Genomic DNA, 238,399 nt, shown 5'->3' with positions numbered 1-238,399 from the left:
AGTCTATCTATCCAGAATGGAAATTTGTCTCAGTGTATGTAACATAGTTGAGTAACCATACCACTGTCATTTTGTGTGGCACTGTGTAAATAATGTGTGTATTAGCATTCTTTATTGTGTTATGTATATTTCATAGGGTGGTCATGATTGCCTCAAGGAGCCCTTGACTTTTTAAAAATAAAAGTTTTTAAATTTCCTTGGTATTTACATTGTTTATTCAGTGTATCCTGTGAGCTAACTAACACATGACATATGGCCAAGATTTTCTGTTCATCAGGCAGCTTTATATTGGTATTGACTGCAAAATGAAACATACACACTGTAATAGAAGGGAGCTCTTGAAGTTGGGCACACTTGCAGAAGGAGTAAGTCACAATAAGCTGTAAGACTTTATTTATGAATAAGCATGCACAGGGCCACATTACACTGTAATTAAGCCAGTCTTTATTGTTTAATCAGATGGCTGCTTCATGTGAAGCACTGTTATTTTGTCAGGATACTCCATCCTTTTGGTCGCTTAACACCAATGTTTGAAGATGAGATAAAGAATTGGATCCAGAAGTCCAGAGGAAGTCACAGAGAAATGTTCTGTTCAAGGAAAACCATTGTAAGATCAAAGCCCCAATATTTGAAAGCTGTGGGGAAAGGAATGTGGACCCAAGGGCCAGTTCACATGCTACAACCCTAGTCCTGTCAACCAGAGGTTTTCCTGAAGTTTCATGCTCACAATTTAATTTGCAGGTGTGTGTGGCCCTGATAGTTTCTACCAAACTGAATTGCCCCGGGGAACTGTTTATTGTCCCACTGGGAAAACTTCTATGTATTAATGGGGTGTACATAAGTTGTACACATTTGGAAATTACTTTTTTTCTTTCCTTAAACCATTTTAACTCTCCTCTCTGTATATAAGTGATGTCTATACATCCCTATCAATAAGTAAGAGGATAAAAGATGTGGCAGCAGGAGAAAGGCCTGATTCTAACAAAAAACTTTGCTGCCTTCAGTGAAAGTGGGAAGGTAGGAGAGAAGATGGGTTACCCACAGGAAATTCATCAATCCATGGGGGGCGGGAAGCTACCCACAGGAAATTCATCAAAGTACAAAGGTGGAGGCAGTAGCAGAAACCACCATGCTCCTCTGCCACAGTTTCATCCTCACAGGGATATTTCAATTTTACCCTCACACTGCTCCATAAGGATGTCTGTACATTATATAGGGCCTGCTTTCCTCCATGCCAGCACTCATGTCCCCCTCCTTTCCCAGTATACTGAGAATCCTCCACAGCACTTTGAGGATTTTTGTTTTCAAATCTATATACCGTATGTACACTGGCTGTAGTAGTTGCATAGCAAAGTATGTGCAGATAGAAGTATATATTCATACTCCAGCTGGAAGGCAATAGGGTAACACTTAAACCTTGAAAACCATAGCTTGTAAAGTATGTGTGAAAATTTCTAGGTGTTAAAGTGTGCATGTGATTTCAGCCTAGATATTTTGCCTTAGTTCTGAAAAGTTTGGCATGTTATACAGAAACTCAAATGAGTTATTTCAGGGGTGTCAAACATGCAGCCTGGGGGTCAAATCAGGCCCCCAGAGGGCTCTTATCCGGGCTGTGAGCAACTTACTGTCGTCTGCTTCTTTCTCCCTCTCTTCTGCTTCCTTCTGTATAACAGCTTGCTTTGCAAGGCTTGCTCAATCCCACAGGAACTACAGAGCAAAATCTCTATTTTCTCCATTGATTGGGGCTCCTTCCTTGCGGAGGAAGGGAAGGAGGGATAGCTTGCTTTGCCAGGCTCTCTCAATCACACAGCAGAGCTACTGAGCCAAGCCTCTCTTTCTTCTATTGGCTGAGGCTCCTCCCCTTCCTGGGGAAAGAAGGAAAGAGCCAGAGCTTCCTTTGCTTAGTTCCCTGGATCCCATGGGAGAAATACAAAGAAAGCACCTTTAATGAGTGCTAATGTTTTAAGCATGGTTTAAGTTTTGGGTTTTTTTAAAATCTTTAATTGTGTTTGTCTGTGTCCCTTATAAAGTTTATATCTCTGCTACCTAATCTTAAATAGGTACACACATGGCTCGGCCCAACAAGGTCTCATTTATGTTAGACTTGGCCCTCATAATGAGGTTGACACCTCTGAGTTATTTCGTTTCTACCATAATTATAATGGGGACAGCCATTTTGTTCACAGTATCATGTTTAAGAAATGTAGTTACAGCTCCCCCTAAGGATAAATATTATAACAGCAAATCTATATTCCAGCTAGTTATAAAACTAGTGAATAGCAGATTAAGAGATGGGGGGAAAAAAAGTTTTGTTGCAGGCTGAAAAATGGCCACATCCTTGTTTTCTTAACAACTAATTTAGAGAATGGTTCAAACAATTGTAAAGTGCCAATCCCCACCCCCTCCTATTTTTAAGTTTTATCTTGCAACTGTTACTCAAGCATCACTTCACACCAGAAGGGCATTTTTAATACATAAAATTGTTTAAAAATTATTTTAAGTGTTTACTAAATTAGAATAATATTAGTACCAGCAAGTGCTGCAAAACTGTCTTCTGATCAGATGAAAACTGTGATCACTTTGTTTTAAGCAATGACATCACCCAGATGCTCTGGGGAAGCTGAAAAGGGAAGATCAGTTTGGTGTAGTGGCTAAGAGCCAGTCCAATTTGGGAGACCGTTTGATTCCCCACTCCTTCACATACAACAGCTGCAGTGAACTTGGGTCAGTCACAGTTCTCACAAGAGCAGTTTCTCAGAGCTCTCTCAGCCCCACCTACCTCACAGGGTGTCTGTTGTGGGGAAGGGAAGGAAACTGAAAGCCTCTCTTAGACTTCTTAGACTCCAAGTAAAGGATGGGGTATAAATCCAATCTCTTCTTCATTTGTCCTCAATTATCCCCAATGACCCTTTAAAAGTTGGTTGACGGGATACGAACTTCATTTTAGAAAAGTCCACCGAATACAGGGAATTTTGCCGGAACACATACACTAGACCGATTCGTAATTTGTGTAAAACCACCTAAACTAGAATCCTGCGGCCAGCAGAAATGAACCATGTATTGTAAGGAAACCAAGTCAATCTCATGGTATTCATTGTCATAAAATGACCGTTCTCTCAACGTAAACATAGAATATTCCTAGAGAGCACAAAGTACATACATTGCCGACTTGGGAATAGGTCTTGCCGAAGAATTTACTCCTACATTTTTGCCACGTCATTACATGACCTTGTAATCCGTGAGCCCGTTTTGCGCGGAGGGCGGGATATAAAGCGAAGAAATAAAACAAACGAATAAATAGTAGACAGAGGACGGCAGCCACCAATGGTCTTAGATTTATACCTCGAATCCTTGTTTTTGACCTCTACAAAATCAACCGAAGCTGCGCTCTTCTGCAGTTACCCGCGCGTAAATCCCACTAAAATCAATGCGATTTACTTCCGAGCACTAACGCAGAAAACGGTACCGTTGCGGGATCAGCCTCCTTCCAAGAGGCGTGGAATAAGCACCCCCCCCCCCTCTCCGCTTCGCGCCACAGTTTCTGTTCGACAACAGTGCTCCAGCCTCCGCGTTCCCGTGATGCTCCAAGGCCTGGCGAAAATTTTCTCCGCTGGGTTTGCCCGTAGCTTGGCAACGGAAAGGCAGAAAGGTGTGCGGGTCCCGAGAGAGCTCAAGCGAAATCTAAGAGGCGGGGCGAAGGGAGCGGAGGCGCCATTTTTAAAGGGCTGAAGAGGCCAACAGTCGGTGCTGTTGCTGGTAGGTGAGAGAAGGGGGGCGGAAAGAGTTTGCCAGGTGATGGCGGAGAGCCCTGCGGCTCTTGGCTTCCGACCAAGGAAGTCCAGTTGAGGATTGGGGCTTCGCTTGCTCTCTTCCTCCGCAGAAAGCTCCAGCAGCGGGTGACGGCCTGCCAGTCTGCCAGGGTGATGTCATTCGCTTGAGCTTCTGTCTCCTCTCCACGCACGACTCTTGTCCAAGGGTAAAAGGGAGAACGGCCTCCGAGACTAACAGTTGTTGTGGCATAAGCTTTTGTCGTTCAGAGGCGCTGCTTAATCAGCTTAAAGCAGGGGGGGGCAAACTGTGGCTCGGGAACCACATGTGGTTCTTGGACATATATTGTATGGCTCTTGAAACCCCCACTTTTGGCCTGCTTGGAGAAGGCATTTCTCTCTTTAATTCTCTTTTACAAGGCAAGCCAGTTGGTGGCTTGAGAATGCATTTAAAGCTAAAGTTGCTTTCTTTCCACCTCTGGCTCCCCCCTCCATTTATTTGTTTGCTTGCCTTCCTGTCTTGCGGCTCTCCAACATCTGATGTTTATTCTATGTGGCTCTTACATTCAGCACGTTTGGCCACCCCTGGCTTAAAGCATCCTCCCCTTGGCAGATATAGGTAAAGCAGCTTTGTTGTTGTTGTTGCAGTTGAGGCCGACTCTTTGCGACCCCATGGACAAATTCACGCCAGGCCCTCCTGTCTTCCACCATCCTCCGAAGTCTGCTCAAATTCGTATTTGTTACATCAGTAACACTGTCCAGCCATCTAATCTTTTGCAGTCCCCTTCTTCTTTTGCCTTCTGTCTTTCCTAGCATCAGGATTTTCTCTAAGGAGTGCTCCCTTCTTATTTGGTGGCCAAAGTATTTGAGCTTCAGCTTCAGCATCTGACCTTCCATTGAACAGTCTGGGTTGATTTCCCTTAGGACTGACTGATTTGATCTTGTAGTCCAAGGGACTCTCAAGAGTCTTCTTCAGCACCACATATCAAAAGCATCTATTCTTCTGTGCTCGGCCTTCCTTATGGTTCAGCTCTCACAGCCATACATTACTACTGGGAATACCATCGCTTTGACTTCATGGACTTTTGTTGGCAGGGTGATGTCTCTACTTTTTATTATACTGTCCAGTTTCACCATAGCTGTCCTCCCAAGGAGCAAACATCTTTTATTTTCATGGCTACAGTCACCATCTGCAGTGATCTTGGATCCCAGAAATGTCACTACTTCCATGTCACATGTGAAGTCTGTCACTACTTCTATTTGCCAAGGTGTGATGGGGCCAGATGCCATGATCTTAGATTTTTTGATGTTGAGTTTCAAGCCTACTTTTGCGCTCTCCTCTTTCACCCTCAACAAGAGGTTCTTTAGGTCCTCCTCTTTTCTGCCATTAGAGTAGTGTCATCTGCATATCTGAGGTTGTTGATGTTTTTCCCAGCAATTTTAATTCCGGTTTGTACTTCATCCAGGCCAGCATTCTGCATGATGTACTCTGCATATAAATTAAATAAACAGGGTGACAATATACATCCTTGTCTAACTCCTTTTCCTATTCTAAATCAATCAGCTGTTCCATATCCCGTTCTGACAGCTGCTTCTTGACCCTTATACAGGTTTCTCAGGAGACATATGAGGTGGTCTGGTACTCCCATCTCTTTAAGGACTTGCCACAGTTTGTTGTGATCCACACAATCAAAGGCTTTAGCATAGTCAATGAAGCAGAAATAGACGTTTTTCTGATACTCCCGTGCTTTCTCCATAATCCAGCAAATGTTGGCAATTTGATCTCTAATTCCTCTACCTCTCCGAAACCCAGCTTGAACTTCTGGTAGTTCCCGATCTACATACTGCTGAAGCCTAGCTTGTAGGATCTTTAACATGACCTTGCTGGCATGTGAAATGAGTGCAATAGTGCGATAGTTTGAACATTCCTTGGCATTACCCTTCTTTGGGATTGGAATATAAACTGACCTTTTCCAATCCTGTGGCCACTGTTGTGTTTTCCAAATTTGTTGACATAATGTGTGCATCACTTTAACAGCATCATCTTTTAGGACTTTGAATAGCTCAATTGGGATACCAGCATCTTCGCTCCCTTTGTTGTTAGTAATGCTTTCTAAAGCCCATTTGACTTCACACTCCAGGATGTCTGGCTCAGGGTCATCGATTTCACTGTCATGGTTGTCCGGGACATTGAGATCCTTCTTGTAATAATATAATATAATATAATATAATATAATATAATATAATATAATATAATATAATATAATATAATATAATATAATATAATATAATATAATATAATACTTCTGTGTATTCTTGCCACCTCTTCCTGATCTCTTCTGCTTCTGTTAGGTCCCTACCGTTTTTGTCCTTTATCATGGCCATTTTTGCACTAAATGTTCCCTTGATTTCTCCAATTTTCTTGAAGAGATCTCTTGTCCTTCCCATTCTATTTTCCTCTATTGCTTTGTTCCTTCAGGAAGGCCTCCTTATCTCTCCTTGCTGTTCTCTGGAAATCTGCATTCAGTTGGGTGAATCTTTCCTTTTCATCTTTGCCTTTCACTTTCCTTCTTTCCTCAGCTATTTGTAAAGCCTCATCAGACAGCCACTTTGCTTTCTTGCATTTCTTTTTCTTTGGGATGGTGCTGATTGCTGTCTTCTGTACAGTGTCACGAACCTCTGTCCATAGTTCTTCAGGCACTCTCTATCGACTCTAGTTCCTTAAACCTATTCTTCACCTCCACTGTATATTCATAAAGGATGTGATTAGGGTCAAACCTGAATGGTCTAATGACTTCCCCAGTTTTCATTAGTTTAAACCTGAATTTTGCAATGAGTAGCTCATGATCTGAGCCGCAGTCAGCTCCAGGTCTTGTTTTTGCTGACTGTAAGGAGCTTCTCCATCTTTGACTGCAGAGTATATAATCAATCTGATTTCTGTGTTGCCCATCAGGTGATGTCCACGTGTAGAGTCGCCTTTTAGGTTGTTGGAAGAGGGTGTTCGCTATGACCAGCTTGTTCTCTTGACAAAACTCTATTAGCCTTTGCCTGGCTTCATTTTGTTCTCCAAGGCCAAACTTGTCAGTTGTTCCAGTCACTTTTTGACTTCCTACTTTGGCATTCCAGTCCCCTATGATGAGGAGGACATCTTTTTTTGGTGTTAATTCCAGAAGGTGTTGTAGATCTTCATAGAACTGGTCCACTTCAGCCTCTTCTGCATCAGTGGTTGGGGTATAGACTTGGATTACTGTGATATTGAATGGTTTGCCTTGGATACGGGCCAAGATAATTCTGTAATTTTTGAGATTGTATCCCATTACTGCCTTCCTCGCTCTTGTTAACTGTAAAGGCAACACCATTTCTTCTACGGGACTCTTGGCCACAATAATAGATGTAGTGATCCTCTGAGTTAAATTCACCCATTCCCTTCCATTTTAGTTCACTGATTCCCAAGATGTCGATGTTCAGTCTTGCCATCTCTTGTTTGACCACATCTAGCTTACCTTGATTCATAGATCTTACATTCCACGTTCCAATGCAATATTGTTCTTTGCAGCATCAGACTGTTCTTTCACCATCAGACACATCCACAGCTGAGCATTCTTTCAGCTTTGGCCCAACCGCTTCACTCTTTCTGTGGTTACTTGAATGCTGTTCCCCAGTAGCATATTGGGCACCTTCTGACCCGAGGGGCTCATTTTTCAGCGCCATATCTTTTAGCCTTTTGTTTCTGTTCATGGCAAGGATTCTGGAGTGGTTTGCCATTTCCTTCTCCAGTGGATCACATTTAGTCTAGGTTCTCAGCTGTGGCCTGTCCATCTTGGGTGGCCTTGCATGGCATAGCCCACAGCCTCATTGAACCGCGCAAGCCCTCTCGCCAATGTTAACAACGTGGTCAAAGGCTTAAGCGCTATTACAGGTTCAGAGTATGACATACCTTAGCACTAGAACAAAGTAGGAGTCAAGTAGCACCTTTAAAACCAACAAAGTTTTATTCAGAATATGAGCTTTCGTATATGCATGCATACTTCTTCAGACTAGGCAGCAGGACTTTTTTTGTAGCAGGAACTCCTTTGCATATTAGGCCACACACCCCTGATGTAGCCAATCCTCCTGGAGCTTATAGTTGGCTCTGTACTAAGGAGTTCCTGCTACAAAAATAGCCCTAGATGAGGGAATGGGGTACAGTGAACAGAACTACATATAGCTGGTGGGTTAAGAGTGCAAAGTGATACAAAGTTAGGATCAAATGGCAAAATAGTGCAATAAACAAATTAGAAGACCATTTGGTCTGGATAGCATTTGTGTGGGAACCCAATAAAAGGTAATAAAAGTTGCCTGTTAATTGCTCTTGTTACAAGTCTAGGTAAAACATGTATTTTCTAGTGATGTTCTTGTCCACCTAATTTACTTTTTAACATGTAACAAATATTATAAACATTCTGTACATTGTAAACATCATTCTAGTTTGCCATTAGAAAAAAATACATTAAAATATAGTGAAAATGGGTTAAGTATATGTATAAGTAAAGGCGTTTGGCAGCAGAACAGCTATTTTTACTTGCTTTTCCAAAACAAAATAATAACTGAACAAAGTAGGGTTGCCAATCCCCAGGTGGGCACCAACAACATAAACCCAAAGATTAATGTGACCAAACCATAGAAATATTGTTCGCAAATTTGCCTGTCCTGATTGTAATAAATATTGTATGTATTTTAGTAATTTTGGTCATAGTAACCTTTGGGTTTATGTTGTTGGTTTCCTGTATGACCTCTCTCATTGTATGTTGTTTAATCCCCAGGTGGGGGCAAGGGATCCCCTGGTTTGGATGCCCTCCCCCCACTTCAGTGTCATCAGAAAGCGGGGGGGGGGGAGGGGAGGAGGAAAATGTCTGCTGGGTATTATTCCCTGTGGAGACCAGAGTATAATGGTAAATTGATCTGTGGGTATTTTGGGGGGGCCTGTTTTTTGAGGTAGAGGCACCAAATTTTCAGCATAGCATCCGCTGCATCTCCTCAAAACACCTGCCAAGTTTCAAAAGTATTGGACTGGGGGTCCAATTCTATGAGCCCTAATGAAGGTGACCCTATCCTTCATTATTTCTAACGGAGGGAAGGCATTTAAAAGATGTGCAGTCCCTTTAAGTGTGATGGCCAGAACTCCCTTTGGAGTTCAGTTATGCTTGTCACAACCTTGCTATTGACTCTACCTCCAATGTCTCCTGGCTCCACCCCCAAAGTTCCCACATATTTCTTGAATTGTACTTGGCAACCCTAGAACAAAGCAAGCCTCCCTAAGGCATTTGCTCCAAAATGGGTGACATAACAGATAGTGTGTATTCTGTATCTTCACTCCCCATGACCAAACAAATAGGGACCCCAGTGTTAGAACTAGATAAATATATTAATGAAATAACCACTGTGCAGAGAGGCTTGTCCAATCCCCTTAATAAAGCATGACAAAACTATATAAAAACAATCACTCTTTACAAATTAACCTCAAGATCTAATAATCAAAATGTATGTCACTCAATAATACAGCAGGAAATTATACTTCAACCAACTACATTCCGTGAGACAGTTTCTCAAAATCTTGTGCCAATAATATAACCTTTCAGTTGGGCAAAGGAATGCAGGAAATTTACAACAATGTGCATGTCACATCATTAACATTTTCACATCAGATGGCAGTCCTTCAGTATTCAAACTCTGGCAAATGAATGTTAATGGTGTGATACACACTTTCATGAGGGTTTTTTTGCCAATTTTGTGTGCTGTTGCAAATTGTCAATGATGTCTGAAGAGAGCTTTGGCTTTGATAAACACCACAACTGAAACTAGGAGGTTTGGCGCCTCTTCCCATTACAGAGCCGCAGAATTCACCAGATCTCCAATTGCAAAACTGTTTAGTGGAGACGGGTTTCCTGAGTTTGTAACTACAGCATCGTATATTGGATACGGAAGCCTTTTGAGATGGTTACAAATTCTGTATGATTTGTTTGTAATAACACTGGTTGACTGATATTGAGTATTAATAACATTGCTGTAAATTTCTTGCATTTCTTTGCTGAACTGAATGGCTGTATTATCAGCACAAGGTTTTGAGAAACTGTCTCATGGAATGTAGTTGGTTGAAGTATAATTTTCTGCTGTGTTATTGAGTTATATACATTTTGACTATTGGATATTGATGTTACTTTGTAATAAATTATTGGTTGTTTTTATATAGTTTTGTACATGGTTTATTAAGGGGATTGGACAAGCTTCTCTTCTCAGAGGTTATTTCATGAGTATATTGTCTTCATTCCCCATGAGACAGAGCAGGGTTCAGTGCCTCTCCAGAAAGCTATCATGGGGATTCATATGTAAGGAATTATCCACTCCCATCCCTGTTAAGGTATGTTGGCTAAGATAGACCAATTATAGAATATCTTAAACAGATTAGTTGGCAGCTTTTGATCTTGTGTAACTCCAGAGAAATTATCTCATGCAAAATTTTAAACATTTGGAAACTTTACCACAAGATGTCAGTATAATCCAAATTCTAATTTCAATGTAGTTTTGGGGCGTTTACTGGCAAGTCACAGCCAATTTATGGTGACCCTATGGATTTTCAAGGCAAGAGAAATTTTGAGGTGGTTTGTATTTGGGCTAACCCTGAGTAATGTTGTGGAAATAGGGCTGGATTGAGTTTTAGGGATCTGCCTATGCTAAACATTTTCAATTTCTGTCAGACTCTATAGTTGAAACTTGGTTCTGTTTCCCCAGGAGGCTTTAGGACACTTTGGGTAATGTGACCTTCCTGGTACTGATAATGCTGTCTTTTGCCTCACATGGCTTTGCCTTTTGAAATGTTTATGGGGACCGTCTCTCCCCATATGAGCCCCGGAGGTCGCTACGATCGGCCAGTCAGCATCTTCTGACCATCCCTGGCCCAAGGGATGTCTGGCTTGCCTCGACCAGGGCCAGGGCTTGATGGAACCAGCTCCCGGTGGAGGTTCGGGCCCTTCAGGATTTGCTACCATTCCGGAGGGCCTGAAAGACGGAGCTGTTCCACCAGGCCTATGGCTGAGGCAGACAGGCGTCCTAACATTTGAATGGCCCCCCTGCACAGATTGCACTGTACTGATTCAGCGTACTGATCCTCTGAGACCAATATAGCTGGGATTGAACATCTAGGTTGGGACAAGGATGCCTAATCGATTTGCTTATGCCGCCTCACCTAATGAGAGTCATGGCTAAATTGTTTAATTTTGTAACTGTTTTAATTGTTTTAAACTGGTTTGATTGTTATACTATGCTGGAAGCCGCCCTGAGCCTATTATGGGAAAGGGCAGCCTATAAATCAACGGAAATAAAAAAAATATACTATCAAATTCTAAATAGATAATCAGAACTTAGCTTCCTGAGACTCTCTTAGTCAGCCTTGACTCTCTAAGTCAACCTAGCTTAACCAAGCTTTCCTGGACTCTCTTTAGTCTAAAAGATAGGAAGGGTTATGCTCTGTTGTATACATCATTATCTATCAGATACTCATCACAGAGTTGATTGGCAGTTACGTTGGCTCATATGGATGGGAAAAGGTATTTAATGTGTGAATGTGTTCTTGTTCCTTGTTCTGGCCAACTACCACATGTGACAGGACTTGAAAGAATAACCAGGATATATTTTGACAGAATAACCAGGATATAAGTTTTTAAGTATTGAATTTTGGATTAATGATGCATGCATACCACATTCTTACAAATTCTAACGAATTTACATTTCGGATTGAAGTAATCAAAATATAAATAAGAGGTTTCTTGAGAACAACTGTCTCTCTTTCCTGATGTAACTGAGTAACCAGTTTCTCTCCCTTCCCAAATGGGCTTCCCAGCCTCCCTCTGGGGGCAGGGTCTCCTCCAGTTTTGGGGCCCCCCATCCACAGGCACAAAGCTGGTCAGCAGGGGGATCCTCATCCCCAAAGAGCTCCATCATATCCAATGTGCCCAGTGACATCATCGTGCCAGGCACATTATGCAGGAGAAGCTCTAGCAATTTGGGTAAAAACTCTATGGCACTAAGATTCCCCCCGTCGGGAGCCAGGTAAAATCTGGCAACCCTATTCCCAAATGAACACAATGGAAATGGGAGTGCATGCAAACCTCATTTCCCCAACACTTAGTTTACAGGATCTCACAAGACTGGGCTAGTTTGAGCTGTCCAGTTCAGGACATTAACAAATCATGGCTGCTGACAATGATTATTGCTTAAAGGAAAATTCATAATTTTAAACCAATAAAAATATGTAATAACAATATACATCAATGAATATTATTTATTTATTTATTTTTGCATTTATATCCCGCCCTCCCTGCCGAAGCAGGCTCAGGGCGGCTAACAACAACATTAAATATCCACAATAAAACCATAAAGCAATAAAAACAATTACAGTAAGATAAATTAAAATTAACAATTGTACTTTAAATATTGAACAAATTTTTTAAAACAGTTTTGGTGCTAAGTTCCATACCATGATGTTAAGCAGCTCTGTACTTTAGTTGAAGGCCATACGAAAAAGTGTTGTTTTACAAGCCTTGCGGAATTGGGCAAGGTCCTGCAAGGCTCTAACATCATCAGGGAGTTGGTTCCCCCAGTGGGGGGCTGCAATAGAGAAGGCTCGTTTTCTGGTAGCCTTCAATCTCGCCTCCCTTGGCCTGGGGATTTCTAATAGATTTTGTGATCCAGATCTCAGTTCCCTCTGGGGAATATATGGGGAGAGACGGTCCCTAAGGTAGACAGGACCTCAGCCATATAGGGCTTTAAAGGTAATAACCCGCACCTTGTAGCAAATCCGGAATACTATTGGCAGCCAATGCAGTCTCCGCAGCCCTGGCTGCACATGATCCCGAATAGAGAGACCCAGTAACAGCCTGGCTGCAGCATTCTGCACCAGCTGCAGCTTCCGGATTCGAGACATAGGCAGCCCCATGTAGAGGGCATTACAGTAGTCTAGTCTCAAGGTGACCATAGCATGAATCACTGTTGCTAAGTCGCTGTGCTGTAGGAAGGGTGCCAGCTGTTGTGCCCACCTAAGATGGAAGAAGGCGGATCTCGCAGTGGCTGCTATCTGGGCCTCCGTAGCCAATGTGGGCTCCAGTAGCACCCCCAAGCTCTTGACTTTAGGCACCGATATCAGTGGTGCCAATCAAAGGCTGGTAAAGGGATTTCCTTTCCCAGGCCACCAAGACTCAGACAAAGGACTTCTGTCTTCATTGGGGTCATCTTCAGATGACTCAGCCTGAGCCAGCCCGCCATGGCTTGTAACGCCGGGGCCAGTTTTTCTGGGGAGGAGGCAGGCAGGCCATCCATCAGCAGATAAAGCTGAGTGTCATCTGCATACTGATGGCAACCCAGCCCGAATCTCCTGACAATCTGGGCAAGGGGGCGCATGTAGATATTAAACAACATCGGGGAAAGCACCGCCCCCTGAGGCACCCCACAATTAAGCGGATGCCTCTGGGACGATCGTTTAGGTTTTTGTATTTCTTAAGGATCACTAAATGTTTTTGCCAGTAAAAATGTTTTTACATAATACACTTCTCATAGCTATTTCTACAGTTTTAACCTGGAATCTATAGGGTTTCTTGTTCCTTTCCAAAAATTCCCTGTACAGTTTGGCATGCTGCAAGATTGGGACACTGTATTGTTTTGATTTGTAGTGTGCCTCATTTTAACATCTGAGACTTATCCTTTTAATTTTTCTTTTTTATTTTGTCTTGGTGTAGGCAAGTTTAGCTACGCTTATATAAAGGAAAAACAATTAGTTGTATAAAATACAGTTAACTGTGGCACTCTGTTACAACTGCTAAAACTAATAATGTCGCAGAACATTTCAGCATTAAAGCCAACAGAGCCAGCTGGCTGGCGGGGTCTTTAAATGGGGAGGGAGGCAGATTGGCTGCTTTCACTGCCTCTCTGCAAGGCAGAGAGGTATGAAAGCAGACCGGAGGTTCCCCCGCCCCCCACGGGAGGAGGCAGCACTCTAGCACTGGTGCTGCCCCCCCCCACACAGCATTTTTTGATTGGGGGCGCATTTTTTACACTCATCCCCACTCAAAAAATATGTAAATCTGGTCCTGTTTGGATGAGACTTCCACTTCTAATCTGAAGATGCATCCCTCTGATGCTTTCATTGCTGTTGACCAAATATCAAGAGACTTCATGAAAACTGAAAAGCCTTTTGGTGGGAAGCTGCTACAACTCAAGGGTGACTTCTGACAGACTCTCCATGTTGTCAAGCATGGAGACAGAACCAGAAGCCAGCATTAAATTTTACCACCTGTGGGACAAAATCAGTGTCCTTAGACTCACAAGTAATGTTTGCTCCTTGGAACCATCCTTTAGTGAGTGGCTGTTACAACTTGGCAACGGTGACAGCAAGACGGCTGTTAATCTGCTGCAGGCCATGATAGAGATCCCTCCATATATTCTACATTATGGGGACATAGAGAAATATTTGGTGACACCTTGAAACCTTCCAATTCCACTTCCTTCACTGGGAAGGCTATTCTCTGCCCAAAAAACTCAAATATCAACATTCTTAATGACACTGTTCATAGTCTGTTACAGGGGACACCTACCACTTATGTTCAGATTCCATTGTTTCAGATGTAGCCGAACTTGATGCACAGTCCTACCTCATTGAATTCTTACATGCACAAACACCCTCAGGCATGCTTCATCATTCCTTGAACATTAAGGTTGGTGCTATCTTCATGCACCTGAGAAACCTCAATAAAGAGTGAGGCCTATACAATGGAAAAAAGGTAAAGGTAAAGGTAGTCCCCTGTTCAAGCACCAGTCATTTCCAACTCTGGGGTGATGTTGCATCACAACGTTTTCACAGCAGACTTTTTGTGGGGTGGTTTGCCATTGCCTTCCCCAGTCATCTACACTTCCCCCCGCAGCAATCTGGGTACTCCTTTTACTGACCTCAGAAGGATGGAAGACTGAGTCAACCTTGAGCTGGCTACCTGAACTCAGCTTCTGCCAGATTGAACTCAGGTCGTGAGCCGAGAGTTTGACTGCAGTCCTGCAGCTTTACCACTGTGCGCCACGGGGCTCTCTGCACGATGGAACAAGGCTAATTGTTAAGGAGCTGAAACCTAATTTGACTTAACTGACTCTGCATCTGGTGTAGTGCTTTTCATTCCACAAATCGACACCACCCCAGCAGACATTAACCTTCCATTTACATTACCAAGGTGCCAATTCCCCATAAAGCTGGCATTTGCAGTGGCCATCAATAAATCACAATGTCAAACGTTGGGAAAAGTTGGTGTATATTTATGCAAGCGTGTTTTTGTCCACAACTAACTGTATGTTGCTTTCTCAAGAATTCACCACTTCCAGGATCTCAGAGTTCACATTGTCCAGGGACTTCGGCAAAGCAAACTGCTACCCAAGTCTGATAAGGTCTCCATAAAGAACATTGTTTACAAGGAGGTTTTGCACAGATTGTGATCTATTCATCTGTAGCTGCACTCCATCTCTGTGGTGCCATATCTTAATGCCAATGTTTCACAGTCGTATCTTCTCACACTAAGTATATTCTGTGAACATTGATACAATGCACCTTCACAACCAACCACACAACTGACACCCAATTACGACATTACATCTTTGTCCTCTATGACCATGAACATCCACATTCTGATTCTTGCACCACCTAGAAAGGCATGGTATCCAGCCACAACCTACTTTCTATACATACCTTGCATGTCTGTGGCTCTCTGTGATGGGCATGATGAACTCTCTCTCTTACAATCGTCTTTTTAAAATACTTTTATTAATTTTAATAAATTTAAAATTTACATTGTAATTTGTTACAGTATATTAATAAACAATATACATATTTAGTGTTTGTAATTAAAATGTGTTTACAGAAGATATTAGTTTTTTAAAAAAAATTGTGTAAGTATTTGCCATAATTGTAAAGTGTTTATTATTTCTGGAGTCTCAGATTGGTTTTGTAAAAATTCTAGTATCGGAAACCATATTGCTACAAAGTCTGTTTGAATATCTGAGGTATTGATTGGTTATATCATGTCATTTAATTTGGCCATTATATACAATTTTCAGATTTAATCATACTATTGATTTAAAGTAGGACTTTTTTCTGCTTTTCAATTTTTGACTATCACTTTTCTAGCTGCATATAGAAGTATCATTATATTCTGGGCTATTTTAGTAGTTTTAATTTCCAACCTTAAATTTAAAAATAGTTATTCTGGTGACAGATTTATTTTTTGTCCTGTAACTCCCCCCCTCAAACGTAAGATTTTTGGTCAGTAGATCCAACATTGTATATAAGAACCGATTTTACAGTTTCTCCAGCAATATGGTTGTACAGTTTTTATTACATGTGATAAATATAAGGGAGTTAGATACCAAAAAGTCATAATTTTAAAAGACTGTAGTCTTAGTGTTGTTATAGAAGAGCAGTTTTCTGTATTATTTCTTGTCTTATCCCAAATTTTGGATGTTTATGAAGCTTTGCATATGGCTTACCATTTTTTATAAGAAAGACTTTTGTCTTTTTCTGTATTTCCTAATATTTGATATAATTGTGAAATTTACAGTCTTATTTCTTACAGCATTTTTAATACTTCATGTTAAATCTCATGCCTATATGACTTCTTAAGGGCCTTCATAGCTTTCTTCAAAATCCTCTTTTAATTCTTCAATATGCTGTGCATCAAATGCCCCTAGCAATGTTAGTCTTTTGTTGCAAAAAGAGATGGGGCTCTAGTGTCACCTTAAACACTAACCAAATGTTATTCAGCATATGTTTTCATGGACTAGATGTAACATGATAGCTTCTCATTGGATAGGTCTCTGACACAGGAAATATGAACAATAACAAAAAAATCAGAATCTGCCTAGTAAGGACCCCCAGATTGCATCTGACAAAGTAGGCTGTATGAAAGCTTATGCTGGAATAAATAGTTTTTAAGATACCAATTGTTGTGTCCTAGGCTCAAATGGGAGAACTGTTACTTTTGGAGGGAAGCTGAACAAGCCCAAGCTTGTACTCCACACCAGGGTTCCAGAGAAGGCCTAAGTGTGCCCAATCAGGGGAAGGATTGAAACATAAGTAGCCAATCAACATCTAGGCTCATACTGTACCCTGATAGGCCCTTAGGCCCCTGTAAATAGCCAATCCATGTACATAGTTAAGGACCAATCAGAAGGGGGCAAGAATTGTATAAAGGAGCGGGAGGTTTGAATAGAGTCTGTCTGTGTTTGTGTTCCTGAAGTAAAGCTTGCTGAAATCACTCTCCGACTCTGGTCTCTTACTGCGTCGACCCCAGTACTTTACACCAATAAACTCCCATTCCTTTATATTGAATGAACTGTTCTAAGCGATAACTGATCTGTGACCTTTTAAGTCTTTTTTCTTGTTCCTGTTGGCTGCTGTGTTAATGCAGTTGACACAAGGGTTGGAGCTAGAATGCCACCTTCAATGAGGTGAAGCCAAAGGAGATCCCTTTATATATATATATATATATATATATATATATATATATATATATATATATATACACAGAATATAACAAACTTCGTTATGAACATACTTTTCTCAAATCAGAATTTGAACATCAGAAAGAAGAGCAATCCCTCATTTTAGAAGAGAAAAAATTCTGAGGTGAGAGTCTGAGGTAAGAAAGATAATGTACCAAAAAATTCAGGTCATGTGTTTCATTATCATTTTACGAAACAGATAGAATTTCATGCACAGAAGCAATTTACAATACAATTCAAAGTATGTTTTTTTGGAAGTGAGTCTATGTTCAGTAGAGCTTACTCTCAGATAAGCAGTCATATGGTCTGGTGATGCCTGGCTCACGGGCGGCTTGACAAACCTCAACGAGGGTAAGAGCTTTTTTCTATAGTGACCCCTGCCTAGTGGAACTCTTTGCCAGATGACATCCAGGTCCTACAGGATCTTCCTAGATTTCACAGGGCCTTACAGGGTTTCCATTGAGGGCAGTCAGGGACAGTTTTCTACTACCCATTAGCAATGTTACCTTTTTTACAAAATAACAACAGTTGGGGGGTGTCAGGGGGCCAAATGGTTCTGTTTTATTCTGGTACATGAACTAGGATGCTATTTTAGAGATTGTAATTCAATGTTTTGAAGTATTTATAGATTGTTTTACCTTTATTTATAATTGTTTTATTGGATGTTAGGGTTGCCAAGTCCAATTGAAAATTGGACAAGTTTTTAACAAGTTTTTTATATCGTTATTCATTTAACCAGATGCACAAGGCTTGGACTGGCTCAAGCTCCAATATGAAAAATATATACACTTAAGTGTCATTGAGTGGTAAGTTTTTTACAACAATATAAAAACTTAAGAATTTTGTATTTCCATTCAGTGTTGTGGTATCTCTTGCTGTTGTTGTCTTGGTTTATTCCAGAATGAGAGAGAAGATGTTAGTGTCAAGCATAGTCGTTTCAAAAGAACCAAGCGATGATTTGGATACAAAGTTTTAGTTTATTGATATTCTATTGTGCTCATGGATGGAACAGGTTGAAAGTGATACAGTATAACACATAGCAGCTGGCTTTAAGGGATACATCAAAGAGATATTAGAGATAGCTAGGAATTCTAACACAGGCTACAATTATGCATTTGGCTATCTTTTGCAGTTAGCAACATCCTGGGTCCCAGGCTGAGGCCTGGGAATTGTCCCAGGAGGCACTATCTTCAAAGCAGGCATTCCTGCATCTGTTACAAGAGGTGTGAACTAGAGAATGGGTTACATGCTTTGATATGCACCAGCAAAGTAAGAGACTAAACAATACAGCTTTATATTAAGAATAACTTGTATGTTTGACTTACTGCCCCCCCTAAGCCTTGGCCCGGGGTTTTTCTGGGTGTAGTAGGTAAAACTTCTTTAATAACCTGGGCGCCCTCACATTGGATGCATCTACCCACTCATTGTGCCTTGGGGGGAAATGCTTCCACCTTATTAGAAAGTAGAGCACTCCCTATTTTAACCTTGCATCCAGTATCTCTTGCATTTCATGGTGACTCTGCCCCTCCACTTGAATCGGTTGTGGTGCCGGCGAACGAGGGTGCCAATTCATAGCCCCCGGGTCTCGGCGCAAGAGGCTGCAATGAGAGACAGGATGGATTTTACTAAACAATTTTGGCAACTCTAATTCCACTATCACTTTGTTTATAACCTTTTTTATTTTGAAAGGCCCCAGGTATTTATAAGCCAGTTTCTTCGATGTTTGTGGTAAGGATAAGTTCTTTGTGGACAAAAACACCATTTCCCCCACTTTGCAGTCCCACACGGGAGTGTGTTTTTTATCATAGTGTTTTTTGTAAGTTTCTTTGGTGGTTTCCAAGTTTTCCTGTATTACCTTCCATCCTTCACCCAAGGACCCCCACCATTGTTTGAATGAAGAGTGGATTTTAGCGTGGTCACCCCCCGGTGGCAGAGGGAAAGGCTTCCCCTCATAGCCATTCACTATTTTGAAAGGGGAGGTTTGGTCGAACTGTGGATGCTGTTGTTATATCTATACTCTGCAAACGGCAGGAATTCCACCCAATTGAATTGCTGGTGGTTCACATAACACCTTAAATACTGTTCAAGAAGTGCGTTCACCCTCTCAGTCTGCCCATCATTTGGGGGGTGATACGCGGAGCTCAAACCCTGCTCCATTCCTGTCAGTTTACAAAACTCCCCCCAGAAGTTGGCAAGGAACTGTGGGCCCCTGTCACTAATGACCTGTCAGGGAAAGAGTGTACTTTGACCATGTGCTGAAAGAATAAGTACGCCAATTTCTTTGCATTGGGTAATTTAGTGCAGGGGATAAAATGGGCTTGTTTGGAAAAGGTGTCAACTATCACCAATATTACTGTTTTCCCTTGGGACAGGGGTAGTTCTACAATAAAGTCCATAGACACGACGGACCATGGCCTCCCTGCTGTTTCAATTGGTTGTAGCAATCTGGGGGGGGGGGGTTCCCTCCCCTCTTTTTTGCCATGATGCACACTGGGCAAGTGGAAACGTATTCTGAGATGTCTTTTTTTATTTGGGGCCAACAAAATTGTCTGTTGACCAAATGCAGTGTTTTTACATACCCAAAATATCCAGAAAGTTTACTATTGTGGCAAAATTGCAAGACTTCCTTCCAGAGGCTTTCTGGTACGTAGAGTTTCCCCTCATGATACCATGAGGGACGGTGGCTCAGTGGTAGAGCATCTGCTTGGGAAGCAGAAGGTCCCAGGTTCAATCCCTGGCATCTCCAAAAAGGGGTCCAGGCAAATAGGTGTGAAAAAACCTCAGCTTGAGACCCTGGAGAGCCGCTGCCAGTCTGAGAAGACAATATTGACTTTGATGGACCGAGGGTCTGATTCAGTATAAGGCAGCTTCATATGTTCAAAACCCCCCTTTTCCCTTTTTTATTCCTTCTGGCTTTGCCTCGCCTTCCACCTCCACCTCCTCTATCAAACGGTATCCTCTCCATTTGTCCTCTATCTTCCCTTTTTTCGACCTGGTAGTGACCATTCCGGTCAAGTGGTTGGGGGATATTATTGCATCAATCACTTCCTCCTTTTGACTATCATGCTGGGGCAGCCTGGAAAGAGCGTCCGCTAGAAAGTTCTTTGAGCTCGGTATGTGTTTCAGAGTGAAATCAAATTTGGCGAAGAACCCCGCCCACCTAATTTGTTTCTCGGTCAGGTTCCTGCGTCGCATTAGAGCTTCTAAATTTTTGTGGTCTGTCCAAATCTCAAACAGGACTCTCGCCCCTTTCAACCAAGACCGCCACGTTTTCAGGGCAAAAGTTACGGTGAACACCTCTTTGTCCCAAACGGACCAATTCCACTGCTCTTGGGAGAATTTCTTAGAGATATAGGCGCATGGTTGCGACCTCCCTTCCTCATCGGTCTGCATTAATATTGCTCCCACGGCCACGTCGGAAGCGTCACACTGGACCACGAAGGGTCGGAGCTCATCTGGGTGGCTCAGAATGGGCTCACTGGTAAACAGTCTCTTTAGTTTGTTGAACGCCTGCTGGCACTCAGGCGTCCATTTTAATTTTGTCCTCAGTTTTTTAGCTTCTGGACCCCTCCCCTTGGTCTTTAAAAGATCAGTGAGGAGCAACATGGTCTGGGCAAACCCTTGAATGAAATTACGATAAAAATTCACGAATCCGATAAATGATTGGCGCTGTCTACATGTCCTCGGGGGTTTCCAATCTAATAGTGCCTGGATTTTGGCTAGGTCCATGGCTAGCCCTTTCCCAGACACCCGAAATCCCAAGTAGTCCAGTTCTCATTTATGGAATTTGCATTTAGACAATTTGGCATACAGTTTGTGTTCATACAAGGTGGAGAGCACTTTCCTTACCAACTTTACATACGAGTCCATGTCCTTTGAATAAATAATTATGTCATCCAGGTACACCACCACTCCCTGGTACAGGTGTTCCCTTAGGATTTCATTGATAAAATTCATGAACACCCCTGGGACCCCTTGTAATCCAAATGGCATGACTAGGTATTCAAACTGGCTCATCGGTGTGTCGAAGGTGGTTTTCCACTCATCACCCTCCTTTATCCGCACTTTAAAGTAAGCGTCTCTCAAGTCCAGTTTAGTGAATATTTTCCCTTCTGAGACAGTGCTCAGTAGATCTCTGATTAGTGGGATGGGATAAGCGTTGGAGGTCGAAATCCCATTAATCCTCCTAAAATCTGTGCAGAGCCTGAGGCTGCCGTCCTTCTTCCTGAAGAGCACAGGTGTGGCGTGCAGGGCGGTTGCGGGTCTGATAAAGCCCCTCTTGAGGTTTTGTCTAAGAATTTCCTCAGCTCTGCTTTCTCAGCCCACCCCATGGAGTACAATTTTGCCTTGGGTAGCTCCTGGCCGGGGATGAGTTCAATTGCACAGTCTGTGCTCCGGTGGGGAGGGAGTTCATTCGCTTCCTCCTCACTAAACACTCTTTTCAGGTCCCGGTACTCTTTAGGGATAGACCGGACCTCCTTCACGGCTAGGCATAATTTCTCATTTGGGGGGGGGGGGGAGGATCTAATCCCCACGCCTTAATCCACTGGTGGCGTTTGCATTTACTGTCCGTAAAGTCTATGCTTTGATCCCCCCATCTAATATCTGGTTCATGTTTGGCTAGCCAGCTGACTCTCAAGACCACATCAAAGGATGCAGAGGAGGCAATCACAAACAATTCTATGTCCCAATGATCCTCTATTCCCCATTCATTACTCAAATTGGATGGGATGGGGCATGGAGGTTCGTGAGAGACCAAGGGCTTCTACCAGCTTGGCAGTAGTTATTTCCCTCGTACACCCGGAGTCAATCAGAGCTCTCACGTGCACAAATCTTTTAAGTTTTGGATTTAATACAGTCAATGGGACAAAAAACAAAGATCCAGTTATTCTCACCCTCAGTGGTGCCGTTAGATCCATGACCTGTTGCTCGGCACTTTTCAGTGCAGGCCGTCCTCGTTTTCCACTGGCTCTTCTTCCCAGGACATCTCACTCAGCTCATCCAGGATGATGGTTTCTTTCTTGGTAATGGTTGGAGTGATGGTGCTCCCTTTCGCCGACTCCTTTGCGCACGCTGGCGCCTTCTTGTGTGCTGCTACGATAGGTTTTGGAGTCAGGGGGGGCCTTGAGGTCCCTCCGGGCAATTCACAGCTAAGTGATTAGGATCCCCACATTGATAGCACTTGCGTGCTGGCGGGATCTTAGCGGTTCCCCCCACCTGTGGGGCTTTCCTCACTTTGGTCTTTGCCCCCCCTTTTCCCCTTGCTGCTGTTGAAGTTGTAGCGCCACCCTCTTCATGTTGGTTTCTACTTCCCCCGCCAGCTGCACCTACCCCACCAGCATGGTGGGGCACGCTTGCTGGAGGGCCTGATCCAGTACACTCGCGTTCAGGCCCCTCTGGAACTGTTCTATTTTCATCAGTTCGTTTCAACCCCGGACTTTTGTGGAGTTGGCACTAAATTCAGCCGCATATGTACCGACTTCGATCCCTGCTGCATGTCCCACAAGATGGTTAAGGCTCGAGTCTCTTGCAGTGGGTCTTCATATTGGGTGAGCAGGGCTTGCAGGAATGCCGCTACCATATCTAGCTCTGGGCTTCTGGTTTCGTAAAGACTCACGTACCATCTCTTGGCAGCCCCTTTGAGCTTGATACCGAGGTAGTCTACCCTGCTGAATTCATCTGGGAACGTATTTCCCCAATAGTGCATGTAACTATTGGCCTGAATGGAAAAATATTCCACTTCTTCGGGATCCCTGTCGAAGGTTGCATCAAGCTCTCTCCCCCTTCCGTAGTTGCGGGGGGCTGGAATTGCTGGCAGTTGGGCCGGTACTACTGACAGTGCTGGGAGTGGCAGGGCCAGGATTGGGGGTGGTGGTATTGCTTGCTGAGCGGGGAGCTGGGGGGCTAGGGGTGGTCTTCCCCCTGGGATCTCCGGTATCCCTCTCGGGTCCCCCGGTCTCAGCAAGCGGTCGATCTGCCTCTGCATCTCTGGGGCCATGAAGGCGGCGTTGGCCTGGATTTCATCCCTCAAGCCCCTTGCCATGGTAGCCATCTCACCCCTTATCGTTTTGAGGATATCCAGCTCACCTGGTCCCTTGCCTCCATCTTCGTCTTTGGAGTGAGAGCCCCTCGGCGCCCCACCGCCGTCATCAGGTCAGGGCTCCCTCCGTTCATTGTCCTTCCCCAGTGGGTTGCCCTCTCGCTCACCTCCCGGGGCTCTGCCACCCCTTCCTCCATGGGTATGCCTCGTAAGGATGGCATCTTGTCGGGCTGGGGCTTCCTCCATCAGGGTGGTTGAGGTTCGCGGCTCCCACTTCTGTGGGGTGATGAAAAGTTGTTGTATGTGTAGAGGGGACCCGCACCCCACGACTCTCCTCGCGTCCAAGACATGCCACGGGGGGTCTGCACCTCTATTCTGTCTCCCAGCCCTCTCTCCAGTGGATTAATGTTTGTTGTTATCTGGAACGCCTTCAGCCATTCGGTTCAAAAGTTGCCAGGTCAGCTGAACTTTAACGTGGATCACTTTCAAAATGTCAAGCACAGGCGTTTCAAAATAACCAAGCAATGATTTGGATACAAAGTCTTAGTTTATTGATAATCCATTGTGCTCATGGATGGAACAGGTTGAAAGTGATACAGTATAACACATAGCAGCTGGCTTTAAGGGATACATCAAAGAGATATTAGAGATAGCTAGGAATTCTAACACAGGCATGATAAAGGCTACAATTATGCGTTTGGCTATCTTTTGTGGTTAGCAACATACTAACATATTGGCTATTAGCCACAGTGTATGTGTGTATATAAAAATTTTTGCCACTGTGTGACACAGAGTGTTGGACTTGATGGGCCGTTGGCCTGATCCAACATGGCTTCTCTTATGTTCTTATGTTCTTATGTTCTGGGTCCCAGGCTCAGGCCTGGGAATTGTCCCGGGAGGCACTATCTTCAAAGCAGGCATTTCTGCATCTGTTATAGGAGGTGTGAACTAGAAAATGGGTTACATGCTTTGATATGCACCAGCAAAGTAAGAGACTAAACAATACAGCTTTATATTAAGAATAACTTGTATGCTTGAGTACAGTATACATTAGTACAGATACTGTTAACCAAGGAAGAAACATAGAAAGGATTACTCCTGAGGAAGTCTACTGACAAAATGAACCTACATCCAGGTGCTCATAGAACTTTTTTGTAATATGGGAATGTTAAAATTGGACCTCTGTTACAATATGAAGTATTAACATATATGAAGTTTGGTGTAGTGGTTAAGTGTGCGGACTCTTATCTGGGAGAACCGAGTTTGATTCCCCACTCCTCCACTTACACCTGCTAGCATGGCCTTGGGTCAGCCATAGCTCTGGCAGAGGTTGTCCTTGAAAGGGCAGCTGCTGTGAGAGCCCTCTCTAGCCCCATCCACCTCACAGGGTGTCTGTTGTGGGGGAGGAAGGTAAAGGAGATTGTGAGCCTCTCTGAGACTCTTCGGAGTGGAGGGCGGGATATAAATCCAATATCTTCTTCTTCTAAATGGTTTTATTAAACTTTGTTAGCCAGCATATCATAGTAGTTGTTTAACTTTCATTGCTTGTCTCATTAACTGTGGTCCCTTTTTTGTTTATTATCCCACCTGGAGATTGGCAACCTTATTGGATGTTGTGAGCTGCTCCGAGCTCTGTGATCCAGGGCAGGGTGGAGTATAAATCTGAAATAAATAAACTAATTTATTAATTTCCTTGTTTCACTGCTTTTTATAATAAAGTGAAAATAATCACTAGTTTTTTTTAAAAAGGATTGATGCTTTTCCACTGTCCAAAATGGGAAAGTGACCACTTCCTAGCTCTGTCTTTACATTTCCCAACAGGAGTCATACTTAATGTTATAGTATTTTATTAATAAATTGGTTCGCTTTCATCAGTGCTGCCTTCGCACCATCCTCAACATCCACTGGAGTGACTTTGTGACCAACACTGAAGTCCTCAAGAGGGCGGAGGTTACAAGCATCGAGGCACTGCTGTTGAAGACGCAGCTGCGCTGGGCAGGGCATATTTCTAGGATGGAAAACCACCGCCTTCCCAAGATTGCTCTGTATGGCGAACTTTCCACCGGCCATCGAAATAGAGGGGCACCAAAGAAGAGGTACAAGGACTCCTTGAAGAAATCCCTTGGCACCTGTCGCATCAACCATCACCAGTGGTCTGACCTAGCCTCAGATCGCAAAGCATGGAGGCACACCATCCACCAGGCTGTTTCTTCCTTTGAGAACGCACGCATAGCTGGTCTTGAGGACAAAAGGAGATTGAGGAAGAATCACACTGCTACAGCACCAACCCCAAATCAGACTTTTCCCTGCAGCCACTGTGGCCGGATCTGCCTGTCCCGCATTGGTTTTGTCAGCCACCAGCGAGCCTGCAGCAGACGTGGACTACTGCACCCTTCTTAAATCTTCGTTCGCGAAGTCAAGCCAAGAGAGAGAGAGAGAGAGAGAGATGTTGGAGATGGAATATTTTCATTAGTACAGATACTATTTCATATTTATGCATTTTACTAATATTCTGGGTTTATCAACTAATAGCTTCATGACTTGATTAGCTAGTAACATTTACGTCAATATAAACATGTAGGACCTGATTCAGTCTGAATACTAGTATAAATTCAGTCTGAATACTAGTATAGTTTCTGTGTGCTGTGGCTCCTCTCCCTCTGATGCTTTTCTGCCAAAATGATCACATGATTCAGAGGAGAGGCACTGCTCCCTCAGTGCTTTTTGCCGCTGTGGAGAGAGGATCTCCACTGCTGTTCTGTGTTTTTTCTCATCTCAGTTTTGAGGCAGAGGAGACTTTTCTCTCAACAATTTTCTTTTTTGTCATCACTATTCATTCTAGTGAATAATAAACTACAACTAAAGAAGAAATGTTTTCTGGATTTCCATTGTGCTATTATGACTAAAAAAGGGCCTCCTCAGGATTGGACCAACTGTGGCTTTAAAATGGTGCTGATAAATGATAATTCTCTGTGCCTTAACTGCCCAATAGAACCACCTGTTCTTGCTGTCACCAAGTTCCTCTGCAGGTACATATGGATAGAGCTTTCTTCAAAGGCTTTGCCCATGTTCCAACCTGGATAAAGTGATATGCCCCCTCCCTGGTGAGGTGTGGTGAAAAACAGCTTGGACTCAATGGCTCTCTTCAAAGGCTTTGCCTGATAATATTATAAATGTAAACACTTTGGAAAGTCACACCTACCAGTGTAAACCACTTAGGTAACAGGATCCATGTAGTTCTGCTGATTGTAAACATCCCTTCACATCACTGATCTCTTAACATAAGCAGCCAGGCCAATTATTAAGCTAGGCAGCTACAATAATATCTGAAAATCTATTGTTATATTTACAGTTTTGCTTAGTTAGTTCAATTCAGCTTGTTTACTGTTAGGAAGAGATCAGCTTAGAGCCAGCTGATAAGTTAAAGCAAGTTACTGACCTACGTTTTGCCAGGAACGGTCCCATTTTTAGTTTGCCAGAGCTGCTGAGTCATCCCAATTAACAGCAGGCCTGGAGGAGCCAAATGAAGCCAGTGGGTCAACTCTTTTTCTCGGCTTCCAAGATAAAGGGGGAGAAAAAAGGTTTTTATTATCACGCATGTCTGGTGGAGGCAGGAAGTCCTGCCTTTCCAGTCTGGATTTATTTGGTTTTTAACTTATTTGTTGTTTGTAAACTTCCAAAGGCACTCCAATTTTCTCTGCCTGACTAGCACGGGCATGTGAGCTGTTTTTGCCATCTCTATATCAATAAAGAGCTTTTACCTGATTTATGAGAGTGAAGTGTGCACCTTTGAACCAGTCTACCAGCAAGTGACCTACAGCCAGGAATCTTACACTTACCAAAAGAAGTTTTGGATTTTGATTATTTAAATATTTGACTGTACATCCCTAGTTTTCATGGTGTGGTCAGCGGGGCTGGGCTATTGATGGTTTAAATAATGTGATGAAGAAATAAAAATTATTGCTGCCTTTCACAGCTAATATTGCATAATGTTTCGATTAGGGTTGCTAAGTCTAACTCAGAAAATACTTTGAAACTTTGGGGTTGCAGCCAGGAGACTAGGGGGTGGAGCCAGGAGACTTTCCCATTCCCTAAAATAAATAAATAAAAATACAGCAGTGCAGTTCCCCTGAATATAGTCTTCATTCCCTGATCCCCCAGCAGCTGGCCACACTTCCACTCTCTCTCTCTCTCTCTCTCTCTCTCTCTCTCTCTCTCACACACACACACACACACACACACACAGCAGCCAAAATAAACACGGTTTGGAAACACATACTTTGTAGTCTCATTGGGGCAATTTACTCGCCATGGGAATTGTTCAATGCTGTATACTCAACCAGGTTCTTCAGACTAACACAGGGAAACTAGAGGTTCCCTATTTTACTGTGCAAACGACTTCTGAAGGGGCTATAAAACAAATGGAGGGACTGGGCTGCTTCCCTTCCTTTCTCACAACAACTATGTTGTTCTGCAGGCTCACCCCGCTCCCATTCAGCCTTGCTCAGGAGATTTAAAGGTGCACAAAACCTTTCAAAAAGCAAGCCCTTCCCAAGTCTTCTAAGCCTTCTGAGGTGGAAAGGCACATGGTGGCTGTGGGGGCAGGGCTTCCCCCTGCCAGCTAGCTGACTGAGGGCAGGAAGGAACCTGAATAAACTGGGGGATCCCCCACTGGGACCTGGAGATTGGCAAGCCTAGTTTCAGACTAGAACTTGAAACCAAATTGACAGAAATGGAGAAAAAATGGAGCAAGACTGTGAGAGGAAACTGGAAAAGGATCAATATAAAAAGAAAATATCTGCCAACAGAAAGGAAATTCAGAACGTTAGGTAATGTGAAGTGATTGTAATAGTAACTAGGCATATGCATTTTAAATATTTTATGGAACGTGGCATTCCATGCTGTACAGATATGCATAGAACATGAATGTGGACGTGAACATGTAGCAGCTTGTCTGTAAGCTGAGCAGAAAGTGTCTCTTTCCCCTAAAAATAAGTTCATACATGAATGTATATAAACTGAAAATTCTTATTTCGTAGCTATCTCTCTGCCAGCATCAGCATGCTTATATTTGTTATTGAAATGTCTTCACCCGTTCAGGTACGCAGTAATGAAACCTGAAAGACCGTCTTTCAGATTTCATTGGTAGTTCATTCACAGTATTTTAAAAATGACTGTATTGGATTTTTAATTTTAATATAAGCATGTAAATCAATAAGTTGTTTCAGATGCCTGTTTCTTCACCCCCCTTTAATTCTTTAGCCTTCTGTTCAACATTATCTTTACCATTTCTACTTGCTATGAAAGCTTCCTTCTATTAAGGACCTTAGCTCTTGTAGTGAATCTTTTCTTTGTCCAACCACATGCTGACATCCATTTATAATTATCTACAAGTAGCAAAAGAACAAATTTAATTAATTAGTACCAGGGCTTTTTTTCTGGGTGAAAGCAGTGGAACAGAGTTCTGCAACCACTTTGTGGAAACAAAATTCTCAAAAAATGTTTAAAAATTTATGAGGGGCACCTCTGTATTTCTCCATTTCCTTCTTGAGAGTTCTGGCACCACTTTTTCTAAGGAAAAGGCTCTGATTAATACACTTATATCCCACGTTTCCTCATGATTCTGATTAGCAAAACTAGCACAGAAGACAAAGACAAAAGAAAGGAACAAGCTAAATAGTCTTTAGGACACAGATATGAAAAAAAGATGGTAATGATACTACCAATCAAGGCTTTTTTGTAGAAAAAGCCCAGCAGGAACTCATTTGCATATTAGGCCACACTCCCTGACACCAAGCCAGCCGGAACTGCATTCCTGTGCTTTTCTGCTCAGAAAAAGCCTTGCTGCCAATCAATATGTCCTTTTAATACAAAATTTCCCCATATGTATTTATTTCTCTCATTTTGAAACTTGAGTTTTATATACTTCTTGGCTGCCATGTTCACTAGCCATATAATTACCCACTTTTTAATGTTCAACAAATGCTAGCATTCTCTGTATTTATGCTCCAACGTGACTTTTCATCTTCTGCACCCCCAGGAAGTATCAACATCTTTATTAAAGCAGTCCATGGGAACCTGGTGTTTCTTTTTAGATCTATGGTGGAGGATTAATACTAGACTGGACCATCTTTCACTATCTATTGGGTTTTAAATTTAAAAATATCAACTTCACATAAATTGTTTATATATATATATATATATATATATATATATATATATATATATATATATATATATATATATATATATATTTAAAATATGATACTCCATTGTGTTACTTTTGTAGGCTAAAGTTTCAACGGCACTTTATGAATTCTGAAGAACTAGGAAAATGGAGAAGCGATGATGCAAATCTCAAGCAGGTGAGAGTTTGATGACATGTTTCTTTGTCTTTTTGTGATAAAGCATTAGACCACTCTGTTTTAATTTAGAAATCAGCAGATTTAAGGGAAATTTGTGTTCATATGTTTCCGTTTGGGTTTGCCAGTTTGAAAGAAGAGATAAGAACAGATAATGGAAAAAGAGCTCTGCTGGATTAGAAGAGAAATGAAATCTATTATGTCCAGCATTCTGTTTCCAGTAGCAGCCAACCAGATGCTTTTGTGAACTCATAAACCTGGGAACAATATCATGGCTGGACACATCTGGCTTGCCCTCTAGAGTTTTGACAATTAATACAGAATTCATCTCTTTTTTGGCAACACATCCCAAGATTTGCAGCTCCATGTGGCTTCACTTTTGCAGTCAGAGAATGACTTGCTGGATTCCAATCAGAAACTCAAGGAAATGCTGGAAAGATTAAAAAATGAATGTCAGAATGCAAGAAGTCAAGCAGAGAGAGCTCAGTCAGAATCAGGGATTTATATCTTAATCCAGGCCTTGATAAATAGGAGCCAGGCAGAAAATTTAGGAAGCTGTCTTTTTCAGTCTTCAGAGTTTTGTATTTTAATGCCCAAAGTTTTAAAATATTGCCTAACAATACCTAATCTTAACCTTATTTTAATTATAAAAATTATATCCTGTTTTTCTCCCTAATTGGACCCGGAGTAGCTTATCACACTGTTGTTCTTTTGCTGTAGTATAGCTAGACCCTAATGCATTCCACTTAAAGAGGGGGACCAGAGAGAACACTCCAAAAGAGCCCAAGACAGATAGTCCAACTATGAGGACTGATCCCAATAGTACAATAGATCCAAGTAGTCAGCCGTGTTGGTCTGAAGTAGAACAAAATAGGAGTCAAGTTGTACCTTTAAGACCAACTTAGTTTTATTCAGAACGTAAGCTTTCATGTGCTCTCTAAGCACACGTCATCAGTCGAGGAATCCGGTACAGTGAGCATAGCCACACCTAGCTGGTAGTCAGTGGCTCAGAATGCAAACTGGTACAAATTTAAGATCCAATCACAGTATAGTAAAATTATCTGGCAGGGAGTGGTTTAGAATGTAAATTTAAGATTCAATGACAGAATAGTAAAATTAACAAATTGAGCAAACCTTTGATCTGAGTAGCATGACCATGCAAAAGCAATAAAACAGTAATATGTCAAAATGTGAGAATGTCTGTTAATGACTATATTGTATTAATCCTGGGTAAAAAAAGGAAGATTTTCCATCCAACTAATTTACCTTTTAACTTGTAACATACATATAGTTTGCCATTAGGAGAAAAATCCATTAAAATTAGTGGGAGATGGCTTCAGTATATGTAATGGGATAAACAGCCAATATCCCTGTTTGAGTGTGTCAATACAACTAAAAGAGAACTACATTGGATAGCGATATTCTTGTCCACCTAATTTACTTTTTAACATGTAAACATCATTCTAGTTTGCCATAGGAAAAAAGAATACAATAAAATATAGTGAAAATGGGTTAAGTAAGATAAACAGCCAATATCCCTATTTTGAGTATGTCAATACAAAAAATCATTCTGATACACTATTCTAAAAGAGAAATACATTGGAATACTGTGGATGTATAACTTACTCAGTGTGAATGGGTTTAGCATCTGTAATGAGATAAAAAATCAATATCCCTGTTCAGTCCTGAGGAAGTGTTTGTTCCAAGTTTCATAATAATTTGTAATTCAGCAATTTCTCTCTCCATTCTGTTCTTGAAGTTCCTTTGCAGTAAAACAGCTACTTTGAGGTCACCCATTGAATGCTTTGGAAAGTTAAAGTGTTCCCCCACAGGTTTCTCAGTTCTGTAATTCCTGATGTCAGATTTGTGTCTATTTATCCTTTGGCGGAGGGTTTGTCCTGTTTGCCCTATGTAGAGAACTGAAGGGCATTGTTGCCATTTAATGGCATATATAATGTTGGAAGATGAACAAGTAAATGAGCCTGAGATGGCGTAGTTAATACTGTTAGGTCCAGTGATTGTGTTGTCTGGGTGTATGTGGCAGCAAAGTTGGCACTTGGGTTCATTGCAAGCTCTGGTACCAGTGTCCATGCTCAGATGAGGTGTTGTATTGTTGTGGGTGAGGAGTTGTTTGAGATTAGGGGGCTGTCTGTGTGAAAGAAAAGGTTTACCTCAAGTTAACAAGTCTGCCTGATGATGTTCTGTGATATCATAGAACAAAGTTTTCTGATGCTAAATAATAAATAAGCTTTCAGATAGTTCCAGCTAATTTCCCCTTCAATCTCAGCCAATTATCCTCTTTATTACTGCCCCCATCGCTTTAGTCAATGCAGGACATAGCCTTTATGGTGGTTAAAGGAGATCCTTCATTTCTCACCAGTGAAAAAACTGGTTGGCTCCATCCCTTTGTATTTCCATTAAGGATTGCCTGGAGAGACTGCAATAAAATCATTGCTGAAATACCATAGTGAAATTACTAAGTACTCTGGTGACCTTTGAGATTTGTCAAGCTCTTACTGCAAGAAAGCAATACTGTGGAAATTGAACCTTGATTATCTGCTGCAATAGCTTTTAAGTACAATTTAAGTAATGACTGGTTTTCATATCTGATGGTATAATTTGAAAATACACACACCAGGGTCCTCAAATGGTGCTACTGACACTTTTCTTGGTGTTTTTAGAAGAAGGTGGGGCTTTGCCTGGCAGGGCTTTTGGTTGGCCATTGGAGATCTGATTAACTTTGCATAAAGTTGCTTCAGTACCAGCTGCCACCCCAGCACAAGGACCAGTGTGCTGTTAATATATTCGTAAAATTCCCACTCTTCTAAGGAGGGGGAGCATGTTCATCATTGGATGATGCAGCTTCAAGTGATAATATGCATGCATCTTCTGAGATGGCTGTCATGGGTAAAATTCTACACACAGCATATTTTTACCTCTAGCAAAATATTTTCCAGTGGTTGCTTATCTTGAATTTTTTCAGGGTCATTGCATGATGTACATGAATGTGCAAGTCCGTCATTACTCTCAATAGTAAGTCTTTGGAATTTGTCAAGCTCAGCAGTTTCAAGATGATAGCTTGATTAAGTATTTATAGCCAGTTCTTAAGTGCCCTTGACAAATTGTTGTTTCTGGAGGTCAAGAGTTCACTTAATCCTTATTGATTTATTCGAAAACTATCCTAGTGCTTTGGAAGAAATATTATTGTATGCTCACAACCCACTTCTGCATACCAGGAACTTTAGATGTAAGAAAAAGTAGATGAGCACATTGTTTCAGCTGGATATTATTTCATATCTTAAAGCAATATTTGTTTTGGAGTATTGTTACCCTGACCTCTTGTCTCAGTTGGGATAGGGAATTAATAAGAGATTAGGCTGGCCAAGAGAGTACAAAGAGATCTTTTAACCTATATATACGAAGGCTGATTTCACAAAGAAAACTCTCAATAACTGAGACCAATTTAAAAAGAAAAATTGCTTTATTTGAGAAGCATTAAACACACATGCAAAGAGCAGTCAAATATCACAAGTCATAAGAACATAAGAGAAGCCATGTTGGATCAGGCCAATGGTCCATTAAGTCCAACACTCTGTGTCACACAGTGGCCAAAAAAATTATATATATATATATATATATATATATATATATATATATATATATATATATATATATATATATATACACACACACATATATATACACACTGTGGCTAATAGCCACTGATGGACCTCTGCTCCATATTTTTATCTAACCCCCTCTTGATCACCTTACCAAACTGGAATGGCACGTTCTTGTTCTGGTCAGTCTTTATTTCAACAGTGATGGTGTCTATGTGGTGCTTATTCACAGGAATATAGTGTGGCTTGTCATAGATATTATTGATACAGTCGCCAGTCTCCTCTTGCACAGTGGTACAATGCAGTAATGGAACATATGCATCACCCACAATTTGGTGATCCACCATGTCTTTGTAAATGTACAAAGTGTTGAACCCCCCTGTGATGTCTGCTGTAAAGTTTATATTCTGGATTGCCTCATCTGGGGGTGCCCCTAAAAGGTGAGCCAATTCTATAGAAGCTGAAAAGGTATAAGTAGGCGGTGCTCTTAGACCACTCTATACTGTGGGTCATAGTCCATGCTAAGTTCTGGGGGCGGGGGGGCGGGATGTGACTGAATAGTGTTGTTCAGTTTCACCACCAGGTCAGGAATGCTTTTATAATAGCCGCTACTGAATCTGTATTTCCACTGTTTCTCCTTGGTAACAATTACAATGGTGGAATCTTCGGTGAGGGTCTTCCAGCTGTGAGGATACTGTATTCCCACAAGCCCAACCTCCCAGGCCCTTGGAAGGTCCAATGACCATGCTAGATGAGTGGTAAAGGCCGCTGTAGTGTTCTGTGGAAAAAACACTTGCTCATGCATTCCTAGGGAGGGTGATAAAGAAGCTGCTGTCAGCCATTTTTTTTTCTATATAGGATCACAGAGCTGAGAAGAAGGAACCCAGCTGTTAAATTTATCAGGCCACCCTAACCACTTCACTAGATGTTGTTTTCTCTTTCCCCTGCCTTTGGAGGCTAAGATTTTCTTAATTTGATACACTCTGTCTGCTTTACTCTTAACTTTTTGTAGCTCTTCAGGATAGAATGAGCCTATGACGGGGTCTCCGGCATAATCTCTGAGCAAGTACACAGGTCTCTTGCCTCTACAGATGACCTATAAATAGTTCATCCATGAAGCTCCATTCATATCCTTTTACAAAAACTCCTTTGCTTTTAGACACACACACATGATCTCTTTTTCTAATGAAAGGCCTCTCCTTTACATTTGCCCCAACACAGTCTCTGTAAAGTGTTTTCCACATGGTATGAGTGTTGGCGTGGTTTACATCCACAGGACGGGCTCTGATTGTTCTGTGAAAGCTGTGGTTGTAACTTTTAATAAGCAGCGGCAGCACGTCAATATATCTGAAGGTGTTGTTGGCAGTAAAATACCACTGCATTTTTGTTTTTAATGTTTGATTGAAGCGCTCCACAATAGCTGCTTTGACTTCATTATGGGTGTAAAACTGGTAGACTCCATGTTGCTTTAACACACTGCTTACAGACTGGTTTAGAAACTCTTTACCTGCATCAGTCTGAAGCTTGGCAGGTATTCTACCTTGTTTGAAAATTTCCTTAAGGGTTTTTGACACCCTTCCCCCTGTCTTGTCTTTTAAGGCCAAAGCCCAGGCATATTTAGACAATATGTCAACCACTGTTAAAATGTACTTGTAGCCATCATTTTTGGAAAATTTCTGCATATCGACTAAATCCACCTGCCACTGGGCATCGAGACCAGAAACCATGGTCTTGTTTATCTTAAAGCGGACTCGGGCTTGCTTATGCAATGTGTAAGCATCTTGCTCTGAAAGCCAGTTAGTAACATGATTTTGAGTGAGAGTTTTACATTGCTTTTTGGTTGCCTGAAAGAGAGGCCTCACCCCACCAAAGCTCCCTGCTTCTCCGAGTGTATAATACATGCGCCTTAAGACCTCCTCTTCATCAACTGCCCCATCATCGCCTGCTTAACTCAGAAATGATCACACAAGGTTATAAAACAAATGTCTTTATTGTAACAGAACTATCTCTTCCTCTTATTATTCATTTTATTCTTCTTTTTCTTGTCACACTGGGTAACTTTGGTACAGAAACATGACACACATGATAGATTCACGTCAACAGGGTTACCGATGTAAAGATTACTGAAAGCCTGGATAAAATTCTCAAGCTGTCCAAATAAAATAAAAAGAACAGCTCAGTGAAAAAGTCCATCACCCGCCTTCATTATACACCCATTCACAAACACTGCTTTACCTGATTACCTGTGAGTTTGGCACCGCATTCTCTTGTTCCATGGATTTGTCTAAAACCTCTTCATTTTCACCCCCCTCTGGAGTTTCATCATCATCTTCAAACGGCTCAGCAGGGTCCCGGTAAATACACCACAGCGGGTTCGGCATTCCCAAGTCCATCTCATCTTCAGGGTGGCTGGAAAGCTCCATCCACACATCATGCTGGCTTCCCCATGCAGGCTTCATCGTGTTTTCTGTTCTGCCATTTACCTCTGGAGTTGCGGGGTGCTTGGGCATCTCCGCAGCCTCATTGGAGACCAGGTAAGTACAGTGCATAGGGACAACTCCACCAAAGTACATAGTAGATGCAGAAGGGATGTCAAATTCCAGCTGCCTGGCAGGAGCACCAATGTTGTTGAAGCTAGGCCTCCCCAATGGCGGTGGTGTGGTGAATACCTAGGACCTGGCAGGAGTTTCCATGTTCTCAGCAAGAGCCTGTGCATGTGTGTTCAAACACAAATGGCTTCATTCCTAAAATAACCTGGTGGGGGGTGGGCCCCAGCCCCCCAGCCCATTTGCTATTGACCAGGGGTGACTGGGCATGTTGTTAGAGGGGTCACATGGACCTACTCAGGCCTTCTCAGTGGCAGCCCCCATTTTCCGGGGTGGGGTGTCACAGGTGGAAGTTCAATGATGCTGCAGTGTGTGGCGCTGGAGAAGGGGGCAGGGGAGGGGGCTACATATGTGATTTCCTGCCTGCTCAATTAATATGCAGGGTTGCTACGTCATAGCGGGGTGGACGTAGACGCTGATTGGCCTCGCTATGCCACGTGGTGTGAGTCAGTAAGATCATTTCTTGAAGGAGGTGCTTAATTAATTAAATATGTGGGGTAGCTATGTCATGGTGATTGGTGGGGCTAGGTCACGTGGGGGTGGGGCTAGACAGGACACCTCCTGGTGGGAGGCACTTAATTAAATATGCAGGGTGCCTACATCATGGTGGCGCCCCCAAGATAGGTCACTTCCGTCCTCCATTTGACGCAGTTTCCGGTCATGTGACTCTGGAGTCATGACCTGGGTGATGTCATTGGGACCATGACCCTGATGACGCAGTTTCCGATGACGTCACCGGATGAGACGTCACTGGTCACACCCCTTCATTAATTATGCATGGGGTTGACACAGTTTCTGGTGCAATCATTGGAAGTGATGTCACTGGCCATGCCCCCTTTGTTAATAATGCGTGGGGGTTCTATTTACTATTATAGACTTCTTCCATTATGAGGTATGTAAGGGTATTACAGTATGGGCCTAATTACTCCACTACTTGGCAAGAGCTGATATGCTACATTTGGAGAGTTGACTCATTTTCTAGGCCAGGGAGGGGGGAAAGAGAAATGGGGCTTTTATTTAGGTCTTCTAATGGTTCTAGGGTTGCCAGGTCCAACTCAAGAAATATCTGGGGACTTTTGGGGGTAGAGTCAGGAGCAAGGTTGTGATAAGCACAATTGAATGCTGAAGGGAGTTCTGGCCATCACATTTAAAGGGCCTATGCTCCTTTTAAATGTCTCCCCTTAATTGGAGATAATGGAAAATGGGGGCACCTTCTTTTGGGGCTCATATAATTGCCCCCCCCCCCGGTTCAGTCTTTTTGAAACTTGGGAGTGTTTTCAAGGAGAATCACCAAATGCTATGCTAAAAATTTGGTGCCCCTCGCTCAAAAAACAGCCCTGAAGATTGGTGCTTGAGATGTTGCTGCTTATTTTGAAGTGATATGGGCTTATATTATACCTCTCTGAAGAAGTACTAGCAAGAAATGAGTTCACAAATCAGAGGCTTGCTGATGTCCATTCCATTCTGGGAAAATTATCAAACAAGCATTCCATTCTTTTTAAGCTTGAAGCACTTTATTCAAACTTTACTGGATTTGCACAGGCACTTTTGTTTTAAGGAACTGGGAACTGTTGTAATTTATCACATCATGAAGAATAAATATAATATGCATCCTATTGAGTAGAAGTTATTAACTGTATTTCTCCTGTATTTTTGATAGGTGTAAATTATCATAGAATCATAGAGTTGGAAGGGACCTCTAGGGTCATCTAGTCCAACCCCCTGCACAATGCAGGAAACTCACAAACACTTCCCCCTAAATTCACAGGATCTTCATTGCTGTCAGATGGCCATCTAGCCTCTGTTTAAAAACCTCCAAGGAAGGAGAACCCACCACCTCCCGAGGAAGCCTGTTCCACTGAGGAATCGCTGTAATGGTCAGGAAGTTCTTCCTAATGTTGAGCCGGAAACGTTTTTGATTTAATTTCAACCCATTGGTTCTGGTCCTACCTTCCGGGGACACAGAAAACAATTCCACACCATCCTCTATATGACAGCCCTTCAAGTACTTGAAGATGGTAATCATATCACCTCTCAGCCCTCTCCTCTCCAGGCTAAACATGCCCAGCTCCTTCAACCTTTCTTCACAGGACTTGGTCTCCAGACCCCTCACCATCTTTGTTGCCCTCCTCTGGACCCATTCCAGCTTGTCTATACCCTTCTTAAAATGTGGTGCACAAGACTGAACACAATACTCTAGGTGAGGTCTTACCAGAGCAGAGTAAAGCGATACCATCACATGATCTGGACACTATACTTCTGTTGATACAGCCCAAAATTGCATTTGCCTTTTTAACCACCGCATCGCACTGTTGACTCATGTTCAGCATATGATCCACTAAGACCCCTAGATCCTTTTCACACATACTACTGCTAGGACAAGTCTCCCCCATCTTATAACCATGCCTTGGATTTTTCCTACCTAAATGCAGAACTTTACATTTATCCCTGTTAAAATTCATTTTATTGATTTTAGCCCAGTTTTCCAGCCTGTCAAGGTCATCCTGTATCCTGTTTCTGTCTTCTTCTGTTGCAACCCCTCCCAATTTAGTATCATCTGCAAATTTAATAACCATTCCCTCTATTCTTTCACCTAAATCATTAAGATGTTGAACAAAACAGGTCCCAGGACAGATCCTTGAGGCACTCCACTTATCACTCCTCTCCAAGAGGATGAGGAACCATTCACAAGCACTCTCTGGGTGCGATCTATCAACCAGTTCAATTTACCTAACGGTAAAAGGATCCAAACCACATTTTTCCAACTTGTCAACAAGGATAGTATGTGGAACTTTATCAAAAGCCTTACTGTAATCAAGATAAATGATGACTACAGCATTCCCCTGATCCAGCAAGGTAGTCACTTTCTCAAAAAAAGAGATCAGGTTAGTCTGACATGACTTGTTCTTGAGAAAACCATGCTGGCTCTTAGTAATCACATCCATTCTTTCTAAATGTTCCAGGACCAACTGTTTGATGATTTGTTCTAAAACTTTTCCAGTTATAGACGTCAAGCTGACGGGTTGGTAGTTACCCGGATCCTCCTTTTTTCCCCTTCTTGAAGATGGGGACAACATTCGCCCGCCTCCAATCTTCCGGCACCTCTCCTGTTCTCCAAGAATTCTCAAAAATAATAGCCAGAGATTCAGAAATTATATCCACAAGCTTTTTAGAACCCTTGGATGCAATTCATCTGGCCCTGAGGATTTAGTTTCATTTAAAGAAACTAGGTGTTTATGTACTGACCTCAGAAAAGACTGAGGAAAAGTAGGAATTGAGCAGTTCTGCCTTCTCTTCATTACCTGTTACAATTTCACTTTCTTGCCCTTGCAATGGGCCTATCATGTCCTTGCTCTTTTTCTTACCCTGAATATAAGAAAAGAACCCTTTTTTGTTGTTTCTAGCATGTTTGGCCAGCCTAAGTTCATACTGAGCTTTAGCTTTCTTAACTTTTTCTCTACAAGCACTGGTGATTTGTTTATATTCATCCTTGGTTATAAGGCCCTCCTTCCAATTTCTAAATGAGTCTTTTTTATTTCTCAAGTCTTTAGAGAGCTGTTTATGGAGCCACTTCAGCTTCTTTAGGCTTTTTCCATTTTTTCTTATAGGAATCATCTGTGATTGCACTTTCAGTATTTCGCTTTTAAGAAACTCTACCCCTCCTGAACCCCCTTCCTCCTAAGTATTTCTGACCATGGGGTTTTACCCAGCATAGTTCTAAGTATATCAAAGTTTGCCTTTCTGAAGTCCAACCTATAAGTCTGGCTACATATAGCTTTTCCCTTCCCTAAGACTGTAAATTCCAAAATCACATGGTCACTACTGCCATTATGAGGTATGCAAGTGTATTACAGTATGGGCCTAATTACTCCACTATATGGCTCCTTATATAGACAATACAGTTGATTAGTTATTCATATTAATGGCTTTTGGGAATAGGAACCCAGAGATGGTGACTGATGCATGATGGGCCAATGGTTTATGGATCACAGGCATCAACTAATTGAAGAGCTCAATGTGGCCAATGCCACTGTGGTTTTATTATAAAGGATATATATATAAAACATAATTCTCCTATGGTGGTGGACAAATGGAGCTCTCCCATTGGCTCCCCATGCACTCTATAAACCATTGGCTCATCACAGCTCAGTCAGCATCTTTGGCTTTTCATTGGCTGACTCCCCTGCCCACATCTGGCCCATGGGAGTAGACCAAGTAGGCATAGGCCTAGGGCACCAAGAAGGCCTAGGGTGCCACCTGGCCTACAGGCCCCAAGGGAAGGCAGGCTCTATGGAGTGCATGCACCACTCAGTCTTGAGCACACTGAACAGGCACCACCTGGACACTTTCTAGGCTTCCCAAACCTCCCGCTCTGGCGGGAGACCCCTGGGTTCGCAGCCTCATCTCCCGCTCTTCAAAAATTGGGAAGCGGGGGGTGGGGGGTGGAGCGGGGGGAGAACATACCTGTAGGCTTCATGTTATTATAGAGCTCCTGAGCCGTTTGTAAAATGTATGCCTCTTTAAGGCTGGGCAGGAAGCAGGAAGGGCTTGGGAGAACGGCCCCTCCCTTTCTTTTGCTTTCGTTTTCACAGCAAGAGTTCTCTGGAAGAAGATCTGGTAAGTATTTGTGTGTGTGAGAGAGGGAGGGGGCAGGGGATTCCCTGGTTTGGAGGCCCTCCCTCCTTTAGAAAGTGTGGGGGGGGAGGGAAATGTCTACTGGGCACTCTATTATTCCCTATGGAGAACGATTCCCATAGGGAATAATAGGGAATTCATCCGTGGGTATTGGGGGCTCTGGGGGGGGTCTATTTTTTGAGGTAGAGGCACCAAATTTTTAGTATAGCATCTAGTGCCTCTCCCCAAAATACCCCCCAAGTTTCAAAATGATTGGACCAGAGGGTCCAATTCTATGAGCCCCAAAAGATGGTGCCCCTATCCTTCATTATTTCCTATGGAAGAAAGGCATTTTAAAAGGTGTGCTGACCCTTTAAATGTGATGGCCAGAACTCCCTTGGAGTTCAATTATGCTTGTCACATCCTTGTTCTTGGCTCCACCCCCAATGTCTCCTGGCTCCACCCCCAAAGTCTCCTGGCTCTGCCCCCAAAGTCCCCAGATTTTTCTCTAATTGGACTTGGCAACCCTACCACTTTCACATTCCCCAGGTCTGTCCTATGTACACATGTCTTATATCCATATAAACTGTTTATCTATGAACATCTAAAAGTATGTTCAGAATGCAAAGGCGGCTGCCCCTGACGCCACCCAGCCTTCCTGGGTCCCAGGAAGGCTGTGAGAGGTCGGGGTGGCAACAGGCACACTCGGAGCCAGGCTCTGAGCTCATCCGCTATTGCGCCAGGACCTAGGAAGGCTGAGTGGGGTTGGTGGGGTGCTGCAGCAGTGGGTGCACTCAGAACCAGGCTGTTCTGATAACTGAACATGGAGGCCAAAAGGGTGGGATTCAAAAATCTGGGGTATTTTCTGAAGTTCAAAATATTCTCCTTTCAGGCAATCAGGTTGTAATAGAGCAGCTGAGCCTGCTTTTCTTTTGCTTCAGTTCTCGAATTATTGGGAGTTTCTCCAAAGTAGTCTTGGTCTGGGATATTGTGTTTGATAGAAGGGGAAAGCTCTCCCTAGAAGCCTACCCTTACACAATTTTGTTAAGCAGCTACAGCACTTGCCCTCTTCATTATACTGCCATGTCAGTATTATAGCCAATTCTCATATAATTTGTGCTAGTATTTTTTATCCTGATATCTTTTGCTATCTTCAGCTTATTTAAAAAACTTGAAATATATGTTAACCAAAATCACAAAATGAACAAAAAGTCAGATTAGCTAATTAAACCTCAAATACATTTTATTTGAAATAAGACATCTTAGATAAATATTCAATGTATTTATCATTTGCATTTACATTTCTTACAGAATTGTTTAAATTTCACAGAATAGAAATTCTTTTTACAGTATACTGAATATGTATTGTACCCATGTAAGCTGTTTATCTATGAACATCTAAAAGTATGTTCAGATTGTTTTATGCAACTATAATTACAGTGCTACATGGCTTCAACCATGAATTTTCACAATTTTTTAGTTTCTTTGAGTAATGCAATACTCTGTTAATATCAAATCAGCCAATCATTGTACAATACTATATGTGGCCCACAGTGGTTTTGGTAAATAGGGTTAGTAAACTGAAAAAATTTGGAAAAGAATGGCTATTTTTAATTATTGTTATACAAATTTGTTTCAGTTTTTTTATTACAATAGCTGCAGTCCAACATGCCTGATCTGTTGAAAAGTTCTGTAACAGAATGAAAAGTTTAAAATAATGTCTCTTCTTCTTACATAAATCAATCCTTAGCTTAAAGACCAGGTTTTATGTATCTTTGATGTGATACAATTGTTACGTGGAAGGAGCAGTATTGTGCCACCTCTGTTTCACTTATAAAGATATTTATCTGAAACTGCAGGTGACATTTACAGAATTAATTGTGCTGGACTCAAGATTCAAACTTTCTCTAGTGTATCTTGTGATAGCTGTGTGGTACATCATATGCAACTATGGCTTCTTGGTCTGCTACGCTATGGAACAATTGGCTCCACAAAAGATTTCTAAAAAAAAGAAAACACACTACAGTGCAGTCACTCTGTAGTCATCATGCATTTCTTCTAAGTGGCTGTGGCTAAAACCCAGTCTGAGGTTGCTATTAAAATCAGCTTCCAGCATTTCATCTTTCATGGTATTTGCTTAGTTTGGGTATGGGCAGGATTTATCTTTTTTTTTGCTGCTGCTGCTGAAACAAAATGTCCATAAGGAACTACATATGTGCTAATCTACCCATTCAACTTTTCATTAAAAATGTTTTTACTTTTTCATACTAAGGGGGAGAAAAAAATACCAGTTTTTTTTAAACCCACCACTTTCCCTAATTTTTCGCTTTACACTTATTAATAAAAAGGCATTCACAGGTAGTAAGTAACCATTACACACCATTCATCTCCACTCCTAGCAAGGCAGATAGGCCCCTACCTGGAGCAACAACATTAGCAGCAGCCATGTTTCTTCCATTACTAGGTGATCCTACCTGGGTGTGGTGGATGGTTGCTAAATTATATGCTTGGCTGGATATATTTTTCAGCTATGTGCCTCTTTAACAAACAGCTTTTCCTTACAGAAAAAAGGACAGAAAAAGATGGCTGACTTTGCATAGTACAGTCAATGTTAGTTGATTGGTACCAGAGAACTGAGTAGCTGAATAGCTGCCCAAAGAAGTGAGTTAAAGACTAAGGTTTAATATCCAATTACCTGTTGCATATGTAAACTGATATCTAATGTGGGGATTTTCCTATCTTCATGAAGTTTTCTGTTGAAATTTGATAACATTTTTGCAGACTCCAGCAGGAACAAAAGTATTGTTTAGTGGACAAACGGGGGCACTACCTCTGTCTTTAGAAGAAAGAAATCCTTGTCTGTGTTATAGCAGCACTTGAAAAAGGCAAGCAAAGCAAGCCCTTTCTTTACCTTTGCTGATGTTACAGGAGTCATGGAAGAAGGGTCATTCCAGGAATACCTGAGGCTCCCTTAATGCAGTGTGCAGCACTGTATGCTACAGAAGCCAAGATCTGCATGATTCCATAGCCCTTCTGAAAAGAAGGCAGAGAACCTCACCAGCACAGATCTCAAGATGACAAGCCAGGAAAGAAGCATGTGGTAATATCACATATTTCCATATTGTAGTTATGATTTCTCTGTAGTACTAATTAATCAATATTTTATTATGATCCAAGATCAGAAGTCAAGATCATTAAAAAAAATAGTTGCATATCTGAATATACTGGATGTGAAGGCAATCTGACTGTGACATCTGTGACCCCACTGATTGCTAGGGTTGTTTTGTTTGATCTGGCTGCCTAGGTGGATATCCCCTACCTCCCTCACTACTCCACATGCATCCCTCCCAAAGAGGACAACCATCCCAGATAGAAGGAGTGTGTACTAATTAGCCCTTATCTCAGTTGAGTTTTCATTATGACTGGCCTTTATCTGTTGGAAAGGAGAGAGAAGAGTGGGATATAGAGAAACCCATAGGAACACATGGTACTTCTTCCTTCCCTCTCAGCCCTGCTCTAGATACACTGCTGCTGCCCAGCATGCAGCAGTATTCCCAACAAATTACATATGTTCAGAAGAAGTGATCTTGGGCCTCACTTGTACTGGTTCACTGATCTTTAATGTGCAGGCCATGTGCAGCAGAAACATATTTGTGCTCATGTAGAAATAACTGAGAAGAACTTTAAGGCCCACATCTAACAGTCATTGCTCAGTGACAAACTGCCCTTGAGAGCACCAGTTGGTAAATAAAATAGAAACCATTTTGTAGCTCTAGAACTTTGTTAAAACACACACACACCACACACACACACAACACACAGAAAAACAGTATGTACCATGATAAAAGTTGTACATACTGTCTAAAAATGCTGCCAGTTTTGATCAGTCCACAAGGAATATCCATGTTCAGTAGGAATTGTCTGTGCCACAGCCAATGTGCTAATTTTCATCTGCATGTGTGTCTACAGCTTCAATGCAGCGTTTCTCTGGGGCCTCTGAACTGCTGTAGATGAACCTTCTGCTGCACCCTAAGTTACACTTTTCCCATCTGGAATCATTAGCTACTACGTGCAACTTGCTGGGCTAGAACTGGACTGGGGTCAATAATTTGACTTTTTGCTGAATCAAAGTAGCAATTTTAAAAATTCATTCTATCACATTCATGGATCATTAAGCTCATCTACTTCCCATCTGCATTTTTTCTTTTCATCAGCCAAAGCTCTTATATTCAGGAGCTGATTCCGTGCTTCTTCTAGTCCTTGTTCTTTCTCCAATTTATTCAGTATCTATGGGAACAAGGGCATGTGTGCTTGAAAAAATAACACATTCTTTCAGTCATGAAAACATCAGGGAAAGGATCTGGCTCAGCAAACCATTCCTTCTAACACCAGGCTATTTCTGCATTTTTTTTTAAAAAACCCTTCTCATTCACAGAATGAACTACACTTTTGCAGAAGACAGAAAACTCAGTTAAAATCCCCCAATGTTTTGGTAAAATGAAGTCCAAACTTATATAGTACATGCTATGATGACTGCAGCAAAGGGTTTCCAGGGTAATGGGAGAAAAAAAATGAGACGCGTGGAAGTTGTCTCTTTGTTGGTATACCAAGGACTGGGCAGAAATGTATACCTATCAAAAGGCTCCAATTACATTACTGATACTGAATTACATGGTTGAAGATGCTTCAGACTGCACATAAAAAGCTTAACCTGAAGGGCCCTTCCACTGTCATCCATGTATATGCAAAAGAAATCCAGAGAAGTGCACTGAAACAGCAAACCATCAGACAGCGAAAAGTAGCCTAGATTTAGGGCCCACTAGAAGAACTTTACTATGGTATCAAGAGCTTGAAATTTGGATATACAAGTAAATGCAGCATTAGTGGCAAGGTCTCTTTGGGAGGAATATGATGCCAGTGAAGGATGGCATCATGAAATTTAGAGAAGGATGGTCCCTGAAGTTTGCTGAATTCAGCATTAATCTATTTTTTAAACTTTCTTAGTTCCTAAGAACAGGTCTGTAGCTCCTATAGATATAATGCTCACATGCTGCTCTGCATAGCTTGTTGCAAAAATTAAAGAATACCCACAGGTGAGTTCTTTCACTTCACTAGCAGCACACTACCATCTGGTCTATGCTAGTGGTAATTCCTATATCCTGCCCTAGTGAATTCTACAAGGTAGTTATACACTGTTTGAAGAACTACTCCCTGTATCTACTCCTATCCTGTATCTACTATCCAACCACCTCATTAGGCGCTCCAAGTTTTTTCTTATTATGGAAGAGGGAGCATTTCAGTTTCCCTCTTCTGTGTCCCTTCTCTGTCTACATTATCCTCTTAAACAGAGGTGACAAGAGTTATGTTGGAATAGACAATGTCTGATGTATAAAAAAAGAAAAGAAGACGACCCTGGAGGTGGCGACAAGAAGACAATTAGGGTAGTGAGGTCAGCATTAGGGGTGTGCACTCGGCATAAACAACCCCCCCCCCCAATAATATCGATATTTATCGGGTGTTAATTCAGCCAAGAACAGATCAAAGAATCTGATTCAGCTATACAGGGCTTTTTTTGTAGCAGGAACTCCTTTGCATATTACAGGGCTCTCAGTACAGGGCCTACTGTAAGCTCCAGGAGGATTGGCTACATCGGGGGTATGTGGCCTAATAAGCAAAGGAGCTCCTGCTACAAAAAAAAAAGCCCTGCAGCTATATAACAAAAATCTTTGGGTTTTTAAAACTGAGTTAATTATGCCAAGGAGAGGATCACCTGGGGCAGCAGGAGCAGAGAGCTCTGTGCCACCACAGCTGGTGGTCTCCTCAAGCCAGGTCTGCATGTGGAGGAGAGAAACCTTCCTGCATGCAGATCGTGGGGTCAGTTTCTGCTGTCTGGCAATTTAAACTGGTGGGCAGGAAAAGGCTCCCAGCCAGGTCTGTGTGTGGCAGCAAGAGGTCTCACTGCTGCATGGATATCCTGGGACCAGCTTCTCTTACCCAGAGGTTTAAACCAAAGAGCACCATTGTGCACAATTGCTGTGTTAATTACTCTGCCAACAAGTTATACATAGTATTAGCAGTTCAAATGCAATTAATACTGGAAATCTTACTTTCAATACCTTGCACACCGCTTCTCTATTTATATGATCCTCAATACCTAATTGTCAAAACATGCACGAAGAAGCTCTGTTATAAGAAATGAGGAGATATCCTATACAAAGGTTTTAAGGACTCAGAGCAGCAACTGCCAATAATTGTAGCTTTGGAAACTAGCGAAAGTTTGATAAGCCTTAAATTTGGCCCAGAGCAAACTGAATGAACAACCATTTTGATGAGTATACTGCCTGAACAGCTGGAATGTTTGTGAATACTCTACCGGCGACCAGTTCAGCCAATCTGAGGCAAAGGCCTCATCACTACGAGCACAATACAATAACACATAACAGAGCATGCATATTATGTCTACCAAGGTTAACTAGAGAAAGAGTAGAAGAAGAGACCCTTACTTCATCAAAGTATTTTTCTATGTATTTGTAAATCTCAGTCAATGCTGCAGCTTCTTTAAATTCATTTTCATGCTTCTGGAGGAAAAAAAAGGGGAAAACCCAGTAACTTTTATTTCTGAGTTGTAGTTATTTAAATTTTATATTAATAAATAATATCCAGGGTGAAGGAAAATTGAAAGTATTCTGGATTTTAATTAACATTTCTAAGGTGTATTACTGTTTTCACTATGCTTTATTTTGTAAGCTGCCTTAGGTTCTCCTTGGAGAGGCAGCACAGTAATGTGGTAAATAAATAAATAAAAATAATAGGCATTGTTCAGTAGCAGGGAGGTACTGACAGTTGGGCATACTGGGTGCCACTGATATACTTCTTGAAACTGCTACTTACAAAGAATGCCATGAAGCAGACCACAAAACCTGAGGACTTTATTTCATCCACGTCAAAAATAATTTCCAGTAGAAATAGTTGAATGATACCTGTGATTCCTGAGTTAAAAATTCTTCCAGCTCTGAAGTGGACAATGAAGGCAACTCCTTTATTGCTTTATAGAAAGCTTTAACCTCCTCTTTATAAAGTAAGATATCCTTAGCATAAAGAAGTTTATTTGTTGGTGCTTCCTTGGGGAAAAAAAGGCAAAAAGCATTATAGAATTGACAAATGGTTATAACCTTGCAGCAAAAGAAATTAACAATCCTATACATTTTAATGAGCACTAATGAAACTTTAGATCAAGATGGGTAGCCATGTTAGTCTGTCTATAGCAGCAGAAAACGGTAAGAGTCCAGTAGATATCAGAAGAAGGTAGCAGTGACTCATGAAAGCTCATATCCTGCCACAAATTTTGTTAGTATTTAAGAGTCTACTGGACTCTTAATCTTTCTAATGATGAAGCACTGACATCAGCAGAGAAATGTTTGGATTGTATTTCACAGAAGACCATGCTTCTCATTTATTTGTTCTTCATTGACCACTGCGACACTCATAGCTGTGGTGGAGCATTTGGGAACAATGACCCTACAGAAGTCTCTCACCTCAGGATGATGCCAGGCCCCACCTACTCACCCCTGGTGCACCATGCTTCTCACCCCAGTCTGTGCCAGCCCAGGAAGGGTATTTAAAAAGATACGTGCCTCTTTAAAAACCCTTCCTTTTACCCGCTGGGTCACAATGCCTCTACAGTGTGACCCACGGCAGAATAGAGAGGTATACAAATGTCATTAGATTACCACTAAGTAGATTAATCAGTATATTAGTATACTAAGTAGATTAGCCCCCCCCCCACTCATTCCTGGTGTTTGCCCCATCACCAATATTTTTCTGGCTATGGGGGGGGGGGCGGTGACTACTGCTTTTTTTTTTTTTTAATTTCAGCAGCTATGTATGAAGTTGCTTGAAAGGCTTCAGAATAAAAATTAATCTGCATACTGTTTCATTGGTTTGCTGTATTCCTCCCTCAGCCTACAGGATATATACTGTATGTTCAGCTGCCTGGGGCCTTGATAACCTTCTGTTTCCCCCCTGTCTGGGACATCAGAAATTGGCAGGGTGTCAATTGCCTGCCAAGATGCAGCTGCTGGGCTCAGATGTTTGTGGGTGGGTTAAAGGTTGTGGAGCATAACTGTATAGCACCCCCAAAATATGAAGGGTCAGGGCAAAGGGCTGCTTGTTAGCAGCTAGGTGTGGCTAGGCTTGCACTTGCTGGATGTCATGGAGCAGTTTCTTAGTCCAGGCATCATCAGGACCAATTTTTGCAGTACAGCCTCTTGCAGAATATGCCATGTGGAAAGCTTTAACCTACAGATATGCAAAACGGGGGTTTCTTTGAAGCTTCAGCTACAGCCAGATGCACTGCAGCAGGCAAACTGATTTATTTCCAGTTCAGTTTGTAAGTATTTAAACTTAAAAACAGTGTACACTTTAAATTGTAACTTTTAAACATGCCTCATCATTAGTGCAAGCAACTGCAGTGAAAACTTCAAACTAACCTCTGCCTTCTCTGAACTTTTCTTTTCTGCCCCCTCTGCATCCTGGTCTTGCGGACTAGCCTAATATCTAGACCACAGCTGTGTGGTTTTCTCTTATTTTCAATGTACCTTAAAGATAGGAAATAAGAACAGAACTCAATTAGGTTGTCCAGACATTGCTGGAAATGTCTCCACAGAAGACATCTGTATGACAATCACATGGTTGATGCTCTCAATTTTGACAATACCAATCACCTTTTGTATGACAGAGGAAAGACAGAATGTGTTCAGTTCTCTGTACCTCCACTGTATCAAACAGTTGATCATCAACCATCACTTAGGTGACCCAATTCAACAAGGATCCTTCATGTACATGAAAAATCCATCCATATACTTTTGTGTGCGTGGGCCTGATCCAGCAAGGGTCTTGCCACAGAGAAACCATCTTCTGGGTACAGATTATCCTTGTTAGGTAAGGGTATATGTTTGCACTGGAATTAGATATTCAGATTATGCAAGAATGATCTGGAGTAAAACCACAGACTTCAACTGGAGCTACTGCAGAGCACCCAGTTTGGAAGAGCTAGATTTGAGTTCGGTAGCTCTCTAAAGCTCCTTTTGTCAGAGCTTTGCCTTTCAAAAGCTTAAACCCCCAATCAGCATGGTGCAGTTGCTAAGAGTGATGGACTCTAATCTGAAGAACTGGGTTCGATTCCATGCTCCTCCACACAAAACCAGCTGGGTGACCTTTGGTCAGTTACAGCTCTTTCTCAGCTCTCTCAGCCCCAAAAGTCACCACCTAATGGTGCATAATACTAAGAACTAGAACTTCAGGCTGCCAGACAATCTTAGGATCTCCTGGCTATACTACACACAATGCCAGATGATGATGATGATTCCCCCAACATCTTGTTGGTCTCTTAAGATGTTGCTGGACTTGAATCTAGCTCTTCTAGTGCAGACCAACACAGCTACCCTCTGAAACTAGTTGGGACATGATCTAAGGAAAGCTATTGTATGAAAATGAAATATTACCTTTCCTAGTTGCTGCTCTGACAGAGAAAAGGCATCCATAAATGCTTGAGCAATAACTGATAAACAACCATCAATATGTGGAGTTTTCTTAATGTCAAAGACAAATTGGGGATTCTTCAATATATTCACCCAGAAGCGAAGAGGAAGACTAGTCAGAGACAAAGGAAACACCTACAGGTTAGTCTACAGATTATATTCCTGGAATTTTGTGGGGTGACTGGAAAACAATACCATTACACAGCATCAAGAAAAAAGCAAAATGAAGCAAAACTTTTTTTAACCCCTTTATTTCAATGCTTACCTTTGCATTGCATGGAGGCATTTATACCACAAGCAGTTGTCTCAAATGCAGTTTCCAGAACATTACTATTTGAGAGCCAGTTAATCTACAGGAGTGATAGGATATCTTAGTGTCATGATCTGAGGCCTAGTGTGGCCTAGAGGGCAGGAAGAAGCCTGCCTAGGAGTAGATACAGGGGCCTACATCTCCTAGGATCCCTTCTGTCCCTCTGAATGGGTGAAGATGTTCTGGAGCGAAAACTAGCCTCAGAGGGGTGGGACCTGGGAGGAAAGCATAAATAGGCCCAGCTGGAAAAGAGGTTTGTTCTCTCTGGAAAAGGGAGAAAGGTTTTCTCTGGAGAGAAGGCAGCTGGAAAGAGAGCCCTCAGCCAAGGAGGGTGAGTTTTGGTATTAGGGAAGCAAGTCGCTTTAGGGCTTTACTTTTTGTTTGGCACCAACACTCTTAACCTAACCTACATCACAGGGCTATTGTGAAGATAAAATGGAAGAGAACAGGACCCCTGTTGGTGAGAAAGTGGGATATAAGAAAACCAAATAAATAAGTTATTTTAAGAGGACAATGATGTAAGTCTCTTTGGGTTTCTGTGATGGATAGGAAGCTGTCCTACCCCTGAGAGGTAAAACAGTTACTTAGCTGCTTTGATACCCAAGCCTATAGGACTGTGGACAGGAGAGGGGGAACTATCTCAGCAAGGGAGCTGACAATTTCATGTGTAGCTCTGCCTAGTATTGTGGCAGAATTATTTAACCCTACCTCTGGGAGAAAATGCAGTCTTAGTAACTTCAGGCCTTAACCCTTCCAAGCAAGTCAATCATTGGACAGTGAAGGGGGATCCCTGAATAATTAATGAATACCCCTATAATAATGAATGAAAGCATGTTTCTGCCTTTAAAAAGAGGGTGTCTGATGCAATGTTTGTTAGAAACACAGACGGCCTTCAGTGGGTGTGGATTCACAAATGTGTATTGGATAATACAAAGAGGCCTCACTGAGAAGCTTCTTGCTAGAGCTGTTAACGCATGGAGACAAGAGGAATGGAAAAATACTAGAAGGAAAGCAAGGGGGGTGGGGAATGTTGAATCAGATAATTTGTAGGGCCTGCTTGCTTTGTGCGTAAAAAGACTGTCTGAGGATCGGGGGGGGGGGGGGGAGGTTCAGTACTTTTGGAGCTATGATGCTCAACTGGACCCTGCTTATGGTACCAGAAGTAAAATACCTAATTTCATACCAGTAATGTGTGCGGCTCCATTATTTTCCTGCTACAACAGTACTCTTAGCTACTCATTTGTCAGTTTTTAAGATTAAACTAACAAAGTTACACTTCAGAGAGCTATTTCAGACTAATAATTCTATACAAAGTGTAATAATAGAATAATGCACATAGAGTAATATCTGCCTTGGAGACCTTATTTGGGTGGAAAGGCTGCTTAGAAATGTTTTAAACAAACAATATAACATATACTTTATTTTAGATGTTAACATGTGAGTTGAGTTCATTCACCCTTATGCTACAAAAATATACCTGTTGGTTTTCCATATATGAACCACATCAGGATCTGTAATTTTTTTATTTTCAGCCTGAGCATCCAAAAAATCAAAAAAATATTTGACGGCAACTGGGACCTTATTGTTGGGCAAAGTCCAAATACTCCTAAATAGCTTTTCAACAACTGAGTGAATTGTAACCTGAGAAGAAGAAAGAAATTAACTTCTATTACATGCTTTCTTGAGATGTAAACAGTCTTCCATTTCCTTAATTTCCTCAATCATCACAATCAATCACAGCCAAGTTACACAACAAGAATATATTCCAAACACCCAAAAGCTGAATACATACAAAAAGGTACAGCACTGAATGACATTACCCCCCTCCCCAGCATTCTGGGCTTCTTACACTGCCATATAAAGCAAAACGTACCTTGTTATTTCTTGAATTACCTATACTACAACTTTTCAGTAACCTTTAGTATTGCCACATTCCCACCTAACATACAGAATGCCTGCATCTTGCACATCTACAACAATGTGATTTGCAAAATCAATATTAGTCCATGCAAAACTGGAGCTTGAACAGATAGGCAGCTATTTGTATGCCTCCTGGTTAACTGAAGTGAGTAAGGAATCTCACTCCCATTTGAGCTGCATGGGTGCCTTGATACATGGGAAATACCAGTCCAACAAGGATTAATTGTAAAGGTACAGATAGCCACAATCTTTTGGATGGTTCTGGGAATTTAAGTCACATCCAACGGAATCATACTGTGTGCTGAGTGGCAGCTTCTATCTGTGAAGCTTCCACTCTATTTTCTCTTATCTAGACTGAAATAAAACCCAAGAGTTACCTTTGTAGATAGGAGTTTGGTGAGATACATTTCCTTCACTTTAAACTTTTGTTTTCCTTTATGTTTTGCATTGTGTGCATCTTTGGCAGCTTCAGAATTTGGTAAAATCTATAAGAAAGTTTTACATAGATGCTGATGAAACAGCTGGGGTTAAACAAATGACTGAAGTTAGATAAAATTAAGTACAGCTGACTTACCAGATGGCAAAAGTCTTCACAGGAGTATTCCACATCTCAGCAGTTTGTCAAAGGAGGAAAAAAAGAGACTTAAGCATGCATAATAAAGGAGTGAAGACTGGACAGGCTATATTCAATAAAATTTCTATTCAAGTTACCCAGATCTAGTATTTCCTTTCCACCAATCTAGGTGTCTACAGAAACAAACCAAGGGATCAGTCATCAATAACCCTGGTGGTTCTCCATTGGTTTGCTAGTGCAAGAAACTTTGGGATGACAGATAATAAATATATGAAGAAATTAGCATGAATCACATATGTATCAAATAGAAGAGATTGTTCATATTTCTTTTCCATTATCTCCTCAGCTTTTACTTTTAAATGTTTGGGACAACATCACTATATCTAACTCTCTCTATATATCTAATATCTCTACTGTTAACTGCGGCGAAATACGCAATTGTTTCAAAATGGACGTCTACAAATTCTCCCTCATTGACCCAATGGGCTGAAAAGCTTTGGGAATATTTCCTTCTTGAAAAAGTTGTAGAAATTAGACAACCTCAAAAACCTGCACTTAAGCGCTGACTGAAAGAAAAATGCTACCCTTTCTGCAATGGAAATTAAAACATCAGCATACATCACGTATGTTTGGCAAATCTGATCTCTTTTCATTACTCTCTTACCACTGACTACTTAATTCTTTATTTCTCCCCTTTTTTTATTTGATACAGCTGCAGCCACAACCCCCTTTGCCCTCTCTCCCCTTCCCACCCTCCCCCCATTTTTTTCTTCTTTTTCCTTTTTGTTCTTTTCTATTTTTAAAAATATCTAATGGACAAAAATACTGGTATTTTAATGATATTTTGTTAATTATATATTACAATTAAGTAATCAGAACCTACATAAGTTTGAATCCTTCTAAATTTTTTATTACCGAAATAATTTTATTTCAACCTATAGTAGTTATGTACTAGTGCTGTTATTATTGAATCTTTCTACCATGTTGTTCTTGCATATGTTTTCTATAGTTCTCAATAAAGTTTGGAAATTTGAAAAAAAAAATAGAAACAAATGTAATTATTCTTTAAGATGCCGCTGGATTTTTGTTTTCTTCTTAAGCCAGCCTTGTCCACCACACAGGTATTCCCTTGCTTTGCGTTTATTAGATATAGCATTTAGATACAATAGCTAAACGGACCTTTATTTATTACTCTTTAAGGAACCTTCAGGGACACATTAATTTCCAACTCTGACATATTTGTGTTGTTGTGACCAGTGTTCCTTCTAAATTGAGTTAGTGCGAGCCAGCTCAGTTTTTTAGTCTCCGGCACACACATTTTTGTCATAGCCTAGGAAGGATGGCCTCAGAGCAAACTAATTTATGCTGTAGCCAAATCGCTTGTTCACAACTTTAATGCCAGTAGCTCACAAAGTAGAATTTTTGCTCACAAGACTCCACAGCCACAGCTTAGAGGGTGCATTGCTTGTGACGTTGTTTTCCCCTAGTTGAACTCTGGCAGGTGATGGCCATATAACTAAGCTTATTATCCTTTTAATCTGTTAAAATGTCTTCGTTATTCTGTATGCTAATTTTACTACCCATCTACTATATGTTATAACAGCATTTCCCATTTGCAGAGTCGTGACCCGCTACTGGGCCACGGAAGCCTCAATACCAGGTCACAAGAAAAGCTAAAGCTAACCCCGCCCCCAGCAAAGCATGAGCTCTGCTTCCTTCCTTTCCCATCTCTCTGTTGTGCAGAAAAAAACTAGGCTTGAAGACTGACACAGGCTGCAAAGCTTGAGCTCCATTTTCCTTCCTTCCATCCCCCAAAGTCTCTGTGTTGTACAGAGAGGAGCTGGGCTGCTGCTTCTTCCTTCTCCCCCCCTTCCAGTGTTTGAGAGAAAAGCCGGAGTCCACTGGCATTTTAGACCCATGAAGTGTTCTTCAAGGTATGAGCTTTCATGTGCCTTGCAGTACGTTCTTTTGGGGAGATTTCCCTGGGAAACCTGGGCGGCAAAGAAGGGGGGGGTGTTTTTTTCAGCCGGGGGGGACGGGGAATGGGCATTCCAGTAGCAATTTTTTTTTTTTTTGCCAAATGACCCCTGGGCAGAATTGTTGCTGGCTGGGGTCATCTGATGGTGGGTAAGGCTTTCTTTCTTTCTTTCTTTCTTTCTTTCTTTCTTTCTTTCTTTCTTTCTTTCTTTCTTTCTTTCTTTCTTTCTTTCTTTCTTTCTTTCTTTCTTTCTTTCTTTCTCTCTTTCTCTCTTTCTCTCTTTCTCTCTTTCTCTTTTTCTCTCTCTTTCTCTCTCTTTCTCTCTCTTTCTCTCTCTTTCTCTCTCTTTCTCTCTCATTTTCTCTTTCTTTCTTTCTTTCTTTCTTTCTTTCTTTCTTTCTTTCTTTCTTTCTTTCTTTCTTTCTTTCTTTCTTTCTTTCTTTCTTTCTTTCCCTGCAAGTGATGCTCTGTCTGTATTCTTGGTGCTGTGGAGAGGGAAGCAACAGTGGGAGGGCTTCTAGTGCCCTGGTCCCACTGGTGGACATTCTGGTGCTTTTTGGGCATTGTGCGAGAGAATTTTGGACTGGATGGTCCACTGGTCTGATCCAACATGGCTTCTCTTATGTTCTTTCTTTCCATGTCTTTCTTTTCCTTTCCTTCCATTTCATTCTTTCCCTTTCTCTGTTTACTTTCCTTCCATTTTTACTGGATGAAACTTTTCTGTTCATCATACTGTTGTTGCAGATATAGAAGCTCTACCAATGAAAAGTTGGCACCCTCAGTTGTAGCCAGCTGGCCTTTCTATGAGATTTCTGTGTGAGTGAGTGAGAGTGAGAGGTGTGGGGCAGAAGGAGATTATTGGAGATTACGGCTGTATATTTCAACAGCACTGGAAGTGATGGTGCTATGAACTTGGCACTGTTTTACTGGTCCTGCTTTTAACAGCTGCCTGACCCCAAAATTAAACTCCTCCTGTAGATAATAAAAAGGATGAAAGAAGTTCACTAGCTAAATATCTGCACAATAGGTTGCTTTTAAAGGCATGAGAAACACAGCCAGTAAAAAGCTGCAAGCCCCTCATAAATATCCTTTTTTTGATAACTGCAGAAAAGCTTGTATGAACTTCATATAACTTGAAATTAATTCATTAATTGCAGTAAAATTGCTGCTACCAGCAATTTCCCAGTGTTTCAGCCAAGGAAAAGTATGAAAAATAGCTGTCAAAAGATTTCCTTGAAACCAAGCAAGCTTGGTTGTAGCTTGAGGCAGGGTTCCTGTAGTAGCGGCGGAATGAAGGGCCTACTAAATGTGTCAGCATATTTTGGGGTAGAGCAGCTGCCAAGGCCCAGTGTGGGTGGTATACAGTGCTGGCATTCCTGATGGCAATGGCAACAGCACTCCCAACTGCATACACTGGCCAGTGCTGTTGAGGAAGGGATTTGTGAGTGGTGCAGGCAATTGAACTTGGGCATTAGGAGTGCTTGCAAGCTGGAGAAGAACACACAAACAGATAGGTGCATGCAGATGTGGGGGTGGAAAGAGAGGAATCTGGGAATGTATGAAAAAGTTGCAGACCACCTACTTTCCACCTCCATTTTGGCTCAGCATGAGTTTCAGATAGAACATGAAGTTACTTAAGAAGAAGAGGCAGATTTGGGGGAGTGCCCTGGAAGTGACATCACAGGAAGAGGTGGAGTTTTGGTTCAGTGTGCCCTGGAAGTGACATCGCTTGGCCCTTGACCTGGAAGTGACACCACAGGAAATGACATAATTCCTGTTTCCCAGCTCCATCCCCAAAGTCTCCTGGCTCCACCCTCAAATTTTAGTGGGCCACGAAGGAGAAGTGTAAAAATAACCGGGCCACAGGGCAGGGAGGTGGGAGGTTTGGGAAACCCTGTGTTATAAGATATGTAAGATTCTATTTCCACTTGATATTGTCTACATGCACATGAAAGCTCACATTCTGAATAAAAAATTGTTGGTCTTACAGGTGCTATTGGACTCTAATTTTGTTCAAATACAAACTAAGTTCTCTATTTACCATTACAAGTAAGGTTGCCCGCTCCAAGTTGGGAAATACCTGGAGGTTTCAGGAGTTAAGTGTGGTGGGGTTTGGGGAGGGGAGGGACTTCAATGGGGTATTATGCCAAGGAGTTCACCTTTGGCCACCAAAGTGGCTATTTGCTCCAGGTAAACTGATCTCTGGAGATCAGCTGTAATTTCAGGAAATCTCTGATCAGTACCTGGAGGTTGGCAACCCAAGTTACAATTGTAAACATAAAACAATTTTCTTTGCTTTTAATACCTGGTAAGAGACTTGTCCTCTTAAAGACCTTAACAGTTGTGCCATCCAAAATCTGAAAGTGAAATGGAATTGTTTGTTAAAATATAAACAGTTCTATAAAAAGTACAGAATCATAATGCCTTACATACGTTGTTTCTTTGTTATTAGAGAAGAAAACCACGTGCTCTGCTCAGAAATTTTAACAGAAACGAAAATCTAGCTGACCACAGTCGAAACAGAATATTTGACCCAACAGAACAATTATTATACTTGTAAAAATTATTGTAGTTAAAAAACAAATTAATTCTTATAGTTTTTACCATCAAGGCATTTGGAAAAAAACCAGTTTTCAGACAAATCAAATGGCTGCAGTACTACAAACTTTAAAGAGTACTTTGGAAATTTTGAAAAATGAAGACCTAAATGCAGGCCTGCTGGGATAATTCCAAGGCATTTTCATATGAAAAATAGCTGGTCTGCACATGCCCTTCAACAGTTTAGAAACTCCTGCATTATGATTTCCATTGCTTTTCCTCTTCTTGAATTCAAAGGCACATAAAAGAATTGGTATAATTTTTTTCCAGCCTCTTGCAACCAGCCTCACCACCAGGTCCAACTTTTTTACTGAGATCACCCAAGCAAGCAGATTCTGGGGAGCAGCAAACTACCATCTCACCCACCATTGGCCTCCCAGTGATACCAATCTGTTGCTGCCAGTCTACCAGCCACCTCCAACTAGCAGCGAGAAGAAACCAGCCTTCTTGGCCCCGAAGCCTCTTTACAAATAGCTCAGCAAACACACATGCAAGAAGAGCATGGCCTTTTTATGGATGCTTGTTGCCAGGGCAACCAAAATGGTGGCTGAACTATCAGAATAATCTCATGAAAGAGTTCAGAAAGACCTGTGGCTTGTCACACAGTTTTTAAAAAGGGCTGGGGAAATGAAAAAGAAAGAAAGAAAATCTCTTCTGGTGGAAATAGAACCAATAGCCATCTCAGGCAGTAAAACATCTTTTTTGAGCCATCTGTGAACATCGCAGAGCTTGCCTGTATCCAAAACTTCCTTGGGGTTGATCATCCACACATTCGTTTTTCTTTTTTAGTTATACACAATAAGTTTACATTTAACACTGGAAGGTACTGATCCCACAGTACTATCATTCTGCAAAATGGTCAAAACAGAAATGTTCAGGAGGGCATTCTTGAAATGTAATTGATCTTTGGTGGAACAGAAAACTCCTCTTGATGATGCCTAAAATGCACAAGATTGCTCAGGATGCCCTAGGGAGGCGGCGGGGGGCTGGCCAGAACTCATTGCAATTATCCTCAGCTCCCTTTTCTATACAGTGTTCCGTTTTCCAAGGCAGAACAATTTACTGTGATATTACTTCAACAAGCTCCACTATTATAGTATTATCTTCTGTGGAAGACTTGCCAGTCTATTGGCTACCCGCTTCCCCCAAAGTTTTCTGATCCCTTCATTCCCTCTGCTCAGACTCTCCCTCTTCACCAGCTCCTCCCCAGGTCGGATCAGTGCATTTGGGCCCCAAAAGACAGCAGCCAGAGGCTATAGCGCTGCCCAGTGCAAGGCTGACATGTTACCTGCTGGTGGTGGTGCAGGGGAACTTAGAATCCCAGCTGCCAGTGAGTCTTAAACAAGCACACCCCTGCTAATAACTTGCAGCTGCTTGCTCCTGGAGCTGCCACTCTCCCTTGTTTATGACACAGGCAATTTAAACAACACAGAATTGTGCTGATCCTTTTGTGCATAATCTGGGTCTTGTACTTCCTTTGGATGCCATGACTAGTTTTCCTTAGGGTATTGACAGTTGCTTTGACGTGCAAGCAGGTAGCAAATAGGGGTGCGAGTAGGTAGCCTCACCTAGGGTGCCAAAAAGCCTGGCACTGGCCCTGAGGGCCCTTGAAGCCAGTGTCATGTTGCAACCAAATGTCTATGCTTTTGGTTTTGAGATGCAGTTCTGGCTGCACCCACTAGTACTATAGAGCATAAGAAAAAGCACTCTAGGATCAATGGGATTTCACTTTTTCCAAGACAAGGAAACTTGCTAAACACATCATGCTAGATCTTGCCCAATGACCAAGCCAGCACGCTAATAGCTGCTACAGTGATTGCCAACCTGCAGGTCATTTTCTTCAATAGTCTTTCTCTCTCTCTCTTTTCTTGTATCCAGCTCAGCCAGATCTTGCAAAGCAGTAGTTAGGGTGCTGCAGCAAGACAAAACAACCTTTTTCTCTCTTGCTTCACCTAAAAAAATGATGGTTGCAGCTATTAGGGCCAAAGGATTTGTAACATGAGGTGGGAGGGGGAAATGCAGGCCTGTAGCCTTGGGGGAGGCATGGCCCACACCCAACCTCCCCTTGGACCTTTATGGCCCCTCTTTTCCCCAGCCCTTGCTCCCTCTGCCACCACTTTTCTGGTGGCCCCGATCTCCTCACTGCTCTGGTGGCCCCACCCCCCTCCGCGTGACACCTCTCTCTCCCTCCCTCCCACCCACCCACCAACCAATCTGGCAAAGCAGGAAAGAGCAGGCTCCTGGGGCTCTTTTAAGGCGCCAGCTGCACCAAGGCCTGCACTTCCTACGCCGGCTTTCCGGCACGCTCAGCAAGTTTGGTGTAGTGGTTAAGTGTGCGGACTCTTATCTGGGAGAACCGGGTTTGATTCCCCACTCCTCCACTTGCACCTGCTGGAATGGCCTTGGGTCAGCCATAGCTCTGGCAGAAGTTGTCCTTGAAAGGGCAGCTGCTGTGAGAGCCCTCTCCAGCCCCACCCACCTCACAGGGTGTTTGTTGTGAGGGAGGAAGGTAAAGGAGATTGTGAGCCGCTCTGAGACTCTTCGGAGTGGAGGGTGGGATATAAATCCAATATCATCTTCTTCTTCTTCTTCTTTTCTTCTTCTTCTTTTCTTCTTCTTCAGTGCTGGCCACCCCAGGACTGAACATGCTGAGCATGCCAGCCTTAGTGTGGCTTTTCCCACCAATCAGATGATCAGCGGGGGTGGGCACCTTGTTATAGCCCCAGGACCCCACTCTTTACTGTTTCGCCGTGCTGGTGAGTGGATGGGTGGGTGAGTGGGAGGGAGGGAGGGGGAGGTGCTGCATGGAGGGGGGCGGGGCTGCCAGAGCAGCAGGGAGATCAGGGCTGCCAGAAAAGTGGTGGTGGAGAGAGCAGGGGTCGCCAGAGGGGGACCCTCTCCACCCCAAATTTTTTTCTGTGCCCCCCTCAACTAGAATTTTCTGGCTACGGGCCTGGAGAAATGGCCGCTGAATAGCCCAGGTTCAAAGCCAGGGAATGGTGTGGAGAGGAGAATAAAAAAGGCACGGAAGTACTCCAAATTTCAAATTCTCCAAATTCACCCCTCCCCCTTCATAAATGGAGTTATCTGGTCATGCATTAATATGCATCTGTATCTGGCATAATGAACAGAGACACCTGCAGTAGCAAACTGTGTCCCAGTTTAGCCAGATTTGGCTGTCAGTGGTATTATCTCTGATTTCACTGTCTTTCTGGGCAGGCATTCTTTAAAGGGCCAGCAGCTCATGGGAAGTTTGCCTAACGCAGCCTAGGGAGAATTCCCACTGGGTCATGAGGTAGGGAGAAGGGAGATTACAAAAGTTGGATCCCCATTTCTATCCATGTCTGGAGAAAGCAGTACTAAGCTTTTGAAAGTTTATTCCCTGAAACTCTTTTGGCCTTCATGGCACATTTATTTCATGATTATTACTGAAAATAATTTTGTTGTATAGAGGAGGAGGCTGTTAAAAAATAATCTGCTCTGGGTGTCAAATATGTTAGGTACACCACTGTCCTATAGGGTTGTGATAGGTCAGCTGTGACTTGACAGCAAAAAAAGAGAATGGAGTATTAAAAAAATTTCTGACTGGGAGCCAAATAAGCTAGGTACACCACAGGGTGGGGGTGCAGAGAAATCTGTGACAGTGCAAAGAAGACAAAACACCATAGAGTGTAAATAGAAAAAAGGAGGTTAACAGAAACGAGGCTAAAGAAAACAGTGAATTAAAAGTGTGACAAAAATGCTGTTCCACAGCTGATGAGACAGCTCGTCATCTGTGATTAAAAACCTCTAATTAAAGTGTAAAGTAACCTTTCAGATTGATTTAAACTCTGCAGCCCTGCCAAATTGCCTTTCCTTCCTCTCAGTTTTAACTTTACTTTAGAGGGCATTGCTCATTTACAAGCACTATTTTGCATACCCATGTCACATTGAGTACTATTCTCATCCTGGAAATTGTCTCAGATACACAGCATTATTCAAGAGATTATCTTTTCTACTAAGTTTTTCATCTGGGTTGATTAAAAGGTGTTACGTCTTGAAACATAAGCTAATGTACCGAATGGTGATCGCTACAGAAGCGACCCAGGGAAACCCACGGGTCCCCGGATGTAGCTCGCTAGACGCCCCGCCCATCAAGATCTGTGGCGGGAAGTTTGACTGGTCAGGATTGGACTGGCCAGACTGGGGGGCAGTTCCGGGGAATGTATATAAGCGGGACCCGGCCTGCGCGTTCTCTCTCTTGTAATGTACCACCGAATAAAGCATGTTGCCTTCAAACTGTCTCGTCACTCAGTACATTACAAAAGGAATAAAGATGAGTTGATTCTAATCCTTGCTTCATTTTCAAATTTGCAAAGTAATAGTAGTTACTTTCACAAGGATTACTGGTTTCCTAGAAATATCCATGTTTTTTCTCATCTCTTTCTATCTACATTATTTTGTTGATAAAAGTATAAACCTTCTCCTAACCCTGGTGAGTCATACTGTCAGAATGACTTCAAAAGTAATTCTGTTGACTGCCACGTGTGTTTTGAAAGTACAAGCATCCTTTGCTCTTCAATTACTGAAATCACAGCCCTAGGAGAGGATATCTGCCAAAACAACACAGAAATTACTTTTAGAGTCTGGCAGTCAGCCCAGACAGAAACCAGTTTGTTCACTGATCCACTTTGTAGAGAGGGGTTTTTTTTCCTGCCAAAAGGAATGTTGCCATTATAGAGTGCTCCTGGGAGAGCAAGACACAACATATTGCTATGATGGCTGGCTGGCTGTTCCTTTGCTAGGCTAATGCCCCAGAATGATTAGCTTTTATTTCACCAATGGGAGTTAATGAAAGGAGATAGTCTTCTGACAAACAAAAACCTCATAGATAGAAACCTCATCAGAGCTTGTATATGGTGACACCCTCTTCACAGACAGGATGGAGATTTTTATTTTTTGTGTGTGTGCAGCGGCAGTTTGATGTAGTGGTTAAGTATGCAGACTCTTATCTGGGAGAATCTGGTTTGATTCCGCACTCCTCCACTTGAACCTGCTGTAATGGCCTTGAGTCAGTCATAGCTCTGGCAGAGGTTGTCCTTGAAAGGACAGCTGCTGTGAGAGTCCTCTCAGCCCCACCCACCTCACAGGGTGTCTGTTGTGGGGGAGGAAGATGAGATTGTGAGCCACTCTGAGACTGAGATTCGGAGTGGAGGGCGGGATATAAATCCAATATCTTCTTCTTTTTAGTAGTTCAGAAGAGACAAATAGCCAACTTACGTCATGACAGGAACTGGAATGTCATGACAGGAACTCCAGATATGTAATTTGGACCTAATAAGCAGCTATCAGGAGGAGAGAAGTATGAATCAGGTACAGCAGTGGGGGATAACTATTCTCCCATGCCATTTCCTCAAACAACAATGGCATATGACTCCCATTCCTCACACCTGTGAGACACACAGTATCTATACCTTTTCCTCTCCAGGGATTCAAAAAAGCTCAAGAGGGTCATTTTGACAGGAGAATGCACAAGGGGAAGAGTTAGCCCCCAGGACCTAGGGGTTCTGGCACCCCAAGCAGAACCCTGCCCCCCAAGGACTCTACTCGCACACGCTTCACGCAAACACTTGACCCACCCCTCTCTTGCTTTAAAGGGAGCCAGGAAGAGGTTGCCTCCTTTCTTACAAAGGAAGGAGGCGGCCTCTTTCCCAGCTCCCTTTGAAGCAGGAGAGGGCCAGGCAAGGGACAGGGAGGGCCGAGCTGTGTGTTCTTTCTTCGAGCTCACATTATCCTGGAAGGAAAATATTTGGATTAGGGAGAAGTTTGCTATTTTTTCATTCCCCCCCCCCCCCCACACAATTACTTGCATACTCCCAACTAATATCTAATTCAGAAAGTTACTCAGGAGAATACATAAATCCAGAGAAGTTGGATTTTTTTTTGTAGGGCAGGCAGTACTCCCAGCTCAAGAGAGACTAAATAATGCTTAATAATAACACCCCGTTCTATTGGGTATTATTTTATTGGGTATACTAGCTATGCATATAGGGATTTTTTGCTGATTTTTATAAGTTTTTATTTTAATGTATGTATGTACAATCACTACTATTTCTGTTTCAACACAGGCTACAGAGAACTATAGCTTGGCTGAGTTACTCCCTGCAGACCAATATCAAACAAGTACCTTTATCAAGATAATCCTTCTCTTGTCTTCTTAAGAACATAAGATAAAGCTATGTTAGATCAGGCCACTAGCCCATTCAGTTCAACACTCCATGTCACACAATAGCCACAACCCAATTGCCATTAGGAGGTCCACCAGAGAGGCCAGAACTCCAGAAGCCCTCCCACTGTTGCCCTCCAAGCACCAAGAATACAGAACATCACTGCCCCATACTTAGTGTTCCATTTACACCTTCAGGCTAACAGCCACTGATGGACCTCTGCTGCATATGTTTATCCAGTCCCCTTTTGAAGCTGTCTATGCTTGTAGTCCCCACTGTTTCTCACAAGAGTGAATTCCACATATTAATTACTCATTGGGTGAAGAAGTGCTTCCTTTTATCTAAGCTTACTGCTCATTAATTTCATTGAATGCCCACGAGTTCTTGAATTGTGAGAAAGGAAGAAAAGTACTTCTTTCTCTGTTTTTTCTATCCCATGCATAATTCTGTAAACCGCTATCATGTCACCCCTCAATCATCTTTTATCTAAACTAAAGAGTCCTAATCTCTTTAACCTTTCTTTATAGGGAAAGTGTTCCATCCCTTTAATTGTGTAAGTTGCCCTTTTCTGTACTTTTCCCAATGCTATAATATCTTTTTTGAGGTGCAGTGACCAGAACTTTACACAGCATTCCAAATGAGGTTGCATCATAGATTTATACAGGGGCATTGCAATACTGGCTGATTTGTTTTCAGTCCCCTTCCTAATAATCCCCAAGCACAGCATTTGCCATTTTCATTGCAGTCACACACTGAGTTGACATTTTCAGTGAGATCTACCATGACTCCAAGATCTCTTTGCTGGTCACTTACTACCACTTCTGACCCCATCAACATACATTTATAGTTAGGATTTTTGGCTCCAGTGTTCATTACTTCACACTTGCCCATCCTTAACAAATCCTTCTGGAGCACCTCAAAGTCATCCCTGGTTCAACTTGGTGTCATCCATTTTACTGCTTACTCCCAGCTCTGAATAATTAATAAACACGTTAAAAAGCACCAGACGTAGTACTGAGCCCTGTGGAAAATCATACAGGTTTTAATCTGCAAAGGGATTTGTTCTCTTATCCCATGACTGCTGAGTTTACTTAGGAGCCTTTGATGAGGAACTTTATCAAAAGCTTTCTGGAACTCTAAGTAAACATCTGCTAGTCACCAGGGCTTGAATTCAGCAGGAGCTCACAGGAACACAGCTCCTGAACCTCCAGCCAGGGTCTGCATATAGTGGGGAGTTCTCTCCCCGCTGCATACAGATCCCAGGACATATGCAAATGAGATATGCTGCTGAGCTCCTGCACCTTTTTTCCTACAAAACAACCCCTGTTGGTCACCCTTGCCCACATGTTTTTTCACTCCCTCTAAAAGGTTAGTGAGATAAGCTCTTCCCTTACAGAATCTGTGCTTTTGTACATCGATGTGTCTACAAAATGTACCTGCAGAGCAACTGGTGGGAAATCCATTGCTTGTGCTGGGGAAAACAGAAGCCTGGGGGAGAACAACGCTAGTGAGAAATTGGTACCAGTATCGACATTACACTAACTAGCCTGTGATTTCCCAGAGCTCTTCTGGAATCTTTTTAAAAATGTTAGCTACTTTGCAGTCCTCAGGAATGGAGGCAGATTTTAGTGATAGGCTGCAATTTTTTTTTTGTCAGGAGATCCACAAGGTCACATTTGAGTTCTGTCAGAATTCTTGATGTATGCTGACTTCCGGTGTGAGTTTTCCAACAGAGCTGTCATCTCAATAAGGGGGAAACTTAATCCTTTGTTCAGGGTAGTATGGATCCTTAACCAGCTCCCTGCCTGCATTTCTTAGTTAGAGATTAGCCCAGGATTACGCACAAATACTTTGAGCCGTTGATCTCAGCCGATGATTGATTCCGAAGGGGATTTTTCTGAAGCTTTGAAGATCCGCCGTGGAAAAGGAGCGTCGTTCAGCATCTACAAAGGATGAAGAGCCAATCAATTGGCTTAAGCCTGTTTGGATCTCACTCTCTTTTGGGACTGATTAACATCTGAAAGACTAAGACGACCGAAGTTTAAAAAGCATAGCCGCTAAGGTACTTTGATCATTATCTTTCACTCCGGGACGTTTCTAAGCTAATCTAAATAACAGTGGAAGGTGGGAAAGCTTGGATAAGGAAGAAAGCGAGGGGAGGAAAAGAAATTTTGAAATTTGGACTCTGTTAAACTAAAGGCATTGATAGGATCTGGGAAAGAAGAAAATTGTTTTGAATACTTGTGGTCAATGACATAGGCTTCTGTGTTATGGCTCTGTACTTGCAATCAACATAACAAGTATTTAAAGACTGCGATATTTGGAGAACAAGAGCTGGGCTCAGTGAACCAGGAAGTAAAGCTGAAGTTGTACTGGCAATCAACATAACAAGTGCTCTAAGTACCGCGATAGTTGAAGAACGTGATCTGGGCTTAGTGAACCAGGAAGTAAAAGCTGAAGGAGAGAGGAGCAAGAAGAAGGTCTTTGCTAGGGATTTTTAACCACAGAGAAATTACGATCGCCATTTTGAAAGAGAGAAAATTGCCAAAAACTGTTAAAAATCGATATCTCAGCCCAGGAAGGTAGGAGAAGGACAAAATTAGTCTTATTTTAAACAGCAAGTTCTAAGCTACTGGACTTGGTGCTGGATTTAGAATTGGAGCCTTTTGAGTTGGGGGGGGGGGTTATGTCAGAAAGAAGATTAACTCGTGCAAGATCTCATTCTTTGGACAAAATGCAAAGCCAGTTTGATACCATGGAAGCCAGGATTATGAAGGGTGTGGAGAAGATGATAACAGCTAGCAAAAAAGAGCTTAAGAAGGATATTGGAGACCTTAAAAAAGAAGTTGAAGATTTTAAAGATGAACTAGGTATGGTTAAAAACAGGGTCAAGGAGGTTGAAGAGAAAGTAGATGTACATGCTTCCACCTTATTAAAACTTCAAGAGAAGGTAATAATTCATGACTGCAGATTAATGAAAACTCAAGTGCGTCTGAGAGGAATACCTGAAGGGGAGGGAATTGACTTAATGGATTATATGGTGAAAATAATTGCTGATTATTTAGAGGAAGATCCTGAAAAATTCAGAAACATGTTGGACTGTGTCTATAGAGTTAATTCATCATATGCAAAAGACAAAGGCCTACCAAGAGATATAGTGATAAGACTAAGGTCAAAGGACACAGCAGGGAAAATTCTAAATAAAAGTTTTCAAAAAGCTCTGACAGTGGAAGGGAGTAGAATCAAAATAATGAAAGAGCTGCCAAGACAAATGATAAACGACAGGAAGAAATACAAGAGATTAACAGAGAAGCTGCGTGCAGAGGGAACGAGATACAGATGGATACTACCCGAGGGTGTGGGCTTTGAACAACGTGGAAGAAGGATTACAATAAGGAATGAGGAGGAGATGTGCAGGTTTTTTTGAAGAGAATAAAGATTCTGCATCATAATGGAGTACAAGTTATTATCTTGGAATATAAATGGACTAAATTCACCACAAAAACGAAAAGCAACATTTCATTGGCTTAAAAAGCAAAAGTGTAATATAATTTGTTTACAGGAAGTTCATATACAACAAAAGGATTACAAATTTTTGTGGAATAAACAATTGGGATTGGAATTTTTTTCATTGGCGGATCAAAAGAAAAGGGGTGTGGTCTTTTACATTAAAGAACAATTAGAACCAAAACTGATATTTAAAGATAAAGATGGAAGATATATAGCAGTGGAAGTGATGATGGATGCAAAGAAAACGTTGTTATTAAGATTATATACGCTCAATGGAGCAAAAGATGTTTTTTTCAAAGACATTAATCGACAGTTGGGTGAAATATCCTATGACCAGATTCTGATGATGGGTGATTTTAATGGAACAATACAAAATAGTATAGATAGATCTGGCCAAAAGAGGAATAGTAAAGAAGGAAGACTGCCAAAATCATTTTTTGAGTTGGTTAAACAAGATAGCTTGGAAGATATTTGGAGAAAATTTAATCCTGAAGTAAGAGACTATACTTTCTTTTCAGCAAGACATAATACTTTTTCTAGAATAGATATGTTATGGGGCTCTAAAAGCTTGGGCCTCATAACTAGAAAAGTGGAGATTCTACCAAAGGTTTGTGCAGATCATAACCCAATATGTTGGATTACAAGATTGCAAAAGAAAACAAGAAGATGGAGAATAAATGAGGACTTGCTACAAGATAAAGATATTGTGACTTTTCTAAAAAAGGAAACTACAGCGTTCTTTCAAACAAATGATACTGATGATATAGAATTCCAGACGGTTTGGGATACTTATAAAGCAGTAATGAGAGGACTATTAATTACACTGAATAATAAAGATAAGAGGGCTAAAGAAAAGCAGATGTTAAACATACAAAATGAAATAAAGAAAAAAAGAAGGGGAACTAAGAAAAAGACCAGGGAAAAAGAAATTAATAAGGGAAATTACAATATTACAATCCCAAGTAAGACATTTGTTGAATAAAGAACTAGAATGGAACTTAAAAAGTTTGCAACAGAAATCGTTTGAAGGTGCGAATAAACCTGGGAAGTATTTAGCTTGGCAACTGAAGAAAAAGAAAGAAAACAAAATTATCAACAAAATTGTGGCAAAAGGAAAAGAGATAGTGGATCTAGAAGGAATTAAAAGAGATTTTTTTAAATATTATGCAAATTTATTTAAAGGTGTGAAAATAAAAAAAGAAAAAATGGAAGAGTATTTATGAAATATTAAAATAGCACCCCTGACTGAGTATATGAAAAAGATTTTGAATGACCCAATAGAAAAAATTGAAATTGAAGCAGCAATAAATGTAATGAAAGTAGGTAAGGCTCTCGGGCCAGATGGATATACAACTAAATTTTATAAAATTCTTAAAGATGAGATAGTACCAAAATTGCAAAAACTGATGAATACGATAAGGATAAAAGGGGAAATTCCAAATACTTGGAAAGAAGCTGTAATTTTGTTGATTCCCAAGGAAGATAGAGATGTCACAAATGTAAAGAACTATAGACCAATCTCATTACTAAACAATTACTATAAGATATATACAAGAATCTTGGCAGAATGACTTAAGCAATATTTGATCAATTTTATAAAGGAAGACCAAGTGGGATTTCTCCCTAAAAGGCAAATAAGAGACAATGTAAGAACTGTTGTAAATATTGTAGAATATTATGAGAAGCATCCAGAAAAAGAGGTGGCGTTATTTTTTGTAGATGCAGAAAAAGCCTTTGACAATTTGAACTGGGACTGGGACTTTATGTTTGCAGTAATTGAAAAAATAAATCTGGGAGTATATTTTATAAGAATGACGAAAGCAATGTATACGGATCAATGCGCAAAATTGTGTATAAATGCAGACCTTACAAAAGAAATGAAGGTGAGCAAAGGTACAAGACAAGGATGTTCGCTCTCACCATTGCTGTTTATAATGACTCTTGAAATTCTGTTAATGCAAATACAAGATGACAAAGAGACAGAAGGATTGAAAACTAGAGGATTTTCTTATAAATATAAAGCATTTGCAGATGATATTGTGTTCATAACTGAGAATCCGATACAAGCGGTACCTTTGTTGATAGCTAAGATAAAAGAATGCGGAGAAATTGCATGACTATATATAAATAAATAAATAAAGAGAAGTCGACATTTTTATGTAAAAATATGCAACTAAATAGACAGAAAGAATTGCAGAATTTGATGGGATGCGAAGTTACTTCTAAAGTTAAATATTTAGGTCTAGAAATAACTATGAAGAATATCGATTTGTATAAAAACAATTATGAAAAGTTATGGTTTAAGATGGACAAAGATATGATGAAATGGAATAGACTCAATCTGTCCTTGTTGGGTAAGATTGCCACAATTAAGATGAACATTTTGCCAAGAATAATGTATTTGTTTCAAACTATTCCGATTGTGAAAGATAGCAAACAATTTAACAAATGGCAAAGGAAGATATCTGAATTTGTATGGGCTGGGAAGAAACCAAGGATTAAGATGAAAATTTTAACAGTTGCTAAGGAGAGGGGAGGTTTTCAACTTCCAGATTTAAGATTGTATCATGATGCAGTTTGTTTGACATGGATAAAGGATTGGATGATGCTGTTAAATAAAAAACGTTTATTGTTAGAAGCTCATGGGAACAAATTCGGCTGGCATGCTTATATGTACTATGGAAAAAATAAGATGGATGGTCTTTTTTCTCACCATTATATCAGAAATAACTTACTAAATACATGGATAAAATATAAGAAATATGGTGATGAAAGAAAGCCGCTAAGGATAGTGCCAGCAGAAGTAATAAAAATGACAGCTGAATCTGATGAAGAGAGAGGGATGTCATATAACCAACTGCTAAAGATTCTAGGTGATAAAGTTGAATTAAAATCTGCAGAAGAGTTAAATAACAAGTTAAATAACAATAATAATATCAAATGCAACAAATAAAAGGTTTGATAGAAAATGATTAGAATTTGTTGGAATTAGGCGTGAGCAAACGGAATTGGAAAAGGTTCTGCTTGGAGATAATGAAAAATTAATATCGAAAATATATAAATTATTGTTGAAATGGTCTACAGAAGAAGAAGTAGTAAAATCTCAAATGATTAAATGGGCAATTAATGTAAACAAGGAAATACAAATGGATACATGGGAATATCTTTGGAAGAACTCGATGAAAATATCAACATGTCAGAATATTAAAGAGAACTGTTTCAAGATGATGTATAGGTGGTATATGACTCCGGAAAAATTGGCAAAGATGAGTAAAAAGATGTCGGATAGATGTTGGAAATGTAAGAAACATGAAGGTTCTTTTTACCATATGTGGTGGACTTGTGGAAAAGCGAAAAAGTTTTGGCAGATGATACAACAAGAAATATCTCAAATTTGGGGATATGATTTAAAGAAAGTAGCAGAGACTTTTCTGTTGGGATTATAAATGGAAAAATTTCCAAAAGAAGATAGAATTCTAATTTGGTACTTGCTCTCAGCTGCTAGGACATTATATGCGCAGTTATGGAAACAAGAAAAAATACCAGAGAAATGGGATTGGATTGTGAAAGTTTTATCACGGAGTGAGATGGATAAACTAACAAGAATTTTAAGAGACTATGATTTGGAAGTGTTTAAAAGGGATTGGAAGAAATTTAGAGGATATATAGAAAAAGAATGGAATTTGAATTGACATTGGGCAATTTTTTAACAATGAATTTTAAAAAAGGGAGAAATTGAACTTTGACGGGTTAAGGGTACCTTTATAAGTGAACTTAAGTATATAACATCGGTGGAAGTCTAGTAAAGGAGGGAGGGGGAATTAGAAAAATATCATATGGGTTAGGGATAGTAATGATATTATTTGATATTGTTACCATATGTTATTAATAAATTGTTTTAAAAGGAAGAACTCTTGGATGTATGCTATCTGGGCCTGGTGACCTGTCAATTCTCAATTTGTTCATCAGGCATAGAACCTCCTCTCTTATCACCTCAATCTAACTCAGGTCTTTCAACACCGCTCCTGAAATTGATGGTTCTGGTGTGGACAGGTGCATTTTTAAAAGCTTAGAAGTGCTGTACAAACATATAAAGGCCTGTGAAGGGTAAATTCTTCACAGAGCCAGAGACCCTTGAATGACAGGCCACTTCAAGGAATCTTGAATGGTTAGCATCAGCTGAGCAGAGAAAGTCCAGAGAGAGATGGTTTCTGAGGAGAGATTCAGTTTAATTTCTTACTTTGACTTTCTGTTTGATTTCAGCCTTAACTGAGAGCAGTTTAACTCAGACAGGAGAACCGGGGAACAATTGGCAAGGAAGCTTGGGAAGTATGTGAAGACTTCCATTTGTGCCAAGGAAAGAGGATAGATCTTTGAGAGAGAGAAGAAAATTCCCTACCTTGTCAGACAGGAAGTTAGCTCTGAAGAGTGCAGAGATCTCTGTTCTGGTGTGGTTAGAACCTGCCCTTAGAGATTTTAACAGTCAGTTAAAAACTCAATACAAGTACTAGTGTTTCAAGAGAAGGGGTTAGAGTACTGGAAGAGTGTACCAGCCTTCTAGAAACTAAAAGAGTCAGTGAATACTCAAAGAAAGTGTACTGGGGTGTTTGGAAAACACTGGAACAAAAGCCTCTCAGTCTCAACATAGTTCTTATATTTCAGGCTAATGAGCATTTCTTAAACTATTCTCAATTAATGAAAATGTTTATGTTGAGAATAGCTTAAAAAATACTCATTAGCCTAAAATATAAGAACTAAAGTCTGTGCATGTACTGGTTTTACCTCATAAATTTAAATCCCTGATTTAATCTGACCTTTTTCTGTATGTTAAATAAAATATTTTGTTATTTTTGGGTTTCAAAATGCCTCAAGTGCCATTTAAATTGTTTGTTAAGCTCCTGATCCTTCCCTTGGGTTCCTGGGCTGAGCCAACATCCAAAATATTGTAGTGTTACAGAATGGAACAGCCAGAGTGCTTCAGTAAAGAAGAAAACACATTACTAGGATGGCTTGTGACTATGAATGAGGCGAAGTGGACAGGGTCATCATAACAAGCATCTCCCATCTTCTCCAGTGAAGATAGATACAAAAAATTAATTTAGCTTCTCTGCCATTTCCCTGTCATCCTTTAGTAATCCTTTTACTCCTTGGTCATCCAAGGGTCCCACTACTGCCTCCCTGGCTGGTTTTCTGCTTCTAATGTATCTGAAGAAATTTTTATTGTTGCTTTGTGTTTTTTGCAATATGTTCCTCATAGTCCCTTTCTGCCTGTCTGATCACCAACTTGCATTTTATTTGCCAAAGCCTGTACTCCCTTGGACTAGTGGCCCAGGAAACCAAGAGCAGCAGAGCAGTGGGTGGGGGCACCTGAAGGTGCCCTGAAGGCAAGGTGGTGCCGAAAGCGGCTGTCTACCTCACCTACTCCTACCTGCCACCCATGTGCTAACCTTAATAGCATTATGGTCTCTGTTCCCAACTGGTGCTATCATAGCTTCAGGTCTTGACCATTACTTAGGACCAAGTCCAGGATCACCTCCTCCTTGGTAGGCAATGTGACCATCTGTTCCATGGTACAGTCATTGAGAGTACCTAGAAACCCAGTCTCTTTCTCCTGACTTGGAAACAATGTGTGGGTAGTTAACAATCACTTATTATGACACAGTGATTTAATCTAGCTGCTTTCCTTAATTCTTTCATTGTTTTAAAATCCTTCTCTAATCTTTGATCTGGTGGATGATACCATACTCTCAGAGTTAAGCTTCCTTGTGGGAACATTATTTCCACCCATAGAGTTTCAGTAATTGAATCTAATCCTCTTGCGTTCTCAGTTTTACTGGACTGTGTACCTACTCTGAAATACAGAGCCATTCCACCTCCAACCCTTCCTGCCCTATCCTTTCAATACAATTTATATGCAGGAATCATATATCCCAACTGATTATCCTCATCCCACCAAGTTTCTGAAATTCTTGCAATGTCTGTGTTCTCCTCTAAGCATTCCAGCTCCCCCATTTTACCTTGGACATTTGTGGCATTTGTATAATAAATATCTATAATTTCCCACACATGTTAGGTCTGCAACATTTCTCCTGTGGCCTCTAGATCTTGTCAGGCAATCAATTTGTTATCCTCTCCGTGGGCAGTCCTAATCCATTTCCCTGTAGAACAGCAACAGCTCCCCCTTCATCTCTTAGAGATGAGCCATCTCAAACCACAGGCAATTCATCTGTCATCTTTCCACCAAGATTTAGTTTTAAAACTGCTCTGCCACATTTTTTACTTTAAGCACCAGCAGCCTGGTACCTTCTTGGGACAAAGGGAGGCCACCTCTTTGGTACAGGTCTTGCTTGTTCCAAAAAGCATCCCAGTGCCTAACCAACTTAAGCCCTTCCTCCCTATACATAAGAACATAAGAGAAGCCATGTTGGATCAGGCCAACGGCCCATCCAGTCCAACACTCAGTGTCATACAGTGGCAAAAAATTTTATATATACACACACACTGTGGCTAATAGCCACTGATAGACCTGTGCTCCATATTTTTATCTAAAGCCCTCTTGAAGGTGGCTATACTTGTGGCCGCCACCACCTCCTGTGGCAGTGAATTCCACATGTTAATCACCCTTTGGGTGAAGAAGTACTTCCTTTTATCCGTTTTAACCTGTCTGCTCAGCAATTTCATCGAATGCCCACGAGTTCTTGTATTGTGAGAAAGGGAGAGAAGTACTTCTTTCTCTACTTTCTCCATCCCATGCATTATCTTGTAAACTTCTATCATGTCACCCGCCGTCGACGTTTCTCCAAGCTAAAGAGTCCCAAGCGTCTCAACCTTTCTTCATAGGGAAAGTGCTCCAGCCCTTTAATCATTCCAGTTGCCCTTCTCTTGACTTTCTCCAATTATATAATATCCTTTTTGAGGTGCGGCGACCAGAACTGCACACAGTACTCCAAATGAGACCGCACCATCGATTTATACAGGGGCATTATGATACTGGCTGATTTGTTTTCAATTCCCTTCCTAATAATTCCCAGCATGGCGTTGGCCTTTTTGATTGCAAACGCACACTGTCTTGACATTTTCAGTGAGTTATCTACCACGACCCCAAGATCTCTCTCTTGGTAAGTCTCTGCCAGTTCACACCCCATCAACTTGTATTTGTAGCTGGGATTCTTGGCCCCAATGTGCATTACTTTGCACTTGGCCACATTGAACCGCATCTGCCACATTGACGCCCACTCACCCAGCCTCAACAGATCCCTTTGGAGTTCCTCACAATCCTCTCTGGTTCTCACCACCCTGAACAATTTAGTGTCATCCGCAAACTTGGCCACTTCACTGCTCACTCCCAACTCTAAATCATTTATGAACAAGTTAAAGAGCATGGGACCCAGTACCGAGCCCTGCGGCACCCCACTGCTTACCGTCCTCCACTGCGAAGACTGCCCATTTATACTACTCCACAAGAGGACCTGTCCTTTTACTCCATGACTCTCAAGCTTTCTAAGGAGCCTTTGATGAGGAACTTTATCAAAAGCTTTCTGGAAGTCAAGGTAAACAACATCTATCGGGTCTCCTTTGTCCACATGTTTGTTCACCCCATCAAAGAAATGTAACAGGTTAGTGAGGCAAGATCTTCCCTTGCAGAACCCATGCTGAGTCTTCCTCAATAACTCATGTTCCTCAATGTGCCTACTCATTCTGTCCTTGATAATGGTTTCTACCAACTTTCCCGGTATCGAAGTCAGACTGACTGGCCTGTAATTTCCCGGATCTCCTCTGGAACCCTTTTTAAAGATGGGGGTGACATTTGCTACCTTCCAGTCCTCAGGAACGGAGGCAGATTTCAATGAAAGATTACAGATTTTTGTTAGAAGATCCACAAGTTCAACTTTGAGTTCTTTCAGAACTCTCGGATGTATGCCATCCGGACCTGGTGACTTATTAGTTTTTAATTTGTCTATCAGTTGTAGGACCTCCTCTTTTGTCACTTCAATCTGACTCAGGTCTTTCAACACCCCTTCCAAAATTAGTGGTTCTGGGGCGGGCAAAAAGTTCTCGTCTTCCACAGTGAAGACGGAGGCAAAAAATTCATTTAGCTTCTCAGCCATTTCCCTATCCTCCTTCAGTAATCCTTTTACTCCATGGTCATCCAAGGGCCCCACTGCCTCCCTGGCTGGTTTCCTACTTCTAATATATTTGAAGAAATTTTTATTGTTGGTCTTTATGTTTTTTGCAATATGCTCCTCATAGTCCCTTTTTGCCTGCCTGATCACAGTCTTGCATTTGATTTGCCACAGCCTGTGTTCCCTTTTACTAATCTCACTTGGACTGGTTTTCCACCGCTTAAAGGAGTCCTTCTTACCTTTTTAAAGTTTCCATTACTTTGTTTGTTAACCATGCAGGCCTTTTCTTATGCCTGTTTGTGCCTTTCCTAACTTGTGGTATGTATTTTATCTGAGCTTCTAGGATTATAGTTTTAAATAGTGTCCAAGCTTCCCCAAGGGTTTTGACCGTATGTACCTCTCCTTTCAGTTTCTTCCTCACATGCCTCCTCATCTCAGTGTATTTACCCCTTTTAAAGTTAAACGTGGTTGTGGCGGTCTTTTTGGACAACTCCCTATTTATACAAACGGTGAAATCAATAACATTATGGTCACTGCTCCCAAGTGGCGCAATCACTTTTACATCTCTCACCAAGTCTTGGGCATTACTTAGGACCAAATCGAGGATCGCCCCACCCCTGGTAGGTTCTGAGACCATCTGCTCCATAGCACAGTCATTGAGAGCATCAAGAAACTCAATCTCTTTCTCTCGACCAGAAAACATATTGACCCAATCAATCTGCGGGTAGTTAAAATCACCTATTACGACACAGTTTTTACGTTTAGCCGCTATCTTTAAGCCTTCCATCATATTATAATCGTCCTCTCTCTTTTGATTTGGTGGGCGATAACAAACTCCCATAGTTAAATTTCCTTTTGGACCCTCTATTTCAACCCAAAGCATTTCTAAAAGTGAATCTAATTCTCTGACCTCAGTCTTACTGGACCGTATATCCTCTCTGACATATAGAGCCACCCCACCTCCAACCCTTCCCTCCCTATCCTTCCGATATAGCTTATATCCAGGAATCACCGTGTCCCACTGATTCTCCTCATTCCACCAAGTTTCTGAAATTCCCACAATGTCTATGTTTTCTCCCAACATCATCTCATTCACACACTGAGGGTGTTTTCCCACAGAGCTTACCTCGGAGCGACGTCCCTCTTCACCGCGCAGTGTCTGCGCGGATTTCCCACCAACTGCTCTGCATAACCAGGAAGTGCCGGACCTTTTGCATCGCAGATGTAAACCGCTAAAAACCAGTTTACATTAGTGACACAAAAGCCGTGGCTCTTCTTGGTTATGCGGAGCAGTTGGTGGGAAATACGCGCAGATGCTGCGCGGTGAAGAGGGACGTCGCTCCGAGGTAAGCTTTGTGGGAAAACGCCCTGAGACTCCTAATTTGCACCTGTCTAGCATTATTTCACATGTGAGGTTTTTCTTAGAAATAACATTCTTAGTATATGTGTTCTTACCTCATAATGGCCTATGGTGTTCAACTTGGTAATTCCATTTTCCAGAATAACAGAGGAAGCATCTACATCTAGAAGTTCTCTTGCTTGCGTATCTGACTGAAGGGCTGCCAAACAAACAAAGTTACATGGCAAACCTGTTCCATCCTTAGCAAAGAAAGTAAAAGGAGCAGTGCAATCCTATGCAGAGTTGTTGCAGCCTAAGCCCATTGTGGGCTTTAGTGTATCCCAAATAGAAGCATATTCTAAAAGACCTATCTTTTGTCTATTGGTTACAATTCCCAAAACAGTACAAGTTGTTAGATTTGTCTACAGAGATAAACAGTACAATCCTAAACACAGTTATGCCCTTCAAAATCTACTGAAGTTACTGAATGGTATAATTGCTTAGATTGCACAGTGAATTAACTCTGTGAGTTGCTTGGAATAATATTCTATTCCAGGGATGGCCAAACATGCTCAATGTAAGAGCTACACAGAATAAACAATAGATGTTTGACAGCCACACAACAGGAAGGAAGGGAGGGAGGGAAATAGATGGGGAGAGAGGAGGAGAGAGGTGGAAAGAAAGCAACTTTAACTTTAAATGCATTCTCCAAGCTCCTGGCTTGGAGAAGTTGGAGAAGAGGGCATTTTCCAACACCTCTTAAAGAAACTGTGGTCCACCCTCTCCTGAAAAAAATCGACATTAGACCCGGACGAATTGGCACATTACCGGCTGGTCTTGAATTTACCCTTTTTGAGTAAAATTATTGAGAGGGCAGTAACACTACAGTTACAGAGCTTTCTGGATGACACTTCCATTCTAGACCCTCACCAGTCCAGCTTCCACCCAGGTCATGGGACGGAAACAGTGCTGGTCGCCCTGGTGGATGACCTCCAGTGGCATCTGGATCGAGGCGGCTCGGCGGTACTGATGTTGTTGGACCTATCGGCAGCGTTTGATACGGTCGACCATCAGTTGCTGACCCGCCGTCTCGCCAACGCAGGGATTCAGGGGTTGGCCTTGCAATGGCTTTCCTCCTTCCTTGATGGTCGGGGACAAAGGGTGGCGATTGGGGGTGAACTGTCCCAGAGGCATGCGCTTGACTGTGGGGTGCCTCAGGGGGTGGTGCTGTCCCCAATGTTATTCAACATCTACATGCGCCCCCTTGCCCTGATTGCCCAGAGGTATGGGTTGGGTTGTCACCAGTACGCTGATGACACCAAGCTCTATCTATTGATGGATGGCCTGCCTGACTGTGTCCCAGAAAATTTGGACCTGGCATTACAAGCTGTGGCTGGATGGCTTAGGCTGAGTAGATTGAAGCTCAATCCAGCAAAGACAGAGGTCCTTTGCTTGAGTCTTGGAGGTCTGGGAAGGGAAATTCCCCTACCGGCGTTTGACAGTGCACCACTGGCAATGGCGCACAAGGTCAAAAGCTTGGGGCTGCTACTGGAGCCTGCCTTGACTATGGAGGCCCAGATAGCAGCCGCTGCTAAATCCGCGTTTTCCCATTTTAGGCGGGCAAGGCAGTTGGTCCCCTTCCTGGAGTGAGGCGATGTGGCAACAGTGATCCATGCAACGGTCACCTTGAGGCTGGACTACTGTAATGCCCTCTACATGGGGCTGCCCTTGTGCCGAACCCGGAAGCTGCAGTTAGTGCAGAACGTGGCCACCCAGCTGTTATTGGGGCTCCCCAGGTGGGAGTACATTCAGCCGGGACTGCAGGAACTGCACTGGCTACCAATAGTATACTGGATTTGTTACAAGGTTCTGGTTATTACCTTTAAAGCCCTATATGGCCTAGGACCTGCCTACCTTAGGGACCGTCTCTCCCCACATGTTCCCCAGAAAGTACTTAGATCGGGATCACAAAATCTATTAGTAATCCCGGGCCGAAGGAGGCCCGATTGAAATCAACCAGAGACAGGGCCTTCTCAATTGTAGCCCGCTGCTGGTGGAACCAACTGCCAGATGAAGTGAGGGCCTTGCGGAACCTTGTGCAGTTCCACAGGGCCTGCAAGACTGTCCTCTTCTGGCTGGCATTCAATTGACTCGGCACCGGCATTTAAGAGAAGTGGAAGAAGGCCGTTGCCTCCAGAATAGCACCAACTCAATAGTCTGTTTTAACTGTTTTAATCATTGCATATCTATTTTATTACTGAATGTGTAATTTTAATACTTATTAATTTAATTGTTTGTGGGATTTTATGTTGTGAGCTGCCCTGAGCCTGCTTCGGCGGGGAGGGCAGGATATAAATCAAATCAAATAAATAAATAATTTAAAGAGATAAATGCCTTCTCCAAGCTGGCCGATAGGGCAGTGGGGGCTTTGAGAGCCACACAATATGTGTAAAAGAGCCACATGCGGCTCCTGAACCGCAGTTTGGCCACCCCTGTTCTATTCCATTGCCACTACATCATTTTACCACAAATTTCTGTCCCATATCAAGACTTTATGAAGAGCTCCAATGCCAAAGCTGATGATGTAGTTGTTCCCAGTTACTCTTAGTATAGCTGTGGCCATGAGTTAGTGCAGCATTTATGCCTATATATGGGCTGTGGGCTGTAGCATTCTTCTCTGGTACACAGCTTAGATTGAGAACAGCAGGCCAAAGAGGTACTCAACATTCAGCAGTTCTAAACACTGGACACCATGCAGCTGGGTCAAAGGGGTGCACTGGGGGAACATCTGGTACCAACCCTTGCTGAGGTCACTGCATACCATGGCTATTCAGATAATCCTCCATAACCCAAGTGTTTTTCCCCTTGTGCTGTATAGCTCAAGATGACCTGAAGTGGATCCCATATAATGGGGTAATCAAGCACCCAGGAAGTTCCCACAGAAAGAAGGTTTTTAAAAGATCAGATGGTGTACACAACTCAAAGGCACCTGGGGCCCTTGTTCTAGCCCAAGCTGTTGGGGTGATTGAAAACCCAGGACTTTTCCACATGTAAGTGAGAGGTCTTTGCAGACTGGATGGACTGTACCTTATTTTAGTACACAGGCTGGGGTGATTGAGCACCCAGGACTTTCCCACAAGTGAGGTGGTCTTCCCAGAGCAGATAGAGTATACCACTCCACAAAGGGCAATGTCATATGGCTTGGAGATTTCTGAGCTGGACTGTTGCATGTATTACAGGTTCCTTTGTTTTGGCAGTGGAGACAGGCAAGCTAAACTGCCTGCCTCTTGTGGCATTTAAACATTGGCTGAGGAACATAGGGCAGTTTGTGCAGGATGAACTCCCTGCATGATCGAAAGGGGATTCATCTTAAGCAGCTTTGGGGTGGGGGGTGGGGCACAGGATAGCCAATCTTGGGGGTGATACACTAGCCACACCCCCAAGAGGATATAATGGCTAGGAATAGCTATTCTGCCAATTCCAGCCCTAATACTAGCCCTCTGCCCTTAGTTACCCTAATAGAAAGGCAAAGACCTAAGGAACGTGTAATCAAGAGAGTTGAGGCTGATTCTCCCCAGCATGTGCCTCTGTATTGTCCTTCTGTCCCCCTTCTCCATAAGCTGGTCCCCACATCAGGCAAAATGCTTATTTCTGGAGCAACATCCTTGGGTCAACAAATACCGCAATACTGTTTTGTGGCATTGTGCTAACCTAGCATTTCATTTCACCCAGTTCTAGATTCTTGAGAGTGTAGCACTTGTTATAAGGTTGCTGTATGGCAACCTACAAAAAAAGAAGTAATGTGTTAATCATATTACACTAACAATGCAAAGTGTACACAGAATTATTTCAGTTCTAGCCAACTGAAATCAAGTCATTTCAGAGTTCTTCCAGGCTAAGCCCAAGTAAGTAAACTACTTTAATATGACAAAACTGACTTTAGTATATCTTGTGTGTGTGTGTTCATTAACAGTTTTTCTCTCTTTTTCTGACAGTTCTAAATTGTCACATAATGAAAATTCCACTAAATGATAAAGAGAAAGAAATGCCTAAGATTTCATGTGCAACAGTGGCTGTCCATGTCTGAGCTTTCTTATCATTCACTATCTCTTTGCCGTTCCTCCCCCTGCCTGTTTGCTGCTTGCTGTTACATCTGAACTGATAGATGACACCTGTTCTCTACAATTCCAAGCAGAGGTTTAAGGCACAAACTATAGTTTTCTAGGCTGGATGCAATGACAATTTGTAGTTCATGTTAAACAGAAATAGCTAATGGAATCACAGCACACAAGGCAAGGAAGGAGGTGAAGGAGGAAGAGAAGGCATGTGAGCTAGAGGCTTAGTCATATATCTGAAACCATATTTAGCATAAGATGTGAACTAACCCTAAACAGGAAACTAAACACCCACTCACCCACCCACTCTATGAAACATGAAAATATAGAATTATAGTAGCGCTGCCTTACCAAGGCCCATTTTGTTGAGCTGGAGCCCATAAAGAGATCCATTTTTGTTTCGAAAGGTGTACAGGATCTTCTCTTTAGCCTGTCCTATGGTGTCACAGTCCAAAACATTAACCTGGATATTCTGAGTAGTGTCTTCAGCTTCACTCTCCGGAGGATTTTTAAACATAACATTCAATCCCTGAAGAGGCATAAAAATTGTTCCAAGTTACTTTAAAAACTGAAATTAGGCTAGAATATATAAGTTATGTGAAACATTAGGATCCATGCTAGGAGTCTTTTTTTAGTATCAGAGAAAACCCATATATGATTCTCAAGATGTCTCACACAATGTTTTCTCATGGTATACACAGCAAATGTGTTGAGTCAGATATGGCAATGTTAAAATCTTACAGCCATAGATAGCCTAAGGTAAGTCAGTAAGTAATAGCCTCAGGTACTCATCCATAGCATAAAAGTTAGTATAAAAGCATCCCACCCTACTGCATTATTGTGTGCATGGAAGAGTGAAGGCACTAACTTGTTATAGCTGTGACAGGCAGAGTGATGTAATGGTCAAAGTGTTGGACTAATATCTTAGACACCCAGGTTTGAATCCCCACTCTGCCATGGAAACTTGCTGAGTGACCTTCGACTAGTGACATACTTTCAGGCTAACCTACCTCATAAGATTGCTGTGAGAATAAATGGAGCAAAGGAGAAGAAGAAGAAAAGAAGAGATTGCATTTGTATCCTGTCTTTTACTACTCAAAGGAATCTCAGAGTGGCTTACAGTCTCTTTTCCCTTCCACTCCCCACAACGGATACCCTGTAAGGTAGGTGGAGCTGAGAGAGCTCTCCCAGAACTGCTCTTGAGCAGAACAGCTCTATGAGAACTTGTGATTGACTCAAGGTTACATCAGTAGGTGCAAGTGGAGGAATGGGGAATCAAACCCGGTTCTCCCTGATAAAAGTCCATACAATTAACCACTACACCAAAATGGCTCTTGATGTGAATGATGTGAGCCATTTTGGGTCTCCATGGGAAAAAAGGTGGAGTATAAATGTAGTAAAAAAATAAATTATACAAAACGTTTTAAAGTATCAATACTTATTTCCTAGCTACCTATATTATCACAGTTGATGATAAAAGAGATGGTTAGGTAACATTGAAGAATTTTTGCAGTCATTCATTGACAGAGTAAGTGGTCCCAAATTTCTAGCCTGGAAGCATTATTTTACCCTGGGAAGTGTTTACTTATATTAACATTGGATAGAGCTAAAAGTCTTGCAATGTTTTATGATGCTCACAAATATGAAACTAACATTATTTTTGTTCTCAGAAGTAAGCATTTGTTCTGTATATTTGGCAACAACATATATGCAGACATTACATGTTTATCTTTTTAATAAACTGTAATATGTGGTGAGCCTAAAAACTCTGCTCTTAAAAGAGTTGGAGTTTTGAAGGCTGTTCAAAGGCAGTATGCCATATAGTTTGACCAGAAGGGTCTCTACCTCAGCCTTCTACTGACAAACTGAACCCATGTGGCCTTCTAGTATATCAGGAAAATGGAGGTGGGGCTACTATTGACTACTAAGGATAGAAGAAATTACAAGGCTTAAAAATATTTACAGCTTTCCCTAGGAATATTAACTTACAAATTTTCAGCTATTAATCCTGGGATACACAGAACAGTTAACAGCCATGCTTTTATTTTTGGGGTGAAAACAGACCTTTCCTCACTTTCAGCAGTCTCACAGGGTAAATGTGAGTTGCTCTCAGACACTACAAATTATTGTCCAGTTTCCCACACAAACTGAGTTCAGAGACTGCCACAGTCTCTTTACTCTGCTCTGGTAAGACCTCACCTGGAGTATTGTATTCAGTTTTGGGCACCATATATTAAGAAGGATATAGACAAGCTGGAATGGGTCCAGAGGAGGGCAACGAAGATGGTGTGGGGTCTGGATACCAAGTCCTATGAAGAAAGGTTGAAGGAGCTGGGCATGTTTAGCCTGGAGAGGAGGTAGCTGAGAGGTGATATGATCTTCAAGTATTTAAAGGGCTGTCATATAGAGGATGGTGTGGAATTGTTTTCTGTGGCCCCAGAAGGTAGAACAAGAACCAATGGGTTGAAATTAAATCAAGAGTTACCAGCTCAACATCAGGAAGAGCTTCCTGACTGTTAGAGTGGTTCCTCAGTGGAACAGGCTTCCTCAGGAGGTGGTGGGCTCTCCTTCCTTGGATGGTCATCTGAAAGCAATGAGAATCCTGTGAATTTAGGGGGGGTATTTCTGAGTTTCCTGCATTGCGCATGGGGTTGGACTAGATGACCCTGGAGGTCACTTCCAACTGATTCTTCCCAAAGCATTTACTATACTAGCCTGCTTTTTCACAAAAGTCAGAGATTTACATAGTCTCCTAAGAAAGGTTCTCTCCCACTTAATACTCTAGACACACAAACCCTACCTTCACACTTTCACTGGTTTAACCTGCTCACACACAAACCATATTCTGAGACTGGATCCCTCAGTCTCTCTTTGAAAGTTCAGGACCTATCTGATCTGAGCTGACGGTGTAACTGATTTCTCTCCGCCCCATCCCACATCTAACTTCCTCAGCCATTTATGGCCCATGATTAGATATTAGCTGCTTTGTACACACAACAAACAGATACAAGGGGATTGGTGACTGATAGAATGGGGAGGACCTCAACCCATCCATCACAGATGCATGCGTGAAAATTCCCACTTCAAAAAGGCTTGCCATTTCATTTTCACAAAGTCTTGCCATTTCAAGCAGTACATGCAGGGCTCTGGGGAGTACCATTACTGATCACAGCTTATTAGAAGGGCCATGGAAAGTACTTTAGAGTATGTCTAACACATGTGAGGCAGATTTCTATTGTTTCTGTATAAGTACATATTCATATATATTCATACATTGATATCTGACAGGGAGCTTTCACTCACAAGTGTATACCCTAGACATCTTGTTGGTCTTTCAAGGTGTCACTGGACTCATATCCTGATATTCAGATATGTTTCTCATTTCATATCAGAATTGGTCCAGTCATTTCTGAAAAAAACATTCTGAGGAAACTTAATATGAAATGGCCTGATCTAAGGAGATGATCTAATGAGTGTTTTAATGACCTTTTTTGGTATGAACTTCAAGACTGTAGCTGTGATTCACTGGAAAGAGAACACAAAAGAGGAAGCAACCCTATCATGTGAAAAGAAGATATGTTATCTACAGGACATCATGGGGCATATTTCCTCTTTTACTCAATCTTCTGCTCAGCATCTTACTATTTAGAGTAAGCTAAATGAATTAATGGCTGATGTTGAATCAAATATACAGTGAGCACAAGAAACTTACAGGTCAGGCCCTGATGAGGAGAAGGGCACTGAGGTCTCATGCTGAAATAGCTGCTGTGCAACAATAGCACCATTCAAGGGCACACTTGGCGGGGAGAAGGAGAAAAACAGGCTCTACTAAACCCTAGGTTGATCCCTTCCAACATGTACTGCTCTGCAGAGGCAGAGGCCAGGAAGATGGGAGAATGAGCACTGCTGAACGTTTTTATGGTTGAAGTAAAAGGCTTGAAAATCATGAACAATGTCTCTACTTCTAGGAACACTTTCCTGGAAGTAAGCCTCAATGAATAAAATGGACTTACTTCTGAGTATACCTGCTTAAGCTAGCTCCTAATGTTCCTATATATGGGACTCAATTTTCAGCTGGGTACAACTTTAGTGCCCTGAATGCCATTCTTCGTGACAAACAGAATGGACTATTCAAATCAAGCAAATATATGCAAATTTAATTATGTTGCAAAATGAAGCTTTTCTTGCAAAAGAAACTTTGGCCTTGAGTGCATAGTGCACACAGAACCTGCATTATAATATACAACTTACTGCACTCCAAGTTTGTTTGTCATATTTGTAGGATATATAATAAAAACATACCACTGTGCTGAATTCAGTTACTTGCCACAGTAACCAGTCTTCATTCAGTGTGTACAAGGCCTTGCATGTTATTGCATCTACAGGACCTTTACTTATCCTTTGATTGAGTGTTGTTACAAGCAAATAGAATGGTTCTCCAACAGTTTCCTAAGAAACAAAACAAATACAGCTTATATTTTGCTTATTTGTTCTTAGTTTTATCATCATCCTTTGCATTTCCTTTTGAATTTTGAGTGCATTGAGCTTCCCATGCTCTGAACAGATGACTAGACAAACAAATGGATGCAAATGCCTATCACAAGTGGAAGTTTCAGATTGTGCACAAAAATAAACTGATGTCCCATCTATTATATTAAATAGTAAAAGTTGCAATACTTGCCCGAAGAAAAGCTGACAGGCAAACAGACATCCAATTTGTCAGCAGCTTTTCCACTACTGATTCCGTACGCCTTAGCATAAGCTTGGGTTGTATATTGCTAGACTGTTCCATCAGATCTCTCATCAAAACTTCTAGAATATGGGTTAAGTAGACTAGGTTTGTTTGCAATGCAATTGTCAAAAAAGATGCAAACCGGCACCTGTTTGTAAAGAGCACAGTAAGTTTGATGGCAAAAAAGAGAAGACTTTGGGATGTCACAACAAGCTAAAATATCTTTTAACCTAGATTTATTTTAAGTAATAACACCAATTTACTTTGCCACACACATACTTTGCCTGCTGGCACAAAATATGCTTTATAAAATTCAATAAAAATAAAAAAGGATATTGAAAAAGAATGAACTTTAGAAACTGCCATGAAAAAGGCACAAATGCTTACCATTAAAAGGCAGAATGGTGGAATAATTAAATGGCAGGTGCTGTCTGAACACAGACAATTAATTTGGCAAATAAAGCTAGAGTGTGTGCTATTTATGGCCCTGACAAGAACCCCAACACCAGTTACAAACTCTTACTACCACTCTACAGATAGCAAAAACAAAGCATAGGGCAGAAGCAATATGATTTGTCTATATAAACCAATAATTAGTGTGCCAATATTCTGTATAAGCTTCAAGGATGCAAGGGTTTGACAGATCACAAAAGAGAAAATTCAAGAACTACAATTGTCTCAAGTCAGACAAGGGTGTAACTTTGTAAATTTTCTCCTAGAAAAATCTCTGTCCTTTTTGATACCTGAGATTTTGCAGAAAGCGCTTCCTTGATGATATTTTAACGTTTTTGGTCGCCCCATGATTTTAAAAATTAATTTATTTAGGTTATTTATAGTCTACATTTCTCACTTGGACTCAAGGCAGACTACAGAAGAGTGAGTCAATTTATTGACATTCCTGTGGCAGTGAATTCCACATGTTAATCACCCTTTGGGTGAAGAAGTACTTCCTTTTATCCGTTCTAACCCAACTGCTCAGCAATTTCATTGAATGCCCATGAATTCCTGTATTGTGAGAAAGGGAGAAAAGTACTTCTTTCTCTACTTTCTCCATCCCATGCATTCAATAAGAACGTAAGAGAAGCCATGTTGGATCAGGCCAATGGCCCATCCAGTCCAACACTCTGTGTCACACAGTGGCCAAAAAACCCCAACAACAAGTGCCATCAGAAGGTTCACAAGTGGGTCTAGAAGCCCTTCCACTTTGCCACAGACAGTTCCAATAATACACTATGGCTAATAGCCACTGATGGATCTCTGCTCCATATTTTCATCCAATTCCCTCTTGAAGCTGGCTATTCTTGTAGCTGCCACCACCTCCTGTGGCAGTGAATTCCACACGTTAATCACCTTTGGGTGAAGAAGTACTTCCTTTTATCCGTTCTAACCCAACTGCTCAGCAATTTCATTAAATGCCCATGAATTCTTGTATTGTGAGAAAGGGAGAAAAGTACTTCTTTCTCTACTTTCTCCATCTCATGCATAATTTTGTAAACTTCTATCATGTCACCCCGCAGCCGACATTTCTCCAAGCTAAAGAGCCCCAAGCGTTTTAACCTTTCTTCATAGGGAAAGTGTTCCAAACCTTTAATCATTCTAGTTGCCCTTTTTGGGACTTTTTCCAGTGCTATAATATTCTTTTTGAGGTGTGGTGACCAAAATTGTACACAGTATTCCAAATGAGACCGCACCATCGATTTATACAAGGGCATTATGATACTGGCTGATTTGTTTTCAATTCCCTTCCTAATAATTCCCAGCATGGCGTTAGCTTTTTTATTGCAATCGCACACTGTCTTGACATTTTCAGTAAGTTATCTACCACAACCCCAAGATCTCTCTCTTGGTCAGTCTCTGCGAGTTCACACCCCATCAACTTGTATTTGTAGCTGGGATTCTTGGCCCCAATGTGCATTACTTTGCACTTGGCCACATTGAACTTCATCTGCCACATTGACGCCCACTCACCCAGCCTCAACAATAAACAATTAGTGTTGTAGAACCAACCAGATGTCTAAAAACAGAACTAAAGCAAAGTAGAAGTATTAACATGAAACATTAAATTATGAAAAAAATTACATACATAATAGAATCCTAGTTTCAGCAAGCTATATACATTAGTCCAGACCACTGGCCTGAATAATTGATAAAAGTAACTTTGTGAAACATTTAGTACAGTGTGACTCCATTGCTTCCATAGAAAAGTCCTCTTGACTAATTCAGTTTTGCATAATTTGTGGAAAATAAGGAGAGTGGGAGCCTTCTTGATCCCCTCAGGCAGGCCTTTCCATCAGGTGGGGGCCACAATGGAGAAGGCATGTGTCTGGACAGTTGTTGATTTTGCCCATTTGCAGGTTGGCACCCACGGAAAAGCCTTCTCTGATGAGCAAAGCTGCCATGGCAGAGCACAGGGGAAGAGGTAGTCTCACAGAAATGAGGGTTCAAGGTCATGAAGGGCTTTGTATGTGATAGCTAACACTTTACATTAAGTCCAGTAACTGATTGGCAGCCAGTGAAGTGCCTGCAGGATGGGAGTAATATGCATGCTCCAGCTAGATGTGGCATTCTGCACCAGGTGGAGTTTCTGAACTGATTTTGAGGGGAGGCCAATATAGAAAAGGAGGAATAAGAGATTGGATTTATACCCCACCCTTCACTCGGAGTCTCAGAGTGGCTTACAGTCTCCTTCCTGTCCTCTCCCCACAACAGATACCCTGTGAGCGGTAGGTCTGAGAGAGTTCTTTCAAGAACTGCTCTTGAGAAAACAGCTCTGAGAAAACTGTGGCTGGCCCAAGGTCACCCAGCAGCTGCATGTGGAGAAGTGGAAAATCAAACCCATTTTTCCAGATTAGAGTCTGCTGCTCTTAACCACTATACCAACTGACTATTACAGTAGTCTAGCCTTGACATTACTGCGGCGTGGATCCAGGTGGCCAAATTGGTCATATCAACAAGGTAAGGGGCCATCTTTCAGGTTAGGCTAAGTTAGAAGAAAAGCTTTTTGCAGCTGTATTAACTTGCTTCTCCAGTAAGAACATAGATACCACATTAGTACTACTAAAAGCAGGTGCTGGATAGAAGGCATACCTCCTACCCACTGTCCTACCCTTCCTTGCAATGCTTCAGTGCTACTGGCTTCAGTACAAAGCTCACTCCAGAGGCTTGTAGATGGGAGAAAACTGGAGACGTTTCCCTCTTCTACATATGTTGGGGTTTCATTGGATCTAAACCGACACTTCCAGCTAGCTGTAGTACTCATGAATTACTCCAGGTCCATTTGTCCGTTAATGAACTAAATATCCATCAGGGTACATAAAACAAAACCCATGCACACAAAAACAGTTTGCATGTTTCCAAGACATTTCTGTCCATTTTGATTTACTACTGCAATTATGCCTGTGCAATTAACTCTATTAAGAATCAGTTGCATTATCTGCCCATTTTATTTAATTAAAATTTATTTTGAGTACAACTCAGAGTGAGACATTGAAGAAAGAGTAAAACTGTTTTGGTGAAAATTTTGTGCATGATTAAACAAAACGAAATCTGGTATCTGTGTATTAAAAAGATCCTTTTAAAAATCTCTATAGGTTGAAGAAAGTAACTTATACATCATACCTGTCTTTCACAGAGAAGGTTTTCTGCTTTTCAAGAGTGTGGATCAGAGTAACAAGAAAATTCTTGTTACAGATTAATGCAAACAAGGCTGTAATACTTGCATCCTTACAATGTGGATTTCTGCTCTGTAATAGTTAAAACGCATTACTTCTAGGGTATTTCTAATGTGATATGCATTTTTTCTTAATTACATGTTTATCTTAGTCTGTAAATATCAAAATAAATGCTACTGCATTCATATGACATGACAGGGAAGGTAAAATAATCTATTTTATTTAACCAATATTTGCTAGTAACAGTCTGTAAAGTTTCACTGGACAGTTTTTCTTACCAGAACTTGATGGTATTATAAGAATTAAAGATTCAACGCACTTATCAAGAAAAGTTGGCCCAAATCTTCAGAACCTAGCTTATCTCCCTGATATCAAGGATTTACAGGTATATATGCTCATTCTTATTCAGACTTTCCATAGTCATTCATTCAGATTTACAACCTGCATGTCATTACAATAATTGTCACAGATATATGCCTTATTTATTTTGAGAAAAGACAAAATAAAAACGGTCAGGTGGAGGGAGAGACACAATAGTTTAAAGATGCAAGATGAAGTCTAACATCACCTCACATTCTTCACATCTAAAAGCATCAACATTAAAATGACAATACTGCACCATTACTGCATTACCTATATTTTGCCACCTGTCATGTTTCTCAAAATGAAAAATGAATTTTATGCATGTTATGCATGAGAATCAGCTAAACTTTCTGCTCACAATTTATTTTAATGTATGTAATATATTTGCTACTTTTTCTACACAAGCAACACAAGGTTCCATATAAATATTACAATAAAATTAGATTACAAAAATCCTACTACCACCGTGCCCCTTTCTGCTAAACAAGTTGCATGAGACCTGAAATTAAAGATAAATACTTACAAGTGGTTGACTAGTGTCTTCAATGAAGAGAGATGCCAAGTTGTCAGACTAAAATTAAAGGTAAGTAGATATGTCACTACTAGAAACTTTGAAATATTGCACAAACATAAATAGTATGTTTTTTTTTCATATAAATAGTTTTTTAAGGTTGAAAAAAACCTGAAAAAACAGTGAAGGATCTGGGCTTTGTTAGCATAGATAACTGCATGTATTCTGTATGAAGAACAAATCAGATTATATTAAGTATTCAAAACAGCAACAATATATAATGAAGCAAATGATTTTTCACTGGAAGACTTTAGCAAAAACTCATCCATGACATTCAGATTTCAATTTAAACTGTCTTAAAATGGATTTACATAAAAATTTCTGGATTAATGTTAGCACAATGAATTGAATTTTTGTGGGTTGTCACACAGCGACATGGCCTTCTGAGCAGTGTACATTGCAACACAACCTCTGAAGAATGACCAAACAATGGGTTAAACTCAGATCCATTGCACTGTGAGCTATCTCTTCGTGTGTATGTAGCTACATAGAGCTCTTAAAAAAAAAAAAAAAGCCAAGCTATGTTAGCAAAAACTTGGTAGAATCATTAGGTGAATCCTTACTGCTAATTTTGTGTACAAGACAGAAACAATCTTCAAATACAGCTCTTCCTTGATCACATCCAAAGCAGGCAGGTATACAATTCAGAGAACAGGGCAGATGGTGGCAATTGCAGAACTCTGTTCCTTCTCCTGCTGCTACCGTCCATCCTTACAAGCCTTTTGCCCCCTCTCTAGAGAGATTCTGAGATCAGAAGCAAGGCCAGCTGGGAGACAAGCCCTTGGCAGGCCAAGGAAAATAGAGGGAAATACAACATAAGAACTTAACATAAGAGCTGCCATACTGGCTCAGCCCAGTAGTCCATCCCATCCAGCATCCTGTTGCATACAGCAGCCAACTAGTTGCCCTTGAAGGCCAGCAAGGGTATCCCTCATGTTGGTTGCTTTATAGCATTAGCATTCAGAGGTTTGCTGTCTCTAAATATGGAGGTTGCCTTTAGCTATCTTGACCAATAGCAACAGAAGCTGTCTAAGCCTCTTTTAATGAGGAAAGTGTGTGAGAGCGGGAGAGAGGAAGACAAGGCCAGCTTAACCCATTTTGCTGCATTCCTTCTGTGCCCCCCAGCAGGGTCCATTGCTCCAAATTCAACACCTCTGCAGCTATCTTCAACACGAATGCCAAAGGCAGGTGTGGGTGCCAATAAACAATGCAAGCCATGCTTGTAACTTCCTCTCATGTTGCTGACACCACTGATATGACACCCCAAGCTGCTCTGGCCCAACCTAGATGCAAGACAGGAGGTACAGTGACTAAATCTTCTTTTGCTGCTATGGGGCACTCAGAGGTGATAACCTGTAAATATGTGAGTCTAAATCTACAAGTTTTACTAATTGAAATCAACAAGTTTTAGTCCCTTTGAGCATTTCCCCCTATTGTATTAGAGTCATTAATTGTGTGAAAACCCACTATAAAATAGGGTTGCCAATCTCCAGTTGGAGGCAGGGGATCTCCTAGTTTGGAGGCCCTTTCCCCACTTCAAGGTTATCAGAAAGTGATGGGGGGGGGCGGAATGTCCACTGGGCACTCCATTATACCCTATGGAGACTGGTTCCCATAGGGCATAATGGAGAATAGATCTGTAGGTATCTGGGGCTCTGGGGGGGCTGTTTCTTGAGGTAGAGTCACCAAATTTTAAACATAGAATCTGGTTCCCCTCCTCAAAAAATCCACCAAATTTCAAAATGGGGTCCAATTCTATGACCCCCAAAAGAAGATACCCCTATTCTCCATTATTTCCAAATACAGGGAAGATATTTAAAAAGTGTGTGATCCCTATAAATGTGATAGCCAGAACTCCCTTCAGAGTTCAATCATGATTGTCACAACCTTGCTCCTGGCTCTGTCCTCAAAGTCTCCACCCCCAAAGTCCCCAGGTATTTATTGAGTTGGGCCTGGCAACCCTACTATAAACTAGGAATTTGAGCCATTTCCCTTACAGAAAAAGGATTATAACAACCAACCCCCAGTCACTCATGGAGTCATTTACCTCTGGGAAAAAAGCTCTAAGAACAAAGTGTGTATAGTCAAGGAAGGGGATTGTTTCAAAACTATCAACCACATCCAATTTTTCCATCTGTAGTTCAGCAAATCCTGTAACAAAGATAAGATTTCTTGGAACATTGGTTTGGATAATGTAACATTATGTTAATTACAGCTTTCAATATGATTCTGGAAAGTGGTTATTAAAGAGAGTTCTCACAGTATGCATTATCTTTGTACCCAATTTTTATGGGATGTAAAATATTGATTGCATGTACTTTTTTATAGGCAATTTTCCTGACAAAAATCATTGCATATTATTCCTTGGTGGCCTGAATGGTAACCAACAGAGGAAGGGCTGCCATAACATCTATCATACTTTTGATATACTTTTGTACATCGCTCAGAGCCCAGCTTGGGCCAGGATGGGACAATTAACAAATCTAACATGATGATGATGATGCATTGCTTACCAGCAGGAGGAAAAAGGAAGAGTGGGAATGGCAACGTACAGGAACATGGTTGCTGACTAGCCAGCATCTCTCAGTGAAGGATATGAGGTGTGGTTGGTTCATACCCTGGGCACTGCTGGCCTGTCAACAGGCTTTGCTGCACAATACCTGTCTGCCCACGAGATCTGGAGCCACCACTCAACAGTGACATTGATTACCACCATTTGCTTCCTTTCATTGACTACCAATACTTATTCTATCACACTATCTGCTAATACTGATATTTAAAAGCTATATTTTATAAGTAACACAGCTTTGCAAATAAAATAATGCATGTTCTCAAGTGAAGCAGACTCTAAAAAGGAAAACATATCTAGGACTCAATCTACCCTTCCACACACAAAAAACAGCCATTGAACCCCACCATAACGTATTTCTTTGCGAAGTTCACATTCCAGTAGTTCCAGGTGTTCACTCAGTTTGCGGTTTAATTGCTTGGATTTTCTTTGAGTGACAAAGACTGCAACTGTGGGGGGGGGGGAAATCAAAATTTTATTACTACAAAATATGCAAATATGTGCATGTATTATATATATGCATATATTTACATTCATTTTATGAAAAAAGCTACAGAACTGATCATTAGATTCCACAATAATATGTCTCAGATCAACTCAAACAGACAGCCACATAGGACAGGCTGCTCAAACTTGTTCTGGTTTCTAAAGGACATTTAATGTACTTGGAACCTTTACTTTCCCCACAGGAGTGAATCTCAGCCTAATGCTTGAAAGTGAATGGATACAGTCAGGGGGACCATTGTGCAGGGATACTTTGACCACTGTTCACTACAGTGCCAGTGGTGACAGGCCATTTCCTCCCCCCTCTTTTTAAAAAAATTAATATTTCAATTAAATTTCCCCCCTCTCTCGAACATATCCCAGTATTTACTGTGTCGTTTAAAATTTAATTGGAGCTACAGGGCACAGTCCCAACTAGAACTCATCTGCTCCTGTATAATAAGTGCACTGCCAGTCTTAAATTAGATAGAACAGCAGTACTAATACACCTTCATGCTAAGTTTTCCCCTTTTGCCATTTCTGCAGACATCACTCAGATAATCTCTCGCACTTCACTACATCAAATTTGAAAGCAGACATACACAGTTTCACCAGAAAGCCTTACATGGAAGACTACTGCTGTTTAGACACACAAACCAACTTTATAACCAACCAGTACCATTTAAAATAACTGTACAATACAGAGCATCTAACAATTATTTGATAGCCTGCCTGAACCGTGACGAACGAATGAGCCGAAAGAGATAATTAAGCTTTCATTCACATGTTTTTATAGAAGCAAAAAGATATTACTTACCCCCAATTACTACAGGGATGAACAAAAGAATGAAAAGAAATGAATAGTTGGGTGATTCATTTGGAACTATATGCTCATGGTTTCCTACTTTCACCTAGTGAATAAATAAAAAACTGAGTAAGCAGAAAAGTGTTAAAGATATATATTGTATCAAATGATGGTCTATTTGTAAACAAACTGGCCTATGCCATAAAAGGATGTAGGTCAAAATTATCTTTTCCCAATTTAGTATTAATTCATAAAGTGTAACACCACTGTTGATTTAAAAAAAAATTTTTTTTTTTTTGCCCAGCATTTCTGCCTTGGGAATCTTACATGAAAAGTAATATCCAAAGAGAGGGTCTGATGTTTGAACTGAAGCTTTAGGCCTATTCACAGAGTGTGCAAAATGAGTGCAGACACATGTTCACCCATCACACCTACGGTTCCCAGTCTCCTGCTGGCAGTGGGGTTTCCCCTGATTTTGAGGCCCACTGTCATGCAACTGGCTGGTGGGGGAGCCCCACCCCCAAAGAGCATCAGTGCGCTGCAATGTGCCCAGCATGGTGATGTCACCAGAAGTGATGTTATCACACTGGGCATGTTGCCAGGGGATGCTCTATTGCTTGGGGGGAAACTCTATGATAACAATAGAGTTTTTTTCCTAAGTGATAAAGCGTCCCCCTCTGGCAATGTGCCCGGTGTGATAACATTACTTCCAGGTGATGTTATCGTGCTACACACACTTTGCGTGTGCGAGGAACATCCCCCGCAGGGACACAGGAGGACCTGGCAACCCTAACCTCACCCCATCCCATCTCTTCCAGTCTGGGTTGTCAACTGCTGATTAAGGACCACACAGTGCAAACTGGAGTGAAACAACAAAACTGTGCACCAATTTTCAAGTAAACAATTATCAAAATATATTCATAACAATTCATATATTAGCAATCATACATACAAAACCCTCACACATATATCAAACATACAAAAACATACATCAGCACTACCAACAATGAAAGTCACTGTGTTTTCTCAAAAGGTGGCTCTTCTGGTTCCAAATTCACAATTCTTGCTTGTGCTGATAAAGCTTCTGCTTCGGAAACTCGTCAGTAGTCCACTCACAAGAGACTCTCCAGTGCTTGCTCCCAAGAAGTAACGATAAATCATTCCATGTTGAAAGTCCAATAAACTCCACATGCCGCTAACTCGAGCCGCTCCTCTGCAGACCGCTTCTTCTTCAATAAGCCGCCAGTTGAAAGATCAAATTACATTCTCGCTGGCTTGTGTAGTGTTTCACACCAAGGCTTTGTCAGACATAAATCCTTCACTTCTAATCCAGGTTCACTCACTCACAAAAACTTCCTAGAACAATACTGTGTTCTCTTTTTTTGTGTGTGTGCTGAAAAAACTACACAAGCTGATGCGAGTGTAATTTGAGCTTTCAACTGGCGGTCTACTGAAGAAGTAGCGGTCTGCAGAGGAACCGCTTGAGTTAGTGGCTTGTGGAGTTTCTTGGAATTTCGTCATGGAATGATTTATTGTTACTTCTTGGGAGCAAGCACGTGTTATCAAAATTGCTGGGGTCTAGTTTTTTGATGGGGGAATTAGCAAGAAGTAGACCAGAGGTAGAGATTAGAAGTGATCTTGTACCAATTTATAGAGGTGCAGTTTCAGAAAGAAAACTCCAGAATAAATATATTTTTAAAAATGTTTACTATAGAAAAATATGCAAAGATACAATCACACATTCAAGCAATCAAACACTCATAAGAGGCTAGGAAATAAGGAGTGAGGAACAGAGATTTTTAGGAATTATTGCAGAAGCGATATCTACCTTTCCAGGTGTGGTCCAAGGAACCATGAAGCAGAAGACATGAAGGTGGAAAGTGGCCCAAACAGAGTTTGGGAGTGCAAGTCTGTGAATGGCCATGAGCTGGCCTTGATATAACCAGATTTATGCCCTCAGGTAGTGATGTCAGGTGACTTGTGTCATGTATGTCAGATAACCTGTGACACTACATGACACCTCTTACACATCACTATTGACATCACCAAAGGAGCAAGCTCCCAGGAGTTCGGCAAGATTAGTGAGTCATGAGGGGTTTACCTAAGATAAACTACCTTAAACAAAGGAAATAATTGGTCAATTTAGAGCCATGCTGAAATCTACTGTAACACCATAGCTAACACAATGGGGATGGTCTGAATGGTAGGATTAGGTCCTAGGCAAGGATCTCTCTCTTAGGCTTCTTTGTATCCAGCGATCTCTTAAATGGGTGACAGGAACAGTCTTTTGCTACATGTGGGGGCATAGCAGCAAGCTCTATTGTTCAGCAACTGGCTACTTCCATTTGCATCTGCACTGACACACCCGGAGTATGTGATGCTCCTGCTTTGCTCTCATGGTGCTGAGCAGGAACAAGATGGATCCAGGATTTCTTCCATCACGGCTTCTGGTGAAGGCTGCCCTTAGGTGCTGTCTTCATTTGACTGGAGTGCAGTTGTGTTCTGCATGGCTTGGCAGCTTCTTGGGGAAGCCTGGTCTGGATTCCTTCTGTGCAGGAGAATGCACACTGTCACAGAAATGTTAGGAACAGGCAGGGAGTTTTCCTTGGCTAGAGTGATTGCTACTTGGCCCCACACAGAGTGAAATGTCCATATTGGCTGGTGCTCATGTAATTGATTGGACTCAAGTAAGGCTGAGAGTCCAATGTAGCAGGATGCATGTACTGAATAAGGATACCCAGTCCATAATAACTAAGAGTCCAGAGAGTGTGGCAACAGGGCCAGAATGAACCCAGTTCATCAAAGATGGAGGAAGGAGCTTGGGCTTACACTGGAGACTCTCTTGTGAGTGGACTACTGACAGGTTTTCTAAGCAGAAGCTTTATCAGTGCAAGCAAGAATTGTGAATTTGGAATCCAGAAGAGCCACCTTTTGAGAAAACACAGTGACTTTAATTGTTGATAGTGCTGATGTATGTGTGTCGGTTTTGTATGTATGATTGCTAATACATTAATTGTTATGAATATATTTTGGTAATTGTTTACTTGAAAATTGCTGCAGTTTTGTTGTTTCACTCTGGGTTGCCAACTGGCCAGCTTTACACTGATAGGGCCAGATTTTGCCCCTTCTGACTGTCAGATTTGTTTCCCCCACAAAATAGGAATAGGATAGAGGTTGATTTTTAACTATTTCAAAGTGCTTTTTAAGGCAAAGGAAATCGCTACACTCTCAGAACCTCACACTGCCTAGACACCAAGCAGCAGAGGAACTTAGCATAAACTGGCCCACGGGAGATCCAGCTGATGTGCAGTGACATGCCTACGTGACCTGGAAGTGATGTTATCATGTCAGAGCAACACTTTGGTATTTAGGCAAACACTCTATGGTAGAAGCCAAATTTATCATAGAGTTTTTACTCAAATACCAAAGTGCCGCCCCAGCATTGCTGATGTGATGACATCACTTCTGGGTCATGTGGACAGTTATGCAGCCATATCATTACGTATCATCAGAGTCTCCCTCCTGCTCCCAGTAAGCCCTGCCATCCCCCACTGGTTGCCAGGAGGGACCAGGCAATCCTAGGAAAAGTATTTTGCCCTTGATTGTGCGCTATAGGCAGATAAGACCAGAGGGTTGTTCTTTTTTGAAAAAAAAACCTGAAACTTTTGATTTCTGTTGAAAAAGTTTTTCCAGATCCAGTTGACAGGGAATGATTGTCATTCACATATTCACTCATCAGTAAGTTCCATTAGGTTCAGTGGGGCTTACTCCCATGTTACTGTGCACAAGACTGCAGCCTTGAAAATATAAACCACCCACATACTGAGTCAGACCTTTGGTACTTTAAGTCTGACTATGATTAGAAATGAGGGCTGTAGTCAGGATTTCAAATGGGGGACTGATTGGTGGGGTCATAAACTTCCATGGCAGGTTAACTGAAGGGACCAGATTATAAAATACAGTGTATATAATTTCCCCAAATGTTCTGAGGCTATATAAAGTTTCTCTTTATTTTTAATTGAATGTTTTACGGCAATTTTGCCAGGGCTAGCCTGGCAGCAGGCAGAAGGGTGAGAGGCAGGGACATGGGGATGATCCAGAAATAATGTGCAGTAGCTCTAGGAAATCAGAAACTCTGTGCTTTTAACACAGGCTTTCCATTGATTCTTACAGCTAACCTATGTAGGATAGGGTTAGGATTAGGGATAAAGCAGTGACTACAATGTAACAACTAGCGATGGGCATGAACCCAGTTTGACATGAACCAGGCTAGTTCATGTAGCACTAACTAGGCTGGTTTGCAAAGCATGAACCAGGGGTTCAGGAGACTGATTCATCCCCGAACCCACCCACAAACCTCTTCATGGAGGTTCATGGGTGGGTTTGGGAGTGAGATCCGAAGGCATTCAAATGCGTTTGGATCCCACTTCTTGGTCAGACTCGGGACACCCAGCCTAGCCCGACTGAGCTGTGAGAGTGAATGGACCAGTTAATGCAATGGCAAAGTTCAGGGTTCATGAAAACCCCCAAAGTATGAACCTCCATTTTCCAGTACATGCCCATCCCTAGTAGTGACACAATTAACATCTTTTTATCATTATTTTTCTCCTGCAGCCACTTGGATCAGTGGTGGGCAAGAAGGGTGGGTGGCAGGAGGCCTGACAGCCCTATTTTATGATTATAATTAATTAGTTCATGTTTTTATTTAGAAAACACCTAAATAAGTAATAGATAAACTGATCTTTTTTTGTGACAAGTTAAAAATTAAGGTTAAAATTAACCTGCCAGTGGCTGATTGAGATGTGCTGACCCTGGACAGTTCACTGTCCTGCATAGAGCTAGAATGTGTAATGGAAAGTCCAGTTCTTTTTTGGATCTCACCCAGTGGTACTGGGAACTCTATATTGTTTTTTTCCCCTTCGACAAACATGGCTAGTTTACTTTCTGAGCCCTGGAAGATACCACTAGCAGACAAAGAATGCAGAAACCAATGCAGAGAAACTGGAGGGAGCTTGGTATGAGAAAATTACTTAGGAAGTTAAAGTACTTTCACATTCTGAATTCTAAAACATCAGTTTGAGGTTCTAACCTCTAAAGATTAATTAGACTATGGGAGTCACCAGTCTCTCTTCAGTCTGGACACTGGTCTATTTAACACAGTTACAAACACCAATGCAGTACATTCATTGCACATCTGACTGATGAAAAGGAAAAATAGATTTGAGCATCATCATCATACAGAACACCTCATTCTAAATCCTGGGTGATCACATCCAATGGATTCAAATACCATTGGAATCAATATGGGGGATTGCACAGCATAAATGCCAAGTCACCAAGCAGTAGTATCCCAGCACCATGATTTAATAGTGGTGTTAGACAGGAATCAAACCACTGGAGCACAGTGCTTCCAAAACTCATCCCTGACAGAACCTTCAGAAAAATACCAAGGATGGTGACTCTGAAAGCCATGACAAGTTCAGGAAATCATATTGTGCTGAATTTTCCATCTGTCACCATCAGGGCAATCAAGGCAGTTTCAGTATTGAAGGTGAGTCAGAAATCTGAACTAGATAATTAATTTCATTCACCAACATTGGGAGTCATGCATGCCCAAGCACCCTGAGCAAAAATAAGGCATCTGTGGCCAGTTTATGGTTGTTAAAATCATATCAGGTCTAGTAACGTTTCTTCAGAAAGGATTTCAAGACTGCTTCCTTCAAAAGAATCATAATCACATACACTATGATAAGTATAGGCCAGGGATTTAAGAATCTATTGATTGAATTAAATTAGTAGTATGAATGATTTTATTGTATATTTTGTTTTAATTTTATATTGTTTTAACTGCTGTTAGCCACCCTGAGCCTGTCAGGGGAGGGTGGGATATAAATTTGATAAAATAAAATAAAATAAATAAAATAGTGATTTTGACAGTACTTCCAACCAAAGCAGCACCTGCTTTTAAAATAATCCCTATAGGCTCTGAGGAGAGGCAGTAGTAATCAGTAAGGCTCCAGGAGAACCTCTCAGCAGAGAACTGTCTCGCTTAAAGGTAAGTGGCCTTCTGATGGGGTTCTGGCCTGACAGGGCTGGCAGTAGGCGGGTCACAGTGAGGCTACCCAATGAAAGGGGGGAGTGGTGACAGACAGAGTGCAAGGTCACTCCTATGGTTGCCACAACTTAAGGACTGAGCCAACATGTTGAGGTTTTATTATATCTATGATTGCAATCTGAAATTAGACCACAGCTCTGAGGATAGAGTTAATCTAATTTATTAGAATGATATGGCCTAGGGGTGCCAAACTGTGGCTAGGGAGACAAATGCGGCTCTTTCACACATATTGTGTGGATCCCAGAGGTTGAGGAGGAACTTAATGCAAGCTTACTCTCAAATAAGCACACTTAGCATTGGGACCCCAGTCAGCCTGGAGAACTGATCTGTAGGTAGATGCCTACTCCCACTGTGTGTGAAGCAGGGAAGGAGGGGGAAGTAGGCAGGCTTGTAAGCTCTTCTCCTCCACCATAAAGGTGGCCCTGGAGACCTAGAGTGGGAAAAAAATAATTCCCTAACCTTTCCCTATACTGGTCTTATAGGACTGTTATTCTCAGCTTTTATTTTAAGAAAAAAATTTCCTTCAAGTATGGTCTGGTTGTAAAGTGCATACATATGTATTTTATCTTTCTGTGCAAAGGAAGTATTAAAGAGTTTTAATAAAGATGTGTGCGTGATATTTGTTAATGTCTTGAGGCTCTCAAACATCTGATATTTTTCTCTGTGGCTCTTACATTAAGCAAGTTTGGCTACCCCTGATATGGACTGTTCCCAGATCATGATACCTGGGATACATTCAGATTATGGAAAGGTCACTTCATTATGGAATAGCTTTAAATATATTCCTACTACTTCAGAACAATATTCATGAGCAATTAATGAAGTTCTTGTGATTACAAAAAAAGTTAATAACTTTTAACTTACCCAGACTTTCACCTTGGACATATCAACTGTTCCATTAATTAAATTCTTTTCCCACTTGGCTCTGCTGTGTATAGTACTACGACTTTCAGTTATAGTAATATTTTGCACAGTGAAAGTTATATTCACAGCACTGTCATAATTCATAACAACCTCAATCTCATTTACTAAAATATTTAACTTATCATTTTCTTTCTGGAAAGGAACAGAAAGAAACATAAAATACTCAGCAAAATTCAATAAGCAAACAATGCCCACCCATCAATGTTTAAAAATGACTTTAGAAAAAAACAACCAACCATTCTTACATGTATTTTTAACTCCAGCTCAGGTTCCATATCTGTTGTGAGTTCGTAGTGAATAAATTTAGGATCAGGATCATACTGTAATGTACTGCAATTTACATATTTCTTCTCTACTTCTAGTTCAAGATAAGTAAACTTAGTCTCTTCCTTAGATTCAGTCTTTGGAGACTGAAAATGACAAGTACTATCTACAGAACATGAAAAATTCTAAAACAAAACAACAAAATGGAACAGAGGTGAGAAAACAATAAAGCGTAGAAAGAGTTTAAACAACAGTAATTTCTAGAATGCAATTACTATTGCTCTGCTTGCAATCCCATGCGTTGTAGGGTGATACAAGATTTAACATAGTATTTAAAATGGCAATATGGTCAAGTGGCTAAGGCAGAACATGCCAAAGATAAATTCAGACAAGACAAAGGTAACGCTTGTTGGAAAAGCTAATGCTTTGCAGGAAAAGCTAATGCTCTGTACCTGTTTTGGCCAGAGTAGAGTTGACATTTGCAGAGCAGTTTAAGAGTTTGGGGTGCCCACAGTGCCTTGCTCTTTGAACAAGCAGTTTGGGGCAGCAGTCAAGAGCGCTCTCTATTAACTGTATCTGGTTCAAGAACAGTTCTGTTTCTTAGACTCAGCTGACCTGGCTACACTAATCCACATTTTTGTCAATCTGTGGTTAGACTGCTATAACATGCTGTATGCAGGGCTTCCTTTGAAGCTATCCCAGAAACTGCCATTAGTTTTTAAAAATAATTTAATCAAATTTTATTAAAATTCTATTTGGTGGTAACTTTCATAACAATAAAATACAGTACTGGGTTATACAATTAAATCAAGAAATCAGAACTGCCAGACAATAATGTAATTCAAATATAACTTAAAATTTACAATTGCAATAAATCTATTCATGCCCCCAGCAGGGGACAGGCATGAAGGAGGCATGCCCAGTGGGAGGGGGCTATCAAAATATGGCCCCTTGGTCAAAGAACCCAGTAGCTGCATCTGCCTGTCTGGCTGTAGCAGACAGATAGGTGAGGTTCAGAGTCTTGACCCCACCAGACACCTTCCCAGTGGGTTGTGTATGTGTGAAAAACTCCCTCCCACCAAGGTGGGGAGGCTATATAGAAATATGGGTCCTTGGACCAGGAAACCAGTAGCTTAGCCTTTCTGCCTGTGGTGTGGCTGCCAGAGGGCGGGGGGGATTAACATGTAGTGACTGATGCAGGCTGCTGGGTTCACCAGAAGTCCCCCCCCCATGGCCTGAATATGAAGTTCAAAACATCCAACAAATAGGTTGGGGTTTTTTTGCCTGGGGTGCAGAACTCACACAGAGAGGGGGATTGTTGGTCACATCTGACAAACCCGCCCCCTTCCCCAATTTCCTGGAGTGAGAAACATGCACAGAGGGGGAGGATGGTGGTCATGTCTGACAAACTCTTTGGGGGTGGGTGCCTGGGGCACAAAACATGCACAGTGGGAGAGGATGTAACCTACACATCCTTTATATCAGTAAAATGTATAATAAAATTATGTATGTGTGTGTATATATACATACACATAATTTTTTTCAAGAAAGCCAGCTGTTTAATATATACCAGCACATCGCTGCTTGTATGTATAAAAGAAAAGGTCTAAAATGTTGATCTTGCTGTAGCCAAGAATTTTATGACGCTTCTGAGTAAGGAAGTTTCCTATTTACTTTTATGGCAATTAACAGAATTGTAATATATAAAATATTCTAAGTAATGTCCTAAACTATTTAAATTGGCAACTATTTGCTCATCAAACTGTAAAAATATTCCTTATGAGGCCTTCGATTTATTTGGACACTACAATGAAAAAATTATTACAGCATCAGTTCTATGCCATTTAAACCCCTGCAGGTTGGGGGGAGGGAGTCAGAGAAGAGCATAAGACTCACATCCAAAGTTTGTCTGCGTTCATCTGAAATAATCAACCTATCTATCACATTTAGATTTCTTCCATGTATGGTTATATTGCGACCTCCACTGCAACAAAGAAACACAAGAAGTTAGAAAAGCTTAAATGTGACTTTTTTGTGTACCTGATTATCTTACCAATCCATCTTGCCTTTATTCAGTAACTAGCTTGATACCCATGCTTCGCTACAGTATTTAACTACCTTTAATCCAGATGTAATACTGAATTCTGAATGATCTTCAGCCCTCACCTGGAGATTGGCAACAATGGTTTCCGAGGAAATTGCTGGTTTTGAGGGTGGAATCTATGGCATTGTACCTGTCTGAGGTCCCATCCCTCCTCAAACTCCACTGTCTCCAGGATCCACCCCTCAAATCTCCAGGAATTTCCCAATCTGGAGTTGGCAACCCTATCTCCTTCCCAGGCAACCATCAACCTACTTTGATCTGCCCCTCTGACTTCAGCTTTCCATCTCCTCCCCCTCCCTGCAGCCTTTACCTAGGAAAAGGACAGTCTTACATCATTTTCCTCTCCCCCTTTTGATTGTATTTTATGATGTTGTAAGCCGCCCTGAGTCCGCTTGCGGAGAGGGCGGGATATAAATTGAAAGTAATAAATAAATAAATAAATTGATCTGTACAACAACTCTGTGAGGTAGATTAGGTTGAAAGTCTGTGACTGGTCTGAAATCACAGTGTAGACCAAAGCAGGAGGGAAGTGACCTCAGCAGGGTATAATGACACAGAATCCACCCTGCAAAGCAGCCATTTTCTCCAGGGGAGCTGATATTTACCATCTGGAGAGCAGTTATAATTCTGGGTGTTGATGAGTCAATCAGGACACCTGCTTTTATAATGGAAGTCTAAAACACTGCATGCATTAGGTCATTCATCTATATGTGTATCTTTCCCAATACATGAATAGAAGAATGATCAGCCAGCAGCCAAAATGATATTTCTTGATGTTTATAGGGTTACATATGTAAATTCTAGTGAGCTTCCAAAAAGCTAGGGGAGCATACACTTTCTACAGTTAACATACAAACTAAATTATCAGATTTTTGGATTCTAAGGGTTGTAAAATACAAAGGCATCTCAAAATGATTTTTCTACAACAGATTTCCACAGAATATACATATGGAAGATTTTGGATTTACAACAATTGCATGAACATTTATCTCCAATCACAGTTTTGGAGAAAATACTGTTTGACAGATCTTAAGCAAAATTTCCATGTATGTGTGTGCAGGGGAGCAGTATCAATACCAGTGAATTAAATCTGCAAAATGCATTGATTTACAAAGACTGAGAAACTTCCAAAGATCAGAACAAACCTTTTCTACTTGAGAATAATAAAAAATGCAAGACACACCATTACCATCAGCCAGAGTAATCCTAGCCAATCACAAGTGAAAAGGAAATAAAACAAATTAATTACCATCCTGCCATGTTTATTCTCTGCCTTCTCCATATGACATTTATGATACTGTTTTATACCCAGCCAGGATCTGCTTGTGTTGGGAGTTCCTGTCAAGTGTTCTAACTTTGGCATCAAACAACAAATTCTGCTAGTTTTTAAGGGAAAGAGGCCAAATCCCTATTTCACAAGCCCTAACTGTATTTTTTTTAAAGCTCTAGATTGGCCATAAGTTTCATAAAAATTAGAGGGGGAAATGTGATCTATTTACTATTATTTATGAAATAAATAAATGTAAACTGTAGCTGCTTCTTCTTAGTACCTAATTGGAAATAAATTTATCTAAATAATTATTTTATTTTATTTACCTCATTTATACCCCACTTTTCATCATTTTACTTATATTTTACTTATATTTTCCATTCTTCATTTTTCAAATGATAGTGTGTGTGCGTGTATGTGTGTATAAACAAGTGATAGGGTTGCTAACCTCCAGGTAGCACCTGGAGATCTCTCACTATGATATTAGATCTCTGGATAACAGAGACTAGTTCCCTGGAGAAAATGGCTGCTTTGGAGGATGGACTTTATGGTATTATACTGTACTGAACTTCCTCCCTTCCCCAAACCCTGCTCTTCCTAGGATCCACCCCCCAAATCTTCAAGTATTTCCCAACCCAGAGCCGGCAACCCTAGCAAATGAAAATGCAAAGCTTTTCCAGGTTTTTTTGTGCTGATGTGCACTGAGTATGGGTATACCAGTACCTTTTTTGTTGGTGGAGGCTGAGGAAGTAAGGGCCACAGTCCAGAGGCTGGGTGAGAAGGTGGCAGGTGCACCTGAGGCCCACACCTGCCTGAGACAGCCATTCTAGTATCCCATTGCATCTACTGACATCACTAGCAGGTGCAATGCAGGGATGAAGGGCCCAAGAAAATACAGGCCAAGCTGCACCTGAGCAATCACCCTGCTGCCCTGCAAACTGGCCTCAGGAGAGAACCTGAGGAGGGAGATGTCTCAGGCAGCAGATGGACCAGGGGAGAGTCCCTTGACAGTGGAGTAGCAGGGAGAGGTTAGGGAGCTTCACCAGCAGGTAAGTTCTGGCTCTTTTTAAACAACAACAAAAATCTCACTGTGATAATGTAAATTGAATTGGATAATTAACTCCTCAGATGACATAAACAGCAGAGTATTACTCAATTTTGCAGGACTTCCTCTATCATTGCTATGATTTTGAAGTCTTGTGTGAACAGGGAAATGCACGTAATGGTGCCAGAACCAAAGGTTCTGCATATCTGCGAGAATCACATTTGATCAAACATTTCTTCTCTGTCCCCGGACTGCCTCCTTCCCAGAAAAGTCTGCTGCTGGAAGCACACTTGGTGTAATTAGTAGACTGTTCAAAGCCACCAAGTAATACATCATCTTTCAGTTTGCAAAAATATATCATAAGGATTGTGTACAACACATAATAAACAATACAATAATGACAGAGGCCAGCGGTGCTAGGGCCTTTTATAGTAACAGAAACCCCAAGGGGGCAAAAAACCCTGTCCTCAAATGAATAGATAAAAGTTCAGACTTGGAAATAGTCCAACTGAAATTCACAATTCTCCTGAAGAGTGTAGCTTCAACGCAGCTGCTTTCTTAAAAAGACATCTCTCTAGATTTTGATGACATTTCAATTCTTTCTTCAGTTTAACGGCTCAATTATTTAGGAACCCCGTTCTACATTCTCTAATCACAGCATTAAACTTCTCATTTCAGTGTGAACATTGGGCTTGATGTTCACACTGAAATGAGAAGCTTAATTTTCAGTTGAATTTCAGTTGGATTTCTATTCATTTTGGGATGGGGGTTTCTGACTCCTTGCAGTTTCTGTTACTTTAAAAGACCCTGGCACCACCGGCCTCTATCATTATTGTATTGTTTGCAAACTGAAAGATGGTGTATTAGTTGGTGGCTTTGATCAGTCCTTCCCAGAAAAGGCTTCCTGTGCATTATCCACAGGGGTTGTTTTGTAGGGGGGAAAAGGCGCAGGAGCTCAGTAGCATATCTCATTTGTACATGCCCTGGGATCTGTGTGCAGCAGGGAGAGAACTCCCCACTGCGTGCAAACCCTGACTGGAGGTTCAGGAGCTGCACTCCTGTGAGCTCCTGCTGAATTTAAGGCCTGATTACCCACTTGTTCCTACAAATTTTAACAGTAAAAATAAGTGGCTTGTGCCATTCATATAAGCAAGAAAATCAAGTTCCCCAGAGTAGATAATGAATAAGTATGTTCTTTAAGGCACAAAATATTCAGAGCAACTCACAGTACCATCCTAAGTACAGTTCTACTCTTCTAACCCCATTGACATAAATGGATTTAGAAGGGTATAATCCTTCTTAGGATGGCATGACGAGTCACTGCTCCCTCCCGAAAAATGAAGATGGGAAATTGGCCTGTTAAGTCTGGAGAGTTTACATAATCCTGGCATTAAAAAACTGGGATGGATGGGAATTTCCAGGGCTTTTTTTGAGCAGGAAAACACAGGAAAGTAGTTCTGGTTGGCTTGGCTTCAGAATGTGTGGCCTAATATGCAAATGAGTTCCTGCTGGGCTTTTCCTACAAAGAAAGCCCACATGAAACAATGGTAACATCAGGGGGTGTGGCCTAATATGCAAATAAGTTCCTGCTGGGCTTTTTCTACAAACAAAGCCCTGGGAATTTCCAAACTGTTTATCCCGCCCAGTACTTCATTTGTCACAGCGAAACTTCAAAGTTGATCATCTGTCACAACTGTAATAAAGGGACCCAGCTGCAGACATTATCAGGACTTCTGTATACTTGAGAGAATTCCATGATATATCAAAAATGGTTTATAACTTTTTAAAAGATGTCCTCCACAACCTGATAATGATGTGACTATTGCCATTTCCCTCAGAATTTTAAATGCGGTGACATCAATTAAAAGGGACAAGATGGAGAAATTGGCTTGCACAAACCCCTGAGCGGACACAGAAATCTGGAGTGGGAATTATTAATTTGGGGAAAGCATTTCTGGGTTGTTTATTCCCTTTCTTATACAATCTGGAAACTTGACCTATAAAAGTTGACAGATCTACTGATGTTAATTTAACTACCCTGGTTTGCAGTATTAAGTCAAAATAGCTTTGAAACCACTGAACATTTAGATACCATTTACTACTTTTTAAATAAGGGAAAAAAAGATTACCTTAACCAGGAGATATTTGGAAAGATCCTAGAACATACTGGGAGAGAGACATAGTACAGTAGCACAGGAAGTGAACAACTAAACCCATCTGCCTTTACACATATGCTCTTGGCTTCTTTGCGACTTGGTGGTAAACAAAATTTCATGTGTGTGTCATTTAGCACTTCTGTGACAGGGATGCTGGTAGAAAAAAAAAGAATATTCCTTAAAACAAAGGAATCATAAATCTAACAACATTGTATCTGAGAAAGCGTGAGGGCATACAAAAACTCATACCTCGAATAAAACTTTACTGGTCTTAAAGGTGCCACTGGACTCAAACTTTGTTCTACCACTTCAGATCAACACGGCTACTCACCTGGATCAACTCTGTTGCTGCTTTTTTTTTTTTTTTTTAAATAACTAATTTGTGAGCTCACATCACCATGGAATGCAAAATTAACTTAATGGAAAGTTAAAGCTTCACTTAAAGTTCACAAGAAAAGCACCACCAGCACTTCATAGTTTTCCCAGAGTCTGAAAACTTATATTTGCTTATAGTATTAGTGGTTCTTTTTAAAATTCCTGACTCTCTTCACAATTATAGCCCCCAAGATTTCCAAGGCTGCTGGAATAGCTATTAAATCATGATTTGTTTCAGACACTGGCCGCTTCCCAATCTATCACTTGCTAATGTTATTGTTGTGGTTTAGGGACACAGCAATTTTAAAAGCAAATATTTGTATTATTTTCTCTTTCCATTTATAAATGTGGGAAATTCAAAAATCACTTTTTATCATTACCAGTGAAATATTTGTGCTCACAAGTCTATAATTAGGATATCTCTCTGGCCTAGGAGCTAGTACATATCAGTAGCTTCCTTCCAAGGGAGGGGCTTCTTCATCTTCTGTGTGTGGCGTAAGTAGAAGAAGGATTTGAACAGGAAACTCAGTGCTACAAAATATACAAACTCACCACATAAACTAAAGGAGTGAAGAGAAAACTTGGCTCATCAGCACAGAGGAAGAAAGAGGTGAAAGCAAGGAAAACTTGAATTGAATTTTGTGAGCTCTGCCTATTCCTTTTTATTAGTTGATAAAAAGCTACCTGCTAAAAAGCATTTGCCGATGAAATGGCCTGCCAGACAAGGTGCATAAAGCACCTTGATTTATGCCACTGTATTTTTATTACTGTTGGAAGTTGCTTTTATGTGCAGTAGAAATAGGGTATAAATGCATAAAAGGAACAAGTTGGAAAGGATTCTAAAGAAGACTATCCTTGGATAAGCAGATTTGTAGAAGGCTGGACCTGATGATCACACTAGAGAAAACTGAAATATATGGATAGCCTTGTTTCAGTGGATTTCAAAAGAAGACATGGAAAGACACCTGGTGGCTGTTGGGGTGTGGCTTTCCCCTGCTGGTCAGCTTACTGGGGGTGGGAAGGAGCCTGAAAAACCAGGGGATCCCCTGCTGAGACATGGCAAGCCTACACTGCCCAGCTACAATCCTAACACTTGGAAAGGGGAATTTATCATTTTGAAGTAATACTTGAATGCAGGGCTGTATGGAGGCACTATGGGACTCTGAATGGACTGAGCTGGAAACCCGTCTCTTCTCATGTTCATAACACCAGTTATTAGGGTTGCCAATCCCCAGTTGGGGCAGAGGAGTCCCTGGTTTGGAGGCCCTCCCCCTGCTTCAGATTTATCAGAAAGCAGGGGGAGGGGAGGTAAAATTCTGCTGGCCACTCCATTATACCCTATGGAGACCAGTTCCCATAGGGTATAATAAAGAATCAATCTGAGAGTATCTGGGACTCTAGGGAGGCTTTTTTTTGAGAAAGAGGCACTAAATTTTCAGCATAGTGTCTGGTGCCTCTCCTCAAAACACCCTCCAAGTTTCAAAAGGATTGGACCAGAGGGTCCAATTTTATGAGCCCCAAAAGAAAGTGCCCCTATCCTCCATTATTTCCAACGAAGGGAAGGCATTTAAAAGGAGCACAGTCCCTTTAAATGTAATGGCCAGAACTCACTTCGGAGTTCAATCATGCTTGTCACAAACTTGCTCCTGGCTCCACCCCCCAAGGACTCCTGGATCCATTCCAAAGTCCCCAGATATTTCTTGAATCAGACCTGGCACAACTACCACTTGTAGGAACCACACTAAGACTTTTGAAATGACTGAGCTCCTCTATCCTTGTTAATGGTCTTGGCCACCTTTACCATTAGGCAACAAATTCACTGTGGTAGCCCTCACAGATGACCTTCGATGGCATCTGGGTCAAGGCGGGTCAGCGCTGCTGTTGCTCCTAAATCTTACAGCAGCGTTTGACACGGTCGATTACGATCGCATGACCCACCACCCTGCCGACATTGGAGTTCAGGGGGTAGCCTTACAGTGGTTTTCCTCTTTTCTCTGTGGTCGGGGACAAAGGGTGGCGATTGGCGAGCAGATCTCCTGGCGTTACCCACTGGAACGTGGTTTTCCACAGGGAGCTATCCTCTCGCCAATGATATTCAACATCTATATGCGCCCCCTTGCCCAGATTGCGAAAGGTTTTGGGTTGGGTTGTCACCAGTATGCAGATGACACCCAGCTCTATCTGTTGATGGATGGACGGACGGACTCCGCCCCAATTCATTTGACCAGGGCATTGGAAGTGGTGGCTGGTTGGTTACAGTTGAGGCGGCTGAAGCTTAATCCAGCAAAGACGGAGGTCCTGTGTCTGAGCCGTGGTGCGCTAAGAACAGGTATCCAACTTCCCACCTTGGATGGTGCACCTCTCGTGCTAGCTCAGAAGGTGAGGAGTTTGGGAGTGATGCTGGATGCCACCCTTTCTATGGAGGCCCAGGTCACAGCAGTTGCATGGTCTGCCTTTTTCCGTCTTCGGCAGGTCAAACAACTAGCGCCCTATCTGGCTCCCCAGGACCTAACCACAGCGATCCATGCAATGGTCACTTCCATTACTGTAACTCACTCTACGCAGGCTTGCCCTTGGGATTAATCTGGAAACTCCAACAAGTGCTGAATGCAGCAGCATGATTGCTGATTAAAGTGCCTGTATGGGCGGGCAGTCAGCTGCTGTTGCACAGTCTGCACTGGCTACCAACTGAGTACCAGATCCATTTCAAGGTTTTAGTATTAACTTTTAAAGCCTTATGCGGCCTGGGACCTACATACCTATGGGACTGTCTCTCCCCATACAAGCCCTGGAGGCCTCTACAATCGGCCAATCAACATCTTCTGACCATCCCTGGCCCAAAGGATGTCCGGTTTGCCTCGACCAGAGCCAGGGCCAAAAAGGTGGAATCAGTTCCCCAAGGAGATGCAGGCCCTTCCGAATTTATTGCCATTCCGAGGGCCTGTAAAATGGAGCTGTTCCAACAGGCTTTTGGCTGAGGCAGGCAGGCATCCTCACACCAGCTAACTGGCCTCCCTGCACTGACCGCATCCTGTGTCCAATCTGTGAATGGATGTACATATCTATACACTGATGCTGCCTTATTTTAATTTATTTTAATGGTTTTAGCTGTTTAATTTTAATTGTCTTATGTGATTTTAATTATTTATTATCTTGTAATCTGCCCTGAGCCTGACCTGGGAAAAGGCGGACAAGAAATAAGCATAAATAAATAAATAAATAAATTCAAGCCAGAGCCTTTCAACTGATATGCCAATGCCTAGGGTTCTAAGGGAATGTGATCTCCAAAGATATTACTTTCCAAAACGGCACCATTAACTCCCCAGCACAAAACCAGTATGCAGGCCAGAGAAAGTCTGTTTTAGGCTTGCCAGTCCCCAAGTCTGGGTGGGGGATCCCCTGGATTTGCAGGCTCCTCCTCATCAGCAGCCAGCTGGCAGGCAGGGGGAAGCCCTGATCCAACAGTCATTATGTGACTTTCGATCCCAGGCAGGTTCAGAAGCTTGCAACTGTTTTTAAATCTTAGCAAGACTGAAGCTGTAGGAAGGCAAGCAGGAAGAGCCACATGTGTGTGAAAGTCCAATTCCTTTGTTCCTTTTGCATTCCTTTGAGAAGCTGTTTGCATAGTAAAAGACATAGCGAAGCGTTAACTAGAACCTGAGTATGGGACAGAGGAAAACTACACTCTCTAGACCAGGGGTGTCCAAACTGCAGCATGTGGCTCTTTCACACATATTGTGAGGCTCTTGAAGCCCCCACCACCCCATTGGCTGGCTTGGAGAAGGCATTCATCTCTTTAAATCACTTATCCAAGCCAAGCTAGCCAGAAGCCTGGAGAATGTGTTTTAAATTAAAGTGCATGACCCAGCTCAATGTGCCTCTACAATGGCATGAGGGGACAGAAGTCTTCTTTTGGCTTTTGCAGCAGCTTCATGGATGTTGGTGGGCAACATCTCCCAGTCCTAGAATGCTTACTTAGGCATAAAGCTAATAAGGAATGTATTTCTTCCTTCTTTTCAATCAAGAGCGCTTGTTTTTCTTTCTCTTTTTATTTGCTGTAGCTGTCTTGAACTTTGAGAATAATTACATTTGACGTTATGAAAACAGCAGTCTCTTTGGTAAGAGTACACAGTTTTGTACTCTAAGAGCACATTTTGTATAGTAGTTCTTATGGTCATCTTCTGAACTTATGCTCACACACATACAAATATCACATGTAGACTGAGCACAATTATATTATTAATAATCCTGCTCCCCAGATTTTTGTTCAGTTTTTGGACCAAGGAAAAAGTAAAAGCAACAGAAACAGCTCCAGGTTTTAAAGAACTATGAATAAAAGAGGCAACCCACTCAATTGCAAAGACAATGTCTTTTCTATACTCTAATAATAATTTCAAATATTTCTTGACTGTAGGGTTAATCACTGAATGTAATATAGATGAGTGTACATTTTAAAGACACAACAATTGATGATATTTGTAACTCACTGATCTGGTTTGCAGCTACTAGTTCCACTTATCTCCATCAAAATATTTGATGCTGTAAAATTTGTTCCTCTGACCAGTAATTCACTTTTGCCTAATGTTGATATCCACATAGGTTTAATTGAAGTGATGTTCATGGGCTATGAAAAACAAAAGATCAATGATCACTCATGTGCTTGAATATTTTCAAAAAAATAACACTTCAAATTTTGCCAACACAAGGGATAAAAGTTTCTCATTACTGAGGCAAAGAAGAGACAGTACAGGGTGGACTTGTCCCATAGTTATGGTCGAGGCAATGAAAAGTGGGCAGAAAGTTGGGGGAACCAGCAAAAGTGCAGGAAACAAACATGCAAAAAAAAAAGGAAAGGCTCATTTTTGATTGCTAGGAGAAGATAAGGGTAAAAGAACCGGGGCGGGGGGAGGGGGACTCCCAGGAAAATGTGTGGCAAAAACTACTGGCTCCAGAACACGTGTGGAAGACAGCATTTAAGCCAAACAGTAAGAGGCCAGAACTGATGCAATAACACTGTGCAGAAAACCATAAAGTGACCTTAAGCAAACATCCCAGCCTCAGCTCTGCAAATGGGAATAATAATGCTAACCTATCTTGTAGGCCTACTGTAATAATTCCAACAAGATGATAATATTGAACCAGTTTGCACTCCAAAGCACTGTACAAATGCTAAGCCATGCCATATACCAAATATGCCAAATCATTGTTGAGAATGAAGGGATTTTATATGCAGTCTGAGATATAACATGGGGTGCATGTGTGTGTACCATTCAGAGGAGGGGGAAAAGGCCAAAAAAAAATGTGTGTGCAAATTCAGCAGGAAATCATTTTTCTACAAATCTGAAATATTTATTTTGTTGTTTAAGAAGAGGATGAAACATGTTGAAACACATACAGCTGATATTTAATGTTATCATAGAAATAAACAAAATTAAACCTGGCACAATGTCCAACAAAAATCTGGGAATCGCCACCCAGTTAGAAATTTTTAAAATTTTATTTATTTATTTTATTTCTATCCCACCCTTCCCACAAATGGGCTCAGGATGGGTTATTTATTTATTATTTTATTCAATTTATTGGCCACCCTCAGGGCAGGCTACAACACACACAAATACATGATTTAACTTAAAAGCATTAAAACCAAGTCCAGATAAAATCAAGTCACATTACAAGATGGCAAAAAAGTTACAGTTTCTGAACTTCATGGGGGTATTTTAGGAGGTGGGGGAAAGTGAGAGAGTGCCAGACTGTGCACTGTCCCATCACTGTCCTCAACCATAAGCCTTGTGGAACATCTCTGCCTTACATGCCCTGCGGAAAGGTAGTAAATCCTGCAGGGAACAGATGCTCTCTGGCAGAGAGTTCCACCAGGCACCGGCCAACGCCAAAAAAGCCCTGGCCCTAGTTGATGACAGCTGGATCTCTCTTGGGCCGGGAACCACTTGAGTGCAATGCTCTTCTGGGGGCATGCTGCGAGAGGTATGTGAGTCCCTAGTCACAGCGGGCCTTAAAAGCTACAACATAAAAGACTAATAACAATAAAACCAACTATAAAACTGTAAAAGAACATTCATCCCTAAAAATAAGATGGTGATCTAAAAATAATTTCACAGTGTCCTAGCACAACACAATATAACGGAAGAGAAAAGAGAGGCTAGAGCCCATAAGAGTTTTCCAGATGGTAAAGGTCATTGCTCATCAGATAGATCCAGAGCAGGTATTGTAGTCCAGCAATAGATCCAGAGCAGGCACTGTAGTCCAACAATACAACATCACAGCAGACCATAGCAGGAGGGGACAGATGGTGTTTGATGTCTGCTGCCTCACCCAAAAGCCTGGTGGAACAGCTCCATTTTACAGGCCCTATGACAGGTCTCTGATCTCTATTGGGGGCTTATTCCACCAGGTTGGGGCCAGGGCCAAGAATGTCCTAGCCATGGTTGAGTCTAGATGGATGTCCTCTTAGGGATTACAGTAGGTGCTGGTCCAGTGAGTGCAAGCCTCATTGGGGCACATATAGGGAAAGGTGGTCCAGCATGTATGTTGGTCCCTGGCTGCTAAGGGTCTTAAAGGTTAAAACCACACCTTGAAACAGATCTGGAATTCTATTGGCAGTTGGTGCAATTGATGCAGCATTGGCTGAATGTGCGCATGTGGAGACATCACAGTCAGCACACGAACTATTGCATTCTGCACTAGCTGCAGTTTCTGGGTCAGGTACAAGGGAAGCCCTGCATACAGTGAGGTACAGCAGTCCAATCTGGAAGTAACAGTTGCATGGATTACTGTAGCTAAGTTGCAGGTATAGAGATATAGCACCAATTGCCACACTTGCCGCAGATGGAAAAAAAGCTTACTTGGCAACCATGGTGACCTGGACCTCCATTGATAGTGAGGCCTCCACGATTGCCCCTAGGTGCCGTACTCTTGGTGCTGGTGTCAATAACACCCTACCAGGTGCTGAGAGCCAAATTTCCATAACCATCCCCCACAGCTCAAGTATGGGACCTCCATCTTGCTGGATTCAGCTTCAGCCAGCTCTGCTGCAACCAACCAGCCACAGCCCCCAAAGTACTGTCCAAGGTATCTGGGGCCAAGTCTGTCCATCCATTAACAGATAGAACTGGGTGTTATCAGCATATTTAGTTCAGTGGGAAAGTCAGGAATGTACTTCTTTTGTACTTCCAAGAAAAAAACAATGAGGCTTTCAAGTTCTGAAGTTTGGGCTGATATTCAAAGACTGGGTGAATGGACAGATATTTAGAGCTCAGAGGGTGTCAGTGTATGTGCAGGCGACAGACCACTGCTGACAGCAAAGGATCTAATTGACATTAGATGATCTGACTGACAGGGGCATCTGGAACATGGCCAGATTGCATCAGCCAGAGTGATGTGACCATGACTCAGCACTACACCTGATTGGTCACTTACCTAGAGGACATGTATAAATGTACAGTAGTACTCTGCTACTTGTTGGAGGTTGGATGGTGAATTGTGTGCGGAGCATTTTGCTAGTCTGTATTATAGTTGTAAATAAATGTATATAGCTAGTCTAATCGCAGCTGTGTACAAGACTGGATTCTTTTGCATCTTCAGAAACTTCTCTCACTAAACACGGAAGACCAACAGGGTTATGGGCCCAGCATGCTTCTGCTGTGAGTAGAGGAGGTGTGTGTTGGAGAAAGACGCAGAAGTGCTTCGGAGGTTAGGAGAAAGCTGTCTCAGTGGAGGAGAACAGCAGTAGCAGAGAAGCAGGTGCTGAGCAGGATGGCTACAGCGGCAGCTACGGTGCTGATAGATAAGCTGACTCCTACTAACTACAACGTGTGGGCGTTGCGTATAGAACATTTTCTTAAGCGAGAGGGGCTGTGGAACTGTGTATCAGCTCCTCCTGCGGACTTCACACCTGAAGATGCTGTCCGTACCAGAAGGTTCTCGCAACCATAATACTAAGTATATCGGATGATCAGTTGGTGCATGTCGGAGGAAAACAGCAGGCAAAGGAAGCCTGGGATATGCTCAAGGCCGTGTATGTGCAGACAACAGCTGGCTCGCTGATAGAACTGACGAGGAAGCTGTATCAGAAGAGAATGCTGGCTGGGGAGATGGTGAGAGACCATCTCAACAGCTTATCTGCATGCTTCCAAGAGCTAGAGCAGCGAGGTAAAACAATTCCGGAAGAAGATAAGGTGTATATAATACTGAGCTCTCTGCACGAGAGATTTGATATGTTGTTGATGGCATTTGAGGGCCAGGACACTGATAAACTTACTTTAAACTACATAATTGGGAAGCTCCTGGCAGAAGACCAAAGGCAGCAAGAGTGCAGAGAGCAGGCAGCCCACACTCGCAAAGCCAGCAGAAGCAAGAGCCTGAGAGTGTGGGAGGTGCCTCTAACTGGCAGCAGTCACCGAAGGAGAGAGTGTTGCAAGTAAAGAAAAAATGTTTCTTTTGCGTCAGCGAAAAACATCTGAGAAGGAGTTGCCCTGAGCTACGGAGAGGCAAGCAGAAGTCTTCGCAGAACCAGCAAGCGACACTGGTGAGGACTGTCTCGGGTCTGCAGAGAGCACCGTGGATTATCGACTCCGGGGCCACCCAGATGTTCTGCTGTGAGGAGAGACTGCTAGTAAAGTAAAGTAAGTAAAGTAAGTTTATTTTTATATCCCGCCCTCCCCCGCCAAAGGCGGGCTCAGGGCGGCTCACAGACATGGAAACCATGATTTAGATAAAATACAATGTAAACAAGAATTTTAAAATACAATTCAATTACATAAATTAATTAAAATAGATAAAAACAGGTACTATAAGGTGCTATAGGTCACAATCATACATAAGATGGCTAGATGGATACAGGTCAGTTCCAATTTCAGTTTAGTCAGGTTCTATCTTAAAAGCAAGCTGGAAGAGAAAAGTTTTGCAAGCCCTGTGGAATTGATTCAGGTCCCGCAGGGCTCGCATCGTCTCTGGAAGTTGATTCCACCATCGAGGGGCCATTGATGAAAAAGCTTGCTCCTTAGTTGTCTTCAGTCTAGCTTCTCTTGGCCCAGGGATTTTTAAAAGATTTTGAGAGCTGGATCTCAGTGCTCTCTGAGGGACATATGGGGAGAGGCGGTCCCTAAGGTAGGCAGGTCCTCGGCCATATAGGGCTTTAAAGGTAATAACCAGCACCTTATAGCAAACACGGTACATGACCGGCAGCCAGTGCAGGTCCCGCAGCCCAGGCTGCACGTGTTCCCACCGAGGTAGTCCCACCAGCAGCCTGGCCGCCGCGTTCTGCACTACCTGAAGTTTCTGTGTTTGGTATAAGGGCAGCCCCATGTAGAGGGCATTGCAGTAGTCTAGTCTCGAGGTGACCGTTGCGTGGATCACAGTTGCTAGGTCGCCGCGTTCCAAGAAGGGAGCCAACTGCCTCGCCCTCTTGAGGTGGAAGAAGGTGGCTCTAGCAGTGGCAGCTATCTGGGCCTCCATTGATAAAGAGGATTCCAATAGCACTCCCAGGCTCTTGACCCTGCGCACTGGTATCAGTGGTGCACCGTCAAAAGCCGGTAGGGTGATTTCCCCTCCTGGTCCCACGCAAAGGACCTCAGTCTTCACCGGATTCAACTTCAGCCCGCTCAGCCTGAGCCAGTCAGCCACGTCGGTCCAGTTTGTAACGCTCGGTCCAGATTTATAGGGACATCACCAGTCCGGTCGTCCATCAATAGATAGAGCTGGGTATCATCAGCGTACTGATGACAGCCAAGCCCGTACCTCCGTGCAATCTGGGCAAGGGGGCGCATAAAGATGTTGAACAACATCGGGGAGAGAACTGCCCCCTGAGGCACCCCACAGTGAAGTGGGTGTCTCTGGGACAGCTCCCCCCCAATTGCCACCCTTTGTCCCCGACCTTCAAGGAAGGAGGAGAGCCACTGTAAGGCTAGCCCCCGAATTCCTGCGTCAGCGAGGTGGCGGGACAGCAGCCGATGATCGACCATATCGAACGCAGCCGATAGGTCTAGCAGTAGCAATACTGCCGAGCCGCCTCGGTCCAGTTGCCGCTGGAGGTCATCCATGAGGGCGACCAAGACTGTTTCTGTCCCATGGCCCGGGCGAAAGCCAGACTGGCACGGGTCCAAGACGGAAGCGTCCTCCAAAAAGTCCTGTAACTGCAACGCCACACCCCTCTCGATAATTTTGCCCAAAAAGGGCAAATTTGAGACCGGTCGGTAATGTGCCAATTCGGCCGGATCTGATGTAGCTTTTTTCAGGAGAGGGCGGACCACTGCCTCTTTCAGGGGTGTTGGGAAAGTACCCTCTGAAAGGGATCGATTTATGATGCCCCGTATAGGACACCTTAGTTCCTCCTGGCAGGCCTTAATTAGCCAGGAGGGGCATGGGTCCAGATCACAAGTTGTGGATCGTGCAGTGCCAAGAATTCTGTCGACTTCCTCCAAGCTGAGTGGGTCAAAGCAGTCCAGAGTTAAATCAGAAGACACGCATTGGGCCTCGAGTTCACTTACTGCATCTAAGTTGGCAGGGCAGTCGTGGCGGAGCGATTGGACCTTATCTGCAAAAAATTTCGCAAAAGCCTCACAGCCAATCTCCAATTCCTTAGCCTTTGAATTGCCCTGTGGCAATGTAGTAAGATTCCGAATTATTCTAAATAGTTGAGCCGGGCGCGAATTTGCAGATGCAATCTTAGCCGCAAAGTATGTTTTCTTTGCGGTCTTGATTGCCATCTCATAGGACTTCATAAACTTCCTATAAGATGTTCTAGTCACTTCGTCGCGGGTACGCCGCCATTGCCTCTCTAGCCGTCTAAGACCTTGTTTCAGCTGGCATAATTCCGGGGTATACCACGAAGCCAGCCTAATCCGAGGTTGCAGAGGGCGTCATGGTGTGATCTCTTCGATGGCCCTAGAGAGCCGGCTATTCCAGGTCTCAACCAGGCCATCGAGAGAATCGCCAGAGGGCCAGGGATCCCGCAGAACCATTTGGAACCGTTCCGGGTCCATTTGGCTCCGCGGGCGAGCCATAATAGGCTCCTCGCCTAAACAGGTTTGGGGAGGCATATCTACACGGGCCTTGAGGGCGAAGTGATCCGACCACGGCACCGCCTCTGCGGTTATATCGCTCACTGCAACCCCAGCCGCAAAGATCAAGTCCAACATGTGTCCCGCCTGATGAGTGGGGGTTACAACAAATTGAGAGAGTCCCAGTGTCGCCATGGAAGACACTAGGTCCGTCGCCTGATTAGAGGACGGGTCATCAGCATGCTAGAAGACAATGAGCCTGCAAGTCTTTGGTTTGTGAGTCTAGCTGATGGCAGAAAGGCTGAGGTCCTCTGCCAAGGAACTGTGTACTTTCCTGAACTAAAGCACAAATTTGTGAACGTGCTTTGTGTGCCTAGTCTAGAGACAAGCCTACTAAGTGTCTCAGCATTGGCAAAGGCAGGCTTTACTGTATCCTTTTATGTAAGTAACTGTAAAATATTTAAGGCATGTGAACTATTGGCCAGAGGTGTATTGAGAGACAATGTGTATGTGCTGGATCAGAAAGGAGTGAAAGCACAAGCTGCATGTAACAAATAGCCTCATCACAAATATATTCATAGGTTGCATAGAAGGCTGGGGCATGCAAGTTACAACACTATTAATAAGACCCTGGCCATTCTACAAGGTGAAAAGGTTGAGTCCTGCAGTGCCTATCTTGATTGTAATGTGTGTAAGCAGGGAGAATCTAAGGGCTACCCGGTGGCCAAAGTAAGCAACAGAGTCTCTGAGAGGCCCCTACAGCTAATTCATGCCGAAGTGATCGGCCCTTATGCCCCCAGTGTATCTAAAAACAAATATGCGTTAATCTTGGTTGATGACCACAGTTGTTTTACTTGGGTGTATGCCATGAAACAAAAGTCAGAAGTGTGTTCAACATTCAGATACTGGGCTAATGGTATGCAAAGGCAGTTAAATTGCAAGATAAGTGCTTTGCAGACAGATATGGGGAGAGAGTTTGTAGGAAAACAATTTGCCTCCTGGCTCAGAGACCAGGGAATACATCACAGAATTGCTAATGTTTCTGCCCCAGCAGAAAATGGGGTGGCACAGAGAAAAGGGGGAGTACTTCAGACAATGCTTCACGCTATGTTGAATGATAGCGAGCTAAAAATAACTTACTGGGGAGAAGCACTGAAGACAGCGTGCTTTATAATAGACAGGTTATGGACTCAAGCAATAAATGACATTCCATACAGGGTGCTGTATGGGAAGAAACCATGCTTAGATTTCCTTAGAATCTTTGGCTCCAAGGCTTGGGTCAATGTAACATTAGATAAAAGACAAAAAGGGGGTGCCAGAGCAAGGAAATTGCTATTCTTGGGATACCAAAATGGAATGAAGGTGTACAGATTTGCAGATGAGCATAATATGCTGTGATTTAGCAGGTCTGCCTCATTCTGTGAAGACGAAAGTTGGAGCAGGGTACATGCAAATGAATTGCCCAGTGGTGTAGAGTTACCGGTGTCTCAGCAGAGTGAGGAGGGGCATGTGAATATTAAACAAGAGACTTCCTCAACAGAAGAGTGGCAGAGAACTCAAAGCTCTGATAGTTCAGAGGATGTAAAACATGAAGGCTCTGATGGTTCACAGAGAACTCAGCCTGAAATCAGAGTGTCAACCAGAATAAATAAGGGAGTGCCTCCGAAGAGGTATGGGTTTGACACAGCTATAATATGTGCCCACCACGAAGCCTTGATGCTATCAGAGTGTACTAGATTTAGACTATGGGGAAGCATGATGTCTGGTGGGCAGAACGTTAAGCAAAAGAGATGTGACTCTCAAATAAACAATAAAGTGTTCATGCCTGTAGAGCTGCCAGCAAGAGTGAATGTAATGGGCTATGAGAAGACAAATAAAGTAAGTTGCCTAGTAGAAGATGGTGTTTAAAAAAAGGCAATGCTGGCTGCTAAAGAACTAAACTGCTACACTACGCATGTGGGCTACCACAATGACAATGAGAACGAAAATGTAAAGGAATGACGTTGATGCATTGTAAATCTGAATGTAATGTTGCTGACGTGTTCACTAAAAATGTCACTGTGGAAAAGTTTGTAACACTAAGGAATATGCTGAAACTAGTGATCTGCACCGGAGGAGGGGTGTCAGTATATGTCCAGGCGACAGACCACTGCTGACAGCAAAGGATCTAATTGACATTAGATGATCTACATTAGATGACTACAGTGAAGATGGCGGCGGCGGTTGAAGCCTAGCGCTGGGGCTCCCGCCGTTTATAGCTATAACAGCTACAGCAACTAAATTATAACAACTAAATTAAACTATAACAACTAATAACAGCCACTCGAGACAACAGTGGTACAGCAGCGGCGACGAGGAACAACGGCGGCCCGACCGGGAGTAAAGCAAACTCACCGACGACCGACCGGCCTAGCGTTGTGGTGGAGGTGAGGTGCGTCCACGGACTGCCGTGGAAAGGCTGCCCGGCGAGGGAAGAGGCTGTCCCGACGAGGCCTGGCGAGACATCGGAGGTTGGGTGAGGCCGGCCGAAAGAGCTACGGACGAGCCGCGGGGGTTAGGAAACAGCAGAACTGTACGCGGAGAACTCGCCCTGGTGAGAAGTCGGGGGCTGAGAGTGAGGGTGACGGAGGGCACCGACTCAGGGCGCCACGAGCGTGCTGCGGGGGCCGGGGAGCAGAAGAACCGAGTGAGGAGAGCTTGCTCGGGAGACGCTGGGGGCGGAAGGCGAAGGCAGCCGAGAGCGCTGTGAGCGAGTCGCGGGGGCTGGAGAACAGCGGAGCGGCGCGTGGGGAACGCGCGGGGAGCAGCGACCAAACAGCGGGTCACCCCGAGATGGAAACGAGACGGAGATTAGGAGGGCGTTCTCTAGCCTCTACCTCCGACCCCCCACTGGCCCCCCCTCTTCTTTATCAACCGCCCTGCCCTCCCCCCCTCCCTTCGACTGAACATCAAAACCGCCACATAATACAACTGGCTGGCGACCTGGGCAGCCCCAACAGAGAAGCCCTACACGGGGCTCAGGGGAGCTCAGTTGCACACAACTTCCTGAAGGAGTTAAGAGCAACGGATCAATGTGGAAGACCATAGAAGAGCCTGTCTCCCCCATCTCCCCCCTAGACTGTAACATCTGCATTTGCACTTTAAAAACAACTAAGCCTAATAACATCTGCATCTGCACTTTAAAAACAACTAAGCCTAATAACATCTGCATTTGCACTTTAAAAACAACTAAGCCTAATAAATTAGGTGAAGAACGGACAATGTGCAATCTATACCCAATGACTGACCAACGGCTTGATCACTAGTAGAAATTGATATAATTCACTGTTAATTAATTTATTAAGGAATTTAGTTCAATCAATTGTAATTTAGATTTATAATATATATTTATATATATTGGAAAGCAGTTATTGACGCTCAGCGCATTAACAGTGAGGGGATGAGAGGGAGGATATTTTACTGATGCTGGGAAGAATAAATTTATAGAAGATTTCATAACAATTGATGAATAGATTGGGGGAGGACAATTAAATTAATTAATTTAAGATATAGGAAGTGGGTCTTGCGGTTGGAGTCAGAGGGGTTAGTAAGAGGACAGCTAAAACGACAGACCGGGGACAATCGGTGAGGAAGATCTGAGAATTCTACTTAGTGCAGCCGCAATGTCCGGCCAAGGGATTCCAGTGCTCCTGGGGAGGGGAAGGTATGACGGTGGGAGTAGACAGTTATATAAAGGAAGGAGACAGAGACAAAAAGGGGCTCGGTCGCCTTCCAGTCTACTTCCCATCCCAACGGTGGCAGGTAGTGGGACCAAGAGGAATTGCTCGCCTCTGTCATTGGTGTTATGCAACGCCAGGTCCATAAACAACAAGACCGCGATCCTGAGGGAGTTTTTGCTCCAGCAGGATGTGGACCTGGCTTGCGTGACCGAGACCTGGGTGAGGGACGGGGAGACAGTAGCACTCTCCCAAATGTCCCCCCCGGGATACTCGGTCTTCCACCAATCACGGATTAGCGGGCGGGGGGGAGGAGTGGCGCTACTCATACGGGAGGATTACTCCTTTCGGGCCCTCCCGGACCCAAGGATTGATGGTATTGAATGTGCCGGTTTGGCGTGGGATGCCGGAGAGGGGTTGGCAGTCTGGTTGGTGTACCGTCCGCCTAACGCACCAACCAGCGCCTTACCATCACTATTGGAGGCAGTGGCGGGCTGGGCGTTGAGGTTCCCGAGGCTTATGGTCCTGGGTGACTTCAACGTCCACGCCGATGACACGGCCTCCACTCAGGCGATGGACCTAGTGTCTTCCATGGCGACACTGGGGCTCTCTCAACTTGTTACGACTCCCACGCATCAAGCTGGTCACACACTAGACCTGATCTTTGCGTCCGGGATTTCGGTGAGCGATATCGCGGTAGAAGCGGTACCATGGTCGGATCACCTAGCCCTTAAGGCCCGTGTGGGGACGCCACACCAACCCTGTATGGGCGGAGAGCCTATTTTGGCTCGCCCCCGGGGCCTGATGGACCCGGAACGGTTCCAAACGGCCCTGGGGGATCCTTGGCCCACTAGCAATTCCCTCGATGGCCTTGTGGAAATCTGGCAAGACCGACTAACCAGGGCCATCGACGAAATAGCACCCCGGCGCCCTCTGCGCCCTCGTACGAGACTGGCGCCATGGTACACCTCAGAACTGCGCCAGCTCAAACAAGGGCTCAGACGACTAGAGAGGCAGTGGAGACATACTCGGGACGAAGCAATGAGAACATCCTACAGAACGTTTATGAAGTCTTATGAGATGGCAGTCAAGGTTGCAAAGAAAAACTACTTTGCAACCAAGATTGCATCCGCAGATTCGCGCCCAGCACAATTGTTTAGAATAATTGGGGATCTTATAACATTGCCACAAGGCAAACCAAACATTAGGGAATTGGAGATCGGCTGTGAGGCATTTGCGAAATATTTTGCGGATAAAATCTCACTGCTCCGCCAAGACCTGCCTACCACCTTGGAAACAGTGAGTGAAATTGAGGCTCCGTGCCTGTCTTCGGGCTTGGCCCTGGATCACTTCGATCCGCTCAACCTGGAGGAAATCGATGGGATCCTCTCCGCTGCTCGCCCAACAACATGCGATTTGGATCCTTGCCCCTCTTGGCTGATTAAATCTTGCCAGAGGGAGCTTAGATGTCCTTTACGGGACATCATAAATAGATCCCTCGTAGAGGGGCACTTCCCAACGCCTTTGAAAGAGGCGTTGGTTCGCCCTCTCTTAAAAAAAAGTACAGCAGACCCGGCCGAATTGGCAAACTACCGTCCGGTGTCTAACTTACCATTTCTAGGTAAAATTATTGAGAGGGCAGTGGCGTTGCAGCTACAGAGGTTCCTAGATGACGCTTCCGTTCTTGACCCGTGCCAGTCTGGGTTCCGACCGGGCCATGGGACGGAGACAGTGCTGGTCGCCTTGGTAGATGACCTCCAGCGGCATCTGGATCGGGGCGGCGCTGCGGTACTGATGTTATTAGACCTGTCGGCGGCATTTGATACAGTCGACCACCAGTTGCTAAAGCGCCGCCTCGCCGACATAGGGGTTGGGGGGTTGGCCTTACAATGGCTTTCCTCCTTCCTCTCTGATCGGGGACAAAGGGTGGCCATTGGGGGTGAGCGATCCCAGAGGCGCACACTTGATTGTGGGGTGCCTCAGGGAGCAGTTCTCTCCCCAATGTTGTTCAACATCTACATGCGCCCCCTTGCCCAGATTGTCCGGAGGTTTGGGCTGGGTTGCCATCAATATGCGGATGACACCCAGCTCTATCTGCTAATGGATGGCCGGCCTGGCTCCGCCCCGGGGAACCTGGATCGGGCCTTACAGGCTGTGGCGACGTGGCTCAGATTGAGTGGGTTGAAGTTGAATCCAGCGAAGACAGAGGTCCTTTGTGTGGGTCGTGGCGCTCGGGGAGGGGAAATAGCTCTCCCAACTTTCGATGGCGCACCATTGGAACCAGCGCGCCAGGTAAAAAGTCTGGGTGTTTTACTGGAGCCTTCATTATCAATGGAGGCCCAGATAGCAGCCACTGCCAAGTCAGCATTCTTCCATCTGAAGCGGGCAAGGCAGTTGGCCCCCTTCCTGGAGCGCCGGGACCTCGCAACAGTGATCCATGCAACGGTCACCTCAAGATTGGACTACTGTAATGCCCTCTACTTGGGGCTACCTCTGTGCCGGACTCGGAAGTTACAGCTGGTGCAGAACGCGTCGGCCAGGCTATTGTTAGGGCTCTCGAAATGGGAGCACATATGGCCGGGGCTGCGCGGACTGCACTGGCTACCAATTATCTACCGAGTCCAGTACAAAGTGTTGGTTATCACCTTTAAAGCCCTATATGGCCGAGGACCAGCCTACCTAAGGGACCGTCTCTCCCCATATGAACCCCAGAGGGCACTGAGGTCAGTGGGTAAAAACAAAATGACCATCCCTGGGCCGAGAGAGGTCAAACTCCAACATACTAGAGTACGGGCCTTTTCAGCGGCTGCACCGGCATTGTGGAACCAGCTTCCGGAGGAGGTGCGGGCCCTGCGGGACCTCGGCCAGTTCCGCAGGGCCTGCAAGACCGCCCTTTTTAGGCAAGCCTATAATGACACTGACTGCTGAGTTGCTTGGTGTAAGAACCGCCATCCATAAGACTATCTAAACTGGCAGAACCAGCGCCATAACAGCTCTATCGCTGCCAGATATACTCATATATATTTAGTCTAATGAAAATCATGTATTTTAATTTAACTGACTGGTTTTTATGTTTAATTTTAATTGTTAAATTTAAAGTTTATTATTTATGTTAATGTGTAAGTTGTTGTTAGCCGCCCTGAGCCGCCTAGGCGGGGAGGGCGGGATAGAAATAAAAGTTATTATATTATTATTATTATTATGATCTGGCTGACAGGGGCATCTGGAACACAGCCAGATTGCATCAGCCAGAGTGATGTGACCATGACTCAGCACTACACCTGATTGGTCACTTACCTAGAGGACATGTATAAATGTACAGTAGTACTCTGCTACTTGTTGGAGGTTGGATGGTGAATTGTGTGCGGAGCATTTTGCTAGTCTGTATTATAGTTGTAAATAAATGTATATAGCTAGTCTAATCGCAGCTGTGTACAAGACTGGATTTCTTTGCGTCTTCAGGAACCTCTCTGACTAAACGCAGAAGACCAACAGAGGCATAGTCAGCTCAAAGGATCTAGTATGATAGTTCTCTGTAACAAATAATGTAGCAACTATGGAAATAAGTTCTCCAAGAACAATTTAAGTTCTGAGGGACAAAAGCCCATGCAAGAGGTATGATGACTGTTTCATTCAAAGAAGGCAACGTATAGCACCAATTGCTGCTTCTGATTTTTCACTTCTCATAACATAAGAACTGATCTCAATGCTTTAACAACCTCACCATCCACACATGCCGAACTGTCCATTAAGATTATCAAAAGAAGGAAATCTGGTTGAGATTGAGAGGAAGAGAACAAGGAAACAGATATGTTCAGTAATGTCTTGTCAACTAGAAGCTTTAGTAATGAGTTCAATTTGGATACCTAAAAATACACAAAAAGGATCCAGTTCCTTGAGAAGCCCTTTGAAGTATATAATATGCACTACTTCACATGTAAAATATAAACATTAATTTGATGAGATTTAAATATAACAAAGGACCCTACAAGCAGGCCCACAGCTACCGTGGGGCCTCTCAGGGCCTGGCCTCCCAACTTACTACCACCAAGGCCCTCCAACATCAGCCCTGAGTTACCATTTGGTCAGCCTTCCGCTGCTCTCTAGCCTGCCTGGAGGACTCCCCACTGCCCCAAACACAGAGTGACTGCCAGCTGAAACTGCAGTGAATGCAAGCTCTGCAGTGCTCAGTTTCCAGGGTGTGTTTGATAGAATAAATAATTAATGTTTATTAATTCAATAAAAGGAGAAGTATAAAACCCAGAAAGCCCCCACCTTTTTCTAGTTTCTAGCAGTTAGCAGTTAGCTGTGGCCAGGATATTTTCTGCTGTGTTTAACCTTCAACTTTCAGACTCCGAGATAGAGACCCCCTCCTTCTGTATTCTGCCTTTTAGTTTTTTAAACAGCATGTGTCTCTCTCAGCAAATAATAAGATAACATTCAGAATAGGGAAAGTTTTCATGAGTTACAATTTATGGCATGTAGCATGAAGGATAAGATATGTCCAAGGGCGAGCTGCTGTGAATATTCTATTGTTTTGTTGAGTAGATTAGGGAAAGATGTTGCTAAGCAATATGATAACTTTCTATTTCTGAGAAACTTGATCTTTCTTGTATGTCTAAATCCACCCCCCCAGCCTCACACGGTCGGTCGAGGTAGACTGTGAACCCTGCGACCAAGGGCAGTTTGCCACAGGGTGAGGTAGAGATTACGTCGGTAAAGCTTTAAGAGGCTGGGGGCTTGGCTAAATCAGGTAGAAAATGGTGTTCCTTTTGCCCGTTCTCTCCATTTTCTGCAGAAGTGCAAATAAAGCTGCTTTTCTCTGAACAACATGTCTCCAGCCTGGTAATTGGTATCTGGAAGAAGGGGGCATTGCCCCCAAAACCGGTTAACATGTTGGCACTCGCTCACCCCCTCACCCTGTTGCTGCATAACTCCTGCTGCCCCTCCACAGCTGGTCAGTCAGAGCCTGACACACCCTTTCCTCCAGCCCCCTTTCCTAGCAGCAGACAGGTTGCAGGGGTGGGGTGGAAGGCCTCCATGAGCAGGGGGAAAAGGTGAAGAATCAGCAAACAGAGCAGGCAAGGTGGTTTCAGGCAGCAACTCCCATGGTGGGTGCAGCTGGACTTCATCAGCCTGGAGAGGGAGTGAGAGAGGCTGGCTCAGCTGAAGCACCAGCAGCATTGCCTCCACTCACAGAAGGCAAAGTGATGCAATACCACCCCCCTTCAGAGATACCTTCATTTTTTGCAACCTGCCCCTCCCTACTTTAATTATACCACAAAGTGCATGAGTTTTTTTTTTATTTTTGTGATGTCTGGGGCTCCTCCCCTTTCCCCAATGCCACCCTTAAAATTTTCTGGATATGGGCCTGCCTACAAGGATCCATAGGGCAAATGGAAATCCCTTTTGATGGAAGGAAAATGGCTACCTGATTCAGGGCTTTCCCTGTTGTGGCGCCTCCCAGCATCTGTTCACCTGCTGGCTAATCTAACATTTTAAAAATCTGGTGGAGATGTTTTTTTGGCAATAGGTAAGTTTCTGACATATACTTTTTTTTAACTTATTGAGTGTTGACTGTTTTGTATTACTGCCGCTGCTTACTGAAGTGTTGGTTTACATTTGGATGCTAATGACTTTATTATAAGTTAATTGTGGGAGAAGACAATACTTGTCCTGAAGTTCTTGAAAGAAAGGCAGAGTAGAACAATAATGAATAAAAGACAGAAAATTTGGAACACTCTTTGAAACCGGGAAAGTTAGTGGAAACCGTTATTAAAGAGAGAATGAGTAGGCATGTCGATGAACAAAAGTTATTGGGTTCTGTAAGGGATGGGTTCTGTAAGGGATGATCTTGTCTCACTAACCTGTTACAGTTTTTTGAGGGGGTGAACAAACATGTGGACAAAGGGGACCCAATAGATGTTTACCTTGACTTCCAGAAAGCTTTTGATAAAGTTCATCATCAAAGGCTCCTTAGTAAGCTCGAGAGTCATGGGATAAAAGGACAAGTCCTCTTATGGAACAAAAGGTGGCTAATTAATAGGAAACAGAAGGAAAGGAAGGAAAGGTCCCCTGTGCAAGCACCAGTCATTTCTGACTCTGAGGTGACGTTGCTTTCCAAAGGTTTTCATGGCAGACTTTTTACAGGGTGGTTTGCCATTGCCTTCCCCAGTCATCTACACTTTCATACTCATTTTACCGACCTCAGAAGGATGGAAAGCTGAGCCAACCTCGAACCGGCTACCTGAAAACCCAGCTACTGCCGGGGATCGAACTCAGGTCGTGAGCAGAGCTTAGGACTGCAGTACTGCAGCTTTAACACTCTGCACCACGGGGCTCTAATAGGAAACAGAGAGTGAATATAAATAGGCAATCTTCTCAGTGGAGGGTGGTAAGCAGTGGGGTACCACAGGCTCAGTACTAGGTCCAATGCTTTTAACTTGTTCATTAATGATTTGGAGTTGAGAGTAAGCAGTGAAGTGGCTAAGTTTGTGGATGACACTAAATTGTTCAGGATGGTGAGAACCAGGGAGGATTGTGAGGCACTCCAAAGGGTTTTCTTGAGGCTGGGCAAGTGGGCATCAATGTGGCAAATGAGGTTAAACGTAGCCAAATGAAAAGTAATGCACATTGGGGCAAAAAATCCTAATTATAAGTACAAGTTTATGTGGTGTGTAAACTTGAGGAGATGGACCAAGAGAGAGATCTTGGGGTCGTGGTAGATAACTCAATTAAAATGTCAAGACATTGTGTGACTGCAATAAAAAAGGCCAATGCCGTGCTGGGAATTATTAGGAAATGAAATGAAAATAAATCAGTCAGTATCATAATGCCCCTGTATAAATTGATGGTACGGCCTCATTTGGAGTACTGTGTACAGTTCTGGTCACCGCACCTCAAAAAAGAGCTTTGGAAAAAGTACAGAAAAGGGCAACTAGAAAGATTAAAGGGTTGGGACACTTTCCCTATGAAGAAAGGTTAAAACGCTTGGGACTCTTTAGCTTGGAGAAATGTCGACTGAGGGGTGACATGATAGAGGTTTATGCATGGGATAGAAAAGGCAGAGAAAGAAGTACTTTTCTCCCTTTCTCACAGTACGAGGACATTAAATGAAATTGCTGAGCAGTCAGGTTGGAACTGATAAAAGGAAGTACTTCTTCACCCAAGGGGTGATTAACACATGGAATTCACTGCCACAGGAGGTGGCGACAGCTGCCAGAATAGACAGCTTCAAGAGGGGATTGGATAAACATACGTAGCAGAGGTCCATCAATGACTATTAGCCACAGCATATTGTTGGAACTGTCTGGGGCAGTGATGCTCTGTATTCTTGGTGCTTGGGGAGGAAGCAACAGTGGGAGGGCTTCTAGTGTCCAGTCTCCACTGTTGGACCTCCTGATGGTGCCTGTATTTTAGCCACTGTGTGACAGAGTGTTGGATTGGATGGACCATTGGTCTGATCCAACATGGCTTCTCTTATGTTCTTATCCTGTTCTTCTTCCAAACTCTCTGTCTGGGGCAAATGATGCTCTGTATTCTTGGTGCTTGAGGCGGGCAACAGTGGAAGGCTTCTAAGTGTCCCAGCCCCATTGGTGGACCTCCTGATGGCACCTGTTTTTTTGCTTCTGTGTGACAGAGTGTTGGACTGGAAGGGCCATTGGCCTGAACCAACATGGCTTCTCTTATGTTCTTATGTTCATAATTTCCCTTACAAACATTATTCTTCTTACAAGGTGCAGGACAACCACGGTCTGGCAAATGCTAGGGCAAGGGAAGAAACATTTTAGATCTTATCTTCAGAAGCAGAAATAATAGTGGAGAATGGAGGTGCAGACCAGGGATACAGGGAAAAGAAATGTGCTCAAGGGAAGTAGCAGGTACAAACAAACAAACCCAAGGATGACCTGGGGAGAATAGCAAAGAGAAGTGGTAAATAACATTCCCGAACCCACTTTGAAGCCTGCTCAGTGTTCTTCTAGCTGAGCTTTCTTACTCTCACCTTCATGATGGGATGGATAAGGCAAAGTAGATGGTGCTACAGATGAAAGACAATTACTAAGGAAAACAGAGACATGGATGTGTCTCCCCCCCACTACAATCCTTGTATAATTCATATCAATTTCAGAACATTAGCTGACCTGTAATATTTGTGTAGAATATTTGTCATCCGAGGCATTGATAAGCCCAGCACAAGCAATCTGAAAAAGTTAAAATATTGTCTTATGTCAATTCTCCTAAAAAACCCCCAAGTGTTCATCAAATAAATAGTTGTGCACAGTGCTTTTAATTCCACAAAAAGCAGAATCTTACCTTTCGTTTGCAAGTCACATCAGATGAGACACATATTTGTTCTCTGGCATTCCAGGTGCAGCCAGAATCTCCACATTCTGAGCATCTAGAAATATATCAAAAATGAATGTACACATACCTATGTGCTGCTGCTAGACTTACTATCGTCAAATCCTGGAAATCCTCTAATCCTCTTACCATCTCGAATAGGCTCAGGAATGTGGAAGAATTTTGCATGTTAGATAAAATCACCGAATCTCTACAACATAAAGATTCAGAAGATTTTGATTCCAAATTCATGGCTATCTAGTTTGTTTCCTAGAATTCCTAGCTACTAATGATGAATATTGTAACTTCTTAGAGGCAATTAATGTTATTTATTGACTTTTTAATTGTCTTAAACCATTTATATCTGATTTATTTACTTTCCTTTATAACTCATTTATGTACATTGTTAAGCATAGTCCAATGTATTAGTGTCTATCTTTTGATGATTTAGTTCTCACCGCCTGCTTGTTACTTGTATATTAACAATTCTTCAATAGTTGTGTTTCATTTTTAAAAAAGAATTAACATAATTATAGAGTTATCAGGAGGACAATCTAAAACCTGGGAGAAGCACAAATCTATGGGTGCCTGTTAGATTCATATGTGCCTATTTGCCACAAAACATTAATTAGGTTTTTGGACAGAAAGGGCTTGTTTTTTGCCAGAAGCTCCACCCCCCCCAAACCAATTCTGTCCCCATTCTGCTTCAGTTTTATCCCTTGATTTCTGCATGCATTTTTGTGTCTTTAATTTTTACTTTCTTTTTGCTGTTTAAATAATCCCTAAGGACACCCAGCTGGCTTCAACAAGGCTCAGGGCCTTTTCAGTCCAGGCCCCTTCATGGTGGAATGAGCTCATGCTAGAGATCCAGGCCCTGAGGGACTTATTGAGGTTTCACAGGGCTTGTAAAACAGAGCTCTTCCACCAGGTTTTTAATTAATCCAGTGGGTGTCCTTTGAATGTCATCACTTCCCCCAGTATTTCACCATTGTGGTGTTTATGTCATGTGGTTAGTCATCAGCCGTATGCTGGTGGGTGGTTTTCCTGCCTATGTCTATAAGATTTTTTATTGTGCTGCTCCTCATTTCGTAATGCTTGTTTTATTATATTATTTTAACTCTTTTATTTTACTATTGTAAGACACCCTGAACCCGCTTGCGGAATAGGGCAAGATATAAATCCAAAAATTAAAAATTAAATTAAAAATTTCTTTTAAGACCACTTTTACCTCTATATTTTCTGGAAGCCAGTTTTGAGTTGGCTTTTTCCATGTGTGTAATCTTTCTGATAGTTTTCTTTGTCCCTCTAAGTCCCATGCACCCCCAGCCCACTTTTCAATGATGGGATAGTTGTCAATGTCAAACCACCCTCTTCTCCCCGCTCCCCTACAGACAAGTGGCTTTATTTATTTTATATCCCGCCCTCCCCGCCGAAGCAGGCTCAGGGCGGCTCACAACATAAAACTCCACAGTAGTAAAATAATACAACCTATAAAATAATACATTCGATGAAATTATACTTTCAGTAATTAAAATCAGCATTTTGTGTCATTTGATGCTAAGATCTAAGTATTGTATCATTCCATTTTTCCAGTATGACGGCATTCCATCTGCAATGTAGGCACCATGTTAATTGAAGGTTAGCTGGAAGAAAATAGTTTTGCAGGCTCTGCAGAACAGGCCAAGATTCCGCAAGGCCCACACTTCCTCTGGCAGTTGGTTCCACCAGGGGGGGCAGCGATCGAAGAGGCCCTTTCCCTGGTGACTTACAGTTTGGCCTTCATTTGTTTAAAGCACTAAAATGGTGATATATACTGCTGCAATAATAGGTCAAACAGATTCTCTGAATTTCTAACTTTAATTTTTTAAAAAGTAAGTAACTAACCTCTTTTCTTGCAAGATATAAATAAAAAGGCATATCTCAGTATATCAGCAATATATCAATATATTGATATTTTAGTGCCATTTTTCTTTTAAAAAAGCAGCCATGATATTAATATAAATATGTGAGAGAATCACAGAAACAAGATCAAAAGCAAAAGCAAAAACCAGGTTTTGCTTTTGATCATATCAATATAAGCATGAGCAAAAAATAGAGGTACTGTGATACCACCAATGATTCCACTGATGACAACAGCACTTTACTTTGAAAATCCTGATTATATATGTGTACAAAAAAATAAACTGACTCCACAACTGTGAAAATGCAGAGAGAGAACTGATTTGTGGACTAGCCATGCCCAACACAGTTCCAATACTTGTGGATCAACTCCCAAGGAGGAGGAAAAAGAACACATTGGATTTATACCCTGCTCTTCAATCAGAGTCTCAGAGCAGCTTACACTCTCCTTCTCTTCCCAACAGGCATCCTGTGAGGTAGGTGAGCATGAGAGAGCTCTCAGAGAACTGCTCTTGAGAACTGTGGTTGACCCAAGTTCACCCAGCAGCTGCATGTGAAGGAGTGGGGAATAAAACCTGGTATGTCCAGATTAGAATCCGCGCACTAGCTCTCAGTAAGTCGAGTGCCAAAAAGTTCTCTCTTGTGTGTGTCTCTGTCATGTGAGGTATATTGTGTAAAAACACATGACAAAGCATTTTCAGCAGTGGCCCCAACTCATTTAATTGTAAGGTTCACTCAGCGGCTTCAGTAATGCCCATTAGACTGCAGCTGAAGACCAAATTCTCTTAATTCGTTTTTTTTTTAAGCTGGAGCTGCTCTTAAGCGTTATTGTGGACTGCAAGCTTTTGTTTTTATTTTACTTCTAGCATCTTTCTTCTATTGTTGGGTTTATTGTTTATTGTTTTTATGGTGGCTGAAAATCATCCTGAGCCTTCAGCAAAGTGTGTGTGTGTGTTTAACAATAATCAGCTGAGGGCAGTATGTCCTTTTTTGTACCACCTCTGGAACCTTAGGAAGAGAACAGGCTGTCAACATATACTCCACCTAAACAATATTTGATGGTCCTCATACAATGACAAGAAACTGGCTTTTCTTAAGTCATTTCTTGGCCTTCCAGAATCTTTGGTAAAGGCTTTTAGGCCTAGAAAGTTACAGAAGGCCTTCTCTGGAAAACTAATGTGATGATGACTTGTAGTTCAGAGAGGTAAGGGATGAGATGGATACAGATGCAAATGACATCATGGGAACTTCAGGGTCAGAGACCAGGAAAATTTTGTACTTGCATTCCATCTTCTGGATCATACTTTTGGCTAGGTTGGGCCTTGCATGGTGGGGATATGCCTGTTGAATTTTGGTGGGGTTGTCAGGTCTTATCTGGCTGCCAGTGGAGGATGGTTCACCCGGAAGTGACATCATGGTATGAGGCACATCGTGCTGGGGACACTCTACCATTTGGGTAAAAAACTCTATGGTGCCACGGAGTTTTTACCTAAATACTAGAGCGTCCCCTACGTGATGTACCCAGCACAATAACATCACTTCTAGGTGATGTCATTGCACCAGGCACATCAGGTGCTGGTGAAGCTCTTTGGAGGTGGGGACCCCCCACCAGCCAGCTCCATGTCAGTGGGTTGAGGTTCCCAAAACTGGGGGAGCTCCTGCCACCAGTGGGAGGCTGGGAACCCTAGATTTTGGCCTTTGAAACTACCTGTATTTTGTGTTTCAATCTGATCAGGTAACAGCTAGGTCAAAGGAGTGGAAAAACCTATATAGTATCTTAGGTTAGTTATTAAGATTTTATTATTTTTGCACAGTTTCTATATTCATACAATTTTGCGTATTTTTTTTATTATTTTTTTTTTGTATTTTTGGTGTGTGTGCGTGCTTCTGCTCCTGGAAGTTACGTCAACTGACTGTCTGTCCCCTACTGGGAGCCTGGAGGATATTCAGGGAGGTACTCAATATGCTTGCCCCCAACTCTCAACTGGGTATTTCAAGGACAGTCTCCCATCCAAGCACTAACCACAGTCAACCCTGCTTAGCTTCCAATTCTGAGGTCTTATCTGGGTTTGGGAGCTTCAGTCTAAACCCAGTATCTTGGCTTGCTTTGGACTACAGGTTTTTGAATCCCCACTTGCAAGTGCCCAACCTTGCAGGGCTGACTTCTTCTAACACAAAGTAGAGCTAGAGATCTGGTTTGCCAATGAATAGTTAGCCAGAGGGGCTGGTGATGGCTCATTATCCCAGGCAATGAGAATTCACTCCCCAGTTCTGTATGTTTTGTTTTGCCCTAACTTGTCAGTACCTTTAGATATACGACTACAAACCTCTGTGGTAACTTCAGATAATCAACCTCACAACATGCACCACACTGAGGAAGCTTTACAATACCACATCCCTCTTCATAAACCCACACTTAACACATTAGTAAATACATCTTACGTTTTATGTAAAGAGCAGTGGTTAAATTCAAATACTTCTGATAAATTCTGAGAGCCAGAAATGAGCAATACTTGAACTATAAAGAAACAGAAAAAAGGACATTTAAAGAATATGTTAAATATAAATACTATTAATTTAGAGAATAATTGATTTAATCCTAGAATCAAATAAACAAAAATTACCATGTAATTATTTTTAAATTATTTTTATTCATTATATTTATACTCCACTTTTCAATTAAAAGTATCTTCCAACTATTAAGGTCCAACCTCAAGATACAATACAGGAAATCAGAGAAACATGCGATGTTATAACACAGTCTAAGTTCTTCTTTTTAGAAAGGAAAGATGAGAAAAAGAAACTATGAGTTAGGGCTTTTCCCTACTGACTTCTTGATGCAGATTGGCTTTTTAACTTTTTAACTGCATCACTTTTCTCTCCCTTTATACACAACACCACTGTGTGGCTGTTGCTCTCCTTTTTTAAAAAAAATGTTTCCTGTTTTTTTTAGATTACAGCAAACAGTTTATAGAGTCACAGCATTGGTGTTCCCTCAAATCAGCAACTCATATAAACAACACTTTTCGAAGACTTAAAAGAACAATCCACTAAGTGGCAAGAATGGAGGGTACTTATTGCCTCTGGATGTTAACATTATCAATGGTTGCAGACATATACTCTCCATACTTAACCTTTCCCTCTGGCCTTCTTCAGCTCTAAGCAAGGTAGTCTTGTGGAACACTAACAACCAGATCCAAATGTTTCTGAACATTACCAAGAGTCATTAGTTTTCTCATTGTCATTACTTATTTTATTTTTATTTACCCGCCATTTTTCTCCTAAAGGTAAAGATAGTCCCCTGTGCAAGCAGCAGTCATTTCTGACTCTGGGGTGACGTCGCATCATGACATTTTCACAGCATACTTTTTGGGGGGTGGTTTGCCATTGCCTTCCCCAGTCATCTCCACTTTACCCCCAGCAAAATGGGTACTCATTTTACCGACCTCGGAAGGATGGAAGGCTGAATCAACCGTGAGCCGGCTACCTGAACCCAGCTTCCACCAGGATCAAACTCAGTTCGTGAGCAGAGCTTGGACTGCAGTATTGCAACTTACCACTCTATGCCATGGGGCTCTCTATTTTTTTTAAGGAGTTTACAACATTATCCACCACATAATCCTCATAATAACAAACCAGTTAGCTAGACTAGGCTCCGAGACAGTAACTGGCCCAAGGTCAGCCGTTGAGCTTCCACAATACAGAGGGGATTCAGACAGGGGTCTCCCAGATCCAAATCTGTCACTCTAACCAATATGCCACACTCAGTTACAAAAATGGTAAAAAAAAGAACAAGGTATGTTTGGTTCAGGTTTTGATTAGTTACCATCCAACTGTACATCCCTATAGTGATTTCCAAGACTATGCAGATAGTAGTCTACCTCCTTAACAGAGTAGAACTTGGGATGCCACTCTCCAGGCTGTGGTGGGGGTTCCCCAGTTTTTAGGGTTCCCCTGATTCCAATCAGTTAGCCAGTGGGGGAAGCCCTGCCTCCAGCAGTCATATGGGGCCCTGCTTAAAAACAGTGGGTACCACTGGCTCTTGCTTTGCAAGAGGCAATTTCATCTCTTGCAGGGAAGGAGCCTGCAGTGCCTTCTCTTCCCAAGTGGGGGTTGCTGACTCCTGCCATGCAAGAGATGAATTCACTTCTTGCAAAGCAGAAACCGGTGACCCCTGCTTCCCCACCCCCCACCAACCATTTAAAGGGAAGGTTCCCTTTAAATGGTTGGGAAAAAGCAGGGGTGTGCACAAGCTGCATCTGGGACATGATGACACCACTCTGCACCCCCTCCCGGAATGCTCCTCAAATCCCCCCACCAGGGACAAGATCGGACCTGGCAACCCCAGGTCTGAACTATTGTGATGCAACATGGTAAGTCTGCTAGTGTGGTCCGCTTTCCATCCTCACAACGTTTCCTCCATTGTCAGTTTGAAAGAGAAGAAATAGGAAGGGGGGGAGGCAAAAGTAATCAGCATGTTATGGTCAAAGGTAATGCAGAAACAGGGTCGATTTGCAGGGGAGCAATCAATAGGCAGGAGAGAAGTGTTTTGCCATAATGATCCATTCTGCATACACAGCTTACTTCTTTCACTGAAGTTGAGCTGGTTGGGGTTTACTTTGAATGCTGTGCCTACATTCTACATTTTTCTCTCTCTCTCTCCAATTTCTATTGAGAACTGCGGTATATATATTTTACATACCAATGAGAAAACCTGCATAGTGTTCTGGGATTGGTTTCTCCTGATTTGTTAGTTTCACACTGGGCATGCCTTTTGAAACAGGAGATTTTTCCAGCTGAATTTACTGTGGGATTGCCATTACTGTCCTGCCCCCCCCTTTCAGTAGTCAAAAAGTTTGCTGAAGAAAAAAAAGCACATTGGCAGACACTGCTTTAAGAATTTAGGGAGAGAGGGGGGAGGTGGAGATGACAGTGCTTTGCAGCCTGAATTGCCCCCATTGTTATTTAGAATGCAGATGACAAAAGGTGAAGAGATGTTAAGATAGACCCGACTTTTTTTTTTAAAGCTGCTACTGAACAGGGGGCTACCTTTACCTTTTTACTGCCACAAAGTAGGTTCCTGCAGCATTATTCTCATGTTTAAAATGTTTGTGGCCAGAGTCAATTTAAAAGGAAACTTTTTTTTCCAAATACAAAATTGCCCCAAAGAAGAATCAAACTTGCTGCACTAGCTCAGCATCTTAACCAACCAAGCAAATGAGTCAGACAAAGGTAATGACTTTCCTAATCTCCTACTTCAAAAAACATGCCTAGTGTGAAACTGACCAATAAGAACAGACCAATTAGCCTGCCAGGGGAGGGGAGGGGGAAAGTCCAAGGAAATGTTTCTTCTTTTAAAGGCTTGAAGTGAATTAAGAGGAGGGGGGAATACTGCTCTGAAAAACCATTCTTGGAAACTACGGAGATAAAGCGGAGTGACAGCAAAATGCTGGGGAAAGGATGTGGAAGGAATTTCAAAATCTGATGGGAGAGTGAGGTGAGTGTGCGAGTGAATATGGAAGCAGGTTTTTGAAGCGATGGAGGTGGGAGGCGAGAGCCGTAGTAAACACAAATGCAGAAAGGGCCAATATTTTCTCCTACCCAGACTATTTTCCCTCAGTCATATTTCTAGTGTCTAAGCCAGCTGCAGGGGGGCAGGCCAGTGCCGGCCCAAGGGCGGTGGTGCCCCAGGCAGGCTGTCTGCCCACGGCCCCCCTGCCCCCCGCAGGCTCTTCAAAGGAGTAGATGCTGCACCAGCCGGATCAAAGGCAGTAAGCACCAGGCACGCGCTGGGGGGTGGGCAGTGGGCAGGCTCTCACACTCTGAGGGGTGGCAGGAGGAGGCAGGCAAACTAGCCATTTGCCATGGGCACTGGGAGGCAGGGAGCCCAATTTAGCACCCCTACCTCCTGGCACCCTAGACAATTGCCTAGGGTGCCTAGTGGGTGAGCCAGCCCAGAGAGGGGGGCAACAATAGCTGTAGGAAATGTTGCAAAGGGAAACTGGCAGGCAAAGGAAAAGGTTAAGCCGCTTCCTCCCGCCCACTGATTCTTCAGCCTTTTATTATCACTAGTTCTATCACGAGTCAGAACTAATAAGGGAGAGGGGGCAGTCTTTAGGATTTCCTTCATCAATATTAATAGCTTTGATCAAAACCCTAGTATTTTGCATCTCCAAATAGAAAGCAGAAAAGGCTTTCCAATCCTTTTGCTGGCCTAAAACTCTTCTGAAGAACCAAGAAACCTCTTGCATCTTACTTGGGAGATCTAACATCAGATTATTTATTCAGGATAAGCATTAGTAAAATTTATAATAAACTATTAAAACTACAGTGCATAATAAAGCACCTTAATACAAATTATTTATTAACAATATGAATACTATAGTAGTAATCACATTAGGAAATAACAAAACATATGAGCTCTTTCTGCTTCACCCAGAAAAGTGCACTTGAGGAGAAAATTTCTACTGCATAGTTCCAGAAGAAGTGCAAAGCAGCAATAAAAAATCAGATCAATGTGGGTATAGCACAAGTGCATGTCACAGAATCATAGAGTTGGAAGAGACCTCCACAGTCATCTAGTCCAGGGGTCTTCAACCCCCGGGCTGCGGACCAGTACTGGGTCACAGCCTGTTAGTAACCGGGCCACCAAGCCTCATTGCCTACCCCCCGAGGTGCCATGCAGCATTGCCGGGCCCCACGGCGCCTACACCCCACGACACCTCCTCCTCCCTCCCTCCGTTTTTACAATGTTAAGGCTGGGGAAGGGGCCGTGAAGCATCTTCTGGGCTCTGTAAAGACCCACCCCCCTGCCGATCAGCTGATCGGTGGGGAAACCACGGTGAAACCATGGCAGTAGTGCCAGCAGCCTGCTGAAAAAGCCGCACTGCCCTTGCCTCCTTCCCCCACCTCACGGTGCCGTGGGGGGGGGGGCTGCGAGGCCGAATTTGGTGCCTCCACCCTGTTGGCCCTGAGACTGTGGTGGGCTGGCCAGCCCTGGAGATGGTCCCTGGTGCCAAAAAGGTTGGGGACCACTGATCTAGTCAAACTCCCTGCGCAATGCACAAAATTCACCAATACTTCACCATCCCCTGCTGGAATGACCTTGGGTCAGCCATAGTTATCACAGAGCTTGTCCTTGAAAGGGCAGCTTCTGGGAAAGGAGAGCTCTCTCAGCCTCACCCACCTCACAGGGTGTTTGTTGCGGGGGAGGAAGATAAAGGAGATTGTGAACCACTCTGAGACTCTTGAGTGGAGGGCAAAATATAAATCCAATGTCTTCTTCCATGCCCAGAAGATGGGGGAGGGTGAGAGTACAGGATCCCTGGCCAAACTGGCCTGGAGAAAATTGCTTTCTGGCCCCCAAAGTGATTATCAGCATTGATCAGCATTTCCCTAGGCATGTAAGAAAGGGCCATGAGAACTAAGCACTGATGCAACTCTTATTGCCCTCCCTCTCATGATCTGCCAAAGTTCACAGAATATTGCTGCCAGATGGCCATCCAGGCTGTTTAAAAATCACCAATGAAGGAGAGACCACCTCCCAAGGAAGCCTGTTCCACTGAGGAACTGCTCTGTCAGGAAGTTCTTCCTAATGTTTAGCCAAAAACTCTTGATTTAATTTCAACCCATTAGTTGACCTTCTGGAGCAACAGAAAACAATTCCTCACTATCCTCTATATTAGTGGTTCCCAACCTTTTTGGCACCAGGGGCCGGTTTTTTTGGAAGACAATTTTCCCATGGACCAGTGGGGTGGGTACTGGTGTTTTTGCCGCCCCAGGTTGCTTCCCCCATCCATGCCCCATTTCTACCCCCCATGAGGGTCTTTAAATGAGGGGTAGGTGAAGGTTGCTGCAGCAGGCGAAAGGGCAGCAGGTATGCTCTGCCTCACTCCAAGGCAGCTCTTCCTCTTTCATCCACCTGGGTCCCAGGTGGGCAAAAGGGGCGGTGCAGTGCCTCTGTCTCACTCTGTAGCCCGGTTGCTAACAGGACATGTACCAGTACTGGTCCTCGGCCCAGGGGTTGGGGACCCCTGCTCTCTATATACTTGAAAAAGGTGATCATATCACCTCTCAGTTGCCTCCTCTCCAGGCTAAACATGCCCAGCTCCTTCAAACATTTTCTAATAGGACTTGGTCTCCAGACCCCTCACTATCTTAGTTGCCCTCCTCTGGACATGTTCCAGCTTGTCTATACCCTAGAGTGGCCATAATGTCTGAAGGTCAGCCAGGGACACCTTTGGGGGGGGGAAGGTAGGGGTGTGCGCGCGCGAAGCGCCGTAAGCAGGAAGTGACATCACTTCCGGTGATGTCGTGCCACCGCCGGAAGCAGGAAGTGACATCACTTCCTGTGACATCATTTCCCCCCGCGCCACCTGCCGGAAGCAGGAAGTGACATCACTTCTTGTGACATCATCCCCCGCGCCACCTGCCGGAAGCAGGAAGTGACATCACTTCCTGTGACATCATTTCCCCCAAATGACATCATTTCCCCCAAATGCCACTGCCGGAAACAGGAAGTGACTTCACAGCACTTCCTGTGACGTCCCCAAAAATCCCCCAAATATCACCGCCGGAAACACCAAGATTATTTATAGAGAGGGAAAGGGGGAAGTAAAGTTAAATGAAACTCTTTTTTTACTTTTTTCAAAGTGAGAAGACTAGAGAGAACGGGTTCCATGCTGAGAAGCCAGTCAGATTCCAGTGAGATTCCAGTGAGACTGTGCTGCATAATGCAGCCTATTTATTTTGTCCTGTTTGCTCTGTTGGCTCTATCTGCGCCACCTTCATCACTTTAGGGGTGTGGATCCCCCAGTGGGGTGGTCTCCCGACTCCCTCCGCCGGCTGTTTCTGATAGCCCTGCGCCCCCTCTTTCATTTGATATGTGTCCCGTGCGGGTGCCACCCTCCCACCGGGAGATGCCGCAAAATGAGCCCCCTTGAGGCTTATGGCGGCAGGGCTCGGGGGAAGCGAGCTAGACTGCTGTTATTTTGAGGGGTTATAGAGTGTTTTGAGCCCGTCCCTGTGGCATCGGTCCCATCGTTGTGGGACCCAGGGGGCCGGCGCAGCGGCACGCCGAAGCAGCCTGTCACTAATAACACAGGTCGAGATGCAGGACAGGAACCCGGAAGTGACCGACAGGCTGGTCCAAAAAACCAATACATCTAATGTAGTCAGTCATTTATTTCCAGTATTCTTCTTTCCCTTCCTAGGCCACAGCCTATCAACAGGAAGAACTGAAGAAAATGCAACCTGTGCCCCCAGTTCCTTCACCTTTTTACCCAGAACCACATAATCTCTTTTAATCTATTGTGGGTTGTGCCGGGCAGTATCATTTGTTCCCACATGTCTGTTCTGTTTAGTTCTTAATTCTCTAACTCATTTGTAGAGATGCAGCTCTTTTTCCTGGAAAAATCCCTATGCCTGTAATAGCTGCTCAACATTCCAAACATCAACAGCTCCACATTTTCTCATCGTATTTCAATGCCAGGAAAATTTTCAGCTGACAAATTTCTATCTGTCAAGCAGCACTTAAGAGAACAAACAAGAGCCCTGCCAGAAAAGAAAGTTGGTAACTGTACTTATTGCTATCAGCATGCTTGTAAATTGGCTGAAGTGGAAAGCCTCACCTTGGTGCTCTGTCTTCTTTTGGAAGAGAAAGTAAATTTTAAAAAGACTACAGGAAATGTGCAGATGACACATCCTGCATATTCTTGGCAATTTCCTCTCTATTTCTTCTATGAGGAGGTTGTCCAGAATAGTGATACTTGACTAGTGATACACATACTGGCACCATTAGAATGTGGAAGTAGCATAGATGGAATACAGGGTATTCATAACAATTATTAAGAATCACTCTTCCTCAATCTCCATGTTCACCAGCAAGTGTAAAATGGTGCTGCCTCATGCCAACCCTACCTGCCTCAGATTATCCGTCCATGATCTTTTGGTAGTAACCCTGGACATACAGAGTTTCTCCTAACTCCGTTCCCCTTGACCACCAGCAAGAGTCTTCAGTGAGCCATACCATGCTGACACTATCTGCCATAGATTATCCATTATAATAATAGAAAATTACTTTTTACTCCCAACTTTACTCCTTGAAATTTACCAGAAATTATAAATAACAAAATGCCTCTAGACATATCAATGTCCTTCCCAGCAACAGTGGACTTTTTGTTTCTATCAGGAAGAAACCCATGTATTTTGACAGACTGATCAGCAGGACACATGAAATGGTGAGAACCACTTGTCTAAAAGGGCACGTATGTAAATGGTTGGCCACCTGGGGAGGATCTGATGTTAGGGCATTGGGTAGCCCACATATTAAATGTCAAGTGGCTCTATAGAACCACAGAACTGACCTGAAATTGACTATACAGTTGTTGTAGTTGGTAAATAAGTGATTTTGTTCTGTCAGATTGGTTCCATGGTCCTGAGGAAGACTGAAGAAACCCCTGCCACTCCAGAATAGGGAGCTGACCGTTTGGATTCATCTTGAGCCTATAAGGGACTTTTGAGAAAGTGCTATACAACTGTGTTAAAGTCTTCTTTGTACTTTTTGCAAAGAATTCCATGTATAGGATAACACCTATTGTTTGTTGCAGTGTGTTGGTCATATATACTGCATTCAAATTGTAACAATCAAAACACTGAATGAAATTTATACTGTGATTCATAGCAAGGTGTTTTTTTCCTTGTACTTCTTTAACTCCCTAGAGTTACCTCTTTGCCAAGAGTACACATGTAGCAATGAATGGGGGAGGGGGGGAATAAGAGTTTGCATTACTAGTAGCATCTTTTTATTTAATGCATTGTGCATATGAAGACTCTTGAGTTATCTAGCATAATAAAGGACAGAGAAAGTGGCATGTGACATAGGTAAAATATTAAATAAGCTTACCTTTGCCAGTTATAATTTCAGAATGCAGAGAACAGGAACACTTTATGATATCTTGAGTCTGAGTCTTATTTTCACAAAGTGATTTGTTGGTCTGTGCATTAATCACCTGGCAACTGGAATGTCTTTCAGAAAGGTCTGAAAAATTTCCAACTGAAGTCACAGTTACCTAAAAACAAGAGCAATTACCATATTTCTTTAATTCTGGGAAGACAGACCAGAGAAACTTCAAAGAGACTAAAGTTAAAAACAGTACAAATATTGATGAGCAAGATTAATAGCTCAATCTCATACAGAGTACAGTCAGTCTAACAACAATGACATCAGCAGAATTAAACTGGAGTACCGTAATTCTACTGTACTGTAATTCGATTGTACTGTAACACCATTTCACCATTGTACTGTAACACCATTTGTACTGTAACACCATTTCATTCTATTTTAAGTATGTCTGTATTTGTTCTGATGCTTTGAGGCAAATCGTCACAGGCAAAGACTTCCAGAGTGGGGAACCATTAGTATCACTACACTAGCAAGGGGATCAAATTCCATTGAAAATTAGAAGAAAGCACTGCTGCAGAAAACTCCTGCTCTAGCAGAAGCCTTCTCCTTAGCCAAGTCCTTTAAGCATATAAAAACATAAGAACATAAGAGAAGCCATGTTGGATCAGGCCAATGGCCCATCCAGTCCAACACTCTGTGTCACACAATGGACAAATTATATATACACACACACACTGTGGCTAATAGCCACTGATGGACCTCTGCTCCATATTTTTATCCAATCCCCTCTTGAAGCTGGCTATGCTTGTAGCTGCCTGCCACCACCTCCTGTGGCAGTGAATTCCACATGTTAATCACCCTTTGGGTGAAGAAGTACTTCCTTTTATCCGTTTTAACCTGAATGCTCTGCAATTTCATTGAATGACCACAAATTCTTGTATTGTGAGAAAGGGAGAAAAGTACTTCTTTCTCTGCTTTCTCCATTCTATGCATTATCTTGTAAACCTCTATCATATCACCCTGCAGTTGACGTTTCTCCAAGTTAAAGAGCCCCAAGCGTTTTAACCCTTCTTCATAGGGAAAGTGTTCCAAACCTTTAATCATTCTAGTTGCCCTTTTCTGCACTTTTTTCAATGCCATAATATCCTTTTTGAGGTGCGGTGACCAGAATTGCCCGCAGTATTCCAAATGAGACCGCACCATCGATTTATACAGGGGCATTATGATACTGGCTGATTTGTTTTCAATTCCCTTCCTAATAATTCCCAGCATGGTGTTGGCTTTTTTATTGCAATTGCACACTGTCTTGACATTTTCAGTGAGTTATCTACCACGACCCCAAGATCTCTCTTCTGGTCAGTCTCTGCCAGTTCACACCCCATCAACTTGTATTTGTAGCTGGGATTCTTGGCCCCAATGTGCATTACTTTGTACTTGGTCACATTGAACCTCATCTGCCACATTGACGCCCACTCACCCAGCCTCAACATATCCCTTTGGAGTACCTCACAATCCTCTCTGGTTCTCACCACCCTGAACAATTTAGTGTCATATGCAAACTTGGCCACTTCACTGCTTACTCCCAACTCCAAATCATTAATTAACAAGTTAAAGAGCATGGGACCCAATACTGAGCCCTGTGGCAATCCACTGCTTACTGTCCTCCACTGCGAAGACTGCCCATTTATACTCACTCTCTGCTTCCTATTAATTAGCCAGTTTTTGATCCACAAGAGGACCTGTCCTTTTACTCCATGACTCTTGAGCTTACTAAGGAGCCCCCGGCCAGGTATCTTTTGAACATCACTATCCCAAAATATCAGATAGCTTTCTCAAAAGCACGACTCAACGCACTTTTCTCTTCGGTGCTTTTGGGACGTTACGCCGGGTACCCATAACTGGAAAGATTGTGCCCCTGCAATTGCAATTAGGTTGAAACACCCCACATTGTTTTGCAGTGCTCTAATTACAATGACTTGAGGGCAAGACTAATCTCTCCGATTCTCAGGTCCTTGGCGGGCAGGCAGGAGGATGAGCAAATTGCCTTCCTCCTGTCTGACTCTCATTCTGATGTTTCATCTAAGATTGCCCGTTTCTGTTACGCTGCTCAGTTGGAAAGGAGGGAAATTGAGAGTGTAAATCTTGGTTATGAGTTTTAACAATATGTGTAATAGTAGGAGTCAGGAATTTTGTGTAAGAGGTGATGGGTTTGTTTTTATGTTTTTGTTTGTATTAAGCTGGTCGGATGACCGTGAATAAAGAACTACTACTACTAAGGAGCCTTTGATGAGGAATTTTATCAAAAGCTTTCTGGAAATCAAGGTAAACAACATCTATTGGGTCCCCTTTGTCCACATGTTTATTCACCCCTTCAAAGAACTCTAACAGGTTAGTGAGGCAAGATCTTCCCTTATAGAACCCATGCTAAGTCTTCCTCAATATCTTTGAGTACATAAGGATATTCAGAAATGAAAAGTGATAAACAGTGGAATCCTATTGCAAGTTTACTTACAACTAAGGGTCAAACTAGATTATATCACATTGCTGAATCTGCTGTGAAGACACAGCACCATTTTAAGGGTATTTTTTAACACTTCAAAATGCTGCAGAGGTCAAATCCTCCTGAAATTGGCTCCTTCTGAAAATAGTGGAAGGCAAGAAGAGCCCTTCATCCCCCACCCCAAAGTATGCTGCAGGATCAGACACCCTCAGAATTAAAAAACAAGTATAATCTAGTTTGGCTCTAAGGTCCACTATATTCCCTGGGGCTTTCTCCCAAGTAAGTGTGCACAGAATTGTAACTGGGTTAGGAGATGGGAATCTGTGGTACTGCAGAAGTTACTGCCTTATTTAATACAGATCCCTCCCCACCCCCCAGTACAACTAGCAGTGCAATTTAAATGCAACAGAAATTCTTATGTTGCAGCAGTAGCTGCAGCAACATCCTGATCTTAGCAAATGTGGTTGGCTCAGGAAGCTCTCCCTTACCTGCCTGTACAGTTATGCCATTCCTGGTATATTGAAACAAAAACACTAATACCCCAAGGCTTCTGCATACACATATTCACTCTGTGTGTATGTGTGTGCATTGCTAGATCCCAGGATCAGAAAAGGAGACAAAGCATTTAGGGGGAGAAAGATTATTATTTATTTAGCAGATGGAAGTAACAAGATAGCTTCAATAAAAGGTTCAGCAACTTAACTACCATCAACTAAGAAGAAAGCCTTTGAATAATGACCTTACACCATCAATTATATTAAAATAAAATGTGTTTATAACATACCCCACCTCTGTAAGTACCAGATATGTGGATTTTCAGGCATTTGTCAGCTCCTTTTGAAATGTCTACCCAGTTCCTTGTGTTATTTGAACATTCTTCTTTTAAAGTGCACCTGAAATAAATCCAAATATGCATGTGTGATAAAAATGGATTTCCATTTTATATAGAAGTCTGATTTATTTTTATTGCACTAGCCCAGTTGTGACCATCCATCCTGATGTATATTTCTGTGTTACCTGCTCTACTCGCTTGTAGCTGCCCTGCCTGTAAATTCAATATTGCTTACTAAACTCTCACTAGCTTGAAAACTTGTGGTTCAAATGTAATTACTCAACCTTTATTATCATTTTCTCTTTAATCAAGCTGTTCTGTCCCCACAGCCAATCTGCCAGGGCTTCAGGGAAATTTATGACCAGGACACAAATTACTTATTTTACTTGTGACCAGCAAATGATGTGAAGTAACAGTGTAGATATTTACATCATAATGATACAGGGAGAGTTATATGTTATGAATGAGGAAGAGAAACTTCACAATGCTGCCATTTTAGTGCCACTGTTGTGTTCCACCTGGATTGTGCCCTCTTGACTATATAATTTACATAAATCTAGTACATTTTCCCCACCCTATCTCCAAGAAGCTCAAGGTGGTATGCATTTCTCTCTCTTCCTCTATTTTAGCCTCACAACAATCCTGCAAGGTAAGTTAGGCAAAGAGAGAGTCACTGGTCCAAGACTGCCCAGTCAGTCTTATAATGAGCAGGGATTAGAACATGGGTCACCCCAGGTATAGTCTAACACTCCTACACTACCTATCATGCATCAGTCTTATCAAGAAAGGCACACAGAGAAATATTTCAGATGGGCTGCTCTACAAATATGAAAGTCATTCTAGAGATATAAAATTCCTGGAGATTTTGAAGTAATAAGGAAAACATTTTTAAAAACATTTCTTTTTTAAAGGGTGGGAGATTGAAATATATGAATTATTTACTGTTTAAAATCAAGCCTAAATTTATTTTACAGCTTTAACAATATAAAATACATAATTATAAATAAAGTTTGAGTCCAGTGGCACCTTTAAGACCAACAAAGTTTTATTCATGGTATAAGCATTTGCGCACACTTTGTTAGATAACATCAGATGTCTGATGAAGTGTGCTTGCACATGAAAGCTTATAATGTGCACATAATTTTGTTGATCTTAAAGATGCCACTGGACTCATATTTTGTTCTGCTCATTCAGACCAACTCAGCTACCCCATCTGAATCTATCATTGTAAATAGTCAGCATGTAAACTTGGACTATCTGGAATATTTATGAAATTTAACTGGCTAAGATTCCTGCAGGGAAAATGTAAATGCAACTACTAAAAATAGACAAAAGAAAGGAGCTAACTTAGCACTTTTATCTTAGTATTTGCTATTTGAGAGGTAAGAAAAAACATAAAAGTCAGATAGAAACAAGCTATTACACTCATAATATAATTGGTAGTATATCTGGAAGTCAAACAGAACTTTGTAACACTGAAAACATCATCTAGGCTTGCCCATCCCCGGGTCCCAGCAGGGGTTCTCCCACTTTCTCAAGCTCCTTCCCACCCCCAGTCAGCTGGTGGGGGGGAAGTCCCTCCCCCCACAGCCACCATGTGATTTTCCACCTCCGGAGGCTTCAATCTCCGATTGAAAGGCTTCCTCTTGGGATGGTATGTCTGTGTTACTTTGAATAAGTTGGCAGCAACTTGTGAGCAGAGATGCCAATCCCTCACTTCAGAATTGCCAGAAACGGGGGTGGGGGAGGGAAATGTCTGCTGGGCACTTCATTATTCCCTATGTGGAGATCGATTCTCATACGGTATAATAGGGAATTGATCTGGAGGTATCGGGGGCTCTGGGGGGGCTGTTTTTTTGAGGTAGAGGCACCGAATTTTCAGTATAGCATCTAGTGCCTCTCCCCAAAATGCCCTCCAAGTTTCAAAAAGATTGGACCAGGGGATCCAATTCTATGAGCCCCAAAAGAAGGTGCCCCTATCCTTCATTATTTCCTATGGAAGGAAAGCATTTAAAAAGGTGTGCTGTCCCTTTAAATGAGATGGCCAGAACTGTCTTGGAGTTCAATTATGCTTGTCACACCCTTGCTCCTGGCTCTGCCTCCAATGTCTCCTGGCTCCACCCCCAAAGTCCCCAGATATTTCTTGAATTGGACTTGACAAACCAATCATACACATTATAGCATATTTATTGTGGACAAAAATATCTATATTTAAATAATAACTATGTACCTGAGTATATACTGTTTATGCCTTCAGTAATGCACAGGCAAGATTATATCTACATACTGTAAATTTCCTTCCACTAATGCTGCTCATCCAGAATGAATACAACCTTGTCCTAAAAACATTTCACTAATTCCAAGTGAGAAAATATTTCATAGCAGGTTTTCCTTAGTGCTCTAATTATTGTGAGAACACCCTGGAAAAAAAACATGGCAGGTTTAATAAGTGACGTGTTGGGTGATTGATCTCACTTTAGCATTGGTGCACAGTATTGCTAGTGCTCCTGCACAATTGTTTTTTTTAAAGGGGATCTGACAGCAACAATAGCAACATTGCTGACAACTGCCATTCTCAAACTGTAAAACTGGATTGTGACCCAGTGCAAGCAAAAAACCCAACATAAAGCAGGAAATGTATGGAATAAAGGACGAGGTGCAGAATGCCCAATTTCAAAACTCAGAGATTGACTACACAGAAGATTGGGAGTAAGGTCAGTATGCAGAACAGGCCTTATTGCAGTTCTTATTTATTGCAGTTCTTCTTAACTTTTGCAGGAGAGCATCACAGTGACTGGACTCCAGAATTCTGCCTGCAGGCCCAGCCAAAGAGCATGGACAACTTACCTGGGTGGGCCAAGAAAAAAGTTTATGTTGTGTCATTAGTATGAGTTGCCTCACTATGAACTACAGCACTCAAGTACACATAAATGGCTTTATACAAAAACACTCTGAATATAGCTTCAAGCTATTAAGAATGAAAGATTAATGATAATACAGCAGTATTCATTGATCTTAAAGAGAAAAAGAATACCTTTTATTCGAATGGCACCATCCACAGTATGGGTCCATTGCAGATAAACACTCTTTACAGGAAATATACTTACTGCAGTTTGCAACTTGTACTCTTCTGAGCTGAAACAGAAAGCAGTAATTTTTATAAATTCTTATTTAGTATTTTGAAAAGATCAAATGACATTTCCACTGTCACAATAAATGCAGGGATGGTTACAAATCATCAGCATTCAACAATCCCCCCCCCCCCCCTGTTTGGAACTATGTTTTTATGAAAGTTGGAGATGCACAATGAAAAACACATACAACTGATGAGCCATTCTAAGATGAACTGCTTGCTCACTCCTGTAAACAATTAAATAGTATTTTGTTTTTTAAAAAATCATTTGCAGAGTTTAGGATCTCAGATTACCTGAAATAATTCCAATAGATAATCAAATTTCTGTTCTGTTCTGGTACAAAAAAGAAACCACTACTAATGATGATGAAAAAAACAAATTACCCTGTGCTGCATGGAATCTCCAAGTGTAAGGGTAGATTGACCACCAACAGCACCAGCAACACGACCACCACATGGGGAAAAAAATACCTTCTGTGGATTCAGCCCTGGTGAAATTTAATACTTAGCTTTTTAGCAGTTAATGCATGTGTACATTTGACAGCACTGCCTAATACTTAACCTCTTTATTGGATGGTAGATAGATGAAGTTGTTATCCAGAGGATCAAATTTAAGTTTGTAAAAAACTGTCGTTTCTTCTTCAATTTCATACAAAACCTCTGGGCAATTTGGCCTCATTTTCTTGTCAAGGGTAACCTAAAAGAACAGGACACATATAGTTATCTATTAACAGGAATCAGCCCTCTCCTTGATCAATTTATCTCCTCTGCTGCCAATACTTCTTGTCTTTTCCAGCCATTATGGGGTTATAGGCATGACTGCAAAAGCTAAAGCAATGCTGTGCATTATTCTTGCTTCCTCCATTTCATTCTCACAATAAGAACCTTGTAAAGTAGGTAAGACTGACAAATTATGACAGATCCAAGCTCAAAGCTTCCATGGGCTGAGTTGGGATTTGACCTGGCTATCTATCCAGCACTATGATGACAGGTTGCTATGGTTAACTACTGATGTGACCCAGCAAGACTCTTCTTATTTTCATTATGCCATGTTAGCTTTCCAAGCACACATTAGGTCATGCATGATGCAGCTCTGTTATATAACAATAGTTTAGTTGGCATTAAAAAGGGACTACACACATTCATGGAGAGTAAGTCCATCAATGGCTATTAACCATGGTATTCAAATGAAATAGACGTTGGTCTCCATGCCCTGCTTGTAGGTCTTATATGGCTTCTTGGTGAAACAGCATGCTGGACTGGATGCACCACTGGTCTGCTATAGCACAGCTAGTCTTATGTTCTAGTAAAATGTAAGAAATAAAAAAGCATGTGTGTAGCTTCCTTAGCCTTAACTGCTATAGTAACATATATGAAAGGCTTTAAAGATTCTTTTAAGATTCCACAGGGGTTGGATTCTACGAACTGCAAGTCTGAACCTTGTTGATGTAACTGATCTTCCTTGTTCCTCACTTTTCTGCTTCCACACAATAGTCAATAATTTTTTCCTGAAAGTCAGGAACAGAATGGAATGCAGCCTTCCACTGAATGTCAACTGGGAAGTAATGGGAAACTCCTCCCCCTTTCAGCAACAGAGATACTTCTACTTGCACAAACACATCTTAGGAACCCATTTATCCTATAACAGTTAAGTGTGGCCTAATCTGCAGGTACTTAAACTCACACTGACATAAAACAGATACTTCTGCAAGAATGGAGGTTGCCAGGTTTGCAAAAAAATCTGAAAACACTGAAAGAATACATTTCAAAAGCATTGTGCAAACACAGCACAACAGACCAACTTCTTCTGTAGATGCAGGACTCAGAGCACCCCCCATCATCGCATTTGGGGAAGCTCTCAGTGGTTAGGTATCTACTTCCAGGACTCAGGCTGCATCCTCCATCTTCACCATGGGAGCTGGTGGCAACAGTACTGACTAGGAGTGAAGGCACTTCTGCCCCATCCTCACTCACTTTAGTGGGCCTTCCTGCAGGACCAGCTGCAGTGGTACTGGCATCAGGTTCCCTCTGCAATTGCTGCTGATGCCGGGTGCTGCCAAAGCCAGCTGGCCCTCCACAGTTGCTTGGCCTGCCGTGGCTTCCAGCATCCTTGCCATTTCTGCTGCTGGCCCCACCCTGGCTCCCAGCTTTCTCACTGCCTGTCCCCACCATTGCAGCCAGACTCACTGCCCCCTCCCCACTGTTGCCACCACTGGTCTGGGGTCACTCCCTGACCTCCCCACAATCTCTGCTGCCTCCCAACCCACCAACTTCCTTGCAGGTCCCCACCTGTCTATTCTAAATCTGATCATATATTTGCAAGATATTATTAGCATTATTATTAGTACTGTGATGTGAGCTGTGTTGAACACTGTGCAGAGCTATTTCACTGAAGCACTGCAAGCCATACAGATTTATATTTCTGTTCCTCACTGGGGGCAAGCATAGCTGCTTTTAAAGAACTCAGGTGGGAACTATGCTACTCAATATCAGGTGAGTGGGAAAGAAACAAAATAATGAATAAGCTAACACTCTTTCTTAGCAAGAAAGGAAGTTAGAGGAAAAGTTTTATTATAAATGGTTTTCTCCAGAGCTAGTGTCACAGGAATGTGGTATGCTGGGTGCCGATAAGTGGAATAGGTCTCTCAAATGAAGACACTTGAAACAGTATTACAGGCTTTACTGTTAGAGGCTGATGACTATCCACTATATATCAAACTTCTTTAAAGGATGAAAGTCTAAAGCAACGTCTTAAAATAAAATAAAAAATTCTGAAAAACAAGAACTATCTGCATTTGCAACACGGTTGACACTGGCACTTAATTTGTCCCGTGGAGTCGGGTGAATAGTCTTCAAGCATCTTAAATCGGCAATGGACATGATCAACTGCAAGCACTTTTGAAAATTTATTCTCTGCACTTTATACCTTGTATTCATGAATTCTTGATAATATGCAATAATATGTGATGCTGTAATGTTTAAAAATTAATTAATTATATTTTTGAAGTAATTTGCATGATTTATTCATTATTTTCTACAGTTTTTTGTGTTGTTGTATAAATTTCAGTCTAATCTAGCAATGATGATGATGGCTAATCTAGGGCTTGGTGTACACATGAAGTTTCCCTTTGTGCAAGGACTTCACTTTTACTTCAGTGCAGGACACATGTACAGAATCACAACTTGCTATTGAAATAAATAACTGTTCATGCAGAATCCCTGAATGCTTGTTTAGCAACCATATACAGACCAGTGTTCCCACTAAACTGTGCTAGCTAGTGCTGGTGCATAACTTTTTAGCCCTCAGTGCACAGATTTGTGGTTCAGTTCAGAGAAAAACTTATTTGTCCCAGTTCAAAGGGTGATTGCAGACAGTTGTACCATCCAGTTACAAAAAGGAGAAAGGCAGAGCTAAACTCTGGCTTCAAAATAGCAGAGGTAAGTTCTGCATTTCCTTCCTCCTTTTGGCCCTTAGAAGGTTTTTTTCCCCCTTTCCAAACTGAATTGTAGCCTTACATCATGGCTCAGCTGGGAAGGAAGCAGAGAGGCATTCCAAGCCATGGGGAACCCTAGCACAATCCTTGTCACAACTATACTTCTGAAAAGGCCTGATGTAGGAGAAGAGTGCAGGCTGCTGAAGGAAGCAGTGAGCAACATGGGGACAGGTAATGTGAAAGCTGTTCCCATCCTCTCTCACACTACTTACTGCTGCTGTTATGATAGGGAATTGTTTTCACCAAACCCATGTAGATGCAGCCCTAACATGTAAAATAAGAGAATGAATATACATAATGATGAAGACGACATTGGATTTATATCCCACCCTATACTCTGAATCTCAGAGTCTCAGAGTGGTCACAATCTCATTTACTCCCCCCCCTCCACAACAGACACCCTGTGGGGTAGGTGGGGCTGAGAGAGCTCTTACAGCAGCTGCCCTTTCAAGGACAACTCCTACGAGAGCGATGGCTGACCCAAGGCTATTCCAGCAGCTGCAAGTGGAGGAGTGGGGAATCAAACCCAGTTCTCCCAGATAAGAGTCCACTACACCAATGGCTGAACAATTATTCTTAAAACAAAACCATAATCTACCTACCTTCAATAACTGTCCATTTCCTGTTCCTAAAAACAGAACAGTAGTTTTCAGAATCACAGTGGCATAAACTGATACTAAATTAGAGTGATTCAGAAAAGGCGACTTGTTAACTGGCTGTGTTGTGCTGTCCTGAAAAATCAAACACATTAGAAAAATATTTAATCCAATCATATGTGCAAAACATTATTTTCAAGAAAATATCACTAGCTTTTGGAAGCACCACTAAAGTCTCTAGAGTACAAATTTGGGATGGGCTTCAACATAATGCCTTATAGCAAATCTTAGATATTTAACTAGTCTCTTGTCTCACATTCATGCAGTGGTCATTCACAGATTATTCTTTGAGTTTAAGCAGTAAAAACTGATATCCAATAAATAAGAAAAAATTAGAGCATGCTTTTGCAAGTAAAATATTTGGTTCTAATGCTAAACATAGTTTTCTCTAATCATTTGTTGCAGCCATATATACCCATCCCACAACAATATCATGCTCTTAAATCACTTGTAATCATACCAGTTATGAATGTAATGAATTGTGTCTATTTAGTCTAGTTCAAAAGAAGCTGAAAGTTTAAGTGTTGCAGGTTATAAATACAGGAAAGAAGTTAACAAAGGGGAAACAATTTTGATTACTTGCAGCAACAAAAATTACTGGGCTATTTGAAAAAAAAGTTGAAGCATTAATTTTGAAAACTGTATTATCCTTATTCCAATAACCTCTATGCTGCAGCATGACACACACAAAAAGGAAAAACAGCAGTATTTACAATCTTAAGAAATTTTGAACAAATAGCTAAGGAACTACAACTGAGTTGACCTTATCTTTTTTCAGTACCCATTTACAATCTAAATCAGGGTTGAATGGAGCAGGTTTCAGGAAATAATCTTAGCTCCTCAGCTGCTAGCAGTCCTTTAAGTATTCTGGTCCTAAGACCTTTAAATATAATAACGAGTATTTTGAACTGAAACCAGAAACAAGCAGGAAGTCAGTACAATCATATGATCTGTCTTGTGATGTAGTTACACTAATTGACATTTCCAAACTTTTTCAAAGACAACCCCACGAAGAGTACACTAGTATGTTTTTGCTATTGTCAGACGTCATCTTGCAGTTTCATAGAATCTTCAGTGACTTCTATTAACTTGCATTGTAGCATAAATTTAAAAATGCAATCCAAAATAGAGTTATACACTTCTAAATCCATTCAATTAATCTAAATTCAGTTAATTTAAAAGTATATAATTCTGTTTAGGATTGCATTGTGAACCCCCTGAAGTAGGCTTCCCAAGCCTCCCGCCCTGGCGGGAGAATACTGGATTTTCAGCCTCTTTTCCCGCTTTCCATAACTCTGGAAGCGGGGGGAGGAGGGGGGAATGGCGCCAAGGAGCATTTGCGTCGTCCGGGGAGGAGGTGCTGAGCCTGGCAAGGGAATCTTGAGAAGGGAGGCTGGCTCGCCAGCGAGCGGGTGGAGGTGGCTGCCGAACGCAGGCGGGTCTTGACGGACTCCAATGCCCGATGCTTCTCCTCCTCCCTTCCCTTCCCACCCAGCCCCGTTGCAGCAGCCGTTCTTCCTTTTCGCAAGCTGCTTCCCGCGCCCAGTCAGCTGGCTGGGGGGGGGGGAGGAGAGAAGCCCCGCCTGCAAAGGACCATGTGCCTTTGCACCTCCGGAGGCTTGATTGCAAGGCTCCACTTTGGGATGGTGTGACTGCTGCTGTAAAGAAGCTGGCAGCAACTCGTGAGTAGAAAGGCCAGTCCCTCGCTTCAGCTGCCAGAAAGGGGGGGGGGAGGGAGGAGGAGAGGGAAACGTCTTCATTATTCCCTATGTGGAGATCAATTCTCATAGGGTATAATGGGGAATTAATCTGGAGGTTTTGGGGGCTCTGGGGGAGCTGTTTTTTGAGGTAGAGGCACCAAATTTTCAATATAGTATCTAGTGCCTCTCCCCAAAGTACCCTCCAAGTTTCAAAACGATTGGACCAGGGGGTCCAATTCTATGAGCCCCAAAAGAAGGTGCCCCTATTCTTTGTTATTTCCTATAGAAGGAAGACATTTTAAAAAGTGTGCTGTCCCTTTAAATGTGATGGCCAGAACTCTCTTGGAGTTCAATTATGCTTGTCACACCCTTGTTCTTGGCTCCGCCCCAATGTCTCCTGGCTCCACCCCCCAAAGTCTCCTGGCTCCACCCCCAAAGTCCCCAGATATTTCTTGAATTGGACTTGGCAACCCTACCCTGAAGGTTCAGCTGCAGCTCCATTATTTTACTTTCCAAGATTCAAATGTTCCTTATTTTATGGTAAGGTTGCCAATTCCCAGTTGGAAGCAGGGGATCCCCCTGTTTGAAGGCCCTCTCCCTGCTTCAGGGTCATCAGAAAGTGGGGTGGGAGGGAAATGTCTGCTGGGCACTCCATTATACTATATGGAGGCAGGTTCCAATGGAGTATAATGGAGAACTAATCCATGGGTATTGGGGGTTCTGGGGGGGCTGTATTTTGAGGTAACTTTTGCTTGGTTTTCAGTCTGGCAAGACATAGCCTTGCAATTGCTTGAGAATAGTGTTCTACCTGATCTATTAATAAAGCTTCTTCTGCCTACACTCAAGAAGTCTTATGATAGTATCTCTGGACAAGACCTTACAATGTGTTGCAATGATTCAGTAAATATGAGAAATAGAGCCCAGTTCATCTCTTAACATTATCATGTCTAAAGCCCATTTAAGTAGAGGTATTACATGTTGTTTCAGCCCTCAAGAATTTTGATCAGTGTTATACTGTGGTTTATACCTCTAAGATAGAGATATTCAATACACAGCTGTATGCAGTTATCTATAATAGTTTTTTTTAAGCAGAGTCAATTTTCAAGTTTTTTGTAGAGACCATTTGCCAGCATAATTCAGAAGGCTTTTGCATTTGGTTAGAGAAGAGGTTCAGGACTGGCTTGCTCCTAAAACATTTAAATGACATTGAGAACATTTTTCCATCAATCAGGAATGATTTGCTCCTAATAAGATTATTGCAGATAGCATTTAGCTAGCAAAATCGAGAAGGCTTGTTCATCTGATTAGAGAAGAGGTTCAAGACTGGCTTGCTTCTAAATTAATACATGAATTGAGAGCATTTTGCCATCAAAAGGAACAGCTTGTTCCTAATATAAATACTGTAGAGAGCATCTGGCCAACAAAATCCAGAAGGCTTTTGTATCTGGTTAGAGAAGTTCAGGACTGGCTTGCTCCAAATATAAACACTTAAGTGATACAGAGAGGTAAGTTCTTAATAACAATAATATTTTAAAAAGCCATTCATTTAAAAATTTAAGAATTATCCACTTCCATTCAGCTTTGTGTTGTATCTTGTTATAATTACCATGGTTTATTCCAGGGTAAGAAATTTTGAAGAAAACAGACATTGCAGAGAACATTTACACTGAATTGTAACAAGTGGCTGATAACCTTGAAGGAAATAGGAATACTACTGAAGTTTTCTGATTAAATGAGGCTATATCCGGGTGCCTATTTGATGGACCTTTCTTGTAATACTGTAAAGCTGTACTTCTTTATAATGTGTACAAAAGATTTATATGATTTTAAAAAAAGTTTTACTAAACATTGTTAGCCAGTATATCATAGGGTTTGTTTTTTGTATACCCTGGAGCAAATGGTTACTTCGAAAGGTGGACTTTATATGGCACTGTTCCATACTGAGGATCCTCCCCTCCCCAAACTCCACCCTCTCCTGCATCTACCCCCAATATCTCCAGGTATTTTCCAACGCAGACCTGACAACCGAACTAGTATCTATTCAGGTTGAAAGTAGCCTGAATAATTTAGGAATACTCAGAGATCTACCCAGGGCTATTTTTTGTAGAAAAAGCCCAGCAGGAACTCATTTGCATATTAGGCCACACACACCGATGCCAAGCCAACCGAAACTGTATTTCTGTGTGTAAAAAAGCCCTGAATCTATCTATGTCATTGTCCTCCCATATAATGTTTCACAGTCTCTATACAAGGCTGGAGCACTATAATCATGTAACACGGACAAATAGGATGGGTGGAGAGTTTAAAGCTTCAGTATGCCTTTTTGTTTCCCATTGTACAGAAAATTGTTGGGGGTGTCTTTTTTCCCATTGTACAGAAAATAAAGTGTGGTATACTAAGTATTGCTAAACTACAAAAAGTAGAAATGCTTCCCTATGTTATGCAATACTCGTATGTTTGGGCAAAAAATTGTTGTGGGTGTCTTTTTTCAGTGGGAAAATAGCATGGAGGAAACAGCTTAGGTTTTGCTTTCGTGAAGCAGCTGCTGTCAGAAAAGACAGAAAAAAACAGTTTTTTTAAAAAAGTTATCACACAACAGAAGGTATAGTTCCACCTTCAGACGAGGCAAAAAAAAAAAAGAGATTGAGCAATATTTTGAAGTTGTCAGTTTTGTTTATTCATAACAGCAGTTTGATTATTGAGGCAGACTAGGAGAGAAAGAGGAAGGAAGAGAACATGAGTATCAAGAAAGGGAGAGATGGGGTGGGGACACTTGAAACCACGCTTATACCAGATTCTGCTACAGAATGCCGAATCATGTTTGGGTATTATTATATCTAAACCAAGCATACAAGTAATATTTTTAGGCTTCACTGCATGCTTTATAGAATATTTTATCTCAACCAAATATTGAAAAAGGATTTAAAGGCTGAGCTACAAGATATTATATTTTTTTAAATCATCTAATTTTTCATGTGATGTTATACCTCCTCATTCTAGTTACAAAGGCCTGTGCTGCCCTGTAAGACTCTTTCAAACACTGAGGGATCCTTGCCTATGAAGCAACATGGGGACAGGGTAAAAGCCCTGTTCTGGCCCGTTCTGGCTTTTACTCTGTACCCAAGATAAGGAACTGTGGTCAGGAAAAAAAAATGACACTCAGGGTGCCTAGTGCACATGCATGTTGTTCTATGCCTCTAAGAACAGAGGCACATGTCTTAGCCCATGACAAGTTTTCTCCATGGCAGCCTCAGAACTGAGTAAGAAAACAACTACAGCCCAGGGGTGTCAAACTCATTTTAAGGAGGGACAGATCTAACACAAATTGGACTTTGTGGGACCATGCCATGTTTGTCATAGATGTAATGTAAGGTAGCAGAAATGTAAACTTTTATAAAGGACACAGACAAACACAATTAAAGACAGGACTTTTTTTGAGCAAGAACACACAAGAACACAGTTCTGGCTGGCTTGTTATCAGAGCCAAGAATGAAAGAGCAGGGAACTTTCTTAGCCTTGAAGCTTCAAAGGGGGAGGACAGGAGAGGGAGGAGAGGGGAGAAAAGAGCCCCATGGGCCTGATTAAAGCCCTGGGTGGGTCAGGTGTGGCCCATGGGCCGGACATTTGACACCCCTGCTCTACACATTCTGGGTATGTAGAATAAGGTTAGGTTGAGAAATACTGGAGATTTTGGGAGTGAAGTCTGGAGTGACAGGGATTAGGGGAGGGGCATGATTATGGTTGCCATGTCCCTTCATCACTCTGGCAGGGGGATTTGGGGGTGTTTGGGATGTCATGTCACATTGTGTGATGTGCTGTCACCCAGAAACGATGTCATTGGTCTGCAGTGCTGGGGGCGACATCCTGGTTTTTGGGCAAAACTTTAATAAATACTACTTTCCCAAATAGCCATTTTTCTCTTTGTTACACAGAGATGAAGTCTAATTCTAGAAGCTATTCAGGCCTCACCTGGAGACTGGCAACCCTAATTCTGTGTGATGTCATTGTATGGACAGTATTAGACTAGAAGAGGAAATAGAGGCAAAGACTTCTCTAACTTGGGATAAAGAAATCTGTCTCAGTGTATAAAGTATTTGCTTTTATTCCTATACTCCATGCTTTTTATCTCCATTTTTGGCATGTTTCTGAAAACACAGTGCTCACAGATATAACTGAATGCAAGTTTACCTTCACACAACACTGTTGTATATGGATCCTACTGACAAACATAATTTTAAAAAACTTTTATTTACTTCATTTATACTCCACTTTTCATCACAACAAAGATTCAAAGAACTATTATTGTTGTTAAAATTTATAATCCACTTTCTCAGGAAACCAGGCTCAGAGCAGATAACCTCATTTGTAAAAACATTTGGTTCATAAAACTGATACATTGTTACAATAGATGCAATAAAATACATTATAAATGCTTCCCACTATTCAGCTAAAATATGGTGTGAATCTCAGGGGGGAAATGTCTGACGAGAACGAAAGGGAGAAGGGGAGAGAGGGAGAAAACCAAGATGGAAGGCCAAACCAAGATGGAAACAAACCAAACCAAGATGGGACATTCTCTTCCCTCTATTTTTTCCTCTTTTATTATTATTTTTATTATGACTAATAATATTTTATTATTTATTTATTTTTCAGATTTATATTATGCCCTACCCGTAAGTGGGCTCATGGTGGATCACAGATAATAATTAGGCCACTGGGCAAACATAATAATGCATAAAAATACATTACATAATTAAAAAAAACAGTTGCATGATTTGTTGTGTGCACAATCTCAGATTCTGGTGCTGCTGGACTCTGATGTTCATTTATTTATTCTAGGCCATGTTGGAGTGGTGTCTTCAGCAGGGGGGGTGGGCGCTTTTTTATTTGGATGTCCATCAAAAGCCTTGTAGAATAGTTCCATTTTACAGGCCCTACAGAATTGTAGAAGGTCCTGCAGAGACCTGATATCATGTGGAAGCATGTTCTACCAGGCCAGAGCCAAGGCAAAAAAAGCCCTAGTCCTGGCCAAAATTAGAGGATGTCCCTTGGGCTGGGGGTAGCCAGCAGATCTTGCTTGGCAGAGTGCAAGGCTCTCCAGGGCACATATGGTGAGAGGCGGTCCCTCAGATATGTTGGTCCCAGGCTGTGCAAGGCTTTGAAGGTCAATTGCAGCACCTCGAAGCAAATCTGGTACTCAGTCAGTTGCCATAGTGCCAACTAAATGTGTGCACACACAGGCAACGCCATCAGCAAACCTGCCACCACATTTTGCAGCAGCTGGTGTTTCTGTATCAACCACAAAGGCAAGCCCACATAATGTGAGTTACAGTAATCAAGCCTGGAAGTGACCATTGCATGGGTCACTGTAGCTAAGTCATGGTGGGAGAGGTATGGGGCCAGTTGCCTAACTTGCCAAAGATGATACAAGGCAGACCTGGCAACTGCAGTGACCTAGGCCTCCACAGAGAGCAAGGCATCCAGGAACACCCCCAAGCTCATCTGCTGGGTTGGCACAAGTAATGCACCATCCAAGGTGGGCAGCCTGATTCCCGACTCAACTCCCCCCCGCCCAGGTACAGGACCTCTATCTTCATTGGATTAAGTTTCAGCTGGCTGTCCTGTAACCATCCAGCCATGGCCCCCAATGCCCAAGCCATTTGTTCCTCTCAACAAAACTTCAATCAAGGGCAATCCCAGAATGTTCCTTCCTTTCGTAACTTCAGCTAATCTTGATCCAGCACTGAACTACATTTAAATTATATGTTGAGGGTTTTTTCTTGTTTCGTCTCACAGTTCTCCAGTGATTCCAGCATCCACAAAAAAAGAAAGAAAAAAGGTAACTGTCTTCAGTATTGCACTCTGCCTTTTTGAAGAAGATTTTGTCTTAATCCATAATATCCATAAATATTGACTGAAATATCATCAAAATATAGAAAGAGCATAACCTTTCCGGTACACATTGAAGCAGAACTACTATAAATCTTCAGCACATTTATTAGGGTTGTAGCAATTTAAGCCTAGGTATTGTCTGTTTAAGCACCTAAAATATGATGCCCTGCCAAAAAAAGTAGGCAGTTTTTCTGCCTTTGAACAGTTTTATCAATAGCAGAATTTCATCAATTAAATTTTTATCATCATTACATGTCCTTGCTAAAAAAAGTTTCACCTACTGAATTTCTGCTAGTTTGAGAGTCAGTGTAGTGCAGGCAGGGTGACAGCTGCAGATCTGGAAAATCCAGAGTTCAATGCCCAGTCTGTTATGGAAACCTGCTAGATAAACTTGGGCCAAACTATGTCACAGGGTTGCTATGATGCAGAAATGGAGTAGCAATATATGCAAATAAAAAGGCCCAGGAACCTGACACAAAAAGGATACTTACAGGATTACATATTAACAATTATGCATTGCCATCAATCTCCATCCAAAATTCCTGCTGGAGTGGCTTGTCAGATGCCAACAGTATACTGTTCTGCCTTGAACATTCAGGAATTAAGAGTATGGTGGCATGCTGATGACACTGAATTTTATTCCTCCTCTTCCACATCAGGTATGATGGGATCTTTCATTAACAGTTGCCTGAGTCAATAATGGGCAAGATGAGAATGAGTAAACTAAAGCTCACTCAGTGTTTCAGTTAGATAATTTTATAGTAATGGTTTTATGGGAGCTCCTTTTAGATGGAAATGCACACTTCAAATACAAAGCTACAACCTGCTTTGCAGGGGTCCCCTCCTGAGCTTGTGATCCAAGCCTGTCTGCCTTTGACAGTATTACTGAACTTATGGCGCATCAGATGAAAGTGCTGATGATGGTTAGACCTACCAGCAAGGGGTAAGGGGACATTCATGTTTTTGATGGGATCACAGTCTATCTCACAGGGTTGCTCTTGTGAGGATAAAATGGAGGAGGGGCCAGGAGGACAAAGTTGCAAACAACTTTGAGTCCCCATTAGGGAGAAATAAATTGTATAATTATCTAAATAACTAAAGGAATAATACTGAGCATGTTGGTAAAAACCAAACACTGGTATAAGAAATGGTTTAAATAAATAAATAATTCTTTCACTGCTACGAAACTGTATGTAGCACTGAAAGTGCCTGTGTTTAATGTCACTATTGTATGTACTGGTATTCTAATGTGATTTTATAATATTGCTTCATAATTATAATTTACAAATTTGAGACCTTGATAGGTCAATTTAAATGAACGCCACACATGTTATTTCTTTCAGCCACAGTGCTGAAAGTTATATTCGTGGTTGCTGTGGTGTAATTGGAGTTAGAATGTATAACACTGGAAATACAAAAAAAATGTGTGATCCATGAAAAGTATTTCAATTGGAGTCCTTTTCACCCCTTCGGATAAATATGTGGTGGTAGTGCTAGAATAGAGAGCCCCGTGGTGCAGAGTGGTAAAGCAACAATACTGCAGTCAAGCTCTCTGTTCACAACCTGAGTTTGATCTCAGTGGAAGCTGGGCCCAGGTAACCGGCTCAAGGCTGACTCAGCCTTCCATCCTTCCGAGGTCAGTAAAATGAGTACCCAGCTTGCTGGAGGGAATGTGTAGATGACTGGGGAAGGCAATGGCAAACCACCCTATAAAAAGTCTGCCATGAAAACGTCATGATACGACATCACCACAGCGTCAGAAATAACTGGTGCTTGCACAGGGGACTACCTTTACCTTTTAGTGCCAGAACGAAAGTACAGCGCTTTAGAGGAATTTAGAAAAATCACTGGGTTCTCATATGTCCGAAATCACCAAGAAATCTTTAGACAACATAATGCGTGTCAGACTCTTCTGCATGCTGTAAACAGTGGCCTAATTTCCAGGACAGGCTAAACAAGCCAAAATAAATGCAAACGCCTAGCTCTCAATAGGTTTAGAAGAGTGTGACTCTGTTTAGGATTGCGCTGCTAACGAACTGCCAAAACACGTGGTTGCTTGCTTAACTAGTCGTGTCTGGGTCTGACCCAGCAGGGTGATCCTTACATTCATAATAAATAGCTGAGATTACTCACAGAATCAGAGGAATGGCAGTCTTTGGCGTGCTTTAGCACCTGCTCCAGGTCAAAAAGGCAAAGGGCTGTCGAGGTGGGCGTCCTTTGCTCCTCGTCTGAGCTGAAGATCCCTATCCAGAACGCCCGGCCATCCCGGAGGCTGAGCGGGCTGGAGGAAAGGATCCGGGTTTTGTTAGCACACTGCAAGGCGGTCTGGCTGCTCTTCAAACTTCCGGGGTTTGGAAGGATGATGAGCATTTTGGGCAGGATTTTGCGGTCGTTGAAATGATAGCAAGGGAAGAAGAGATATTCTCTCCACGGAAAGGTATCCACGAAGTAGAGGTGTTCGGGCAAGGGCGGGGCCAATGCCAATCTATTCTCCTCAGGCACCCTGGTCTCGTTTTCTGGCATGATATAGAGAGTGTCCTCGCCGGTGCAATTGTCCGTGGCATCTTTCAAAGTGGTGGCGGCCACCACCAGGAAGCAGCGTTCGCTGCAGTTAAACATCTCCCCGACCGAGGAGCCCCGCGGCGAGCAGCTGACAAGGTGGTCGGTAATTTTATTCTCTGGCGGCATGGTCCTCTTGGGGTAGGGACCATTGAGGCTGCTCCGGTAGCAGACGCCGTCGGGCTGGGTCCAACAGGTGATCAGGCGGCCGCCCTCCTCTTCGGCGTAGGGCAGCAGGAGTTTGTTGACCGTGTCGGTGCGGTTCACGCAGAAGAGCTGGGGATTGGCTGGCCCGGAGGGCGCCAGCGTCGTCTCCAGCTGGTAAACGCAATGGCCGCTGGCCACCAGCACGCGCCCCCTGCTCACGGCCAGGTTGCTGATGGCATGAGGGAAAGAGAAGAGCGGCTGGCGAGCCGCCCCCGCCACAGCCAAGGCCACCACCAGCGCGGGCAGCGTCCAGCAGGGGCCGCCGCCCGCCTGCGCCCTTCGAAGCCCCTCCATGCTTGCCGAGCTTCAGCTGTCAGGCTGCGGCTGTGGGAGCAGCGGCAGTGCCTGCTGACCCATCGATGTGCCAGAGGCGGGAACCGCTTTCCGCCTGTCTCTGCTCTCTCTTGCGCGCGCCCTGCGGTTTTCTTCGTGCCTCGCCAAGCTTGGTGGCGCGCGTGGAAGTTCCTTTTTCCTCAGAAGTAGGAAGGTTCGCTGTCACTCCGCTGAGCAATTTGGTGCAAAAGCCGCTGTACCCGCCACCCTGCCCTCGCTATTCTCTGCCGAAGATCATTGGCTTGCCTCCCCCGCGGGACGCCTGGGCCGTCAACTGCACTGTTCCTTGCTTCCTTTCCAGGCCCGGGCTGGGTCACTAGAGCACCAAATCAGGGCGGTAAGGGGAGGTCAGCAAAGACTAGATTTACTGGGGAGATGTTTTTAGAAGGGGGTGGGTTTGGGTTTCTCCCCTCCCAGTGCCAGATTTATATATAGGCTAAATAGGCTGAAGCCTAGGGCCTCTAAATCTAGGGGGCCTCCACAGCCTTGCCCCCTCACTCCAGTGGGTAGTCTTCCTTCTCCTCAAATTGCAAACCCAAGACTTCATGCGAGGGCAGGGCAACTCGGGCCCAGCAATTATGAGACTCAGGGCCAGCCAGTGGGGCCCAATTTGAAACTCTGGGGTCCAAATGGAAAAAAAATTGTGGGGTCCCAGTTCACAGCCAAAGTCTGCAGAATCTTAGAGATATAAAGAAAATCCATCTAGATTGCCCTGGTGCAGGGGCCCCCTTAGGATCGGCCCATGGGACCCAATTTGGCCAAATTGCTCCAACTGCCTTAAGGCCAGCTCTGATGAGACTGTGCAGGGGTTGGACTGACAAGCCCTGCCCCTTCTAGGTCCCTGGTGCCGCTATTCAGTGTATAGACTCCAGAGCCAGCAGCCCAGATTCAACAACCAGCTGCACAGCCTTCCCCAGTTCAAGGGTCAGATCAGTAGTGGTATATGCTGCGCTGGGCAGGGCATATTTCTAGGATGGAAAACCACCGCCTTCCCAAGATTGCTCTGTATGGCGAACTTTCCACCGGCCATCGAAATAGAGGGGCACCAAAGAAGAGGTACAAGGACTCCTTGAAGAAATCCCTTGGCACCTGTCGCATCAACCATCACCAGTGGTCTGACCTAGCCTCAGATCGCAAAGCATGGAGGCACACCATCCACCAGGCTGTCTCTTCCTTTGAGAACGCACGCATAGCTGGTCTTGAGGACAAAAGGAGATTGAGGAAGAATCGCACTGCTACAGCACCAACCCCAAATCAGACTTTTCCCTGCAGCCACTGTGGCCGGATCTGCCTGTCCCACATTGGTCTTGTCAGCCACCAGCGAGCCTGCAGCAGACGTGGACTACTGCACCCTTCTTAAATCTTCGTTCGCGAAGTCAAGCCGAGAGAGAGAGAGCGAGATATGCTGCACTTTAATCAGTGGGAGAGTGTGAATGGGAGGCTGGCTGGGGCAAATAGACCAGATAAGCAAGCTCTCCCAAGTCCCTTCCATTCCTTCCCTCCTCCTTGGCTTGAACAGAGCAAGCACCTGTGACTGGTACTGGCCTCACCCCTCCCTGCTGCATACTTCACAGAGCCCTGTGGATACCTGCAGCATGCACCTGCAATCCTTTTCTCAGAACTTCTTGGATAGGAAAAGAAATATTGATGGTATCAATTGTCATGCCAATAAATCCAAACAATACTGCTTCATACATTAATAGTAGATTAGTTGTTCTAAAGCCATTGCAGAATCTTATCAAAGTTTTACATATTTATTTTATATAACATTTTTTGGTAGTTGGCTCTTTTAAATGGCTAGTATTGATTGTTGGATGGGAGCCTTGTGTTTGCTGCTGCTGGAATTATTAGATGAGAAATTATAGTTAATTGTTAACCTATGTTTTTGCATCATTTTCAAGCCTCCTAATTGCATGTGTCTTAGAGAAAATTATTTTGAATCCTTTTGGCAATTTTGGGAGTTTATAAACTTTTGAAAATGTTTAGATTGAAAAATGATGTTGTGCTATAGGGTTGGCCTGTTGGATGTGATAGTCTCCATCTTGTGTTTGCTTTAGTTTAGATTGTTTAGTCTAGTTAAAATGGCCACCCAGCCTGGGAAGTAGGGTAAAACTCCAGGGTTGGCCAACAAATCCCAGATGCCTCTATGGCCAAAAAGTGTGGGAAAGCCAGCAGGTGGAGTCAGAAGATATAAATGCTCCAGCCAGCCTGGGAGGGGGGAAGTTGTCCTGCAACCCTCAGAGAGGCCAGGAGGCTCTTGCTGCAGATTGCCTATCGGCAGAGAGAGGCCTTGGAAATCAGGGACGGCAGCAGTGGGAAGGGATTCTTAGAGGGATCCAGAACTACCTGTAGAAGGCAAGAGGCCATGCTGCAGGTTGGTAACTGGACTATATCCCAAGGGAAAATAAGTATGGGGATCAGTTCAGGGACAGAGGAACTGCATTTTGTCTTATTTTATTTGTAGCCGGTGGTGTTTTCCTTTCTGTGTTTGATTTAAAGTGCCTTTTTGTGTTTAAAATCCTGTTACTTGTAAATGGTCAATAAAATCTTAGTTCTTTGTTTAAAACCCCAGTCTGGTGCTCTGACCACAGAGTCTCCCCTGCTCTGCCCACTACCAGTGCCTTAAGAAGGGTCCTGGGAGGGAAAAAGCCCAAAAAATGTGCAGGTGCCAACCCTTCTGGAGAAACCCAAAGTTAGGGGTTTTCATTTCCAAACCCAAGGAGTCAGCCAGAGGGGTCTCGCTGCTCCTCAAGAAAGGCATAGGGAAGTCAGTGAGTGGTGGCAGCTACTGAAGAGTGACAGAAGCCCACCAAGGAGGTGGGAATGTGAAGCGGGGCTCACGAGCCACAAACCGGCTACTCAGTCCCCCAGGTCTGAGGATGGGCACCTGTTTCGTCGCAGTGGAAAACTGAATTCTGTAACCCTTCAGCAGCAACCACCTAATAGCCACTCATGGATCTCTGATCCATGTGTTTATCCAGGTGAAGATTAATTTTACTTTTTAGATTCTAATCTGAGCATGAGTAAAAGATTTGAAAGTGGTGCTAGCAAGCGCAAGGGACAGAGACTAGCAAGTGCAAGAGACAGACTTGAAAATGCTATGGTAATGAAGTTAAGACCAATCACTGCTTTCGTGCATCAACCACTCATTGAAGCAACAAGAGCCAGCAGTGAAGTTATCCAGCCTGAGCCAACTACCAGACAAAAACCTCTCTGAAAGAGAAATAGCGAAGCAGGATGTGGAACAGCAAGCTGATTATGAGGAAGCAGCCATGATGCTGGCTCAAACTGAAAATACAGAACTAATTCAAGAGTCACTTACTGGACAGGGAGAGGCTAAAGAGCCACAAGAAAATAATGTAAATAATCAGATTTTGCAGTTCACACCTGGTAAAATAGGCCAAGTCCAAGGTGTTCCAGATGTTCCCACTTGTGGGAAGGGCGGGATATAAATCACGAATAAAATAAATAAATAAATAAATAAATAAAGATAATGCCAAACATAAATCTACTGTAACAGATGTTGGTTTGTGGTCAGAATGATCACATGAGGAAGTATCCTATTAGACAGAGAGTTCAAGTTCTGTATCATTGTGGACCATTTTCAAATTTCAAGCGAGTGTACAAAAAGCAGTCCAGGTTTTGTACAAAAGCTCTTTTTTATTCAACAAAAGCATACGGGGAAACATACAGCCAAGAGTGGCTTGTATATTCTCCCTCAAAAGACCGAATTTATTACTTTGTTTGTAAACTCTTTCCAAGCCTTGCATCTTCTTCCACAGCTTTAGGTACTGAAGGGCTTGATGACTGGAAAAACCCCCATCTTATCCAAACTCATGAAAACAGAGAAGCATAGGAGTGCCATGTTCACCTACCTAACAAGGAAGCGAGGGCAAACATTAACTTCCAAGCTAGAGGAACAAATAAAAGCAGAACTGCAGTACCAGAGGCATGTCATGGAGAGAATTATTGCTATAATATGCACTCTTGTAGAATGAGGCTTGCTTACCATTCAGAGGAGACAATGAACACTTTGGATCTCCAAATAATGACAATCATCTCAGTCTTTTAGAACTAGTGGCAAAATTTGATCCATTTTTACTTCCTCATATCAATCAGTATGAACATTCTGGATTAGGCAATCCCTCTTATTTATCAAAAACTATATAAAGAAATGATTCAACTCATGGCAAAAAAAAGTTAAGGATGCAATTCTGGCTGTGAGATAGGCTAGATATTTCAGCTTTTCAGTAGATTCCACTCCTGACAATTCACATACTGATTAGTTGACTTTAATTATAAGATATGTAAGAGTCAATAAAACATAAAAATATTTATAAAAAAAATTCTAAGATATGTATCACTTAAAGATGGTTTGCCAACTGAGAGATTTTTAACTTTCCTTGAGCTAAAAGACCACTCAGGAGAAAACATGGCTGATTTAGTGTTAAACTATTTCACTACTGAGCTTGAAATTGACTTTAGAAAATGCTGTGGGCAGTCTTATGACAACATTGTCAATATGGCTGGTAAGTACAATGGTATGCAGCAAAAAAATCATCAAAAAAACCCCAAGTTGCAAGATTTATTCCATGCACAGATCACTCTTTAAGTCTGGTGGGCTGTTCAGCTGTGGATTGCTGCCTTGATGCAGTAAACTGTTTTGGCATTATCAATGAAATTTATACCTTCTTTTCATCCTCCACAAAGAGATGGGCAGTTCTAAAATCATTTTTGCAACCTCAGTCTAAAGTGCCTAAATATTTGTCAGACACTAGGTGGGACACACATGCAAAAGCCACAGAAGCTGTTTTGGAAAATTACAGTGCTATCACTAATGCCCTCAGTCGTTTGTACCCTGATGTTAATGGGAAGGGGGAGACCAGGCTTCAAGCTAACAATCTTTTGCAAAAAATGGAAGAACTGGATTTTGTGTTTATGCTACATTTTTGGATCGGTGTGCTAGGTCATTTTCACAAAGTCAGCAAAGCCCTTCAGAAATCAGACCTATTATTGAAATCTTGTGCAAGTTTGTACAGTTCACTTCTGGATTTTTAAAGGAAAATTAGAAAAGATTTTAAGGAGCTTGAAAAAAAAGCAAAAGCCACCTTGCCAAATGTTAACTACAAAACAAGGAGACAAAGAGTAAGGGAGCAGCAAAGAAATGACAGAAGTGCATCTGATGCCTTAGATGCACTTCCTTCAAGAGATAAGTTTAGGATAAAATCCTTTATTCCTATATTAGATGCAGCTGAAGCCAATTTAAAAAGAAGAAGTACTGTGTATAGTGATGCTGCACAATTGTTTTCTATTCTTGCTAATCCTACAACATCTAAGCAAGAAATTCAGCAAGGTGTTGAACTGTTGATGAAAGCATAGCCAGAAGATATTGACCTAAAACTTATTGATGAATTTTTGTACTTTCACCTGTATGTGAGACAAAGCCATAGGCTTACAGAAGAGCACTCTCTGTCTCATACAGACCTTTATCAAATTATATACAAGGAAAAAAATTCAGATGACCTTTCCTAATGTGGAAGCAATCTTGCAGCTATTTCTTAGCTTTATGGCCACTAACTGCTCAGGAGAGAGGAGTTTTTCAAGACTCAAAAGAATTAAAAATGAATTAAGGGCCATGCTGTCTCAAGAGAGGTTGTCCACACTGAGCATTCTGTACATTGAAAGTGACAAACTTAGACAAACAAATTTTAATGAAGTTTTGGATAATTTTGCTATGAGGAAGGTTAGAAAAAAACATTTTTAGCCTTACTGTATTTAATGGCTGTAGTTTACTTCTTAATATGTATTTTAAAACTGACCATTTAATGACAACATAAAGTAGATTCTAAAAGTGCCAAACTGTCAGGTAATCATGATCATATTATTTACACTTCCCAGGCAATATAATTTGTAAACTCAAGGGTTGTTTTTTGTTAAGAATAACATTACAACTTCATTTTCCTAAAAATTAATGCTTATTCCACAAAAAGGTTTACAAAGTTCAGTTATTACAAAAGTTTTTTAGTGTTAATTTTAACATTTATGCATTTTTTTAAATCACTATGGTATTTAATCCTTTATATCCTTTAGAGGCAAAATTGTGAATTGCATAATTTTAAATACCTGTCACCATCCATGGCTTCATTCAATTTTGTTTATAACACTCTTCCATTTTCTTCTAGTCATGAGGGTGGGGGATTGGGAGGGGACTCACAAGTGGAGTAGCCTAGGGCCTCTCTTCATCTAAATATGGCCCTGCTCCTCCCCCATGAACTGCAGGGAGATGTATACTTACTGAGGACTCCGGCCTCAAATCCTCAAGCAATACCACTGCTCAGGGGACTTCCTCTGCTTCTAGTTTGGACAGCTCCTAAGCAGTTACCCTATCCACTGTTTGCTAACTCTGGCGCATCCTAGTAGTCAGTTCAGTGTGTTTCTTTTGTGACAGAAAAATGAAGATGGTTTATTTATTGGGAAACATCTGGCCAACTGCGCATCACCTCAGCTGTGCTTCTGGCTCCTCCTCCTCTGCATATTAAAAACTGGGTGTTGCCAGGGATATGTGTCTTTTGATAAGTCTTTGCCAGGGTAGGTCTGCCAGTGGATTCTGAACTTGTTCAGAATTTTTTTTTCTTGCATGTTGATTTGTTTGTAGATGGTTTGTTTAAATTGTTGCTTTTTTGACTCTACCAGGAAGAAAACGGAAGGTTATAAATTATCTAAATAGATAGCAATAGGATCCTCTTTCAGAACATGACTTCTCAATAGCCTACCAAATTCTTCCTTTCCTTCATTCTGCTTCACTGTGCTTCATTAAAGAATTTAATTTTTTAAAACTTTACTTGTACTAGGCAATGGAACAATTTCCTTAATACCATACCAATAATTCCTGATATTCCCACATTTGTCTATTGAATGTTTTCTTTCTGCATATTTTTTTAAACTTAAAAAGCATCAACATTAAGGAAATTAACATATGAAATATGTTCATATATAAAGGAGATTGTGAGCCGCTCTGAGATTCAGAGTGGAGGGCGGGATATAAATCCAATATCATCATCATATGAAATGTTAACATATACTCATAAAGTGAGTGTATCAAAAAAATCTTTTGAACTGTTTGAATGTTCTTACCCAACAACCAGAATAATTCTATTAATTCTGTGTTGTTCTGAAATGATAGGATAAAGTTTGAGTCCAGTGGCACCTTTGGGCACTTTGGATGATGAGAACAGATGCTGGACACCACCACAAAATGGCTGTCATAAATTGGAAAATTGACCACAAGGGGTGCTGTAGACCCAGTCACAGGATGCTGGGAGGTTCTAATAGGCTTGCCAGTCCGCAGGTCCCAGTAGGCAATCCCTCAGTTTTGTAGGCTCTTTCCCGCTGCCAGCCAGCCAGCTGGCTGGTGGGGGTGAAGTCCCACTCCAAGAGCTTCACCCCAAGCCAGAAGAGCCATGTGGCTGTTCCTGATAAGTCTGTGAGAAAAGAAGGCAGTCCAGTCCCACCATTCGTTTTACATTCCTTTCGGAAGCCATTTACATTGTAATGAGTAAACTGGAATCTTTTATTTCCTGTGTTAGTCTGAAGAAGTTCATAGAAATTGACTTAAGCTCATCAAGATTCCAACTTTCTATGGATTACAATAACAGCTGAAGGAAAAAAGACTGGTGTGAGAAGACAGACTTTTCATTACGGTAAAGATTGTTATCTATCACTCCGGGACTAAGATTAGGTTTTTAAAATTAAATTTTAGGATCTGGAAGGAACTATAAGAGCTTAACACTAAGAAGAAGTAAAAGGGGGTAAATTTGGACTTTTTGGAACCTAAAATAAGCAGAAAAACACAAAAAATATTTACGTAATTCAGTAAATAGTCTATCAAGCATGAATATTTATTCTAGGTTATTTATATTATAATTGTTTATCATTAAATTATATTTCTAAATAATATTCGTGTAGTAGTAAATATTCTGTGAGTTATAATCTATATCTAAATTCTTTAATTTTATGTACTTAATAATATGCATGGGGTAGATAATTAATGTTGATTATACATAGTATATCTGTAGAGCATTCATATAATGTACTATATCATATGCATGGGGCAGATAATTAATGTTGATTATACATAGTATAATGTTTTACATACCTGCGGCTTTGAAAAAAAAATACCCCAACATAACAGAGTGCTGAGCTTCAAGACAAAACAGGAAGTGACGTGTTACAACTATCGAGAGACTATGAATCATAGAGAATGAGACTTCATGGCTAGAAAGTCAGGAAGTGAACACTGAAAGAAGAGATCTGTTTTAAACCTCCGGGGACATCTCTAGAGCCAGAAATCATAGAGAAACATCAGCTGCCATTAAAGAAGGGTCAAAGGTTTTATATTTTTAAAACAGAATGGGACTTTAAAAGTTTATAAAACCAACAGCAATCATCTTTAAAAGAAGAAACTTTTTGGACTATATGTTTAAAAATACATTTTAAGGCTTATTGGGAAAAGGAAAAGTTTTTGAAAAAAGGGGCTTGGAAAAATTGTGTCCGCCATTTTGGATTTTTAAAAAAACTTTAAAAATTAATACCTTGAGCTAGTGAATACAGCAGTGAATACAGCAGTGAATGCATTTAGCCCAACATTTGGTTTCCATCAGTGGCTAGCTGGAAGATTCTGGATACCAGAGAAAGATCACGAAGGCAACAACCTGATCCTTCTGTTTGCCTCCTGCAGCTGCTGTTCTGTAATACATTGTCTCTGAACAATCTCTGGCTCTATAATCTATATTTCATGCATTTGTTTAATTCCCATATCATCCTGTCTCCTTTCATGATATTTGGAAATACACCCTTAAAAGTCTGGGATGCTTTAGCCTTTCATTGTAAGGCCTTATCCTTGTGCTACATTTTGATTGCCTTTTTTTGCTACATTTTAGTTCCAGCATCACTGTATCTTTTTTGAGATAATGCAACCATGGTATTACAAATGTAGATTTATGACATTAATGTATCTTCTAACATTGCCATGTCTGACTCTGGAAATATCTGGGAGCTTTGGGAGTGGAGCCAGGAGCAAGGTTGTGACAAGCAGGATTGAACTCCAAAGGCCATCACATTTAAAAGGATCACACATCTTTTAAATGCCTTCCCTTCGTTGGAAATAATGGAGGATGGGGGCACCTTATTGTGGGGCCCATAGAATTGGACTCTCTGGTCCAATCTTTTTGAAACTTGGAGGGGTTTTTTGAGAAGAGGCACCAGATACTATACTGAAAATTTGGTGCCTCTAACTTAAAAAACTGCCTCGCAGGGCCCCAGATACTCATGGATAAATTCTCTATAATATCCTATGGGTACCAGCCTCCATAGGGTATAATGGAGAGCCCAACTGACATTCAAACCCCGCCCCACTTTCTGATAACCCTGAAACGGGGTGGGAGGGTTCCAAACCAGGGGATACCCAGCTGAGGATTAGAACCCAGAAAAAAACCATGACAAATGACGAATACAATCAAAAATATACTTGTAATCATTAGTATTTGATTATCATGATCCATTTCAATAATTAATATTATGAGGTAAGTACATATAATTCATTTACAAAATGATAATTAAATACTTTGAAGTTTCATATACTAATAATTGCAAGTATATTTTAGATTGTATTCGTTATTTGTCATGGGGTTTTTTTGGGTTCTCATCCTACTCTGTGATTCTCTCTATTGTATTTTTCCTCCCAGCTGAGGATTGGCAACCCTAGTATCTTCATAGTAATTCAGACCATTCTGTTTTTAAAATAACCTTTTGCAAGGAATTTGCCTTATTTACACCAATGTTCAGATCATATCAATGTACATGTCAAGTTAGGGTTTTATTGTTGTTTTGTTTTCTTTTGTTGTTGCCCAGACTACTGCAGCAACTTACACTTACTTTCAAAAATCCCATTTGTCATTTTGTGAACATCTGGCCCATTTTTAGATTTGGAGCCCTTTACAATTTGCTTAGCCTTTTAGAATTTGGTGTTACCCACAAATTTAGCTTGCTGCTCACTCAGGTTGCCAAACTTGCAGGTGGGTCCTAGCATTCTCCTGGAACCAGGGCTTTTTTTGAGCAGGAACACACAGTTCTGGCTGGTTTGGCATCAGGGGGTATGGCCTAATATGCAAATGATTTCATGCTGGGCTTTTTCAACAAAAAAAGCTATGCCTGGACCACAATGGATCTCTACAGAGATCAGTTTCCCTAGAGAAAATGGCAGGGTGGACTCCATGACATCATGTCCCTGCTGAGCTCCCTTTCCTCCCCAAACTCCATCATTATACCTTGTATCCCTCCCTATATGGAAGCTGGCAAAAGGGGAAAGCACCCCATAAAAGATCTTCAAACTCTGGCAGCATCTGCACCTTGCGGCTCGCCCTTGACTCGAGATGTAAGTAGGAAAGTTCTTATAAAAAAATATGGATGTGTTTTTCTATACAATCCATTATCTTGACAACTGCTGATAAATTTTCTGTTTCTCTCATTTATACTGGGAGATCATTTAAAAGGATACCAATAAGGAATGTATCCAATGAATTTTTGAGGAAAGAAATAGTAAATTCCATTTATTTCAGTTAGTTCCAATCACGTTTAGTCAATTAGATATATCGATATTCATAATCAGTGAGACATCAAAGAGCCTTATGAGTGTTTGGCTGCAAAACATCCTTAATATTTATGAAGAAGAAGAAGAAAATAAAACCTGTATTTTTGGGAAATGAGAATGTACAAGAAATGTGTAACTATCAGTAGCAGGTGAGTAAGTGACAAAAGTGATATCAAATGAAATGTAATTATCTTTTTTTGCCTTATTCTTTTTTATTATTAGTTAAACAACACAGGCATTTCTAAGTATAATTTGAAATTATGAGTCCTGAGAGATTGTGCTTGGCAGTGCTCAGCAACCCCATCTAGGAGGTATCAGGATTTGGGTTGATAGAGACCGAGCAACTACCTCTCCCATGTACTTGCTCGTCTGTGTGTGGTAAGTGCTGCCTCCAGCTTATGATGACCCTATGAATGAACATTCTCCATAATGTCCTATCATTAGCAGCCATTCTGAGGTCTTGCAAACTGAGGGCTGTGGCTACTTTTAAGTCAATTCATCTCATGTTGGCTCTTCCTCTTTACCTGTCACCTTCAACTTCTCCTAGCATTATTATCTTTTCCAGTTACTCTTGTCTTCACATAATGTGACCAAATTACAATAGTCTTAGTTTAGTCATCTTAGTATAGGAGAATTCAAGCCTGATTTGGTCTAGAACCTACTTATTTGTCTTTGGCAGACCACAGTATCTGTAAGACTCTCCTCCAACATCATCTCCATAATGCTAGGACCCACCTGCAAGATACAAATGATCCTAAGGGACCATACACATCTGGGCCATTTGCTTTTTGAGATCTTACCGTCAGGTAGACGATATAGAGTGTTGAAGGCTAGGACAAACAGATTTAAGGACAGTTTCTATCCAAGTGCTGTGGTTAGGTTAAATGCAGGGTTATGAAGGATTATCTGTTTTAGATGTATTTAATGGTTTAAATGGTTTTAATGGTTTTATGAATGTTTAATGGTTTTATGAATGTTTATTTAATGGTTTAAATGGTTTTAATGGTTTTATGAATGTTTATCCGTTTTAGATGTATTTAAATGGTTTTAATGGTTTAAATGGTTTAATGGTTTTAGATGTATTTAAATGGTTTATGAATATGTGTGTTTGATGTGTTGGTATGTTTGTGGAAGAGCACCTCATTTCGTTGCTCTCTTTTTGTTGAGAACAATGACAATAAATTCATCTATCTATCTATCTATATTTCAAAGAAATCTGCTTACTTCCTGCCAGCTTTCTTCATTGACCAGCTCACTCCTAAGTCTAATTGTTATATATAGGAACCAAAGATAACCTGTGGTCTATTGTGGGTATTCCGGCCTGGCTCATTGGAGCCTGTCCGGAGGGCTTGCCTCACAGCCCGCCTCCGGCCTCTTGCCTGCCACCACCAACAGGAGGGTCACCGGGAGATGCCCCTCTGGTCTCCGTCCCAATTGCCGATGGTTCCAGCATTGAAAGGATCTCCAGCTGCCAGCTGGGAAGCCCTCGCACGTAATCCGGCAATGCGGGCATTGGCAGAGGCCAATTGCATGCAGCTGGGCTCAATGAAAGTGGGGAAGCTGAGCTGGGAGGGGGTGGAGACTGCAAGGGACTAGATTTAAAGGGGGCCAGAAATGCATGCTGGGGAGGAAGAGCTTGGTGTTGTCGGTTTGGACGGTTAAGAGAGAAAGAAAGGAATGAACGATAGGAGCGAGAGCAGTTGGGGGTGCATAGGTGACATTAACCTCCAACCCCACCCCCTGCTTGGTCTGAGGCATGCCTGGTTCCCAGTTTAATCCATCCTGGAGCGGTTGCCCAGCCCCTCCCAGGGTCTAACAGGGGAAGAGCCTGACAAATTGGTGGCCCGTATGGGGAAGAGTTTGCCCCATTCTTCCATCTCCGCACCCACTGGCTGGCAGCATGAAGGCCGATCTTAGCCCGTCCGTGTTTTCTGGGGCCTCGCCCAACGATGCTACCTGCAAGCATGTCTTACCCGGCTGCCCCGGCCTTCAACTTGGCACAGTTCACCTAGTTGATGACGGAGCAACACGACCAGATGATGTGAGAGTGGATGGCACAGCAAAGGGAATCCCAAAAGACCCTGGTGAGAGATATGTGCAAAGCCTGGCAGGCCACGCACCCCAATCCTATCGGGATCTCCGTGCGCCCCCCCACCGCCGCTCCTGACCAAGCTCACTATGGAAGATGACATAGAAATTTTCCTGGACACCTTTGAGTGCACAGCTGAGATGGCCCAATGGCCCATGGCCCAGTGGACCTATATCCTGGGCTCGTACTTGACTGGGGGAGCCCAGGTTACATTTCGGGGGTTACCTCGCGGGTAAATGACCAACTATGACATGGTGCAAAACGCCTTGTTAGACCGCTTCGAGGTCACAGAGGAGTCGTACCGGAGCAAGTTTCAATCTCGACGTTGGGGCTCTGAGGACTGGTCCCGCCTTATGGCGGCAGAACTGACAGAGTTAGCGACGCGCTGGCTAGCGCCCGGGACTACCACAAAGGAAGTGGTAATTGAGAAGGCTGTGGGAGAACAGATTCTTCAAATTGTGCTGAGGGAAGTCCGTCTTTGGGTTGTGCAAAATAAACCCACAGACTTGAAAGCCCTGGTTACTCTCCTGCAGAATTACTCGGCAGCCAACCTGAGTGGCAATGCCCTGAAGCCCCCGAAAGGCTATGACGGGGGGATACCTGGGGAAAGGAAGATGCCAGGACACCCACCAACCAGAGATTGTACCACAATGGAGTGCGACTTCCCCCGTGACCGGGCCCTACCAGCTGTCTAGTGTCACTCTGCCTCCCCCCTCCATGGTATATGCCAAGTTGGGTCCTTACCTGGTCGAAGCGATGCTAGACTCTGGCAGCACCATTTTGATGGTTAGGCGGAACCTGCTGCCTGCAGAGCTCCATGTGCAGCGGTGGACAGAGATCACATGTTTTATGGACGAACCACACACGTGGCCGGTGGTAGAGGTCATGCTGGAAGTGGGAGGACAGGCCGAACGGGTGGAAGTCACAGCCGTTCCCCACCTCCCATTCATGGTCCTTCTCGGACAGGACTTCCCTGGCTTCAAACAACTCCTCCACCAGGCCACCGCATCCGATGAAAGCAATCTGCTAGGGGAAGACATCCCACGCGCTGGTCCCTCAACTGACGGAAGTGATACGGACAACCTGGGGCTGTTGAATGAGGATTCCGAGACGGATGGGGACGGGGAAGAAGAGATGGTCCAGGTGAGCCGGCAGTTCCGCTGTTACCAGGAGACCGACCCCACAAGAGGCAATGGCAGTAAGTGAGGGTGAAGTGCAGGACACCCAGAGGGCACAACGCTGGCCCCACATTGAGAAGAGGGGAGGGTTTTTGTACAGGGTCCCCGAGGCCCCCAAGGAGGGGTCTGAAAATACACAGTTTCTTATCCCCCAAGCCTACTGAGCCACGATCCTGAAGGCTGCTCATGATCTTCTGTGGGCCGCGGAAAACCCTCTCCAAGATATTGGCCTGCTTTTTCTGGCCCTCTGTGTATGCAGACATGCAGGAGTTCTGCTGCTCGTGCCCGCTATGCCAAACTGTCATGGTATGGATGCCCCTACAAACCCTTCTGCATCCACTGCCCATACAGCAGAACCCGTTCCAATGAGTGACCATGGATCTCATAGGGCCCCTAGAGCGCACATCTCCAGGTCATCGGTATGTCCTCGTGATGGTGGACTATGCCACTCGATACGCGGAGACCATCCCCTTGTGGTCCCTGAAGACCCCCTTGGTGTCTAGGGTGCTCCTCCACATCTCTGACCACTTTGGGCTACCAGAAGAAATACTCACGGACCAGGGGCCCATGTTTCGATCTCGCCTCATGCATGAGCTATGCCGTTCCTTGGGTATTAAACAGATCTTCACCTCACTCTACCACCCCCAAACCAATGGACTGGTTGAACGGTTCAACCAGACTCTAAAGGCGGGCCTCCGCCGCCTCACCCACAACCGCCCTCACAACTGGGATCTGTTCCTAGATCCTTTGCTGTTCGCCCTCAGAGAGACTCCACAGGCCTCCATGGGATTCAGCCTGTTCGAACTACTTTTGGGGCATCAATCACGTGGGCTGCTTGCCTTGGTCAAGGGCCAGTGGCGACAGAGGAAGTCCCAAGTCGTACCATGACTGAACATGTCCAGCTCCTCCAGGGATGCCTACGTGCCGCCCATGAGGAAGCACGCCGTAACTTGGCATGGGCCCAAGAAGAACAGCGCCAGTATTATCATTGAAGAGCCCACCGAAGGGAGCTACAGGCAGGAGACCAAGTATTGGTACATTGCAGGGCCGCCCCCGGTAGGGGCCTGGATACCTGGGAGGGACCCTTCTTTGACCACCGCCAAGTTGGGCCGATCACTTATGAAGTCCAGTGTGGGCAGAGAGTCCGGGACCTCTGCCTACTTCATATCAACCATTTGAAGCTTTGGTACCCCTGTGAAGGGCCCTGGTGTGGCCTCGGCCATCACCCTGAAGAGTTGCCGTCACCGGTGTTTCCCTGGGTCCCAGTGGCCCCGACGGAAGAACCCCAGTACGATGACCAGTTGTCGACAGGACAGTGGCAGGCCATATGGGAGGTAGTGGCCCGGATCCCGGGGGTCTTCTCCCGCATGCCTGGAGTCACCCCGCTCACCGAGCACTGCATCCACACGGAGCCCCAGCAAGTGGCCAGGGCTGCCTGGAGGCTGGTTCCACGGAATCAATGGGAACAGGTGGATCAGGAGGTCCAAGATATGTTAGCCATGGGAATCATCGAACCATTCAGAAGTGCCTGGCGAAGCCCCATAGTGTTGGTGCCAAAGCCGGACAGCTCCACCCGGTTTTGCATTGACTACTGGGAGGTGAACAGGGTCTCCCGGTTCGATGCCTACCCAATGCCACACATGGATCACCTGCTCGACCTCCTAGGGATGGCTCAATACCTCTCCACCCTGGATTTGACAAAGGGCTACTGGCAAATCCCCGTGAGGGCGGAGGACTGCGAGAAAACGGCCTTTGCGACCCCCTCGGGATTGTATCAGTTCCGTCGTATGCCCTTCGGGCTCCATGGGGCGGCAGTTACCTTTCAGCATCTGGTGGACTCCTCCTTAGCTGAATGCCATGGGTTCACGGCAGCCTATATTGATGACATCATCATCTTCAGTGCCTCGTGGGAGGACCACCTGCAGCATGTACAGGTCGTCCTGTGGGCGCTGGCCAAAGCTGGCCTTAAGGGAAACCCACAGAAAATTAAACTGGCATTTTCGGAGTTAAAGTACCTCAGGTTCCTCATGGGAAACGGATGAGTAAAGCCCTGGCCTCCGAAAGTGGTCCAGATCCTCGACACGCCACTACCCCGCACAAAGAAACAACTTAGGTGCGTTCACGGCTTTATCGGCTACTACGGACGGTTTGTGCCTCACTTCGCCTCCTGGGCATCCCTGCTCACTGATGCCCTCAAAAAAACGCAGCCCAACCAAATTGCATGGTCTCCACCGCGTAGGGCCACCTTTGTGGACTTAGACGGCGCTCTAACTGATGCCACGGCCTTATACAACCCGAACTTTGCAGTGCCTTCCTGGTGCACACTGATGCCTCAGACTCAGGACTCGGCGCCGTACTCTCGCAAGAACAAGAGGGGGTGGAATACCCCATCTTCTTCCTTAGCCGGAAGCTGCACCCCCTGAACTAAAGTAGTCAAGTGGGCTGTGGGGGCCCTCAAATTCTATCTGGCCAACAACCTCTTCACCTTAGTCACGTCATGCCCCCTTGCAGTGGCTCAATAGGGTGAAAGATCACAATGACAGAGTCTCCTGCTGGTACGTATCCCTTCTTCCTTTTAGGTTTCGTGTTCAGTACCGGAAGGGGTGCCTCCACGCCAATGCAGACTTCAAGGAAGACTGAAGAGAGGAGGTGTGTCCGGACGACTTGCCTCACAGCCCACCTCCGGCCTCTTGCCCACCGCCACCGTCAACGGGAGGGTTGCTGGGAGATGCCCCTCCGATCTCTGTCCCGATTGCTTATGGTTCCAGCATCGAAAGGATCTCCAGCCACCGGCTGGGAAGCCCTCGAACTTCATCTGGTGACGCTGGCGTCGACAGGGGCCAACCGCATGCATCTGGGCTCAATAAAAGTGGGAAAGCTGAGCTGGGAGGGGGCAGGGACCTTGAGGGACTAGATTTAAAGGGGGCCAGAAATGCACGCAGGTGAGGAAGAGCTCGGTGTTGTCAGTTCGGACAGTTCAGAGAATGAACGACAGGAGCGAGAGCAGTTGGGGGTGCATAGGTGATGTTAACCTTCAACCCCACCCCCCCACTCAGTCTGAGGCGTGCCTGGTTCCTGGTTTAATCCGTCCTGGAGCAGTCGCCCAGCCCCTCCCAGGGTCCAACAGGGGAAGAGACTGACAGAGCCATACAAACAGAGCTTGGGGAACTGGGAATAATGGGCAGCAGGATCCAAATACATGCTGCCTGGAACCAATCACAGGGAACTGGCCAGTTTAAATGACCCAATACCGTGCTTGTGTGGGAACCCAGAATTGCATATAGTTCAGGCACTGTTGGCCATTTGGTAGTCTTGGAGTTAATCAGTTACTATGCTGAAATCAATAAAGAGCTGAGGTTTCACTACCATCTCGCTTCATCAGTGCAAAGAACCCACTATATTATACAAATCATAACATTTCTGGCTAGGGTTGCCATCTCCAAGTTGGAGAATTCCTAGAGATGAGAGCAGGGTTTGGAAAAGGGAAGGACTTCAGCAGGGTATAACTTCACAGAGTCCACTCTCCAAAGCTGCCATTTTTTCCAAGGTAACTGAACTCTGTAATCTGGTGATAAACTGTCATTCCAGAAGATCTCCAGGTCCCACCCCAGAGGCTGGCATCCTTATTTCTGGCCATGGGCGTTGATTAAAAGATTATTACCACTATCACTTCTGTAAGTCAGTGAAATGCTCGTCATTCTTTATAAAAGCTATAAAGAATGACGAGCCCTGATCTTTTGCCACTGGAACTAGTAGGTCTCTTCCTCAGGCTATGACAAACTTACTGTTTTTCTCTTTGCTCAAAGAAAATGTTTTTTTTTATTTTGTACTTCCTCTTTTCTGAGAAGAGTTGCAAAAGTCACTTAACTAAAGTGAGAAGGCTGAAGAATATAAAGTTGTTTAGTCATTACCAAATTACTATTCAAAAGTCAATTACAGCTACCAGCAATGCTGTTTTCACTTATATGAAAATATCCATGTCTTCTCACATGTTGTCTATCCCTGCCTCATTTCCTTTTTTTTTTTTTACTGATTTTTTTTACGGTGGGGTTTTTTTCGCCGGTGTGCGAAGTGCGGCAGTAAAATTGCCCCCCCGACGGACACTCTCTCTGTTTGCTGTGCCTTGGGGAAGGACATAAGCCGGATTCCTGTGGACACTGTGCAAAATTTTCTAAACAGACCAGGAAGAACCAGGCTGCGAGGTTGGCTGCGGCGCTCATGGAGCAGGCCCTCTCACCCCGCAAAATGGCCGTCGAACAGGCCAATCCCGAGGAGCAGTCGACATCGAAGGCTGTCGGCACCGATCGGGCCTCCACCGACGCCGATCGCCCCCATAAACGTGCGGGCTCGGCTACCGCTATCGAGTCCCCGGTGCCAGTTAAGAGGCACAAGGACGAGAAGGCGACGTTGGGCGACAAGGCCAAAAAGCCTAAAAAACCTGAAAAGGCTGGGCCTCGGCTGTCGGCACCGCTGACTTCCCCCGAATCGCCCCCGGAGCCGGTGGGCGACGCGCCGCCCCTGACAACGGCCATTTCCCTTCGACGCCACTCTTGGCTGAGGTCCACGGCGCTTCAGCCGGACACTCAGGTCTATGTGGAGGATCTCCCCTTTGAGGGTTCCGGTTTGTTCAGCTCCACAACTGACTCTGTCCTCCGCAGACAAAGCGTCAGTGGACAAAGCCATGGCAGAAGAAGCAGTACGCGAAGTCACCGGAGCGCTCCTGGAAACCTAAGCCTTCCACGTCCTTCCAGCGCCAGCAGTACTCCACCAAGCAGAAGTACTCTCCCCCTGCTACGCCAGAAGGGTTCCAAGCAGGGCAAGCAGGGCCTTTGACTTCCGTATCCCGCCTATAGTTGCGGACTCTATTCGCCTCTCCTCCCATTTGCCTGCGTGGTCCCGTGTTACATCGGACCTGTGGGTGTTATCCATCATAAGGAGGGGATACGCGATAGAATTTCTGCGCTACCCACCGACGCCCAAGTTTGTTTATACCCCCCCATCCCAATCCCTCCGGGAGGAGGTGGACTCCTTGCTCCTCAAACGTGCCATAGAAGTAGTTCCCGCGGCTCAGAGGGGCCGTGGGTTCTACTCTCGTTACTTCACCGTTCCCAAGAAGGATGGCGGCCTCCGCCCAATCATGGACCTCCGGGCCTTGAATTGGTTCGTCCGCTGCGACAAGTTCTGCATGGTCTCGCTGCAACACATCCTTCCCCTGCTGTCTCCGGGCGACTACATGGCCACGCTCGATCTGAAGGATGCGTATTTTCACATCTCTATCCTTCCTGCCCACCGGAGGTTTCTGCGGTTCGTGATTGGAGAAGCCCATTTCCAATACCGGGCCCTTCCTTTCGGACTTTGCACGGCCCCAAGGGTCTTTACCAAGACCATGGTCGTGGTGGCTGCCCACCTGCGGCTGCAGGGGGTGACGGTCTTTCCTTATATCAACGATTGGTTGATAGTGGCAAGCTCGAAGGGGCTTCTGGAAAGGCACATCCACCTGACCCTAGACCTGCTCACGCAGTTGGGACTGCAAGTCAACTGGGCAAAATCTCACCTGCTCCCATCCTGACAGGTGCAGTTCATCGGGGCCATCTTGGACTCCGAGGCGTGCAGGGCGTTTCTCCCTCCGAGCAGAGCGGATGTACTTATCCAGACGGTTCGCTGCTTTCGCGAGAACCCGGTGGTTCCAGCTCGGCAAGTGCAGAGACTGTTGGGCCTCATGGCGGCTACGACCGCGGTCATACGCATGGCAAGGCTTCACATGCGGCCGCTACAACTCTGGTTTCTCAGAGTCTTCCGTTGCAACATCGACTCTCTCTCTCGCAGGCTGACGGTCCCCACGGAGGTCCTCGCATCCCTTGGCTGGTGGGAGGTCTGGAATCACCTGACGGAAGGCGTGCCTTTCCAGCGCCCGGCTCCTTCAGTGACGGTGACGACGGACGCATCCCTCTGGGGGTGGGGGGCGCATGCAGCAGGTTTGTCTGTGGGCGCCCCGTGGCCCAATCACCATCTCCACTGCCAAATCAACTTCCTGGAGCTACTGGCGGTGTATCACGCCCTACAGTCCTTCCAGACCATCCTTCGGGGCAGGGCGGTGCTTGTTATGACGGACAACACCACGGCGATGGCATACATCAACCGACAGGGGGGCACGGTGTCCCGTCGGCTCTGTTTCCTCGCGATGTCGCTCTGGGACCTTTGCATATCTCTGGGGGTGTCGGTGTCGGCGGCTCACCTTCCCGGGGAGCAAAACGTCAGGGCGGACTTCCTGAGCCGGGGGGGGGAGCATCCCTCCACGAGTGGGAGCTCAATTGGGAGCACCTAAGCCCAGTCTTCCAGTTATGGGGGACTCCCGATCTGGACGTCTTTGCAACCAGGGAGAACAGGAAGTGCAGACTGTTTTGCAGCAGGGGGGGCCTTGGGAGACGGACTCCTTGTCCCTTGGAGCCACCACTCGGTGTACCTCTTTCCTCCGATCCCGCTCATGACACGAGTGGTGCAGAAGATCCTGTGCGACCGGCCAGTGGGGATCCTTGTCACCCCCTGGTGGCCCAGGCAGCAGTGGTTCCCGGTGGTCTCCCGTCTGGCCAACGGGATTTTCCATCACTTCCCGCGGGCCCCAGACCTTCTTCTTTGCCATCGGGGCCAGGTTCTACACCACGACGTTCCCCACCTGAAGCTCACTGCCTGGCGCCTGGACGGCACCGGCTGTCCGAACGGGCGCGATTTGTGATGCTGAACTGCAGGAAGGCTTCTACCAGAAAGTCATATTCCTACAAGTGGGCCAAGTTTGTCAAGTTCGCTCTGGACAGGGGGGTCTCTCTCTGTGAGGTGGGCCTGCCAGTAGTTTTTGACTTTATTTTGTCCTTGCTGGACGGGGGCCTGACGGTGCCTTCTGTACGCGTCTACTTGGCGGCTGTATCGTCTGAACATTCTAGGGTGGACGGCCACTCAGTCTTCGCCCACCCGGACTCTAAGAAGTTCCTGAAAGGGGTTGCTCGATTGTACCCGGCCATTAAGGTTCCCGCTCCTGCGTGGGATCTAGCTCTGGTCCTTAAGGTTTTGACAGGAAAACCGTTTGAGCCCATGGCCACTTGTGCGCCGCATCTCCTGGCCTGGAAGACGGCGTTCCTGGTGGCCATCACTTCGGCCAGGCGGGTCGGCGAGCTAGCCGCACTACGTAGTGATGCTCCATACTTGCGTTTTACCCCGGAGGGGGTCTCGCTTCGGCCAGACGTCACCTTCCTTCCTAAGGTTGTATCTTCATTCCACCTTAATGCTGAGATCCATCTACTCTCCTACTTCCCGGCCCCGGCCACGGAAGCTGAGTGTAGGCTGCATGCACTGGATGTCAAACGGGCGCTGTCCTTCTACTTGCATCGCACGAAGGCGTCCCGGAAAGACCCTTGTTTGTTCGTGTCCTATGCCTCTGTTTCGCAGGGCAAGAGGATTTCCTCTCAGCGTTTATCCAAATGGATTATTAAGACTATTCGTCTCTGCTACCTTCTCTACAAGACGCCGCTCCCTGGGCCGGTGCGGGCCCATTCTACAAGGGCCATGGCGGCGTCGGCAGCCTTTATGAAGGGTGTCCCTCTTCAGGATATCTGTAGGGCTGCGACCTGGGCTTCAGCGCACACCTTCGTGTCCCACTACGCGTTGGACCTGAGCCGGTGCCAAGAGGCCTCGGTGGGCCGTGCTGTGCTGCAGTCTCTGTCTTCATGATGGACCGTTGCGCCCTCCTCCAGGTGAGGCCTTGGCTTGCTACTCTCCCATCGGTGTGATGCACAGAGACCACGAAGAAGATAAACAGGTTTCCTACCTGTAACTGATGATCTTCGAGTGGTCATCTGTGCAGTCACACTACCCGCCCTCTTTCCCCTCCGCTGACGGTCCACATGCTTGGGCTATTTCAGCGGTCAGAAGGAACTGGCGGGATGTCCGCTCCCCGCCTTGGTGGGCATGCGCAGTGGGGGACTGGGCATGCGCGCTGCGGCGGGGGCGCGGAAATCCGCAGCTTTGAAGTTTACCAATCGTGATCGGCGCAGGCGCCTATCTCCCATCGGTGTGACTGCACAGATGACCACTCAAAGATCATCAGTTACAGGTAGGAAACCTGTTTTTCCCCTGTATAAATCAATGACGTGTCCTCATTTGGAATACTCTTTACAGTTCTGGTCACCGTAGCTCAAAAAGGACATTGCAAAGCTGGAAAAGGTATAGAGGAGGGCAACCAAGATGGTGAGGGGTTTAAAGCCCCTTCCCTATGAGGAAAGGCTGAAGAATCTGGGACTTCTCAGTTTAGAAAAAAAGACAACTAAGGGGGACATGATAGAGATTTATAAAATTACGCATGGGGTAGAGAGAGTAGACAAAGAGAATTTTTCCCTCTCTCAAAATACAAGAAGTCAAGAGCATCTAATGAAGCTGATGGGCAGCAGATTAAGAATGACCAAAAGGAAATACTTCTTTACATACCAAGTGGAATTTGTTGCCAGATGATGCAGTGATGGCCACAGGCATAGATGGCGTTAAAGGGGGATTAGGCAGATTCATGGGGGATAGGTATATCGGTGGCTAGTAGCCATAGTGACTAATAGGAACCTCCATGTTCAGAGGCAGTCAACCTTTGAGTCCCAGAACCAGGAGACAATATCAGGGTAAAGCCTCAGCCTCTATGAGCATTTGTTGGCCCTCCAGAGGAGCTGGTTGGTCTCTTTGTGAGACAGGATGCTGAACTAGAAGGACCATTTGTCTGAAGCAGGACTCTTCTTATGTTCTTATAATGCCCCCACTACTGCAGAGTCATCATGGCAGCAGCTTTGCTTAGATGGAAGCCAGCTGCCTGAGACTCAGAGGGAGGGGGTGATCAGCTGTACAGCATGAGGCTGTGAGATGCCAACCTGAGCCCTGCAGGAAGGAGATGCCCACTGAAGCCCTTTATTGCATGGGGAGGAATTGCCTACATAAGTTCCTTCCTGCACAAGCCCTGAACTGTGTGGGGTGAAGGCATCTGTTTGGCCAAGATCTGAACCAAGAGATAGGCACCCTGCTTGGCCAAGCCCCGCATAAGCTGGCTGGACAGGCAGGCTGGGAAGATTTGGCTCTTTCTCTCTCACTTTTTTGGGAGGTGGTGGCATGAAGGATGCCTCCCCAGAGTGATTTGGGACCCCATATTTGAGTTCTTCTTAGGGGCCCAGAATCACTAAGACTGTGTCTGAACGACTCTCTTGTCTCCCCCAGAACTAATAGCAGTGGGGTGCATGTGTTGTATTTTAAAGGAAGTGATTACTTAATGCTTTTATAGTGGCTCTAGGTTGTGTTAGCATGGTCAAAATTCCCAAACCATGTGGGAAGTCACTTCACACAAGTGGTTTGCCTCATAAAATCTGGGGCTGGGTTTTCAGATGGCTACCATGTCACATCTTATATGTGGAGTGGTGTATTGAAATCTTTATCAAGACCTTGTGAGTGGATATTTTATGAAGTTTGGACAAATAGTCTTTTCATCAAGTTTCTGAGGCAGAATTAAGCCACAAAATTAATAGTTCATTATCCAAACATTTGATGATCCTTGTGCCTTCTTTGGGGAACCATGACAATGTTTTATTATTTCTAGACAAAAACATATTTATTTTCCTTTTATTATTTTACCCTGTTCTACCCTCATAAGCTTCTTGCATTTCTTTACAGTGGGCAAAAAGAAAAATCAACTGGACAAGCAGATGTGATGTGAACTGGTAGCAAATTATGTATGTTCTTTCAGTAATTAAGTCTGAATTGGAGATAACTAGCCAGGGAAGAAATCTGGTCTGTAGTTCAATGAAAATATTTACTCAGTTAAAGACAAACTCTGTTGGAGGTTATTAGGAGAGAGGCTGAAAGTTAAACAGCCAGCATTTTACTATGGTACATCTGTATTTGAAATGTTGTGTACAGTTCGGATTACTCCATAAGGTGCAGAAAAAGGCAAATAATATGATCAAGAGGTTAGACAAGAAAAAAATTGGAGCTTTTCAGTTTAGGAAAAATATAATTGGGAGGTGTTATGTGATTGAGAGTTATAAAACTATACATGGCCTGGAGAAAGTACACTCTCTCTCTCCAAAAACTTTAGACTTCAGTTTATCAATTGATTGGCAGTAGATTCAGGACTAAAGAAAATATCCACACCACCCCTAATTAATTTGTTGCACATGTTGTATCAGGATTTGGCTTATATGGCTTTCAGATAATTAGACAAATTCATGGGAGATATTAGTCTGGCTGGCTGAATGGTACTGTTGTTTTTAGAAGCAAAATACCTCTTGCTGTCTTGCTGTGAGCCTTCCAAGGCAACTGGTGAACTGCTGTGGATACAGGGCTGGGTGGACTGATGGTCTGGTGCAGCAGTTCCCATAATGTTCACTCTAATCTGGAAATTTCAGTTATGTTTTACTTCAGTGACTACACCACAAGGTGTCACCAGTGATTCAGTTTTGAGAAAAGTTCTGAGACTTTCCTGAAGGTCAGAACAAAAATAACAACTATTTTTTAGTGCAATATATTTCTGAATGAATGTTCTTTGGATTCTGGTGTATATATGCACCAGGGAAGATTTTTCAGGATTTGCCCCTTACTGTTGTCTATCCACATTAGCAAATTTAGCTGCATTCAGACAGCAAATTTAACTGCAGTTGAAAGGCGTATGAACCTGGCTTGTTGGCAGAGTATTAGTGCACACTCCTTGCTCTTCCCGTTCCCATTCCCTCCTCATATAAATGCAGTAAAGGAATCTCTGTCAGGAACCAATTGTGGCTGTCTGTGACATACAGATGCAGGTGCACACTGCACAGATCAAGTGGAGTTAGCCCCCCCCCCAACCAGGAATATAACCCCCAATTAACCTAAGCTTAGAATCATGAAGAAGGCTATGTGAATGGAGTCAGGTTAACCCCCACATGCAAGCACTTGTTTGTAAAGGGAATTATTTTCTTCACTATGTGTCGCACCAGAAGGAAGGGGAGAGGTTTAAAGTGTATGCGGCAATCAGCTGGGTTAATGCATATTTTAACTTTAAATTGGTTGTTGCAACTCAGTCTAATGTTTTGATTCTATGAGCACATACATGGGGCAAGTCCCAGTCAACACAGTGGGCTTCTAAGTAAAATATGGATAAGCTTCAGCTTCCATACCATTTGATTTCATCTCACTATTCATGTTCCAGACAACTGGTTCTTTTTTTTGCGGGGGGGGGGGGGGAATTTCCCATCTTAGAATTTGTCAGAGTTTGGTAGTGGTTGCTCTATTATATAATTTAGAAAATGCACAATGGATTTGTAAATGATTTTTAAATTCAGATTAGGAATTAATAGGATAAGGAAATCAATTCAAACATGCCCTGTAGCAATGAAAAATTCAACTACAACAGCAAAGGGATGAAAACAGTTTCTTGCACAGAAAATCTTCATATTTAAGCTATGGGTTTAGGGCCTATGAAAACTTGAGGCCAGAGTTTCATACTAGTTCTCTTCCATGAGATGAAATGAGCTTTGCATGGGCTTTTCTTAATGTTTGAACAACACTTTTTTCTTATAGAAAAATCTGAAAAGACTTACATGTTCACAGCATTCGCTGAGATTGCTGCTATCACAGCCATACAATCTCTTTAAGGTAGGCTTCTAGGTTGCTTCACTAAGATTACTAGCCTCATCTTCTCATAAAATGCCCTGAAATCAAAACATTTTGTCAGGATATTGCAAGACAGGATGAATACTTATTTCAGGCAATAGTTCTGCAGCCTCAATTAGGAACTTGCCCTTTTGCTAATGAGAAGAGTACTCCTCTGAGGCTCAGCCTTTCTTTTTGATCTTAATTCTTGTCTGTGTTGAGCTAATAAAAGGTCTCAATCACCAATGTGAGTTGAGGTGGATGTGAGGATGTATAAAACCAGCTGCTTTTGTTTGCGCAGAATGAGTCACAGTTCCTTCATAGCTGTCATAGAGCAAAGAAAGAGGTGTCAAAACTGACTGTTTTCCTTTCACATGATGGGGAAGCTGTTCCAAAGGACCTTATCTGAGATTAAAGCATGCCAATCCTTTAATCAAGAGACTATAATTAAGTGTATACTTTTGAACACAAAAGAGAATAGTAGGGAATCAGAAATCACATCAGAAAGACAGACGGAATTCTAAAGCAATTCAGCTTTACAAAATATGCGTGTCTGTTTTTATTTATGGTCAGTTTCAGAAACGATGTAATTAATATCTATGTTCTGAAAAGTGTTTGAAACATTAAGGGTGTTATCTGACTGCAAAAGTACTGCTTTGATGGCTAAGGCAGCAATACTGTCCCCTTTTCACTAATTCAGAAATTCATGCTACTGTCTGAATATTTATTTCTGAGAAATAAATAAAGATAGGAGTTCAAAAACTGGCAGGTCATGGAGATATTATACATGAATTATTAGAGATGTCATAATGATGACCTATATAAAGCAAGAGGTGCATATTCTGTCGCAAAACAGTAACTCACATGCTTTATCACAAAGGCAATTGTCAACATAATAATTAAAATCCAAGCAGCGAGTGAGAACACCTCTTGGTTAGAGTTTGAAGGTCATTGTATTATAGACAACAGCATGATCCATTCTTAACTCTTAGCAATTAGAGCTTGTGCTGCTAATATATTCTGCTGAAGACCTGGGATCACATTCTGAATAATAATAAAAAACCTTTCTAAAAGCACTGCAAAGCCATAGCAAATTCCCCCTGTTCAGCACAGTCTGGTGATTTGCCACTCTGCATGGAGTTCAGGCATTTTAAAATTTAAAGCTTTACCTGGGGAAATAGAAGAAACATAATATAGGTTTTTGTACCTCTATATTTTAATGGTTTGCATGGGTTCTGGGAAGGGGACGCTTCCTTTGACCCTGTATCTGATTGCATTTGAAAAAATTTGAGATATTTGGGATTATATTGCCAAATATAATTTCCACCTACATATCACTTTGTTCTCTCTTGGCAGATTTCAAAGTACAACAAAAATTACTTCATGTGTTCAAAAGGATGGGAATGTAGCCAGAAGTGGATTAAGGGAAGCAATGGCCCTGGGAAAAGACCCTGTCCCCAGCCCTGCTCTCCCCTCCCCAGGAATGGAAGGAGCACCTGTCTGCACAGCCCCGAGCAGGGGGGCAACCAGCACAGTTAGGTGGCCAGGCAGGATGAGGCCCTCTCTGCAGCAGGGCTGGGCAGGTGGATGTATCCTTTCAGTGCAGCGGGATCAGGAGAAGGTGGGCTGGGAGGGAGCATCCCATCACTTGCTGCAGCTGGACCAGGCAGGAAATGGGCAAGGGGGCATGTCCCATCCCTTTTTGCAGCTGGGCTGGGGGGAATGGGCTGGAAACCATTGCCATGTACCTTGCCGTGTCTGAGCTGGGCTAGGCGGGTCCATTCCATTTCTCACCATGGCCACGCAGGAATGAGCCAGAAAGATGCATGGTGAGATAGGCCAGGAGGAGGGTGGGCAAGGGGATTGTCTCTTGCCATGGTGAACCCTTCTTCCCTGTACCCCCAGCTCACACCTGCCCTTGTTTTTGTATGGGGTGGTGCTAGCAGTGGACTCGGTGGGGGGCCACCCCAGGCCATCAGCCCATCATGACTCTTCCAGTGGCCTTAATGGCCAATCTGCCCCTGAATGTAGCATTCCTGTAGTTGTCAGGAGGCTGGAGGTACATTTCATATGAAAAATAAATAAATAAATGAGGACTGGGTTATTCATGTGCAATTTAACAAAGTAGAACTTTAAACTGACTGCATTCTTTGTCTACCGCTATGACTATGTAGCCCACACAATCTTTTAAGGAAAGGTACAGGAAATTTCAATATGCATTGAGCTTTAGATTTTGGGAAGAATTTGTGGCCCAACTACACATTAGGTCTATGATCAGATCTCCTACCATTTCTTCTATAATTAAAAAAAATAAAACCATACAGAATTAATCCGATACTCTAAGTTTGCAGGATGTTCATGTCTTTACACCTTAAAAGAGCTACTTGGGAGGATCTCTGTGTTGACCTTTTGCATCTGAAAAATATCAAATACTACTATGCATCTTTCTCTGCTGTAGCTGACAACTGGGGTAACTGGTTGGGTCACATGAAACAGCTTCCCTGGATCCATCCCATATGGAATAAAAGTGATCCCTTATAGACAGAATCACTTGGATCAGAGCTGTACTTCTAAATCACTGTACATTTGTGCTCTTTGCATTTCAGGCAAACACTTTAAATTCACTGAGACTTAGCTTAGCTTGCTGTGCTAGGCTTGTTCATTGCTTCTTTCTTGTGTGCTCCCCTTGCTCTCTCCTTTCTTCCAGTTTGGTGTAGTGGTTAAGTGTGCAGACTCTTATCTGGGAGAACCGGGTTTGATTCCCCACTCCTCCACTTGCACCTGCTAGCATGGCCTTGGGTCAGCCATAGCTCTGGCAGAGGTTGTCCTTGAAAGGGCAGCTGCTGTGAGAGCCCTCTCCAGCCCCACCCACGTCACAGGATGTCAGTTGTGGGGGAGGAAGGTAAAGGAGATTGTGAGCCCCTCTGAGACTCTTTGGAGTGGAGGGCGGGATATAAATCTTCTTCATCTTCTTCCATAAGGATTTGAAAGTCCTGTTACCCATGACATGTGAATGCTGGTGCCCAGAGAAACAAAAATTTTTTCACACCCTACAAACCAAGATTAAGCTAGGATTCAATTTATAATCCTGGTTTTGTGGAGAAGTAAGCAAACTCTGGTTCATCCTGGAACCTGCATGCATATGTCCCAGGGAATGGGAGTTTGTTCCAATCTAGGAATGTGGAATTATAAATGCAAGAAATGAAGAAGAAGAAAGGAGGGGTAAGTTGAGTTGGAGGCACAAGGAGCAAGCCACATTTGTGCCCATTTGGTACACCTGAGGCTTAGCACCTCAGTTATATCTCAGGACAACATCCAATCCAGTGTGCAGGTAAATGCAAAGTCTATGCAGTCTGTAAAAACAGGATATGGCTCATGATAGGGTTGCCAGCTCTGGGTTGGGAAATACCTGGAGATTTTGGGGGTGGAGGCTGGGAGGACTGGGTTTGGGGAGGGGAGGGACCACAGCAGGATACAATGCCATAGAGTCTACCCTCCAAAACAGCCATTTTTTCCAGGAGAACTTATCTCTGTAAACTGGAGACCAGTTGTAATTCTGGGAGTTCTCCAGCCACCACCTGGAGACTTGCAATTCATGGATGACTATTCAATTCTAGTTCCTCTTTTCTAAACCTTTCCTGCAAACACATGGGTGCTATCCTAACATGCATTGCAATACAAGCATGCAGAAGGGTGATTCACTATTTCATTAAGTTATTTCTACACCTCTGTGTGAGTATCTCCATATTGTAGTTGAGACAGTAAAATGGAGGAAGGCAGATCAATGAATGCCATTCTGAGCTCCTTCGTGTCAGCAGAATTATTGAATTAGGGTTGGGTCCCCAATCAAACCACAAGCAGTGTATTAAAATACTATTGATTTGCATTAGAAATAGGCCTAACTACAGGCATTTCCTGTCTTCTCTCTCAGCTTGACCAAAGCCGCCGGCAAGTGCCTTTCCGTTCACCCCCTCTCTCTCCTGACACACACACACATTCCAATCCTGACGCCAGCACCAGAGAGGAAAGACATTGAATTACAGAGAAAGATTTGCAATTCACACACAAATTATCTTGTTGCCTCAAAGTACTTAATTGTTTAAGGAATAAAGCGTTCTTCTTCTTTTTGAGAGTTTCACTAAGAGGACTGGCTTTTCTCAGTCAGGTAAACAAACAAATTCTGATAATCATAAATTGTTTTTATTACAACCTGCAACAGTCATCATTCATCAAAGCATATCCCTGCTCAAGAAATTACATCTTTTCTGTACCCCCTTGTCAATCTGAAGTCATCAATTGTGCGATTGTGACAATGCTGGAATGTGTAATGTTTGATCCTAAGAGTATAAATTGTCAGTGGTCCCAAAACTCTTTGTCTCCCTGACCATGCTCTGAAAGGACGCCTTGTTGCTGTCTCTTAGCATGACGGGGACACCAGAGAGCTCCTGGCTTGGGGTTGGTTAGAAACAATGGGGTAAACTCTTTTCTGTCTCTTTTTAATAATGTTTAAGATAGTATAAAATGCAGGTGTAAAGGGGAAACTTGATTATTGTAGAATGCTGTTTTTGTATGCTTCCTGGGAACTGATGTCTTTGGCAGCCATCCCACATTTGTGAAGATTACGCTATATCAGTAGTTTTGTGAATAAAGAGGTTACATTTTTTTTCCATTCAGGATGTGTTTTGTTGATTATTGTATTCTAATAGATAAGGTTAAGGTTAAGTATTTGAGGTTGAAGCCTTTGGTGAGGGGGCTACACAGGAACGAGGTCTGAACCGAGCAACGTGCGCAGGGAAGGAGGGGAGTCCTTGCAGGATAGGGTCCCCCACCCCCCAAAATTTTTCCATCACTTCAATAAAGGTGGGATAAAGAAGCTAAATAAATAGCATTATGAAATGCAAAATATATCCTCAACAAGGAACTTCTGTGCAGTTTTTGGGCAAGATTTCATGCTGGTACAACCAACAAAAGGAAGTTCATACAAAAAAAAAAGGCAAAGTCATTAACACCTAATTTTTCTTCATGTGAGATAAGAAATGCTTGTCTCCCTCTGCTTTTCAGAAGAAGGAAAAAGAAGCACAAAGAAACAAACTTATTTTATCAAAGTCACACAGGAAGTCAGCAGCACTGAAAGTAAGTAAACACCCATCCCATCAGTTCCAAGAACAGGAACCTGAATGTTGAAAATTAAATGTAGAATTTACATATGTTCCTTTCCCTCTCTACAAGTACATATTTCACAAAATAATCTCATATTGCATAGTCCATTTCTTTTTGTGTTCTTGTCAAAAGCTTCATGTACAATTAATGAATATATTTTTGATTTGATGTAACAGGCCAGCATGAGTCCAGAAGCTAAGATACTGTTAGATCTTCAATTTCCAGGAATTTTGTTGTGGGGCTTAATGTTTCTATAGAGACAGTCTGTTGTTTCTCAAAAATAGGTCTGAAAACTGTAACAGCATGTTTTCTTCTCTGTAACAGGTTTCTCTTTCTTAAAATTACAGATGAGCATTGGCTGCTCAAATGCTTTTTCTTAGAATTATATTTTGAGTACATAGCCTTATTACTGCCCATAGTGTGAAAAATCATCCAAGTTTTGTAATTATATGCGAAACTTGCACACTCTAATTGTTGTCTCTATAGCACCTCCCACCAACAACCTTTAGTGTTATTTGACTGCATTAACACCAGTGGGATATTTTGTTTGTTATCTATTACATTTTTTCTTAAGCTGAAAATCATATCCATCTATGAGGTCAAACTGTAGTGATATTTGTTTTGAATGTTAAAAGTTGAATGCTGTATACAAATCTTATTTAACCATTAAAGTCAATACTGAACTTACAGGCTTTTCAGAATTTATTATTATGTGAAATCAGAGGTTCTATTCAGATGTCATGTGAAACCATGACCTATTATTACTAACCATAGAACAAAGTTCAAGTCCAGTGGCACCTTTAAGACCAACTAAGTTTTATTCAAGGTATACGCTTTGTGCACATCCATGCTTCTTCAGATACAATAAAAAAATGTATCTGAAGTAGTCTGTGTATGCATGAAAGCTTATACCATGAATCAGGGCTTTTTTTTTGTAGAGAAAGCCCAGCAGGAACTCATTTGCATGATGCCAAGCCAGCCAGAACTGTGTTCCTGTGTGTTCCTGCTCAAAAAAAGGCCCTGCCTTGAATAAAACTTTGTTCTGCTGCTTCAGACACAGCTATCCACCTAAATCTATGTTGATGATACTAACCATAGTATCTGAATGAAGTCCTTCTAACTAACTACAGTTAATTTGGCTCCCTTAAACCTGAATTTGAAGTTTGGATTTGTTTTATTAACCACAGTGGTTCCTGTGATTCACAAAAGGAATTATGACAAGTTTGGCTTACCACTTCTTACATCTTCCAGGATACAGAGATGCTTGGCATGAGTGGCTCCAGATTAAACAACCCTGCTTTTACACATATCTTACTAGAAGATTTCCTTGTCTGTTCTCTTCCCACTCCTAAAACTGTTCCATCCTTACATGCAGCAAGCAAGGGAAGCTGCTTTAGTTGTTTGATTTGCCTGAGGTCACACAGAAAATTTCACAGCAGAGTTGGTATTTGAACCAAAATCTCCCACTCAAACTACTACACCACATTGGCTCTCTGGCATACTGGCACGTCATTTATATAGTTCTAAACTTAAGGCACTCTCCAGCTAAACGTAAGCACTGCTAAATCCTATTTTTCTACTGGAAATTTACTGTGTCATGGGTACTGGGGACCCTGCAGAAGAAGCTGAGCTTGCAGAAGAAACTGTGCCCCTGCCACCTGCACCAGTGCCCCTGCCTCCTGCTGGAGAAGATCCAAGCCCCCCTGCCTCGCCCTCTCGGGTGGCTCGTGTGCGTGACCGCCTTCGTCAGGACCTCAGGGATCGGAGGAGGGCGGCACGCTCACGAGCAAGATGCTCCCTGAGCCCTGAGTTTTGAAAGGATTCTGGCCCTTCTAGGAGTGAGGATGCTTGAGTCTCAGCAGGATCCTGGCTGCCTCTCTGAGCCAGCAATTAGCCCAAATGGGCAACAGACAGCAGAGGGCTATATAGCTGTGGGCTTTGGGAGGAGGCTTTGTGGAAGCAACTAGTCACTTACCTGATGTTCTAGCATCCACGCCGGCCTTTGACTTTGGCTTCTGGACCCCCTGACTTTGGCTTTGACTTCTGGACCCCCTGACTTCGGCTTCTGAACCTCTGACCTGCGATACCTGGACTGTGATTCGGTTTTGGTGCCTTGGACCCTCTTTGCTCACCAGCTACAGACCTTGGACTGCCCCACAGGCTAAGGCGGGGTCAGGCAAAGTCCAGGGGCAGTCCAAGTTCTTCCACAAATATTCCCAAGTTTCCATCTGTATTTCTTTATTTACATTAATTGCCCATTTAATCATTTGCGATTTCACTACTTCATCTTCTGTAGACCATTGTAGAAGTAATTTATATACTTTTTTGTAAAACACAATTTTATTGATAATATATGGCAACAATATCTATTTATATCACTACTATTCCTGACCCATATGATATTTTCTAATCCCCCCTCCCTCTGTTACTAGACTCCCACTGAAGTTATATACTTAAAGTTCACTTATAAAGGTACCTTTAACTATAACAATCTAAATTCATATTCTTCCTTTTTCTAATACTCATTATTAAAAAATTGTCCAATGACTTTTTACGTTCCATTATGTCTCTAAATATCCTTTAAATTTCTTCCACTCCCTTTGAAACACTCCCATATCATAGTCTCTTAGAGTTCTCGTTAGTTTATCCATCTCACTCCACGATAAAACTTTCACGATCCAATCCCATTTCTCTGGTATTTTTTCTTGCTTCCACAACTGTGCATACAATGTCCTAGCAGCTGAGAGCAAGTACCAAATTAAAGTTCTATCTTCTTTTGGAAATTTTTCCATTTGTAATCCCAACAGAAAAGTCTCTGCAACTTTCTTAAAGTCATATCCCAGAATCTTAGATATTTCTTGTTGTATCATCTGCCAGAACTTTTTCGCTCTTCCACAAGTCCACCACATATGATACAAAGAACCTTCATGTTTCTTACATTTCCAACATCTATCCGACATCTTTTTACTCATCTTTGACAGTTTTTAGGAGTCATATACCACCTATACATCTCTTGAAGCAATTCTCTTTAATACTTTGACATGTTGATATTCTCATAGAGTTCTTCCAAAGATATTCCCATGTATCCATCTGTATTTCATTATTTACATTAATTGCCCATTTAATCATTTGAGATTTTACTATTTCTTCTTCTATAGACCATTTCAACAGTAATTTATATATTTTCGATATTCCGTTTGTTCACGTCTAATTCCTTCAGATCTAATATCATTTTCCATCAGACGTTTTATTTGTTGCATTTGAAACCAGTCATACTTGTTGTTTAGCTCTTCAGCAGATTTTAATTCAACTTTATCACCTTGGATCTTTAGTAATTGATTATATGACAACTCTCTCTCTTCATCAGATTTGTTATTTTTATTACTTCTGCTGGTACTATCCATAATGGCTTTCTTTCATCACCATATTTCTTGTACTTTATCCATGTAGTTAACAAATTATTTATATTATAATGGTGAGAAAAAAACCCATCCATCTTTTTTTCCCATAGTACATATAAGCATGCCAGCTGAATTTGTTTCCATGAGCTTCTAGCAATAAAGGTTTTTTGTTTAACATCATCCAGTCCTTTATCCACGCCAAACAAACTGCATCATGATATAGTCTTAAATCTGGAAGCTGAAATCCTCCCCTCTCTTTAGCATCTGTTAAAATTTTCATCTTAATCCTTGGTTTTTTCCCAGCCCATACAAATTCTGAGATCTTCCTTTGCCATTTATTAAATTGTTTACTATCTTTCACGATCGGAATAGTTTGAAACAAATACATTATTCTTGGCAAAATATTAATCTTAATTGCAGCAATCCTACCCAACAAAGACAGATTAAGTCTGTTCCATTTTACCATGTCTTCATCCATCTTACGCCATAACTTTTCATAGTTATTTTTGTACAAATCAATATTCTTCATTGTTATTTCTAAACCTAAATATTTAACTTTAGAGGTAACTTCACATCCTGTCAAACTCTGCAATTCTTTCTGTTTATTTAGTTGCATATTTTTACATAAAATTTTCGATTTTTCTTTATTTATATAAAGTCCTGCCATTTCTCCATATTCTTTTATCTTAGCTAGCAACAAAGGTATCACTTGTATCGGATTTTCAGTTATGAACACAATATCGTCCGTAAATGCTCTATATTTATAAAAGAATCCTCTGATTTTCAGACCTTCTATTTCTTTATCATCTTGTATTTGCATTAGCAAAATTTCAAGAGTCATTATAAACAACAATGGTGAAAGCAGACATCCTTGTCTTGTACCTTTGCTCACCTTCATTTCATTTGTAAGGTCTGCATTTATACACAATTTTGCGTGTTGGTCCATATATATTGCTTTTGTCATTCTTATAAAATGCTCTCCAAGATTTATTTTTTCCATTACTGCAAACATAAAGTCCCAGTTCAGATTGTTAAAGGCTTTCTCTGCATCTACAAAAAATAACGCCACCTCTTTTTCTGGATGTTTCTCATAATATTCCACAATATTTACAACAGTTCTTGTATTGTCTCTTATTTGGGAGAAATCCCGCTTGATCTTCCTTTATAAAGTTAATCAAATATTGCTTAAGTCGTTCTGCCAAGATTCTTGTATATATCTTATAGTCATTGTTTAATAATGAAATTGGTCTATAATTCTTTACATTTGTGACATCCCTATCTTCCTTAGGAATCAACGAGATTACAGCTTCTTTCCAAGTATTTGGAATTTTCCCTTTTTTTCTTATCGTGTTCATCAATTTTTGCAATTTTGGTACCAACTCATCTTTAAAAGTTTTATAAAATTTAGTTGTATATCCATCCGATCCAGGAGCCTTACCTACTTTCATTACATTTATTGCTGCTTAAATTTCAATTTTTTCTATTTGATCATTCAAAATCTTTTTCATATATTCAGTCAAAGGTGCTATTTTAATATTTCGTAGATACTCTTCCATTTTTTCTTTTTTTCTTTTCACACCTTTGAATAAATTTGCATAATATTTTAAAAATTCTCTTTTGATTCCTTCTTGGTCTACTATCTCTTTTCCACTGGCCACAATTTTGTTAATAATTTTATTTGCTTTCTTTTTCTTCAGTTGCCAAGCTAAATACTTCCCAGGTTTATTCGCACCTTCAAACGATTTCTGTTGAAAACTTTTCAGATTCCATTCCAGTTCTTTATTCAACAAATGTCTCACTTGAGTTTGTAATATAGTAATTTCCCTTATTATTTTCTTTTTCCCTGGTCTTTTTCTTAGTTCCCCTTCTTTTTTCTTTATTTCATTTTGAATGTCCAACAACTGTTTTTCTTTTGCCCTCTTATCTTTATTATTCAATGTAATCAATATTCCTCTCATTACTGCTTTGTAAGTATCCCAAACCATCTGGAATTCTATATCATCAGTATCATTTATTTTGAAAAAAGCTATGGTTTCTTTTTCTAGAAATGTCACAGTATCTTTATCTTGTAGCAAATCCTCATTTATTCTCCATCTTCTTGTTTTCTTTTGCAGTTTTGTAGCCCAAAATATTGGATTATGATCTGCACATATCTTTGGTAGAATCTCTACTTTTCTAGTTATGAGGCCCAAATTTTGAGAGCCCCATAACATATCAATTCTAGAAAAAGTATTATGTCTTGCTGAAAAAAAAGTATAGTCTCTTACTTCAGGGTTAAATTTTCTCCAAATATCCTCCAAGCTTTCTTGTTTAACCAACTCAAAAAAAGATTTTGGCAGTTTCCCTTCTTTATTATTGCCCTTTTGGCCAGACCTATCTATATTGTTTTGTATTGTTCCATTAAAATCACCCATCATCAAAATCTGGTCATAGGACACTTCATCTAACTGTCGATTGATGTCTTTAAAAAAGGCATCTTTTGCTCCATACTGTCAAACATGTTTCTGGACCTTTCAGGATCTTCCTCTAAAAAGTCAGCAATTATTTTCACCATATATTCCATTAAATCAGTTCCCTCCCCTTCAGGTACTCCACTCAGACGCACTTGAGTTTCCATTAATCTTCAGTCATGAACTGTTACCTTCTCTTGTATCTTTAATAAGGTGGAAGCATGTACATTAACTTTCTCTTCAACATCCTTGACTCTGTTTGTAACTCCAACCACCTCATTTTTGAAGTCTTCAATTTCTTTTTTAAGATGTCCAATATCCTTCTTAAGTTCTTTTTTACAAGCTGTTAATATCTTCTCCACACCCTTCATAATCCTAGCCTCCATGGTATCAAACTGACTTTGCATTTTATCCAAAGAGTGGGCTCTTGCACAAGTTTGTCTTTCTTCTGACATAAAAAAAACCTTTAAAAGTTCTAAAATCTCCCATTCTTAAATCCAACACAAAATCTGATAGCTTAGAACTTGCCCTTTAAAATGAGACTAATTTCACCATTCTCCAACCTTCCTGGGCTTAAATATTGATTTTTAACAGTTTTTAACAATTTTCTGTTCTTCAAAATGGCGATCGTAATTTCTCTATGGTTAAAATTGCTAGCATAGGCCTTCTTCTTGCCCCTCTCACCTTCAGCTTTTACTTCCTGGTTCACTAGGCCCCAGTTCACATTCTTCAATTATCGCGATTTTTGGAGTGCTTGTTATGTTGATTGCATGTGCAGAGCTATGACACCGATGCATATGTCAGCCACCACAGGTACTCAAAACAACTCTTTTCTTTCGCAGATTCTAACAAAGTCTTTTAATTTAACAGAGTCCAAGTTTTAGGTTTTCTCCTCCTCACCTCCCCGTCTTTGTAATTCGGTTTTTCCCACCCTCCAGTGTTATTTAAATTAGCTTTAAAAAGTCTCGGAGCGAGAGATTGTAATCAAATATCTTTCAACGGCTATGCAGCTTAAACTTTGGTCTCCTCAGTATTCAGATGTTTATCAGTCCCAAAAGAGAATGAGATCCGGACAGGCTTATGCCAATTAAATGGCTCTATAATCCTCTGTAGATGCACTTTTCCTCAGCGGTCCTCAAAGCCTCAGAAAGATCTCCTCCAAGATCTTTCATAAGCTAAGGTTAACCAACTAAAAGTTTTCTGTACGTATCCTGGACAAATCTCTATCTGAGAAATGTAGGCAGGAAGCCGAAAAAAGGCTTCTTTCTACCCTGAACAGAGAATTAAGTTTCTCCTTATTCAGGAGACGTCAGCTCAGCTGGATTCTCAGACCGGAAGTGAAGTAATTTATATACTTTTGAAATTAATTTATCATTGTCTCCAAGCAGAACTTTTTCCAATTTTGTTTGCTCTTTCCTTATTCCTTCAGTTTTAATATCATTCTCCACCAAGCTCTTTATTTGTTGCATTTGAAACCAATCATATTTATGATTCAACTCTTCAGCAGTTTTCAGTTCTATTTTGCCACTTTGTATTTTTAATAATTGATTATATGACAACCACTTTTCTTCGCCTATCTCAGCCGTTATTTTTATTACTTCAGCTGGCACTATCCATAACGGTCTTCTCTCATCTCCATATTTCTTGTATTTAATCCACGTACTTAGCAAATTATTTCTTATATAATAGTGAGAGAAAAAACCGTCCATCTTTTTCATAATATAAATACGCGTGCCAGCCAAATTTATTTCCGTGACCTTCCAACACTAAAAGTTTTTTGTTTAACAACATTATCCATTCTTTCATCCACACTAAACAAACTGCTTCCTGATATAATTTTAAGTTCAGCAGTTGAAACCCACCTCTTTCTTTTGCATCTGTCAAATTTTTCATTTTAATCCTTGGTTTCTTCCCAGCCCACACAAATTCTGAGATTTTCCTTCACCATTTATCTATATAATATTTTTAGTCTACACACACACATACTGCTGAGAAACGAATGTGCCATTAAAACATGGATGTTTTCCTGTCTCAATGAGTCACAACAACCAATTCATTCACATATGACATTAGAAGAAACAGATTTAGTGGTGCTGTGCAAGTGCATCTCTCCTCAAAATTCTGAATGGCGGGTGGCCTGCAAAGAAACACACAGGCATAGAAGAAAAAACTGGAGATCTCCCAGTGAAAGTAAAATATCATGCTTGTTTGTAAACAGAGCACTGTGACATGTCAGTGATGTCCCTCCTCTTCAGCTTTCTGGATAAGTACTTTAGTCCCATTATGGCAAGATGACAAATTGAATGCCAAGATTACCATTCTTGTCAGCTTTAAAGGTCAGGGTTGTTTTGTTCATCAGGTAATTGATTGCACTGGGGTTTCCTGTGTCTACAGTTTCACCATCCGCTGGAGCCTTTTCAGGCAGGGCATTGTAAATGTCAGCATCTTTGTGATATTGCAGAGGTGTAGGGATTTGGGCTGGAGACAAACAATCAGTTATTCAGAAGCTGGAGGTACCATTATAGAGCCCTTGAGGAGGGTTCTGTTTTTCTCCTCTTCCTCTGATCAAACAAGTCTTGCAGGGTACTCTTCTAGTCCTTCAAGTCCAGTATTACCTTATATGTTATGTATTTACTTTGCTTAGCAAGCAAACAAGCTAATTTCCAATATATACTCTACACTGACATATTTCTAAGTAATTGAGATAAAAATATCTTTGCCTTGGCAACTGAATGTGTTGAGTCATCCAGATCAGGATGTCAACCATCAGATATTATACTTCCCTATTTGATATTTGTCCCTTGGTTTCAGAATTGGATATTTTACTGAAAAAACCAAGTAACATGAGCTAGAACTTTTTAATCTGTTAAAATGTCTAGTGGTGACCCAGTAGAAATTCACCAGGCTCAGCTCTTTAACTCACCAAACTCTTCCTATTCATCAGTACATTTCTGAACCTGGCTCCAGCTACTAACCAGAAAACCCACTTCCTCCCATTACCAGTTTGGGTTTTTTTTTTGGGGGGGGGGGTTGTTTGAGAATTAGAATATATCAAATTAAGTCCTCAACCATGAAGTCTCCAGAAAGTCCAGGATACTCTATTAAGCTGTTCTTTCCACATAATCAAGAACATATGAACATATGAAGCTGCCTTATACTGAATCAGACCCTTGGTCCATCCAAGTCAGTATTGTTTTCTCAGACTGGCAGCGGCTCTCCAGGGTCTCAAGCTGAGGTTTTTCACACCTATTTGCCTGGACCCTTTTTTGGAGATGTCAGGGATGGAACCTGGGACCTTCGGCTTCCCAAGCAGATGCTCTACCACTGAGCCACCGTCCCTCCCCAGTTTGATGATCAGTACTGGGATGATTTTTAAAACTGCACATTTATCAGATTTGGCTCTTGGGAGCTTTGAATGCAACTAAGGTCTTATACTAAGCAGATAAATCTTTGAGGCTCTATTCAGTTGACAATCCCCCCCACTCCCCCATTTTTTGCATCTGACTGAAAACTATACATGTAGATCAAATAAACTATCTTTTCTTTCCAAAGGTTAGCAGTAGCTCTAACTCCAAATAACCTTGGGCAACTTTCCAAACTTCATAGACTGACATTTCAGCCAGCAGTAATAATTCCCATTTCTACTTTTATTGCTACCTGTATAGATCCCAGGGCAAACAAAGGCAGAACTAGGGTGGCCAGACCGTCCCGGGCACCCGGGAATGTCCCGGTTCTGGCCCCCTATTCCCGCCTCCCGGGCTGGCTATACCAGGACCATTAGAGGTCCCGGTTTAGCCAGCCCCGGAGGCGGTGGGCCGCGCGCGCCGGCAGGGAAGGCGGCGAGGGAGAGAGGGAGCATCCCTGCGCGTGCGCAGGGCCCCTGTGCACGCGCAGGGACGCTCCCGCCCTCACTCGCCGCCTTCCCCACCCGCGCGCGGGGCCCGGCGGCGGTGGCGGAGGCCAGGGAGGCGGCGGAGAGGCCGGCGCTGGTCCCTGGAGGCCCTCCAGAGACTCTGGAGGGCCTCCAGCGACCAGCACCGACCAGCGGAGGCCGCGGAGAGGCCCATCGTTGTGGGGCCCAGGGGGCCGGCGCAGCGGCACGCTGAAGCAGCCTGTCGGTCACTTCCGGGTTCCTGTCCTGCATCTCGACCTGTGTTATTAGTGACAGGCTGCTTCGGCGTGCCACTGCGCCGGCCCCCTGGGCCCCACAACGATGGGACTGATGCCACAGGGACGGGCTCGAAACACTCTATAACCCCTCAAAAGAACAGCAGTCTAGCTCGCTTCCCCCGAGCCCTGCCGCCATAAGCCTCAAGGGGGCTCATTTTGCGGCATCTCCCGGCGGGAGGGTGGCCCCCGCACGGGACACATATCAAATGAAAGAGGGGGCGCAGGGCTATCAGAAACAACCGGCGGAGGGAGTCGGGAGACCACCCCACTGGGGGATCCACACCCCGAAAGTGATGAAGGTGGCGCAGATAGAGCCGACAGAGCAAACAGGACAAAATAAATAGGCTGTATTATGCAGCACAGTCTCACTGGAATCTCATTGGAATCTGACTGGCTTCTCAGCATGGAACCCGTTCTCTCTAGTCTTCTCACTTTGAAAAAAGTAAAAAAAGAGTTTCATTTAACTTTACTTCCCCCTTTCCCTCTCTATAAATAATCTTGGTGTTTCCGGCGGTGATATTTGGGGGATTTTTGGGGACGTCACAGGAAGTGCTGTGAAGTCACTTCCTGTTTCCGGCAGTGGCATTTGGGGAAAATGATGTCATTTGGGGAAAATGATGTCACAGGAAGTGATGTCACTTCCTGCTTCCGGCAGGTGGCGTGGGGGGGGGGGAAATGATGTCACAGGAAGTGACATCACTTCCTGTTTCCGGCGGTGGCATGATGTCACCGGAAGTGATGTCACCGGAAGTGACGTCACTTCCTGTTTCCCTACCTTCTCCCCCCAAAGGTGTCCCTGGCTGGCCTTCAGACATTATGGCCACCCTAGGCAGAACCATATGGACCTTTGACATGCCTGTGCAAAACGACTCCTGCACAAAAGAATGATTGGCTGTTTTGATGGAGACTGTGTGTAGTCATCAGTACATGTAAGTTTCCACAGTGTAGCAAATAACAGATCCCTAGAGGCATTTCAGGTATGGAAAACAGTATCATAGTTGCAATCCAAATTGGGCATGAATGTATAAATCTAGCAGAAGCATGGTGGATGCACAGGCATGATCTTTACATGTCCTTTACCTCCTGATCTTGGTGTGGGATCCTATGTCTGCTGTACACAAGCATGTACTTGGGGTGGAACTTGTGGGGAAGAACACAGACACACTGAAGTTTCAAACTAAGTTTCAAACTTTATTGACTACAATAATAGCCAGAAAAACTAGATGAGAAAGCAGATATCAAAACACAATGAAATAACATACAATCATGCAAAATTGGCAAATGTAGTAATTAAATAGGGCTGCCAATCCCCAGGTGGGGGCAGGGGATCCTCTGGTTTGGAGGCCCTCCCCCCACTTCAGGGTCATCAGGAAGCGTGGGGGGGAGGGAAATGTCTGCTGAGCACTCCATTATTCCCTATGGAAACCAATTCTCATAGGGTATAATAGAGAATTTATTTATTTATTTATTCGATTTATATCCCGCCCTCCCCGCCGAGGCGGGCTCAGGGTGGCTTACAACATAAAATTCAAAACAATAAGGTTAATAAATATTAAAATAGATTGAATAATTTACAGCAGTTAAAACAAGAAAACAAGAAAACAATCTAACAGTGCGGTGCTATTCTACAACCTTCCTTCGCAGTTTTTAGGTACCAGTCAGTTATATGCCAACTGGAAGAGGACTGTCTTACAGGCTTTGCGGAATTGCCCAAGGTTCCGCAAGGCCCTCACCTCTTCCGGTAGCTGGTTCCACCAGCAGGGGGCTGTAATTGAAAAGGCCCTATCCCTGGTTGACTTCAGATGGGCCTCCTTCAGCCCGGGGATTACTAGCAGATTTTGGGAACCAGATCTAAGCACTCTCTGGGGAACATATGGGGAGGGACAGTCCCTAAGGTAGGTAGGTCCTAGGCCATAGAGGATTTTAGAGGTGATAACCAGCACCTTGTACTGAACCCGGTATATTATTGGCAGCCAGTGCAGTCCCTGGAGCCCTGGCTGAATGTGCTCCCACCTGGGGAGCCCTAATAACCTTGGGGCAGTGGCATTCTGCAGTAGCTGCAACCTCTGGGTTCGGCACAGGGGCAGCCCCATGCAGAGGGCATTACAATAGTCCAACCTCGAGGTGACCATTGCATGGATCACTGTTGCCAGATCGCCATGCTCCAGGAAAGGAGCTAACTGCCTCGCCCACCTAAGATGAAAGAATGTGGACTTAGCAGTGGCTGCTATCTGGGCCTCCATTGTCAGGGCAGGCTCCAGTAGTACCCCCAAGCTCTTGACCCTGTGTGCCATTGTCAGTGGCACACCGTCAAAGGGTGGTAGGGGAATTTCCCTTCAACCCAAGCAAAGGACCTCTGTCTTCGCTGGATTTAGTTTCAATCTACTCAGCCTAAGCCATCTAGCCACGGCTTGTAACGCCAGGTCCAGGTTTTCGGGGACACAGTCAGGCCATCCATCCATTAGTAGATAGAGCTGGGTGTCATCAGCATACTGGTGACAACCCAACCCATACCTCCAGGCAATCTGGGCAAGGGGGCACATAGAGATGTTGAACAACATCAGGGAAAGTACCGCCCCCTGAGGCACCCCGCAATCAAGAGTGTGTCTCCGGGACAGTTTACCACCAATCTCCACCCTTTGTCCCTGACCATCAAGTAAGGAGGAAAGCTATTGTAGGGCCAACCCCTGAATCCCCACATCGGCGAGACGGCAAGTCAGCAACCGATGGTTGACCGTATAGAACGCTGCCGATAGGTCTAACAACATCAGTACTGCTAAGCCACCTCAGTCCAGATGCCGCTGAAGGTCATCCACCAGAGCAACCAGCACTGTCTCCGTCCCATGGCCCAGGCGAAAGCTGGACTGTTGGGGATTGAGAACGGAAGCATCCTCCAGAAAACTGTGTAACTGCAATGCCACTGCCCTCTGAATAATTTTACCCAAAAAGGGTAAATTCAAGACCAGCCGATAATGTGCTAATTCGGCCGGATCTAGCGTCAATTTTAAGAGGTGCTGGAAAATGCCCTTCCATAATGGATCTATTCATGATATCCTGTACAGGGTATCTGAGCTCCCTCTGGCAAGCTTTAATAAGCCAGGAGGGGCAAGGGTCCAAATCACAAGTTGTAGGGCGTGCAGACAAGAGGATCCTGTCAACTTCCTCTAGGCTGAGAGTATTGAAATAATCCAGAACACAATCAGAAGACAGGCACAGGGCCTCGAGTTCACATACTGTCTCCAATGTGGCGGGGAGGTCGTGGCGGAGCGACGCGATCTTATCTGCAAAGAAATTCGCAAAAGCCTCACAGCCAATCTCCAATTCTTTAGAATTTGGTCTGCCTTGTGGAAGCGTTGTAAGAGTCCGCATTGTATTGAACAATTGTGCTGGGCGCGAAATTGCAGACGCAATCTTAGCCGCAAAGTATGTTTTCTTTGTGGCTTTGACTGCCATCTCATAGGACCTCATAAACTCTCTATAAGATGTTCTAGTCACTTCGTCTTGAGTACGCCGCCATTGCCTCTCTAGTCGTCTGAGTCCTCGCTTTAATTGCTGCAACTCCTGGTTATACCAAGGTGCCGGCTTTGGGTGAAGGCGCAGAGGATGTCGAGGTACGATCTCATCGATGGCTCTGGAGAGTCTGTCATTCCAAGACTCTGTCAGGTCATCCAAGGAATCGCCAGGAGGCCAGGGATCCTGTAGAGCCATCTGGAACTGTTCCAGACCAATCTGGCTCTGTGGGCGAGCTAAAATATGCTCGCCGCCTAAATGGGCTTGGGGTGGGACATCCACATGAGCCTTGAGGTCATAGTGGTCCGACCATGGCACTGCTTCAGCAGTAATATCGTCCACTAAAACTCCCGCCGTGAAGACCAAGTCTAACATGTGCCCCGCCTGGTGAGTGGGCGTTGTAACAATTTGGGAGAGTCCTAGAGTCACCATGGATGACACTAGGTCCATCACCTGACTGGAGGTCGCGTCATCGGCATGGACATTGAAGTCACCCAGGATCAAAAGCCTTGAGTACTCCAATGTCCAGCCTGTTGCGGCCTCCATCAGGAATGTAAGGCGCCAGCCGGTGCGTTACGCGGTTGGTACACTAGCCAGATCGCCAACCCCTCCCCAACATCCCATGCCAGACCAGCACATTCAATGCCCTTGATCTCCGGGGCCGAGAGAGCCCGGAAGGAGTAAGCCTCTTGTATGAATAGAGCTACCCCTCCCCCCCGCCCGCTAGTCCATGACTGGTGAAAGACCGAGTATCCTGGGGGAGCCATCTGGGAGATAGCTACGGTCTCCCCATCACGCACCCAGGTCTTGGTCATGCATGCCAGGTCCACATCCTGCACAAGCAGGAACTCCTGAAGGGTAGAGGTCTTATTGTTTATGGACCTGGCATTGCATAACACCAGTGACAGAGGCGAGTAGTTCAACCTGCCACTGTTGGGATGAGACACAGGTTGGAAGGGAGTCGAGCACTGTCATGTCTCCGCCTCCTTCCCTTATAATTCTGCCTGTTCCCACTGTCATACCTTCCCCTCCCCAGGAGTACTGGAATCCCCAGGCTAGTCATCTCCTGCCAGTGTCCACCACAGCTGCAGACCAGTGAAATAAGCTGACCCTACTCCCTCCTCAACCCTTCCTTCTCTAGCCAATCTATCAATTCCCAATTTAAGCTGACCTGCCAATAGTATCTAATAGTTATTTAGTTAAAAAAAACCCACCCCAAACCTACCCATTAATTCATTAGCTAGAAATAATTGACTCCACTGGCTTCTTAATTATAAAACCCTCCCAATCAATTACCCATCCCCAATTAATTTGCCACAAATACAATTTCCTCAATTAGCCAATCAATTAAACAGTAATCTAATTTAAATAACCAATAAATTATTAACAATCTATTTAATCGTCAGCAGTCCAATTCTGTTAATATGTTGGCAGTTAGGATAAACTAGAGTTAAAAGGAGTTTAAAAGAACTGAATAAAGCGCTGCAGTATTTAAAACATCGATGTCTGTAAAGTACAAGTGTATCTGGGGCTCTTGGGAGGCTGTTTTTTTTTTAGGTAGAGGCACCTCATCTGCAGCATAGCATCCAATGCCTCTCCTCAAAACACCCTCCAGGTGTCAAAAGGATTGGGTCGGGGGGTCCAATTTTATGAGCCCCCAAAGAAGGTGTCCCTATCCTTCATTATTTCTAATGGAGGGAAGGCATTTAAAAAGCATGCGGTCCCTTTAAATGTGATAAACAGAACTCCCTTTGGAGTTCAGTTGTGCTTGTCACAACCTTACTCCTAGTTCCACCCCCAAAGTTCCCCAATATTTCTTGAATTGTACTTGGCAGCCCTATAATTAAACAATTCCTGGTGGTTTGTACTATTTTGGATATTCCTTGAATAGAGAGGAATGACAAGTTATTTTCCCCACAAGTACTGGTCTTAATTTTGATCTGGATCTGATGTGATTTGGGAAGGTCACAAGAGAAGCCATTGATAAGGGGTGTGACAATTTCTCACACTGTCTTATCATTAGGTGGCACTTTATTGCATGTAATTCCTACTGTGATTCCCTTGCTTGATCTAAGATGGGAGTTTTCATGTACCTCTGACTGCATATGACCTAGGAACACCTGGAGGCTCAGGGAATAACATGATGTAGTCAAACTGTGGAAAACTATTGTCATTGTTCGATGTCAGGAGATGTGCCACAATTTCTCCATTTGTACTTGAGTTGCTTTGCGGACCCTAACAGTTGTCTCTGCTTTGCATGTAGCTCTTGTTGATGTACTAAATTTGGGAGTATATCGCTAATAACTTATGCACCTGGTATAGCGGAATGGGAGTAGTGGAAAGACAGCACAGTAATCGATATTGGTTGCTTATGACATACCACAGCTAAATCAGTTGGCATTGGGAGCACACCCCTGTCAAGGTCAGTTATATATGAATGACTCTTAGGAAAGTGTATAAAACCTCAGGAGTGGTCCTGAGATTGTGGCCTCCATACAAACTGAAACTATGGAACAGTACTGTGCTGCTGGCCAGTTCCACAGGGGGTTTGTTCATTGTTGTTCTCCAGAGGTTCCAGACAACGGAAGGGATGTAAGCACATTATTTTCTTGCATTGATTCTTAGGTAGATGTGGTTTTCTACTGTAGACCACTTAAGCTACTCAATGGCTGAAAACAGATGGGCATTCTGGGGTGGCTTGGAGGCGTCCCAAATTGGGACGGCTCAAAAAGAGTCGTCCCAGAGCCTCCACACGCTCGTCCGCATCCCGTCTGTGAGGCAGCTGGGCGCCTCTGCATGGGAAGCACCCCAGAAGCCGGATTCCTTTCTTATTCCCTCGGGGGGCAAGCGTTGATGTGCATGAGTGCTCCAGCGTTCTGAATGGTTTCTTTTTTAAAAAAACCCGGGAACAGTTTGAGGTGGCTTGGCAGTTCCACACCGCCAAGTCGCCTCACTCGCGCCCTTCCCTGTCCAGATGGCGGGGAGGCGACTAACAGCCAGCTCAAAAATTTGCTACCACTTTGGAAGTGGTAATCTTTGGAGCCGATCTAAGGTGCCTGGAGGGCAGGGTGAGGATGGGAGGAGGATGGCTGGCAGATGTTGCCATCTGAACAGATTTTTTGGAGTTCCTCACAATCCTCTCTGGTTCTCACCACCCTGAACAATTTAGTGTCATCCGCAAACTTGGCCACTTCACTGCTCACTCCCAACTCTAAATCATTAATGAACAAGTTAAAGAGCATGGGACCCAGTACCGAGCCCTGCGGCATCCCACTGCTTACCATCCTCCACTGCGAAGACTGCCCATTTATACTCACTCTCTGCTTCCTATTACTCAGCCAGTTTTTGATCCACAAGAGGACCTGTCCCTTTACTCCATGACTCTCAAGCTTTCTAAGGAGCCTTTGATGAGGAACTTTATCAAAAGCTTTCTGGAAGTCAAGGTAAACAACATCTATCGAGTCTCCTTTGTCCACATGTTTGTTCACCCCCTCAAAGAAATGTAACAGGTTAGTGAGGCAAGATCTTCCCTTGCAGAACCCATGCTGAGTCTTCCTCAATAACCCGTGTTCATCAATGTGCCTACTCATTCTGTCCTTGATAATGGTTTCTACCAACTTTCCCGGTATTGAAGTCAGACTGACTGGCCTGTAATTTCCCGGCTCTCCTCTGGAACCCTTTTTAAAGATGGGGGTGACATTTGCTACCTTCCAGTCCTCAGGAACGGAGGCAGATTTCAATGAAAGATTACAGATTTTTGTTAGACGATCCACAAGTTCAACTTTGAGTTCTTTCAGAACTCTCGGATGTATACCATCCGGACCCGGTGACTTATTAGTTTTTAATTTGTCTATCAGTTGTAGGACCTCCTCTTTTGTCACCTCAATCTGACTCAGGTCTTTCAACACCCCTTCCAAAATTAGTGGTTCTGGGGCGGGCAAAAAGTTCTTGTCTTCCACAGTGAAGACGGAGGCAAAAAATTCATTTAGCTTCTCAGCCATTTCCCTATCCTCCTTCAGTAATCCTTTTACCCCATGGTCATCCAAGGGCCCCACTTCCTCCCTGGCTGGTTTCCTACTTCTAATATATTTGAAGAAAGTTTTATTGTTGGTCTTTATGTTTTTTGCAATATGCTCCTCATAGTCCCTTTTTGCCTGCCTGATCACAGTCTTGCATTTGATTTGCCACAGCCTGTGTTCCCTTTTACTAATCTCACTTGGACTGGTTTTCCACCGCTTAAAGGAGTCCTTCTTACCTTTTACAGCTTCCATTACTTTGTTTGTTAACCACGCAGGCCTTTTCTTATGCCTGTTTGTGCCTTTCCTAACTTGTGGTAGGATTATAGTTTTAAATAGCGTCCAAGCTTCCCCAAGGGTTTTGACCGTATGTACCTTTCCTTTCAGTTTCCTCCTCACATGCCTCCTCATCTCAGTGTATTTACCCCTTTTAAAGTTAAACACAGTTGTGGCGGTCTTTTTGGACAGCTCCCTATTTATACAAACGGTGAAATCAATAAGATTATGGTCACTGCTCCCAAGTGGCGCAATCACTTTTACATCTCTCACCAAGTCTTGGGCATTACTTAGGACCAAATCCAGGATCGCCCCACCCCTGGTAGGTTCTGAGACCATCTGCTCCATAGCACAGTCATTGAGAGCATCAAGAAACTCAATCTCTTTCTCTCGACCAGAACACATATTGACCCAATCAATCTGCGGGTAGTTAAAATCACCTATTACGACACAGTTTTTACGTTTAAGCCTTCCATCATATTATAATCGTCCTCTCTCTTTTGATTTGGTGGGCGATAACAAACTCCCATATCAACCCAAAGCATTTCTAAAAGTGAATCTAATTCTCTGACCTCAGTCTTACTAGACCGTATATCTTCTCTGACATACAGAGCCACCCCTCCAACCCTTCCCTCCCTATCCTTCCGATATAGCTTATATCCAGGAATCACCGTGTCCCACTGATTCTCCTCATTCCACCAAGTTTCTGAAATGCCCACAATGTCTATGTTTTCTCCCAACACTAAACATTCCAATTCACCAATTTTACTTCGAACACTTCTAGCGTTTGCATACAAACATCTGTAATTTCCCAGGCGAGCTAGGCCCGCCACCTTCCTCCTGCTGCCTCGAGACTCTGGCAGACAGTCCATACTGTTTGTCACCTTCACAATGGACAACTCAGGTCCGTTACCTGGTAGAAAAATAGCAGCCAACCCTTCATCTCTTTGAGACGAGTCCTCCCGAACCAGAGACATTTCATCTCCTGTCGGCTTTCACCCAAGATTTAGTTTAAAAACTGCTCTGCCACCTTTTTGATTTTAAGCGCCAGCAGCCTGGTTCTATCCGGGGACAAGTGGAGACCGTCTCTTTTGTACAGCTCCTGCTTGTTCCAGAAAGCATCCCAGTGCCTAACAAACGTAAACCCTTCCTCCTTACACTATAGTCTCATCCACACATTGAGACTTCTAATTTGTGCCTGTCTCTCCTGCCTTGCACGTGGAACAGGTAGCACTTCTGAGAAGGCTACCTTGGAGGTTCTGGCCTTAAGTCTCCCGCCTAGCAGCCTAAATTTTTCCTCCAGGACCTCACGACTGCATTTCCCCACATCATTGGTGCCAACATGCACCACGACCACAGGCTCCTCCCCAGCACTGTCTATCAGTCTATCTACTACACGCGTAATGTCCGCTACCTTCGCACCATGCAGGCAAGTCACCATACGGTCAGTACGCGGTTTCGCCACCCAGCTGACTACTTGCCTAAGGATCGAATCACCAACTACCAAACCCCCCCTCTCCCCCTGCTCAGGGATGGTTCCTTGGCGCGAAAGGATTCCTGCTCACCAACCGAAGAAGAGTTCCCTTCTGAGGGCGCATTCCCCTTGTCCTCAGCACGGTGCCCTGTTCCCTCTCGACCCTCACGCTCTCTGGCAGCAACGTGGCTGCTATGTTCAGAGCGGGGCTCATCTAATACGCCCCCGAGAGTCTTCCCCAAGTGCCTAACTGACCGTCTCTGCTTCTCCAGGGCAGTCACCTCGGGCTCAAGAGCACGAACTCGTTCCCTGAGGACCAGGAGCTCCTTGCATCGAGCACACACCCAAGACTTCTGTCCTTTGGGCAGATAGTCATACATGTGACACTCAGTGCAAAACACTGGAAAGCCCCCAACCCCCTTCTGGCATTCTATCTTCATTATATATATATATATATATATATATATATATATATATATATATTAAAATATACAGTCCTCTTTAAATGCTGTTTGTTTAAGTGGCTCCCCTTCTGGAGGGTCAACTTACCTTACCTCAACTTACCTTATTGGGAACTTACCTTATTTGGAGAACAAGGAAATCAGGGATCTGGGTTCCTGGTCCTTAGGGAGCCCCCAGGCAAAGAGCCACAGGCCAAGAGCCCTTTAGCTTGCGCCCTTCGGCTCGCACCTTTGGCAAGGCGCAGCTTAAAATGCAAAGAGGGTGGAGCAGAGGCACTCCTCAGTAATCAGCAGCAATCACTCTCAATCTCTTTCACCCTTAGCCCAGTCAACCAAACAAAGAGCAGTCAACCAAACAAAGAGCAGTTCCCCAGCTATCACACCTCAGACTTTTAGGCAGCCCCACAAACCTCCGAATGAAGTCCTTCAAAACTCAGAAATTCTCAGCAATTTCTCCAGCTGTCTCAGCTATCAGAGCTGCTCTGCTCCTCTCAGACCTCTGTGAATTGTCTTGTTCCTTTGCTGATCATCATATACTCCATTAGGGTTTGTAGAATCTTTCGGGCTCAAGTGCCGTGTTCTACTGGAGCAAGTTTTTCTTCCAGACGTTTCGTTCTGGAGAAAGAAAAACTTTCTCCAGTAGAACACGGCACTTGAGCCCGAAAGATTCTACAAACCCTAATGATGTTACCAGCCGTGAAAACCTGAAATCTTTGATATCATATACTCCGTTAAATCTGTATTAACACAAAGTCTTGCCCATTGTTCAGTGTATACTGTGCTTACCATTCTGATAAAATTCTCTCCCAATCTCAATTTCTCCATCACCGCAAACATAAAGTCCCAATTTAAATTATCAAAAGCTTTCTCTGCATCCGCAAAGAATAGTGCCACTTCTTTTTCAGGATGTCTTTCATAGTATTCTACAATATTTACAACAGTTCTAATATTGCCCCTTATTTGTCTCCTTGGAAGAAATCCTGCTTGCTCTTCTTTAATAAATTTCATCAAAAATTGTTTAAGTCTTTCTGCTAGTATTCTCGTATATATTTTATAATCCACATTTAACAATGAAATTGGTCTATAATTTTTTACATCTGTGACATCTCTATCTTCTTTTGGAATCAAAGAAATCACTGCTTCTTTCAACGTATTCAGCACTTTCCCCTCCATTCTTACAATGTTCATCAATTTGTGCAGCTTGGGAATTAACCCTTCTCTGAGGGCTTTATAAAATTTTACTGTAAATCCATCTGGACCAGGTGCTTTTCCCATTTTCATTACATTTATTGCTGCTTCAATTTCCATTTTTTCTATCGAATCATTTAGGACTTTTTCCATATTTTCTGTCAATAGAGCCACATTAATTTTTTGCAAATATACCTCCAACTTTTATTTGCTTATTTTCAATTTTTTTAAACAATTTGGCGTAATATTTAAAAAATTCCCTTTTTATTCCTTCCTGATCTACAATTTCTTTTCCACCAACCTTTATTTTACTTATAATTTTAGCTTCTCTTTTTTTTTTCCAATTGCCAAGCCAAATATTTACCAGGTTTATTTGCTCCTTCAAAAGTTTTCTGTTGCAGTCTTTTCAGGTTCCACTCTACTTCTTTATTCAACAAATGTCCCAGTTGTATCTGCAACATTGTAATCTCTGTAATAATTTTCTTCTTCCTGGGTCTTTTCCTTAATTCCATTTCCTTTTTCTTTATTTCATTTTGAATGTCTAGCATTTGTTTTTCTTTTGTTATTTTGTCTTTATTATTCAATGTAATTAAAATACCTCTCATCACTGCTTTATATGCATCCCATACCGATTGAAATTCCATATCCTCAGTTTCATTTATTTGAAAAAAAGCTTTAGTTTCTTTTTCTAGAGATATCCCTATTTCTTTGTTTTGCAGTAAATCTTTATTACACTCCACCTTCTGGTTTTTTTAATCAACTTCTTGTAAACAAATTATGTTGCATTTTTGTTTTGTAATCCACTGAAATGTTGCTTTTCTTTTTTGAGGTGAATTTAGTCCATTTACATTCCAAGATAATAATTTGTAATCCATTGTGTTTTCTTCTTTAAGCTGTGTCGCCAAATTCTTTATGTTCTTCCAAAAATCTTCTCAGTTCTTGTACACTTGTAATTGTAATCCTTCTGCATTGGAGTTCAAATCTCAAACCTTCAGGTAGAATCCATCTATACCTTATATTATTGTCCCATAATTTTCCTGTTAATTTTTTGTAGGCTTTTCTATCAGTTAGTACTTTCCTTGGCAGCTCTCTCATAATCCTCACTACGTTGCCTTCCACCATGAAGTTCTTTTCAAAACTTTTAGCTATAATTCTTCCTACCATATCCCGTGTCACAAATTTTACTACCACGTCTCTTGGTAATTTATTTTTCTTAGCATAGAGAGAATCGACTCTATACACATAGTCATATTGGTATTTTGATGTTTCTAAATCATCTTCCAGAAAATCCACAATAATTTTTATTATATAATCCTTCAGATCTTGTTCATTCTCAAGTACTCCTCTCAGACGTACCAGGTTTTCCATCAGCTTACAGTCCTGCAATACAGCTTTCTCTTGCACATTTTTTAAAGTGGAATCATATTATTTTACTTTCTTCTCCACATCATCCACTTTTTTGATGTTACCACAGTTTCATTTTTTTTCGAAGAAAAAACAGTTTATTGAAAGATATTTACAAAACAAAAAATACTTGCAGCAACAAAATATCACAACAAAATATTATATTATAACACCACCCACCACCAATTTCCCCCCATCACCAAGAGCTTATGGGGTACTACTAAAACATAAATTCAGGTTCTTCATTTCAATTCCCATACTTTTTATCCAAAGATACAGTGGGTTCTAATTTTTTTTACAGACCTGGTAAGATTGTCCTCTTAATTTAATTGTTAGCATATCCAATTCTGCTGCCTCTAATAACTTTTGCACAAACCACAGTTTCATTTTTAAGATCTTCACATTTTTCTCTAAAGCTACTGTACTAGCTTTAATGTCCTTTTTGATTTTTTTCTTGAGTTCCTTCAATCCTTTCATCAGCCTTGCTTCCATAGCCTCTAATTGCTCCTGCATCTTTTTCATTGACATGGCCCTTGTACATATTGGCTTGTGATCTGACATTAAAAAATACTCAAAAACTTGGTCTCAGCAAATTGAAAACTATATATGAGATTTAAAAGAGCAAAACTTGCTCTTTCCAATGAGCCTAAAATCACCACTCCTGGGGCACCCCAAGCCGAGATATTAATATTTCAATTTTATAAAAAATCCAAAATGGCAGTCGCGACTTTTCTTACCACCTTTTTCAAAAAAATTTCTTCCTTTTCAGGCCTTTATAGTTGCTTTCAACAGTACTGTCCAATAGTGTTAACTTTATAATGTCCAAATATGCTAATTCCACCAATTTTCAAAGTCCCAAATACTTTAAAATAATATTTTATTTTGCCCTTCCTTTAATTGCTGCCGATGTTTTCCTATGGTTTTTCAGTCCTAGAGTAGGCTGGCTGACTTCCAATTTGACCTTCTTCCAATGGTTACTTCCTGCTTTACTTGCCTCCAAATCCCATTCTCACTGGTATTCAAATCACATGATGATACAAAATGTCAGTTCCTGTGGAATTACACTGACCAGAAATGCTGTGACAATGGGGGTGTTTTTCAGAAACCTCAAGTATTCAAAACATTCTTGTTTTTTTTTTCACTTTTAAACTCTGTTCTTTAATTTTAAATAGTCCCAAGTTCACCCCTCCTCTTCTTTATATAAGCATGATATAGTCTTTTTGCCACCTGCTAGTTATTTTTGTAAATCCTTATTTTAGTCCTGGAGTGAAAGATAAAAATTAATACCTTCAGCAGCAGCTATCCAAGTGGACACCGTCCTGGTTATAATCCAGATGTTAATTGTAGTATAGAGGTGCTTGATCCTGGTGAGTTTAAGTCAATTTAATAACTCTGGAGACCCTCTGCAGACGATGTAACTCACTCATCGCTGGAGATCCTTCAAAGCTTCAAAGGAGCTCCCTCTGGAGCTCCCTTTCCGCCAAAGTAAATCTCCTCCAAGTTTCCCAAGTGTGTCTTGGACTATTCTCTAGATGAGAAAAGCAGATAGTAGGCGTTGAATTGCCTTCTCTATCCCCACACGGAGGTTCCAGCTGCCCCCCTTATGATAAGTAGTTCAGCTCTCCATTTTCCAGCCCCCGGAAGTCCATATAACAAATACTATTAAAATGAAATAACAAGTATCCAAAACACCTCGTCTTCAATATTTTTCTACTATTACAAAATTATTTCCTAACTATTATGTCTGAACTACTACTCTTATATCTATATTTCTTTGCTAAATTCTGTCTAATTATCTTCAACACAACTATATTTTAAACTTTCCTAAATACTATAACACTACTCATATTAGTTCCTCTAAACTAAGTCCTATCTAATTATCTTCAACAAAACTATTGTATATATATTCCTATCTACTATATCTTGATCACTACTTTACTCTCTTTTCTCAATACTTCTAGTTAACTTTACTCCACTTATCTCTATCTACTTATGTTTATTATAATTAACTAACTCTAACTTATGCAACCTGACTAACTAAATGATCTAAGTTTATTTGCACTTAGACCTATTCTGTCCTTCCTAAGCTATTTCTTGAAACAGCAACAATCCCCACCATTCCCTCCCCTCCCTCCCCTCCAGTTTTCTTAGTTGCATAATATTCTTAATTAAATAACTTCCATTGAGAAACAATTATAAAAAACAAAAGCCATGAAAAGAAAGAATTAGGTATGTTTGTATACATTTACAAATTTCAGGGTTTTTTGAAAGTCTTAAGTCGTCTGCCGGACCAGAATTTTGCTGTTCTTCTGCAGTGTGTTGCTGAATGAGAGCTTCCTTTTAGAAGTCTTTCTTGTATATTCAGTTGGGATGTCTAAATGAAGTTTCATTAGCAGTTTAACTCCACTTTCGTCGTCATATGCTGTATAAAATTGTCCTTGGAATCTCACTGTTGTTGCCAGAGATAGCCATCTATATCTTATTCTCGCTTCTTGTAGTTGTTTTGTGACTGGTTTGAGAATTTTTCTGCAGAGTTTCTGTTGGGACGTCTGGAAACACGTGCTCTTTCTCCTCTTTGTATTTAAGGTGTCCTTTTTCACGGGAAAGGTTTAGTATGGAACACTTTTCTCTGGTGTCCATAAAGGTGACCAAAATGTCCTTTGGCCATTTTCTGGTGGGAACGTTAGGAGCTCCAAGTCTATAGGCTTTCAGAATTGTTGGGAACGTTCCTTCTATCATTTGTAGCTCTGATGCTAGTTAAAGTTCCATAAAATTTGTTAAATCTTTGTCTTTCTCCTCTCCCTCCACAATGCCTCTGAATTTTAAATTGCTTTCTTTTATTTGAGAGTCCATTGCAATTGTTTTTTCCTTGATTTGTTGTAGTTGTTCAAGAATGCGGATACAGCTCCTGGTTTTCCATGCTGAGATTGTAAGCTATGTTCATTTGTTGCGCCGTTTTATTTAAGGTGTCTGTAAGGTCTTTGAGCTGCAGCGTAAGAGGCTGTAACAAAGCATTAAACTTCTCTGTCATTGTAGTGACCAAAGCATCTTCCACATCCCTCATTGATGCTTGGATGGTATCCTGGATGGTTTGTATCATAGGATCTGTTTGAAAGTCCTCATTATTGCTTGCCTGCATAATGTCCCGTGCATCCGCCATTTTGTTTTTCTCTGTCGTTTCTGAGTTTGTCTTTCTGCTAGCTCTTTTAGGTTTAGGAAGATCTTTAGCAGGTTTCTGTTTCACTGGGCTGTGTCCCTGCTTCTTCCTCATTTGTATTTTTCAAAAAGCATTAGTTTAAATGCCATTCTTTCGCTGCTTGGTAGAGTCCCGGAGGGGAGTTGGGGACAGCAATCGGATTAGGCATCTGCCATGTTTGCTGCAGAGCTATGCACCCCAAATTGCTCATCTGATCACACCCATAGTGTCTGCTACCTTGGGACTTTGCTGTCATTTGGAGTCTCAATTAATTCAGCATACAAAAGCTCAGTATAACAAGCTATTACAGCTTTTTCACATCAGTGTTAGTGGTCACTGATTTATTTCCATCAGAGATCTGTCTGGGTATTCCACTGTCTTCAAAAGAATAGATTTGGTCATTTTTATAAAAGTGCAAATATATTCAACTGCAGTCCTGACCTGTCTTCCAGGATCAGCAAAACATCATTTTGGTATTCACTTGCAATACCAAAATGAAAAAGGATCAGAGATGGAAGGATGAAGTCAGCTGATCCTCACTAAGGCTGGGGGCATTGAAGAGGCACCCTCACTGGCTTTCCCCCCCCCCCCCCGTTTTTGGTTCCTGTTTTGGTGTGTGTGCTGGCCCTGGTTAGTATTTGAATAGGAGACCACCAAAGAACATCAGGGTTGCTATGTAGAGGCAAGCAATGGCAAGCAACTTCTGAAGCCTTGAAAATCCTATAGGATCACTGTAAGTCAGCAGCTTTCCACCACCAAAAATGAGAACAGACTGCAGTTTCTTCAGCTTCAAAGGGCCAGTACCTCATCAGAGGTGTAGAGGGTAGAGCACAAGGGTTTTTGGCCTGTGGTCTTTGCCTGGGGTGTACAGCTGGGCCCAACTGCTGCATGCAACAAGTACTAGGAATGTTCCTCTCTGTTGGAGAGGGAGAGCTACACCCGTTATGTAGGAAACCAGGAGCAGTGCTGACATAGAACATCAACACATTACAACTGTAGCCAGCTGTGTGGACAATAGCATGTTGAATGTGGGGTTTGTGTGTGGGGTTTTAGTGGTTTTGGGAGCAATCTTTATCTGGCATCTGTGAAGTCCACCACTTGTGCTCTTGTCCATTCTGGCTGCTAAAATCATGTAAAAATTGCCTTGAGTTCTTGGCATCATTCATAAATCAGTCATTAATGTGTTGTTCATGTTGGACATCTCTTCAGCCTTTGATATCATAGATCAAGCCATCCTGTTGAGATGTTTGGAGACAGAAGTAGGTATTGGGGATGTGCCATGGACTTCTTTAAATTGTTTCTCATAGATTGGACTCAAAGGGTTGCCATTGGAGGCCAGCTGTATTAAGCATGGGAGTTGTCTTATGAGGGGTCACAGAATGCAATCTTATCCCTCTGTTATTCAACCTCAAAAGCCGAAATGGGCCTGGAAAGGGCCCTGCCCCTGCCCCTCCCCCTCCCCCCTTTCTTTTACTGTGAGAAAACAAGGCTTGGAGGCAGGTGATATTGTTGTAGTTGTTAGCAATGACCACTTAGTTCATTCAGTTTCTTAAATCTACAGGAACTGATTCTGCCATTTTAGAGGGCTTTTAATCCCCAAGTGTATTTTTAGACTTTGGATTTTTCTCCAAACCTGAAGCTTTCCTCAGGTATGCCAAAAGATCTGTCTTGTCTGTCTGTGGCTGCAGTCTCTGAATTTAAGTATTCACAGATGGGACTGTGTTGAGAATTAGATATACTGATGATGATGCTCTTTGTTGAAAAGTAGGAAAGGTACAGACTTAACACAGGGTCCATAAGAAACTTTTATCAGTACATTATTTCATCTGAATGTTTATGACTGAAACAGAAGAACTGTTCAGAAGCCACTGAGACCTGCAATGTATAAGGCAGTCTTAGATTTTATCATATGTGCCTGTGGCTTCAAATCCAAACTTTTGAAAGCATTAGAAGGTTACAAGATAATATATAACAATCACATAAGCAGTTCCAAAGCCTGAAGTGTTTTCCCCATTAGGTTGCTTGTTTTGTTGATTTCAATTCCATGCACCTTTTTTAAAAATCCACTTTGTTTATCCTTAGACTGTCCTCAGACAGATGCTTATGAGATATTTCGAGCACAATATGATTGTATAATTGTTCTAAGCCAATGTAGTTTTTAAAATTAAAATCTAATTATGGCTCACAAAAAGGAAAATTCAGCTGTGGAAAATGAATAATCACTAGAGTAACCTGCTACTCAATTGCCATTTGTTCCACAAATTGTGGATATGGCTGTATATCAAATTATGTTCTGATCAATGTAGAGGACAACTGTAAAGGTTTTTTCTTTTTTTAATCTGTAGTATTATAAATAATAACTTCAGAAAATTGTATGATTCAGGAGGAGAAAAAGATTCACATCAGGAAGAAAATAATATTGCCAATAGCTATGTCATAGGACTTACAGATTGGTTGTTATTAAGGAAACCTGGTCAAGAGTGTATCAGAGCTTGCTTACTCACTATTACCATTTTATCCTGCTCTTCTCCCCAGAAGCTCATAGTTTCCCCTTCCTCCATTTTATCCTCACAAAATCCTGTGTAGCAGAGACAGACTAGCCCTCTTTCTTTTACTGCATTGTCTTTTATTTTGTAATCCACTTTCTGTATTGCTTGTAGTTTAGGCTTCCCAACCCTCCTGCCCTGGCGGGGAACCCCCGGGTTTAAACCCTCTTCCCCCGCTGTCCCAAAAAACGGAAGCGGGGGGAGGGAAGGGAGGAATGGCGCAAAGGCCACGAGTCCGGGTTCTTCGGAGGCTGCTGAGCCTGTCTGAGAGGAGCAGCAGCAAGTTGAAGGCGAGAAGAGGCGGTAGTGCGCAGCGGCGGCCTGCTCCGCTCCCCTTCCCTCTGAGGTCAATCAGAGAAGGGGAGGGGGCAGGCCAGGACTCGGACTCACTCGCAGCGGCGGCAGTGCGCAGCGGCGGCGGCCTGCTCCACTCCCCTCCCCTCTGAGATCAATCAGAGAAGGGGAGGGGGCAGGCCAGGACTCGTGGCAGCAACAGAGGGCAGCAGTGGGCAGCGGCGACGGCCTGTTCCGCTCCCTCCAGGCACAGGCACTCAACAGGCACAGCAGCTTCCGCCGGCTGGAAGAAGCACTGCACCGAGCCTGGGGGCGTTGCCCCGAAAGACAGTAACTAGGAAGCAGGTCGGGAAAAGACTACAACTCCCGCCCTTGTTTACAGGGTCGATCTTTATCCTGCCCTTCCTCTGAAGAGGTGGGGGCGTTGTGTAGAGTTCTCTCCCGTAGAATATGCAAGCAACTACCGCGGGAGTGAGGTGATGCAGAGAGAGGTGGGTTGGACGGAAACATTTTTTATACCACCCGTCCTCCAATAAGTTAGAACATAAGAACATAAGAGAAGCCATGTTGGATCAGGCCAACGGCCCATCAAGTCCAACACTCTGTGTCACACAGTGGCAAAAAATGTTATATACACACATACACTGTGGCTAATAGCCACTGATGGACCTCTGCTCCATATTTTTATCTAAACCCCTCTTGAAGGTGGCTATACTTGTGGCCGCCACCACCTCCTGTGGCAGTGAATTCCACATGTTAATCACCCTTTGGGTGAAGAAGTACTTCCTTTTATCCGTTTTAACCTGTCTGCTCAGCAATTTCATCGAATGCCCACGAGTTCTTGTATTGTGAGAAAGGGAGAAAAGTACTTCTTTCTCTACTTTCTCCATTCCATGCATTATCTTGTAAACCTCTATCATGTCACCCCGCAGTCGACGTTTCTCCAAGCTAAAGAGTCCCAAGTGTTTCAACCTTTCTTCATAGGGAAAGTGCTCCAGCCCTTTAATCATTCTAGTTGCCCTTCTCTGCACCTTCTCTAAAGCTATAATATCCTTTTTGAGGTGCGGCGACCAGAACTGCACACAGTACTCCAAATGAGACCGCACCATCGATTTATACAGGGGCATTATGATACTGGCTGATTTGTTTTCAATTCCCTTCCTAATAATTCCCAGCATGGCATTGGCCTTTTTTATTGCAAACGCACACTGTCTTGACACTTTCAGTGAGTTATCTATCATGACCCCAAGATCTCTCTCTTGATCAGTCTCTGCCAGTTCACACCCCATCAACTTGTATTTGTAGCTGGGATTCTTAGCCCCAATGTGCATTACTTTGCACTTGGCCACATTGAACCGCATCTGCCACGTTGACGCCCACTCACCCAGCCTCAACAGATCCCTTTGGAGTTCCTCACAATCCTCTCTGGTTCTCACCACCCTGAACAATTTAGTGTCATCCGCAAACTTGGCCACTTCACTGCTCACTCCCAACTCTAAATCATTTATGAACAAGTTAAAGAGCATGGGACCCAGTACTGAGCCCTGTGGTTGTACACCAATCTTTCCTTAGCTGTTTTATCCCCCTCTTTTTTTTACCTCTGTTGAGACTAGGGTTGCCAATCCCCAGGGTCGTCAGAAAGCAGGGGGAGGGGAGGGAAATGTCTGCTGGGAACTCTATTATTCCCTAGGGAGATTTATTCCCATAGAAAATAATGGAGGATTGATCCGCTGGTATCTGGGGCTCTGGGGGGCTGTTTTTTGGGGTAGATGCACCAAATTTTCAGTATAGCATCTAGTGCCTCTCCCCAAAATACCCCCCAAGTTTCAAAAAGATTGGTCCAGGGAGTCCAATTCTATGAGCCCCAAAAGAAGGTGCCCTTATCCTTCATTATTTCCTATGGAAGGAAGGAATTGAAAAGGTGTGCTGTCCCTTTAAATGTGATGGCCAGAACTCCCTTCGGAGTTCAATTATGCTTGTCACAGCCTTGCTCTTGGCTCCCCCCCCCCAAAGTCTCCTGGCTCCACCCCCAAAGTCCCCAGATATTTCTTGAATTGGACTTGGCAACCCTATTGTAGTTTGTTGGCCACATTGTTCTCTGATTCTGTAATCTTAGTCCTACTGCATTGGTTTTTGTTTTTTGCATTGTTCATTGGTTGTTTTATTCTCTCTTTGTACTGTTTTACATGCAGCAATCTACCTCAAATCTTACTGAGAAAGGCAGGCTGATGAAGAAAATAAAGACATATATGTACGGAGAATGTTTTTGGTAGGGTTGCCAACCTCCACCTGGTGGCTGGAGATCTCCTGCTATTACAACTGATCTTCTGGCGACAAAGATCAGTTCACCTAGAGAAAATGGCCACTTTGGAAGGTGGGCTGTATGTCATTTCCCATTGAACCCCCTTCCCTCCCCAAGCCCCATCCTCCTCAGGCTCCACTCTCAAAATCTCTAGGTATTTCCCAACCTGGAGCTGGTATCCTAGATCCTGGTGAGCCATTGTCCTGGAGGGCTGCTGGCAGGCTGGAGCAAGAAGATCCAAACCCAAGCAGTTCTGTGGGGGCCTCAGTGGCCACCAAGTTCATAGCACTGTCTACTCACTTGTTATTTTCTCTTTCCACTAATGGTGCTAGAGAAGCCAACAAGTAAGCCACATACAGCAATTCTCTCTCTCTCTCTCACACACACACAATTACAAATATCAGCATTAAAATTATCTAACCAAAAGGTCCTAATCATATAAAAATATTACCCTATCTGGATACAGCTCTAGCTCATATTTTCTTGACTGCCCCCCCAAAAAGTGAAACTCTTTAAGAGGCAAAAGGATCAGTGTCTGAGAGAGAAAAGCAGCTTCTCTGAACCTAAAGAAAAGTTAAAACCCATTAAAAGCTCTGTAAGAAATTTGGTCCTGCATAGAGAGGACAGGATCGATCTTCTGAAACTTGGACTCTGCAAATGCAATGGAGAAGGGCCCACAGTATTTGGGAATAATGCCCCATGGTGCAGAGCGGTAAACTGTAGTACTGCATTCCGAGCTCTGCTCATGTCCTGAGTTTGATCCCAGTGGAAGCTGAATTCAGATAGCTGGCTCAAGGTGGACTCAACCTTCCATCCTTCTGAGGGGGAAAGTGTAGATGACTGGGGAAAGCAATGGCAAACCACCCTGTAAAAAGTCTGCCATGAAAACGTCATGATGCGACATCACCCCAGAGTTGGAAACAACTGGTGCTTGCACAGAGAACTACCTTTACCATTTTTTACAGAGCTGTTGACATAGTTTGAAACTGGATGGATGTAAAAGCTATTCTGAGGTTGTGAGAAGGAATATTAGCCAAGTAGGAGGCTCTAACATGGTCCCTTTTGAAAAATTTAAACCATTTGGAGAATTTCAAATGGGAGATTAACTGCCTATCTGTTGTAGGCAGCATCACAGTGAAACACCCAGTCCTGGATGCTGAAACCAGCTATAGGGACACTCTGGGTGTCATCAGATATGGAATAACAGTTGAGGATGTTATTCTAACTGGCTAACATATTATGAGACCTGATTACTTAGCCATACAATAACCACTAAAATGGAGATTTCTCTTACCTTGGGCCATGGCATTAACAATCAACACTTGGAGCACGCACACAATTTACAAAAAAGGGAGTTCTGTAAATGAAAAGAAAACCCATTAACAGATATAAAGAAAATTCAATCAACAGATATAAATAATTTTGAGTCCAATTACAACTGCATCTGACTAAGTATTTGAATTTACCCAACATTTTTGTCCCTTTCTCCAAGATCCTCCATTGGATAAGAAAATGTCAAACCAGATTACTCCTTCTTATTGATAGCATGAATCGGACTTCTGTTTAGTAGATAGGCAATTTTTGCAGGGAGGCCAAATAACTGAGACCAATTCCCCACTAGCCTTATGCCACTCTCACTCTCCTCTTCTCCGCGGGGCTTCCGTCAGATTTCACACTAGCTGCCCCGGGGCTGCAATTCACTCCATCTCTTTCATGCAACAAGTAAGATCCTCTGAAAACTGGTTTCTGTTTGCCATGTGAAAGAGACAAAGAGAGTTGCAGCCCCAGGGCAGCTTGTGTAAAATCCGATGGAAGCCCCATGTAGAAGAGGAGAGTGAAAGTGGGGTAAGGCTAGTGGGGAATCGGTCTGAGTGTCCACCACCTCAACCAAAAGCCTGGTGGAATAGCTTCATTTTACAGGTCTGGCAGAACTGAAATAAGTTCCACTGAGCCCTGATCTCGGGCAGGAGCATGTTCTACCAGGTAGGGGCCAGGGCAGAAAACACCCTGGCTGAAGCTAACTGGACATCCTTTGGGCCAGAGATAACCTGTTGATCAGCGGAGTGTGGGGGTATATGGGGAGAGACAGTCCCTTAGATATGCCAGTCCCAGGCTGCTCAAGGCTTTGAAGGTTAATACCATTGGCTTCAAATAGATGGCACTCAATTGGTAGCCAGTGCAACTGGCAGAACACTTGCTGAATATGTGCCCATTTTGGCCAAAGTGAGCTATCACATTTTGCACCAGCTGGAGTTTCCAGATCAGGTTCAAGGGTAAGCCTGCATAGACCAAGTTACAATAATCTAACCTCGGAGTGACTATTGCATGGGCCATTGCGGCTAGGTCCTGGGTAAAGAGATAAGGAACCAGTGGCCTGATCTGCTGTAGATAAAAGGTAGACCTGGCAACAGTGGTGACCAGGGCCTCCATAGAGAGTGAGGCATCCAGGATCACCCCAAGACTCCCAATGGTGCTCTGCCAAAGACTGGGAGCCTGATTCCCCAACCAGCTCTGACCCAGCTCAGGCACAGGATCTCCATCTTCAATTGATTAAGTTTCAGCTGGCTCTGTTGCAACCACCCAGCCACAGCCTCCAAAGTCCCGCTCAGATTTTCTAGGGTGGAGTCTGGGTGGCCATCCATCAACAGATAGAGCTGGATATTGTCAGCATACTGCTGACAATTCAGCCAATACCTTCCTACCAAATGGGTGAGGGGGCGCATATAGATGTTAAATAACATTGGTGAAAAGATTGCCCCTGGAGTACATCACATTCCAGTGGATATAGCTGGGAGACTGTCTCACTGACTGCCACCCTCTGTCCCCAACCATGGAGAAAGGAGGAAAACCATTGCAGGGCAGTCCCCTTAACTCCTATGTCTGTGAAGTGGTGAGTCAATAGACAGCAATTAACTGTGCCAAATGCTGCTGTTAGATCCAAAAGCAACAGCAGTGCCAACCTGCCCTAATCCAGATGTCCCTGGAGGACATTTCTGGCAGTCAGTATTGTCTCCATCTCATGGCCAGGGCAAAAACCAGACTGGAATATTTATCCTGGATATTTGTTTCATCCAGGAAGACCTGAAGCTGCACAGCTTCCACCCTCTCAACTATCTTACCCAGGAACAGAAAGTTGGATACTGGGCAGTAGTTGGCTATGACCTCAGGGTTCAAAGATGGCTTCTTTAAAAGCAGACATACCACAGCCTCCTTAAACCCCACCACAAAGATCTCTGACAAAATCTCTTCCAGGGGGCCTGAACATTGTGCCTGAAGGTCTTCACCACCAGGATGAGCATGGGTCAAGGAGCCAAGTGGGAGGCCTTACAGCTGCCAGGATCCTGTCAGCTTTTTCCAGAGAGAGTCAGCTGAAGTGGTCCAAACAAGGAGACAAGGGGCAAGGGGCTTCCAGTTCTTTTACTGTTTACTGTGGCCAGGAGATCCTGGTAGAGTGACATTACTTTATCTGTGAAATAGCTTGCATATACCTCATAGCCAATTCCCTACTATTTTGTTACCCTAGAGTTATATGGCAATATGGTACTCCCAGTCAGCTCATCTCACATTTCAATTACAGTTGTTTTGTAAAATTATGAATATGTTACTCCATTTGCAAATGCTCACTTGCAAGCTTGTACCTCAGAAGAATTTACTTGCCTGGGTGGAACAAGAGACAGGTAGAGGTGTGCCAGAAGCAATACCCCACCCATGGCCGACATACCAAAGGTGTTGCTTCCACTCACTTCAGGGACAGGCAGGGCAAGCACACTGCTGAGAAGGATAATGCTCCCACCCCATTGAAAGTCATGGCCAAATCAGAGACTTGAGAGATCAGTTTTTTAAAAAGAAAGATCTGAGAATGATTTCTCTTTGTTGGGACATCAGTGATGGGGATCAAATTTCTGAGATCTGGCTCAAAGTACTTTTAATTTTGTGTAAAAGCATACAGCTGCACACTTTCCATAAACAAAATTTTCATGACCCAGACCTCCTGTTAGTCCTATATGGAAGGCAATGTCATATTCAGGGGTAAAGAAAGGTGGTTGAGGTGAATCTATTTTTACCCCAAAATGAAGTATTTAGTCAACGCAAGTTAAACCTATCCTCCCTCTCCCCACACCACACACTTTCTTTAGGTGCTGTCAACATTTTCCTCCCATCCTGGCCAATTTCTAGTATTGGAGCCCAGCGGAACAAACACCCTTGGACAGAGGCTTCAGTATTTAGCAGCCCTCTTCTGCAACTAATTCTTTTTGTGAGAAAGAAAAAAGAGCTTCCCATACCATGGCTTGTTGTTTGAACACACTGAGGAAAAAGGAAAAACACACTTCCATGCCAACAGCATGCCCCCTTGAACCTGCTTGGCACAGGAAAAGTGAACTGAACTGTCTGACATTTGTCAGAGAGAATCCCTTGGGTGAGGGGTACAACCCCAGATAATCTCACCAACTATAAACCTTCTCCCCATCGCTCCGGTAATATTAAATATAGTGCCCAGTGGGTTTAGAAGGATATTTAACTCTGTTTGGGATTATTCTGTTGATCTCCTACTTTTCCATATTTACTCAAAAGCTAAATATGTCTTGATTTCACATAGGACTCCATGATGTGAGTTAATAACTCAATATTCCAGATCTTGAAAGAATTTAACCCTTTCTCATTTCATATGCCCATGCCAAAAAATTATCTAATACACAACAAATAAGGCATATTAAATCGAATTAAACAGAAGCAAGTATAATTGTGACATTTCATTTCTACTGTTACTTCCTTACTACTGTTAATCAGTAGTTATTATGAACTTTCTGTGAAAAGGATTTTAAAAATACTTACTGCCAATAAATCCAATAATCCCTATAAAGCTTACAGCTCTGCATTCTGAAACAGCAGCTGTGAAAGGCATCCGTCTCCCCCATCTAACTATAGCACTTGATCCACTCCAGGATTTCTGTACATCGCTGTTGGCCTGAAGCCATTTTTCTTGAATGTATTTCCAAGAAAGCAGTTGACAGGCTTGGCACAGCTATTCCTGGAAATGTTCAATAGGTCATCTTCTGGAAGAGAGTGTTGACTGATAGAACTAAACAGATCTTGTTCCTCCTTACACACAATACTCACAACCTCTATTTCCCCAGGTTCTGCCACAAAGCAATTTTACACAACAGAAGGTCTGCAGGAATCAGCTCATTCCAGTGAGCATTCTTGAATTCCCATTTCCTTTCTGGCTAGCACAACTACTCATGCACTGCAGTTGCCACTAGTCATGTTACTAAGTGAAGACCAGCTTCCAAGTACTAAACATTGTAAGCACACTTACTTGGAAGTCAATTCACTGGCACTTTCATTTGGGATCATTACATTAGGCTGTAATCTGCAAACCACCTTGTATCCCCTTTGAAAAAACAAATCAAAAACAAAATAGGAAGGACAATTCTTAAGCGTTCAAAGAACATTCTGGTGTAACTATATAACTTTGGTGGTTGACCTGAGGCAGGACCTCTTTTTCTTCCCAGGTGCAAAGGAAGTGTTATCTCATTTACCAGGGCATGAAAGGTGCCTTAACATCTCAAAAGCATTTGGAGGACAATCTTCTCCTATACTATCCAGCCCACCAGTTAAGATCTGCCTTTCAAGTCCTACTCTCTGTGCCCTGCTTTCAGAGGTGAGACAGCAACCCGAGACAGGGCATTTTCTGTGATGGCACCTTGCCTTTAGAATGCCCTTCCCCTTTAAGCTGGCCTGGTACCTATTTTACTTTCTTTTAGGTGGCAAGCTAAAACACATTTTTACCCAGGCTTTTAATTAGAGGTTTACCTTATCAGCTTTTTAATGGCCGCTCAGTTTTATGGACTGTTTTTATGTTGCTTATGTTTGAAGGCTTGTGTTTTTAATCCCTTGTATTTTATAATGTGTTTTTTAATTCTAAGTTGCCTCGAGCAGGATTCTGAAGGGACAGCATGGAAAGAGTCTAAATAAGTAAATAATAAATAAAATGCTTGCTGACTCTTTCCACATGAAGACATAGTCAAGACAGCTCAGTGTCCTTGTTGAAATCCTGTCTCTAAGGCTCTGAGGACAGAACTGGGATGAAGATGGGGTGGGAGAGGCTGATTTGAATCTCAGAAGGTATACTGAAGGATGGTGGAAGGTTAATCCTTTTTTCTCTAGAGAAACCTAGCTCCTGTGAGCTTGTTAACCCTGGAAAGTCTATCTCTCCTGCCTCCCTCACACCCCCCATCTTGATTTGACAACTATTTAAAGCTTCCAATTTCTTCTAAAAAGTTTGATTGCTGGCAGGCACACTAAGCCATGACTGGGACATGCAAAAGTATACTTAACCAGGTACTACTTTATTGACAATTTGATATTGACATAATGTTTTATGTTTAGGGTTGCCAAGTCCAATTCAAGAAATATCTGGGGACTTTGGGGGTGGAGCCAGAGACTTTGGGGGTGGAGCCAGGAGCAAGGGTGTGACAAGCATAATTGAACTCCAAGGGAGTTCTGGCCATCACATTTAAAGGGACAGCATACCTTTTTAAATGCCTTCCTTCCATGGGAAATAATGAAGGATAGGGGCACCTTCTTTTGGGGCTCATAGAATTGGACCCCCTGGTCCAATCGTTTTGAAACTTGGGAGGTATTTTTGGGAGAGGCTCTAGATGCCATACTGAAAATATGGTGCCTCTACCTGAAAAAACAGCCCACCCAGAGCCCCTGATATAGCCCAATTCCCCATTATACCCTATGAGAATCGATCTCCACATAGGGAATAATGAAGTGCCCAGCAGACATTTCCCCCCCGCTCCAGTGGTGACTCTGAAGCGAGGGATTGGCATCTCTACTCATGAGTTGCTGCCAACTTCTTCAAAGTAACACAGACACACCATCCCAAGAGGATGCCTTTCAACCGGAGACTGAAGCCTCCGGAAGTGGAAAGTCACATGGCGGCTGTGGGGGCGGGGCTTCCCCTGCCGGCCATTCGACTGGGGACTGGAAGGTGCCTGGGAAAGTGGGAGAACCCCCACTGGGGCCTGGGGATTGGCAAGCCTATTTATATTTTCTAGCCATTTTGTGTGTTCTTTTATAACAGAAAGGTAGGCTATAAACAAGCAAGCAAATATACACATAAACCAGGTTTCTGTGGACTAGAGCCAACTTAATCAAATGAATAAAGTGGTGATCTTGGTGACATCTTTGATTAATTAAGACCAGGATTTTATCTCATTCTTGAGGTAATTAGGAAGCTGCAGCTGGTGCAGAACGCAGCGGCTGGGCTGTTATTAGGGCTCCCAAAGTGGGAGCACATACAGCCGGAGCTGTGCGAGCTGCACTGGCTGCCAGTTGTATATCAGGTTCGTTACACAGTGCTGGCTATTACCTTTAAAAACCTATATAGTCGAGGGCCTGCCTACCTTAGGGACCGTCTCTCCCCATATGAGCCCCAGAGAGTACTGAGGTCAGCAGGAAAAAATTGGTTGACAATCCCTGGGCCGAAGGAGGCCAAATTGAAGACCACATGAGAACAGGCCTTTTCAATTGTAGCTCCACACTGGTGGAATCAACTGCGGGCCCTGCAGAGTCTTGATCAATTCCTCAGGGCCTGCAAGACCACTCTTTTTAAGATGGCCTTCGTCTAAATATGGAGTTAAGTTAGACCCGCTGTTGATGTTTCCGCCGCTAAATTCACTGAAGATCTGAGATGTAGCACCATAAATGTTAATTTTTTAATAGTAATGTTGGTTTTAAATGATGGTTTTATTTAATGTATTATTTATTGAATTGTATTAATGTTTTATTATATATCGAATTTAAATGTTGTGAGCCGCCCTGAGCCTGCTTCAGTGGGGAGGGCGGGATATAAATAAAATGTATTTATTATAATTGTTAAGAGTTAGCTTAGCAAATCTAGGAGGATTGTGTTATCACCAATTACTATAGTGGTAAATGGCTGCTGTTTTGTTCCTGTATACATTTGAGATTTCAGTAATAGCATTTAATAGGCCTTTGACCCCACTGCCTTGAATTTGATTCCATGTGCCCAGGATATATAATATGCCAACCCAAGACATGTCCCTAGTCAACTTTTCTCAGTATGTGGCACTGAGTCATTTCCAGGTAAGGCCAATGGGCAGGGGTTGGGGCAGTGGCTTGACCATGGAAGTTTCAGCTCTCAAGATGAAGAAGGTGACCATCCTACTTTAAGCTACTCACTAGCCCCTCCTTAGACACCTATTCATGCTCACAGCTATAGCAGCTATAGGCAGTTTTTGAAAACCAGAAATTCACCTGAAAACAAGTTTCCATTAATTAAATAGAAACTGTTGTGTCATAAATTACAAGGTTTTTTAATTTTAATCTTCACATGGGCAGTTTAATCACTGGCCCAGTTTTGACTACAGCTTTGACTGTGGATATTTTACTTCTTGATTTTAATGAAGTGAGATTTAGTCCACCAAAGCCTGAACCACAATAAATCTGTTAATCTTTAAAGTGCCACTAGACTCTGCGTTTTTTGCTCCTATTGTAATGCTTGGCCTCTCAAGCTTTCTTGCTTATAATTATTCATATTTTAATTCCAAAATTACCCTTTATTTTATTTATTGGTTTGATTTATATCCCGCCCTCCCTGCCGAAGCAGGCTCAGGGCGGCTCACAACATTAATTTAATTATCCCTAATTACTCTTATTTTGATTATCATTGTAATTTATCCTGCCAACTATTTGCAATGCTTTTGTTTTCCTTCTCCTTCTTAACTCTCCACAGTTCTACAGAACTGTCACATCATAGCACATCGTCCTATATGATAATTCAACTCCTTCTCTCAGCTCTTTTGGCAACATCCCTAGTTCACCAGAATCCAATTAGACCCACACACCCTTGACTAAGATGGGTAGCCGTGCTAGTTTATCTGTAGCAGTAGAAAAGAGTAAGAGTTCAGTAGCACCTTAAAGACTAACAAATTTTTTTGGTGGGGTACAAGCTTTCATGAGTCACTGCTATCTGAAGAAGCGAACAGTGGCTTATGAAAACTCATACCCTACCACAAATTTGGGTGGGTAGCTGAGTTGGACTGAAGCAAGAGAATAAAATTAGAATCTTAGGATTCTAATCCTCCAAGTGGAGCCTGGAGATCTCCTGCTATTTCAACTGATTTCCCGATATTTTTAAACACAGACCTGGCAACCCTAATCTTGTGGCACCTTTAAGACCAACGACGTTTTATTCAAGGTATAACAGATATATCTGAAGAAGTGTGCATGCACACAAATGCTTATACCTTTAATAAACTTTGCTGTTCTTAAAAGAGCCTCTAACTTCATTCTACCATACATTCTGTTAGTCTTTAAGGTGCTACTGACTCTTTTCTACCCTTGACCACTCTGCCCTTTTTCTAGCTGATCATCCAGCACTTGCTTGTCTTAAATTTTCAATGTGAAAATAAATCCCCTTTTACCACTGAAAGCATTAGTCCACAAATCTTTCTCTGTCATGCTCACTTTCAAAGGTTCCAGTTTTTTATTTATTTTATTTCTGTCTTTTATTTTACTCCTCCAACTGCACCATCCTCACCAATTGGAAGGTCTCCTTAAATTACTCAGCCCAGTTTTCTCCTGCATCCCATTGGGCCTGGACTTTTGTCTCAAAACACAAAGTGATACCAATCTTCTGTCTTCCTTTAAATTGAAGCTAGAACTTCTGTCTGCCAGACAATCTTAGAATCTCTTGGCTATTCTATACACAATGCCATATGATAATTACCTTATTGCAGACACCAATTTCCCTACGACACTGGTAGAGGATTTTTGACAGGTTAAAAAAGATCACCAATTTCTAGACAGCAATACTGATTTTGTTTTTTTAATAAGGCCTCAAAAACAAATAAACAAAAAGTTCTGTCCAATAGCATAGTGTGTGGGTGGGGAGAAATGCAGGGGAAATGACATATAAAACTCCCATGTGGACACACTATTTGCAGTGGCAGTGAATAGATAACTGAGAATCCTTGCCCAGTTATGTGTTGAAACGCAAAGACTTGGTTAAGACTGCAAAAAGAAAACAGTTTAGCACAATGTGATAGATTGTGGAACAACATAAATGCATTGAATGAAGACTAAAAGTGTAATATTGATTCTGCTTTGCAAAATAATCCCCACCGTTATGTTCAACAGCAGTCTTCTTGAGACTACTAGCAAAATGAAATGTAACAGGCAAGTGTGTATAATTGTTTACAAATATGAAAGTGTCCTCAACAGGAGATTAGGGCAAAGGTTCATTTGTGGGTATTAGTCGCAAGATATAGGGAACACTTATGTTTGGGGCAGTGAAACTCTGTATTCTTGGTCCTTGGGGGGACAAAAGTGGGAAGGCTTCGGGAATGAGGGCCTCACTGATGGACCTCCTAGTGGCATCTGGGTTTTAACCATTATGTGACGCAGTGTTGGTCTAGATGGGCCATTGGCCTAATCCAACATGGCTTTTCTTCTGTTGTCTGGACTAAACTCTTTAAGATTTGCTATGCATGAATACCTGAATGACATCTATAGCAGTAGGTGCATTGAATTTAAAAAATGTTACTGGTCTGTTCATCCAAGATCCAGTTTATCAGAAGGAAAAGCAGATTCTTTTAAAATAATTCTATCTGCCATGTGGTATTATATTAAAGTTGCAGATTTCACTACTCATAATTAAATGGATAAACAGCAAAAAGTACAAACTCTTTTTAGAAAATGTGTTCTTGCATATTTACTGGTTTGTACTTGTACTGTCCTCTTGGCTTTTGTGAGTGAATAACTTGACCCTTTACTATTAGCAAATCCTAGAATGTTCTTGCAAACCTCTTAAGTACTCTTTCTCAGAGAGTTCCAAACATTTTGCCTAGGGAAGCAAGACTTACTTAAGAATCCTAATTATAATAGGCCCTTGTTAATGTAATCTGATCCAACTCTAATTAATTTCAAAAGCATCAAATGGAGTTCATTAGCAACAGTTGCTGAAGCTTATTGTTTTCCCTTTAAAACAATCCTTTAAGACAGAGAGGAAAGAGCCCTGTGATGCAGAGTGTTAAAGCTGCAGTACTGCAGTCCTATGCTCTGCTCATGACCTGAGTTCGATCCCTGGTGGAAGCTGGGTTTTCAGGTAGCTGGCTCGAGGTTGACTCAGCCTTCCATCCTTCCGAGGTCGGTAAAATGAGTACCCAGCTTGCTGGCGGGAAAATGTAGATGACTGGGGAAGGCAATGGCAAACCACCCCATAAAAAGTCTGCCATGAAAAAGTTGTGAAAGCAATGTCACCCCAGAGTCAGAAACGGCTGGTGCTTGCACAGGGGACCTTTCTTTTCCTTTAAAGAGCAGAATCCTATTCCAAAACATGACAAAGAGAACTTAAGGGGAACATAAAACAGAACTGTCTCTGATATTCAGTATTTTTTTCAAGTTAGTGAATATGATTTGCAAGGACGTGAAGTATGTGACATTTATTATTAATGTATTTAGTAAACTTTGTCGCCCACAAATCTGGCATTAACATGTGCTTAATGAATTGAACACATTTCTATTTGCATATTGGTAGTATTT

The 238,399-nt window shown here is 42.7% G+C and overlaps 1 protein-coding gene across 1 annotated transcript; it reads right to left on the bottom strand.

The window, feature by feature from the left end:
* Positions 1–44,524: 44,524 nt before the first annotated feature.
* On the bottom strand, positions 44,525–165,374 carry PLXNC1 (plexin C1). Its single transcript, XM_060244421.1, has 31 exons — positions 164,448–165,374; positions 154,669–154,797; positions 151,135–151,269; positions 150,474–150,574; positions 147,392–147,500; positions 144,108–144,273; positions 135,647–135,722; positions 131,279–131,363; positions 131,107–131,166; positions 112,722–112,858; positions 107,833–108,012; positions 103,181–103,268; positions 101,266–101,469; positions 100,961–101,152; positions 93,994–94,087; positions 93,041–93,142; positions 92,172–92,275; positions 90,077–90,124; positions 89,138–89,262; positions 85,469–85,667; positions 85,090–85,236; positions 81,139–81,316; positions 76,789–76,892; positions 57,202–57,253; positions 52,919–52,953; positions 52,722–52,829; positions 51,902–52,065; positions 50,079–50,226; positions 47,556–47,696; positions 47,079–47,153; positions 44,525–44,862 (listed from the first exon to the last, which is right to left on the bottom strand). Exons 1-31 carry the CDS (start codon positions 165,372–165,374, stop codon positions 44,737–44,739), a joined length of 4,539 nt encoding a protein of 1,512 aa, XP_060100404.1. The 3' UTR covers positions 44,525–44,736.
* Positions 165,375–238,399: the final 73,025 nt, after the last annotated feature.

Source organism: Heteronotia binoei, chromosome 8, assembly GCF_032191835.1.
Source record: "Heteronotia binoei isolate CCM8104 ecotype False Entrance Well chromosome 8, APGP_CSIRO_Hbin_v1, whole genome shotgun sequence".
Classification (NCBI taxonomy): Eukaryota; Metazoa; Chordata; class Lepidosauria; order Squamata; family Gekkonidae; genus Heteronotia; species Heteronotia binoei.
Note: the sequence above shows the minus strand (reverse complement) of the source record. Positions and strands in the feature narration are given on the sequence as shown.

Excerpts from the sequence above, each read along its gene's own strand:
- PLXNC1 (XM_060244421.1), bottom strand. The coding sequence starts at position 165,374 with ATGGAGGGGCTTCGAAGGGCGCAGGCGGGCGGCGGCCCCTGCTGGACG. Across the intron at positions 151,270-154,668 it reads GAAATGGACAGTTATTGAAG|GTTACCCTTGACAAGAAAAT; the intron begins GTAGGTAGATTA and ends CTGTTCTTTTAG. Across the intron at positions 90,125-92,171 it reads TTAGAGCTTTTTTCCCAGAG|TCTGACAACTTGGCATCTCT; the intron begins GTAAATGACTCC and ends CTTTAATTTTAG.